The sequence below is a fragment of the Mesoplodon mirus genome, assembly GCF_964341445.2.
Source record: "Mesoplodon mirus genome assembly, chromosome: 3".
Classification (NCBI taxonomy): Eukaryota; Metazoa; Chordata; class Mammalia; order Artiodactyla; family Ziphiidae; genus Mesoplodon; species Mesoplodon mirus.
Genome location: NC_138978.1, coordinates 171,126,782 through 171,337,847, shown reverse-complemented (window position 1 = coordinate 171,337,847; position 211,066 = coordinate 171,126,782). Strand labels below are relative to the sequence as shown.

Genomic DNA, 211,066 nt, shown 5'->3' with positions numbered 1-211,066 from the left:
GTGGGACCTTCCCAGACTGGGGCACGAACCCGTGTCCCCTGCATCGGCAGGCGGACTCTCAACCACTGCGCCACCAGGGAAGCCTGTAGAGTTTTAAAAATACTTTTTAAAAAACTTTTTAAAGTTTTAAAATACTTTTAAAAGAAGTATTAGATTTAAGAAGGGAAATAGATCATAAGAGATTAATCTCATTAGCATGAGATTCATACTTTGACACACTTAACACAAAATTCTGTCTTTAGGAGTATATGGCATAGAAAAGTCAAACCCAACCTGAAAATTTTAAGTGCAGATAAAAAGTGAAGGTTGTCAGGGTCATCCTTCCATTTCTCTTAAAAAATTAAAAGAGAGAGAAGTGGATAGGGAAATGTAATCCACTTTAAGTCACATGCCAAAAAATGACCAGCTTTACAATGACAGATTCTTCTACTCTAGGCAGGCTTCTCAGATACTGAGAACAGTATCTGACCCTTGGGAGGTATGCAAATGATTGCCCATTAATCTGAAGTGAATCATTCAGCATTCATTCAACAAGTAGATATTTCGATATCGTTTATTGATGGATAGTGAATTACAGTTCTAATAAGATTTTCAAATGAAAATTCTGGACATAAGTCATGAATAGAAGCTCTCTTTAAGGAAAGGAATGATGAAAAAAGAGAGAAATAAGAAGTCCCATTAGATGTCCTTAAACATATGGATATGTGTTCCAGCCATTGCATTTAAGGAGAAAAGAAAAGAAGAAGAGAAAATTCTGCTTTAGAATTCTGGACTTTTCAGGAGCCACTCAGGAGCTTCATCTTATCCAGACTTGGTGCAAATCAGCACCAGTTCAACATCAAATCAATGGACTGAATTGTTCCTCTTTGGTGTGGACAGCTCTCAAGGGCTTGGGAGAGTCTGAGCATGAGGGTATGTGATATGCCAAGGGGCAGTTAGCTGAGCTGAATCCTTTGTAAATACATATTTTGCTATGCAAAATTTCTGTTTAAGACACAGGGCTATTTGAAATAAAGAAGAAGCTTAGCTGGGCCTCCACCTCAAACTCAAAACAAAACCTCTTTTAAGCTCTAAAAATATTTGGCTAAACATGCTTTTAATGACTCCAGTTTTTGAGATTTGGGTCTGCCCCAAATCAATGACAGTGATTAAGTACCCACTGGGTACAATGTACTAGTGAGTTCAGGGGTCTATGGGGACTTACAAAGAAAGCAATGAATTCGTCCCTGTCCCCTGAGAGCTTATGGCTCAATAGAAAAAGGACTACCAAATAATTGCTTACAAGAAATGCTAGACTAGAGCAGGCTTTCAGCCAAATTGCTAAAAAAAAAAAAAAAAGAAAAAAAGAAAAAAAAAATCCCAAACTGTGTAATCAGTGTGCTTGTTGGCAGAATTTTTCCATTCAAAGATCCCTCTCTGCCTGCTTTGTGTCTTACACCAAGTCTCATGTGGCACACGCAGGAGCCCTGTACTCCAGGAGGCCGCCCACAGGACACACCCGTGCCCTCACAGAGCAGGGCCAGAAGCTGATGTGTTCCTTACTTGATATTTATGTTATCTTCCAGGCTGATAGAAGTTATTATTGCATTACCATTGTAAGGATTTTCTGGCTGAAGAAAGTCAAATAAAGTTGCTATTAATTTCTGAGCCTAGAAACCAGTGCAGCATTGCTGATGATTGCTCTTTCTAATTATTTGCAGATGACCACAGTCATGTCCATGTGCAGATGAAATGGCAGATTTCCAGCACTAGTTTTTTTTTCTTTATTTATTTTTAACACCCAATTTGTTTACTGGTTACTTTAGTCAAGCTAACTTGGACTAAGGAGAATGAAGATGGCAGTGACTGCAAGAAGGAAACTTGTGACTTACATAACAAGTATCAGAACCATAAACTTGACTGGGACATACTAACAATGTGAACCACCTTCTTACTTTCAAGTGGGGCCGTCCTTAGACAATTGAAACTTTTCATATATATATATATGTATATATATATGAAGTATATATATACATATATATGTAATATAGGTATATATATTTTTAAAAACCAATTAAATTTTTATGGGCTTATATATATATTTATATGTATATTATATATATATGTATATTATATATATATATATATATATATATATAATATACATATATATATATATCTCCCCATGAAGCATACCTCCCCGCTATGGTTTTCATGCCCTTGTGTAGGCCATACCCGCATTGTCTCTGGGCTCATTGAGATATAATCAAGCTTGATGCCGAGGCTTAGTAAGCACTTTCACATTGGGGCTTGTCATCTTGTAATATTTGCTGTTGGAGCCCTGAGCCACAATGTAAAGTGGTCTACTCTGCCAGAGAGACCCCCATAGAGAGAAAGGTAGCTAGTGAGCCCTAGATGTAACAGTCATCCCTCTGAGGAGCCCCACATGTGACTGGAGAGACAATCTTAAAAAGTTCAGCCCTTGTCCAGCCAAGCTGGTCAACCCACAGGATCATAAGAACAATAAAATACTGTTATTGTAAGCTACTAAGTTTGGGTAAGTGGTGTGTTACACAGTAATAGGTAACTGAAAAAACCATGTATGTATAGCATATTTATGAGTAAAACAAAGTAAATAAACTTTAATGTACATTTTAATATAATTAACAAATAATTGTAAAGCAAACACCTATGTAACCACTACCCAGGTCAAGAAATAGAACATTACTAGCACTCAAATACATTCTTTTTCTTTTTTTTCAAACACATTCTGTATGCTCTTTCCTCTCATAACACCCCCGCCCATAGGTAACCATTCTAATGACTTTTGTGACTTTAATTGCTTAACATTTCCTTACAGTTCTACCACTAATGTATACATTCTTAAATATTATGGTTCATTTTACCTGTTTTGAATTTTCTATGAATGGAGTCACTCTGTATGTAATATTTTATGACTTGCTTCATTTGCTGAATTTATATTTGCAATACTCACCCATACTGACACACATAGCTGTAGTTAGCTCATTTCCACTGTTGCATAGCAGTCCATCCTGTGAAAATAACAGTGTTGTTTTTTTTATTCATCCTACTCTAAATGGACATTTGGGTTGTTTTGATGAGCATTCTGGACATGCTACTATGAACATCTTCATCTCGCATCCTGACACATGAGTTTCTCTTTGGCAACAGTTCTCAAAGGGTGATCCAGAGACTGCCGGGGTTCCCAGGACAGTCTCAGGGGGTCCATGAGGGCAAAACAATTTTCGTGATAATACTGAGATATTATTTTTCTTTTCCACTCTCAGTCTCTCATGAATGTAGAGTGGAAATTTCCAGAGGCTACATGACATGTGATACCGCACCAAGTCAAAAGCAGAAGCAAATATGAGAATCCAGCTGTCGTCTAGTCACCCAGACATTAAAGAGATTTGCTAAATGTAAAACCATGCCATTCTTCTCCCTAATTTTTTGGGGGGGTTGGAAATTATAGTTATCTTGATTAAAATATGTTAATGTTTATTTTAATATTATTTTAACAACATTGTTTTCTAATGAATTAATACATATTTTAATTTTTTTCTTAGTTTTGATTTCAAATACAGTAAATACCTACAGATTTGACTCACATAAACAAAGTTCTTAATAATTTTTAAGAGTATAAAGGTGTCCTGAGAGCAAAAGATTTGAGAATCACTACTCTGGGTCATGAGGTATATACATCTTAAAATTTCATACATAGTGCCAATCTGTTTTCTAAAGATATTATATGTTTTTTCTCTCCCATCAGCAGCATATGAGTTTCCACTGCTTCATATACTCATCAACACTTGGTTTTGTCAGATTTCTGTTTTCAAATCTGGTGGAGTATAAATGTTTCTCCTTGTAGTTTGGTTTTGCATTTCGCTGATTACTAATAAGATTATATCTCTTTTCAAAGGTGTATTGGCCATTTAGACTTCTTTTATGAACTACGTATTTAAGCTTTTTGTCCATTTTTTCTATTCCATTTCCTTTTTCTTATTGATATGTAAAAATCTCATACATTCTGAATACACTCTCTTTGCCAATTATACATGTTGAAAGTATGTGTTAAAAGCACACTACATGTTGTCTTAGTCTCTCTATGATTTTCTTTTTTTAAAATAAATTTATTTATTTATTTATTTGGCTGCATTGGGTCTTCATTGCTGCACGGGGGCTTTCTCTACTTGCAGCGAACGGGGGCTAGTCTTTGTTGCAGTGCATGGGTTTTTCACTGCAGTGGTTTCTCTTGTGGAGCACAGGCTCTAGGCGTGCAGGCTCAGTAGTTGCGGCTCACGAGCTCTAGAGCACAGGCTCAGTTGTTGTGGTGCATGGGCTTAGCTGCTCCCCGGCATGTGGGATCTTCCCAGACCAGGGCACGAACCCGTGTCCCCTGCTTTGGCAGGCAGATTCTTTTTTTTTTTTTTTTTTTCTTTTTTTTTGCGGTATGCGGGCCTCTCACTGTTGTGGCCTCTCCCGCCGCGGAGCACAGGCTCCGGACGCGCAGGCCCAGCGGCCATGGCTCACGGGCCCAGCCGCTCCGCGGCATATGGGATCCCCCCAGACCGGGGCACGAACCCGTATCCCCTGCATCGGCAGGCGGACTCTCAACCACCGCGCCACCAGGGAGGCCCATGGCAGGCAGATTCTTAACCACTGCGCCACGAGGGAAGTTCTCTCTATGATTTTCTGATGAACAAAAGTATTTAATTTAACACAGTCAAACTTATCAATCTTTTAGTCTGTGGTTATTCAAAGAAATCCTTTCCTGTCCTGAGGTTATTTTTGTTTACTTGAAGTTATTCTTGTTTATGTTCATAAAATCTTCATAGTTTTTACTTTCAGATTTCAGCTTTAACCCTACCTGGAATTTATTTTTATGTATGGCCTAATATAAGACCCCACTTTCATTTATTTCCCACCTGGATATCTAATTGTCCTTGTATCATTTCTTGAAAATTTCTTTTCCCCAGTAATCTCTCATGCCACCTTTGTTGCCTTTCAGGTGCCAGTCTTCTAGTGGGCCTGTTTCTGGGTCTCTTTAATCTATTTCACTGGTTTATTTGTTTGTCCCCGTGCAAAACCACATTGTCTTAATTACTGTCTTTATAATAATTCTGGATATATGGTAAAGCAAGTTCCTCCCACATCCTTGTTCTTCAAAAGTGTCTTGTCTCCTTGGCCCCCTCTTGTATTTTAATCTTCCTCTAACTAGCAATCATGTGAGGTGTGGGGAGTGGTGCATTAGACACAACAGTAGGTAACCATCTGTAGGTAGCAGATGAGTGCAGAAGTGAGCAATTAGGACCCACAAAGATTTTGTTGATTTTTAGTCTAATAAATAAAGAAATATGTCAATGGCTTCTCTTAAGAGTAAATTTCACCTATTAATAATAAAAATGAATTGGGTTGAGAAATTCCTTTTCTGTTAGTCTTACTTGATTTATTGGGCTGGATCTGATAAGCTAATGAAATTCAAGCAAAGGAGGAGACAAGCATGGCTTTCATTTTTCTAAATCTGTGGTTAGAGCCTTTATTTATACACAACCTACAGAGCTGGAACACAGTAAGTACCTAATAAATAGAGATTGCATGAATGAACGACCTCATCATTATTATGAGTCAGAACTCTGCAACTTAAAAAGAATCTTTAAATATGCTTCTAAAAAATTTAATCATTAAGATGAAATATTCAGTCCTCTCTGTTTTAAAACAAATGGCTTCCCTCACTTTAATTTTTCACCCACACCAAGTTGCTATCTTCTTTTACAAATATTGAATTAAGAATCTACTTTCTCGCTAACTCTTCGTTCTCAATCCTGTGAAATTTGGCTTTCACCCCTCTATTTCTTCAGCCACTGCTGTCTCAAAGGTTAATGTTCTCCAAGTTGTCAGATTCAAAGCTTTTTCTCTGATGATAAATAGGGTCCTTTATCAAGGATGATAACTCCTTATAACTCTATTGTCAACTCCTTTTATGAATATTTTATCCTTGCTGAGAAAGGATTGCTAATAATCACTGGGCATAGCTCAAATGCCGGCATCTATATGAGACCTTCCCTGATCACCCTCTCTGGGAATGATCTCACCTTCCTTAAGATGCCTGTCTATTTGCCTGAACTATAATTTCCCAAACTGTGATACATATTACACCAGTGTCCAGATACACTCTATTAGTCAGCTGTGAAAATCTCCAGCACCAAGTAAGTCCAGAAAGCTCTATACTAAAACCCCTCATGCACAGTGATAATACATATTAGCATGTTAAATCTTCAGATAAGTCCTATAATAAAGAAAGCTTAGTTCAGCAATCTTGGGTGTTTTTGGCATGAAATCCTTTTTACTTGTAACACCTGCTAACATCTCAAGTGGACATGAACCATGTGTGTCAAACATGATTTAAAAAATGATACTCAGCTATTCATTTGACTCTTCTGGGGCATCAAATTTTAAGTACTTGCATACACACTTTTCTCCCTCTCTAGAATAGAAGTGATCTCAAAGCTGGAACCTTGTCCTATAAACTTTGGTGTCCCCATGAAACCATCTTCTTTTCCAAGAGTTTCTAAAACAAATATTCAGACACAGACAAAGTTATCAGCCTATAGTCCTGGACACTATGGAGAGATTACAATTCTGAATCTGGGGGATTTCATTTATAATCCAGTAAGAGTTATTAGCTTAAGGTCGTAGCGAAAAGTTTAGCTATCCTACATGAGTTGAAACTGAGAATAACCATAAGAGCCCAAACATGGTATTAAGCTATGTTGAGATAGTTTAAGAAAAGAAAACATGGCATAGTCAAGTCACATTCCTGGGTGTATAGCATGTGGCTATACAGTAATCTGTCCAGATGAGTGTGTTGTAGAAAATGGCCTGTTGATCGTGTGCATGAGAGGCCCTTGGGAGAGCTTGTTAAAACACAGATGCCTGAGCCCTACTACAGATCCACTGGATTATTTGGGACTTGGACCCCGGGGTATCTGCGAATTTATTTTAATAAGATTCTTAAATTATGTGATGCACATTGAAGTTTGAGAACAACTGCTTTATATGTATAAGGTTTGGCATGTTCAAAGGAAATACTTCTCACTTTACATTTTAAGAAAGCAGTTGCCTTTGGAAACAACATATTTATTCCAGTGACGTTGCTGTTTCTCAGTCCAAACATTTTTTGTGACTACGCCTTTTGTGTTGCCATAACGGCCTCTAAAACATTCTTTGGTATCTTCTCAGTGCTGCAAATCTGTACTTTTAAAGAATGGATTTGAATGTTAACAACAGTCATGATCATTTTGAAGCACGTGAATGAGGTAAATGACCAAGCCATGTAATATGGTTGGGGACCTAATTAGGGTGTGATTATGAGCAAATTAAAACCAAAGTTTTCTTGGGTGTCTCTCATAAAATACGAAGATGAGTAAGTTTAACAAAACCTATGCATATTTTCACAATCACTATATTTATTTTTAATGAAAATTGTTAAAATATTACATTTGGCTTGTAGAAACAAATATTCAAAATGTTCTGTTTCTAAACATTCTTGAAAATACATTTATGAATTTTTGTTATACCAGAAACACATACATGCAGACATTAATTCAACATGATGCCTCAAATTTAAACCATGTTGATGACTTTTTAGCACAGATATTTTCAGATCAAGTTTTCAAAGTATGAAATCAAGAGAGTTACAATACAGGCTGGAAGGGACCCATAAGGACAGCATTCCCCAATTTTGAATTATACTTTCACTCATCTTGATGATGTAAATTCATTGTTTTATTATTTTAAATTAATTTTTATTGGAGTATAGTTGATTTACAATGCTGTGCTAGTTTCAGGTGTACAGCAAACTGAATCAGTTAAACATGTACATCTATCCACTCTTTTTTAGATTCTATTCCCATATAGGCCATTACAGAACATTGAGAAGAGTTCCCTGTGCTATACAGTAGGTTCTTCTTAGTTATCTATTTTATAGGTTGGTGTGTAGATGTCCATCCCAATCTTCCAATTTATCTCTCCCCCACCCCCATCTTTCCCCCTTGGTAACCATAAGTTTGTTTTCTACATCTGTGACTCTATTTCTGTCTTGTTAATAGGTTCATTTGTATGTCAAATTTTTTTGTCCTGATTTCTGTTTTGACTGCAGGTTCTGCCCTAGGTTCTTGGTTTCTGAATCCTGCTGCCTCCAATGAGCTCAGTTATTTGAGCAGCTCACCACAGATTCACATTTTCCTGGCACCGAGGAGAGAATAGCAATGGCCAGTCATCAACAAATCAGTAGAGATGGCCCCTGACTTATGATGGTTCAACGTGTGATTTTTCTACTTTATGATAGTGCAAAAGGGATACACATTCAGTAGAAACCTTACTTCAAATTGTGACTTTTTATATTTTCCCAGGTTAGTGATATGTGATGTGACCCTCTCTCATGGTGCTGGGCAGCAGCAGCCACAGCTCCTAGTCAACCACACAGTCATGAGGGTAAACAACTGATGCTCTTACAACCATTCTGTGCCAGACAATTATTCTGTTTTTCACTTTCAGTACAGTATTCACTAAATTACATGAGATATTCAACACTTTATTATAAAATAGACTTTGTGTTAGATGATTTTGCTCAGCTATAGGCTAATGTAAGTGTTCTGAGCACATTTAAGGTAGGCTAGGCTAACCTGTGATGTTCGGTAAGTTAGGTGTATTAAATGCATTTTCAACTTACAATATTTTCACCTAACAATGGGTTTATTGGGACTAACCCCATCATAAGTCAAGGAAGATCTATATATGATTTGTTAGGTTTATGGATTAAATACCATTGTAATTTTCTAGGCCTTTTGTGGTCTAAACAAGTTTATAAAAACACTCTCAACACTATGGAAACAATAAAAAATTCTCAAAGCAGTGTTTCCTTAGCTAAATTTCCTTTTAAGAATATCTTACTGAGAGTAACTTTGAATTTAAAACTTAAGCCTTAGTTTTGTCATCTGTAAAATATACGTAATAGTGAGATGACTTCAAGTTCTTGAAAGAATTACATGAAATAATTCAAGTAAAAAAATAATTCAGGGCTTCCCTGGTGGCGTAGTGGTTGAGAGTCTGCCTGCCGATGCAGGGGACACGGGTTCGGGCCCCAGTCCAGGAAGATCCCACATGTCGCAGAGTGGCTGGGCCCGTGAGCCATGGCCGCTGAGCCTGAGCGTCTGGAGCCTGTGCTTCGCAACGGGAGAGGCCACAACAGTGAGAGGCCCGCGTACCACAAAAATAAAAAATAAAAAAAAATAATTCAAGTGTGTCACACTGTGCTGTTAGCTATTGTTACTATTATCATGTAAATGTTAGCTATTATTACTATTATGTAAAGCAACCAGCACGGTACTTGACATATGTGGTTGAATAAAACAAAGGTAGCTATTAATATTGTTATTATTATTTTTTAATTACTGATGAAATAGGCAGGAATATACTTTAATCAAAAATTTAATTGACTCAGTGATTATACACCCCAGAGTAGACACACTGTCAAATTCTTAGTTTTGGGGCACTGCCTAAAGTATTTTTTATTCTAAATAAATATTATTAAAAGCATGGATTCCGTTGTTGAGTCTGACTTTCTGATTGGAATTAGAGCATATGTAAAAAATGTCACTAAATGCTGAGATTTCCTAAGACTTTAGTCTAGTACTTTCCCACTAGGGAAAAGACAATCAAGAAATTAAACTGAGGCCTTATGCATTTAAATAAATGTTTACAAAGGCTAAAGAATGATCAGTTTATTCACAACTAGTAAAAATAACCTAGGGTGAAGAAAGATGACACAGGCATCGTATATTCCAAGCCAGACCCACTTTTTAAATTCTAACTTGATGGTCAAAAATAGTTTAGCAAACTCACTTCTACGTTTTCCCTTTTTCTCAAAATACTGTGCCCTTCTGTACTTCTTGGCTCTTACCAGAGCAGAGGGAACAAAACTGCCAAAATATCATAAGATGGGTCGCTCTCAAGGGTACTTCTTGTCAAGCAAGAAGTGCCAGAAATCTTGTCGAATGGCCAATACAAATTTTCTTTTGCAGACTCTAGAGGTTTGCATCTGCATACACATCTGCATTTTCTGAGTGCTGGGCCAAACTGAAACGTTCAGTTTATCCATTGCTAATAAACATGTCAGCAGTTTCTTTGCACTCACATCTGTTGTGAAAAATGTTATCTTTCCTGAAGTGTATTTATTTTGTCTTTAATACCAGCTTTCATGGATTACAAAATAGAGATATGCTTTCACTTAACCAATTCAATAGCATATGTTGGAAGGTGCCCCACAAGAGTGATGAGATAAATTAAATATGTGTATTATATCTTGGGTCCTGAAAAGGAAATCAAATGTAAAGAATAACAGCGACTCTCAGGAAGGCCATGCCAGTGGAAACAATTTGCCTCTTAAGTTCATCTCAAAATCTATCAAGACACTCTATGCATCACAGGAATTCAACAAAAAGTTTAAAAAAAAAATCTATTATCAGTTTTTTCATTATAAAGCCTGTCTTCAGTCAAGCTGATGACTTTCTTTCCCAAGGAAACAACTCCCAAGCACTTGCCTCTCATTCTATATTCACCAGAATACCTGCCCTGCCAACTTTACTAAGATTAGGGTTGTTAGAAGATCAATTGGGGTTTGGTTTATTAAGATGCTTTAAAAAGAAAATTTTTAACTATCATATAGATGGTAAATAATTGCCAACATTTTCTCCCCTTTCTGTTCTTTCATTTTATTCCACAGTCTTTTTATTTCCATTTTCCAAGGGTACATTCTATCTCCAGCAACTCTCCTTGCCTTTCGCCACCAATATCCCAGAAAGGTTATGTTTCTCACACAGGTAAAGAATAGCATATTTGGAAATTTACCAGTATATAGTTTAAAGAAGCAAGTAGGAAAAGCCTGATAACAGGTGTGTGGTAAATGTGATTAGGGTTATCAGAGATGTAACTGTGTCCACTTCAGACTCTTCTTCTGAGGTTATGGATATTCCTAGTACCACACACCACTCTCTGAAATCCAAAGCACTTCTGGTAAAGTCAAGAAGGGAATGGGGTGGAATTCCCCCACCCCACTACTCTGTCCCTTCAGCCCTGTAACATAAACCAGCAAATGGTGTACTCATATGTGAAGTTCTTTGCTAAAGAATTAAGTCAATATCAGAAAGAAATGTACCATTTAATGGACAGTGATTAGTTAATAATAGAAAAAAACAAAAAATTTAAATAGGATCAAAAAAAGTCAAAAATTTCTTTTAAAAAATGCTTGATTTCGTTAGTAACTAGGGAAATGCATATTTCATAACACCATAAATGAGACATAATTTTTCACACACACACACACACACACACACACACAAATTAACAAAACAAACAAAAAAGGCCCTGTTTCTATAGTGTAGTGGTTATTACGTTCGCCTCACACAAAAAACTTGGCCAATCCAAATGTTGTTGAGAATGTAGAGTAAATAGAAATATAAGTTGGTACAACCATTTTAGGAAATAACTCAGTATTATCTAGTTATGTTGAAAGTACTTGTAGCCTATGACCTAGGAATTTTCCTCTTAATTTTACAACCTACTAAAACTATTTAATAAATAAACCAGGATATATACATATATATATATATCCATAACAGCTATTTTTATAATAGCAAATAACTGAAAATAACCCATATATCTGTCAAGTAAAAGTAGAAGGAATTAGTAAATTGTGGTATAGTTACATAATAGAATTTCTTGCATTAATGAAAATTAATTAAGCACCGTGTATTGATAAGCATTAATTTAAAAAATAGTAAGAAAGAAAAGCACGTCACAGAGGCTATATACATCTGATGCTATATTTGTAACCCTCAACAAAAGCAAAACTAAGCATCTCTTATGTATGCATAAATGGTAAAACCATTAAAAAATGGAATAACAAAAACATTTTGAAGGGATAGGAACGCATGTGCAATCAGGAGGAGCCTAAAAGTGCTTCAACAATATTAACAATATTCTATTCCTTGAGCTTGATAGTGTACACATACATTAATATTATCATTATTTTTTAAAACTGCACACAATGAGTATATTCAAGAGTTGTAGAAATGAACTAAGTTGACTGACATATATAATTTCATATCCATATATTTCAAATGTAATAAATATAGAAAGTAAGGAAAGCAAAAACGGGTCAAGAATTTAGGATGTATTAATAGAAAGAAGACGTGACGCTCAGGGGAACTTAGCAGAGTACTGTGTGCAAGGACTAGATAAACAAACATGTCAATAAAGACCAAGGGCAGTAAAGAGGTGACAATGAAAGTGTCAGATTATTTAGGCTTCTTGAAGAGCAATTTTGATCTGGAGTCAAAAAGTGTTGAATATGGAGCCAAGACAGAAATATCTAAAGAGAGCTAAAGAGCATAAGTGGATTTAGACCAAAATGGGGAGGAAGGCAGTGAGTAAGGGTGAGGTAAGCAAAGCCTTAATTCTAGGAGAAATGGGCACCATTAAAGGGAATTTTGGAACTTTTCCAGTGTTAAAGCTGCATCAAAACTCTGTTGCTCTTTAAGAATGTACCATTAACATTTCTGTTCACATGGGATCAAATTTTCCATTTATATGAACCTGGAGTGTATAAAACATGTTCTCATGATGGCCTTTTATAGAGATGAAGTAAATGGACTAAGGGGTGATATGTGAGCTTCTTCCTCCAGAAGTAGTAAGGCAACGCTTTGTAAGGTTTCAAAGGACAGCAGAGGGGCACATGTTAGGTCACCAAAGACGAAAAAATGACTATATCACAATCAGAATATCTACATTTATTGTAAATCAACTATACTCCAATAAAATTAAAATTTAAAAAATATACAGAACAAAAAACATTATAATAGTAACATCAAAGATCACCGATCACAGATCACCATGACAAATATAATAATAATGAAAAAGTTTGAAAGATTGCAAGCATTACCAAAATGTGAAAATGGACACAGAGACACAAAGTGAGCAATTGCTGTTGGAAAAATGGCACCAATAGACTTGCTCAGTATGGGGTTGCCACAAACCTTCCATTTGTAAAAAATGCAGTATCTGTGAAGCACAATAAATCAAGGTATGCTTATCCTCTCTTTTTTTTTTTTTTTTTTTTTTTTTTGCAGCACGCGGGCCTCTCACTCTTGTGGCCTCTCCCATTGCGGAGCACAGACTCCGGACGCGCAGGCTCAGCGGCCATGGCTCACGGGCCCAGCCGCTCCGCAGCATGTGGGATCCTCCCGGACCGGGGCACGAACCCGTGTCCCCTGCATCGGCAGGTGGGCTCTCAACCACTGCGCCACCAGGGAAGCCCTGCCTATCCTCTCTTAACAACAACAACAACAAAAGGATATCTACGTTTAGTGTTTATTTTCAAACAGACCTAGGAGATTGGGAAGTCACACCTTTTTTTTCTGTGCTCCAATTCTTTCATCCGTAAGATAGAAAGGTGGGCCTCTGCTTTCTTCAACATTTTCTAGACCTAACATGTGACAATGCTAGGATTCATAAATTTAATGATTCAATTCTAATTGAGGCTTCTATGTTCAAACAATTTTCTAAAAGCTAAAAGAGAAAAATGTCCACAGAGACTTTTATTTCCCCCGGTTTTTCTTCTCCCATTTTGGCTTAGCAAGCCCTGCTTTCTCTAGGAAAGCCATGTACTGGTGGCTCACCAGGCAATCACCTTTTCTTGCTTTGAAGTCCTACCCACCGCTACACCATCATTGGACACTGGACACTATTCTTGAAATATTTTTGTGGAACTGGCACACTAAGTAGCTCAGCCTGGAGTGCCCCTTCAAAGTGCCCCTAGAAAGTGCCTTGCAAAGTTAAAGGCAATAGAGTCTCTTTGGTTTCAGTAAAGAATGCTTGAAGGTGAGGATATCACATTTTTTCCCTTCTTTCAACTCATGGAATTTGTTTTTATGGCCTTCAAAAATGAAACAATTTTTATCTTAAAAGAAAAATTTCTCCTGCTCTTAATATGCCAGCATTTGAAAATCAATATATAGTGGCAAATAACGTGGGAAATAGACATGCAGAACACTTAATAATGATTGAATACATAAAGCATTTTTCTTCTGTTGTTATGTGACAGCCTGATGAGTTTCAACTTCCTGCTCGCTGCACAGGCTCTAAACTTCCAATTCTGGGATTTTTCCTTTTCTGTTTCTTCCCTGCCTCCCCATCTTCTTCTTGCCTCCTCCTTCTCTTTGGGAATAGACAAGTGGTTTTGATTACATACTAGCTGCAAACTTTATATCTCCCACTTCAATAGTTACACATCATAAACAGAAGAGCGAACTTCAGACTCCATTAAGACAAAGGTTGGTCTGGATTGTTGGGAGGCCTTTCATGTTAGCACAGTTTAAAAAAAAAAAAAAGAAGTTTCTATAGGAAAAAGGAATGTACTGGGCCTGGCTAGAGATAATGCTCTGACTACCAACCACTCAGTCTAAAGAGTGATAAGATCTCATTCCAGTCAAGGCAAGAGTGAAGCCTGGAGCCCAGGACTGATACAGCCCCAGCAGGACTTGCTCAACCCAGTGAGAGTTTTAATATGTGAGGACCAATAAATATCTAAATGTTAAGCAAGGATAGCCAGAGCCTGTATGAAAACACTGTGCAATGTGCTTGAATCTACTGATTCTGATTCTCCCTTCTCTACTCTGACGTTTTCTCTTGAATTTTCTTTTATAAATGAGGTTCTATTATTGTCATAGTGCTCAGGTAACCAAATTGGAAACAGAAGGAGCAAGACAGTGCTTTTTATTCTTTATACCTTAATTCTGAGTACATTTAATTCATTATAATATAATAATTTTTATTGAGCCCCTACTAGTAACAGGTACTGTTTTAGGTGCCGGAGATACATCTTTAAGAAGGTAGATAGGATCTCTGTGCTTTTGGAGTCACTATTCTAAATAGGTGGGGCAAATACATAAAATAACAAGATGTTTTCAGATAGTGGTGAAGGTTATGCAGAAATAAATAGGGTAATAGCAGGGTGGTGGAGAAACAGATCTCAGATAGGATGTTCAGGGCCAGAATCTCTGCCTTTGATCTGAGAGCTCAATGAGAAGTTTATGGTGGACAGGTGAAAGTTATTCTCAGCATGAGGAAGAGGAAGTCCAAAATCTCTAAGAGAAGTTGATGCCACTGACCTGTTCTAGGAACAGAATGAAGGCCGTAGGGCTAGAGCAGGAAGGGGAGGGGCAAGAGATGATATCCGAAAAGTAGACATTGTTGTGAACTGAACTGTGTCCTCTAAGAAGATTTTGAAGTCCTAACTTCCAGTACCTGTTTGAGGATCTTATTTGGAAATAGGGTTTTTGCATGTTAACATGAAGTCACTAGGATGGGCTCTCAGCCAATATGACTGTGTCCTTTGTAAGACAGGAAAATAGGAAATTTGTATATGGAAATAGACATGCACAAGGAGACTACCATGTGATGAATGCAGGGGTTGGGATAATGCATCTACAAGGCAAGGAGCACCAAAGATTGCCAGCAACCCACCAGAAGTTAGGAGAAATGCATAGGACAGATTGTCCCTAGCACCTGTCAGAAGGAACTAACACTGCTGACATCTTAATTTCAGATTTCTAGTCTCCAGAACTGTGAGGCAATGAGTTTCTGCTGTTTAAGTCACCCAGTTTGTGGCACTTTGCTATATCTGCCCTAGGAAACTAACATAGGCAGGGACAAATGCCCTGGACATTTATGTTTTAGTCTAAGTGCAATGAGAAGATACTGAAAAGCTTTAAGTATGATCTGATGGATACCTTTGGAAAGATTATATCAATGTTGCCATCTGGTCCCGGCAGTATAACCATGGAGAGCTTGATGATTTCCCTAAAAGAAGCTCAATAGAACTTTATAGAGTCATTAGAGAGCAACCATCATATCTAGGATAGTTGTCGCAATTCTTAAGCATTAACATTTACCCTTCTCAATCTTTAAAAGCAACTCTTTGGATAGAAGTTTTTTTTTTTTTTTTTTTTACATCTTTATTGGAGTATAATTGCTTAACAATGGTGTGCTAGTTTCTGCTTTATAACAAAATGAATCAGTTATACATACACATATGTTCCCATATCCCCTCCCTCTTGTGTCTCCCTCCCAACCTTCCTATCCCACCGCTCCAGGCGGTCACAAAGCACCGAGCTGATCTCCCTGTGCTATGCGGCTGCTTCCCACTAGCCATCTACCTTACGTTTGGTAGTGTATATATGTCCATGCCTCTCTTTCGCTTTGTCACAGCTTACCCTTCCCCCTCCCCATATCCTCAAGTCCATTCTCTAGTAGGTCTGTGTCTTTATTCCTGTCTTACCCCTAGGTTCTTCATGACGTTTTTTTTCTTAAATTCCATATATATGTGTCAGCATAAGGTATTTGTCTTTCTCTTTCTGACTTACTTCACTCTGTATGACAGACTCTAGGTCCATCCACCTCATTACAAATAGCTCAATTTCATTTCTTTTTATGGCTGAGTAATATTCCATTGTATATATGTGCCACATCTTCTTTATCCATTCATCCGATGATGGACACTTAGGTTGTTTCCATCTCCGGGCTATTGTAAATAGGGCTGCTATGAACATTTTGGTACATGTCTCTTTTTGAATTATGGTTTTCTCGGGGTATATGCCCAGTAGTGGGATTGCTGGGTCATATGGTAGTTCTATTTGTAGTTTTTTAAGGAACCTCCATACCGTTCTCCATAGCGGCTGTACCAATTCACATTCCCACCAGCAGTGCAAGAGTGTTCCCTTTTTTCCACGCCCTCTCCAGCATTTATTGTTTCTAGATTTTTTGATGATGGCCATTCTGACTGGTGTGAGATGATATCTCATTGTAGTTTTGATTTGCATTTCTCTAATGAGTAAAAATGTTGAGGATCCTTTCATGTGTTTGTTGGCAGTCTGTATATCTTCTGTGGAGAAATGTCTATTTAGGTCTTCTGCCCATTTTTTGATTGGGTTGTTTGTTTTTTTGTTATTGAGCTGCATGTGCTGCTTATAAATTTTGGAGATAAATCCTTTGTCAGTTGCTTCATTTGCAAATATTTTCTCCCATTCTAACAGTTGTCTTTTGGTCTTGTTTATGGTTTCCTTTGCTGTGCAAAAGCTTTGAAGTTTCATTAGGTCCATGTGTTTATTTTTGTCTTTATTTCCATTTCTCTAGGAGGTGGGTCAAAAAGGAGCTTGCTGTGATTTATGTCATAGAGTGTTCTGCCTATGTTTTCAACTAAGAGTTTGATAGTGTCTGGCCTTACATTTAGGTCTTTAATCCATTTTGAGCTTTTTTTGTGTATGGTGTTAGGGAGTGATCTAATCTCATACTTTTACATGTCCCTGTCCAGTTTTCCCAGCACCACTTATTGAAGAGTCTGTCCTTTCTCCACTGTACATTCCTGCCTCCTTTATCAAAGATAAGGTGACCATATGTGCGTGGGTTTATCTCTGGGCTTTCTATCCTGTTCCACTGATCTATCTTTCTGTTTTTGTGCCAGTACCATACTGTCTTGATTACTGTAGCTTTGTAGTCTAGTCTGAAGGCAGGGAGCCTGATTCCTCCAGCTCCATTTTTCGTTCTCAAGATAGCTTTGGCTATTCGGGGTCTTTTGTGTTTCCATACAAATTGTGACATTTTTTGTTCTAGTTCTGTGAAAAATGCCAGTGGTAGTTTGATAGGGATTGCATTGAATCTGTAGATTGCTTTGGGTAGTAGAGTAATTTTCACAATGTTGATTCTTCTAATCCAAGAACATGGTATATCTCTCCATCTGTTTGTATCATCTTTAATTTCTTTCATCAGTGTCTTATGGTTTTCTGCATACAGGTCTTTTGTTTTCTTAGGTAGGTTTATTCCCAGGTATTTATTCTTTTTTTTGCAATGGTAAATGGCAGTGTTTCCTTAATTTCTCTTTCAGATTTTCATCATTAGTGTCTAGGAATGCAAGAGATTTCTGTGCATTAATTTTGTATCCTGCAACTTTACCAAATTCATTGATTAGCTCTAGTAGTTTTCTGGTAGCATCTTTAGGATTCTCTATGTATAGTATCATGTCATCTGCAAACAGTGACAGCTTTACTTCTTCTTTTCTGATTTGGATTCCTTTTATTTCCTTTTCTTCTCTGATTGCTGTGGCTAAAACTTCCAAAGCTATGTTGAATAAGAGTGGTGAGAGTGGGCAACCTTGTCTTGTCCCTGATCTTAGTGGAAATGCTTTCAGTTTTTCACCATTGAGGACGATGTTGGCTGTGGGTTTGTCATATATGGCCTTTAGTATGTTGAGGAAAGTTCCCTCTATGCCTACTTTCTGCAGGGTTTTTTTTTTTTATCATAAATGGGTGTTGAATTTTGTCGAAAGCTTTCTCTGCATCTATTGAGATGATCATATGGTTTTTCTCCTTCAATTTGTTAATATGGTGTATCACGTTGATTGATTTGCATATATTGAAGAATCCTTGCATTCCTGGAATAAACCCCACTTGATCATGGTGTATGATCCTTTTAATGTGCTGTTGGATTCTGTTTGCTAGTATTTTGTTGAGGATTCTTGCATCTATGTTCATCAGTGATATTGGCCTGTAGTTTTCTTTCTTTGTGACATCCTTGTCTGGTTTTGGTATCAAGGTGATGGTGGCCTCGTAGAATGAGTTTGGGAGTGTTCCTCCCTCTGCTATATTTTGGAAGAGTTTGAGAAGGATGGGTGTTAGCTCTTCTCTAAATGCTTGATAGAATTCGCCTGTGAAGCCATCTGGTCCTGGGCTTTTGTTTGTTGGAAGATTTTTTTATCACAGTTTCAATTTCAGTGCTTGTGATTGGTCTGTTCATATTTTCTATTTCTTCCTGATTCAGTCTTGGCAGGTTGTGCATTTCTAAGAATTTGTCCATTTCTTCCAGGTTGTCCATTTTATTGGCATAGAGCTGCTTGTAGTAATCTCTCATGATCTTTTGTATTTCTGCAGTGTCAGTTGTTACTTCTCCTTTTTCATTTCTAATTCTATTGATTTGAGTCTTCTTCCTTTTCTTCTTGATGAGTCTGGCTAATGGTTTATCAATTTTGTTTATCTTCTGAAAGAACCACCTTTAAGTTTTATTGATCTTTGCTATCATTTCCTTCATTTCTTTTTCATTTATTTCTGATCTGATCTTTATGATTTCTTTCCTTCTGCTAACTTTGGGGTGTTTTTATTCTTCTTTCTCTAATTGCTTTAGGTGCAAGGTTAGGTTGTTTATTCGAGATGTTTCCTGTTTCTTAAGGTGGGATTGTATTGCTATAAACTTCCCTCTTAGAACTGCTTTTGCTGCATCCCATAGGTTTTGGGTCATTGTGTCTCCATTGTCATTTGTTTCTAGGTATTTTTTAATTTCCTCTTTGATTTCTCAGTGATCACTTCGTTATTAAGTAGTGTATTGTTTAGCCTCCATGTGTTTGTATTTTTTTCAGATCTTTTCCTGTAATTGATATCTAGTCTCATAGCTTTGTGGTCAGAAAAGATACTTGATACAATTTCAATTTTCTTAAATTTACCAAGGCTTGATTTGTGAGCCAAGATATGATCTATCCTGGAGAATGTTCCATGAGCACTTGAGAAAAATGTGTATTCTGTAGTTTTTGGATGGAATGTCCTATAAATATCAATTAAGTCCATCTTGTTTAATGTATCATTTAAAGCTTGTGTTTCCTTATTTATTTTCATTTTGGATGATCTGTCCATTGGTGAAAGTGGGGTGTTAAAGTACCCTACTATGAATGTGTTACTGTTGATTTCCCCTTTTATGGCTGTTAGTATTTGTCTTATGTATTGAGGTGCTCCTATGTTGGGTGCATAAATATTTACAATTGTTATATCTTCTCCCTGGATCAATCCCTTGATCATTATGTAGTGTCCTTCTTTGTCTCTTCTAGTAGTCTTTATTTTAAAGTCTATTTTGTCTGATATGAGAATTGCTACTCCATCTTTCTTTTGGTTTCCATTTGCATGGAATATCTTTTTCCATCCTCTTACTTTCAGTCTGTATGTGTCTCTAGGTCTGAAGTGGGTCTCTTGTGGACAGCATATATATGGGTCTTGTTTTAGTATCCATTCAGCCAATCTGTGTCTTTTGGTGGGAGCATTTAGTCCATTTACATTAAGGTAATTATTGAAATGTATGTTCCTATTCCCATTTTCTTAATTGTTTTGGGTTCGTTATTGTAGGTCTTTTCCTTCTGTTGTGTTTCTTGCCTAGAGAAGTTCCTTTAGCATTTGTTGTAAAGCTGGTTTGGTGGTGCTGAACTCTCTCAGCTTTTGCTTGTCTGTAAACGTTTTAATGTCTCCATCAAACCTGAATGAGATCCTTGCTGGGTAGAGTAATCTTGGTTGCAGGTTTTTCTCCTTCATCACTTTAATTATGTCCGGCCACTCCCTTGTGGCCTGTATAGTTTCTGCTGAGAGATCAGCTATTATCCTGATGGGGATTCCCTTGTGTGTTATTTGTTGTTTTTCCCTTGCTGCTTTTAATATGTTTTCTTTGTGTTTAATTTTTGACAGTTTGATTAATATGTGTCTTGGTGTATTTCTCCTTGGATTTATCCTGTATGGGACTCTCTGTGCCTACTGGACTTGATTAACTATTTCCTTTCCCATATTAAGGAAGTTTTCAACTATAATCTCTTCAAATATTTTCTCAGTCCCTTTCTTTTTCTCTTCTTCTTCTGGAACCCCTATAATTCGAATGTTGGTGTGTTTAATGTTGTCCCAGAGGTCTCTGAGACTGTCCTCAGTTCTTTTCATTCTTTTTTCTTTATTCTGCTCTGCATAGTTATTTCCACTATTTTATCTTCCACGTCACTTATCCGTTCTTCTGCCTCAGTTATTCTGCTATTGATCCCATCTAGAGTATTTTTCATTTCATTTCTTGTGTTTTTAATGGATGCTTGATTCATCTTTAGTTCTTCTAGGTCCTTGTTAACTGTTTCTTGCATTTTGTCTATTCGATTTCCAAGATTTTGGATCATCTTTATTATCATTATTCTGAATTCTTTTTCAGGTAGACTGCCTATTTCCTCTTCATTTGTTAGGTCTGGTGGGTTTTTATCTTGCTCCTTCTCCTGCTGTGTGTTTTTCTGTCTTCTCATTTTGCTTATCTTACTGTGTTTGGGGTCTCCTTTTTGCAGGCTGCAGGTTCGTAGTTCCCGTTGTTTTTGGTGTCTGTCCCCAGTGGCTAAGGTTGGTTCAGTGGGTTGTGTAGGCTTCCTGGTGGAGGGGACTAGTGCCTGTGTTCTGGTGGATGAGGCTGGATCTTGTCTTTCTGGTGGGCAGGTCCATGTCTGGTGGTGTGTTTTGGGGTGTCTGTGGACTTTTTATGATTTTAGGCAGTCTCTCTGCTAATGGGTGGCGTTGTGTTCCTGTCTTGCTAGTTGTTTGGCATAGGGTGTCCAGCACTGTAGCTTGCTGGTCGTTGAGTGAAGCTGGGTGCTGGTGTTGAGATGGAGATCTCTGGAAGATTTTCGCCGTTTGATATTATGTGGAGCTGGGAGGTCTCTTGTGGACCAGTGTCCTGAAGTTGGCTCTCCCACCTCAGAGGCACAGCACTGACTCCTGGCTCCTCAATTTGGGATGATTCGTTGTCTATTCATGTATTCCACAGATGCAGGGTACATTAAGTTGATTGTGGAGCTTTAATCCGCTGCTTCTGAGGCTGCTGGGAGAGATTTCCCTTTCTCTTCTTTGTTCTCACAGCTCCCGGGTCTCAGCTTTGGATTTGGCCCCACCTCTCCATGTAGGTCGCCAGAGGTTGTCTGTTCTTCGCTCAGACAGGACAGGGTTAAAGGAGCAGCCGCTTCGGGGACTCTGGCTCAGTGAGGCCGGGAGGGTGGGAGGGGCACGGAGGCGGGGCGAGCCTGCGGCGTCAGAGGCCAGCGCGACGTTGCAGCAGCCCGAGGCGCTCCGTGCGCTTTCCCGGGGAAGCCGTCCCTGGGTGCCGGGACCCTGGCAGTGACGGGCTGCACAGGCTCCCCGGAAGCGGGGTGTGGACAGTGACTTGCGCTCGCATACAGGCCTCGCGGCGGCGGCAGCAGCCCCAGCGTCCCACCCCCGTCTCTGGGGTCCGCACTTTCAGCCGCGACTCGCGCCCGTCTCTGGAGATCCTTTAAGCAGCGCTCTTAATCCCCTCTCCTCGCGCACCAGGAAACAAAGAGGTAAGAAAAAGTCTCTTGTCTCTTCGGCAGGTCCAGACTTTTTCCCTGACTCCCTCCCGGCTAGTCGTGGTGCACTAACACCTTCAGGCTGTGTTCACGCCGCCATTCCTCTCCCTGCGCTCCGACCGAAGCCCGAGCCTCAGCTCCCAGCCCCGCACGTCCCGGCGGGTGAGCAGACAAGCCTCTCGGGCTGGTGAGTGCCGGTTGGCACCGATCCTCTGTGCGGGAATCTCTCCGCTTTGCCCTACTCAGATACGTGGGGAGTTTCTTGCCTTTTGGGAGGTCTGAGGTCTTCTGTCAGCGTTCAGTAGGTGTTCTGTAGGAGTTGTTCCATGTGAAGCTGTATTTCTGCTGTCTCTGTGGGGAGGAAGGTGATCTCTGCGTCTTACTCTTCCGCCATCTTTGGATAGAAGTTTTAAAAACAAACATAACCTATAAAATTTTGAATATTTAATTCAATTATGTGGTATTTAACCCTTTTTATGATTCAGAAATATCCATTTCGGTTTACAAACCATTTATTGTTTGGAATGTGAGGTGATGTGCAAGGCATTAAGGTATAAAAATGAACAAGATTGTACTCTTGAGTTTATAGACTGATGGAGAAGACAGATACCTAAAGAGGTATTGAATAATATCAATTGTTGAGAGTAAATAATAAGGAAAGGTGTTTATAGGGTTCTACAGGAGCACAATGAAGTATTCAGTGATGTTTTCTTGGAGATGATGTTGAAGCCAAGTATTGAAAGTAAATAACAATTGGCCACATGAAATAAGGAGGGGGATGTGCCCCAGGAAAAGAGAAGGGTCCAGCAAATCCATATGGTTTCCAGCTAACTTTCAGCAGACTAGCGATCCTAGAAATAAGATTGGTGACAAAAATGTGAGGGTGAGAGAGGCTCCTGGTTATGGAGGCCCTTGTATGGGCAGCCAAGGTCCTTCTGCTCTGTAGGCAATGGGGATCCCCTGGGGAGATGTAAATAAGAGATCAGATGCTCATTTGAGCAGATGTATCAGTCAGAGTATGTGGGTTGTAAGCAACTGAAATTGACCCCAACTAAAAAGAAACTTTTTTTGGCAAAACTTTAGAGGCTGGAGGAAAAGCTGAAGAAATAGTTCTTGGGAAAAATAACCCCAGAGCCGCAGGACAGAGGTGGCAGAATGGTAGTGAGCATCCTCCTCAGGGGTGAACCATTTACAACTGTGTACTTTGGGGAAAAAATTATTTTATCAAATAAAACCTTTCCATATGTACAAAATGCCACAGTATTGCAGAAATGATATAAGAAGAAAGAAATCATCCCCAAACTGATTTCCACTCCAAAGAGCTTCTTTCAACCATTTTAGCTGTTCTTTCTTTCTAAAATTTATGTCTTTATTTCTAAGTTTAAAAATGTCTATACTGCTAACCAAAAATAAACATAAAAAGATTATACTGTCTGCCATGTGGAGAATGAGTTGAGGGCAGTGGTGGAAATGGAAACAAGGATATGTGTTGGGAAGCTATTATCTTAGTACAGAAATGATTTGTCTTGTTTCTATAGATCTGAATAACTTAAATGTATGCATTAATTGCCAAAAATGTACATTATTTATTCGTAATATAAACATAGCATGGCTATGATAGGACAAAATATTTACTTATCATAAATCAGGGAAATTAGGGCTGTATCCAAACATTTTTGTAATGCAAGCAAAGTATGAATATATATTTTAGGATTAAAAGAAATCTCTTTTGCAGAAAAAGATGTTTGGAATGTATGGGTTTGCTTAAGTTTCTATTTTGTTTACTAGCAGAAATATAGGCTCAGTCAAAGCTTTCATTTATTGACTGAGTAAACTTCATAAGAAAAATGAAAACAAGCTTTTAAATCATATACTTAAACATGTTTATAAACACATCTAGATATGTACATAGGACATACAAATATATGTGGATATACATGTGCATATATGTATCCATCTACAGTGTATACGTATATTATTATTATTATTTTTTTTTTTTTTTTTTTTTTTTGCTGTACGCGGGCCTCTCACTGTTGCGGCCCCTCCCGCTGCGGAGCACAGGCTCCGGACGCACAGGCTCAGCGGCCATGGCTCACGGGCCCAGCCGCTCCGCGGCATACGGGATCCTCCCAGACCGGGGCACGAACCCGTATCCCCTGCATCGGCAGGCGGACTCCCAACCACTGCGCCACCAGGGAGGCCCCGTATATTATTTTTACACTCTACACTTTTGTCTGGATACATTCCTGACTTTTGGAACTGCAAACAATGTTAATCATTTAGGTCTTGTAAGTCAGCACCAATTTTGATGACCATTGAAATAGATAAACCATCTGCTACAAAAGGAGGTTCTTAGTAATGAAAACTTAGGGGGAAAAGTGCTCTTAAGTTAGCTATTTCCTTTATCTGTTCTGATTGACTTTTTCTTCTGAACGTTTGACTACTTTATTTATACTTTATAAACTTTTTAAATAAAATCCAGAATATGGAAAATTCACAGGACGAAACACCGAGTTTCTTCAAGAAATAAATAGCAGGTGAAGTGGCCAAGTTGGCAGAATAGGAAGATCCTGAGATCACCTCCTCCCATGGACACAACAAAACTACAACTGTTTACAAAGACACTAGTGATGAGAAAAACTTGAAAACTAGCAGAAAAGATATTCTACAAATAAAATATAAAGAAGGACCACAAGGAGAAGGGTGGGAAGGGCAAAGTCATGTATATATTTTTGCATAACTATACATAATACAGTATACAGACCATAAAAGATGTTCAACACTTTTTAAAAATAAGTAAATGAGTGAGAATCCGTAGAGAAAATGTGAGCATTTTTAATAAGCAGCAAAGCCACGTGCAAAAGAAGTAAGTAGTATATAAAGTGGGGCAAGCAGCAAGTAGTACAACAAGCTCTGCTTTGGGGAAGGATTGGAATTGATTTTGTGAGACATTTAGGAAGAGTTCAAAGAAAGAGGTTGTGTGGGGAAAAGCTAGTATAATACGTAGAGATATATATGGAGCCAGTATACTCCTGAGTACCCCTGCCGTTTCTCCAAATACCAGATAGGCTGAATAATGACTCCTCAAGATGTCATGTCCTAATCCTTGGGATATGTAAATGTTACTTTATGTTGCAAAAGGAACTGTGCAGGTGTGGTTAAATTAAGTATCTCAGGATGGAGAGATTATCCTAGATTATCCAAGTGTGCCTGATGTAATTAAGGGTCCTTACAAGAGAGAAGCACGAGATCAGGGAGATAGAAGGCAATGTAATGATGGAAGATAAACAGGTAGAGAGAAAGATTTGAAGATACTATGCTGCTGGCTCTGAAGACATGAAAAGGCAGCTATGAGTTCAGGATATAGATGGCCTCTGGAAGGTGGAGAAGGCAAAGAGACAGATTCTTCCATAGAGCCTCCAGAAAGAACCACTCTTGCTGGCGCTTTGACTTTAGTCTAATAAAGTTGATTACAAACTTCTGACCTTCAGAAATGTAAGATAATAAATTTGTTTTTGTGATCATTTGTTACAGTGGCAACAAGGACCTAACAGCCATGTTTGTAATCAGTATTATTTTAAAAAAGGATTTATAAAAATTAAATTTAAAATAAAGATAAATATATATGACATTCTTGCCAAAGTACTATAAATACCAGTTGGTTTTAGAAATGCAGTAATTTGGCCCAGGATAATTTTAAAGGAAAAGCACTTTGGATAGTGAATGACAATTATTCTTCATAGTTGAGGGTATAGGAATCATGATTAGGTAATTGGTAAAACTGGCTAGACCACCCACAAATGGAAGATCTCCTGCCTTTTTTCCACTACCTCCTCATGGGGAATTTTCCATAATTCACTTTGGGACAACGACCATTTTTCTTTACCCCTCATGAATTTTCTTATTCCCTGATAGGCTGAAATAAAACCGTTTAGAAGGCAAGAACACTAATGATCATTTTGGTACACAAGTTATATTTTTGTAAGTAGATAGAACTTTTTTGACTTTAGCATCCTAATCAGGTTCTAGTCCTCTCTAATTCAGTTCCCCATGGCTGGCCTGTGTCACTTTTATCCTGTCCCTCCATGCTGGGTACCAGGCAAATCCTTCGGTTGGTAGCAGAGGCCAGGAGGAAGACATTGTGAACCAACCCAAGCTGAGGGAAGTGATCAAACTAAAGAGCAGGTGTTCTAAGCCTAAAGTGTCAAGGTCCTCTCTATGGGGCTGTAAAGAAAGCTACAGCCCCAAGTGAAAGAATGGGGTTAAAATTTGCTGCTGTTCAAAATAACCAAGCTAGTCTCTAGAGCTTTGCTAATGACTTTTGTCATGTGGTGAGACAGAGAACTTCAAAGATTTTATATATATATATGGCAAGACTTTCATATCTACATGAAAAGCATTTGACCATAGCAAACATTGGAAAACTTTTCCTGCAGGAATAGCTTACCTAAAGACCAAATAGAATAGTAAGATCCCTTAGTAATTGCTTTTCAAATAGAAATCCAGCTCCTAAAATATGCCTAGTGGGGAATAATTAGTCCTAGATCAAATACTCTGGTCCCATCTAACAAATCTTAAAGGAGGTACCCCAAAAGATCAAACTGTTTCTAAGTAACCACATCTCAGAAGAAAGCACAAGAAGATTTATAGGAATACAAAAATATCCAGGACCCCAAAGTATAAAATTTAAAATGTCTGGCCCCCAGTCAAAAATTACCAGGCATGCAAAGAAGCAGGAAAATACAATCCATAATGAGGTGAGAAGGCAATCTATTGAAATTGACACAGAACTGACACAGATGTTTGAATTAGCAGACAAGGATATAAAAATGGTTATTTTAACTGTATTCCATATGTTCCAAAGTTATGTAGAAGCATAAAAGAAATTTTAAAAAAACAAATCAAACTTCTAGTGATGAAAACAAAAAGTCCGAGATGAAAAATACATTGGGTGGATTAACAGCAGATAGGATCATACAGAAGGAAAAATAAGTGAACTTGAAAATAAAGCAATGGTGGGAGGGAGATGCAAGAGGGAGGAGATATGGGGACATATGTATACATATAGCTGATTCACTTTGTTATACAGCAGAAACTAACACAACATTGTAAAGAAATTATACTCCAATAAAGATGTTAAAAAAAAGAAAGAAAGAAAATAAAGCAATAGAAGCTGTCCAAGATAATGCACAGAGAGAAAAAAAGAATTAATACGTAAAATGGCATCAGTGAGCTATGGGACAACTTTAATCAGCCTAACATAGGTGTATCTGAAAGAGATGTGGGGAGAGGCAGAAAAAGTACCTGAAGGAATAATGGCCACTTTAAAAAAACTTTGATGAAAACTATAAACTGAAAGATCCAAAAAGCTTAATTAATTCCAAGCACAAGAAATATGAAGAAAACTATCCACCAAGTCCAATCATAACCTTTATGGGAAAAATTTAACTACAAATGCAATGTCTTTATTAGATTTAGGGCTATTCACATTATCTATTTCTTTTTGAGTGAGCTTGGGCAGTTTGTGTCTTTCAAGGAATTGGTCCATTTCATCTAAGTTGTTAATTTGGTGAACTCCACCAAATATTAAAGGAAGAAATAATACCAATTTTACACAAACACTTTCAAAAAACTGAAGAGAAGAGAATACTTTCCAAATTATCATTTTGTTCCAGTACTACTCAAATACCAAACTGGAAAAAGACATAAGAGCAAAGACAGTGATAGACAAATATCATTTATGAACAAAGATACAAAAATTCTAAACAATATTTTATGCAAGCAAATGAAACTATACAAAAAATGATAACGTATTATTGACAAATGGAGTTTCTTCCATGAGTGCAAGGTTGGTTTAACATACAAAATAAATTAATGTAATTCACCATATTAAACTATAAAGAGAAAAACTATATGATAATCCCAATAAATGTATAAAAAGCACTTGACAAAATCAACATCCATTCCTGGTCAAAACTCTCAGTAAGCTAGTAATAGAAGGAAAAATTTTCAAATTGATGAAGGTCATCTCTGAAAGAACTAACATCATCTTTAATGGTAAAAGACTAAATGTTTTCCCCCTAAGTACAAGACTAAGGCAAAAATGCCTACTCTACCACTCCTATTAATCATTAAATTGGAAGATCTAGCCAGTAAAATATGGTAAGAAAAATAAATGAAAGGCATCCAGATTGGAAAGGAAGAAATGAAATTGTATTCACAGACATGTTCTCTATGTAGACAATCCAATGGAATCTATGAAAAACTACTAGAACCAATCAGTGAGTTAGCAAGATTACAGGATATAAGATCAATAAACAAAAATCAGTTTTATTTCTATGTACTAGAAATAAAAACTTTTAATATGTAATTCATAGTAGCATAAGAAAATATGAACTTCTTAGGGGCAAAACTGACAAAAGACTTACAAAATCTGTAAGCTAAAAACTGCAAAACATTGCTGAGAGAAATGAAGGAAGACTCAAATAAACGAAGAGGTATATTGTGTTTGGGGATAGAGATATTCAATATAGTTAAGATGTCAGTTTGCCCCAAATTGGTCTATAGATTCAACAGATTCAGAAGACTTCTTTTTTAAAGAAATTGTCAAGTTAGTTGTAAAATTCACATGAAATTCAAAGAACATAAAATAACCAACACATATTTAGAGGAGAAGAATAAAATCTTTAAAGCAAAGACTTATCATACTAAGTAAGTCAGACAGAGAAAGACAAATGTATGGTATCACTTACATGTGAAATAAAAAAAAAATGGTACAAATGAACTTATTTACAAAACAAATAGACTTACAGACATAGGAAACAAATTTATGGTTATCAAAGAGGATAGTGGGGTGGGGGAGAGATAAATTAGGAGTTTGGGATTAATATATACACGCTACTATATACAAAATAGTTAAACAACAAGGACCTACTCTATAGCACAGGGACTATACTCCATGTCTTGTAATAACTTATAATGGAAAAGAATCTGAAAAAGAATATATGTATATGTATGTATAATGGATTCACTTTACTGTACACTTGAAACTAACACACAATTGTAAATTAACTATACTTCAATTAAAGAAATCTTTTTAAAGTTATTTCTCCTAGTCATCTACAGGTCCTTCTCTGGTTCACTGGTTTAGTGGGGAAAAAAAAAAAAAAAAAAAAGGCACCTTTGTAAATTACATATTCAGACAGACAGACACACACACACACACACACACACACACACACAATTTTTTGGAAGGCCTTTGCAATATTCTTTTTAGTCCTGTCCCTTCATTCCCAGGCCTGTTTTAATTCATTTTAGACTCTGTAGTTTCAAGGTTGTTCTAGCTTCAAACCCTCTCCTGTGAGGTGAGGTGAGGAACCCAAGGATGTAGAGTTAGCAAATGTCAATAATGTACTTCAAAGGGATTGGGATATATAAATTGAACGTTGTTATTCTTCCTGTAATAGAAGAATTGGTTGAAATGTTGAATTTCCTTTAATGAAAGGTTTTGATACCTTTCATTGGTAAAATGGGTTACTGCCAAAGAAATCTAAATAACTAGTGATTTGGTGTATGGTAAGAATTTCTGTAATAACACCTGAACAGCAGGAGGTGCAGGTATTTTTCAAAGTAAAAGAGGACTGGAAGCAAAGGGGTCATGCACCTTGCAGTAAGGTGAGACATCAGTTATGCCCCATGGGCTGTTCAAAGGGGCAGAACAGATGTAAAGAAGGGGAAGCTGGAATAGAGCCATATAACACATGCCTTTATTTCATCCATGGAGCAGACAGAGCCCAGAGCAGATGGTCCCCGACTTTGATGAATGATCAGAAAGGAAGCCCATGGATGCCATAGAGAGTAGGAGAGTACAAAATGCTTTTAGGGACCATGTGTCAAGGAGAGCTCCAGATGGTGTGATTGGCTCCCTTTTCTCACCCTCAGAATCAAAATCCATCAAGAAGTTGACATTGGAAAGGATGGTCAGTAAAGAGACAAACAGGATCAAATCGTTAATGGTATGGGAGTAAATGTCCTCTTCCTCATCAAGCTTCCATTCCAGGCACACAGATCTACATGCTTTCTTTTCAGAGTCTTTGCCCCCACCATTTCTTCTTTCTGAAAATCCCTTTGCATTATCACACTGATTTCATGTCTACTGGAGAAAGTATAAAAGTAAATCCAAGGCAGTCTCATTTTTCTTTGTTCTCACTCCCTGAAGGAATTTTTTTTGCCACCATCACATTAAAAGATGGCAAAAATTCTAGAGAAAGTACAAATTGCTTCAAAATATTAAGATAGTTCAACTATTTGTAAAATTTATTTTCACAAAGATAAAAACCATTCTAAACTGATTGAAGACCATTGTTGAGAATATTAAAACACTTATGAGGCATCCTTGTAATTTGTATCTGAAAAATAAGCATTTGACCATGCTAGTTTCTAAGCATATGCAAATGTCACTGAAGAGACAATTAAGAAATTCTATTTGCATTCCATTGGAGGCTTATACTCTGCTTTGGAGAAGTACCCTAGCTCTAGTGTATACGCCCTCCATTGTCTGTTACTCTGTTTCTTGGCTTCTCAGATAGAAACTCTAGCTCAAGTTAAATCATTTCATCTTTAACTATGCGATAAGCCTGGGACCAACCAGGGCCACCACTTCTACAAGTGTGCCAGACCCTGGGGTCCTCCCACTGACCTTTTCTCCCACTGCAACTTCTTCCTCTGGAGTAGGCCCAGCTGATCCAACCAAGGCTGAGGATGTCTGGCATAGCCAACCCTGTCCATGATCTGAAGCCACCACCCTCCTCCTCCCCCAAGTCCTCCTTTTTCTCCTCCACATCCCCTTCTCCCTCCATCTTCTCAAGAACACTTCCATTTCTTCCTTCTTTTCCTCTTCAAGGCCTCTCTTCCTCTCTCTTCTTCCTGCCTAGCTCCTCCTCATTGGTGAGGTTCTTGTGCCTAAATACTGTGACCCAGTCCCCACTCCACTTCCCACCTTCCTGTCAGAAGTGCATAGGAACCAGTTGCCCCAGGAAGTTGTGATTTTAAACCCCTTCCTTCCTTGCTAGGAAATGTATCTGTGCCTACATAGAGTCCATGCCCTTTTTTAAAGTGCAAAACAAAACAAACCCCCAAAAAACCCCAAAACCAAAACCAGAAAACCCACTCAGCTGAGACATCTTGCTAGCTTTTATATACATTCAAAGCAAAAAAGTAGAAAAATGGTCTCTTATGGACTCACTCATATCTGAATGTGTCTCCTAGGAACAGATTATTTTAGCCTTCAGCCTTCTCCCCTTTGGGGTCTCCTTCCACAGGCTTATTTCCCTGACCCTCTACATTCTTACAGTAACCCAGAGTTTCCCAAAGTTTCTAATCAGAGTTTTCAACTTCATTAGTTTGTAAGAAAGTATCATGTCTACCCACCACCTGCGTCTTTTCCCTTTGGATCTGTGCATGATGAGGCAGATTCAGTGTTAAATAACTACCCCATTTATCAAACAATGACCCATCCTTGGGGCTCTCTGGTGCTCTAAATCACAGTCCTCAATGGGCCACATGTAAATGGCCACATTTTTCTTCATTAGTTAAGATTAATGAAAGGAATGTCTCATTTAAGAAACGTATTCATGCCTAACAGCTTCAGAAATCAGAGGTCATGATTGAATACTAATTTTAGAAAGATTAAAAAGGGTTATAATCTTTAGGTTTTGATTTTTTTTGAATCCCAAAATTCCGTGGAGTATACTCCAAATTATTAAAAATCCCTTTTAAGGAAGCAAAACTCAAATGAGCTATTTCTGTACTCTTTTCTCATTTCTTCACTGAAAAAAAAATATTTTTCCCATAATGTGAATAAAACTCCCTCTGGAGTATTTTTCCCCTCCCTTTGTTGATGTATACATGAATCATCATTGTACTATTTAATGAATATTCTCAAAGTAAACGTTCTCATGTAATAGGGAGCCAGATCAAGAAAAAGAAGTCATCACAACCCCTAGAAGCCCCTTGTGCTTCTTTCCAGTTACTATACACACACCCCAGGTAACAAAGATCTGACTTCTAACATCATATGTATTTTTGGACTGTTTTTGAAATTTACATCCCTGTCCAATATATACTCTTTTGTGTCTTGCTTCTTTCACTCAGCATAATGTTAGTGAGATTCACCCATGTTGATGCATGTAGCTCAGTTTGATTATTGCCATTGCTATTTAGTACTTCAGTATATACATAGAACACAATTTATTCATCCATTCTTTTATTGATGGACATTTGGCTTATTTTCAGTTTTCACTTGAATAATGTTACTATAAACATTTTCATACATGTCTTTTGATCATCAAATATATGTACTTTCTATATACCTAAGGGTAGAATTGTTAGGTCATCGGATATACATATGTTCATCTTTAATATATAGTATCAAACTGTTTGCTAACTTTGTTATACCAATTTACACTCCCACCAGCACTGTATGAGAGTTCCATTTGCTTAACATCTTTGCCAATCTATTCTGGTAGCTGTGTAGTAGGCTCATACTGAGGCTTTAATTTAGATTTCCCTGAAGAACTATTGAATTTGAGCACATTTTGATGCACTTACTGGCTACTTGAATCTCGTCTTTTTCAAAGTGCTTCTTCAAGCCTTTTGGCCTTTTAAAACTAAGTTGTCTTTTTCTTATTGATTTGTAGGTATTGTTCATATATCCTGGGTATGAATCCTTTGACGGATACGTGTATTGCAAATACAATTTCCCACTCTATGGCTTGTCTTTTTACTCTCTTTTTGATAACTCTTAGTGGGAAGAATTCTTAATTTTAACCATCATCATTGGTTCTTAATGCTGTTATAAGCTCTAGTTTCGACTTACAATGGTTAAAATAATAATGAAAGATGTGTGGTATATGTTGAAAACTGCATCTGAGTCTAAATCCAAAGGCTTCTTGAGGTACACAAAATGACAAAAATCTTCATGCTACAAGTCTCTCCCAGACCTGAAAGCAGCTCAGGCTCTCACAAAGTACAAAGCAAGTTCAGAGTCAGAGATTTACATCTCAAAGCTCTAGAGTCACTTAATGTAACCTCAGGTCCAACGAATGCATATCTCCTCTAAGAATTCACAAAACATATAGAAATTCTCCAACTTTGCCAGAGTCAAGTTTCTTGGACAGAAAAAAGAGAGGGGAATAGGATGATACCCAACCATGTTTTGCTTAGAGGCAAAATCATCAAACAAAAGTTCTAAATAAAAGAGAACCTCTATCTTCTCTCAAGATCAGTGATGTTCCCAGAATACCCTCCCCCATTCTACAATCCTGAGTTTTAGTTATTTTTTTCCTTGAATTCTTTGAGTCAATCTTTCATTCCATAATAGTCCCCATTTTAAAATCTAAGTTGAATAGTTTTCCTTCATCTAAACACATGTAGCTAACATAAATTTAGACAAAAACAAAACCATGAGTGTTCCTGAACATCCTATAATGCCCCCTGGAAAACTGTGGGAAATTTTGCCACTCAGGTATCTGGAAGGTTGGTTTATGGCAATGAATCACAGTGCCTCTCTCAATAAAGTTAAGTTCCTTTTCATATCCTGGAAAACTATAAAGGAAGGTGGAAGTTAGTGAACAAGACTGTTACAAATTTCCTAAGAAGCGGTGACTAAGAGATTTGTGTGGAGGATATTCATTAGGAAACACTCTTGGAATTAACACTTGTGGCAAAAGAACAGAAGAACTTGTGACAGGGAGCATAACAGAAGATAGAGATGTTAGGCTGCATTGCTGTCACAACAAAGGACTCATCTGAACTCAGTAGCAACTCTGAAACTGGAATGTTCTTTCAAAGTTGTCCAACTTGGGGTCGGGGCAGGGCCTTTATAATCTCCAGTCATTGGACAAAGGCAGCCCTGGAAAGAGAGTGTGATCATTGGTGAGGGGATTCCAAGGGAGAGCAGACATATAAAGGCTTTCAGCTAGCAGCACTCTCGTCAGCTATGGAAATGAGTCTTCCCCACCTAAAAGGGGAGATGAAGAGGTGAAGGCTGGAGCACACAGCACAGCATCCACTACAAAACCTTTCCATACACATGCAAAAATTTTCCAACATAATTCTTAAGTCAATATCCCAAATTATGAGGTTATATTTTCCCATGATACAATGGGAAAAACAAATTGTCAAGGGGACAACTAAGAACCTCACAGAAACAAATGTCTTATTGTAACCCAATGATCCTAGGTAGAAATAAAGTAACCAACATTTAAAAACTCAAATTTTCAAGAACCTGTGTCTTTCACCTCCAGGGTACCTTAAGCCCCACAATTTCTCCAAGTTATCTCTGCAAGCCTCCAAGGGAGGCTTTTACAAGTGGAAGGAACAAGTGGGCTCTTACATCTCTCTGACAGCCTCCGTATCAAGGGATTCCGCAGTTGCCTGTCTTGCCAGTGCCCTGCCCTACTAGGCAAAGCAATCTAAGCTGATGGACATTTTGAGCCTCAGAGTACTAGACCTACAGTGTAAGGCAAGAGACAGAAAGAGTTCTTCTTTCCTATTCTGGGTTGCATTTTGTTACTGGCCCCAATAGTAGTTGTGCTTGTGCCCAGAGTTCCTTCAAATCTTTCTGGAAAAGAGACCCTGAAGCTTTGGTCTGTAATATCTCTCTACAAAAAGGTTAAAAATCAGTTCATGAGGCCAGATGAAAAGGCAGACATAATGCCATTCTCTTGGCCATTCTTGTCCATCCTTACTTTTACTCTTTCACATAACTCCTTTCTCTGCCTCCTAAGCAAAAGCCTTTTACTCATGTTATTTCATACAAGCAGATACATGCAGAAATCACATATCTATCACCTCCACAAACTACGTTCATTATGACAGCCCTAATAAACTAATATATACATTTTAGGTCAAAGCATTAAATTTCATTCATTTTACAATCTTTTGATAGAAGGCCAAGACCTTTATTTTGAATGCACTGACTGAAATTTCAAATTTTCTCTCTTGTATTGATATTAACCACACTCACAAATCACACAAAGTCTTGTCTATGATTTTCACTTCTGGTTTCTTTAAGTAGAGAAAGAAGTCAAAGACATGTAAAGCAACTTACACGATATATATCTTTGGACCTTTTTACTTTCAATCTTTTATGTACTTAAAGTGTGTCTCTTATAAGTAGCATACAGTTGTATGTGTGTGTTTTTAATACAAGTCTGATGATTTTAGTCTTCAAGATGGAGTATTTAGTCCATTTATATTTAAGGTAATTACTAATACACTTGAATTTAAATCTATCATTTTACTATTTGTTTTCTTTTGTTGTTGTTGGTTGTAAATGTTTCCACTATTTTTAGTGGTTACTCTAGATATTATGACATGCACCCTTGACTTATAAAAGGCTTATGTAAATTGATACTTCCAACATTTTCTATACATGCAATTACCTTAGGACATTAACTCCTTTACTCCTATCCATACTTTTGTGCTTCTCAAGTCATGTGTTTTGATTTATATGTATCTCTTAACCCCACAAGATATCATCACCATCATCACCATTGTTATTATTATTTATTTATTTATTTAAATATCTACCCTTTTCATTTCTCTGTATTTCACTTTAACTTCTCTTTAGCTCTTCCTGTATTCCCATGCTTCCATCTAGGATCATTTTTCTTCTGCATGAAGAACTCCCATTACAATTACCTTTAGTGATGTTCTTCTGATGAAGAATCTTAGTATTTGATTGCTTGGAAATTTCTTTATTTTACCTTAATTTTGAAAGATAATTTTACCAGGTACAGAATTTGGGGTAAGAAATTCTTTTCTTTCAGCTATTTGAATATGATTTCCATTATTTACTGGCTTCCATTATTTTGATTGAAAAGTCAGTTATTATTCTCATTGTTTCTTCTTTGAAATCAAAATATTTTTTATCTAGCTGCTTTTAAGATTTTTCTCTTCTTTGGTTTTCAGTAGATTTATTATGGTTTTCCTTGGTGTCATTTTCTTCATATTTTCTTATTGGGCATTCATAGCATTCCTCAAATCTATGCCTTGATGTTCTCCAGCAGTTTTGGAAAACTGTCAGCCATTATGTCTTCAAATATCGCTTCTACCCCATTCTCTATCTCTTTCTTCTTCTAGGATTGCAATTAAACATTTATCATTCTTTCCATTTCTATATGTCTCTTATCCTCTGAACTTTTTTTTGTCTTTCTATATTTTATTCTGGATTTTTTTAACTGATTACCTTAGAATTCACTAATTCTGTCTTGGCTATATCTAATCTGCTCTTAAAACCATCTATTGTTTTAAAAATTCAGTTATTGTACATTTTAATTTTAGAATTCCAATTCAATTATTTGTATAGATTCTGGTTCTCTGCTGAAACTTTTCACCTTGTCTTATATTTTCTTGAAAATATTAGTCATATTTATTTAAAAGCTCATGTCTCATAACTCTAATAAATGTTTTTCCTTATAGGTCTTTTTAATTTTTCTTTTCCCTGAGTGTTTTTTTTTCTCTCCTTTTGATTATTTGATCTCACTTACTGGAATGTCTGATATTTTATTCAATGCCAGCATTGAGTATGGAATATTTTAAAGATCGTTGGAGATTTTGATGATGTTATCTCCCTGCACAGAGCACTTACTTTGCTTTTGGTGGACCATTGGCTTGCATGGGTCACTTTATTTTAATCTGGGATTAAACTGATTTTAGAGCTTTTTCCAGTCTCTGTTAGGGATAATTCTGTTCATTCTTACTCTCAGTTTGTAGTCCTTGAGGGGTCCCACATGAAAGCCTGATTATTTACCAGATACAACACCTTCACAGACTGCAATATCTAATTCTTGTCCCTTTGATCCCATAAAACTGCTAGAAGTTTCCCTCAGTATATTAATTTCTTGGCTGCTTTTAAACTGGGAAATCCTTGATGGGAAAAGCAGCACCAAATGTTAGGCTCATCTCTTTGTTTTTTCTATTATTTTGAAGATATTGAACCCTCTATTTCTAGCTGTCTTATAGTTTTCCAGTGTCATCAAAAATTTTTTTTGAATTTATCCAGCTTTTCAAGTTGTTATTGTTGGAGTGTTGGTCAGATACAAGCTATTCTGTCATCACTAGAAGTGAAAGTTAATCACTGCTCTAGAAATTATCATCTTAAAGTTTATCATATCTAAATTGAAGTGAGCACTTTTTAATATAGTGTTTAGCTCATTAACACTAAAGGATGACAATATTCAAATTAATACTTAGGACTAATATTTAAGAACAATTTTTTAAAAGTCACACTAAATATATGAGATTTCCTTTTCAGACTGCTAAAGGGCTTTTTCGTTTAAATTTAAACTCTTTACATTGTTCACTGTTTTAAATAATGCAGTGATAAACATCATTGGATATATGCTTTTGTGTCATAATTTCCTGATTATTTCCTGAGTAGGCTTCTAAAGGCATAATTTCTTGATCAAAGTTATAAACATTTTTAAAGTTCTCCTACATTTTTGCCCTATTTTCTACAGAAAGGTTTGGCTATTTTAATTCTAATACTTAAGCTTAATTTTATGTGCATATCTATAACTTTGTACTTTTGTTAATTCAAGAAGAAATGAGAAAATATTTTGATCCTGGAAAATATTTTTCCCTACCCATCTAGCCATAAAATTTTATAAAGGGAATTTTTATTTTATTCTTCACACACAGCAAAAGATCTCCTTGAACTTGATTCAAAATATATTAAATTTTATCCATAAAGATCTTTTATTCCTAGCAACATATTTGAGTTCATATCAAAGAGGGTGTTCCCATTAAATTCATGTTGTAACATTAAATGCTTCAATAGTTACTGAAGTAGAGGTCTGGTAAGTGAAGTCTAACAAGGAGAAAGGTACTAAAGTTTTGCACATGGTTTAAGATTTCCAACATATCTGGGTGGCATGACAGAGCTTACACATCTTCTGTTGCCATCCATTGGGAAAGCACCATTTGTGTATGTTTAATAAGAGTTAGTATATGGCTTGGTTCGGTTCACCAGACATTGAAGAAAATAGGGTTCTGAACTTTGGAATGACAGGACCAAACATTGTGTGACTACCTCTTTAAAAAGTTACAAGAATATGGGGTGGCCTAGGGCACCTCAGTGAGGGAGGCTGACTTCAAATTACCAGACAGGTCTATTATGAAGTGTTGAAAGGAGAAAGAAAAACAAATAATAAAGTTACAAAATAAAGTTTATTTTATCAAAATTAAGACTGTTTCCTTCTCTCCACTTCAGAGCAACCTTGAGATGGAACAGTCTGAGGATTACATTGCTATATCCCTTAGCAGTTAGTTCCACAGCAGGAGATGCCTGCTACAGACAAAATTATAGGGTTAGGAATGTTCACAATTCAGCAACCTGATTGGCTGACTATTCCTCAGGGCTTTTGAATCAAATATTTATACATCTAAATGGGAGGAAAGAAAAGAAAATTGTTCATAAAGAGAGTCCCAGAGCATGTATTATTAAAATAACAGATGGAAATATTATATTTTTGAAACATTCTTTCTATAAAGATGTCTTTTGAAGTGTGTTTTGGTAGGATAAACTGAGCCAAAAGTAGAGGAGAGAGAGAGAGAAAAAAAGTTTTATTTTCAAATGTTTAGTGTCAGCAGTGTACAAAGTTAGCACTTTCCAAAAAAGGCATGTCTCAAAATGCACTGCAGCACAATGTGTTTGCAAAGTCTCTACTTTACATAATAGTCTCAGGCGAGGAATAATTCAGAAAACACTTGATTGTTGTTGCTCAGTTTGTGTGTATCGTCTCCTAAATCTTGACCTCTGAAATCTTTACAGAGGGTGTAGGGCCTCTCCCCACCGAACTTTTCAAGTCTCCTAAACTTATTGAAACCTAAGCTAAGAATCAGAGCATCGTCTCATAAAAGCTATTGGCCACCTCATTCTTGCTGAGATTTTGGAAACAAGCAGATTAAGAGTGTGGATTTTAAGCCACATGGCCAATATAGCTGGGCCATCTAGTCAGGGTTTAAAGAATAAAAATAGAGGCATGAAATACAAGGCAAAAAGCAAGAAATCCAGGCAGAAGGCCAAATGAAAAGTTCATCACACTTGCTTTATTTTCCTCTACATGGGAGCTTGTACCCTTGACAAAATCAATAGTTCAGAATTATCCTGTTCTTTCCAGGAAAAATACCCTGTCACTAGGTCATCAATTTGAAGTGCTCCATGTCCAATTTCTCCATCACTTAGCTCTCAGGACATGGTTCAGTTATCCTGCTAGTCTCAGCTATTAACTGGATCTGCTATATGATGATGTGATTTATTGCATGGCAACTGGCAGTTACTCTGGCCAAGGAAAGAGAAAATTCACAGGGCCACAATTATTTTGACCTTGTATCCAGACATGATCTATGTGACAGGGATCTGAATGTAATTTCTGTTTGAATCTATTTTTATAAGGAACAAAGAAAGACTAGCCTGGGAGAAGGGATAATGGTTATGATGTGATAAATAAAGGAAGTTCATTTCCATATTGATATTTGCTGATCAGGTGATCTAGGTATTGCTAAGAGTTTGAGGATTTGGTTTTTGTATACATGCCCTGAGCATCAAACAATGGCCAATTAGCAAAGCGTAAGAATCCAGTAATCTATGGCTTCTGAAAAAATCAAAGTGAGCAATCAGATGACAAACTCTGCCAAAAGGAAGGAGCGAGAAAGAGAAAAAAAGAGAGAGCAACTCACTCCCACCCACCAGTGGGGCCACCTCAGAGCAAAGCAAGAAAATGCTTTAGTAATGGCTCTGTAGGTGACAGCATCTGCTCAGGGAGTTGACTTAGAGAGCCTCAGAAGCTCAGGGTTCCAGCCAGCAGCAGAAAGGACTCTTGGCAGAGCTACTTCCTGTACCTCTTTTGATCACAGGGCTCAGGCTTGGAAAGGTTTTCACCAGTCTGTGGTTTCCTGGTTGTGCGTCAGTACATTCTGGCTGAAACACTTCACTTCCTTCAGGCCAGCCCCTCCACCAATGGCTCCCAGCTCCATGGTTCACTTTCTCCAGCTTTGAACTAGACTCCAAGGACACTGCTGGCTGCGGCAAGAGCCCTGAATGAGAGGCTTACAGCTGGGATGATAGCTTTCTCCTACTTGTGACAGGGATCCTAAGTGGAAAAAAATAGGTTTAATGGGGTCACACCAAAAATCCACTGAAGTATTGAAGCATGGAGTATTATGTAGTTCTCACACAATCTCTTTTCAGAGACATTCTGCAAAATAGAAGCACCTGGGCAAGTAGTTAAAATACAGAGATTCCCAATCCAATCTCAGACCTTCCCAATCCAATCTCTAAGTGGAGACTGGGAATCTGTATTCTTAAGAATCTCTTTCACCATGCTGATGTATAGTCACTGTCTAGTATAATATACTCAATTTTATAAATTAGGATACTCAGACCCAGAAAGGTTGAGTAACTTTGCTAAGGTAAAACAGGTTCTAACGATGCTCCTAACCATGGAGTGTCCTTGTGTGATTTGACTCTCCAAAAAGAACTCATTCTGCTTACATAGGGCCCCTTTTTAATCCCACTATCCTCAGCTCAGGTCATATTAGAAAAATGTGTAAGTTCAGAACAGCTATCAGAAAAGGTAATACTTTTGTTCATCTGTTTTGGGTGAGGAGATTTATATAAAGGAACCTGAGACACTGGACGTTCACAATAGCTCACACACAAAAAATGAATTCCTCAGACTGATAATTACATACAGTCATTCAAAAATGTCAGGGTTGGCCATAGAACAAGGTTTCTGCCTAGTGATTTGGGGGATTGGTAGAGATCAGGAAGGACTGAACAGAAGACCAAAGAATTTCCCAAAGAAAATGGATGATTTTCCTCTTGAAAATGAATGGTATTAGAAACATTACAATTTACAATGGATCAGAACCATTGTAAGCTGAAAATTGTACCAAAAATAATATATGCTTTTATCATTCACACAGTTACAGACCAGAGTTTAGATTGTGCCAGGAGTCACAGACTATCTCAGAGAAATCATAATCCCATGTGATTAAGTACTTAATAGTAAAAGCATGGAAGAAATTTTTTAAAGAGTACAGGAATAAAAATTGTGGTTGGTTATACAATTTTTGGAGTGAGATATATATGAGTCAAAATCCCAGATCTACCACTGACTAGCTGTGTGGCCTTGAGTAAGTTATTTAACTTCCTTCAGTCTAATTTCCTCATCTATAAAATGAAGCCTGACAGGGCTCTTAAAAATATTAAAGAATGGTGGAGTGTGGGGAGGGGGAGTAATTGGTGAAGGGGTCGGGGGCTGAGGTTACTGAAGAAAACAAAAGGCAAAAGGAAAAATGCAGGTGAACCAAGATTATCCAAGGAGAAATACATCTAGACTAATAAGGCCCAAAGAGTAACAACCTAAAAATATTTGTATGATAATTAATCTAAAAATTTAAGCTGAGTTTTTTCATCAAATCTCCAGAGTCCTGTGCCCATAGACAAACTATACCCAGCCTAAGGAGTATGTAAAGATTGTTGAACATGACTATAATATATGCATTGTATCTGCTCCATGAAATTAAGAATTTTACCTGTTTTGTTCACTCTTGTGCCCAGTGTTTTGTTGTGGAATGAATGAGTGGGTTGGTGGAATCTAATAAGGTCCAAAAGCCTCGATACATCAACAAGGGAGGAGATCAATGAGTATGTAATGAGTGTACTTCTGGATGATGGTCTATCCTGTACACATCTGTGCCATTTCTGTTAGCCATAACAACCAAGGGATGAAGAAAGTTGCTCTATTATGTTGCCAAAACACCTTGAATGCTACATTGATATCAATGAAATTGAAGAACAATTGCCTAGAGAGAGGTTCTGATATTAGTAACAAACTGCCCAATAAATAGAAGGTATTACTGTTACTATCTCAAATTAGATGACATGTCACAAAAGTCAAAAGTTTGCTCTAGATTCCACATATGCAGAGCAGGAATAGAGACGTAGATGTAGAGAATGGACATGTGGACACAGCAGAGGAAGGGGAGGGTGGGACTAACTGGGAGATTAGGATTGACATATATACACTACCATGCGTAAAATAGCTAGTGAGAACATGCTATAAAGCACAGGAAGCTTAGCTCGGTGCTCTATGACAACCTAGACGGGTGGGATGGGGGGCAGGAGGGAGGTCCAAGAGGGAGAGGATATAGGTATACATAAAGCTGATTCACTTCACTGTATAGCAGAAACTAACAAAACATTGTAAAGCAATTACACTAACAATAATAATAATAATAATAAGTTTGCTCTAAATGTCTCCAAAATATTGCTTCAATTTAATGAAGACTTGGTGGATAGGTGTTGGAAATAGATGGCAATTTAACAAATCCTTTTTTTATAGAATTGAAGTTCAAAGCCATTAACTTTTAGAAGGAAAAGAAGGAAAGAGGGAGAGAGGGAGGGAAGAAGGAGGAAGGAGGTGGAAAAAGAGGAAAATGAAAGAAGGAAGGGGGCTTCCCTGGTGGCACAGTGGTTGAGAGTCCGCCTGCCGATGCAGGGGACACAGGTTCGTGCCCCAGTCCGGGAAGATCCCACATGCTGCGGAGCGGCTGGGCCCGTGAGCCATGGCCGCTGAGCCTGCGCGTTCAGAGCCTCTGCTCTGCAACGGGAGAGGCCACAACGGTGAGAGGCCCGCATACCGCAAAAAAAAAGAAAAAAGAAAAAAAAAAAAGAAAGAAAGAAGGAAGGAAGGAAGGAAGGAAAGAAAACCAACAAAGACAGCATAGGACCATATACTTAAACCAAATTATAAGTAAGCAGAAAACTGTAGTTATTTTCTAATTTATTTTCTGTTAAAATATTCTTAGCATAACAATACTTGTTATGCTAAGAATATGAGTCAAATTGTCACAAAGAACAAGAGTTCCCACTTCACAGCTGTCTGCTGCGAGCCCAGTGCCTTGGTCAGTGAAAGTGATATGGTATGCTGGTTATGAACTCAAGCTTGATGTCAGAGAGGTGAGAGTTTTTCATCTCACTAATTCTGTGAATTCAAACAAGCCACTTATCTGGACTAAGCCTCAGTTATTTTTGTTTTTCTTCAAAAAAGAGATAGTAATACATACTTCTCAGGAGTTTTGTAAGGTTTGATCCAGAATCTATTACACTCTTAAGGCTCAACAAAGGCTATCTATCATTTTCATCATCATCATTGTTAATATTATTGAGATTTAAAAATACCTCAGATTTATCATTTAAAAATGTGTTATGTCATTTGGTCTTGAAAATGGAGCTGGGAAATATACTCATTGCCGGGCCTCATGGGAGAAGGATCTGAAAGCTCTAATCCCCTGCAGCAGTTGGGATGGCTATATTTAGCTTTTATATATAGCCTTAAGCTCACAAACTGCATGCAACTTTTACTATTCTTTGCAATCGACCTTCTGGTTACACAGAATAGATTTTACCTTTTGCTGATGGAGCAATGAAAGCAAAGAAAAATAAATACTTGGCCTGGGATCATAAGATGAGCCATAATTATCATAATTCCCCAAATCCCAGTCCCAGATTCAGCCAAACAAACTAGAGTTTCCATGAGGTTTAACAGTGGCGTCAACCCTAGAGATATTTGGGACAGTTTTAAAACAATCCAAGTATACTTTGTATTTCCGATTTGAATAAAAAAGTGAACTAAAACAGAGGAATCAAGAATACAAGACAGTGTAAAGGAAGCAAAAAAATCTTTTCAGTTCTGCTGTAAAAACAAAGTACATTTGATTCATGAGCTATAGGAAGATTATTCTGCCAACAGAGAACCAAGAGTGAGGTCAGTTTCAGAGAAAAATTATTAACATAGTCTATGTTGTTACTAAGGTCGTTGCACGGAGACCTAAAAATTTTTTTAATAAAATAAGAAATATTGAGTCAAATTCTGAGAGGCCAGAGAATGGAACAGAAAGAACATAGAAGTAGGAATAAGGTGACCTGACTCTTTCTATCAGTAATTGAACTGCTTTATGGAAATCACATAGTTGTTCAAATAGAGATATCTAATCTAGCCCTACAGAATTGTTTTAAGGACACAATAAAAGTGCATTTTTTTTTTTTTTTTTTTTTTTTTTTTGCTGTACGTGGGCCTCTCACTGTTGTGGCCTCTCCCGTTGCGGAGCACAGGCTCCGGACGCACAGGCTTAGCGGCCATGGCTCACGGGCCCAGCCGCTCCGCGGCATATGGGATCCTCCCAGACCGGGGCACGAACCCGTATCCCCTGCATCGGCAGGTGGACTCTCAACCACTGCGCCACCAGGGAGGCCCTAAAAGTGCATTTTTAAAAATGTTTCCAAAACTTTATCCAGGGAACTCCCTGGTGATCCAGTGGTTAGGACTCCACGCTTCCACTGCAGGGAAGATCCCTGATTGGGGAGATCTTGCATGCCATGGGGCATGGCCAAAAAAAAATTAAATTAATTTAAAAAATTAAAAAATAAAAACCTTATCCACTCAAAGCAAACAAACAAAAACCAACAACAACAGCAAAAAAAAAAACCCTGGGAAAAATGTAGCCCTAAATCCCACTCTCCTTTACCCACAAATAAATGTTCATTAACCACTAGGTATTAGATATTACAAAGGGTTCAAAAATTTATAAAACATGAATTCTATACTTGAAAGTTTCAGTTAAAGGGTAAAACATAAAAGGATGTAATTATATAAAGATAAATCAAGACATATTTTGAAAATTACTGAAAGAAGACTGTTGTAGAAATGCGTTCATGATGATGAGAGACTGCTAAAATCTGGAATGTCAAGGAAAACAAAAGGAAGTTGAATTTGAGATACAACATGAAGGATTTAAATTGTTAAAATGAAAGTGTGGAGGGGTTTATGTTATACTGAAGAATTAGAAATTTATTTTATGAACACTAAAATAAAATCCAAAAGTTTTTGTGTAGAAATGAATCTTTTGGAAGACTCATTTAGCCAAAGTGGTTTGGATGAAGATTATAAGTAAGAAGACTCTTTAGAAGGTATTTGTGAAAATTCAACTATAATAACAAGAACCTGAAATACAGTGATGGTTGTGGGAATTAAAATGAAACGAAGTGTGTGAGAGCTCGTCTGAGAGATTTCTTAAAAAAAAAAAAAACCCTACAAAGTCTGACAATAGATTAGGTGGATAAAGTAAAGATCAGGATAAAAATTAGGCAAGTGTGAGTGTGGTTTTAAGCCTAAGTCTAGAAAAATATGGTACCATTTATAGACCTAGGATATCAAAAGGAGAATGTTTTGGTAACTTCTGAGAATAAAATTTTCAGTACAGTGCTTATGGAGTGGTAATAGCTGTAAAAATTCATCTGGCAGGTATGCTCAGAGATGTCACAAGAAATCAGGGGTAGGCTAGAGGAAAATCAGAGACTGGGAACCAAAGAATTTAGGGCCATATTTGGCAAATCCCAATTATCTGTAAATATGTTATCTACCTTGTAGACAAAGCATCATCCGTTATGACATAAGCAGTATATCGACTTCACACAGCCTCAGGAAAATCCATAGCAAAATCTGCTTAAATGTTACCAAAACCCAGGTGCCCTCATGTCTTTCAGAGTGTATATGGAATATGTCAACAGAATAACTTTTGTTATAGTACATTCTAAGAATGACGATTTTATTATCCTAATAATTGGTGACAAATACCTTAATAACTGTGGTAGGCAGAATGATGGTCCCCCACAGCTGTCTACATTCTAATCCTTGCAACCTATGAATATGTCACCTTACATTGCAAAAGGGACTTTGTAGAGGTGAAAAAGTTAAGAATCTTGAGGTTGGGAGATTATCCTGGATTATCCAGGTGGTTCCAATGTAATCAGAAGAAATTATTTCAGTGATAAAGTAGGGCAGGAGAATCAGAGTCAGAAAGAGATTGATTTGAAGATGTTATGCTTCTAACTTTGAGATGGAGAAAGTGGCCATGAGCCAAGGAATGCAGGCAACATCTAAAAGCTGGAAAGGGCAAAGAAGCAGATTCTCCCCTAGAGCCTCTAAAAGGAATGCAGCCCTGTCAGCACCTTGATATTGCCCAGTGAAACTCTTACTGAACTTCTGACCTACAGAACTGCAAGGTAAAATTTTTGTGTTTTTAAAGCCACTATGTTTGTGGTAACTTGTTACAGAAACAATAGAAAACTCATGCGATAATATTACATATATTTTCTGAGTAATACTTGCTCGTTGTAGAAAATTTAGAAACTATAAACAGATATTTTTAACAATATAAAGATCAAAATTACTTTTCTGACCATGATAGAATAACTGGTACCTGACTTGCCTTCCTGTCATAAAAAAATCTAGAAAACTGGACAAAATATAAGAAATATATTAAAAAAACCTGTTTTCAGACACAGAACTTTACTCTCTATAGGAAGTAAAGAAAATGAAGTGAGCTCTATAATCCCCCAGCTTTGTCCCTGAAAACACATTTGAGACCACATTTGTATTCCAATCATCCAAAATGGAGGGACTTTTTGAACATGCATAGCATAGAGTAGAGACTCAAGAAGTTTACACCTTAGTTGTAGGACAAAATTAGCTCTAGAGGAGAGACAACTCACACTTCCACTAAGAAAGCTTTTTTTTTTTTTTTTTTTTTTTGTGGTACGCGGGCCTCTCACTGTTGTGGCCTCTCCCGTTGTGGAGCACAGGCTCCGGACGCGCAGGCTCAGCGGCCATGGCTCACGGGCCCAGCCGCTCCGCGGCATGTGGGATCTTCCCGGACCGGGGCACGGACCCGCGTCCCCTGCATCGGCAGGCGGACTCTCAACCACTGCGCCACCAGGGAAGCCCAAGAAAGCTTTTTTTAAACAAAGCCTGAAAGAACTAAGTGGAATCTCAATTAATCTAACCAGCACTGCAAACAAAATTCAACACTCTTTAAAGAAAGAAAACATTCAGGAAGCCTTGTTGAATTTGCTATTTCAGCTTCCCCTTATGGGTCTCACAGATTCTAATAATATTAGGTTAATAGGAGAAAGGGGAAAGGAAGAGGACAGAATCAAAAGGCTAGTCTTAGGGTGGAAATTTTTAAAACCTTATTAAGGAGTAAGATGAATAAAGCAAATACTGATAGGGACAAACCAAAGAAGAAACAGGAGAGTCACAGGATTCATCCAGCAGGGTGGAAATCGTTAGACAGCTATTAAACTGTGGGATGAACAAAACAGATATTGATGGGGTTAAAACAAAGGTTTTAGTACAGCACTACCAAAGGTTGAGTGGACCAAAGGAACTCCCTGCTGGTCCCTAAAAAAAAAAAAAGAAAAAAAAGAAAGAAAGCAAAATACCCAAACTCATCAGTGTAATAGTCACAATCAAAAAGGACTAGATAAACAAAAATCTTGGAAATTCGACCCATAACCAAAAGAAAAATGAATCAATAGAAACAGATGCAGAAATGATAGAGATGGTAGAATTAGCAGATAAAGAATATTAAAACAGCTATTACAAATATGATCATGAATTTAAAGTAAAAGAGGAACATAAGAACGAGAAGTGGAAACAGTAAAGAAGAATCAAATTGAACTTCTAGAGATCTTAATGTGTATAGCGTTAATAACAGGGCTTCACATTATTTACAATAGCCAGGACATGGAAGCAATGTAAGTGTCCATCAACAGATGAATGGATAAAGATGTTGCACATATATACAATGGAATATTACTCAGCCATAAAAAGAAATGAAACTGAGTTATTTGTAGTGAGGTGGATGGACCTAGAGTCTGTCATACAGAGTGAAGTAAGTCAGAAAGAGTAAAACAAACACCATATGCTAACACGTATTTATGGAATCTAAAAAACAAACAAAAAATGGCTCTGAAGAACCTAAGTGGAGGACAGGAATAAAGATGCAGATGTAGAGAATGGACTTGAGGACACTGGGAGGGGGAAGGGTAAGCTGGGACAAAATGAGAGAGTGGCATGGACACATATACACTACTAAGTATAAAATAGATAGCTAGTGGGAAGTAACCATATAGCACAGGGAGATCAGCTCAGTTCTTTGTGACCACCTAGATGGGTGGGATAGGGAGGGTGGGAGGGAGATGCAAGGGGGAGGGGATATGGGATATATGTATATGTATAGCTGATTCACTTTGTTATACAGCAGAAACTAACACAACATTGTAAAACAATTATACTCCAATAAAGATGTTAAAAAAAAACAGGGCTTCAAAAATACATAAAACGGAAACATAAGAATGAAATGAGAAATAGAAAAGTCCATGATTATAGTTGGGTGCAAAAACACTTCTGTCCTAGTAATAAAACAAGTTCATAGAAAATCAGTCAGGAAAGTTTGAACAACACTAGCAAACAACTTGAAACCTATTTGACATACACAAACAATGACAGGATAGACATTCCTTTCAAGTACAAATGGAACATTTACCTAGAGAAACCATATGCTGAACTATAAAATACATTCAGATAGGCTAAAAAGAATTGAAGTCATACAGAATATCCCCTCTAACTTCAACAAAATTAAATAAGAAATTAATAACACAAGATATATAAAAAAATTCCCATGTATTTGGAAATTTAACAACATACCTCTCAAGCAGTGAATTAAAGAAGAAAATTGCAAGGCAAATAAGATAATATTCAACTGTATGAAAGTAGAAACAGCATATCATTTAGCTGGGATGCAGCTAAAGCAGTGCCTGGAGTTAAATTTATAGCTTTAGTGCTTATATTAGAAAGAAAGAAAAAAAAGAATGTCTGCCATCAGTGATCTAAGCTTTCATTTTAAGGAGCTAGAATGTGCTGTATAAAAAGTAAATAAAATAAAATTCAAAAATTAAAAAGGAGCTAGAAAAAGATGACTATTAAACATAAAAGAAGTGTAAAGAAGAAAATTATAAAGATGAGCAAAAATCAGTGAAATAGAGAAGAGAAAATCAATAGAGAAAAATTAAAAATCTAAGAGCTACTTCTTTAAAAGTATCCATAAAATTTATAAACATCTAGCTAGGTTGATTAAAAAGACAAAGATTTTCACTAACCATAATGAAAAAAATATTAAATTAACTTAATTAAAAACTTTAAAAAAAACCAAACTCTGGTCTTCAAATGACATCCTTAGGAAATTAAAATGCAAGCCATAGACTGGAGGGGAAATGTCTATAAGACATTATGATAATACAATATCAGATAATATGTAATACATGTATACATATATACATGTATATATGCCTTATACAGTATTAAAAAACCCTCAAGTTTTCAAAAATGGTTAAAAAATTTGAATAGAACTTTTGCAAAAGAAAAAATATATATGACCAACGAGTAGCAGAAAATATGTTACACATAATCAGTAATCAGGGAACACAAATCAAACCCACAATGAAGCATTATTATACATGCATTTAGAATGGTAAAAAAAACTGTCAATATTCACTGGTTTTATGGATGAAAAGCAACAGAAAGTCTCATACATTGATGGTAGAAGTGTAAAATAGTACACCTCTTTAGAATGCAGTTTGACAATTTGTATTAAAGTACACTTACTGTTTGACCAGTGATTTCATTTCTAGGTATTTACAATAAAAGCTGAAAACATATGTCCACAAAATGTCTTATATACAGATGTTCATAACAGCTTTATTTTTAATGACCCCAAACTGGAAACAGCCTAAGGGTCTATAAACAGGTTAATGGAGAAACAAATTATGAATACTACTCAGCCAAAATAATTTTAAAAATAAAAGAGGAATGAACTACTGCCGCATTCAACAACATGAAGTTTCAATAACATTGCACGGACAGAAGAAAGCGAGAAACAAGAGTATGTGCACTTATATGTATTTTCCATTATACTGTTGTATATTCCATTATGTGAAATCTAGAGTAGGCAAAACTAATATCTCAATTTTGTTAGAGTTAGTTCTAATTTTTCCAAACTTTTTGTTTATAGTTGAGGTAATATTCTGTGCACTATTTGATACCATTTTCTCTACCTCTATCACTTATAGTCAATTTACCATATCATCAATAATTATTTGTAGACATTAAACAGCTTAATGATCCCTACTTTATTATTTTAATAAAAATTATAGTTTAGACTGTCAAGTTTTCAGTTTTATAAATAATAGTCCAGTGATCATCTCTGCACATAAAGCTTCGTCCACATTTGTATCATTTCTTTAGGAAAGATTTCTAGAAAAGAAATATTGGGTTAGGTTAAAGGATAAAGGAAGACAATATTTTTATGTGGCTCTTATTTTTCTGGATTTGCTTTATAAGAATTCTACTTAAAAGCTTAGACACATTGACAACCTGGCCTGTGATTCTTATTTCAGGTTAGTGATTTGTTTGGAAGACACATTTTGATTAATTAGCCTCTTAGGAATTAGGGCAAAGACCATAAGGAACTGTTAACAAAACATAGTGGCAAAATGCCCATGGAAGTTTGGTTCTGTTGCTGGTAGATCCTTTGCTTTGTTGAGTCCTATAAGGAGTCATCTATGAACTTTGGTGGTAGAAGCTGGAGTAGAGGTGAACTGTTCCACTGACTCCTCATGGTTCGTTCTCCTTATTCCTCAGGTCTCTCTCGATGTCTTCTTCTCGGAGAGGTCTTCCCTAGCTTCCCCTTGTAATTCAATGACTCCCGTGCTTGCGTGCACACACATGTGCACAAACACTCCAGTCACTCCTTCTTTCCCCTTAGTCTGATACATATTTTTTCTTCATGGCACTTGTTCTCATCTGACATCTGCCACATGCACCATTCCCGTCCCCTGGAAGAAAGTAAGCTCCATGAGAGTTGGGATTTTTTGTTGTTGTTCATTGTCATATCCCTATTACCTGGGATGTATTTGTCTCACAGTAGGTGAGTGACTGCTTCTCAATAAGCCTTTAATTATTTGTTGAATGAAAGCTTGAATGAATAGGGATGAGGAGCTTTAAATTGCTGGCAGAAAATCCTGGAGTAAAGAAAAATTAATGCAAGGCTGGGTATTGCCGGAAGAGGAAACTACACCAAAACAAAGCAAACAACTCCTGGGGAATAATTAAAATGTCTACTGTGATTGTTTAAATAGCTGATAGTTGTATTTAAATTGTTTGCTATAAGTTTATGAGGAAAGCTCAACACCTACCTCCCATTCTGCTACAAAATCTTTAGTTAAATCTATAATATGAGTGATTTTGGTGGGAAATGTGGAATGGGTTGAGTTCTACTGTAAATTTGACAAGAGAAGTTCAGAGTCAAACAGTAAAGCACTTGTAAACAAATGTAAGAAAAGGTGCTTCCAGATTCTTCCTTTCTTGGCCATAGATAATGTTGTCAAGAATGAATCACCAGGCTTCCCTGGTGGCTCAGTGGTTAAGAATCCGCCTGCCAATGCAGGGGACATGGGTTCCAGCCCTGATCCGGGAAGATCCCACATGCTGTGGAGAAACTAAGCCCTTGTGCCACAACTACTGAAACCTGCACGCCTAAAGCCCACGCTCCGCAACAAGAGAAGCCACTGCAATGAGAAGGCTGCACACCCACCACACAAAGAGTAGCCCCCGCTCACTGCAACTAGAGAAAAGCCTGCGCGCAGCAACAAAGACCCAACGCAGCCAAAAAAAAAAAAAAAAAAAAAAAAAAAGAATGAATCACCACTCATGATTAGCAGTACACTAGTACACTATTTTTAACTTACACACATCATATCTCTTCAGGGTCACATAAGTGATTTATGAAGAAAATGAATTTTATCATGGAAGACATTAGAACAGAATAAACAAAGACATTGGAGGTAAATGATGACTTAAGGTCTTAAAATTCATAAACCATTTAGATAGTAAGTCCACAAACTCTCGAAAGGTGTACTGGAAATGGTAGACCAAACTCATGATTAATGAAGACTATTCAACATGATCATATGTTCTATTTCAAAGTTTTATATTAAAATCAATTTAGTTCCTCCTTTATTTTGACTAGGTAAGATGAGAACACCATAAAAAGTATCTCCACAGGAAGGCATTTTCTCACCAGCGTAATAACACATTTTACAGATTCTTAGATTATGGTAGTAGTAAAAAATCCAGACGATTGCTTATTAGTTCAAGGTTTCTGTCTACTGAAATCAGTAGTTACCATATTTTCTAGATTCTAAGATGCCATTGACTGTCATATGCACCATTAATTTAATAACAAATGTGGGCACAAAAATAAACAAACTTACTAAATGTTCACACTAAATATGAGATGCATTCCAACCATGGAAAAAGTAAATTATGGGCAAGTGCATTTTATCATTGGGAAAATACTATACTTTGAAAATAGATGATATGAATTCAGCAAGTTCATTGTTTACTGGTTTTGAGACCTGTATCAAAACACTGGATCCTTTTGGTTCTCAGTCATCTGACACTACAAGGAGACCATTCTCTTCCTCCCTGTAAGGTGGAGGAAGAGAAGGACTGAGGAAGGGAAAAGCAGATCAGATGATCTTTGAGGAATCATTCTAGCTCTAAGGCTCTAAGGCTGTGGTTCCATGTTTTTTGATAATACAATTATTGAAAGGGAGAAGATCCTGATTTAGTTAATTCATGCAAACACTTGTGTTGATTTTCATTCTCAGCTAAATCTTTATCTAAGTGCTTAGAGAATATCTACCTTTGTAACCTCTGATTTTGAGAAGGCCCTTGAAGTTGACGATTTTAGGAGTTGGTGAGTCATTCTTTCTTCATAAAATCTTCGACGACAAGCTCCAATAGCTAAAGTAGACACGGCTTCCAATGAGCAGGACGGCAGCTCCACTTCTAATAAGTTAATCCAATGGGTTTTGTCATGAGCAAAACAAGAAATCATGTTTTTAATCATACTAAAAGGTCTCTGCATCTTGTTAACATCTGGAGTTCAATCACTTCTGTGCTAAAAACCGGGGAATGCTTCAGCAGGGCATAAATCTTGCCCCTCATAGTACATGCGATCCAGATGCTGGAGGAGAATTAACGTTCGTTTGTAACACATCTGGTGTCGGCAGCTTTGAGTAAACTCTAATAGAAAGAGTGCAGAACTAACATGGCATTACACCTTTCCTCGGGCCAGGGGTTCTAGACTGAAGGTAAAAGCCTGCAGGTGTCCCTTGGGGCTTAGCAATAAACTGCACTAATCAGCTCTGGCATTGTGTTAAGTGCAGGGTGTTTTGAATTTTCCACAGAAATTTCACAGCCAAGTAATTTTACATTCTAACTGTCTGCTTTTGACAACTCTTTAGATTTGCCGCCATCTTGAAACTCCAAATAAAGTAAAAGTCCAGAGTCATTGTCAGGGTTGGGCTACCCCAAAAGATGGAAAGGGCAGATCATGACCAGATTGATAGTGAGGGAAAAACAAGACTGAACTAACTGTAGGTATGAGAAGTAGCTTGGAATCTGCAGTGAAAGGCAGTCTGGTGGAGTTGAGAGAGCAATGAATTTGAACTGGGACATCTGAGCTTAAGTCCCACCTCTGGTGTGTGTGCAGAAGTCCAGAATTACCTAGGTCACAGTTTTCTCAGAAGGACATTTAAGAACCAAATAGGATGATGGCTTTTTGTAACAAAAGAATTAAATCCAAATTTCTTAGAAGAGCATCTTAATTCACTTCATAATATAGCTTTCCTTTCCAAATGCCTTTGTCCTCAACATATTCCTGGGTTTTAAACTACCATAAATATCTTGCTTTTTAAAGACCTGTTGTTTAGGGCTTCCTTGGTGGTGCAGTGGTTAAGAATCCGCCTGCCAATGCAGGGGACATGGGTTTGAGCCCTGGCCTGGGAAGATCCCACAGGCCACAGAGCAACTAACCCCATGCGCCACAACTACTGAGCCTGCGCTCTAGAGCCCACGAGCCACAACCACTGAAGCCTGCGCACCTAGAGCTGGTACTCTGCAACAAGAAAAGCCATGGTAATAAGAAACCCGCGCAGCGCAGTAAGAGTAGCCCCCGCTCGCTGCAACTAGAGAAAGTCTGCGCGCAGCAACAAAGACCCAACGCAGCCAAAAATAAATACATTTATTTAAAAAAAATAATAAAGTTACATCAATTAATATTCAAAAAAAAAGTGTACTTTTGAGCTTTCCATGCTATTCTTATTGGTTTTAATGCTTTGCTTCGGTTCATTTGCTGACCTGTTATTTCCCACTTAGCTCTAAGTCTCCATAATGCACTTGTACAAGTCTCTATTCATGAAGCACTTTTCATGAAGCATTATATATTTCCCATTGTTTTTTGTGCCTATCTTCTTGGCTAGACTTTGATCCTATTTCATGAGAATCTTTTAGAGAAGAGGTGGTATCTATTGGAAGCATTTAATAAAGTCTGAGGGATACATTTCATGTTGTTGCAGATGGCCTCCAAGTAAATCATACTTCTAGAAGAAAATTATTTGGTATAGTCAAGTGATAGAACATGCAAATGCTGCTGGGTAATTGGAGGGTTTATATTAGGGTTTTAAAGAACATCTAGTTAACTATGTGTTTTTATGATGGCATTGTGTTCTGTTGGGGGTCAGGCTTTGAGGTCAGGGGAGTAAGATGTTCACACCACAAGAGCATCTAAAGAGAGATCAGATTCACATCTTCCCATTCATGCTCTGCTGGGCCCTTGTGCTCATTGAGGGAAATCGTGGGTGAAATCATCCACCCTATTCAAAGTGTTCTTCTTTATTTTAATTTTGTGCAGCATGTATGGTTGAATTATATGAGTTAAATGTGCATATGATGTGACTCCATTAATCTCTTATGTTTTGAATTTGGTATTTGTAACTATAACTAGAATGCCAGAAGAAGCTTCTTTCCAATTTAGACTTGAAAACCACCACACCACAAAATGAATCATATAGAATAAAAGAGATAAGACATGAACACTGATAAATGTTTATCATCTCATTAGAAGAAAAAAATGTGAACTAAAAAAGTAAGATTGACAATGGTATTGATGTCTTAAAGGGACAGATCTCTAGCAGTGATAAAATCCTAACTTGAATTTGCTTGGATAGCACTTATGTTTTCCCCAGTACTTGTTTCATTCATTTCATGTATTTGCCATTTCTGTCCATCTGTGAAGTAAAGCACTAGGGAAGCAAGAAAACTAAAGAATGGCTATAACAATCTAAAAGTAGCCAGGCAGGATTCATCAGTTGTTCAGTAGAAAAGTTTTGTAAGTTAACTTACAAAGGTTTATTGAGGAAAGCAACTTTGATTGAATAAGACATATTCAATTCAGGTTTGATGGATAAATAACTAATAGAAGATAAGGCCACTGATGTGCTGAAAGAAAACATACACACACACACACAAATGTTGACAGAATTCACAACCAAGAGACATTTACTATAAGAAATACTAAAGAATGTATTTTAAGCTACAAGAAAATAATAACAGGTAGAAGTACAAAAGCAATGGACAGTTCTGAAAAGGGTAAATATGTTGATAAATATAAAAGAATATTGACTGTTTAAAATAACAATAGTGTAATGTCTGTGGGGCTTACAACATGTAGAAGCATATGACAAAAGCAAAAATGGCAAGAGTGAGGTAGAGAATACCGGAGTTATATTGTTCTAAATTTCTTGAATTGTTGAAAAAGCAGTAAATGTATTAATTTAAGATAGACTATAAGTTAGAATGTCTCTTGTAACTTTTAGGGTAACCACTGAAACAAGGACGTTAAAAAGTATAACGGCTTCCCTGGTGGCGCAGTGGTTGAGAGTCCACCTGCCGATGCAGGGGACACGGGTGCGTGACCCGGTCCGGGAAGATCCCACATGCCGCGGAGCAGCTAGGCCCTTGAGCCATGGCCTCTGAGCCTGCGCATCCGGAGCCTGTGCTCCGCAACCGGAGAGGCCACAACAGGGAGAGGCCCACACACCGCAAAAAAAAAAAAAAAAAAAAAAAAGTATAACAAAAGACTAACAGAGGAGATAAAGTAGAATATTAAAAAAATTTGACTATTACAAAGGCAGGAAAGGAATTTTAAAAAACAGAAAGAAAAAGGAAAAATAGAAAACAAATAGCAAGTATGGTAGACTTAAACCCAGCTATATCAGTAATTGCATTATATATAAATGAATGAAAGACTTTGGTTAACAAGATTTTTAGACTGGATTTTTAAAAGAATACAATTATGGCTGCTTATAAGAAATACACCAGAAATATAAAAATACACAATGTTTAAAAGTAAAAGAAGAAAAAAAGATACACCAAGCAAGCATTAATCAAAGGAGAGTTGGTATGACTATATTGATATCAAAGTAGACTTTAAGGTGAGAAGAATTAAGAGAGATAAAAGCAATATTTCAAAATACGGCAACGGGAGAGGCCACAACAGTGAGAGGCCCACGTACCTCAAAAAAACCCCAAAAAAACAAAAGGGGAGAGAGAGGAGGAGCAGAGCGAGAAGGTTGGGAGGGGAGGGAAAAAAGGTAGGAGGAGAGGGGAGGGGGACGAGAGAGAGAACAAGTGACCAATATCAAGATAAAATGGGAGAAATCATTACAAGCATTTAAAGGATGAAAAATATTAGAAACAACTTTACACCAATAATTTAACAACTTAGGTTAAATGGGCAAGTGCCTTTAACACCACTGCTTAGTAACGCTTATGATAAGGTGGAAGAGTACCTTCCTGGTCATGCTCAGCTTGGTCCATCACAACAGAGCTGCAAGAGCTGAATGCCCATGGGGACCACAGGATCTGCTGCAGACCCTCCAGCGCGCACAGACTGCTCTGAGGTAGGGTGACAGTACCTGTTTGCCTGAGACAGAGGGATTTCCCAAGATACAAGACGTTCAGTGCTAAAACAAGGAGAGTCCCAAACAAACCAAGAGGATTTCATTATCCAGTGCCCTCCAAAAATCCTCCACGGTGGAGGGGACCAGTACCAAGCAGTTCATGTCTCTCCTGGCATCCTCAAGGGCTGAGGGGATCAGTATCTCAGTATCTCAGAACACACCCATATCTTGAGGCTCAGCTTTTGGGGAAGCTCATATGTGATGACATCTTTAAAAGATGTCTCACCCAACTCACCTAGGAAAATGGCTTAATCTTTGTTCCTTATTGGTCAGTAATAATAATATCCTCAGTACTTATTCAAAATATCATCAACATCTTACCCTTCATCCGTGCACAAATGTATTTTCTAAATGGAACTTTGTGTTCATATTCTGTTACCTAAAGCTACCCTGGCTTACATCCTCTACCTTTCCTAAGTCCTCCTCCAGCCCAGACACTATCTTCCTTAAGTGTAAGCACAAACAGCCGTAATCCTATGTAGCATCTGACCATTCCTTCATTTAGTCAGCTAAGGGAAGACAATGTGAAAGCCCCATATTCCCACTTTGCTGCAGGTTTTTTAAATGAAGGAAAAAAGCAACAACCCCACAACTGACTATTTGCATTTCAGTTTCCCCTATTTTTTTAAAAATTGAAGTACAGTTGATTTACAATATTGTGTTAGTTTCGGGTGTATAGCAAAATGATTAAGTTATACATATGTATATTTTCTCAGATTCTTTTCCCTTATAGGTTATTACAAAATGTTGAACATAGTTCCCTGTGCTGTACAGTAGGTCCTTGTTGTTTATCTATTTTATATATATAGTAGTGTGTACTGGTTAATCCCAAACTCCTAATTTATCGTTCCCCCCATTTCCCCTTTGGTAACCATACATTGGTTTTCTATTTCTGTTAGTCTTTTTTGTTTTGTATATAATTTCATTTGTATCTCTTTTGTTTAGATTCCACATATAAGTGATATCATACGATATTTGTCTTTCTCTGTCTGGCTTACTTCCCTTAGTAAGTGAATCTCTAGGTCCATCCATGTTGCTGCAAATGCCTAGTTCTATACAGTATAGGCACTCAAAATTGGAATTGACTTGAAGTTATTTAAATAAGTCAGGACTTCCTAACTGCTTGGGGTTCCAGAGATTTAAGTTGTCATCAGCCAGAGGAAGAAGCTAGGTGTCACCGAAAACTATTTCCTTAAGCTATAGGACAATTTAATTTTGGAAATTACCAAAAAAGCAAAACATAAATTAAGCAGAACACACTGTCTTAACCTTGAAAGGAAAAACCTCCATCGCATTGCACCTCTTATTCTGGGTGAACATTTTCCAGTAAAAACAAAGCAGTAAGAGGCACCAGGAAAGAGGAGTGGCTGCCTGGGAAAGGTGCAGGAGGGGAGGCTTGCATATGAACAGGGGCTCTTATAAAATAACAAGTATTCTCTTTAATCCAAAAAAGGGAAGAAAATGGGTAAGTGGCTTAAGTTTACAAAAAATAAAGAACTAAATGTATATAGGATGCCCTACTATCTTGAGAAAATTGGCTTGTATATCAACATTTTGAAGGTTTTTTTTTTTTTTAAGAAGATGTTGGGGGTAGGAGTTTATTAATTTATTTCTTTATTTTGGCTGTGTTGAGTCCTCATCCCTGCGCGAGGGCCCTCTCCAGCTGTGGCAAGCGGGGGCCACTCTTCATCATGGTGCGCGGGCCTCTCACTATCGTGGCCTCTCTTGCTGCGGAGCACGGGCTCCAGACGCGCAGGCTCAGTAGTTGTGGCTCATGGGCCTAGCCGCTCCGCAGCATGTGGGATCCTCCCAGACCAGGGCTTGAACCCGTGTCCCCCCCACCGGCAGGCAGACTCTCAACCACTGTGGCACCAGGGAAGCCCCTGAAGGTTTTTTTTAATAAAAGATCAAAAAGACATAAAATTCTTCTCCAAGTATACATTTCTGGTTAAAAAGTAAAAAGGTGTTTAGGGAGCCTTTGGATAAACTTGGAGATAATAGATTGGATGGCTTATTAAAAGAAGTCTGGAGGGCTTCCCTGGTGGCACAGTGTTTAAGAATCCGCCTGCCAATGCAGGGGACACGGGTTTGAGCCCTGGTCCGGGAAGGTCCCACATGCCGAGGAGCAACTAAGCCCATGTGCCACAACTACTGAGCCTGCACTCTAGAGCCTGTGCTCCGCAACAAAGAGTAGCCTCTGCTCGCCACAACTAGAGAAAGCCGGCGTGCAGCAACAAAGACCCAATGCAGCCAGAATACATAAAAATAAAATAAATAAGTTTATTAAAAAAAAAGTCTGGAAAATATGGAATAGGTGCCACCTTAAGTTTTCTTTGGTCTGAGACAAGTACAGTTAAAGTTGTGTTCTCTGTTAATCAGTTAATTTTTTCCTGGTGTATCTTTATCACTTTTAGTTTCAGACTTATGTCATTTGGTTTTATTTTGTAAATAGTATATTATTAAAAGATTTGTCAGATGAATTCATTTTTTGTAGTTATATATTATAGATATGGTGAACTTTTTACGCCATTGTTTTATCTATTTATCATGAGGTTTTTTCCTCCTCTCCTAACTTCCATGAGCTACATCATATTTATGTTTCCTTTACTTTTACTATATATTTTATTATTTTAGCCATTACCCTTTAAATTTTATCCAAAATACTTATATTTTGCTTTTAAAAAAGGGATGAAGAATTAGTATTTGTATTTGTTCCCCTGAAGACAATGAGATTAGTATTCTTTAATTTCTTCCAAAATCCTCTTACCAGAGTAAGAAGTTAGGGACTTCCCTGGTGGTCCAGTGGTTAAGACTCTGCGCTTCCAATGCAGGGGGCTCAGGTTTGATCCCTGGTTGGGGAACTAAGATGCTACATGCCATGCAGTGCAGCCAAAAAACAAAAACAAAACAAAAAAAACAGAGTAAGAAGTTAGTGTTATCTATATTTAGATCTACTTTAAAAAGCCAATAATTATTATAACAGAAAATGTTCATTTAGAATGATCAATATGTTTTACTGATTTATATGCTTAAAGTTGCTCCTTGCATTCCATTCTACTTCTGCTTCTCTACCCAGACATCCAGTTCTCTACAAAAGCAATCACTCTGAACAGTTCTTCTTTGTCCTTATAGAAATAATCTATGTATCTACAGACAGGTATATATATATAGATAGATATATGTACATGTGCGAGTCTCTGTGTGTGTATGTGTATGTGTACACATACATAATATTTTCGTATATTTTTAACACTAAATTACTGGGTTGGCCAAAAGGTTCCTTCAGTTTTTAAATAAAAATAAAATACACATTTTTCATTTTCACGAAGAACTTTATTGAACAACGTATTCACTGTTTTGTTCCACTACCTTCTGCCATTTTCCAGGCAACTTCATAATTCAGTCTTCCCCAAACTCTTTATCTTTTCGAGCAAAGAACTGTTCCAGGTGCCTTTTACAGTCTTCCAAGGAATTTACATTTTTTTCATTAAGAGAATTTTGTAAAGACCTAAATAAATGGAAATCCGAAGGTGCAACGTGTGGTGAATACAGCAGATGAATCAGAACTTCCCAGACAAGCTGTAACAGTTTTTGCCTGGTCATCAAAGAAACATGTAGTCTTGTGTTATCCCGATGGAAAATTATGTGTTTTCTGTTGACTAATTCCGGACACTTTTTGTCAAGTGCTGCTTTCAGTTGGTCTAATTGAGAGCAGTACTTGTTGGAATTAATCATTTGTTTTCCAGAAGGAGCTCACAATAGAGGACTCACTCCCAATCCCACCATATACACAACATCACCTTCTTTGGATGAAGACCGGCCTTTGGTGTGGTTGGTGGTGGTTCATTTCACTTGCCCTACGATTTCTTCCTTTCCACATTATTGTGCAGTATCCACTTTTCATCCCCCGTCACAATTTGTTTTAAAAACGGAACATTTTCATTACGTTTAAATAGAGAATCTCCTGCAGAAATATGGTCAAGAAGGGTTTTTTCGCTTAACTTATGTGAAACCCAAACATCAAAGCAATTAAAGTAACCAAGCTGGTGCAAATGATTTTCAACACTTGATTTGGATATTTTGAGTATGTTGGCCATCTCCCGTGTGGTATAACGTTGATTGTTCTCAAGTAAAGTCTCAGTTTGATCGCCATCAACTTCAACTGGTCTACCTGACCATGGAGCATTGCCCAGTGAGAAATCTCCAGCATGAAACTTCACAAACCACTTTTGACACGTTCCATCAGTCACAGCACCTTCTCCGTACACTGCACAATCCTTTTTTTGCATTTCAGTTGCATTTTTACCTTTCTTAAAATAATAAAGCATAATATGCCGAAAATTTTGTGCTTTTTCTTCCATCTTCAATATTACAAATGGCTACACAAAAGTTCACCAATTTTGATAAGTTTTTTTTTAAATGCACGCTGATATGAGAGCTGTTGCAATACAATCTAACAAAATTGTTTCGAATGAAGTTAAAGACAACTAAGTGCTACTAGAGCCATCTTACAGAAAAAACTGAACAAACCTTTTGGCCAACCCAATATAATGTGCTGTCCTTGCTTTTTAAACTTAAAAACGTATTTCAGAGATAATGCTTTATCTATACCTTATTCTTTTTAAGGAATTCATATTATTCCATAATGAAATCATGCATAACTTATTTAATCAAACCCATATCATTAAACATTTAGGCTGTTTCAAAACTCTTGCTATTATAAACAATACTGAAACAAAAATCCTTATAAAGACACACATTTCAGTGTGCTCATAGGGTAAATTTCTACAAGTAAACATGTGAAAACAAAGGCTATATGAATTTATAATTTTGATACCTATCACCATGTTGGCCTCCAGAGAGGTTTACCAATGTACACACTTACTAATTATGTATAAGAGTGCCTGTTTCACTCATCCTCACCAACACACTATGACGTTAAACTTTATGATTTTTGCCAATCTGGTAGGTGAAAAGGTATAGCTTAATATAGTGATTTGTAGCTTTCTCTTGCATGGGTCAGGTTAAGCATTTTTTAAACAGTTTAAAAGAGATCTGAGGGTTTTTTCATTTCAACTCTTCCAAGGCATCTACTTTAGGCATAATTTTTATATAAAACATAGAGTTGAATTTTTTATTATGATCAAAAGTGATTTTTTTTAATAGGTGAGTTACCCACTTACATTTATGGAGGCCAGTCTTGTTGGGTCTTAATTCTGTCATTTTTGTCATGCTTTCTGTTTTTATTGCCTCTATTAAAAAACGTTACACTACATGATCTATTTTCTTCCCTTTGTTCTCTATTTACATGTTCTTGATTTTTAAAACTCTTAATAAGAAGGGAATGATAATCATACTTTATAATGCAAAGAAGTGTACATCTCAATCATCATCTGACTTAATGGGCTACTTCTGCCAAATCTTCAAAACATTGATCATTCCAATGATATTAAAATTGTTCCAGAGAAAAAATTTCTACTAAAGTCAAGGATAAAACATAAATGTTTATTACCATTACCTTCATTTAACATTATCCTGGAGGTATTAGCCAACACAATTTAAAAAGAAAAATAAACTAGGGTCTAAAAAAAAGGAGACAAAATTACCATCATGCAGATGATATGATTGTATATCTGGAGAAAACAAAGAAATCAATTTTAAGAAGTATTACATCAATAAGAGAACTTTATAAGGTGGTTTGGTAAAAGATTAATGAATAATCACAGTCCTTATACTATAAACAATACCCAGTTGGATGATCTACAGGAGAAAAAGATTTACAAAAGCAATAACAACAACAAAATCTAGGAATACACTTAATGAGAAATCAGATCTATATGAAGAAAAATTTAAACTACTCTTGAGAATCACAAAATATACACACACATACATAGACATATACACACCTGCACACATACACACTTGAACATAAGGAAAAGTGTAGAGTGTGCTTGGAAAGGAATATCAAAAAATACTTTAGAAGTCAATGTCACCTAAATTAATTTATAAAGTTGATGTATTTGTTTTAGAGGGTAGGTGTGGGACACCTCATTGACTCTAAAATTCTTCCAGAAAAATAAGCAAGTAAAAATAGTCATACATTTTCTGAAAAACTAAAGCAAGAGAAAGAAACCATTTTTACCAGGTTTTGATACATATTATAAAACTAATATAAATTTAAAATTTGCTACTTGCACATAAATAGACAGAAAAGCCTATGAAACAGACAAGAAAATCCAGAAATTGATCCAAATGCATATAGTTATATAGTAAAATACAGGAAACATTTCAAAATGGCATTGAAAATATGAATTATATAATAGTCTGTGATGGGAAAGCTGGGTAGCCACCTTAAAAAAATAAACTTGGATTCATATCTCTCCCCACAATAAATTTGAAATTGATCAAAGATTTAAGTATAAGAAATGAAACAATAAAATAGATGAAACCATGAAAAAAAATTCTCTCAAGTGAGAAAAGTTTTTCTAAGTATAAACAAAATCCAAAAGCCATAAAAACCTGATAAACTTCACTATCTAAAAAAATTTTTAAACAGTTTGTGTGGTAAGAATCACAATAATCAAAATCAACAAAAAATTGAGAGAAAATGTCTGCATAAGAAACAAAAAGCTAATTTCTCTAATATATAAAGAATTTCCACTAATCAATAGGGAAAGTCCCAATAATCCAGCAGCCTAATGATTAGAGACTATGAACAGATAGATCACAGAAAGGAGATACAGACAAATCTTAAATTCATAAAAAGACGTTCAAGAAATGCTTCTTCAAGTACATTAAAATAGCATTTTTTTAATCTAGAAGATTTTGGCCAAATTCAGAAACTATGATTAACTCTGTATCAACTAGAGTCCAGGGAAACAGTCTCATACATAGACTATGTATGTTGAAATCAATAAAACATGTTTGCAGGGCATTTGACCAGACTTATGGAAATTACAAATACAGCAGATCCACATTTAGGACTCTATCCTACAGATTTACTTACACATGTGGTAAAGTGATGTGTATACAAGATTATTCACTGCAACCTTGTTTATAAAAGTAAAATATGGTAACCACCTAAATATGCACCACTAGAGTACTGTTTATATAAATTGCAGTATATACACATAATGGTATATTATAAATAGTAAATAAAGAAAAAGAAGGAGCTTTATGTACACATAGGATGATCTCCAAAGTATGTTTTTAAAAGAAAAAAACAGAATATTGTGTGCAATATACAAACAATTGAGTAAAAATTAATTTATAGGTCAAGAGATAGAAACATAAAATATATATCTTAACCCTGGCCAATAGAGTCTACATTTCAATAGCATCAGGAGACTTATTCTCCACATACACCTTTTAATTATAGCCATCATACATTTGATTACATTCTTCCCTGGGTAGCATGTCCTACATCCTTCTTTTGCTTGTCAAAATTCAATCCATCTTTAGATCCTCCTGTAAATTAGTCTTTATCTCCTTTTCTTTCAACATTACCATCTGAAACTGGATTTTTTTTCTAATAAAAGTTAGTAAAATCTATTGTCTACATAATGCTGAAAGAAGGGAAGTAAGGGGAAAGAAACAGCTATTAAATATGTGTCTGCCAGACACTTTAATGCCCCATGTCACTTAATTGTATAACAACCATATAACTTAGGTATTATTCCAGTTACAAATGTTGAAACTAGATTGAGATTAGAGAATGTTCCCAGTGTCACACATCTAATAATTGGACATGCAGAGGTTTGGACTCAAGTACCCAGGATCCCCCAAATTTCCTTTTTCCACCATACAGACTTATACCCATGGAATTTCTGCCACTTTTCTTTAGAACCCAAACAAATGTGAGATCATCTAGTTCAATACTCTTGATTTACAAATGAGGACAAAAAACGCTGGAGAGGTTAAGTGCTTGTAAACTAGTTTGTTGGTGTTGAGGTTGGATAGAAGGTCTATAAAAACACATGTATGTAATTAGGGCAAGGGATGCAAGGTCAACCTGGTACTTTACACTTTTATAGTAGAATTTAGAATTAGCAGGATAATTGATAGTCTTTAAAATTAAAATGTTGTCACATACCACAGTCTGGGGAGGTTCAGGAATGAAAAGCATAAACATCTGAGAATGAATAACCTTCTGTGAAAATTAATGTCCAGCCATGACATTTATAAGAATGCTTTAGTGTAATTAATTCTTTGCCAAGCATCTTTCTGGGCTAAAGACAAAATGAGTTCTTGACATTCTGATACAAAGTCCATGCGCCCGACGATAAAATCCTGAGGTCTCCAGTGCTTACATGCCTCCTCCCTCCAATATCTGGCTCCCATCCACAGCCTCTACCACTCTGGCTCAGGAAGTAGGCAATTTCCTGCCCTGACTGAGCCGGATATTAAGACCTCTTTGTTCCTTATCTCTGAGAAATAACACCTCTCTGTAATACTTCAAATGGCTGACTGACTAGTGGTCATACCTACCTAAGGCCTCTCTGCTGTTCTTTAACATCAGTGTTAACTGAGGCAGAGCGATTTGCCCACATTCTAATTGTAAAATGTTGTTGGGTGATATGGAGCATGTTGGATTATTATAGTTTGTGGATTGTCTATTAGGACAAAGAAGATTTTTTAAAGAACTATAAAGATAGAGGATCTTTCCTTCTGTGCCCCCCTGCCCCCCAGCTCATCTACAAGCAAACAAACCCACCATTTTATGTCAATTTGCATTTATGGAAGCATCCTCTCTCCTATGAGACATCTTAAATGGATTCATTCATATTGGTGCAGACAAAACTAAAACTTTTAGGCTGCATAACATGGGCAATTTGACTCTTCTCCTTGGAGGCAATACATACAGAGATAAAAACTGCTGACAAATTCTTGGTACATCCCAATGTATAAAGACACGTGACATATTGATCCGCATGCATAGGCTGTGTTCTCTACTTGACTGATGGTTAGTAATAACCATCTGCACATCCACAGTTTGTCCAGTTTCCAGGCTTCTTCCATTTGGTGGAATGTTCTTAATACAATATTCCTATTCAACACTTCAAAGCCCTTTCAGAACATTTTACTTTTCATGTAATGCATGCCCTACATTCCAGCCTCTACTGTTTGGAGCTCTGATACCAGGTATAGCTAAAAACAGTTCATCATGGTAACCAAGCACAGAAAATAAAATTTAGAAGTAAAAATATAGGGAGCGCATTCCGCCCTCCTCCTTCACTAGCAGGGTTAAAGGAATGAAAATATTTTAGAGCTAAGAATTTTAAAGATTATTTAGTCTCACCAGCTTATTTTATAATACTGGAAACTGGGCAGGATTATTAAAAGTATTTTAAGTAGTGGGATGGAAAAGCTTCTAGGTAAAGAAAACTCCAACTCCATGGACACAGGAATGCTGACTGGGCTACCAGGAGAAGAACCTGACTAAATGGGCCAATCAGGAAGAAAGAGAAAACAAGATTTAATAAGTAGGGTTGAAAAAATTTACAAACCACCTTGAAATTTCCATCTGCAATTTGCGGATCAATTTTCTACTTTCCTGGAAATTTAAACATTAAATCATGTAGTTTACATTTGGAAAGAAACTCAGCATCTCAGCTTTTATTTCTTGCCTTCATTACAGTTACTTTATTTAGTTGTAATTTTTTATTTATTTAATTTAAAAATCTTTGCCATCCGCTAGATTGTAATCTTCATAGTATCCGGCCCAGCTGGCAGGCATATAGTAAGTACTGAAAAACTATCTCTTGAATGAAGGAGGTCATCTGAATTAACCTTCTACATAGAGATGACATCTTTTTTTTATAGTTTCCTGAATAGTTGACTCCCTAACCATGGTCTCCATAAATATCCTCAATGATAAAGCCTGGCCATCACCAAGGTATCCCATGTCTTTGTCAAGCTGCCATTATTGAGAAGGAGCCCACTTCCTCTGGAAGAAGAAGGATGGACTTTAGGTTACTAGGATATTCTAGGTCAAAGGACATGAGAATATTGAATGATCCTTACGTTTCTGGTAGGCACTAGGCTTTAGGTAAGATACAAAGAAATGAAATATATAAGGGCCTTTTTGCACTTCTCAAAAAGCCTTATGGAATTAGACATCACCATACTTATTTTTCACATAAAATAACTCAGGCTAAGCTTTGAGTACTTTATTCAAGACTAGATGTAGTAGTGAAATTGATTTGAAACCAAGTCTGGCTTGGAAGTTCAGATTCTTCCTCACTTGCTACCCTGTTTGTATTAAAAAGTATAAAACAAAATTGCTACCCTAAAATAAGTCACAATATAGCTGGAGAGACAGATTTGTAAACACCCACTATCATGTTTATTGCAAGTATGTAAAATGCATTAAGCGCAGAGAAAGCTATTAGTTTGGCCTGGAGTTTGGAAATGTCAAGGAATGCTTCACCAAAGCAATGGTTTCTGACCTGGTTCATGAAGATGACTATCAAGTGGAATCAACCTGACTCATCAGAAAGAGTGTCCCAGAAGAAGGAGTCCAAGAACTCAGTGCAGCCAGAAGACTTTCTCACTGGGGCATATAATACATTCCAGCCAGGCTGGGAACACAGCCAAGTCAATATGTGATATTTTCAGTGGGATTCTTATAAGATCTTGTTTGCTTGATACATAAGTACCCCCTAAATCTCTCTACCTATGTGTGTACATGTGTACACACACACACATATACACGCCACCTGCCACCACCATCACCATCACATACACCCCATTGTCATGCTTGGACAGATTGTCTCAGTCCCCTTTCTACTACACTCACTGCCTCTGAGCATTAATAAACAAGGCACTCAGTTTATGTGATAATAAGAGTACAACCAAAGGAATTTTAAATGCCAGACATGGTTAATTTAACTGACTTGAATGTTACAAACAATTGTCTAACACCAAAATTTAGCATAGAGAATAAATACAGACTAGGCAGCAGTAGAGAAATTCCCTGAACTTCTCAATTTCATAATAGAAATTGGTGAATGCCCTCTGCAATTTCTTTTAATGTGGATGGAATCAGTCTACCATGGAAACAGATACCTTCCTCTGTGTTTATTGAGCATTAAAAAAAAAAGAAAAAAAGACTGTCTGGCTTAAGGCAGCCACAAAGACCACCTCACTCTCTTGCTTAGAGGAGACTCAACAGGGAATTTAAAATTAAAACTCCAGCTTGTTCATCACACAGAAAACTATCCAATACTAATCGGCTAACTGCAAATCAAATTTGCTGGTATTACGGTATTCAAATAGACCAACAGGGGTTATTTGAGACATTCAGTAAGTGGTTGATTTGTGATTATTGCTTAGCTGTTAATAGGTATTGTGAGAATAATGATCTTTCAAACAAAGCATTGTTATTCCTGAACAATGCCCCTGGTCTCTCAATAAACTTTGAGTCTTTGGCAGCAAATTTTAAGTTTCTTCTACCCAATACATATCCATACAGCATCCAATGAAGGAAGAAGTAATTGTGTATCCAAGATGGACTGAATGTAACACCGATTTCATAGCTCATCAATGATGCTGAGGCTGAGGGTGGCATGTGTCAGGGATTTTGGCACAGTTCTACTAACAGGTTAAGAAAAATATTGAAAAGTGATGGTGGAAAGTGATATGAACAGTGTGTGGAAAGAAGTCTAATTTGAGAGTGGACCTGATTTCCTTAGTCTTGAACTTGATATGCCTCAAATTCCCAACACTGCATGGTTTGTACAACTGGACAGTCTTAATGAGGTCATGGAAGATGATGTGGAAGTGACATTAACTCCTTAAAATGAGTCCTTAGAGAGCAAGTGCTGCTGCTGCTGCTGAGAATTCAGAGTTTTACAGTGCAAAGAGCTTTAATATGTTCAAAGGAGCCAAACAGACTTCTGAAAAAGAGGTCCTAGAAATGGGAACCACAGCAGTGAGCTGTTAAAAAAGATGCCAGAAGCACTGACCTATAATGAAGTGAATAGGAAGAAAGGAGAAAAGACACATCTTTAGAAAACTCAGCTCTATCTGGATTCACAGAAAGAAGCAAAGGAATATCAACCTAGGAAGAGAAAGTTGAGGAAACTATGCCTCTAAACAGCATAGTCTTTCTTCCACATTGTCACATTACCTTTTGCAGGGAAAATAATCTTGGAACTTTAGAACTAGAAGGACCATTAGGGACCAACTACTTCAACTCCATTATTATACAGCTGGGAAAACTGAGGGCCCAGAGGTAGTGACTGAACCAGGGCTGCACAGCTAGTAACTGGCCAACCAGGACTAGAGCTTATCTTTCAGACTTCTGATGCTCTCAGATTTTGGGATCAGAAGACTCTGGATCTAGTACTTGTTCTCCTACCAACTAGCTATTGTATATTGAAAAGATTCTGCAAGCTCTCTATGCCCAGCTTATTTAGCTACCCTGTTTCATACAATTATTAGAATAAAATGAAGATTTGGCTTGTAACATTCATTGTAAAAGGCAAATAGTACTATTCAAAAATAATTCAAAAAGAGACATGTACCACAATGTTCATTGCAGCACTATTTACAATAGTCAGTACATGGAACCAAACCTAAATGTCCATTGAGAGATGAATGGATAAAGATGTGGCACATATACACAATGGAATATTACTCAGCCATAAAAAAGAAATGAAATTGAGTTATTTGTAGTGAGGTGGATGGATCTAGAGTCTGTCACACAGAGTGAAGTAAGTCAGAAAGAGCAAAACAAATACCATATGCTAACACATATATATGGAATCTTATTAAAAAATGGTACTGATGAACCTAGTTGCAGGAATAAAGATGTAGACATAGAGAATGGACTTGAGGACACTGGGTGGGAGGGGGAAGCTGGGGCAAAGTGAGTAGCATCGACATATATACACTACTGAATGTAAAATAGTTAGCTAGTGGGAAGCAGCAGCATAGCACAGGGAGATCAGCTTGGTGCTTTGCGATGACCTAGAGGGGTGGGATAGGGAGGATGGGAGGGAGGCTCAAGAGGGAGGGGATATGGGGACATATGCATGCATATGGCTGATTCACTCTGGTGTACAACAGAAACTAACACAGTATTGTGAATCAATTATACTCCAATAAAGATCTATTTAAAAAAAAAAAGGATTCCTACTAGATGGTATCTCTTTGGAAGTAAGGGATGAGAATTAGCTTTGTATCTTTCTCAGGGTCTAGCACAGACATTACATGAATAACAATGAAATGAACTTCCATTTTAATAAACTCAAAATAACCTGAGATTGTGTATAACAGGGAAGCCATCTAGTAGGGCTACTTCCAAGAAAGCTATATTATGTTTTCGAAATAATAAATATACTCCTTGGGAAAAAGCAACACCCCTCTGCAAAATACTCTGAGATCTAGTAAGAGTTTAAGGATACAGAACTCGTTGACCAAAAAAAAAAAAAAAATTGATTATACTTCCAAACTTCGGAATTCAACAAATAATTTCTAATTGCTATGCAACTTATTTTCCTTATTACTCTATTTCATTAGGGAAAACCCCACTGAAAATAATCTTTCCTATTTTAGCAAACTAAATAAATTTAATTTAAAAATATGTACAGGACCACTCAGATAGTTGGTTAATGAATTCAAGGCAATTGGCATTTACTAAAAATATTATCAGCATTTATGAACCAACTCATTCATGAAATATTTCAGTCAAGTTATAATTCATTTTAAGCTTAGCATTTGAACTTTCTAAAAATAGAATTACTCCACTGATACAACCTGACACTATTTCACTTGTTACCCGTTTTGAAGCAGAAGGACATATACCAGATATTTGAATTCATAAAAATTTATTGTTTAAATTTATTTGTTTAAATTTTTATTATCATTAAAAATTTATTGTTTCTATTCATCCCTGTATTTTCTTAAATAACTTTACTATTAACTAAGATGTGAAATGCCTTATGCCAACATTTATTCTTTTGCATCTTCTCCAGAGGACATTCATAGAGCACATAAAAATGACACCCTCTCTCTCATTTCAGAAGTGGCTGAATTTCAGTGGGTTTATTCTGTGAAATTAAACTAACTTTTTGTCAGCACTGTCGGGAAAAAATGGTTCAAATTGCCACACTTGATTTTACATCTCAGCTCTAGAGAATAGCAACATTAGTTATCGTCATCATCAGAAAGTTCTAGGACCAAATTCTACCAGGTGAAACAGTATTGTTGCTAAGGAAATAAGATACCTAAGAGAAATGAAGTTGATCCTCAAATCTGGTTTCCCTCACCGAAGAAATTCCAGATGGTGTATTTTAACATATAGAGCTTTCATTGCCATAAAGACCCTCTTGGGTTCTTAAATTTTTGTCAGCTAACACTTTCAATTTGCAGACATGGAAAAGTGCTCCCAGAGACATGGTCATCCTCCTCATATCTTGTGACAGAGGTGCCGTGGAAAATTCCCACACATTTTGGTTTGTCAAAATGTACTCTTGGGTGGACTTTGCTAACTCACAACAGACAGCAATATTTTAATGTCCATTCAAAACTTCCTGAATTTTTAAGTTTAGGAAAAACTTATTCCTATTTCACTTACAGGAGAAGTTCAACAAGGAAAAAACATGACTCTATAGGATAAAAGAAGACATCCATATAGTTTGGCCTAAGCAAACTAAAACAACCAGGACTTACTTAGAAATAATCTCTGGATCAGGGTGATGAGGAAATCAGAAGAAAGGGAGCATCAACATGTGACCTCCATATACCAAGGTTGTATGAGGTGGTATTGTCCAAGTGGGTGGACTTTCTTTATCAAAAATCCAGACAAGATTTATCAAGTAAACTGATTGGCTCCAGAAGGAGTTTAGTGAGGGTCCCACAAAATGCTGTAAGAAGGGTCAAGTATTACTTCTAAAAGCTATATGGGGTCACATTGCAGACCATAGGCTTTAGAGTCAGACAGATCTGGGTTTGAATTCTAGTTCCACCACTTACTAGCTGACTGACCTTGCAACACCTGCTTAATCTCTTTGAACCTCAGTCTCTTCATTTGGAAAGTGGACATAATGCTGACTGTCTCCATGGGTTGCTATGGGGTCAGGTGGGCACCTGATTGTGAATGCTTAACACAGTGCCTGGCACACAGCAAGAGATTTAAAAAAATTGCTACTCCAGGGGAAGAGATGTAACCAAAAGGTTATGTGGACTAAACAGGATTAGTGTCCTACCATTTCAAGTGAGAGGGCATGGCAAATCAGAAACCTCATTTAAATCTTCTGATTTTCTAAGTGAAATGCTTGTTTATTAGTAACCATATAAAACAAATGCACAACTAGAATGAAAAGTAGATTCCACTAATAATTAGAGATAATTTGAAGAACTATAAGGGTAAAGGATATCTAGATGTAGTATCATCAGGCAGTAGAAAAGTGTACCAACTAAAGAAGACAAAAAAGTCGAAAGCACTGTGGTCTTCAGGGTATTACTTGCTTATGATCACTAATAGTTTCAAGATACCCCTTAAGAATTCCTTCACTTGGCTGGATAAATGGAAAATTATACAGTAGTGTTTTCATTGTCCACTAAAGTCAGTTGTTGCCCATCGTGTCCCCAAACCATTTGTTCCATAGTTTAAAAACTAGATTTAATTTTGAGGTTTACATAAGCCAAATACATATTTTTTATACCCAAAGAGGCTAAAAACATATCCTGTGCTCCAAAAATTTAGTTTGTTTTTAACATTTGAGAAAAACAGTGTTATTTCCATTTGTCAGAGCAAGTTGCTCTTGTCTTCCATATCTAGAGGGGATAATAGAATCAAAGAGTGGAAGATACATAGTTTGAATAAAACATGTTCAGTATTATAATTTTTAATATGTAAATCAATAAGATTTTTCAAAAGCTACAGAAAAAGAAACAAAAGCTTGATATAAACTTCTTGGCTGGTGAAACCAGAAAACAAAAACTCAGAAACCAGAAAACAAATGAAGCAATCATCCCTCCTCCACGCCTCACTCATCTTGGTCTTTCCCCTTTTTCAGGCGGGCCATAATATAATTTCCAGAGAAACATGAAATTTTTCTTTATCAAAGAGGGGCAGAGGTTATAAAAAGGTTGAGAAACACCTTTAGAAACCCATCAGCTGGAGAACTATTTAAACATCACTAGGGACAACATATTCCCCCCATGAGGCATGCTACAGGAAGGAGAGGAATTGAAGCCTTTAATTTCTTCTGTGGTAAAAGGAGCCCCCCAAAATCAGATTATAAACATTGGAATACTAGCTCGAGTGGTTCCACCAAAGATTTTATTGCAGTGACTGTGTCAGACCTTTGCTCTTATCAGTTCTCTTAGGAATAGTCAAATGAACAAGATCCCTGAATAAGGATCTTTACACACTGCTAGTCCTACACTCACTTAAAAAGAAAAATGAAAAAATAAATATTACTCTCATAAATGCTAGTTTTATATGCATTTAATACAGGTTACTCTTTTAAAAATGACCTTTCACTTAAATGAGACTTGCACTGATACACACAAATTTTCTATAAGAGCCAAGTATTTTTTGCTTATACTAAGAGTCTGCTTGCCTTCTGCTATGAAGTATATGACTTCAGTAACTTCCATTGGATTTTTATTTCTTTGCATCATTGAGATTTCTGCTCAGTGTGTTTTCAACCCCATTTTTTTCAATGTGGTTTCTCATTAAGATTAGATTTTTGAGTTGAAATAATATTTCACACACAAAAAATTGCTCTCTTTGGGCAATAATGACCAACTCAAGATGATTTGCACAGTGCTAACTAAAGAACCATAGATATGGCAAGTTCTGATATCTCATCTGCTGCTGAATTTCTGAATGTTTCAGGAAAGTTTATGTTACTAATGACAGTTCATGGTTTTAAGTACATATTTATATGGCAAAATTATCAGCTGACACTTAAGCTTACATTGATAGAATCACTGCAATATTTACATTATAAAGGGAATAAACATGCTAGAGACAATTGAGTTGCATCAATGCTGGGCTGTGTGTGATGGTTAAGGGGGTTGTGACACTTTGAGTCTTGCTAGGGCTTGGTTGATACTGCAGTTAGAATAAGGATGGGCTCAAGGCCAAACGGATGTTAAGAGCTGAGTAGAGGCTACTTCTAGAGTTGTATAAAAGAAATGCCTACGCAGCTCAGTAAACAAGTTACATCTCCTTGCGTGAAGGATACTTAGAAACAGTTTACTACCATTGATAAAGCCTCACTGTATATGTGGCAAGGCTGGGACTGGCTGAAATGGCAGAGCAGGGCCACTATGCAAAGTGCTGGACAAGACAGTTGAGCTCATCCAGAAACAGACTCAAATAAGGTAATAAAATCAGTCATGGAAAACAGACAGCTTTGAGATCATATGTAGCAGCTGAGTCAATCTTCCCCTCATGCCCAGATGGGCAACTCCAAATTCTTTCGCTGTATGCAGATGGTTTATCTTAGTGGACATCTTGGGACTAGTTAACAATGGCATGAGGTGGATTTAACTCCTGAGATGCTTCATTGGCAGTGGGTCCCTGATATCAAACTCAGAAGACTTCTTTGAAAACTATTTAATTGTGGGTAATTTGAATCATCCATTGCATTTGTAAGACTGACCACTGGATATTTTTGTGATTTCACTGTCTTGCAAGCCAAGACACGGTCACATAAATCAATTTTCTAGTTGATGAAAAAATGAAATAGACATCGAATATAAGATGCCATTGGTGATTGGATACATATTAAGGAAAAAATTATGACATGGACCTATACCATTAGGACTACTCTTAAATGAAGGATCAGTTTCAAAGGATTCACTGTATATAGCTTGGTGAAGAAAATAAAATAAGAGTAGACTCTCTTAAGGCTTTAGTTCAGACTTAATTATTTGCTCAGGACAGTGAATTCAAAGAATTACTCTTGGACTTAATGATGACTTCTAGATTTTCTTTGGAAGCTAATGAATCATTTCTGGCATTTCAGCCTCCACATAATATAAAAGGGACCCAACAATTTGGAGATGAGAGACACAAACTTTCTACATATTGGTTAGCTCTCAGTCAACACGAGCTGGATAAATTTGAGAGTATGTTCACGATTTTGATGTCAACTTTTAGATCACTAACATGACTAAGACTAATATCCCATTTTCTCAATCCTTATAATGTCCTAAGTTTAAGAATATAAGTTCCACTTAATATTTGAATATCTAATACACCCAAAACACTGATACTCAGATAAATATGAAATATTTTTTGTCCAAGAGGCAGTAATTGCATAAAAATGTAAGTTAACCTCAAAAGGAAATGGAGTTAGTTACCTAGAGTACAGTTTCTTACTAACAGATACATAGTTGTGAAAGGATGGAGGCAAAATTTGGTGTTAATATACATTTTTTTTTTCTGTAAAAGGGAACCATAGCTTTCATCAGACTAAAAATTGGTCAAGATTATTGTTTTGTAGTTTGAGTTGTAGATTCTGTTTCCACATAGCACCAGATGCCTATTATTTCTGAGATAAGGGTGCTGATAATTTATTATCAAGAGAGAATACTTGATAGGATCTGAAGTAACCTCTACTGATTTTAATTTTAAAAACTGTTTTTCTTGGTGTAACTGGCCATAAATCTTCCATTCAGATGGACCTGGTTTATTGCTTTGGAAAGGGAGGGGAAGGAAGATTTTCTAAGGTGAAAGTCTTAGAAACGATTAAAAGTAAAAAAAAAAAAAAAAAAAAAAGTTAAGATATTTAAAAAAACAATTAGAAATGTGAAAACATGAGCAGCAACATATAATTCTTAACAAGCAATTGAAGTAAACTCAAATTTTAAACAAACTTAGGAATAACAGTAGTTTTAAAATTACTTTTTGCCAAAGCCAAACTTTTGAAACTACTTGGCCTATTTTTAGGCTAAAGATAGATATAGCTAGATGGATAATGGAGACAGATGTAAATAGATCAACCGTGGATACAAGATCACCTAAAATTCAAAGCCATGGAGTAGCCTTATTTTTTTTTTTTAATTGATTTATTTATTTATGGCTGTGTTGGGTCTTCGTTTCTGTGCGAGGGCTTTTTCTAGTTGTGGCAAGCGGGGGCCACTCTTTATCACGGTTCGCGGGCCTCTCACTATCGCGGCCTCTGTTGTTGCGGAGCACGGGCTCCAGACGCGCAGGCTCAGTAGCTGTGGCTCACGGGCCTAGTTGCTCAGCGGCATGTGGGATCCTCCCAGACCAGGGCTCGAACCCGTGTCTCCTGCATTAGCAGGCAGATTCTCAACCACTGCACCACCAGGGAAGCCCCGAGTAGCCTTATTTTATTAGCATTTTTTGAACAACAGAGCAGGCAATCTTATATAAGTTTTAAAATACTGTGAACAATATGAAGTAGTAAGAGCCAATATAGAATAAAACTCATCAGAATAATAAACGGAATTAAATGAAGTAAAGTTTGCCCTATTTTCAAGCAAACCAGAATACGCTATTTGATATATCATCATTTGGGGCTCTCAGCTTTAGAATGAAGGGACTATCTTGTTGAATAGCATAACCTGAGAGCCTGTTACACAATAGACACTTGATAAATATTTGTTAAATGAATGGAGTTTGATATTGCAGAAACTCCCCTACCATCACAAAACCTGTAGCACTTTCAAATGCTAATGTCTGGACACTGAGATGAATCCACTGGGAAGAGAGCTCTTAGTAATATTAAAAACATGGGACTAGTTCTTCAGAGCTGAGTCAGAAGGTGCCAGTGACCTGGGGAGCAAAGGGAAGAGGGGAGGGAGGACTTTGAAAATGAAGTATATACATCACATTTATTGGAATACCTAGACCAGCTTATATCTATAACCAGTATCTGATTGGTAAAGGGGGTAGTAGTTTATTCATTCTTATAAAGAACTATAGTGGTTCCTATCATATATCAGCAAGTCAAGCTTTTTGTGATTTAATAAATGCCTAAACATGGATTTTTCTTACATATATGTGCATGCTGGGTAAGGTGCAGCATGCATAAACCAGAATTCAATACAAAATTCTACTCATAAATGACAGATTTTCAACAGTCTGACCTTAACCTTTAGTTAATAAAAGCATTTTTGTGTTTGAAATATACCCATTCACGATATGCAACTCACTTTATCTTGTTTCCATATGGATGGGGCTGGCAATGGGGGAAACAATGACAAATCTGTCTTGACTGAAAGTGTTCTACCAATCCTCCCTCCTCTCCAATCCATCTCCGGTTCCCTGCCTGCCTCCCCCATTCCCCGGCACCCCGCCCCAAACAAGTGGCTTCAAGAGAGGAGTAGCATTAGATTGCTACCAGTGGTAACTGCTGTTGGCTGCATCTTTGAACTTAGGCACATGTCTGTCTAGCAGTGGAAACAAAGGTCTCTGCAGCCCCACTAGCTGGTGCTGTGCTGCTTCTGTCTTCAGCATTCATTAATGAGGCAACGTGAAGGCAAAACCTTCCATTCCTGTCCTCAATCCCTTCCCCCAGCGAAGCATGGGATAGGCATTAAGTAAGACCTCCTTCTCCGAGACCATTTCCCCCACTTGAGCTTTCTCTCACAAGCCCCCTTTGTTCCCTGCCCTCCGCCCCCATCTATATGCTGCAGCAGCAGTTGCCCAGATGTTCTCTATCAAAGCCGAAGCCATGGCAGCAAACTTTGGCACACATGAAAGTGCACTGAGTACTCACTCTCCAGAAATACCTTTTCCACCCCTCTGATTTCTGCAAATATTTTTAAATGTTAATGGGTTCCACTCACCCACAACCTAGGGGGAGGTTACAGAACAGGGCTCTGTGTGTCCAGCAAATTAGCAGCCCAAGGATACTGCTTGGCGCCTGGGTTCTGTCCCACCCTCAGGCATTGGCTGTGGTTCTCCAACCTTGAATTGTTGAGGCCAGTTTGCCAGCGCATAGCTTTCTAGTGACAGAGGTTAGATGGATGGTTGACAGGAAAGTTGCTTCAAGCTACAAAAAAAGAAAGGCCCCTATCTTGCTCTGAAGTTTCTGAGAGCAAGAGAGATCCTTTGAGCATCATGGAAATAAGATTTTGAAGTGTTTATTTTGCCTCTTACTCATCCTCTCTCTTTTTCTTTTTTTTTGGTTAAAATTTTTTTCCAATTCAATACACAGGCACAGAACAATGTGATGTGTGCTCTGGGACTTTGGGTATCATGTCCATTTTGAAGTACTTTAAATATACAATAGAAAATGGCATATTAACAGCAGCCTTTGTGCAAATTTTAAAAAATAAAAATTTGGATCTTTCATATGGAGGCAGGAAAGTGATATGTATTTGGAGGAAGAAGAATGGATGGCACAAGAAAGGCTTATTCATCTTCCTTGCATTGAGACAGTATGACAGCTGTTTTAAGGCTCAGTTTGAGGCCTCTAAAATGCCCAGTTTCAAAAGATAATTGAAAGCTACCTTTGAAGATTCTTTGTTTCTAATCCTGTCCTCACAATCTCACAAGTCACTCTGGAAACAAATTGCTTCAATGTCATCACCTCTAGGCCCTTGTTCTCCATGGCTAAGGCTCCCTTGATACTCATTGAAGTCACAGTGCTTGAGCCAGCTAGTCCATATGCTTTGTTCCTGCCCACGCTTGGGAGTGGAGAACATGGCCCTCAGGTCTTAGGGCCTCCTAGATTTGAACTTCAGATAATCACACCATGATTCAAAGACTTCAGAATGTGCCAGTCAGACCATCAGTATTCCTGCTTCCAGGCAAAATTTTATTCTACCACTTTTTAGAGAGGAGTACTTGGAAAATTAGGAGATTTGACTGCAGAGCAAATAGAAGAGTACATAACCTGGATAACTCTTGAGAATCTTGAGAAGTAAAACCAACTACCCACACACTCAGCCTGGGCACTGAGGAAGGAAATAATAACTTACTGCCTAGATTCATGTGATTTTGCTATTCCACTGTCTTCATTAGCATTTTAAATATTTATTTATTTAACTCTTCCAGGACTGTCCTACTGTTTGATTGTTCAATACAGGAATTTCCCCAAAGACCCATCAACTCTTCAACAGAAAACATCAACAGACAAATGCTCAAATTCTTTGGAATCCCTTGGTTCAAAACCTTCCCCTTGCACTTTCTACCAATCCTGGACTTCTTACCCAATCCTAATCTAGTCCCCACATTAAGAGAGCAGATTTAAACCAGACTTCCAATCCTCAATAAATTCTGATCTTACCATTCCCCCTTTCCCCTCCCATATACTGCCAAAGCTTTGTGAGGTGGTACTTATTACCTTACCTTAGCAATAAATTCAGCTCTATCTTACCCACAGATTGTGTTGGTGATATTTAGGGAGCCAACTGTTGATACGCTTTTGTTTAACTATAACCTGAGATGGAACTAAAAGTTTTAGATTGAATTTCACGCGAAAAACTGGGGGAAGTAGGACAGTTTTTTTTTTAATTCTCTATCTTCTTTCCCTCAAAATTCTTCTTCTCTATTATTTGAAAAGTTCTGAGATAATTAAAAAACTGAAATTAAGAAGAATTTCCATTATGAGTTAGTTCTAAAATGAAATTTAAATAATGTTAAGAAGCAAAGCTTTATTTAATAAATTAAAAATATAAGCAGAGACCATGTCTTTAATCTCCAATTTTTACTGATCACAAATTAATTTGGTGCAAGCCAAAATATCTGTAATATTTATGTCAATGTCAAATCACTGGGACTTTTTAGATGTGGGAAAACTCAGCATACAGAATTCTATTGTTGGCAGTCCCTGTAAGTGTGACTCATCCTGGGTGCATATTGATAAGGTTCCAACATAGGAACTACCTTGATATCAGGCAAGAGTGTAACCAGACAAATAAAGCACACATGGAACTTCACTAAATTTATTTTTAAACAGCAACCAAACAAATCACAATAATAGATGTCTGATATGAGACAGGTGTCTCACCAAAGAATATGATGATAGTTACACAGACCACTAAAAACTCTGGAGAGGTGTGCTGAGTCAAAGGAAAGAACTGTAAGATAAACACTGCTCTATTTACAAATGCCTTAGTTTAAAAAAGAAGCAGAAGCAGAAACAGAAGAAGAGAAGAAGAAATCCAATGAAGATTTTATATACAACAGTGTTTCTCAGGCTAAGTCAGTAGATACTAGGAGCCTGCAAAAATTTTGGCTTTTCTTTAAAAGGGTTCTTCAAGTTTGAGGACCACTGTTAAAACACTCTAAATCCTTACTTAAACCAATATAAAGAAGATAAGACTTCTGGTTTAAGAAGGCAAGCTAAACATAATTATTCATCTGTTTCACCTCCTAAAAATCAGAGAAAGCATAAATAAATAAATTTTTAAAAAGGTGTTAACAAAAAAAAATTACATCAACCAAAACAGAATGCCATGGAAAAAGAAGAGAAGTTTCCAGAAATTATCATGATTAATGAAATATATGCTGAATTGTGGAATGAATGAGACTCAAGATTAAATCAGTGAGCCAGAAGGGTAAACCGAAAGATTCTATCAGAATTCAGTTGAAAAAGACAAAGAGATTAAAAGGATGAGAGAAAAGATGAGATATGTGGAATATATCTAAAAGTTCTGCCATGCATTTAGTAGGAGTTCAAGAAAGAGAAATTGGGCCTCCCTGGTGGCGCAGTGGTTGAGAGTCCGCCTGCCGATGCAGGGGATACGGGTTCGTGCCCCGGTCTGGGAGGATCCCATATGCCGCGGAGCGGCTGGGCCCGTGAGCCATGGCCGCTGGGCCTGCGCATCCGGAGCCTGTGCTCCGCAACGGGAGAGACCACAACAGTGAGAGGCCCGCATACCGCAAAAAGAAAAAAAAAAAAAAAAAAAGAAAGAGAAATTTAAAAAGTAGAAGGAACAAAATCAAATAAATAATAAAAACACTAAAGAACACCAACAACAAAATTTCCCCTAGATAAAGAAAGTCCTTTCATAGTGAAAGAACCCACTGACAGCAGGGAAAGAATAACATCTAGACACATTTTATTAAACTATATGTACTCCAACAATAAGTAATAAACTATGAAAGAGACAAAGAGTATAACTAAATAGAAATGAAAATTAAAACAGCATCGGACCTCTCATCTGCAACAAATACCTAGAAGATAACAGTACAATACTTTAATAAGGGACAATTAGAATTTACATACAAAGTAAACTATCATTTGAAAGCCAGGGCTAATAATAATATGAAAAGTCTAAGAGTTGAACACCAATAATCTTTCTGAAAAAATACAAAATAATGTACTATAACTAAAAACAGAATTTAAGAAAGAGGCTAATATAAGAAAAAACGTGAGCAAATGAAAGATGAAGCCTGCAGTTAAGTTCAAGTAGAAATTGACAATTGACTCTAAAGTTAATTCAATTGCCAAGAAGTGATTCATCAGCGATCACAAACACAATGATAGAAGAGGATGAAAATACACCCAGATCAATCCAAAAGGATTCCAAAAAATCTTCAAATGTAAATTGATGATGCAGTGCATTGTTAAAGAGAAAGTATGGTAAAGGATTTGTCTGCTCTGGGAGATAGAGGAGATTCAGATTCTGATTAATTCTTGATGTTGATAGAAAAGTCAGTATCAGTATGTAATTATAAATGCGTAAGTAAAAGTATTTATTTTTAAATTAGCATAACATGGACACTGCATATAATTTCTCCCTTCTGCTTTGGCCCTAAGATGGTTCAGAGCCAAAATCGTTATGTAGCTCTAGAAAGTATATGAAACCTTGAAACATGGTTTTGGTAAACTACCCTCATTCCTGGCTCCATTTTATTTTTTCTGCTCTTACTTTCCCTTAATTTGGATTTCCTCATTTCTTTTAAAGTAAAATACATTGGCAAATGTGTGTACATACGTACCTATTCAATATATATGTGTGTGTATACATAAGCATCACCTCAAATTCTTTCGGGCCTAGGCAGGGCTATAAAGAGTACAAATTTATCATTTCTTGATATATGATTTACATTAACTAAAGGCAAGGGTACACCTTAGCCACATTACTATTTAGTCTCCATTTTATTAATGTAATCCAAAGATTATCTGGCCTAGAAATGTCTTAACCTTAAAATGGTTTCCAAACTGTCTACCCTTCTGAATATCAATGAGAGCTTCACTATATCTCTTATCCACATATTGAATCTTATGTAAATTCAATGACCAGAAAGAAACATTTTTTAATATTCAAAGTGATTGGCTAACTGCCATAATCTTAAAAAAAAACTATACAAAAACAATACTCTTTTGCTTTTGAAGCAAAAGAGTGCATTAAGAGCATGAACTCTTGAGTCAGACTTCCTGGATTAATCCCAATTACTAGGTGTGGCAACTTGGAAAAGTTACTTAAACTCTTTGTTCCTCAGTTTCCTTACCTGCAAAATGGGAGGGATAATAAGAAGGTTGTTGTGAAGATTTAAAAAGATAAACATGAGAACCTCTTAGAACAGAGAATGCCAAAATAAATGTTAGCTACAATTATTTTAATAAAATATTTTCCTGAAAGACATCTTTCCCAGAAACATTTTAGCATTCTATCATACAAATGATTGTTTCAAGGGATCCAGATCAAAGCTCATTCAGATTCTTTGTGAAAAACAAGTAATATAAATAAAACATGACCACTTTGACTTTTTCTATTTCCATTCATTTTGCCAAGCCACTTATTCAATAGCTACTTAAAGTTTATAACTAGGCATTTGCTCAAAATTCTCCATTTGATAAGGTGACTAAATTCTGTCAAAACTTTCCCAGGTGGTATATCCCCAAAGAAATGGTACTAGTCCATCTTACCCAGTTAAATCAAATTTTCCCTTTAAACTTAGACCTTTAAAACTGATGGCTTCCAAAATGTACGTTTAGTAAGTATAAAAGAATTCCTCTTCAGTGGTCTGCTGGAGCAGGCTGGCATCAACTGATAAGAGGTGACTGTGTGCATCTCTTCTTAACTCCACATTTCATATTTACACTATGGGAATCAAGAAATCAAGGTGGTTGCTGGCTTTTTTCTTTTCTTTCTGGAGAGCCTTTCATTAAACATTACCAGCAAATCATAGCCTCTAGCTCAAAAGAACCAGTCTTTGTGAAATCCCAGATTTAGAGTGTCTACATTATCTTTTACAGTGCAGTGTATTTTAAAAGCAGGTATCAGAAAACATCCTGATTTGAACATACGAAAGAAATACAGTGTAAAAAAAAAAAAAGTATGGGCCTCCCTGGTGGCGCAGTGGTTGAGAGTCCGCCTGCCGATGCAGGGGATACGGGTTCGTGCCCCGGTCTGGGAGGATCCCATATGCCGCGGAGCGGCTGGGCCCGTGAGCCATGGCCGCTGGGCCTGCGCATCCGGAGCCTGTGCTCCGCAACGGGAGAGGCCACAACAGTGAGAGGCCCGCATACCGCAAAAAAGAAAAAAAAAAAAAAAAAGTGTGTTTTTATCTATAATATTCCTACTTGTGAATCTAGCTTTCTATTCTGGTTTAAAATTTTGAGCATAAATCTTTTTAGATGAAATAACGGTAATGTGGTTTGATGATTCCACATACTCAATTAACTTGGAAATATTGATACATGATAGTAAGTCCTCTTAGAAATTCAGCCTGTTTTATTCAAAGAAGTTTAAATGCAGAATATTTTATTTTGCTCTGGAAATTTTATAAAGATGCTTTGCCAAAAGCACTAAATATTTGATTCTAGTTGTTAAGATTTGCAGGAACTGCTTTAAATTTATTATAAAAAGTAACAGCAACAGCAACACATTTTCCCCTTTCATTAAGGTAGTGAAAAACAGAACTTTAAGAGCTTTTCCATAAAAATGCTCTAAAATATTCCATTAAAATTAAAAGGCAATTGCCATTTCACACGTGGTCAGATTTAACTATTCAAAGTTATTTTAGGTATATCAGGCTCCAAAGACCAAACTACCTGAGAGTCCAGCTGTGTTCAAAGATCTCTAGAACTTAGCCTCCAGAGATGGATAGGGCTGACCAGAGAAGGGAAGAATAATTTGGGGTGCAATATTAGTATGCTATTCCCTCCAGTTCCTCACTTAATTATAGGTTTCTTAATGAAACAGTCATCCTGCAATGATCAGGGAGAAATCCACAGTAGAGACTTCCCTGGCAGTGCAGTGGTTAAGAATCCACCTGCCAATGCAGGAGACACGGGTTTGAGCCCTGGTCCAGGAAGATCCCATACGCCTCAGAGCAGCTAAGTCCGTGTGCCACAACTACTGAGCCTGTGCTCTAGAGCCCGTGAGCCAAAACTGCTGAGCCCGCGTGCTGCAATTACTGAAGCCCGTGCGCCTAGAGGCCATGCTCCACAAGCCCCCGCTTGCCGCAGCTAGAGAAAGCTCGCGCACAGCAACGAAGACCCAACGCAACCAAAAAATTAATAAATTAATAAATAAATAAATTTATTTAAAAAAAAAAAGAAATCTACAGTAGAGCAAGGAGCTTGGAACAAAAGCCCAATTCCAATATTGACAGCATGTGACCTCACATCAGCAATGGTGAATTGAGAGTCTTAATGGCAAGCAATCTTCCAAGGTTGTGGGAAATAATAACATTTCAGTTGAAATCTTATGCTCTCATGATTATAAAAAGTATTTTTTTAAATGCTACAATAATATGCATATTTGTCTTTAAATATTATACTCCTTCTGGTATGGTTCTCCTTGCCTAGTTTTGTTTTATAGCAATACTTCTGCATTTTAAATATGGTTCAAACATTAGCTGCCACAAAGATATGTAGTTTCATGCATGAATCACTCATTAATGTAGTTCTTAGGGTGGCCCATTATTCGTATGTTTAATTAGCCCTAGAATCAGATTGTTAAATACTTGTTTAAATGTCCCAAATATCAGGAAGTAAGTACCCTATATTTTTCAGGAATTTATTATTGACTTTTGTACTTAAACCTTAACAATCCTTGTTAGGGTCTCTCCCAGAACCCCAACAAACTTTGAAATAACTTACTTTTACTTTAGTGCCAGATGCTGATGTCTTTGGAATTTCATTTTTGGTAGAAAAGAGTTATCAAAAAAAAAAAAGTGAACTAATGACATAAGATTAAAAAACATGGACACAAAAGATATAGTAACTAAATTAAAAGGCCAAAAGACTTGCCAATAAGTCTTTATCTCTGAACCAGTGTTAGAAATAGGATATGGGGATAGGAGTGTTTTTGTTTGGTTGGCTTGTTTGTTTAGACTTAAGTGAAAAGTACAGGGCTTGAAGACATGCATATTTGGGGTATCATTCTGACTCTCCCATTTACTGTTTTGCCTGACCCTCAGGAAATCACTCAACTTCAAGTGATTTCTACATTTCATTAGATTTCCTTTCAGATCCATCAAAAAATGAGAAAAAAATAGTGAACATTATTTTAATGATCTTATTTATACAAATACGGTATACATTCTGAAAAGCTATAAAACAATGATAACTTTCAGGTTAGGCCACTGCCCTTCCTCAAAATATTCTGTTTAAGAACTTCTCAGCCTCTGCTTTAGAAAGATTTCTTATGGTAAAGTCTGGCTATAATGTTATTTCAGGTGAAGGACTCCTTCGACTTCACACACACATTACTTGCTGGCAGGCCACTGGCTTTTCTTCCCCCTGAATCGAGGAAAGGGCAATTTCTTGTCTACTCCCCTATGCATTTACTGTGAGCTCAACTCCATTTGGTGGAAAGCTGCCATACACTTATAAGAGCCTAAGGGATACTGGCTGGTTGTTATCTTTCTCTTGCTCACTCCCACCACACCAAGTGCCCTGGCAAGGTTGCTGCACCTGGACTCTGCATTCCCTACAGAGCACCTTGTTACCAAAATTGTGGAAAACTTGTACTAAGTTCAGAGAAGAGCTACTAAAATGATTAAGTGACTGAGGGGACCAATTTATAAGGAACTCAGAAATGTTTGGTTAAGTGGTAATTACCCTAAAAAAGGTGTGGTGGCTCTGGCATTAAGTTTGAATTCCAAACCATTCTTGGCAAAAAGACTTCCTTTCAGGCCTCTACATTCAGAAATGCTCCAAAGAGGGGGCAGAATCTCCCTCTTGTTTGGGCCCCCGAACCACTGCACAGGTTGCTTGGGTGATATTCCCACTTAAGTGTAATGACTTCTACAAACAAGCACGGAAGGAAAACTATCAAAGCAGAGAGCTCACTTAAGAAGGCTGAAGGATGCTTAAAGGCAAGTCTTCTTGGGAATCATGAAGAACAAGCCTGGGCTGTGACGGGCCAGTCCCTCCACCCCTGTTAAGCACCTATTCACACCCCATTGCCAATCTCTGCTCGATGGGTGGTACCATTTAATAAGAGCTGCTGACTGAGTCCAAGTGTGCAAGTCTGCCTAAAATACACTGCTGGGAATGTGGAGTCCTTCAAGAATGACAGTTCCCACTTGGCCAAAGAGGAAAATCTAAGAACACCTGTAACAGTTAAGGAGGCTGAAAGAGATAATTCCTCATAGCAGTATTTCCCAAAATGTCTTCCAGGTGATGTTACTATGTGTTACACATACTAAAAAAGAAAAGAGCTAAAAACTGGAACAAATGAAGCTTCACCTTGTGTGTATGTACATGATGTGTTTGTTAACAGTAACACCTCTCAGAGCCATTAATATGCTAAAGTCCGTTGTGTCTCACTAAAAGGGGTGGTGTGTACACTCTTTCCCAAATTCAAATTGAGCATGGAATGCTTTATTCCTTAAGTACAGGTTCTTTAAATTCACAGCCACTTCCATAATGCCATTTATTGGGTTAGCCAAAAAGTTCATTCAGGTTTTTGGTAGCATCGTTCAGAAAAACCAGAACAAACTTTTTGGCCAGCCCAATACAATGCTGCACTCAGTAAATAAACAATGAAATGTATGAATCAGCCTAAGCTAGAAAACAAATCTTAAATCCCAATCCACTCCTCTTTCCACCACATTGATATTCTAGTTACACTTCACTTACATGACTCTTTTTATCCTGTATAAATTAAATGAAATTTGTTTACTAGAAGCAGATTGACTACCTGAGGCTACTACAGCTCAAGCTTGAGGGCCTTCCACTTGCTTGAGGCTTCCAAGTCTCTGAAAGTAAGTGTGCACTTATAATATTGTAATCTTTATTTCTTAAGGAGGCCCCACAAAACTGTATAATCTTCATGTCCTACAAAACCTGCTGTTACCATATAAGATGAAAATGACTCAATAGTTTGTCACCAAATTTGTAAGTTATGATTGAGATAGCTGAACTTAAATTACTCATGATATGACAGACTAAAATTCACTTTAGATTACTCTCAGGTCACCTTTGAGAGAGAGGTATTCATCCTTCTGTGCAGGTAAAATGTAGATCCAAGTAAGAACTAAAAGTGGATTCATTCCCTCTATATGCTCCATAAGAACATTAGCTTCAACCATCTCACTTTTTAGAATTCCTCTTAGGACATTCATCACCTCTATTATTCTGTTTTTGCTTTTGTTTTTTAAAACACCTTACCCAATAGTATTACTTCTACTCTCCCTACTTCTCAGTATTTTAAGACCATGAATAGCCACTTTGAAATCATCACATTGTAAATATTACCACAGTTGAAATTCCTTCTGAAGACCATCTGAAGTTTCTGTATCATTTTTTTTCCTTGAGTAGGGACTGACATCTTTAAACTTGAACCCACAGTACTGCAGTTTGGCATTCCACTTCAATTCTTTAAAAGCTTCATTTATACTTGTCTTTTGGAATTTCCTGTAGGCTGCCTCAGATAAAATTTTCCAGTCTAATCTTCCTCTTGTCTGCTCTCTAGTTTGACATTATGCCTTCAAAATCAGATCTTATTATTTAATACAAAACACTTTATTACAGAATAGTAAATCAATAACATTAAAAGACTGACCTTGGTGATTCATTTATACTATGACTGATAAGCCAATGTTTAAGCTTTGACTATTGATAGTCAAAGCTTTGTAAATTTCTTCTAGACTATTCATAATTTAACAAGATATTCTAACAACCACACACGCAGAAATCACTATCCAACCACTTGTGTCTTAGACTAAATCAATGCTTTACTCTCTCATTTTTAAAGTAAACTTATAGCTAAAATTACAAAACTAGGACTGTGTATAAAGGCCAAACATTTTACCTTCCTCTGTTTGCTTCCTATTATCTTCCTGAGTTGGTGACTATGAAAATATGCTAAGCCCAAAATAACAGTTGTGCACTGCCAGGTCATCCTCAGTCCCACTTCCAGCCAAATGGGACTTCACAGACCTTTACAAGTCATAGTGTTTGTAAATATCCAAGGAAATTACTTCATTCAGTCAATTATTTCTGGAGAAAGCTGGCAGAATAACACAGTAATTAAACTGAAGACTAAACAGGAGACCTATTTTGCCCAGAAGTTCTAATTAATGCTTTTAATGTATTTTCATTTCTTAAATATGCTTGAAATAGCAGTGTAATAAAAAGGCATTGCCTCTTCATTGAGAAATATATTTAAAATATTCCAGTGAAGACAGTATATGGAAAAGGAAAGAGAAACTCAGTATGATTTCTTATTTTAAGTGTGAGGAATTCTGAAATCAAAAAACAACTGGATTCAAATGCAAATAGAATAGACATCCCAAAGCCAGGACATCATGTGGTCAAGACTCAGTTGTCTCTGTGCTAGATATTCACTTCATAGTGAATATGCTGTCTGCAGCATATTGCCCTCCGGTCTCCCTTTGGCTCCTCCAATTGGCCACCAGCATATTCTGATTCACCCATCCATCCATTCATTCATTGAGTCACCATCTCAAGTGACTTGTAATGTGACTTGTAATGTAGCCATAAACAGAAATACTTTCCCACATACCTCTCCTAGCTGCCTAATGGTTACACACTTGGAGACAGACAACAGTTCAAACACAAAGAAATAAATTAGAATTCAAAAGCTAATGGAAAGAGCTTTGAATGCTTCCCAAAGGAAAATGCAAACTGTTAAATTACTTGTAGTACTTCATTTTTACAAGCCTCTTGCTTACAAATAACCACCATCTTTCCTAGTACCTGATGCCATGAATACAAAGGTTAAAAAAAGGGAAACTTTTAGGCAATCTGTAACAGTCTAAAGAATGAAGTAAGAGAAGTTGGCAAAAATCAAGACCAGCTAAGGGAAACCAAGTCAGAAAATTCCAAGGTTGAGTGAAATTGGGAGAGTTAATGACTAAAAAGTGCTTCTGCTACACTTCACAAATATTTCTCATTTCTCTTTGTCAGGACACATGGTATTTCACTTACTAAAGATTCTTCTGGATGAATAAGCATACTGTTTTGAAAATGCAAATAACATGGAATTAAGAACTCAGTTACATAAGAATTTAATGAGATGTATGCCACAGTTCTTTATAAACTGAGGAATACTACAAAATCAGAATGGCAGGTAGGTAAGAGAATAGATTCTGGAGTCATACTGTCTGAGTTTGAGTCTTAGCTCTATTACTAACAAGCTATGCAAGTTTGGGCAATTCACAGCCTCTTGGTGCCTCAGTTTCCTCATCTACACAACGGGAATATGAGTTGAAAGTATTCCACAGTGTTGAAAGGCTTAATTAATATATGTAAAGCACTTAAAACAGTGCTGGGACTTGCACTGTTGACCAAAATGGAGTAAGAGGGATTGAATTTATGTTTCCTCCTAAAACAACCACAAACAAACAAGCAAATAGAATATATGAAACAATGATTTTCAAGACATAGGCAAAGGAGAATAGTTATCCCTGAGACATGGGAAACAAATGAAACAAGCCCTATGATTCCCCAATTTAATGCCTTGAGAGAGCTCCTAGGCCACCAAACGGGGTGGGGGAGAGGGGAGAATCCAGGCAAAGCCTGCTGGACTCCCTAGGTTGAGGAGATGAAGTTCAGAGTACCAGGAAAACAAGGGGGTCAGGATTTCCAAGACAGAGTACCAGAAAGGAAAGAGCTGCACAGGAAAGGAATGATGGAGATCAGCAGAGGGTCCCCTCAAATATGCAGCAGAATAGTGATCAGCACATGCATGTGAGGAAACTGTGTGAGGCCAGGGAAAGAACTATCCAAAAGCACCAGAGAATACAATACACAGCACCCACATAGGACCAGGAATAGGCGCTATTGCCACCAGTCAGACTGGAAAACCTCGTAATTTACAAAGCGTTTGGTAGAGTATTCAACAGATTCTTGCCGGAGTAGTAGGAAATAATTAGTTTTGAGTAAACATTTCTCTGGTCACATCTAACAAATTTTAAAAGTTAAAATTCTCAAAAAGATAAAACTATCTCCAAGTAACTTAACTGCATCTCAGAACAAAGCTCAAAAATATTTATAGGAAAACAAAAATAGCTAACACCCAACATGATAAAATTCACATCTTGAATCAAATCAAAGGTTACCAGGCATGCAAAGAAGCCAGAAAATATGAATCATATTGAAGAAAATAATTAATCAATTAGAACTGACCCAGAACTAACACAGATGTTAAAATCATCAGACAATGACATTATTTATCACTACTGTATTCCATATGTTCAGAAAGTTAAGGAGAGATACCAAAGATATAAAAAGATCCAAACAGAACATCTATAGAAAGAAACTACAATGTCTGTGTTGAAAAAATACACTTGATGGGATTAGTAGAAGGTTAGACATTGGATAAAATATTTGTGAATTTGAAGACACAACAATAGAAACTATACAAAATGAAGCAAAAAGAGGGAAAGAAAACCATGTTAAAAAATAAAAAGAGCATCAGTGAACTGCAGGAAAACTTCAAGTGGCTAACAAATGTGTAATGGAAACCCCAAAAGAAGACAGCAGGGAGGACAGAAAATATATTTGAAGAAATAATAGTAGTCTATTCCTTTTTATTACTGAATAGTATTCTATCACATGAGTAAAACACAATTTGTTTATCCAGTTATTAAGCAATAGACATTGGGACTGTTCCCAGTATTTTGCCTGATATGAATAAAACTTTTTTGTATATTCAAGTACAAAAAAACAAAAACAAAAACCAAAGGCAAAATAAAGACTTTTTTACATATATAAAAGCTGAAAGAATTCATCAACAGTAGACTTTAACAGTACTAGAAGAAATGTTAAGCCTTTTAGGAGGAAAATTATACCTGATGAAAATACGGATCTGCACACAGGAATGAAGAGCACAGAAATCTGTATCTATATGAGTAAATATATAAGACTTTTTTATTTAAATCTTTTAAAGAAATAATTGTTTAAATGAAGATAATAACAATATATTGTGAGATTTATAACATGTATAAGTTAAACGCATGAAAATAATAACAAAGGGCAGAAGAGAAGCAGAATATATATTTGTAAGTTTCTTATATGTGAAGTGTTATAATATTATGTGAATGTCAACTGTGATAAGTTAAAGCTGTATTTAAAGCTGTATACTATCATTCTAAAGCAACCACTGAAATAATAAAACAGAGTTATAGCTAATAAGTTACCAAAGGAAATAGAATCATTTAAAAACTTTAATGAAAAAGAAGATGGGGAAGGGGAACAAACAACAAAGAGAAATCAAAGACTGGAATATTTTGGTTTAAGGTTTAAGGCTTAGCTTAGAGGTTTAAGACCTAAACATAATAATCACATTAAATATAAATGGTATAAACACACTAATTAAAAGGCAGAAGTTGCTATATTGGCTAGAAAAGCAAGACCAATGCTGCCTAAAAGAAAGGTACAAGTATGTTAAAAGAAAAAAAAAAGATATACCATCCTAACATTATTCAAAAGAAAACTAGAGTGGCATATTAATATCAGACTAAATAGATTTAAGACAAATATTATCAGGCAAAAGGAGGACATATTTTATAAGTGGGTCTAATAATCAAGAAGACATACAATCCTAAGTGTTCATGCACCTAATAATAGGGCTTCAAGACATTAACACAATACTGAGAGAACAGCAAGAAGAAATGACAAATCCACAGTTATAGTAGGAGATTTCATTTCTCATCTCTCAATAAACAGAATAAGTAGACAGAAAGCCAGTAATAATATGGGAGACTTAAAAACCACAATCAAACAAAATTGACCTGATTGGCACTAATAGAACACTCTATCCAACAGCAACAGAATTCATGTTCCTTTCATTTGCACACAGAATATTTTCCAAGAGAGACTACATTGTGGGGCATAAAACATATCTCAATAAATATAAAAGGACTCAAATTATATATACTACTTACCTGATCACAATGAAATTAAACTAGGAATCAGTAGTAAGAGAGGACTCTAGAAATCTCCAAATATTGATATTTAAAACTAAACAACAGAATTTTAATCAATGACTCAAAGATAAAATCAAAAGAGAAACTAGAATTGAATGAAAAAAACACAGCACATCAAAATTCATGGGATTCTGCCAAAGCAGTACTTAGGAGAAAATTTATTGCACTAAACACCTATTTCGAAAAGAGAAAAGTTTTAAATCAACAACCTCAATTTCTATCTTAAGAAACTAGAAAAAGAAGAGCAAATGAAACATGAAGTAAGCAGAAGAAATAAAATTGTAAAGATTAGAGCAGAACTCAACAAAGTGGAAAACTAATAAACAATAGAGAAATTTAGTAATACCAAAAGCTGATTGTCTGAGAAAACAGAATTGCTAAACCTCTAAGGAGAGTGATCAGATAAAAAGAGATAAGATACAAATTACCAATATCAGGAATTAGAGAAGTGATAACACTGCAAAATCTACAGATATTAAAAGGATAATAAGTGTTGGGGTCCCCATACCACCCTAAGTTTTGATGATTAGCACTAGAAAGACTCAAAGAACTCAGAAAAACTGTTATACTTACAATTGCAGTTTATTACAGTGAACAGATATATATTAAAATCAGAAAAGGCAAAACACACAGAGAGGAGCCCAGAAGAAATCAGATATAAACTTCTAGTTGTCCTCTCCCAATGTAGTTGTATGGACAGGTCTTAATTCTCCCATCAATGATGTGTGACAACACATATGAAGTATTGCCACCAGGGAAGCTCATGTAAACCTTGTTGTCTAGGGTTCTTATTGGGAGTCAAGTCATGCAGGCATGGAACACCAACATCACTGATTTTAGCTATCCAGTCTCCAGCCCCTCCAGAGATCAAACTGATAAAGTATGGCCCAGAAATCCAGGTAAACAAAAATAGGCATTCACCATAAATCACATTGTTAGCATAAACTATCTGACAAGCACAAAGACCCTAGGCATATAAAGACAATCTTATCATGAAGGATGCTTAGAGGTTTTCTCCCAGGATCCAGTCAAGGGCCAGTTATTTCTTTGGAATGTGCAGAGTTTGAACATCACAAACCCTCTGAGCTAACCCTTTCCTGAACAATAAGAACATTATGAACAATTTTATGCCAATAAATTCAACAACTTAGATGAAACAAAGAAATATCTTGAAGGAAAAACTACCAAAATCACTCAAGAATAAATAATCTAAGTAGGCCTTTATCTATCAAAGAAATTCAATTTGTAGTTAAAAAGTTTCCCACAAAGAAAAATTCAGATGGCTTCACTGGTAAATTCTACCAAGTATATAAGGAAGAATTAATACCAATGCTACACAAGTCTTTCAGAAAATCAAAGAGAAGAAAACATTTCTCATTTGGTGAAACCAGTATTACCCTGACCCCCAAACAAGGGAAACATTACACAAAATTAAACTTTAGACCAATATCTCTCATGAACATATGCAAAAATTTTAACAACATTTTAGCCAATCAAATCCAATATACAAAAAGCATAATGTACTATACTACATCTAAGTAAAGTTTATCCCAGGATGCAAGATTGGTGTAACATTGGCCAGCTGATCAATGCAATTCACCATATTAAGAATCTAATAAAGAAAAATCATATTATCATGTCAATAGACCCAGAAAACACATGAAAGAAAATCCATTATCCATTTCTGATAAAAAAAACTCTTAGAAAACTAGGAATAGAAAGGACATCAACCTAATAAAGGACATCTACCAAAAAAAACCCTAAAGCTAGCACCACACTTAATGGTGAAAGACTTTATGCTTTTCCCCTAAGATCAGAAACAAGAAAGGATACCCAATCTCATTTTTCTATTCAACATTATACTGGTGGGTCTAGCCAGTGCAATAAGGCAAGAAAAGAAAAAAAGGTATGCAGATTAGAAGAAAGAAAGAAGTAAAACTGTCGTTTGCAGACAACACGATCATCCAGGTAGAAAATCCAATGAAATCTACTTTAAAAAATGCTGCTACAACTATTAAGTGTGTTGGGCTTCCCTGATGGCACAGTGGTTAAGAATCTGCCTGCCAATGCAGGGGACACAGGTTTCAACCCTGGTCCGGGAAGATTCCACATGCTGCAGAGCAACTAGCCCATGCACAACTACTGAAGCCCGTGCACATAGAGCCCGTGCTCTGTAACAAGAGAACCCATGACAATGAGAAGCCCGCGCACCACAATGAAGAGTAGCCCCCACTCACCGCAACTAGAGAAAGCCCACGTGCAGAAACGAAGACACAACACAGCCAAAAATAAAAACAAATAAATACAAAATTTAAAAAAAACAAAACTATTAAGTGTGTTTATCATGGTTGATCAACAAAAATTGATTTTATTTCTATATAGTAGACACAACATATTAAAAATTGAATAAAATTGCTATTTACAATAGCATCATGTTATTAATTACTTATGGATAAATCTGATAGATGTGCAAGACATATATTGAAAATTATGGGATACTGATGAAATGCTATTTTAAAGGCTTTATAAAAAATAAAATAGCATCTTGATTCTTTTCAGCCTATTTTTAAAATAAATTTATTTATATTTTATTTGTTTATTTTTGGCTGTGTTGGGTCTTGGTTGCTGCATGCAGACTTTCTCTAGTTGTTGTGAGTGGAGGCTACTCTTCATTGTGGTGCACAGGCTTCTCACTGTGGTGGTGGAGCATGGGCTCTAGGTGCATTGGTTTCAGCAGTTGTGGCTCACGGGCTCTAGAACGCAGACTCAGTAGTTGTGGCGCACGGGCTTAGTTGCTCCACAGCATGTGGGATCTTCCCAGATCAGGCATCAAACTCACGTCCCCTGCATTGGCAGGCACATTCTTAACCACTGTGCCACCAAGGAAGTCCCTGTTCCGCCTATTTTTAATGTTTTTTATTTACTAAACCATGAGGCCATGGCTGCAACTAGCAATAAGTAACAAATGGGGTTCATAGAAACTCATACTGGAAAGGAATCTCAGAATATATAAGATGTGGAAATGTTTCAATACTTAAGTTTGAAAGGTTTCTTCTTTCAATATTTATGTGAGCGCTCAGTAGGTGTCAAACACTGTTATACACTGAGTAAATAAAAGATGCATCAGCTGATCTTGTGGAGATATTAACTAGTAAAGGGAAACAGAAAATAAACAAATGCAAATAATTTAGGAGTTGTAATTAGTGCTAAATGAAAGTAATAAAGAACACAGAAATGTAGGTAAAAAACTGGGGTGCTATTTGGATAGAATAGGGTAGTCATTGAAGTCTAAGTGGACATTCAGGTCAAAACCTGAAGCAGAAAGAGCCAGCCAGATAAGGTAAAGATCATTACAGCCAAATGGAACAGGAGTTGGGAACACCTTGGGTAGGGCAGTAGGGGATGCCAGGAGAGACTGGCATGTTCTAAAACTCCAAAGAAAGCCAACCTGGCTGGAGTGTAGGGAATGTGGAATAAAGGGAAAGACAGCACAATGGTCATGTAAGAGGTAGGCAGGGATCAGATCATGCAGGCTCATGTAGGAACTGGGATTTTATTCAAAGGGCAACGGGAAGCTGTTCTACAGTTTTAAGCAGGCTATAGACATTAGATTTTTCTTTTCTAAAAAATTACTCTAGCTTCTCTGTTGGAGAATCAACTGGAGGCAATATAATAGTCTTAAGTTGTCACAGATGGTCCCCTTTTGCTACAAACACAAAAATGCTGTATACTACACAACGTGTTTTTATTTAAAAGAAAAAATACATCACAGAACTTAAAAGAAAGCAAAAAGAGATGTAGAAAGCAAATCCAAGGGGTACTCTACCTGAATGTGTGCTGGGGATTTGATTCCTAAACACATATGAAGACAAGATCACCGAAATAAAGTTCAGAGTGTGGAAAGGATGGTCCACATGGTAACAGAGGACTAGAAAAAACTCAGCCTACTGCTTTGTCAAAGCACTAAGGAAAACTGTTATCTCTGAGTTATATATATATATATATATATATATTTAAGGGCATCTACAGATACTTGAGGCCTGTATCATACTTGGGGGTTAGATCTAAATTTATATTACAAGTTTAAAAATTTACCTTAAATCTGGTTTAAAGCAAATGAAAGTTCTAGGGACCAGCAAAACCAATCTGTAGTCTCTCAATCCAAGATATAAAGGGCTCTCACAGAACTTTTTTGAAGATAAACTCCCAATAAAATATACATTATTTGAAGAAACCGGTCACCATGAGGAAGAGCTAACAGAAACAAAAAACAGTAGATTTAGAAGCTTGCAAATTGGAAATTATAACTTTATACAGACGTTATCTTTTACCATAATCTTGCTCATGCTTTGGTTCTCATTCAGGGTTAATGCAAAACTTTTAAAAATACCTTAATTTCCATCTCTATTATGATTACTGATACTTCTTGAAATCTACCCAAAGTGAGCTAAAGAATGTTTATGTATAAATTTTAACATGGGCCATACAAGGTGGTTCATTTTTATTAGATGGAACTAGATAGCTGATGCCTGTAAATGGCAAACTGAATTAACTACCAGAATGTACCGATCCCCATCTACTATTTTGAAGCTAGATTATCTGTATACTTGAACGTATTTAGTCTAGCTTCAAAAACTGGATGAATCTGGCTCCTCCAATCCTTTTGGATAGCATTTTTTTTAAATGTTAGGAAAAATGAGTCCACAGTTAAAATGAAGAGTTTGTGCACACCTAAATTTATGAAATCGCTTTTAAGTTTAAAAGAGTAAAGTTTACAAAGAGAATTCCAAACACCCTTCACCTTCTAATCACCTATTTAAGCTTGAAATATTCATTCCAACTCTTTTCTTGGTGTAGTAGTCTTTATTTCAATTTGTTTAAAAATACTGACACACTAAAACCAGAAACCACACATGTGATTTTTAAATTTAAGCCAAAACTGGTTTTAAAAATGAAAAACAGTGAAAAGAGAAACACGAAAAATGAAGTGGTCTCATTTAAATCATCCTGATCTATATGTACTTTGACAACGTTTGCATCTTTTAATCTCCAAAATCTTGCTTAAAGTGAGAAAATGGAAGCCCAGAGTAGTAACGTGTTCAAGGTAGTACCAGAACATTGAAATCAGGACTCCAGGAGGGAGAAGCCTAGGAAGTGTTTTCCCATCCCCAGCGCCGACGTTTTTACATTGTCTTCTCTGAACATAAAAACAGAGGACAGATCATTTTTAAGAGGGATTTAGACATCCCTTAGGAGAAAGGTTACAGATTAGCGAGAATCTTTCACAAAATCGAAGAACCAACTCCCAGTGAACAGAAATGAGTCGCTGCAGCCTGGGGGAGACCTGGCTACGCTGTTCAACGTGTCTGTTCCTTTTCCACTATTATACCCCAGCCCTCTGAAATGATTCTTTGTAATTAAAAGCCTAAATCTGAACATTCTTGAGTCAACTTGCGGGATGATTTCAGCGCAGTTTTGGAATAAGCCACTACAAGCCACGCACCGAAACCCTCCACCACCAACACGTAGAGTGCTCCGCCCCAATAAATTCGAGGGCGCCAAGAGGCAGCACTGTCCTCCCTTTCCGCCACCGACTCGTAGTCACTTCCTCACTGCCTGTTTATCTCCACCTTTATTTCCATCGCTATTTCCCCCTTTACCTCTTGAAGCAATAACCCAACAAGTATAGGAGACAGGGAGAAAGAGCAGCCAGGTCAGGGGAAATGAATGTCTGCGAGGCCACGATTTCTTCACGCAGTTTGTCCGGCACTGACGGAGAGAGCCTCGAAGAGAGCCGGGTCCGGCGGCAGGGGAGAGGGGGCCTTGCGTCCAGAGCTCGATGCGCTGATTGGTTGGTCAGCCGCGGCCGGGGAAGAACCCGGATGTACCTGGGTAGTTGTGTTGGCAATTGGGGTTCTGAGGTTTGGGCGTTCTAGGCGTGCAGGCAAATCGAGGCGGATGGCGCGGGGTTGGGCCGGATTCTCTGAGGAGGAGCTGAGGCGACTAAAGCAGACTAAAGGTAAAGGGACGGGTCTGCACAGATTTAATTCTTGGGTCTGTTAAGGGGAAGGGGCGGGGCTGCAGTTTTTGAGGGGAAGGGGGCGGGGAAAAGGGTTATCTGTGTTAGGGGAAGGAGCTATAAGTGGGAGGAGAGGCTTGAGAGGGCGCCAGAAGTGGATGTACTTGGAGCCACGGCTAGGGGAGGGGGGCAGGCACAGAGGACTGGGGTCTACTTTTAGAAAAGAGACTTCAGGTATTTATTTCAGGGATCTGACTTTTTCCGGTGAAAGGAAGGGGACTTGGGAGAGGAAGTGACCTATTAGGGGGATTGCTGCATAGACCAGTGGTTGGAGGGTTGGGGTCTGAGTAAAGGAAGGAGAAGGGGCGCACACCATATTAGATTTGTGATGAATTTATAGAAGCAGGCAATGATTGGGAAAAAGGATCACAGGGGTCTGAATAAATGCAAAAAGTTGGTGCTTTTCATAAGACATCTGGAGTCTTGCTTTCACCAGCCAGGTGATTTTTGCAGTTCTTTCCAATTCTTGAGAGTCAGCAAACCAAAAGGGTCTTTGAGAAGATAGATGTGAAATATCTAGCTACCTATCTACGCCTCTGTCCATCCATCCATCCATATCTACTGACTTTAGTGTAAGCTAAAATTTTGTGCTTCCTTCTCCAGCTTTATAACGTAATCATTGAATGGACTTGTACAATTTTGTTTCAATGAAGAAATTAAGCTTGCTGATACTTTGTGAGAAACTCTTGGTAATATAAAGTGTGCTTTGATTGTGGTTGAAATTTCGTAAAGTTCTGTACGGTGATACTGGCAGCGCACACCACTTCTGTGAGCTTACACCATTCTTGGTGCCATAACATACATTCTGGGAGAAAATTAAATAAGCTCTGCCATGCCTTTAATTAGAGTATGTGAGAAAACTGGATGTTTTCTCAGGTAAGCTTGTGCATTTTTAGCATGGTTCTGAAAATAATCTAGGTCTGACAAGTGGAAAAGGAAGTAAATTTGTAATGTAAGGCCAGTGTAGATTATGTAGATCGAGGAAATTTTGACTGGTCCAGAGACCTTTAAAAACATATCATAAAAGTTACACTACAGTTTGTAATTAACTGACATTCCCATGTTCAGATGTATGGAGTACTTGTACCCGTGCTTCTGGTCTGACCAGAAGTTACAGGTATCAGCATCTGCATTAGGGATGCTGATATGAACAAGGCCTCATCCCTGCCTTCAAAGAGCTTATAGTCTAATGAGGAGACAAACTATAATATAATGTGATAGTAGATGTTGTACAAGAGCTTGCTACAGAATTAGCAGGAACTTTACTGTGCTGGTGGTTGGATGGAGCTTGGCAAAATTTCACAGAGATTATGTGCTAGCAGAGGTGAGTTTGCCAGGGGAAAGAAGACTTACTGTAGAAGTCTGAGTTAAACATTGGGTTCATTATGTGGAACTACGTTTCTAAATATCTTCGTAATTTGGCATAGAGAGGGGGTGGAAGGACCTTAACTTAAAGACCTATCATTTCAGTGAGAGGTTAGAGCATAGACGTCAACTCACTAGTCTTTGATCACCTTAAGAAAACATCTCAGCATCTTTGTATACTCATAGCCAAACACTGATTGGTATATAGAAGATCTCCCAGCTCTGTTTCTAAATCTTTTTGTCTTGGAGCTCTTATTTATAAGACTAGAACAGCTGAATCTTTAATTTTTAAGGCTCCTTCCAGCTGTTCTCCAGCCTTAAAAATATATTTAAATAATCTATGAAGATGGAGTTGGTTGCCAGCAAAAATAAAGACAAGACTACTCTAGAGAAGCCCATATGGGCATTTGGGAAAGTCAAAAAGTTCTTAATAATCTTGTTTATATTGTTTATAATATTAAAAAGCTGGAAACAACCCAAGTGTTCATTAACAAGGGAATGGATAAATAAATTGTGGTATAATCATCCACTGGGCTACTATATGAATAGTATAGTAATATATAGGAATATAGTATATATAGTATAGGAATATATGATCTATAGTCACATGTATTAACATGTATAAATTTCATAAACTTAATATATGAAAAGAACAAATTGCAGAAGAATATATACAATCTGATACCATTTATAGAAATTCAGAATCATACAAAGCAGGTATATTCTTTTAGGAATATAGGAGATATATAAAGAAATTCAAAGGAATGAAACACAAAATTCAGGGTGGTGGGAAGGCAAGGGACTATGAACAAGAAGGGGCAAATACACTTTCAGAAGTACTGATAATTATGAAATCAGGTTAAGCCAATGTAAGCTGCAGTAACACATATCCCTAAAGTATCAGTTGTTTGAATAATAAAGATCTCTTTTTCACTCTAGTTTCATGTCTTCCATGGGTTGACATGGTCACTACACACCATGATTTGGTATTGTCATAGGAGTTCACCATGGCAGGAGAAGATTGAGAATTGAGCATTGGGAATTAAATGCTTCCACCACTAAATGACAGGTGTCACTCCTACTTATGTTTCATTTAGCAAAAGTAAGTCATATGACTTGGAGGACAGGAAGTAAAATTATCTTGTGTGTTCCAAAAGAGGGGTAATGTGTCAGTCCTTGAACATCAGTTACGTCTACTGTAGTCATGTTTTATAAAACTGTGTTATGAGTTTTTATAATTCGTACAAGTTGGATGTGTATATGTAACAGAGACATACATATTATTTAATGTATAGTTTATTTTGTAATGAAAAAAATTGTAAACAAACAGTGCTGTCAATTTCTAATTAAAGAAAATACTCATGAGTTCTTTTTTTTTAATTTTATTTATTTTTGGCTGCATCAGGTCTTCGTTGCTGCGTGCGGGCTTCCTCTAGTTGTAGCAAGCGGGGCCTACTCTTCATCACAGTGCATGGGCTTCTCATTGTGGTGGCTTCTCTTGTTGCGGAGCACAGGCTCTAGGCGCACAGGATTCAGTAGTTGCAGAATGTGGGCCCAGTAGTTGTGGCATGCGGCTCTCTAGTTGTGGAGAGCAGGCTCAGTAGTTGTGGCGCACTAGCTTAGTTGTTCCATGGCATGTGGGATCTTCCTGGACCAGGGACCGAACCTATGTCCCCTGCATTGGCAGGCAGATTCTTAACCACTGTGTCCCAAGGGAAGTTCTGAGTTCTTTTTTCTAGATACTAGTTCTTTGCCAGTTATATTATGAATATCTTCTCACAGTATGTAATTTATCTTTTAACTTTTAATGAAGAAAGTATTTAATTTTAATATGGACAAATTTGTTAGTTCTTCTTTTATAGTCAACATTTTCTGTGTTTTAAGAAATTAGCACCCTACTGTAAGTTCTAAAAGATATTAATCCCTATTTTCAATTAAGAGTTTTTAAAAATCGTTTTTATTATAAGCTGTAGCAGATTCAAAACATTGCGTAAAGAAATGTGTTTCTGATGTGTTTTAAAGTGTTGATTTGACATTTAAGTCCTTAATCCATTTGGTGAGTGTTTTGTTTGTTTTTATATGATATGAGGGATAGATCTGATTTCATCTTTTCCATATAGATAACCATTTTTCCCCCGGGTCCATTTATTGAAGAGATCCCACCTTTTGTTGTTGATTTGCTATGCTACCTCTGTTGTACAGCAGTGCTTCAAACATGTATGAGCTTGTTTCTCTGTTCTTTATTCTAATCCATTGGTCGTCTTATCTATTCCTGCACTGATACCACAGTGTTTTAAAGTTTTGCAATATTCCTGATAGCCAGTAGTCTAGTCCCCTTGTTCTTTTTCTTTGTAAGTTTCCTTGCTATTCTTGAACTTTTACCCCTTCATATAAAAATTTTGTGATTTTACCAAATTTCATGGAAAACCCAGTTGAAATTTTTGTTGGAATTGCATTGAGTCTTTAGATCAATTTGGGGAGATTTCACATTTTCACATTGTGAACACTACCACTAACACAGTATGTGTCTTCATTTATTTAGGTCTTCTTTAATATCTTCTAATAAAATTTTAGAATTTTTCCTGTAGAGGTTTTGAACACCCGCTTGCTAGATTTGTTCCTAGATACTTGATAATTTCTAGTATTGAAATATCTTCTCTTTAATTATATTTTCCAATTGCTGCTGACATATGAAGAATACAAACAAGCCAAAAGAAAAATCAACAAAAGATATGAATATATATTTCTTAGTAAGGGAAATATGAAGAGATGCTTATCACCATCAACAATCAGAATTGCAAATCAGGACCACAGTGAGATACTACTTCATACACATTTGATTGACAAAAACCAGTCTGATACTATTATATATTGAAGAGAAAGTGCATCCACAGGATCTTATACATTGCCAGAGGGAATGCACTTTGGAAAGCAATTTGACATTTCTCCTAAAGTTATACTTTATGACACAACAGTTCTTAGATGGTATCTAAGGTAAATTCTTGTACCTATACAGGAGGAGACATTAAAATTAAATTAGGATTAAAATTGAATGGCTAAAGCCACATGAACAATATGGATGAATATTGGCAATATCATATTAAGTTAAAGAAGATTACATCCACCATGACACCCTTTATATAAAGTTAAAACAAAATACAATTTTAAAGAAATATTTGTAGATGCAGTATGACATAAAAAGCAAAGGAAGGGAATGATCAACACATGATTCAAATGATGGTTGTCTTGGTAGGAGAAAGTAGAGCATAAAGGATATAGAACAAAGTTCACAAACTCAGCCTCTTGGATTGATTTAACGCAGAAATGTGTTTGTCTTTTTATTTTTCCTTTTTTGGATTATCTAACCTTTAAATTTCTTTTTAAATTAATAGTGGTGAAAATACTTCTAGTTCACTTCTCTTCCCAGTATATTCCTATTACCGTTGTTTTTGGATCAGACCAAGTGCTAGTTCAGCATTGAATTGTGAGCAGAAGTGTTATGTCACTACTGGATCAGAGCAATTAATTGCTGAACCAGGACCTTCCTGAGCTCTCTTCTCACCTGCCATGGGGGCTAGCAACACTAAATGGCTGTGCAGTCAGCCTGGAGCCCTAAGAGACTGATCAGCAGAAAGCTGCTGCTGGCCTTCAGTTGGCACATGGCATTAATGAGAAATAAACCTTTGTTGTTTAAAACCACAAAGATTCCAGGGTTCTTTGCCTCTACAGCATAACCTAGACTTTCTTGATTCATGCAATTCCCTATATTTTCCATAAAAATCTGAATTTTTCTGGTGAAAAATCAAAATGTCTGATAACACTGACCTAAATTTTTTAGTGACAGCTGCCATTTTTAATGGCTAGAGGTGGCTATGGATTGCCCCCTTTAAACTGTACTTCTGCTCCCAGTTTACCACAGTCTTCTGGATACTTGCAGCCCCCAATGTAAGTATGTAAAACAGTATGTTCCTTTTTTTTCCAGTTCTTCCTAAAAACCTAATTTTTTTTAAGAGCAGTTTTAGGTTCATGGCAAAATTATGAGGAAGATACAGAGGTTTCCCATTTACTCCCTGCCCCCACATGTACATAGCCACCCCCATTATCAACATCTTCCACCAGAGTGGCACATTCGTTATAACCTACATTGACCCATCATTATCACCCAAGTCTACAGTTTACGTTAGGGTTCACTCTTGGTGGTGTACATGCTATGGGTTTGGCCAAATGCATAATGTCATGTATCTGTCATAGTATACAGAGTATTTTCACTGCCCTAAACATCCTCTTTTCTCTTCCTATTCATCCCTTCTCTCCTCAGTCCTTAGCAGTCACTGATCTTTTTACTGTTTCCGTAGTTTTGCCTTTTCCAGAACGTCATATAGTTGGAATCATACAGTATATAGCCTTTTCAGATTGTTTTCTCTCACTTAGTAGTATGCAGTTAAGGTTCCTCCATGCTCTGTGTGGCTTGACAGCTTATTTCTTTTATTTTTAGCATTGAATAATATTCCAGTGTCTGTGTGTACCACAGTTTATCCATTCACGTACTGAAGGACATCTTGGTTGCTTCCAGGTTTTGGCAATTATGAGTAAAGTTTCTATAAACATCCATGTTCAGGTTTTCGTGTGGACATGAGTTTTTATTGCCTTTAAAATATCAGTGAGGGCTTCCCTGGTGGCGCAGTGGTTGAGAGTCCGCCTGCCGATGCAGGGGACACGGGTTCGTGCCCCAGTCCAGGATCCCACATGCCGCGGAGCGGCTGGGCCCGTGAGCCATGGCCGCTGAGCCTGTGCATCCGGAGCCTGTGCTCCGCAATGGGAGAGGCCACAACAGTGAGAGGCCCGCGTACCGCAAAAAAAAAAAAAAAATAGCAGTGAGCACGATTGCTATATCGTATGGTAAGAGTATGTTTAGTTTTGTGAGAAACCACCAAACTGTCTTCCAAAGTGACTACCATTTTGCATTGTCACCAACAACGGAAGAGTTCTGGTTGCTCCGCAACCTCACCAGCATTTGGTGTTGTCAGTGTTACAGATTTTTGGCCATTCTAATAGTTGTGTAGTGGTATCTTGTTTTAATTTGCATTTCCCTGATGGCATGTGATTTGGTATCTTTTCATATGCATATTTGCTGTATGTGTATCTTCTTTGGTGACAAGGTGTCTGTTAAAGGTCTTTGGCCCATTTTTTAATCAGGTTGTTTTCTTACTATTAAGTTTTTAGAGTTTTTTGTATATTTTAGATAACAGTCCTTTTTTATCAGATGTGTCTGTTGCAAATGTTTTCTCCCAGTTTGTGACTTGTCTTCTCATTCCTTTGACATTGTCTTCCACAGAGCAGAAGTTGTTAATTTTAATGAAATTCAGTTTATCAGTTATCTCTTTTATGAATAGTGCCTTTTGGTGTTATATCTAAAAAGTCATTGCTGTGCCTGAGATCATCTAGATTTTCTTCTGTGTTGTCTTCTAGGAATTTTATAGTTTGTAGTTTTACATTAGGTCTATAATCCATTTTGAGTGAAAGGCATAAGGTCTGTGTCTAGATTTATTTTTTATTTTTTATTTTTATTTTTTGTGGTACGCGGGCCTCTCACTGTTGTGGCCTCTCCCGTTGCGGAGCACAGGTTCCGGACGCGCAGGCTCAGCGGCCATGGCTCACGGGCCCAGCCGCTCCGCGGCACGTGGGGTCTTCTCAGACCGGGGAGCGAACCCGTGTCCCCTGCATCGGCAGGCGGACTCTCAACGACTGCGCCACCAGGGAAGCCCGATTTATTATTTTTTTTGCTTGAGGATGTCCAGTTGTTCCAGCACCAGTTGTTGAAAAGAATATTTTTATTCCATTGTATTGCCTTTGCACCCTTGCCAAAGATCAGTTGACTGTATTAATATGGGCCTATTTCTGGGCTCTTTGTTCTATTCCATTGATCTCTATTCTTCTGCTGATACCCACTGTAGTTTATAGTAAGTATTAAAGTCAAGTAGTGCCAGTCCAGCTTTGTTCTTCAATATTATGTTGGTTATTTTGGGTCTTTTGCCTCTCTATATAAACTTGAGAATCATTTTGTCAATATCCATAAAATACCTTGCTGGGATTTTGATTGGTATTGCGGTGAATCTATAGATCAAATTAGGATGAACTGACGTGGACATCTTGACAATGCTGAGTCTTCTTACCAATGAATATGGGATATCTCTCCATTTATTTAGTTCCCTGATTTCATTCGAGTTTTGTAGTTTTCCTCACAGATCTTGTACATATTTTGTTAGATTTATACCTAAGTAATTCTTTTTTATGAGTGCTAATGTAAATGTTACTGTTTTTTATATCAAATTCCACTTGTTCATTGCTGCTAGGAAAGTAATTGATTTTTGTATATTAATCTTGTATTCTGTAACCTTGCTATAATGACTCATTAGTTCCAAGAGGTTTTTTGTCATATGTTTAATCCTTAAGTGACCTGATTTGTTGTTTGGGAGTTTAAAAGTTAGCATTTTTAATCTCATAGATAGGTTCTGTGAAAATGCTAAATAAAATGGAAGCTGCATTACTGACTTTCAGAGGGATATTAATAATTCAGCTAACAAGTGTAACTGAAAGGTAAGCAGGCTCCATGACATTTTCTGATGGTGTGAATAAAGATGAGTAGCCAAGAATAAGTTTCTGTTGCAAGATGTAGTACTCTACTTTGTGTTTCTGTCTAAAGTCAACAATAACATTTTACTTTTGATTGTATGTCTTTGAAAATATTTTCTTTAATTCTTACACCAACTCCATGAGATAAGTAGAGCAAGTAAATTTTCAACCAGTTTGACAGATGAAGAAACTGAGGTATAGAATAATTAATTGACTTGCCTAAGGTTACTGAGGTGTGGAGAAAAGCAACACCAGAACTTTGACTCCAAAGCTTTTAACTCTCCTTTGGGAAATTTAAATATTAAGCTTATGTTGTTTCAAAGGTCAATATGCAGGATTTAAAAAACCCATTTAGTTCATTCATTAGAACTTATCATAGTTTCATTTCTCAGGCATTTTGTAAAGAATATCTCTTACAGATCTTATTTAGTATAGTATGAATGTGAGTCAAGATTCTCCAGTTGTCTGACCTACAAGGTTAACACTGGTATGGACAATCCAAAAAGTACAATAGAAGTGTTATCATTTAGTTCGTAATGCTTTTAAACAAAATTTCTCCTGATTGTTTTATCTTCCTCTATTGCTTTGCTCAGGCTGCTATTAAAATTAACTTGCATACATTGATTAAAGGCTAACTACACTTTGGGGAACACAGCCCTGGACTGTTTGGAAGATGAAAGAAAACAATGTAGGGTTAACTAGCATTCCTGAAATTGAGAGACTTCATTCAGCTATACTTTGTGTATCATGTCTACCTATGTATCAAATTACCCTAAGATCTGTTAAAATTTAAGAAAGATGAAGCCTATTTGAAAACAACCACCACTGTATTTCAAAAGAACAGACAGAACCATAAATCAAATTTAAGACATATCAGAGAATTCATTTGTCTACCTACTTTGGTCATATTAGATTCTTTTGGCAGTTAGCAAACCAAGTTGAAACCTTGCTTTGTATTCTAAGGCCTAACTCACAAACAAATGGACCTCCTCAAAGATAATTGAGAACTAAGGTAGTTTTTATTAAATATTAACGGTATGATCAGAGAACTGTCAAAACTCTGCAAGAAGATGGCTGTGTTTCTCTGGGATTTTAAGAAAGAGAAGGGGAGAAAAACTCTGCAAAATTATCAGAGTTTAATGTTAATGCTTTATTTTCTTAGAGAAATTATAATTATTTGCTGCTCACACAAAGGAATTTTTCTCCATTCTCTTTTTTATATAGATCCATTTGAACCACAGCGGCGTCTTCTCCCTGTGAAGAAAAGTCGACAGCAACTTCAGCGAGAAAAAGCCCTTCAAGAGCAAAGCCAAAAACTTGGACTTCAAGATGGATCAACCTCATTACCTCCAGAGCAGCTGCTTTCTGCACCAAAACAAAGATTTAATACTCAAAGACCATGTTCTTCTCCCCCCACTCCCCCCACTCTCACCTCTCCTATTGGTGATGGAAAATCACAGGGTATTGAAAGTCAACCAAGGGAACTAGGACTTAAGAATTCCCATGAAGGTCACAAAAATGCTGAGGTTCTACCTCCAAAACCAGATTGCAAATTGGAAAAAAAGAAAGTGGAATTGTTAGTAAGTCTGTACATCCATGAGACTTTTTTCCATTTTACCATATTTTTCCCATTGGCCTTTGAAGAAATACAGTTTTAACATTTTGTTTGTTTTATATTCTAACGTAGAAATGTAATGAATAAACTATTGAAAAATAGCTACCACCTAAATATAAGTAGCAGTGTTACGCACTTCTTCTGTTCTATGTTATTTAGTCTTTACAGCAGTCTTACAATGCATGTTCATTATTTTCACTTTACAGATGAGATATCTTGGACTCAAAAGATACTGTATTCCCAAAGTGAATACACCACTAATAAGTAGCAGAGTTGGGGTTCACATACAAGACCCTCTGGATCCAGAGTCTATGCCCTTTACACTCACCAGAACCGGTTCTTATATGTATGATACTCCTCCCCAAATTGAACCCATTCTTTCAACTTTCAGATTGCGTCTCCATTGACCCAGAAAAGGGTACTTCTGAAGAGACCTGAAGGGATGGTCAAAGGAAAGAGTATTGGAAATTGAGAGGACTAATTAAATAATTCAGCTGCATCATTAGATTTCTTTATTTAATGTGTTTGTATTAGAAACCACCTGCAGAATTTGGTTTAGCCACATTTTTGTGGAAATTACCATTCTATGACTTGTGAATTCTTATAATCAGAATTTTTTTATTATATAGTTTATGTTTGAATATCCACTCTTTATTTCCTCCTGATTTATCACTCACAGGGAAGAAAGAATGGTATTTGTTTCTGTTTTCCACTTTTTCAAAGTGTCTTACGTTTTTTCTAATCTCACCTATTTTTCCAATCTCTGCTAATCCAGATTCTGTACTGAGTTTTAAGTGTTTCCTGCCCACCAGGGATTTACAGCCAAGAAATCATTTTGACAAGAGATAGAAAGCCACATGAAGTATGAGACCCAAATTAAACAAGTGCATACGTTTAATGTCTTAAGTGTAGTTTACCAGCAAAGTCCTGAGACAAGTTGTTGCAGGGGTGTGTAAATTGAGCTGGAGAATTTAGACTGAATGTCATTAGGAAAATTATTCTTTTTTTTGGTACTTGAGAAAATATTCATAGAAGATATGTAATCTCAGGAACTGTTGTTAAAACGGAGATATTCTGAGGCTCTAAGAGGGGGAAAGGAAAACTATATACTAGAGAAGGTCAGAGATGATATTTCACTTTTCTGAAAGAGGCACAAGATAAGCCAGAAAATAGTAGAGAATTAAGGAAGTGAAGAAGGACTTGGAAGCAGAAGATGCCTGCCTAGTGAGTTCCTTGATGCTGTAATACACCAGCAAGACCCCTGAAGGAGAGATGCCCTGATAAAAATAATGGTTAGAGAAAATCCAGGTGTCACTGTTGCACACCATTTGGGTGCTGGGTGAGCTGGAACTAAGGTATCTGGGGAGGAAGTACCTGCAGATAGTAAAAATGAGAAAGGACCAATGCCAGCACTAAGGTGGAGGCTGTAGGAATGGAGAGAAAAGGATAATTTTGCAAGTGGTTACTAGGTCTGGGAATAGAGATTTTTGATATAATGGCTGTGAGAAATGACACTAATAGGAACAAATAGCTTTGTCATTACCTTGTTTAATTTGAGTTGACATTAAGTTCATGAATTTACAGGAAATTTTAATATATTTCTTTTAGAATTGGAAAGATTGGAAGACAATTCATGTTTGCATATCTTTGGAGTTTTTCTTTAGCCCAACATTCAAGTCTTAGTTCATAGTGTTTCACTCTGTTTAAAGTGTTTAAGAGCTAGAAAGAAGTGAGCAAATTGTAAGAGAATGTATGAAATAAACATTGGTTATTGTGCTAAGGGTTATTACATGGGGAAGATGTGTATTATAGAAAACTATAAAAGATATGAAATCAGTTACAGAACAACTTATTTTGCTTTCTATTTTGCATATAACGCATGATTAACTTAAACAAATTTCTTTGTACTCCTAAAAAATGCCATAGTACTCTGGCTTCCAGTTTGGGTTCCTAGATTATATATGTATAATGGATTTCAAAGGACCAATTTATATAAGCCTTCTTTACTTCAAATCATAGTCTTTGTTCCTATTAGAACAAAATAATGAGCTACAGACGGGTTCCTTTTAAGAGGACTTTTGAAAGACGGGTTCCTTTTAAGAGGACTTTTGATTAAATTTTATACTTAGGAACTGAGACTGGTAAGATGTGGAACGGGGTTTCAGAAACTCATTTTTATACTTTTGCTCCCTAGGCAAGAAAAATCTCGTTGGGAAGTCCTCCAACAAGAACAGCGGCTAATGGAAGAGAAAAATAAACGTAAGAAAGCTCTTTTGGCTAAAGCTATTGCAGAAAGGTGAGGCACCTGAACCAGGAGAGCTTGTTTGTAATCTGTAATTAGTTTTGTCATGTTTTATATTTATTTTCCTATGTCTGTTCTAATAAATGGCGTTTCCTCTACAACCATTACTTTTAAGACCTACTAAACAAATTATGCTTTACAAATGATACTGGAATTACAGTCTTAATTTATTAAGGAGGGCTTTTTAAGCATAGATTATAATGTATTTATGAATACAGGGGCAATTAAAACTTAAGGATCATCATCAGTGTTTTTAGTTTTGACCATCTACACGTTCATAAGGGAGCAGTAAATAGCTATCAACATAAGTAAATCAGCAACAAATGCAGGTTTTAATTTTCACATAGGCCTTTATCATCTGACATGTAGAGGAATAAGATTATTCCACATAAGTGACTTATACACCCACAAATCCTAATTGTATTTCCTGTGGCCATTTTTCTTAAATGATGTATCCTGCCCCCACTGATAAAAGATACATGATATAATTTAACTTTTTATCCTTGACTGTGGGTCACCATTATGAGCATTGTCCCATACTGTATACAATTCAGTTTTTCTCTCACCTTCCAGAGTGAGCTTGTCAGCGATCTCTTTTCCTTTACTGCACTGTACAAGCCTTGAGCAACAACATTCCTATTTGAGCCACTTTTCCCATCCCTCACCCACTCTTCCCTTTTTGTAGTTTCTAGTGTGCTGTGGCCTTAGGAAACCAAGCTCAGTCAATAAAGCAATGATTGAGAATAGTGAGAACTAAATGCAAACAAGTATTCAGAGGCATTTTCTTTTTAGATCTCCAGAAAAGTCTGGCACAACTATTACTCATTAAAGCTGGTGTATGTGTCAGGGGGAGAGGAAGGAATAGGGATGGAGAGAAAGGTACGTGGGTATAAGAGTAATTCAGGATTTTATCTGCCAAAGGGATGTATGTATTTGAAAATAATGATTTTTTTTTCTTACTGGTACACCTTGATCTTTCATGAAGCATAGGAAATACTCAACTTACTGAACCTATGTTTCAAGAAGAAAAACAATGTGATTATTGAAAAATGATTATTGAAAAGCACTTTAGTAGTCTTCAGTTTGGAAGAGGTTGGGGAGGCTGTTTACTCGGGATTTTACAAAAAGATTTACAGGCTCAGCACTTACTCTTCTCTATGTGCTTTTGATTTAAGACAGAAAGTATTACTGTAGACAGAAGTGTAAGGAAATATAACCTGATTAGATTATTACTAAATGGATAGTGAATCACTTGAAGTAAAAAGATCACGTGGTTAACTTTTGTAGGCAGAAAATAAGGGTAAATGCATAATGGAGTAGAAATCAGGAGAATGTATTGCAGTATAGTGGTTTTATTGGTAGTTTTATTCTCCTGTGAGAATGTGTATGAAATTTTGAAATGAGTGGAATTGTGATTAAAGGTTGGCTTTTGTATTTGTTTATTCTGTTTCTTAAGTAGATGATGTACTTGGGGTTGGAGAGAAGGCTGAGGTTGCTTCCAAACAAAAGAACAAAAACAGTGTTTGGTTTTGAGCCCCAGAAAGAAGAATTTTGAGGACCTATAGTTTTCCTAAAGAAGAGGAATCAAAGAAGTTTGGGGAAATGAATCTTAAGAAATTAAAACCGATTGACATATACTCGCTACTATATATAAAATAGATAACTAATAAGAACCTACGGTATAGCACAGGGAAGTCTACTCAATACTCTGTAATGGCCTATATGGGAAAAGAATCTAAAAAAGAGTGAATAGGGCCTCCCTGGTGGCGCAGTGGTTGAGAGTCCGCCTGCCGATGCAGGGGATACGGGTTCGTGCCCCGGTCTGGGAGGATCCCATATGCCGCGGAGCGGCTGGGCCCGTGAGCCATGGCCGCTGGGCCTGCGCGTCCGGAGCCTGTGCTCCGCAACGGGGGAGGCCACAACAGTGAGAGGCCCGCATACCGCAAAAAAAAAAAAAAAAAAGTGAATATATGTATATGTATAACTGATTCACTACTGATTCACTTTGCTGTACATCTGAAAGTAACACAACATTGTAAATCAACTGTACCCCAATAAAAATTATTAAAAAAATAAAACCAAGTAGATGTTCTCAGACTTACAAAGGAATGGTGTTTAATGTAGGCATCTGTTCTTGGCGTCCACTAAGTATCAGACAAATGAAAGTAGGCTTAGCAAGAAGAGTTTAAGGCTGGAATTTGGAAAGCTCTGTTCAGTATTCCAGCATATCCAGTTCTCTATACAGATACGTCCTTTTAGTGCTTATTCTCATCCTTATGGAATGAATATAGGCCTATGAGTGAACTCTCTATTGGTTTTTTTTTATTACTTTTTTTCTTGTGTATAAAAAAGTATATACTAATATATAATTTGGACTAGTAAGGAGGAAAAGTGCAAATGCAGTTTTAGAGATATACCAAAATGTTACTAGCATTTGTTTTATCTCAATTTTTCTGTTTTTTTTTAATTCTTAAAAATTACATATTATATTGGGTATACAGTAGCTTGCTTTTTTCACTTATATTGTGTATGGATACATGATTTTAAAATGTTTTTAATTTTCCACTCATATTCTTCACTTTATAGATCTAAAAGAACTCAGGCAGAAACCATGAAACTAAAGAGAATCCAGAAGGAGTTACAGGCTTTAGATGACATGGTGTCAGCTGACATTGGAATCCTCAGGAACCGGATTGATCAGGCCAGCCTTGACTATTCATATGCTTGGTAAGTTGGGGGAATGGAACTCTCAACAAGGAGTTTAATTTAGTTAACGTTTATTGCTGGCTAGGCCAGGGCATTTATATATATCATCATTAAGCCTCATAATGACCCTATTAGGCACTGTATTTATTCCAGTTTTATACTAAATCAAGTATCTCCTTTTTGAAGTCTTCCTTAACTCTGCCCTACCCATTAACCTTGTTTATATCCCTGTTAGAGCATTTCTTGCATTATTTATTTACATTTTAGTCTTTCCTGCTAAACCATCAGCTGTTTAATATTTGAGACTCTTTAAATGTCTAAATGACTTGCCCCAGAACTCTATGTATTATTCTAACACCAAGTCTATGCTCTTTCTTTTAAAAATTTTGATTCTGTGAGATGGTATAGCGACTAGCCTATTTCTCATTTCAGTTTTCATCAAAGGAAGGAGATTTAGTTTATTTTTTAAAACCTTTGAGTATTTGAAAGAAAATACCACTCTGTCTTGAAAGCTTGAAGTTTTTTCTTTTTTTTCAATTATACTCTATATAAAATGGTTTGCTATCATGTGTTTCCTTGGTTTCAATGATTGACATTTTTTTAAAGAGAAAAAATCATCATTGCATATTCTCAAAACAAACTAACACATGTAAAAAATTACATGAGCTTTGCAAACAGTCAAAAGCAAAAAATTAAGCCCAATTTCAGGGTTATCAGTCCTTTCAACGTTGCTTTAATCATCCTGGTTTGTCCTTTTTCACAAAGGACTGCTGTGTTAATGACTCGGTTTTGCATCTTTCTCTGTAACACTAGAAATCAATCAGAGTGCCGCATTAGTCCAGGGTAAACCACAGCATCAGAATGTTTATATAACAATTTAATAAAGCGGAAATGCTTGATTGTGGTTTTTAATTCACTGTTTATTGTTTAAGAAAGAGGTTTGTGGTGTCCTTGTGATTTTTGTAATTGTTGTTTGACCATATGCTCTTAGACCTAATGGGTTGCTTTTATTAATTAACTGTAAATTAATGCCATCAGTAGCTGATAACTGGTGGTTCCATTTCTATTAATAAGGTCATTAAGAAGGTAACCAAGATTTTATTAAGATTAAACTAAGCCTAGATTTTTAGCACATTTTATTCTCTGTAACTTAATTTTGCCAGAGGAACATTTTTATGCCTTTGTAGCTCCTTAAATGAATTCCGATTATTCTGGATATCTCCACAGAAAAATCATTTGATCGTGTTTTTTTGTTTGTTTGTTTTTTGTGGTACGCCGGCCTCTCACTGTTGTGGCCTCTCGCGTTGAGGAGCACAGGCTCCGGACGCGCAGGCTAAGCGGCCATGGCCCACGGCCCAGCCGCTCCGCGGCATGCAGGATCCTCCCGCACCAGGGCACAAACCTGTGTCCCCTGCATCGGCAGGCGGACTCTCAACCACTGCGCCACCAGGGAAGCCCTGATCGTGTTTTAATTTTGTCCTAGGGGAGGCTGAAGAAGATGCCTTTGTACATTGAAAATTATATAAGAAATGTCATAGTTTTAGCCTTCAGAGAACCACAAAGAAGGTGGGATTCTGGTTAAAAGAGAAGACATCCCATAGTATATGAATATTTTTAATGACATTTTAGTACATTTTTATATAGTAAAGAGATTTTATATGGTAAATTTTTACATCTCTTAAGCTAAAGATGACAGTTTATCATGATACTAGTATTGACATAGATATATGTGAATATCCTTATCGTATGTGTGAGGTTATTTTTAAAAACATAAGCTCTTGAGTTAAGTCAAAGAGAAGCCGCTGACAATTTAGATTAGAACCAGGGTTGTATCTTGTTCATGCGTAAGATTAAGACAATATTTTCTAAATTTACATCTGTGGTTATTACAAAATTATAGATTGGTGATATAGTGTTAAGGTCTAGATTTCTACTAGAAGGTAATCCCCAGGGCAGTCAGTTTCTGTGGTTCTGTGGGAGATTTCCTTGATTTTTTTTTTTTTAATAAAAACATTGTAGTTCTGTAGTGGCTGGCATGGTGCTGTGTCCACAAAATGTTCTTGTATACGACTAGGCCAGAATTCGTCCTAAAATTGGTTTCTGTAGAGCAGTATCAGGGTATCCACCTGTGAGGAGATGGCACTTGGAGTGTCCCAGCGGAGAGAGTTGTCACTGCTGCTGTTCACAGCTGTGATTACAGTGCTGCCATGTGCTGCACAGGCAGCTTGTAAAACTAGAGTAGCTGCCTGTAGAACATTTCTTTAACCCTCAGTATACCAGGAAAAACAATGATCACCATTTGCCATCGATGTTTAATAGATGGTCCCATACGCACATGCACACATACACGTGTAAACATATATACATAAATGTTTTAAGTCATTTTATGAATAATTTAAAGAAGTAAGAATAAAGGATTGTGGAAAACACCTTTGTTAAAAAATTTTGTATCAAGTAATGTTTGACTGCAAACATTACAAAAAGCTAAAAGAATATCATTATATCCTTGCAGCCACACAGGATGGTCCAGGTACTTGTAAATTATTGTATGATAAAATTCTTCCTCTTGAAATTATTAACTCTGGGAGAATAACGTATTTCCTTTTTATCCTCAGAAATATATTTTTCACTCATTGATTCTTGAGTTTGAGAAAATTCATCTAGGATGTGTTTTTCTGAAGACTCATACTCTGAGATTTCACTTACATGGTCAGTTTTACCATCTAGAATCTAGCCTGTCTCTGCATTTATATTGATTTGCTAGGGCTGCCATAACAAATTACCAAAAACTGGGTAGCTCAAAACAACAAAAATTTATTCTCTTATTCTCTCTTTGGAAACCAGAAGTCTGAAATCAAGGTGTCAGTGGGGTTGTTATTCCTTCAGAGACTCTAGGGAAGGATACATTCCTTGCCTCTTCCAGCTTCTTCTGGTGGATGAAGACATTCCTTGGCTTGTGGCCACACTACTCAGTGTGGGTCTCCATAGTCTCATTGATTCCTCCTGTTTTCTCAAAAGTTCCTCTGCCTTTTTCTTAAAAGGATACATGTGATTGCCCAGCTGGATAGTCCAGAATAGACTCCTCTCAAAATCTTTAACTTAGTCACATCTTTTGCCATTTAAGGAAATGTTCACAGGTTCTTGGGATTAAGAAATGAGTATCTTTGGGGGGGGATGTCATTTTTTAGCCTCCACAACATGCATCTTTTGATTTGTCTAATAACTGCAAAATGTCTTCATCTGTCAATTTTCTTTGTCATTCTGGGTAGAAAATGAAAAGTAATACTTCTCATCAGAACAGTGAAAGCTAAGAGCAGATTACAAGTGTGGTATATCCAGTCTTCTTTTATACCTTATTTAAAGGTGATGTAATACTTTGGCAAAACAGTGAGGAAACTAAGCGATGATGATTTATTTCATTATAGTATCATCCTTTTAGGTCATTCCATCATTCTCTGTTTTCTTATTATTTTAATTTTTTTTAGCATAAATGTGAATAATTGATGAGTAATGAGTAAATAATTCCTAGGGTGATGAAATGGCAAAATGTTTCAAGATATAGGAAAAAATATATTTCAACAATCCCATAATGTATCTTAGGTTTATAAAAGTGGATCCATATAGTAATTGCAAAATATAATTAAAGTCTGTTTTTCAAAATATAAGTAAATTTTCTCTTTGTTCTCTGGAATACTTCTAAGAAAGGATAAAAATTATGATATGTTGATCCTTACAAATAGAACTGCTCAGGAAAGAAACTGAAGAACTAAGTATTTCAGTGGAACCTAATGACATGTCAAGGGTTAATGGTGTTTCTAAAAATTTCGGGGAACCAAAACCAAGAGACAGTTTCTAGAATCCTTTAAATAAGATTCATTAAATCATTCAACATTCCTTTAAAATAATAAAACAATTCTATAATTACATTTCCAGTTCAGTTTGTCTTACTGTGTTGTGTATAATGCTCTTATTATTCTGTTCCAAAGTATGTCTTCATACTCTGATTTGGTATTATCCCCCTGACCCCCAGACTCATAGAGCAGTTTGTGAAACTAATCAATATTTTGAACATAAATCACTCTGTAAAAAAAAAAAAAAAAAAAAAAAAAAATATATATATATATATATATATATATATGCTTGTTTCTGGCCAGAAGGACTTTAAATAAATAAACAAAATGCAGAATCTTCAGTGATTTATCCAGGGTGAAAGATCATTGGAAACCTAGGGACCTATTTGCAAATTTTAATTTCAGTTCAGCATTCATGAGCCCAGTCAGTAAATCTTTACTAACTGACTTTGGCTGAGGGAGACCACAGACTTGCAGAAAAGGGAGGTTTGAGCTGGGGGGAGAGACAAGATATGTATACCAATAGAGAATGTTGTCAGAGCTCTTAAGCTTGATGAAAGAACATTCATAAACAGGATATGTTATAAAGTATGGAAATAAGGGATCCAGATACCCAACACAGCTCCTTTACAACAATTCTTTTAACATAGGGGTAATTGAAGAACATCTAGTTCTCATTCTTATATTTACTAGATGACAGTAAAAAAAATGAAATATGAGAAATGAACATAATATAAATAAGTTTTCAAATATAAACACCAAGTCCTTAAATTATACATAATTTTAATTTTAGATACATGTTTAGTGGTATACTAACAGTGCTTTTTTATTCTGGCACTCTGAAGAAGAAGTTCTGTTTCTTGAATGCCTACCAGGCACTGGGCTAGACACTTGCCCTGTTTATTCTATTTAATGCTTAATTAACACTCCTATGAGGTGTTATTATCATCATCATTCTACAGATAAACCAAGACTTAGTTCAAGAAACCATCCCTGGTCACCATACTGGAATTTTCAGTCACTGCATGCCTTTTCTCCAGCCTCTTCCACAGGAACCTGGCTGTGTTTTGTATTCATGATGCTGAGCCTGGGACACACCTGATAAGAACAAGGATGGGAACTCCAGAACATTTAATCCATAGACTAAACTGGGGTGCATGGCATGGCCTGGCACTAAGAGTTCTGTTTAAACTGATACGAATCAAGCCAAGCCAACCCAGGCCCTCCCTCTGGAATTTTGGGATTGGAGCACTGAGGGATTGAGTGGAGTGAATTTGATGTCAAGGCACAGCTGGTGGCCATATTGGGCTGTAAATGAGAGAAACTGTAGTTTCTCAGCATTAGCATGAGCAATAGCCTTTGATTCTGATGACATGCCTGTGAGATTGCCTCTTGTATCCTACAATAAAACCCATTTTTTACCTGAGTGAGTATGACTGAATATCTGCTCATTACATCCAGAAAAAGCCTTCAACAAAGGAGGTACACACATAGTAAATGGCAAAGGCAGGTTTTGAACCCTGGCTTCTCTAAAAGCAAGGCCTTTTATTTTTTCACTATATTTCCCTCCAAGACAGAGAATCTTGCATAAGGAGATATACCTGTTTCTTTTTTGCTATAACTCTAGTATTAGAAATTATTTATTATGTTGAGTAAGGTAAGGCAGTCATAACAGGTAAGGCATCATGGCCTTCACAACTGTTAGTGGTAACTAAATAGAATAATTAGTTGGTAGGTACCATCCTGTTTTCTGGGCAAAAAGAAAAGCAACGCATTATATGGAAAAGGCAAAAAAGAAGAAAAAAAGAAAAAGGAAGATTGCAAAGTGACTTCCCCAAGTAGAATTACCCTACTTCAAAAAAGTCTGGCACTACCTACCTATGGAGTTTCTATATATGTAAAAGTAATAAACTTATCTTAATAAAAGTCTAACAGTAGTCTGTTACAGAGTGGAGAGGGTGAAAACAACTTAACCTGGGGCTTCTCAACTGGGGGCAGTTTTGCCCCTTAGGAGACATTTGGTAATGTCTGGAGACATTTTTGGTTCTCACAACCAGTGGGTGCTACTGACAACTAAGGAGAGAAAGCCAGTGATGCTCTACACATCCTGCAATGTACAGGACAGCTCCCCACAACAAAAATTACATGGCCCAAGTTGTCAGTAATGCTGAGGTTGAGAAACCCTGCTTAAACCTATCCTGAAGTTTCCTTTTCTACTTGGTGTTTACTTCTTACTCTCACCCAGTATCATTGGGCTGGCTGTGCTCTGTCATTTCTGAACCACTGTCCATGTCCTTCTCCACCTAACTTTTTCTTCCTTTTCTACTCCATTAATCAAAAGATATAGATTTTCTACTTTCTCCATCTCTTATTATTTTATCTCTCATAAATTTAACCAGTTGTGTGCTGGAGCTGGCTTGCCCTGGTTCATGAGAGAGATTTTGTGTATCTCTTCCCAATTCTGTATTCAGTGATGTCACATTGATAGCTTGAAATTGGCCATAGTAATAGTATGTTTACTACAGAAATTGATAAACGCTACAAATTAGGGCTCTCCCCCACTGGATCTAGCACACCACTGAATTAACCTCTCAGCCTGCTTTCATTCAAGCACAGCCTTGGAAAGAGGAAATGGGTGCCGAAGAACGTTGTTAGGTTAGGAGAGTCCAAATGTGCATGTTGTGGAAGTTTCAGCAGCAGTAGCCTACTTTGTCTAACGTGTAGATAAGTGTTCGTAAAGTATTTAATAGCCATATTTTCACTATATATATGTATTTCCCGATTTTGGAGTTTAATTATTATTTCTACGCCCTCCTTTGACTGTCTTCTTCAATGGAAAACTAATGGACCAGTCTTTGTACCTGTCCCTGCAGGAAGCGGTTTGACAGGGCTGAAGCAGAGTATGTTACAGCAAAGCTAGATCTACAGCGCAAGACTGAGCTTAAAGAGCAGCTCACTGAACACCTTTGTACGATCATACAGCAAAACGAGCTCCGCAAGGCCAAGAAGTTGGAGGAGTTGATGCAACAACTAGATGTGCACGCTGATGAGGAGACTTTGGAGCTCGAGGTGGAGGTGGAGGGACTGCTGTGTGAACAAGAAGCAGAAGTAGGGAAACAAGTGGTTCATTTAGAGAGGCCATTTCAGCCTTCTGGGGAGAGTATGACCTTAGGGTTTGCTGAAGAGAACAAAAAGCATCAAGACCAGGCTGCTTCCCCAAAGGTAGATGAACAGTGTGAAAGCTCCAGTAGCATTGCCCTTCTTGATCCAGACCAGCCAAATCAAGAAGTTGAAACTACTGTAAAAGACATTTCAGCTGCTCTGACCACATGAGGTGCCAGTGTTTGTTCTTTACAACTAACATTCAGTAAACTAAACTTTCTGTTGTAGATCATGCCATGACCTCTGATAAATGCCTCTTCAAAGCAGTGTTAATTTTTAAATCCATTAGTTTTAGTATAACGTTTGAACATTCTAGAAAATCTGTGATGATAAATTTTTATATGGGGGCATAGTTCACCTTGATTTTGATCCAGTTCCTTCATTGTACGCTTCCTACTGGGTGAAAACAAGTGATTTAAAAGGATGGAAGAAAAACTACACGGTTAATAGTGTTTTTAGACCAGAGAATACTGAAAAGTATAGTGAAAAATGAACTCAGTACCTAATTGAACTCATTTAACTTCTCCTGGGAGAAATGTTGAGAATGAGAGTACTATTTTATGTAATCAGTAAAGAGACATAAAAGCTAACTAACATGTGAAAAAGAAAGAATGAGGAACAACCAACAAAAGTAGTAGGTTGAATTATCTTTTTGGATCTCACTAGAGTTGTAAAACACAACTTGGAAGTTGTAGTTTATGAAAAGAACCAGAAAACTTAAACCAGCATCACTTTTGTTTTCAATTTGCCTTTTAAATGGCTTTAGTTTACAACCTGAGTTTTGGTTAGTTGATACACACAAGCGCATGCACACACACACGCAGAGAGATAGATATACACATACCATGGTATATAAATAATTTCACTATTAATATATTTTCTTCTTTAATTGGCACATTGATTAAATTTACCCTTCTGCAGGCTGAAAATAATATAGAAAATCTTACTGCTACTTCGGATTATCTAAAAAAGTTGATATATTTTCTTAAAGTTACCCTAAGATGTGTTTTATATGTTGGATATAAATTATCATGTCATAAAACATTTAAATTGTTAAAATGATGGTTTTCTTATTACTTCAATAGTTTGTTAATTACTGTCACTAATAGTTGACCACTACATTGTGCTATATGTGAATGTGTAAATAAATATTGTAGTTTTGTCACAGAATCTATGAATATCACATTAAATTATGATCTGTTTATCAGAAATTCCAAAAGTACAAATACTACATTTTAAGTCTTAAAGAACTATTATAAAAGAAGATAAGGGCAAATGTAACATTGTATCCATAATAACTTCTGAAAAGTTGGGGACATACTATTTTTAAATGAGTTTGTTTGAGGGTATTACCTTCTAGTAATGCAGATGAACTTTGTATTTTTATATTATGTAATCTGAGTTGAATTTATAGCTTTCCATTACTGACTTCTCTAAGCAGAGGCTTTTATATAGATAGTTGTTTTTTTATTTATGAATTACATACGTAAAAACGGAAAGCTTCATTGTCCAATACACTCTTATTTTTCTAAGGAATAAACGATTCTAATGCATTTATAATGTCGCCTTTCAAAGTTTTAAGCAGTTTAGTGTGTATTCTTAAGCACTATGTGGCAGTAATGTATCCTGTATCTCCATGCGGTAGATACACTTACCTCCTTTATATGAGCCTCTTTTAGGGAAAATCCATCAATTCAGCTTCTATAATATCGGCTAAATGCAGGTAGGTACAATCTAATTCTCAGTCTATACTTTAAGTACTTATAAGATACAAGGAGAAATGAGAACCATGAAATAAATGAATTGGATGGGACCTCAGAGATGATTCGATTTGATCATCTTATTTTACAGTTGAGGAATTTGAGAGCCAGAGATTTCACTTATGGCATGTTGGCCAACTGGCTCATGTTAAAGTGCTAGTAAAGTTGCAGTTCTAAACTCAATATATCTCGTACATATATTAGGCCATGAAGTACACTGCATTTTTCCACTTGAAAATTTTGCCTTATAACTCATTCAGGGTTTGTGTTTGTACATGTGAAATGATTTCAAATGTCTGTAAAAGGTCCACTGAAACCATTATTTTGAAAAACTTACCTTACTTGGCTTTCCCAGGGTGGTATCCAAGTGCTCAGGTGATGATATAAGTGACAAAGTTATATTACATCCGTTTTGTACAAGGCAGCTGTCTCCCATGTGTGAGAGGAACAGAGCAAATGAGTGAGAATGGGGGCTCATTGGTATGAGGACCATATGCACTGGTTTTTCCAGGATAGCCCTGATGTCTTTTAAGATCATAAAATACACTTGAAAGACTTTTGATATATGGATTCAGAAATCCACAATAATTATTTTTTTAATGTTTTATTTTATTTCTTTTTGGCTTCTTTGGGTCTTCGTTGCTGCACACGGGCTTTCTTCTAGTTGCGGCGAGCAGGGGCTGCTCTTCGTTGCGGTGGGCATGCTTCTCATTGCGGTGGCTTCTCTTGTTGCAGAGCACGGGTTCTAGGCGCGCGGGCTTCAGTAGTTGCAGCATGTGGGATCTAGAGCGCAGGCTCAGTAGTTGTGGCACACGGGCTTAGTTGCTCCGCGGCATGTGGTATCTTCCCGGACCAGAGCTCCAACCCGCGTTCCCTGCATTGGCAGGCGGATTCTTAACCACCAGGGAAGCCCCAATAATTGTTATTTTATGAACAATTCATGAAATGTTATGAACGAAATTACTGGTTCAAAATTACTGCCATGAGTTTACTGGGATGCTTCGTAGAACTGTTCCCCTCTGGTGTTTAACTCCTCTTCTCTTCCTCCCTCTTCTCAGATAGTTAGAGGGTAATGTTATCAAGGCTCTTAATGACGTGATATGTAATTTAGGAGTTAACTGCTTTGTTATCTCACTTGTTCTATTTAAAAGATAGGGTTTACCAAATTGTAGTAATTTTCACTCATTATCTTAAAAAGGCATACTTTGAAGGGTAAACATGAATTCCAGAATTTGAGTTATAACTTGAGACCCTACTACTTTCTTTAAATTAGAGCCATTTTTATAGGTTTCAGAGAAGCAAAATTTCCTATAGCATGGTTCTCAATACATTTAAAATAAAAAGTTTTTCTCAAGTTTTTCACCTCTGCATAATTCTACAGAATTATAGCAATTGCAGGTGGTAAATCTTTGTACTCACTGAGAGCACAGCTGGTTTCCAAGTCAGCTGATAGAAATCTCTGATTGGAATTCCTAGAACATATTTCATTGCTAGATTGGCATTTGAATTATAGAGTAAAAAGTCAGCTATAAACCTCTCTCATTCTTTGTTTGGATTTGGCAACATAGTATTCTCAAGGAGCCTTAAGTATTCAGCAGCTTCCTCTTCTGAGGCATTGGCACAAAATGAACTCAAGTTATTCTGACCCAGGCCATTCCCAGTGACCTTTATAAATGATGTTTTGGGTTTTGTATTTCTAAGAGCTAAGTCAGCATTTTAAAAGTCCTTGATAGATATAACTCAGTCTGCCAGACAAGACCTGGGGCCACTCTGTACCAGGGTAATTATACCCCTTCTCAACATAGATCTATCCCAGGCCAGACTTGAACTGCTCTCTGGAGGGATGAAGCAGGACACGATTCTCCAGTCTGCCTTTACCTTAATGTCAGGCTACTTTGGCAAGCTCCTAATCCCAAACAGTTGTCTTGAAAATACAACATCATCTCTTCACACAGTTGATCAAAAAAACAGCTGTGTGTAACTACATATATGCAGAGCTATATAAGAGGTATACAGTCTGCCTTTTGTCCTTAAGAAGCTTGTAGTTTGCTTGAAGGACTAAGATTTACATGCATAAAACAAATGCTGATAAAAGAACATAATGTATTATTAATGGGAAGCAAAATAAGTGGCCGGTGATGCATTCTCCAGAAGTCCCAAATTTTTAGAACAGTTCTAATTTTAGAGAGTCTATACAGTTGTTCTGCGATCTCTGAATGTATTTAGGACCTGCCATATTTCAGTTTGCCTTTAGCACTGAGGAGCAACACATACACAACTAAAAAAACAACAACAAAACTCTGCTAGACAACATGTCCAGATTTTGAGCTAAAAAACTGTAGTCACCAGAACAAGAGTGAAAGGAAGTTTTTGCATGACATGATTTAAAACCGGGGGCCCACTGGGATTTATCAGTTAAAAAAAAAATCAAGCTTGGTAAAATGAACTTTAAGCACATACCTTTCTGACAAAGGGTTGATAGTGTCTTATGTGGAGAAGAGCATAAATATAATATCTCATTACAGTAATTCAAGGTGTTGCTGAATAATTATTGCCCAAGCCAGAACAAGATGGAAATGGAACACACTGGTGTGAACTCAAGGATGATAGTGCGGATGCATGTTCAAAGATCACACATAAGAGAGGTCTTTTCAAGCCAAATGACTCTAGGCATCTAAAATAGAGCCATAATTAAGCAATAAGACATGGCAGAGAGCACATTTCTCAGTGATTATAGCATGCCTCAAGGGATAAGTCACTAGGCCAAAGGTTCATATGAGGAGTGAAATAATAACCTTGCAATGTATAGTATCGTGCTCTTAGAGGGAAAAGAAGAAGCAAATGAATAATGGGAGTTAGAAGAGTCATTTCACGAACTCTTATTTCAGTTGTAGGGTTACACTGCCATATGTACATTACATGTAACCATTAGTTGTACCCTGCATCCTGAAGCTCTGTATTTACACCAGAGCGTTCACCTAGTTTAAAACCCAGAATTGTCCATTTCAGATTTTCTTAGCCAAGCAAAAACCAAGTAATTAAGACACAAACAGACTGGAAAGTTCATAGCCGTATATACGGAACTGCAGTCTGGTAGAACTATACAGTTGCTCAGACCTGGCTTTTATAACTGAAAAATAACTGAAGCAACCACACTGAGTTATTTTTATTATCTTGGCTCATTTATCTCATATGCATTTCCCTCAGAAACTACGAGTAGACATGGCCCCAGTGTCACATAGGTCCAGAAACGTTTCCAGCTTTCTAGTCAGCTTTCCTTTCCCTACTGCTATGTTGCTGGTGGAAGACAGGGAAAAATCTAGAGCTAGTGACTAACTGAACCCCACAGTATGGTGGAGCTGAGCCTTTCACTAGGATGAGAAGTGCGATACCCAGTAGCCGTAAAGTGGGGTAAACAATTTCCAGACTCTGACGGATGCCCTGAAAAGCCCAGCAGACAGAGGTAGATATCTTACAGCCAGATGTCTCTCCATGTTTCTATGATTCTTTATCACTTTGGAAGATAGTTAAAAATCTGAACCAAAGTCAGAGGACAAGATTTTTTGTGGACTTTAATGTCTCCCTATACCAGTGAATTTTGTCTCAGGCTGTACTCTGGACAAAATGCTATGCAAACAATTTATCTTAGATAGTCTAGGCCCTCTTGTGACCAGTGCTCTCACTCTCAAAATCTGTTCTTGAGAAAAGATCTGAATACAGTTGCTAGAGACTGAATGCTTGTGTCCCTCCAAAATTCATATGTTGAGCCATAACCCCCAATGTGATGGCATCAGGAGGCAAGCCCTTTTGGAAGTGATTAGGTGATGAGGGTAGAGCCCTCACGAATGGTATTTGTGCCCTTATAAGAGACTCCAGACAACTTCCTGACCCCTTCCACCATGTGTGGGCATGGCAAGAAGACAGTCATCTCTGAAACAGGAAGCAGGTCCTCACTAGACCCAGAATCGGCCAACACCTTGATCTTGGACTTCCCAGCCTCCAGAACTTGAGAAATAAATTTCTCAAGTGACTCGTTTATGAGTCACTCAGTCTATGCTATTCTGTTAATTTTTCAGACATTTGGTCCTGTCCAAAACTTCTGTGAGCATATTTGGTCCATGCCAAATGGTTTTGGATGGGACCAAATATCAAGGACCTTTTGGCATGGACCAAATGTCTTATGGACCAAGTGTCTCTTATGGACATTTTGGACAGGACCAAGTGTCCTTCAAGTTTCTATTATAGCAGCCCAGACAGACCAAGACAACGGTTACTTACATCTTGGGGAAACTTTAAGTCAGTAGGTTACTTTTCCCAAGGGTGTCTGAATTTTAATGTAATGGAATATTTTAAAGTAATGTATTTTAATTTGTGTAGTGGAAATCTTAACCCCCAGCTAAAGGAATTTCAAGCATCAGAGAGCAGGTGTGAGAATAGTGCTACTGCCTGGAGAGGACTTGAGGAAATCCTGAAATCATACCCTACTGCATGAGCTGAGAAATGAGTCCCTGAAGCCTTTATTGCTCATGCTGGAATAATCCTCATTTGAGGAAAATTACTCCAACCTGAAAAGAAACCAAGTCTGCCATTCAGGCCACATATACCAGTTATTTGTAGCTTCATAGTAAGCCATCCCAAAACTTAGTGTCCTAAAACAGCAACCACTTTTATTTGCTTATGATTCTGTGGGTCAATACTTTGGTCTAGGCTGTGCAGAGAAGTTCACTGTGATTGCTGGGGAACGCTCATGTGGTTGCAGTAATTTGGTAACTTCCCAGAGCTAGATGATCTAAGAAAGCCCCACTCACATTCTGGCAATTGGCGATGCTTGTCACCTGGGCTTTCTTCTCCATTTAGTCTCTTATCCTCAAGAGGGTAGCATGAATTTCTATTTATGGACGTCCGGGGGTTCTAAGATGGCAAGGGTGTAAGCTGCAAAGCTTCCTGAGACCCAGGCTTAGCAGTCACATACCTTACTTCTGCTGCATTCCACTGCAAAGCAAGCCACAAAGTTAGCCCAGATTCGAGTGGTGGCAAAATGTACTCTACATCTTGATGGGAGGAACAGAAAGGCACTCTGAAAAGGGTCAGTCATACAGAAAAGGGAGGAACTGTTGTAGGCATCTTTGCAAACAATTTAGCCACAGTCTGCACCCTCCCCCTCGCTACTATAAGTCACAGCCATTTCACATGCAAAATGTACTCACCGCCTCCCCTAAAAGTCCCTTCCTAGTCTGGTTTCAGGCATGGAGTCCAGATATGGATGAGTATTGCAAGGCTGATATATTGAACAATATCCTGCAAACTAAGAAAGTTTGAGACCAAGAACTGAAGTAGGTGACTCCATAAAGTGCAATTATGAAGTTTATTATGGTAACTTACATACAGGCAGGATCAAGCTGATGATGATCCAGAGACATTCACAGCTTCCCTCTGTACCATCAAAAAGGGCACAGGGGAATTTAAGGGGGTCAAAGCTAAAAACAGAATCTGACTACTAGGGAGAAGTATGTCTGCATTGACAGGAACCAGGAGGTTTTCCTTGCCTCCACCCCTGGGGGGTCTCATGATCACTAATCATCTGCATCAGCAAAAGGCATTCTTCCAGTTTTCATATTAAATGAAGGCAAGAGTAAAAGTTGATAGGGAACTTATCTGGCTTGGGTGCATTCCTTGTGAGGAGGCTAAAGCTCAGTGATGCAGAAAGGGGAGAGGGTAGGACTGTGGGCCTAAGATGGAGCTGACAAAATGGAGTCAATGTGGTTCAGCCACACAGTGGGGCTCCTCAGGTGTAACTCCTCCAGTGTGGCTCCTCTTAATCTAAAGACCTATGAACTAAAATGAAAAGTTACCTGTCCTGACCACATATCAACATACAGTGGTGAGACAGAACAGGATAGCTTCAGTAGACATTCCCTTTTAAAAAGAAGAGGAACATGAGGCAAACAGAAGGCATTCTGAAATCTAGCCTGAGGTATGTTGTCAGGTCTCCCTCTTCTGGGGCCAGGGAATGTAATGAGAGCCTAGTTCTGCTCTCTGGGAGTGGCTTCCTAGTTCACAATTCTAGCCTGCACACTCGGAGATCTCTTCCCTTTTCCAGAAGAAATGACCCATGTTTGCAAATGAGTAGCTTTCTCAGCCTGCTTCCTGTCCATAGAAACTTGAGGGTCCAGAGGTTTCATTTTGGAAAGTTTTAGTCTCTTTTAGTTCGAACTGCTGGTGCTTTTGTCAATTCAATTCTCTTGTATATGTCAGGGAACTGTGACCCAATGTCTCTACTGTGGATTGAATTATGTCCTCCCAAAATATGTATGTTGAAACTCTAACCTCCAGTGTAACTGTATTTGGAGATAGGGCTTATAAGGAGGTAGCTAAGGTTAAATGAGGTCGTAAGGGTGGGCCCCTGATCTGATAGGATTAGTGTCCTCATAAGAGACAACAGAAAGCCCTCATATTCTCTTTCTCTCCCTCTCTCTCTTCTTTCTCTCTTTCTCTCTCTCTCTCCCTCTCCCTCATATGAGGACACAGCAAGAAGATGGCCATCTGCAAGCCAGGAAGAGAATGCTCATGAGAAATCAAATCAGCTGGAACCTTGATCTTGGTATTGCAGCCTCCAGAACTATGAGAAATAAATTTCTAATGTTTGAGCCATCTAACCTATCATATTTTGTTATGGCAACCCAAGCTGACTAATACACATATATGTAGCAAGAACTGGGATGCTGTCATAACAAATTCCATCCCAACAGCTCCAAAACCCTTAACTTACTCCAGCATCTGAAGTCTAAAGTCCAGTCTCATCTAAATATCATCTAAATCAGGTATGGCTTACATAAAACTATACACTTAAAAAGGGTGAATTTCACTCAATATAAACATGCCTCAACAAATAAGACTTTGAGAAAAAAATAGTGACTTAAAACAACTATTTTATTTTCTCACCATTCTGTGGGTCAGCAACTCGGACTAGGATCAGAAGGGCAGTTCTTATGTTCTATACACAGCATCAGAAGCAAATAAAACGATTTTTGTTTTAAAGGGATTAAGTTTTAGGGATGGTTTTTTTACACAGCAATAAATAATTGATATGGTGCAGTAGATTGAATCAGGAGCTCTTGCTTTTATATGAGGCAATGAAATACAAGTTGGCCATGAGGGAGGTCAGCCTCCCTTAAGGTGATTAGCAGAAACTCTGTCCCATCTAAGGAGGTGTGTGCCATATCTAAATGATGCCTAAACGACCTGATCAGAGTCTTCATTTGAGGAAGTATTCAGTGCAGAGAGCAAAGAATTGTGGGTTAAATTCAGATCGCTACCCAAAGGGAAGCTGAGCTACTTTCCCAGAATTGCCCTTGCTTGTCTTAGGGTCTGGTTCTTGGTTGTTACCTGTCCAGGCTGGCATCCTCTTAAGTCGTATATGGTACCACTTGTCCCTCATATTCAATTCATGTGGATTACATCTTCAACATCTCTTGGACCAGACTGTGGGATTCTTCCACATCTGGCTTCCTCTTGGCCATTTCTATACCTCTCAGGACCAAAGAAAATTTTAGACTCACAACTCCTTTGCCACTCTAGGACCATGGAAAATTCTCTGAGGCAACCCATACCCTTTTGCTCTAGGTGTGCCAGGCAGTGTCTCTGGCACAATGCTGGGTAGAGGGGATCTTTGGGAAGTTTGCCATCTTTTGGCTTCCAACCTGGAAATAAGGCACAAGTCTCCTTGTTCTCAGAACCTGAAAAACCACGCTTAAGCCAGGGTTCAGCCTGGGGTAGGGGTGGGGGGGCAAGAATAGAGTGCAAGAGTCCCTTTCAGGGAGTCACCAGCATCTAGCCCTCTTGCTTTGCTTTAGAATGGCCTCTTGTCTCCCAGCCAGGGGAATTTTTATTTTACGTGGGCAGGAAAATATTGGCTCAAGTTGATCAAATATTCTTCCAAATCTTTTTTGTCTGAAGCCTGAAGCTCAGCTTTTTAAACTCTGAAAGCCAAGAATTTGTCTCTTTTGTTCTCTGGTTCTGCTGTGACAACCCTCCCTTGAGGCAAGGAATGACTCATGGTCTGGCTGCCCGGTGGGGGAGGGTCAAGGGTAACAGGAAATCACGGGGAAAAACACATTTGTTAATATATAAAAATATTATCCTGCTACACTAGGATTCCTATTCTCTTTCTCATTCTTTGTTCAATGACAAACCCGTCTTTCTCCTTTCTTACAGTCTTCTGCATTAGAAAGGGGTCTTTGGGATGTAAGTAATAGAAGTCAACCCATTTTTGCCCACCCGCTCCCTGAATGAAATGCAGGTGCTGAGAGAAGGAGCGGGAAGGATTGGAGACAGAAAAGTAAACATGCTTCACGAAGCCACCAAGGACCTAAATTTCTATCAGAACCAAGCTCTCTCTGTTTTCATGTTGGCTCTGTTTACACCATGGCGCTCTCTGGCCTCTCTGTATATAGGGCCTGCATTTGACCTCCTGCTACTGTGCTGAGACTGAAATCTTGTTCTAATATATGAATTATAATGGAACGGATCGATCAGTGTGGTCAATGATCAAGCAACAATAGCTGAGAGAGCACTTGTAGGGAAGGGCAGAATCCCATTTTACAAAGACTGCCAAGAGCCCATGCCCAACAGAAGAAAGGAAAATTCTTGGGAAAAAAAGAGGTTGGACAGATAGCGCTTTAGATGTCTAGTTTACTGTTCTCTGGGTGGAAGTGACTTCACCTTTCCAAAACTATCTTGGCAGCTTATCTCTACCTACCTACCAGACTACTCATTTCATAGCTATTTAGGGATATGTCTCTCTTCTAATGGGACAAGCAACCATGGGCAAGAACTTAGTTTCTCCTCCCCACAAGGGCAAACACAGTGCCCTGCAGAATACAGGATTCAAAAGCATCCACTGAAGAATCAATGGGGACTTCCCTGGTGGTGCAGTGGTTAAGAATCTGCCTGCCAGTGCAGGGGACACGGGTTCGAGCCCTGTTGCAGGAAGATCCCACATGCCATGGAGCAGCAAAGCCTGTGCACCACAACTACTGAAGCCCACACACATGGAACCCGTGCTCCGCTATAAGAGAAGCCACTGTGATGAGAAGCCCACGTACGACAATGAAGAGTAGCCCCCGCTCGCTGCAACTAGAGAAAGCCCGCATGCAGCAACGAAGACCCAACACAGCCAAAAATAAATAAATAAATAAATTTTTAAAAAAAAGAATGAATGGGAACAAAAAAAAGAGTTAATTGAACCAATAAGCCCTCCCCTCAAAATCAATGGATACTATAAGGGGAGAAATATAAGGCATTTACATGACAGATATAATTTTGAAAAAGTATCCAGATACCTTCTATTATATGCTACAATTTTCTTTAGGCAGGGAAAGAGTTAAGCAGTCTTACACCGTGTTCATGGACTTTTGACATGATATAAAACACTACAATTTTGGCTTTTCCATTTTAGCTGACATAGTTTAAGTTGATGAATATTTTGATTTGTGCCAGTCTCAGGCAGTTTTAAATGCTATCCCTGCAGGAGTCAAGAAGTCCAGTCATAATCATAACAATATGCTTGTCAGTCAAAAGCACCGGAAGATTGTTTAGGTGCAAAGAAAGCATTTTCCCCTGAAAGGAAACAGGGCAATTGAAATCACCCACTTTTCAAGGCATTGAAGTCAAAACTGTTACCAGCTTCATGGTGTGAAAATCCAGGTCTCAGCACCCCCTTGGTCAGACTCCAGTATGTCCTGGGGCTATCCAGCCGAAAAACAAGTTATAGTCTAAAGTTCAGAAGAAATTAGACTAAAGGGAAAGCACAGCGATCAAGGTTGATTTCCCCATCATTATTTGCAGGTCACTATTTCAACAGGGAATGTATAATGAATTCCCTTCCATTTCTGCAGTCAGTGCACCTTGGGATAGATTTGCAGAGCCAACTAAATCAGAGAATTCATGCAATTACATGAGATCTGGGCAGAAGAATGTGATTTTTTTCTTCCTGAACCGACCAAGCAAATAATACTTGATAAAATTGACCTAAAGGTTATACCATAGGAACTGTTTGCATTAGAGCAGGCAAAATTAAAACATCCACATAGTATTGGGTTCATTAGAAAAACGGGAAAAGCCAGAAACCAGTGTGGGAGAAAGAAAGGAAGAAATGAACAGCCTGAAGAAATGGATTTCAGAATTGGAGGCAGCCCAGAATTATTCAGATCTTTGGCTATGTTGATGTCAGGACCTTCTTTTTTCAAAGTTAGTGTGACCTTAGCCATTCCAGCTGCTCAACAAATTTGCTCAGCAACTCTGCCCCACCAGAGGAAAATTAAAAACAAATCTGATATGCCCCTTCTTATTTTATTGCATCAATAGCAGCTTTTACATGGAAATGAACTAGTTAAATAAAAAGTTACTATAATAGAAAGAACACCTTTCACCCCCAAAGAATTCCATATACCCCATGCTGATATCAAAAGAATCTCCTCATGGGAAAGAGCAATGTGGAAAGCAGAGGGGAACGAAAATCTGGTGTTCAGAGTCCGCTGGGAGCTTCAGACAAATATGAAACAATGACTTCATGTACTAGATAAATTTCTCACATTCTTCAACCAGTTTTATTGGCTAAATACTCATGTATCCAGTTATATGAACACCAAGCCCGCCCAAAGAAGAATCTGGGTATTAAAAAATATATCCAGGGTAGAAATCTAATCATGGGCTAACCCTTTGTCCAGCAATTAACCAATGTTCCTATTAGCTGGTCATTGTTGAAGTCATCTAAAAACATGTCCATGATTATCCTCTATCTCACTGACAAGGAAATCATAACTTTGAAAAGATAAAAAATCTTTTAGGAATAATAGAGCTGGAGGACGTATACTGTGGCTCTGTCTCTTTAGCTCTGTCTCCAAATTGTTTCCTATGAGGATCTTTCTTTTCATTTAGGCCATTTCTACTTGTCCTTAACCAGGCCACTCACACATGTGCCTCGGCACCTTCAATGTGCTCTGTTTCCCCTCTTTTCTCTTGTCTAAGTCTATCTTTCTATCCTTCAGACTAGATGCCTCCATGAAACTCTCATGGGCTGCTCCAGGCTTTCCCAGGTCTCTCTCATCTGGATTCCTCTGGTACTTAGGCCAGTCTGCGTTGCCCTGTGATATCTCATATGATTTCATTAGCCTCTGATGGCCATGAGAGATGATAGAAAGTGTATAGGGTTTGGAATCAAATAGACTTAGTTGGAGATCTGGGACCTTTCCCTAATAAACTGGTAATTTAACCTCTCTGCAGTTTCATTTTCTCATGTGTAACCTGGAAATAATAATATCTAGCTTACAGAGTTCTTAGGAACATCAAATAAAGTCATATATACAGAGTACCTGGTCCCTTACACTACAACGTAAGTCAGAGCTTTGTCTCTTGTTCTCTGCTTTATCTTTGGCACCTAGAAGAGTTCCTAGCACAGAGCATGTTCTCAATTAATGTGTATTAAATGAATTAATGAATAATCAGTGTGCAGTAAGTGTTGGCTCTCATTTTTGGGTTTTTTTTTTCCCACTAGCCTGTCTTTTTTTAAATTTTTTTTTTGCCATGCACGGGCCTCTCACTGTTGTGGCCTCTCCCGTTGTGGAGCACAGGCTCTGGACGCGCAGGCTCAGCGGCCATGGCTCACGGGCCTAGCCGCTCCGCAGCATGTGGGATCTTCCCGGACCGGGGCACGAACCTGTGTCCCCTGCATTGTCAGGCGGACTCTCAACCACTGCGCCACCAGGGAAGCCCCATAGCCTGTAATTTTTGGAGGACAGGGCTTGTGCATATATCTCTTGGTATACTCGCTCTGATGAGTGTTTCAAGGAGCTTTGATGAGTGTTTTCTTCTGAGTCCTTGGTCTCCCTGTTTGATGACTAGATGACTCTCAATGGCACATAAAGATCTATTCATCATGGCAGGTAACCCATTTGTCTATGGACTTCAATGCTACTCCCCACTGCTGGAAGCAGCAACACAGTAAAAATAATAACCATCTTGGAAAAAACAAGAAAGCTATAAGAAGGCGTTGGACAAATATGTATCATTTACTAACCTTTTCCACCTGTACAGCCCTCTGAAAAATATACCATAAACCTCAAAAATAAAAGTTAAACAATCAGTAATAAAGGTATTGAAGGAAGAAAGAAGGAAGGGAAGGAGAGGAGAGAGGAAGGGAAAGAGGAAGGAAGATAGAGAAAGAGAGGAAAAAAAGAAAAAAAGAAAGGAAAATATGCCGTGAACATATCGCTATTGCCTCAAGGCTGCGTGTCTTATGTTTGTTCCCAGGACTCTCGTGACCATTCTGGCTCAGGCTGGGAACAGCCTCAGAGGAGTTCTGAAGTCCCAAAAGGACAGTGGTATTTAGAGTCCAGAAATCTCATAGCACGATCTTTTCTTCAGAGACCATGCCAAGGCACCATACGTACATCACAAGCACACGCTGTCTGTGGCTCTCAGAATAATAAACTAGATCTGAGAGCCTAGAAGATCCCTTCTTGATTTTAACCCAAGGACTTCAGAATTTTTTAAATCAACTTGGGCTGCGATGTCATACACTGGAGAGACAGTTGAGAGCAATTAAGACAGGATTTCCCTTGGCATAACGGAAACCACATGCACTATTATGGATTTCTAATGCACCATTGAGGTGGGTACCTGATGCTTTGAAGAAAAGGAAGCCATTTCCAACCACATTTCTCCCGATTTATGCCCAAGCCCCAGAAGGTCCAGACAGGTTGGGAAAGATCTGGTAACTAGAGAAGGGACAGGGGGTGAGAAAGTATACTTTGTAAAAGACTGCAAACTTGACTCTCACCTTAAATCCTTGCCTTGGGCAATGTGTGCATTTCAGAGTTTAAATCATGTTAGTAGTTTAAGTCAGATTGAGGGTGAAAAACTTCATAGCTCTATGAATTAGGACTGGCTTGTTTTGGTAAATACATTTTCAAGTTGGACAAACATAAATCAGTCCTAACAAGGCACCCGTGATTACAAGCAGGTCTAACGCCCTTCCCCATTTTCCACCCATTCTTAATTATCTTATATTCACATTTTTTTCCAACCAGAAAAGTGGGGAAAAAATGAGGATTTTAAAAAAAACATGCTGCACTCAGCCCTAAAAGAGAATAGAAGAGTCCAGGATGACTCAAGGACACAGGTGACGGCACGTGTCTTAGCAAGGAGGTCAGGACCAGGCAGAATCTGATGGTGGATACAGGAGAGCTTTTCGTCAGACAGCAGGGAATGGAAGTCCTAGATTTCAGCCTAATGTCCAAGAGCTGGCAACAGCTATCACCTGGCAGCTGGCATTCCACAGTGCTGTCCCGGGAGGCCTCCACAACTGCGCCCATGTGCCTCATCTTTCTCCTTCTCTTACTCTTTGACCTATGATCTTCTGGTGCAGGAAATTGTAGCTGCCCATCTTATCAGTTGACTCTTGTTTATCCGTGGAAAATCTTCATATTTTTTTTACATATTTATTGGAGTATAATTGCTTAACAGTGGTGTGTTAGTTTCTGCTTTATAACAAAATGAATCAGTTATACATATACATATGTCCCCATATCCCCTCCCTCTTGCGTCTCCCTCCCACCCTCCCTATCCCACCCCTCCAGGCAGTCACAAAGCACCGAGCTGATCTCCCTGTGCTATGCGGCTGCTTCCCACTAGCTATCTACCTTACGTTTGGTAGTGTATATATGTCCATGCCACTCTCTCACTTTGTCCCAGCTTACCCTTCCCCCTCCCCATATCCTCAAGTCCATTCTCTGGTAGGTCTGTGTCTTTATTCCTGTCTTAACCCTATGTTCTTCATGACATTTTTTTCTTAAATTCCATATATATGTGTCAGCATACAGTATTTTTCTTTCTCTTTCTGACTTCACTCTGTATGACAAACTCTAGGTCCATCCACCTCATTACAAATAGCTCAATTTCATTTCTTTTTATGGCTGAGTAATATTCCATTGTATATATGTGCCACACCTTCTTTATCAGTTCATCCAATGATGGACACTTAGGTTGTTTCCATCTCCGGGCTATTGTAAATAGGGCTGCTATGAACATTTTGGTACATGACTATTTTTGAATTATGGTTTTCTCAGGGTATATGCCCAGTAGTGGGATTGCTGGGTCATATGGTAGTTCTATTTGTAGTTTTTTAAGGAACCTCCATACCGTTCTCCATAGTGGCTGTACCAATTCACATTCCCACCAGCAGTGCAAGAGTGTTCCCTTTTTTCCACACCCTCTCCAGCATTTATGGTTTCTAGATTTTTTGATGATGGCCATTCTGACTGGTGTGAGATGATATCTCATTGTAGTTTTGATTTGCATTTCTCTAATGAGCAAAGATGTTGAGCATCCTTTCATGTGTTTGTTGGCAGTCTGTATATCTTCTGTGGAGAAATGTCTATTTAGGTCTTCTGCCCATTTTTGGATTGGGTTGTTTGTTTTTTTGTTATTGAGCTGCATGAGCTGCTTATAAATTTTGGAGATTAATGCTTTGTCAGTTGCTTCATTTGCAAATATTTTCTCCCATTCTAAGGGTTGTCTTTTGGTCTTGTTTATGGTTTCCTTTGCTGTGCAAGAGCTTTTAAGTTTCATTAGGTTCCATGTGTTTATTTTTGTCTTTATTTCGATTTCTCTAGGAGGTGGGTCAAAAAGGATCTTGCTGTGATTTATGTCATAGAGTGTTCTGCCTATGTTTTCCTCTAAGGGTTTGATAGTTTTTGGCCTTACATTTAGGTCTTTAATCCATTTTGAGTTTATTTTTGTGTATGGTGTTAGGGAGTGATCTAATCTCATACTTTTACATGTCCCTGTCCAGTTTTCCCAGCACCACTTATTGAAGAGACTGTCCTTTCTCCACTGTACATTCCTGCCTCCTTTATCAAACATAAGTTGGCCATATGTGCGTGGGTTTCTCTCTGGGCTTTCTATCCTGTTCCATTGATCTTTCTGTTTTTGTGCCAGTACCATACTGTCTTGATTACTGTAGCTTTGTAGTCTAGTCTGAAGTCAGGGAGCCTGATTCCTCCAGCTCCGTTTTTCGTTCTCAAGATTGCTTTGGCTATTCAAGGTCTTTTGTGTTTCCATACAAATTGTGACATTTTTTATTCTAGTTCTGTGAAAAATGCCAGTGGTAGTTTGATAGGGATTGCATTGAATCTGTAGATTGCTTTGGGGAGTAGAGTCATTTTCACAATGTTGATTCTTCCAATCCAAGAACATGGTACATCTCTCCATCTATTTGTATCATCTTTAATTTCTTTCATCAGTGTCTTATAATTTTCTGCAAACGGGTCTATTGTCTCCTTAGGTAGGTTTATTCCTAGATATTTTATTCTTTTTGTTGCAATGGTAAATGGGAGTGTTTTCTTGATTTCACTTTCAGATTTTTCATCATTAGTATATAGGAATGCCAGAGATTTCTGTGCATTAATTTTGTATCCTGCTACTTCACCAAATTCATTGATTAGCTCTAATAGTTTTCTGGTAGCATCTTTAGGATTCTCTCTGTATAGTATCATGTCATCTGCAAACAGTGACAGCTTTACTTCTTCTTTTCCGATTTGGATTCCTTTTATTTCCTTTTCTTCTCTGATTGCTGTGGCTAAAACTTCCCAAACTATGTTGAATAAGAGTGGTGAGAGTGGGCAACCTTGTCTTGTTCCTGATCTTAGTGGAAATGGTTTCAGTTTTTCACCATTGAGGACGATGTTGGCTGTGGGTTTGTCATATATGGCCTTTATTATGTTGAGGAAAGTTCCCTCTATGCCTACTTTCTGCAGGGTTTTTTATCATAAATGGGTGTTGAATTTTGTCAAAAGCTTTCTCTGCATCTATTGAGTTGATCATATGGTTTTTCTCCTTCAATTTGTTAATATGGTGTATCACGTTGATTGATTTGCATATATTGAAGAATCCTTGCATTCCTGGAATAAACCCCACTTGATCATGGTGTATGATCCTTTTAATGTGCTCTTGGATTCTGTTTGATAGTATTTTGTTGAGGATTTTTGCATCTATGTTCATCGGTGATATTGGCCTGTAGTTTTCTTTCTTTGTGACATCCTTGTCTGGTTTTGGTATCAGGGTGATGGTGGCCTCGTAGAATGAGTTTGGGAGTGTTCCTCCCTCTGCTATATTTTGGAAGAGTTTGAGAAGGATGGGTGTTAGCTCTTCTCTAAATGCTTGATAGAATTCGCCTGTGAAGCCATCTGGTCCTGGGCTTTTGTTTGTTGGAAGATTTTTAATCACAGTTTCAATTTCAGTGCTTGTGATTGGTCTGTTCATATTTTCTATTTCTTCCTGATTCAGTCTTGGCAGGTTGTGCATTTCTAAGAATTTGTCCATTTCTTCCAGGTTGTCCATTTTATTGGCATAGAGCTGCTCGTAGTAATCTCTCCTGATCTCTTGTATTTCTGCAGTGTCAGTTCTTACTTCTCCTTTTTCATTTCTAATTCTATTGATTTGAGTCTTCTCCCTTTTTTCCTTGATGAATCTGGCTAATGGTTTATCAGTTTCGTTTATCTTCTCGAAGAACCAGCTTTTAGTTTTATTGATCTTTGCTATCGTTTCCTTCATTTCTATTTCATTTATTTCTGATCTGATTTTTATGATTTCTTTCCTTCTGCTAACTTTGGGGTATTTTTGTTCTTCTTTCTCTAATTGCTTTAGGTGCAAGGTTAGGTTGTTTATTCGAGATGTTTCCTGTTTCTTAAGGTGGGATTGTATTGCTATAAACTTCCCTCTTAGAACTGCTTTTGCTGCATCCCATAGGTTTTGGGTCGTCGTGTCTCCATTGTCATTTGTTTCTAGGTATTTTTTAATTTCCTCTTTGATTTCTTCAGTGATCACTTCGTTATTAAGTAGTGTATTGTTTAGCCTCCATGTGTTTGTATTTTTTACAGATATTTTCCTGTAATTGATTTGTAGTCTCATAGCATTGTTGTCAGAAAAGATACTTGACACAATTTCAATTTTCTTAAATTTACCAAGGCTTGATTTGTGACCCAAGATATGATCTATCCTGGAGAATGTTCCATGAGCACTTGAGAAAAATGTGTATTCTGTTGTTTTTGGATGGAATGTCCTATAAATGTCAATTAAGTCCATCTTGTTTAATGTATCATTTAAAGCTTGTGTTTCCTTATTTATTTTCATTTTGGATGATCTGTCCATTGGTGAAAGTGGGGTGTTAAAGTACCCTACTATGAATGTGTTACTGTCGATTTCCCCTTTTATGGCTGTTAGTATTTGCCTTATGTATTGAGGTGCTCCTATGTTGGGTGCATAAATATTTACAATTGTTATATCTTCTTCTTGGATCGATCCCTTGATCATTATGTAGTGTCCTTCTTTGTCTCTTCTAGTAGTCTTTATTTTAAAGTCTATTTTGTCTGATATGAGAATTGCTACTCCATCTTTCTTTTGGTTTCCATTTGCATGGAATATCTTTTTCCATCCCCTTACTTTCAGTCTGTATGTGTCTCTAGGTCTGAAGTGGGTCTCTTGTAGACAGCATATATATGGATCTTGTTTTAGTATCCATTCAGCCAATCTGTGTCTTTTGGTCGGAGCATTTCATCCATTTACATTTAAGGTAATTATCGATATGTATGTTCCTCTTCCCATTTTCTTAATTGTTTTGGGTTCGTTATTGTAGGTCTTTTCCTTCTGTTGTGTTTCTTGCCTAGAGAAGTTCCTTTAGCATTTGTTGTAAAGCTGGTTTGGTGGTGCTGAACTCTCTCAGCTTTTGCTTGTCTGTAAACGTTTGAATTTCTCCATCAAATCTGAATGAGATCCTTGCTGGGTAATCTTTGTTGCAGGGTTTTTCTCCTTCATCACTTTAAATATGTCCTGCCAGTCCCTTCTGGCTTGGAGAGTTTCTGCTGAAAGATCAGCTGTTAACCTGATGGGGATTCCCTTGTGTGTTATTTGTTGTTTTTCCCTTGCTGCTTTTAATGTTTTCTTTGTATTTAATTTTTGACAGTTTGATTAATATGTGTCTTGGTGTATTTCTCCTTGGATTTATCCTGTATGGGACTCTCTGTGCCTCCTGGACTTGACTGACTATTTCCTTTCCCATATTAGGGAAGTTTTCAACTATAATCTCTTCAGATATTTTCTCAGTCCCTATCTTTTTCTCTTCTTCCTCTGGAACCCCTATAATTCGAATGTTGGTGCATTTAATATTGTCCCATAGGTCTCTGAGAGTGTCCTCTGTTCTTTTCATTCTTTTTTCTTTCTTCTGCTCTGCAGTAGTTATTTCCACTATTTTATCTTCCACATCACTTATCCGTTCTTCTGCCTCAGTTATTCTGCTACTGATCCCATCTAGTGTATTTTTCATTTCATTTATTGTGTTTTTAATTGATGCTTGATTCATCTTTAGTTCTTCTAGGTCCTTGTTAACTGTTTCTTGCATTTTGTCTATTCGATTTCTAAGATTTTTGATCATGTTTACTATCATTATTCTGAATTCTTTTTCAGGTAGACTGCCTATTACCTCTTCATTTGTTAGGTCTGGTGGGTTTTTATCTTGCTCCTTCACCTGCTGTGTGTTTTTCTGTCTTCTCATTTTGCTTATCTTACTGTGTTTGGGGTCTCCTTTTTGCAGGCTGCAGGTTCGTAGTTCCCGTTGTTTTTGGTGTCTGTCCCCAGTGGCTAAGGTTGGTTCAGTGGGTTGTGTAGGCTTCCTGGTGGAGGGGACTAGTGCCTGTGTTCTGGTGGATGAGGCTGGATCTTGTCTTTCTGGTGGGCAGGTCCATGTCTGGTGGTGTGTTTTGGGGTGTCTGTGGACTTTTTATGATTTTAGGCAGTCTCTCTGCTAATGGGTGGCGTTGTGTTCCTGTCTTGCTAGTTGTTTGGCATAGGGTGTCCAGCACTGTAGCTTGCTGGTCGTTGAGTGAAGCTGGGTGCTGGTGTTGAGATGGAGATCTCTGGAAGATTTTCGCCGTTTGATATTATGTGGAGCTGGGAGGTCTCTTGTGGACCAGTGTCCTGAAGTTGGCTCTCCCACCTCAGAGGCACAGCACTGACTCCTGGCTCCTCAATTTGGGATGATTCGTTGTCTATTCATGTATTCCACAGATGCAGGGTACATTAAGTTGATTGTGGAGCTTTAATCCGCTGCTTCTGAGGCTGCTGGGAGAGATTTCCCTTTCTCTTCTTTGTTCTCACAGCTCCCGGGTCTCAGCTTTGGATTTGGCCCCACCTCTCCATGTAGGTCGCCGGAGGGCGTCTGTTCTTCGCTCAGACAGGACAGGGTTAAAGGAGCAGCCGCTTCGGGGACTCTGGCTCAGTGAGGCCGGGAGGGAGGGAGGGGCACGGAGGCGGGGCGAGCCTGCGGCATCAGAGGCCGGCGTGACGTTGCAGCAGCCCGAGGCGCTCTGTGCGCTTTCCCGGGGAAGCCGTCCCTGGATTCCGTGGCCCTGGCAGTGACGGGCTGCACAGGCTCCCCGGAAGCGGGGCGTGGACAGTGACCTGCGCTCGCACACAGGCCTCTTGGCGGCGGCAGCAGCAGCCCCAGCGTCCCAGGCCCTTCTCTGGGGTCCGCGCTTTCAGCCGCGGCTCTCTGCAGCTCCTTTAAGCAGCGCTCTTAATCCCCTCTCCTCGCGCACCAGGAAACAAAGAGGGAAGAAAAAGTCTCTTGCCTCTTCGGCAGCTCCAGACTTTTTCCCGGACTCCCTGCTGGCTAGCTGTGGCGCATTAGCCCCCTTCAGGCTGAGTTCTCGCCGCCAGCCCCAGTCCTCTCCCTGCGCTCCGACCGAAGCCCGAGCCTCAGCTCCCAGCGCCGCCCGCCCTGGCGGGCGAGCAGAGAAGCCTCGGGCTGGTGAGTGCCGGTCGGCACCGATCCTCTGTGCGGGAATCTCTCCGCTTTGCCCTACCCAGGTACGTGGGGGAGTTTCTTGCCTTTTGGGAGGTCTGAGGTCTTCTGCCAGCGTTCAGTAGGTGTTTTGTAGGAGTTGTTCCACGTGTAGCTGTATTTCTGGTGTATCTGTGGGGAGGAAGGTGATCTCCGCGTCTTACTCTTCTGCCATCTTCCCCGGAAGTTCTAGAAGAATCTTCATATTTGTTTTTTATTAAACCTTGGGGTTTGACCTTACTATATTTTCTCATGATTGTTTTATTCTTTTTTTTTTTTTTGCGGTATGCGTGCCTCTCACTGTTGTGGCCTCTCCCGTTGCGGAGCACAGGCTACGGATGCGCAGGCTCAGCGGCCATGGCTCACGGGCCCAGCTGCTCCGCGGCATGTGGGATCCTCCCAGACCGGGGCATGAACCCGTGTCCTCTGCGTCGGCAGGTGGACTCTCAGCCACTGCCCTACCAGGGAACCCCCTGTTTTATTCTTTATTGCTGTCTCATCAATAATGGTCTCACCTTTGAATGACTGCTTTATTTCTATTAGCAAATGACTTTCTTCTTCAAGTTTCATCAGAAATAGAACAATAACACTGAAAGAAAAGACACCAGGGTCATTTTGTCCTTTTTCATACCATGGTAAACTGGTCAAGTAGGTTTGAGAGTTTTTGTTCACCAAATCCAGTGGTCTCAGGAAAAAGCTTTATGTGTGTCTATTTCCAGTCTTTTATCTATTTTTAAAATTTGATTTGAATTATCTCCCATTATTATGTTATCTACCGTTTGTAAACATTTTTATGAGTAAAACCTTTTTACTTTTATGGTTTGTGACTCATCACAGGTAATTCACTTTTGCAGTTGATTGATGCTATTTTAATATTCTATATCAACTACTGCTTAAGTTAGTTACTGAGTTCTGAGATCTGATGGAAAACAATGATTCTGTTTGTGAGCATCGTGTGACCAAGGTACTGTTAATTGGTTGAAATTTCTTGGGTTCTCCTGGGTCACATTGCCAGGAAGAAGCAGATTACAGCCTCATCTTCAGGAAAATTAATTTAGCCTGCATTATATATTTTATATAGTGCAACAAAGTTTCCATTTATTTACTAAATAAATGACAAAGTCTAATTTGTCAAATTCTTGAGACAAAATCCTCCACAAATATCTGTTCATTTAAAATGATCACATTTCAAAATCAAGCTTACATGAACAAGGTACCCAAGTGCTGTGTCTTACAACCTGGCAGTTATTTATTGTTATGTCCGCTCTAACAGGTATGATTAGCCACATATAAAAATGAAAAGAGGTTCAGCAAAATGAAGTAACCCATCCAAGACCATATAACTCTAGTATAAAGGACTCAGGATTTCAACTCATGTCTGTCTGATTCTAATGCCTTGCTATCTCCTAAATAGATTGTTACATGAATAATAATAGCACTTTATAGCCATAGAGAATGTCAGAGCTCTCAAGCACTGATTTCCTTGGATATTCCTGACAATCAGTTAAGATTGACAAAGCAATTATATGATTTCTATTTTATAGCTGAGGAAATGAAGGATCAAGAGGTAATGCAATTTATCAAAGACCCCAGGCTCCTGATTCCTACTTTGGTGCTTTTTTTAGTACATCCTGTCTCCTGAGGCTTCCTTCTGGGCATCACCTTTTGCCTCGTTCCCTACATCTCTCTGTGGTGATTGTTAGCCCACAGTGGATGATGAAGATGGGGATAATCATGCTGATGAGGAGGAGGAATAATGCCGTTACACACACAGAAGCTGTGTATATTTATTCTATGAAAAGGTTTATAATTGCTCCCACCTTATGATTATACATATGGCCTCCTTTCTGCCTGATTTACAGATGTACTCTTCAGGGTAAAGTAACAAAAATGAATAAATACTAGGTCTCAAAATTATGTGCTTCATATAGTTTAGTGTGTAGCCTTAGAGTAAACCCTGTTTAGATTTCTCAGAAGAGGAGATGGTTTCAAGAGATTTAATCCATTAGAGTGATCTCCTTTGATAAATTTCATTCTTTGAATGTATAATTCTTGAATATCTACCATATGTCAAGTGCTATGATGCTGGATATGCATCAATGAAAATCAACAAAATTTGATCTCCGGATTGAATAAAAGAAAGTATATTGATAGGTGGGGAGGGGAGGGGTGAGAGAAGGGGCAATAAATGAACAGCAATGCACAATATCCATTTTTTACTTTTGTGTATCCATAATAATGTGTATACAAATATGTGTCACAGTTGAATATCAACTAGAAGAAAGCAGTAGTAATAGATCTACTGACAATAACATACATGTTGAACCTTAAATCTTGTGTCATGTGGGAATTCTGAAATTTTATTTTTATTATTCATTATTTTTATCTTAAAATTAAAATAGTCACCATTCCTCTAACTACTCAAAGGAAGGATTGGGGGATAAAACTCATAAGATCCCAAAATAGAAATTGGATGAGTATAGCTGGTACGGACTTTTGAGCTTTTTAAACTGTGTTATGGGGAATGTGTTTATGACTATAATTATACTAGTCTCTTTGGGGTACAGACACATATGCTAATCAACTGGGCAGACCCTTCAGTTTTTCCTGGACTTAGAAACTGTGACACAGGTAAAGTTTTAAGGGAAAATGTCATTGGTTCTGTCCTCAGTCTTACTTAGCTGTTGTATTGTTTGCTCTTTCCTGTAGTCATTTTTTCTCAAGCTTAATAATTACTAATAATTTCTCAAGCATAATTTGAGAGTATCTGGAAGCTGCCTTTCATTATAAGTAGAGGGCTTATAATAAGGAGCTCTAACCTTAGAACATATTATCTTTTCAAGTGTCAAGTTCTCTACCTCATTTTACCCAAAGCTATCATCTGAGAAGCATTTAGCTTTGAGTATACAATTTAAAAGACTTAGTCAAGAAAGCTTGATGTCATAGTGTTGCATGGTCATTTCTAAGGGAAATGGAATATCTCATGGATTGATTACTGGCTTAGGATGCAGGAAAACAAATAATAATGTAGAGCCAGTCATGGTACATCCCTTTAGTAAATGGACCTCACAAGTGTCACACTATGCCCTACAGAAACATGGCAAGGGTACACAGCAAATAGTAATCACACTGTGGCTAGCTCATGTATAATGCAGTTAGTCATTCTAACTCAGCAACTGCATTATAAAAGTTTGCTTTGGTCCAACTTGTATTACAGAACTTTTAACCTTTCCCTCAATACTCCCCTTTCCCAAAATTCCAAATAGTTCTAAAACTCTCAAATTCTTCTGAACAAGGTCTCTCAAACCACCATGTACCACCCACCATACTCTCTGCTCCTCTGTCTATTTCTCTTTAGTGATTTCCCCACAAAGCTTGTCATCACAACTACTGAGGCTGGGCTACTTCCTGCCACTGAGGGACCCAGTGGCCCTAAGGGCCACCCTGTGCCCACATTGTCCTGCATTGAGGAAGTGGAGAGACCTCTCCTCCGCTTGCCCTCATAGATGGGTATTTGTGCAACCCTCTGCTACCAAGATCTTAAAGGAGGCTGTCTAGCATTCCAAACTCCTCAGAGGAATTTCTTACTTTTACACACTTTTTCTAAGATTCAGACAGTAGTCCATGAGGGTTGCTGAAAAGAATAGTTTCTCAGAGGACTTCATGCTGCCCTCTGGTCTTTAATCAGGCCCCCTGGAAAACATATCCTGAGGCAAAGTTTCCCTGGTGATGCTTTGCTTGGGAAGTCAGAAAGAGTGAGGAAGAAGGAAGGGCGGAAGGGAAGGAACAGGAAGCAATAATGCACTGGCCAGTGTTTTGCCACAATGGTGAAGATCTATAGCTGGTCGCAGCACTGGTATATCCAGCAGCCACTTCTACAGATAGACTATAATGCTTCAGAGCAGTCCATGGGTATGAGGAAGAAGAAGAAGCTTATCTGGCCAGCTCCCACCTCTTTCCCTTTCTCACTGGTTGAAGTTTGCCCTATGGGGTGGGGCTCCCCACCTTTCTGGATTACATCATCTCAGCGGCTGCTAGGATGTCAAATGCCATCGTAGGTATAGTATGTGTAGTAGGCCTGTGGTGTACTGTTTTATCCAAGTCCGAAAACGGTGGGAGGAGATAGAAACATGTGGATAAGTGACTGGCAGCTGAGGGGGAGGACTTGGCATTTGCAAACTGTAGACTGCTCATGGCAGCAGGGGAGTCACCAGGCCTGGCTGAGTTGGTAGGCTGGGCAAAGCAAGGCAAGTAAGGGGGTGAGGGTGCAGAAAGTGAGAGGCTCCAAGGTAATCTTGAGAGATGCTTAGAATGTGCCACATCACCTCCAAGTCCCTCCCTTCACACCTCCATCCCACTCTTGACTGACAGTCTTGGGAGCATTCAACCCCCCACCCCGCAGGGCTACCTACTTCAGCAGAAGACTTGGTTTTCTTTGAGGTTAGTGCTATACAAACACTGTCCATTAAAATTTGACAAGGTGTCAGGTATGAATCAATTATGAGGCCCCTTATCATCTCTTTTTAACAGAACTGAAGAGTTAATACGAATAGAGTTTTAATTGAATACTATTTCGCAGGGACTTGTTCCAAACTTTCTTTAAAGATGAAGAAAAAAAAATACCTGACATCTTATATAATCATCAACATGGCACAATGAAAACTGCTAATATAAATAACCTAGAAAACCTAATCTCCATCCCTAAGACACCTCAGCCTCCTTTGAAGAGAAGCAAAAAGGATGTCCAAATGTAAATAAACTAAAACAAAAACCAGTACACCCTGAGGGATGGGATTGTTTAGCTCACACAATGGATTGAAAAGTGGTTTTTGTTTGTTTGTGTCTTTTTAGTTTGTTTTATTGTTGTGGTTTTAACTTCTCCATGGTTAGGACTCAAGTAATTTTCTTCTTTTCTAAGTTGCTGGCAGGCTGGTCAAGATTCGGTTTCATTCTAATGTTTAGAGAAAATGATCTTCCTGTTCCATATTCAAAGATAAAAATATCTCCCAGCTAAAGAGATTGTCAATGCCAGGGCCAGGTCCCTTTTCAGGAATTTCCTTCCTGGACTTGGCCCTTCAACCTCTGAAATAACAATTGTTTTTTAGCTTTTCTGAAATGAAAATATTGACCAACAGGGTTTGATTGTACAACATCGCATCTCCTTCTCTGGTCTGCTGGGGTAGCTCATTCGACGGGCTGGTGGTGAGCAGGGGAAAAGCCAGGAGGAAACCTCTGTGGGCAAAGAAGGAAGGAAGGAGAGAGTGAGCAAGAAAGAGGAACAAGCCCTGACTATTTGACATGCACACAGGAATTTCGAAACAGGCTGCAGGGCTGAGTATCCAAACAGAGGAAACGTGTATCAGATGAAACACCCATGCTTTGATCTTTCTTAGAATGCAGTTCTTTTTGGCAAAAACCCTTTCTCCTCCATACTCATTACAGAAAGGAACTTGTCGTTGCCAATCAGTAAGGATAAAACAATAACAATAGTGTTAACACCTTCCCAATGGGAAAACAGCGTTGGGAACTGTGCATGCTATCTGCTCTTGGCTTGGTTTCATATTTTAAAGGGGATTTGGCAAAATAATTAGATGCTTCTGTCTACCTCTGTTCTATCCTATCCAAACCCTATGCAGCTTAATATGATGTCGGAGGAATTTGGCAGGATGCTTAGTGATAGCCTCTCAAATGAATGTATAACTAGGGCAGAAATAGCCTTTCTGAAGGATACTTCCTATCTCAATCCCTAATGTATTAACAGTTAATGCTGAGTAATGCTAATACCAGGGATGGTGTTGAAATGGAATGACGTGGTGGTGGTGGGTTAAGGGCGTTATGTCATTTGATTGTTTTCCTCTGACAAGAGTGACATCCTCCAGGGGCAGAAAGCACAACCCTGATCCAAAATGTCAACACTCCTCGTGGAACAAGGCAGTTTACAACACGACAACATTTTCATCTGTGGACTAACCTCAAGGACAATCTGCTATTTGTTAGATCTCCCTTATTTTTCGAAACTATCCTTAGACATGAAAAAAGGATTCTCATTTGATAAGAGAGGAAGGTGAAACTCACTTTTAAAGAGAGCCCATTACATGTCAGGCATTCTGCTAGATGCTTGAAATTTTTATTTCTTTTTGTCTTCATTATAACTTTATCTGGTTCTGTTATTATCCACAATTTGGGAATGAGCAAAGCAAGAGTTAAGAAGCACAAAAATTAAGCGTCTTGTCTAAGGTCATACATCTAGTAGGAAGAGAAGCTACAAAAAGAACAATGAGAACAGATCCTATATTCGTCTTTGTAACGGTCACAGTGGTGCACTGTCCAGATGACCCCTTCAAGACCAAGGCACCCCTTCCCCCAGCTGTGGAAAGTGTTGGTTGCTAATGGCTCACTGGAGATTCTTTCTTCAGGAATTGCCCTAGGCTAAAGAGAGGGGTCTTGCCAAAGTTTGCGCCCCCTTCCTGGGGGACAGCCTGGAACCAAAGTCTGAGAGTTATGGGGGTACAAAGAACTGGCCCCCATGCCTCAATTGGGAAGAACTGGGGCCAGAACTCCAAATAGGACCAGCTGAGGCCTTTGTTGTGTCTGTATCACACCCAACGGCTCTCCCTACCCAGTCCTGCTTCCTTGACCACTTACAGCCCTTGACCTCAAACATACTCTCCAATAAACTTTGGCACACACATCTCCATCCCAGACTCTATTTTCTGAGAAGTCTGATCTTTGACAGCCTTCTGGAATGTATATTAAAAATGAAAAAACAAAAACATAAATAATTTAAATGATAAGACATAGAAAAAACAAAAAGATAAACAAACAAATAATACCCTGCCTCATCATTTCAGTATAGTGGCCCTAGTAGTCTACACAGGAATATCTAGAAGTGACACTCTTAGTCCAGGAAGAATGTTGTAAATCATAGGATTTTACTCTTTTTAGAACCACAATGAATGTTAAGGAGACTTTCTCTCCCATCCCACTTCTATCCACCTTCATATTACAATTTAAAAAAATAAATGAGGCTTTGAAAAAATAACTGACTTGGTTATGGTCACCCAGCTATTTGGTAGATGAGGGCCTAGTGCTGAATCTAAGATGTCACTATGAAACACAGAGCCAAGGTCATATTAAACTTTTAATTTGATTAAATTAAAATGCTTTATGGTACATATTATGTGCAAGAAAGTAATTAACTCAGAAATATCAGGTTCTTTCATGCCAATTTTAGAGTTAGTGATACATAACTATTGCTTTTACAAATATAATAAAGGAACTTAATATCACGGAAGCAAACATTATCCTCTGCTTATCCTCTGGTCAAGTACTGGATCTTACTTGATTCTACCTATTTTAACCAAGTAGTGTCTTTTACACATAATTCACGCAGCTTTAAGTGATGCATTTTCTCTCCCTGCCACCCTGTGATAATTTTAATTTAAATTTCACGATGTTATGTGATAAATTTATTTTCCTTAAAAGGAACAACTTCAAGTGTGCCTTCCAGAGCTCTGGGAGTTCTTTTTCCTTTCAATTAGATTAGTTCATAAATGGGGATCTTGGAAACTGAAAGAAGATTCAGTTGCAGGAGGGAAAACTTTGTGCATGATTCTGATCCCCCCAATATGTATGCGTGCGTGGGCACAAACACACACCATCCTCCATCAAGAGGTTAAAGGACCATGGCCTTTTGTTTCATGGGATGGATTAACGTTGCTGGGTTGCTTGCAGGGAGAAAGGACTTTCCAATCTGTTATATGCTGGATGTGTTGAGAGTGCATGTTTATGTAACACCATATTTTTTAATACAACTGACGGTCTGTCTTGAGATTTAAGTGTGTCTTGACAGTTTTTATGCACCTGTTAATTCAAAGCTCTTAACATATGCCAGTTAAAAAGAGTCAGGCACTAAAACATCTAGCTTTAGAGGCTAAATATGGCTCAGCTGCAATCCCAGGCAGGCAGGCTGACAGGAACAATTCCTTCCTCCAAGATGGAAATCAGCTGTAGCCTCCTCTTGTGACTTGCACAAACCATTTCTAGGTGGGGAGGGTGGAAATACCATTTGATTTCCCAGGGAACAGTTATCAGAGCCAACTCAGGTCTTCCGCCATGGTTGGTTACTCTGGATAATATTCTGTTGTGTTCAAGTGGAGGACTCAGGATTTGGAAAGACCTTTATGTTCATCGTGGTGTCTATTTAGGAGAGCTCTCCATCCATTCTCTGCTCCACACCTTCCCTTCATACCCACCTACCCACACCCAGCAAAACTGAGGACAGATGCCCGAATTTTTCCAATGCTAACTCCATGGTTTTTAAGAACTAAGGCCATGCATTTCTCTACAACACAAAGAGCAATATTTCTGGTGTAAATAAAGAAATAATTCTCATCAAACTTAAACAAGGATGATTAAGGGATATTCACTTTAGCACTAGACACATGCCAAAAGATAAATGATCTCTCTGTGCATACAAAGTACCTTGTACTCAGAGCTTTAAAACAGCATAGAGTGGAAGATAAATAAGCATTTGCCTTTATTGTTCTCTGAGACTATTTGGGGCAAGGAATGAATTTGATACATTTCAAACATCTGGTACATTTCCTCTTGAGGGTACAGAAGAATTGCTGTCCAATGGAAATGTAATGCAAGCTACAAATGTAAGTCTATGCATATGTGATTTGAAATTTTCCAGTAGCCACATTTTCAAAAGTAAAGAGAAACAGGTAAAAATAATTTTAATAATGTACCTATTTAAGCAATATCCAAAATACTATCATATCAATGTGTAAGCAATTAATGAGAAATTTTATGTGAAATTTGATGTGTGTTTTGCACTCACAGCACATCTCTGTTTGGACTAGCCACATTAGCCACATTTCAAGTTTTTAATACCCACATGTAGCAAGTGCAGTTCTAAAATGTTGGTCATGAAAATGTTCCAACAAATGGAAAATAACATTTAATGACCCTGGGAATATTACTAGAAACTGAATAATGGCCAGGGGACCTGTAGAGAATTCACCAGCTTCTTCTCTTTTTTACCCTGTATTACAACACATTTCTTTTCATACAGTTGTTTGAATGTCCTTCTCAGCTTCACAGTGATGATCATCAGATTCCAAGTAAATAACCATAGAAAAACAGAACTATTAAAAAGTGGAATGAGTTACCTAGATGGAAAACTAGATTTCATGTCATCAGGGTATTTGAGCAGAATCTAAATGATTGTCTGCAGTGGTGCTATGGTGAAATTCTGTACCATGTGGCTGAATAGCATAAGGTAGTATACACAGCGGCTAAGAGATTGGGATTTAGAGCCAAGTAGAACTGGGTTACAATCTCACCTCCACTATTTGTGTGGTAGCAAATAATGAGATTTAATTGTCCCATTTGTAAAACAGGAATAACCACTTCATAAAATTATTATGTGAAATAAACGAAAGAATATATCTATAGCTCTCACAATGTTCAAAAAGATATTATGATTGTGATTATTACAGCATAAGAAAACTGCCTATGGATGTTTGGTACTAAAGACAGATGACACATAATATTAAGCATTTAAGACATTGTGTATCGTGTCTCCTTTAACTTCTACTACTAATCTATCATGGTTATAGCAAGGTCATCAACTGTTAAAGAGGATGACAACTAGACTTCAGAGTGATTTGTACCAAAAATGGTTCACTTCAAAAATTGTGGTTTTGTTATATTTTTAGGAGAAAAGAAAGAACTAACTTTCATTGAGCGTTGATGGTTTTGTTTTTGTTTTTTTCCCTGTTTCCCGTTTGTTTTTTAACCGTACCAAGCACTTTCTGTATCTTAGCTTAAAAATCCCTTGAGGTGGTGTTCTTTTTAAAGGGTGAGTGTACTGAGGATCTGGGAAGTCAAGGGTGCAAGGTTAACATGTAGTGCGTTAATATGTGCATCCAGACCCGTCTGACTTTAAAGCTCGTGCTATTTCCACTACATGGGAATGGCCAGATTTGACTTTCACTTATCTGCAACTGTCAATCAACAGTAGAAACAGATAGAAACAGTACTTCAATCAGTACTAAAATATCAATATTCTGGCTCCTAAATTGACAGTGGTTAAAATACATGTCCCCCAACTACCATCATTTACCCGGAAAGGGGGTTAGTGCCGCACCTATGGCTCATCACTGTTATCCACATCACAGTCTGCTTAGGCACTGCTTCTTACTGCACCACTGAAACATTCACCCCTTTGAGGAGCTCACTTCTGATGGAAAAAATACTGGAAATTGGGACACATAAGTTGAAACATATTTCAAGAGACTTCTCTTAGAGCATGCTACACCAGTGTTCTCAGGGCAACACTGGTGGCCACCCTAGAGGTGGGAGCCATGCACACACTTCTCCAGAATGACTTTCCAGGTGTGTCTATCCTGATAAAACTAGTTTAAGGTTGATGTCGGGGGGAAAGGGGCGGGGTGGAATGGAGTGGCAAGAAAATAGATGTTTAAACACCACCCTCAGACAATCATTTATGGTTAATCACTATCAGTGCCTTTAGAACATGTCTGCCATAGAAGAAAACAAAAGAACAGAAGTCCCTGGCAGCTGTTCTAAGGTTCTTTGCTTCATCAAGTTCAGTCTTTGTAGCTTTGCAGAGAGAGGTCCAAATAAGAATGTCCATAGTATGGCTGAGATTTTCAGAGGAGTCAAAATTCCTCAGTTTTGATCCTGGGACAGAGATGAACAATCCATTTCAAACTGCATTTGTATTTCTTATCTATAATGTATTCAATTTAGTTTAAACAAACTTCCATGTTTCCCTTAGGTGTTCTTACTCCAGAGGAACTGTTTCCACAAATTATATATAATTACCCCTTCTGGTCAAAGGTGAGAAGGAAATTAGCATCACAATGGCAAGTTTTCTCTCTGGGTGTTGCCAGCTCACACAGTTCCATGGGTCATTTGAGTGTGTTAAGCCTCCGTTTACAAGCAGGAAAGCTCAGCAGAGCCCATGAGGACAGCATTAAAAATTCCTGATCATAGACAAGCATTTCAGACATTCATTACCACACAAGCCATCAGTGGATTAGATCGAATAAGCCAAAGACTTGCAGACCTCAGCCCTGGGGCTGGTTAGACTATTCAAGTAATGCAAAGTCAAATGGGCCCGAGTTACACCCTGCCTTCTTTTGAAACAAGCCAATGAGCCTCTGTCTCCTCATAAGGGGTGTTAGGATACTAGTTGAAAGACAGTAGGCCCAGACATTTGGGTTTTAGCACTCTATTTGGTTATAGAAAGTAGGAAGTCATCTAGTGAGTCAGCACACACACACACACACACCACACACACACACACACACCATTTTTAAAAAATATGTTAAGTTAGAGGAGGTAGCCTTTTGGGGGGAAGATAAGGGTGTTCTATCCACTATTCTAGAAGAATGAAAATAACTCATCTTTTTCAGTAAAAAGAAATTGCAAAATATTCTTCCAGAAATACAAATGAAAAACTATACACACACATGAATTTCTGAGATAGATGCCAAGTACTGCTCTGAAACCATGTGAATTTTTCTCTCGTGCATTTGTCAGCCTGACTCCAAACCATTTTATTCTTTCCTCATTTCTCCCCTCTGCTCTGTCTGTTTTTAGTTAGTTGCTTCTTGGCATAGCTTCCGTTGGAGCAGAGAGTGCCTGTACTTTCTTCTTTTCTTCCTCTCTTCTTTTTCTTTTGTTTCTTTTTAAAACTTCTTTTTTTGTGTTCTTTCTCCTGGGCTCTGCAGTGACTCTGCAATAATTACTAAGACCAGAGCAAACAGGAGTTATGTGTCTCTGGAGCCCACTCTGTCCCCCTCCATCAGGCCTTCATACTACACATAAAGAACAGTTCAGTGAGGGGCACAGAGACATGTTCACGAATGCAAATGACATGCATGCACGCTGCCCATGACTCACTTCTCTGCAAGAACCTGCAGCTCCCCCAGCCACCTTCTCTTGTGAGTGGACTTGCCCAATGGCACCATTTTGTGTCAAGGACTTCCTGCAGAGGAATCCTCCAAGCTGCTTTTGCTTTTAAGAACTAGGTTTTTGAGACCCAGAGTGTAGAGGTTGCGATATTCATGTATTTACAGAACTCCATTACATTTTATTGGACCTCATTTTTAACTGGTTTTGTCACAACATGTTTCAAGTTGTGGAAAAATGAAAAATAGAATCACACTAGCCATGCAGCCATATAGAGACCTGAAAAGAAAATGGCTGTTTTAAATCTAAATTTAAGCAAACAAGTTTTGTTTGAATATGGAGTAAGTTTTAAAAAGCATCATGAATACACAGAATATAAAATGAAACACACTGTAAGGGCACATCTTCTCATTCTTTTTGTCTGGGGAGCTGGAGTGGATTTAGCTGGTGTTACTGTTTCTAGCAATGTGTGATCAGCCTTTGGAAAGGACACAATACCAGAACACACTCATAAGTGTACGTTGGTTCAGGAATGTTAAAAAAAGGGGGGGGGACTTCCCTGGTGGTGCAGTGGTTAAGAATCCACCTGCCAATGCAAAGGACACGGGCTCGATCCCTGGTCTGGGAAGATCCCACATGCCACAGAGCAACTAAGCCCGTGTGCCACAACTACTGAGCCTGTACTCTAGAGCCCGCGAGCCACAACTAGGAAGCCCACAAGCCACAACTGCAGAAGCCTGCATGCCTAGAGCCCGTGCTCCGCAACAAGAGAAGCCACCGCAATGAGAAGCCTGCTCACTGCAACAAAGAGTAGCCCCCGCTTACCACAACTAGAGAAAGCCTGGGCGCAGCAACAAAGACCCAATGCAGCCAAAAATAAAAAATTAATTAATTAGAAAAAAAAAGAAAGACAAGTCAATGCCTTTAACAAATTGAGAGTTACTTAAACTTGAATCAGCACTGTAGTCTAATGAGACAATAGAAATTGGCCTATATGTTCCTGTCTTACCCTTCCCAAGTTCACGGACATTCAGCTTCTTTGAAAGAATTAACTCTGAAGCATGAAGCCCACTCTGTCTTCAGGTAAAACTTGAAATAAGAAGATTCTTTCCCTCTCTAGGAGCAGTTTTTTCAAAGAGACATAGAAACACAGAGGCATTTGTTGATGATGTGCATAGGACTTATGAACAAAATTTAAATCTCCATCATGTATAGAATTTAAAAAAATAATCACGTTAATTTCAGGAAACAAAAATAAAGGAATCAACACACACAGGTGCAAAGACTGATGTAGGAGAAAATCATCTGAGGTATAAAATGAGAGACGTGAATTGGAATGACTTGGCTACTTGCAAGAAAAAGTGTTCAAAACTTACCCTCTTCAAGTATGCAGCCTGGAGAATGTCATTTCAATCACTTCTGCAGTTGCTCTACTGAGTACTTTTGAAATATCCTCTATCTACAGATGACAAGCACCCTCATCAGGGAGGGAACGAGCCTGTGACCATGTCTACATGATGCCAAACACTTGGGTAAAAACTGAAAGCATTACACCAGTGCCTTGATGCTTTTCAGACACTCAGCTCTTTGGCATTGTAAAGGGAAACAATTCAGATTTTTCAGTTTTCATTCTGATATTTGTCATTGTGTAGCTGTAGTCAATGGCTAGATAAGTGTATGTTTACCAGAAAAAAAAGTTTGAAAGTTATGTATATGATAGGTAATTCAAGAGAAGTAAATTATAGGGAAGATACATAAAGTAAACAGCTAAATCATCGTGCCATGGTCACCTATGTGTCTTTAGTATAGACAAACACATAACACGCACAGGTGCAAACACACTCAAAGACCAATTTTTAAAAATCCAGTTAAGTGAGATTTTCCCTCTACCTTTAGTTATTTGTTGTGATGTTATCTCAATCTTATTCATCCATACGCCAGACAACTCCTATGAGAATAAAACTTTGCAGAAGTACATGACTTCTCTTTGTAAATCTGCAAACCATTTTTCTTTCTATCACTTGAAATATTGTCACTGTGGTTTCAGTTATGGGCAGAGTATATTTTAAAGGCACTGCTCAAATCCAGAATGCTCTGAGCTTCTCTGTTATTTTAGTGATCATATGGTTGCTGAAATACAAGAAAATTTATGTGCAAAAAAAAAAAAAAAATCCCAGCTTCAGTTTCTAAAATATACTTACTGTTTTTTCAACAGGAATAAAAATTGTATCCAAAGAACACATGATTAATATTCTTACGTTAAAGGATTCAAAATAAAGATGAGGATAAATATTTTGTGTTTTGGTAGCATAATATATTTGCCAACAGACTTACCTTAATGTCTCTTAATTGGGAGATGGAGAAATAAGGGAATGCATTTAAAGTGAAGAACCACTTTACAGTTGACTTATTTAAAATGGATATTTAATGATTTCTAAAACATTTTCTAAAATAAATGGAAAAGAAAATGTTTAAGCTATTTGATAAAAGCTGCTTTCAAAAGGCACATAGCATACTACTAACGTTTTCCCTGAGCCTGCCGTTCTCCAGAAATTCTGCTAACTATAAGGCACGTTCATAAACCCCACACCAGTAGAGACATACTTGTCACACCCGATCTTGCTATCTTCTTAGTTATTCATTTTACAGGAAAAATTCCTCATCTTATTTTCTAAATTTTTAAATGCAACTTCCTCTAGGTAATATGTACATGAAATGGCATTCATTTCCAACATATTAAATGTCATAACTGAGGTCATTTTAGGATTAGAAAGAATCAGTGTTTTCAAGACAATGCCCTTGAATTATCTATACAAAGACACACATGTACTTAAATAAGGTTGGAATTGTATAGGATTATTTATAAAGTTATAAATTACATTGTTCTAGAAAACACTTGAAATGGGCACTGAGAAGCCATATAATTAAATAAAAATTGAAAACCTTTGAACATGTCCAGATTGGTGTAAATGGCTTCACAGACATAGATTTCATGTTTTCATTTTAATAGCAATAAAATATTTTGTTTATGTACGTTCACTTTAAAACTCAACTTGAAAAGCATGGCATATATAGCATTTATGCACATGTTTACCATATATTTAAAGACAGATTTTAATGAGCCATGACTGGAAATCCATAAAAGTTTGCATGTCAACACTGGCTCCATTTTAGAAAATATTTTCCTTTCTCTATTACATTTCTAAAAGTATGAAATGTTTGGTGAATGTGGAGGATAAGAGGGAAGAAATGCTTTAAATAAATACATAGATTCTGAAGGTGTACTTTCTTTCTTTCTTTTTTCTTTCTTTTCTTCTACCTATTGAGAACAAGAATAAATAGATTAGTAGTTTAGTGCAGAGGAGAAATTGTACAGAAACTGAGATGGAGGATGTAACATCACTGCAGTGATAATGTATAAATACTATTAGCTCCGTGTTCCTCTATCGCTTATGAACATTTAGAAAGTATTCAGCATGTTTGCTGGGTCAGATAAACTGTTGAAAGTCATTATTTGTCTATTTTTCAAAACTTCAAAATTTAGTGCTTTGTAATTTTGAACAAGGAAATTTAAACTGGTTGCAAGTCAAATGTTATAGAAAACAAACACAAAAACAAAAATCAGAAAGAAAGGAAGAAAGGAGATATAAAATGAGAATAATAGTATGGAAACAGAGGGAGAAATAATTTGGGGGGAGGGCAAAAAGGACAAAATTAAGATCAGAATTGAAGGGGTCTGATAAAAGAATCCAACATAAACTTAAAAATATAGAAGCAGAGTAAACATCACAAAACGCCCTTAACAAACCCCAGTTCTGCAGGCTTTTCTGCTGCCACACAAAAGTGTATTTTTCAAGAAAATTGGTTACAGCAGTTACCCGTGCCTTCGAATAGCAACAAGTAGAAATAAGGCAGGACGTCTAGAGGGGCTCTCCTTAGAGCCGCATTCCCTACCTTTTCAATCCCTGCCCGTTCTCCTGCGCCAAACCATATGGAATCCATCTCACTCAAGGACATAGACGAGGAAAGGGGCTTCGGGAAACCAGGGCTGCTGCAGGCGTTTTAACGGCATGCCACAGGAAAGTTTTATTTCCAATTGATTGGTTACAAATCAGATAAATATCGCTTCTAATGAAAGCAGCTTCAACCGCTGGAAATGTTATCTATAGGAGTCTGGGGTTTATCAAAAGTCAAACGTAGCTTTAATCACATCAACATGCTAATTACAGGCAAACAATAAAAGCTTTAAGAAATGATTGTGCGGGTTTTATTACTATTGACAGTCGCTGAGGTATATTTATTTCGGGAGGTAATTGTCAGAAGACTTTCTCCAGAAAGACTTGTTTGTATAATTAAGTGCGTGTTATGCAAGCTTATCTACTGATCTACTTCTGCTAGTTATGTAGCTCCCCCAATGCCTCAGAACACAGAAGCAATTAAAAAAGAAAGGCCCGGGGAGATGGTTTTTCAGTAGTTCATTTGTGAAGGAGGAAAAAATAAAGACCTAATGTACTCTGGAAAAACAGAATGTACTAGAGTGAGAAATGTGATCAGTCACTAAAACATAAAGGAATAAAACAATAAAGGTAAGTTGAAAACTCTTTACAATCAGTGATGTAAAAGTAGGAAATAATAAGAATGGGCATTTTCATTTGGAGGAGAAGTTGGGGGAGCAGGAATTTTCTTTTTTGTATACAAAATATAATTCAATAAAATGGGGTATTCCAACCTAAAAATATATGTGATGAGAATGAGACAAAATGGAAAATAGCAATAAGTGGCTTCAGGACCACTGGTTTTATTATTTTATTGGGGGTTTATTACCTAATTCCCAAAAGTGCCTAATTTACAAGTAAGAGCCTAAACTTTTGGTAACATCATTTCAAATCTGCACAGACACACGTGCTTTTTCATCCAAATAAACAACAAAAGTAGATTTACAGTTGCCGCCCTGAGCTATTTTTTTTTTTTAAGGCTAGACCACCTGAAACATATTTTTTAAAAAATATTTCCATCTTATTTCTAATGACAAACTGCATTGTGACTGGACTAAAAGAGGAAAAACTAAACCTTTCAAACTATGAACTATTTTTGTGCCATAAAGAATCATTCAACTCTAAAAGGGAAAAACCCTAATTTAAAAGATATCATTATTATATAAAAAGGTGTTGGACTGGATTTAATTCTTTCCATTCCAACATATTGGCCTCAGTTCAGTTTCCACCTCATTCAAAGCAATTAAAAATGTGGCAAATCCTTGATCAATTTTTTACCCTTAAATCAGGTCAGTTCTGAAGTTGTCACATTTTAATGGGTTCAGAGTCAGTTTATGCAAGAGACAATCAAATGTTTGCTTTTAAAAGCCCTATAAAAAGTAAGAGCTTTTAACCGTTTGAATGCATTAATAAAATGGTAATGGCATCATGGCCAAGACCACATTTGGAGGTTCCCCAAAACTCCAAATGACTGTTGTGAAAACAGAATTTTAATCAAATGATCTGTTATTTTAATGGCCACTTACAAAACAGGAGATTTATTGAGAAGCATAAAGTTTGTTTGCATGAGTGAAAGCAAAGCTTTTAAGCATTACCTTCTTCTGGGTTTTTTTTTCCCCAGTTCCTTACAACATAATACTACCAAATATTTGTGAATTGTGACTCAAGTCTGCAGTCTTATTTCTAGCAGAAAATAAAAGGGAGGCTGGAGAGCAAAAAAAAGTGGTGCCAATTTGTCTGCCCAGGGTCTGATTATTGGATGCAGAAAATTTTTTTTTTCCTTTCAGGGGAGAAGGATTTGGTGGGAATGTTTCTCCCTTCAGGGTGAGATATCTGATATCCATCCCGAGACCAATCATAAGGCCAAACTTTCATGCAAACTGCACAGGGGAAAAAAATTAGGTCTTTGGGTAAAATTCTCATCTAAATTTGCAGCAGATCCCTAGTTTCCGCTGGGCAATTATGTCTCTTCTTACCATTTCTGATTGCAAAACACATTGATTTTTTTTTAAAAGTTATTTCTGATAACTTGAGAACCTTCGATCCCTAGCCCCCTCCCCCAACTCTTCGTCCTCTCTTTTGAGTCTCTGTTCCTCATTTCTGTCTCCCCCGTCTAGAAGTGCTATCCAGTGACCCCTGGTGCTGATTAAAGTTTCTCGGGTGACCCCTGAATGCATTTTATTACACTGGCTGGTCATAAAACCTGCTTAAACTGCTGGCTTATCCAAACTCCTACCTCTTCTGTGGAAAGCCCTACAGTCAGTCCAGCCTCAGGCAGGGAAAATACAAACAAGCAAACCAAGGAGGGCAGAGAAGGCTTGAACACAGACTTTGTCAATACCAAGGAGCCATCCGGCATAGGGGAGGGGAAAACTTAGAATGAAGGCAGTCACTCACAAGGGTTCTGGAGGAAATCAGCTTAATACTAGTGTAGGTGGGACATGGAGAAGTAGAAACATGAGAAAAGAGGGAAAAAATTAAAACCGTTTGGTGTTTTCTTTTTCCTTAAAATGATGTCACAACACTGCAATAGCTTACAAGGTGAAAGGTAAGCATCACTAACACAGGTCAGCATAAAACATCTCTGAAAACAACATACTCCTAAAACGGATCCCAGGAAAACATTTACTCAGCTTCTGGAAGCAACACTAAGAGGTTAGAAGCCTTTGTATGTTTATGTATTTACTACATCTAGGTAAAAATATGTATTGTTTTATTTACATGGCTCAGGAGAAACAAACTTACAGTGTGGTTTAGTTTAACTGTTTATTTTCCGGGGCTGCTGAAGGGAGGCAAAATCTATAAGATTCACAATCCTGCCTGGATGGAATTTCTGTGCAAGGGATAAGGCATGCAATGCTTGTAGGGGAGGTCAGAGAAATCAGCGTTCAAAAGGAGAATGGTGTTATTGCGCATCAAAACCTATCAAGTGGGGGATTCCCTGGTGGCGCAGTGGTTGAGAGTCTGCCTGCCTAAGCAGGGGACGCGGGTTCGTGTCCCGGTCCGGGAGGATCCCACATGCCGCGGAGCGGCTGGGTCCGTGAGCCGTGGCCGCTGGGCCTGCACGTCTGGCGCCTGTGCTCCGCGGCGGGAGAGGCCACAGCAGTGAGAGGTCCGCGTACCGCAAAAAACAAAATGAAACAAAAAACCTATCAAGCTTTGGGTTTTCCCCTAGGACTAAAACTGAACATATGCGTGTGTATCAAATTCAATTTAAAAAGTGTTTTGAATTTCATTCTCATTCGCGAAATCTGAAAATAAATCGGTAGGGTCGGTTCTCAGCCTTAAGCCAGAGTAGGAGGCTACAGTCTGGAAGTTTGCCGAGAGAAGTCCGTCTGTTCAGTTCTGCAGGTAAGGTGCTACCTGCAGATGAAGATCTGACACACAGAGTTAGCTCCTGGCAGCTGTCCCACCAACCACGGTAGAGATCCAGAGGCAGGAGAAGAACACACTTTTCCTACTGGTCAGGTTCCCATTTCAGTGACACTGAACCTGGATGAGATCCAGACTCTGCTCGGAGCCCTTGACATTCCTAATGTCCAAGTGACAGGCTCCCCAATTGCTGGGCAGTTTTTCAATACTTTGGTCATTTTCACACTAGCTAGAAATCTTTAAGAAGGTAAAATCAAGGGCCCAAAGTGAATCATTAATGACTATTTAATTGGCATCTTGTGATTAAAAAGTGATTTGTGATGGTTACTCTTGACATCATTTTCTTTGTTCATGTGATTTTTTAAACTCTTAGAAAATGTATGTCATTATTTTCCCTTTTGTTCAAAGAAATACAAAATAACCACGAATTCAACTCCTCGGTAGACCAGAAGTGGTTCCTTTCACCTGTTTAAAATTTTCATGTAGTCACTAAGCAAAAGTCAATCATTTCCCCAAAGATACTATTACTGGAAGCTGGTGACTTTGTTAATACCTAGAATGAACTGGTGAAATATGCTTTATTTATCTAATTTAATTGATCTAATGTAATTCATTCAGAGATTCTTCATAGTGATGATAAATCTGATAACCAATGACATTCATCAACCATTTTTATTTTTTATATGCAGCCCACGTTACACCAGGAGAGGAGTTTGATACTGTTCCTGCTGTTGCTTGCCTGTCTACTAGGCCTGGCAATTTACAGATGTAAACACTTTACTTCTTACTACAACCATATGGAGTAAATATAATTATTCCCAGTTTGTAGATGAGGAAACTAGGGCTTAGAGAAATTAGGTAATTGACCAGCTTCACATAACTAGTGAGTGTTACAGTCAGGAATGTGATTCTGGGCAATCTGACTCTCTGCACTGACTTGGGCCCCAATTCACTCCTTAACCAACATCTCTTCATCAACTTTGCTGAGTCCCAAACAGAGTAAATAGAAAGGAAAGATAGGGGAAACAAACAAATGTACACTTGGTTGCTTATTTTATTTTTCTCAATATGTTAGGTCCAGAATATATATTAATCCACAACTCAAGGTTATTTTCTTCATGAAAACTTCCTGAGTAAACTAACTTACTCTCCACTTGATAAATCTATTTCTCACCTCTCCTTTCCTCAGCGGAATCTAAATTTCTTTTAAATTCTATATATTTTAGTTGGTTACATATAGTGTGTCTTCTCGGGCTTCCCTGGTGGTGCAGTGGTTGAGAGTCTGCCTGCCGATGCAGGGGACACGGGTTCGTGCCCCGGTCTGGGAAGATCCCACATGCCGTGGAGCGGCTGGGCCTGTGAGCCATGGCCACTGAGCCTGTACGTCCGGAGCCTGTGCTCCGCAATGGGAGAGGCCACAACAGTGAGAGGCCCGCGTACCACTAAAAAAAAAAAAAAAAAAAGCTTGTTCCATGCTTTCAGATAGAGGATGTAAGAAAGGAAAGTGGAAAGTGGGTGCCAGATGTGCCAAAATGCTAAACGGTTTGGAGTTCAAGTTGAAGCTGGGAAACAGAGAGGGTAGATAGGTCAAAGTGGTAGTCAGCCTTCATGTATTTGATTTAAAAAGATGGTGAGTAAAGTGGTGGGGTGACAGAGTCTAGGAAGTTAAGATATAAAATGACCTAGTAAACATTTCTTGGAATCTAGCCTAGAACAAAAAATTATGAGGGAAAAGTTATGTGCAGGAAGATATTCACAATAGCAAAAGTTTGAAAACATTAGAGCTATCCAAAATTGGGAAAATAAATAATTAAATGCTGACATACACACTGTGAAATACTATTACAACTACTAAAAGTGGTAATATAAAGTGAATAAGTTACAAGTGTCATTACATTGTTATTACTCTAGGTGAAATGTATGTACAGATGAATAAAGATTGGAAAAGAATGCATAGAAACTTTCAAAGTTACTTTAACAAGAGTATTGGTTTAGGAATTTTTTTCTCTCAGTTGTCCAAAGTTTCTGTAGCATTGTTATACAATACATTATATACAATATAATAAACAATAATATATTTACTGTAGTGCAGAGTGACAAGCAATTATATGTGTAGAAATATGTGGGATATTTCTCTATAATATTTCTATAGCCCCATTATTTTCAAAGGACATTTGATTTATGTAAATGTATGTATATTTATAGAAATTAATAAATTGATTATACATTTTAAAGTGATATTCTTAATATTTTCCTCTTTTTCTTGACATCTCCCTCCACTTTCTGCTGTCCCCTTCTCACCCCCACCCCAATAATCTAAAAAGTATTCACTATTGAAATCCCAGTGACAACACAATAAAAATTTGTCACTTATTTCAAATCTGCTGAAGGTAAGGTGGTCCTCTTCCAATTTGTAACTATATCATCTGGAACACATGACCTTCAAGATCACTATACAAGAAAAGAGTTTTTAACTATTTTGGCTTTCAGGTGACACACAAGTTCTACTGACAGACCATTAGATGAATTAGTCACAAAGCCCCAGTTAAACTGTAAAACAGGCTGCAAAATCAAGGCAGCTCATGGAGTATGTAGTGAGCACTGTCATTGTGACAAATACCCATTTTCTCCTTCCTTTCCACAGTCAATGTCTTCTCAAAAGAGACAACAAAAGTCCTATTCAGGTGCTGCCTCCATCTCAGAGTCCAGAATGTAGATTAGTATCTCCATCAAGACTGGAGAACTTTGAACTAAATACCCAAGTCATCTTCATACCCCAACCCTGCTGCTCAAGATGTTAATAAATAATGGAACAGTAAACACCCCCCATTTTGAAAGGGAAGAATGGAAGATACACAACAGTCACTGGCCCTCAGAAGTTCTGAAGTCCTCTGGACAGGAAATATGAAGGCCTCCTAGCTGGCATGGGGATGTGTGTGTAGGACAGCTCCCAGTTCTGCTCTCTGAATCTCCTCTGTCCACTGTTCTCAATAACCTTTGTTTTCCCATCTGAAAGTTCTTTTTTGAACATCCTCCTTGTCTACACCTGAAAAAGTCATTTAGGGAATATACTGTCCTTGGAACTATATACCTTTTTCAGTCTACTTTCTGCTTGCAGAAGTTTGAGGCCCTAATTGCCTGGTTTTTTAACAGATTTATTGTGATATAATTGATATATAAGTTGCCCATATTTAAAATATAATTTGATAGGTTTTGGCATATGTTTACAAGGAGAAATCATCATATTCAGACAATAAACATATCCATCACATATAAAAATTTCCTCAAGCCCCTTAGAATTCTTCTCCACCTCCCCTTTCTGCCCCCCTCATCCTTAGGCAATAACTGATCTGCTTTCTAGATCATTTCATTTTCTAAAATTTTATATACATGGACTTTATATATAGTACATACTTTTTTTTGGTCTGTTTTCTTTTACTCATCATGATTATTTCGATATTCATGCATGCTGTACGGCAGGCATGAACATCTCATTCCTTTTTATTACTGAGTAGTATTTCATCATATTCCCCTGTTAATAGATATTTGGGTTGTTTCTAGTTTTCAAATATTACCAATACAGCTGCTATGACACTCAAGAACAAGTCTTTGTATGGGAATATAAATTTATTTGTCTTGCTTAAAAACCTAAGCATAGAATAACTAGGTCATATGGTTGCTGTATTTTTAAGTTTCAAAATCCCACCAAGCTGTTATCCAAAGTAAGCACCATTTTACACTTCCACCAGCAGTATATGAGAGTTTCAATTTCTCCACTTCCACAACACTTAGTATGGTCAGTCTTTCTAATTTCAAACTTTCTGATAGGTGTGTAACATGATCTTCTTGTGGTTTGGACTTATATTTCAAAAATGGCCAATGACTTTGAACTTCTTTTTATGTATTTATTTGCCATCAGCATCTCTCCTTTGGAGAATTGTCATTTATACACTTTTTTGATTGGGCTGTTTCTTTTCTTATTCAATTTGGAGAGTTCCTTCTATATTCTGGATATAAATCATTTATCAGATATGTGATTTTTAATCATTTTCACTCAGCCAGAGGCTTGTCTTTTCAATGTAGTATCTTTCAAAGAGCAGAAATTCTTAATTTTGATGAACTCCAATTTTTCAATTTTTTCTTTTGTGGATCATGCTTTTGTTTTGTTTCTTTAATTAATTAATTTATTTTTTTTAATTTTGGCTGCACTGTGCAGCATGCAGGATCTTAGTTTCCTGACCAGGGATGGATCCCGTGCCCCCTGCATTGGGAGCATGGAGTCTTAACCACTGGACCGCCAGGGAAGCTCCTGGATCATGCTTTTGATGTTATATCTAATAAATCTTTTCCTAACTGAAGGTCATAAAGATTCCATGCATTGCTTTTATCGAGTGTTTTATAGTTTTAGGTATTACACTTAGGTTTATGATCAAATTGAGTGATTTTAATATGCATATGGATGGAAGTTATCCCTCCACCATACACATACATATGGATTTTCAATTGTTCTAGCACCTTTTAACATTATGAATTGTCTTTCTTTATCTCTAATAATATTTCTTGCCTTAAAGTATCATTTGCCTTATATTAAAATAATCACTCCTGCTCTCATAATTTTTATCAAATTTGTAATTGTTTTTTTTTTTTTTTTTCTTTTTGCGGTATGCGGGCCTCTCACTGCTGTGGCCTCTCCCGTTGCGGAGCACAGGCTCCGGATGCGCAGGCCCAGCGGCCATGGCTCACGGGCCCAGCCGCTCCGCGGCATATGGGATCCTCCCAGACCGGGGCACGAACCCGTATCCCCTGCATCGGCAGGCGGACTCTCAACCACTGCGCCACCAGGGAGGCCCTGTAATTGTTTTGACCATTATTTTTAGTATTATTTCTTTTAAGAAATTTCTGTCCCTCCCCTCCTCTCTTTGGGGACTAGAATCATGTGTATATTAGGTTGCTTAAAATTATACCACAACTAACTGAAGCTCTGTTCATCCTTTTTTCAATAGCTATTTTTCCTCTCTGTGATTCATTTTGAATTGTTTCTATTGCTATGTCTTCTAATTCGCTAATCCTTTCCTCTGCAATATCTAATCTACCATTAATCCTGTCCAGTGTATTTTTCATCTTTGACATCGTAATTTTCATTTTAAGAAGTTCAGTTTGGTTCTCTTTTATATCTTCCATGTTTCTGATTTACATATTCAAGCTTTTCTCTAGCTTCTTGAACATATAGAATGTACTTATAATTGCTTTTTAAATTAATTAATTTTTTATTGAAGTATAGTTGATTTACAGTGTTTTTTAAATTAAATTTTATCGAAGTATCATTGATTTACAATGTTGTGTTAGTTTCTGCTGTAGAGAAAAGTGACTCATTTATATACATACATATTTTCAGATTCTTTTCCTATAATTGTTTCAATATCCTTGCCTATTCTGTCATCTGTATCATTTATGATTTGAGTTTGATTAATTGATCGTTTTTCCATATTATCAGCCATTATTTGTTGCATGCTTGATAATTTTTGATTGCATGCCAGACATTGTGAATTTCACTTTGTTGATGGCTAGGGAGTTTTACATTTGTTTGTTTTCCTATAAATATATTTGAACTTTATTCTGAGACATTGTTAAATTACTTGGGAGCAGTTTAATCCTTTGGATCTTTCTTAAAACTTTGTTAGACATAGTGGTGTTGAGTCAGGGACTAATTTTTCCTTATCTTGAGACAAAATCCTTCTGAGTACTCTAATCAAAGCTCTATACATTATGAGTTTTCTTCACTCTTGCTCACAGGGTTTTCCCTCTAATCCTTTCAGGTGCCTTTTTGCTCAGTCTTGAGAATTTCATTACATGCATGTGTTGATCATTAGTTAGCTGAATACTTGAGAAGAACCCTCTACAGATGTCCAGAATTTTCTCTTTTTGCAGCTCTCTTCTCTCTAGTACCCTACCTGCAAAATCTAGCCATGATTTTACTACCCAGGCTCCCATCTCTGTCTTCTCAACTCAGGGAGACTGCCGTGCTCCACCTGTACTCTTTCATCTGTGCCCTGATTGGAAACTTTTTCTGGGCTTTAAACTGTAACAATTGTAGGGTTCACCTACTCTGTCTCCCATTTCTCAAAGATCATTTTTCTTCATTGCCTTATGCCTAATGTCTTGAAAATCAATATTTTATATATTTTCTTGGTTTCTTAGTTGTCTTATGTGGGAGAGTAATTTTTTTTGGATGGTAAGTAGAAGTCTCCATATCTTGATCAAAATCTCACAGTTGGTCTAAGCTACTGGTTTCTTTGGCAATGTAGTTCTTTAAAATCTTGGTTGGCTTAACACTTAAAAAATGTAGTAGGCTTTTCATCCACTTGCTCAGTTTCATGTGCCAGTAACCACACTGTAAATCTTATTGAGGCATAGTTTTCAGATCTGCTTTATGTCTTTGCTTTCTTATCTCTACACTTGTCTTTCTCAACTTAATAATAGCCACCTAAAGGCTTTCAGGCTTAAAAGTGAGAAATCTGAATGTGATCACTAATGCTAACAAGGACCTTAATTTTTTTTTGTTACTATCTTACAATTTTTGAGGTTGATAAGCAATCAGTTTTTCCAACCTTGCATGATCCCAAATTTCTCATCTCTGTAATCCTTCTAACTTCGGCTTGAAAATTGGCAATTTTTTTTCTGAGTTCATCACTTTCTTATAAGATTCTGACAAAAGCAATTAGCAGTAGCCAATATTCACTACTAATTGTTGTCTTTTCTAATCTCTTCTGCTATGCATGAGGTCTGGCCTAATGCCCAAGTTACCACGAGTGATAATTTTACCTTTTCTTTTTCTTGGGCGTGGGGGTGAGACACTGGATAACATCAATTTTTATCTTTCTTTCCTCTGATGTCAATTTTATCACTGCTGGCTTCACACTAATATGAAGCATATATTTTAGATTTTTAATTTCAGCAACATCTCATCTCAAAATATTAATCACAGGATTAAGATAATTAATGTAGCTACCATAAGAGAAAAATGCCAAAATCTCTAAGGCTTAACAAAATAAGTTTAATTTTCCTCATGCAAAGTTTAATGTAGATTGGCAGTCTTCCTCAGACTTGTAGCTATGCCATCTGGAACATGTAGCCTCCAAGTTTTCCAAGGCAAGGGAAGAGAGAAATGCAGGAAACACATCATTTCTGAACTGCTTCATTTTTCCTCTTGGTCCATTGGTCAAGATTGTCATGTGGCCCCAACCTAACTCCAAAGATAGTTAGGAAATGTTAGGAAACATAAGGAAGTAATTGGGAGAAACAAGGGGGACATAATGATTAAATAACTCTTCCACAGCATGCTAATAACTTTGTATTGTACCATTCACATTTTCTTTATGGTCACATCCTTCCATATATAAATGTATTATATATAGAAGGATGTGCAATGATAGGATTATGTGTATATAATATATGATATAGTTATATACATATAATCTTATCATTGTATGTGTATACATAGATATAAAACCTTATCGTTGTTTTCTAAAAATAGAATCATTTATGCTATTTTATCTTTCTTTTTGTTTAGAAATATCTACTGGAAATCTTTCCAAATTAATTTCTAGACCTGTAGTTCATTCATTTTAATGACTCCATAATATTCCCTGGTGTGGTTGTACCATAATTTACTATTTATATACTGAGGTACATTTACTTTATTAGCTCATTTTTTGTCAGTATCAATTGTGCTTTAATATATCTAATCAAATAAAATTTATTTCTGGAAATTAATGGCTTTTCCCCTCTATGGGATAGATATTAAAGAGTGGGATTTAATGGGTTGAAGTGTACATGTTTTGTTAATTTTAATATTTTTCCAGATTGGTGGTCATAAAGGCTGAAAATATTCACATTTTCATGTACAATATATAAGAGAACCCATGTCTCCATGAATATGACAATAGATGTTTCAATACATTTTAGTTTTGTTAATTTAATGGGGAGTAAAGAGAATTAGGGAAATGCAAATTAAAGTAAGAATATCTTCATGTAGTAGTTGGCTATTTGGTTGCCTCTTCATATTCTTTGCTATTGAGATTCACATCCCATTTTTGTCAAGTAGTAAGAACTTTTCATTGTCATAGTAAATATCTGGTGATCTTCTGAATTGCAAATATTTTTCCCAAATCAATTATATAAATGTTTATAAAATTTTATAAATTTTATAAACGTTTTGGGTATATTTCTGCATAATATAAAATATTTAATATTAAAACATATGATATACGTTATTTTGTCATTCAAATGTTTAAAGTTTAAATTAAAATTTTAATTTTAAATTAAAAATAAAAGTTTAATTTTCGTATTATCAAGAAGTCTTTTATACTGCTCAGTCTCTTCTGCTCCTTGATTGTACTTGTTGTGTACTAGATTTTCTTGCCATATTTTATTATTTTTTTACTTATTTAAGGTTTTAATCCATATGGAATTAATTTTTTCATAAAATAGATTTCAGTTTTATTTTTTTCAGATGGGTAGCTTTCTGTGCCAGCACTATTTATTAAATAATTCAGTATTTTTCTTCTTTTCATATATCAAATCATGTATTTTCTGGGATTCTTTATTTTATTCTATTGATCTATTTGTTTCTTCCTATGCCTATAACCATACTAATGTAATTTCAACTGTTATACTAATATATTCTGATAGTAAGGCAAGCCCCTATTCACTATTCACCTTTATCAAACTTTGCTTGGCTATTCTCAAAAATGTTTGCTTCCTTATAAACTTTAAAGTCTTTTTATCCATTTTCCCCAAGCCTCTGCAAGGATTAAAACCAAGATTATTTTAAATTTAAACAATAATTTTTGGAAAATTGACACTTTTATTATATCAGATCTTTCCATCAAGGAATGTGGAAAACTTTTTAAAAATGGTTAGATAAAAGTTAGTTATGAATCCATCTGTTCCTGGTACTGTTTTTAATGATAAGTCTTTAATTTAATCTTTTGACAATCTCTTCTGTGGTAATTGATCCATTGCAGTTTTCCTGGGTCTTCTTTGATAATTTTGTTAGGAAATTCTTCTTTTCCTGACTTCAAATTTGTTGTTAAAAGTTTTATGTAATTTTTTTATAAGTTTTTCACCTTTTATGAACCTGTGATGTCTCTTTTTAAATTCCTGCAGTTTTGTGAGAAATTTTAATCACATTACTATTTTTTTTCTTTTTAAAAATCCTAACGGGTTTATGTCTTTTCTCATCAGTCCTTTTAATTGAAGATTAGACCTTTATTTGAACTTGAGGGAAATCTAATATTTGTTTCATTGCTTCACCTCCTTTTGCGATTTCTTCTTCTAGAGCTTCCTTCATTCATATATGGGGCTCCTGCTCTATCCTCCAAGTTTCTGTGTGTGTGTTTTCCATATTTGTGAAATATTATGTTGTGCTTTGAGATATCTTTTTTTTTTTTTTTTTGCGGTACGTGGGCCTCTCACTGTTGTGGCCTCTCCCGTTGTGGAGCACAGGCTCTGGACGTGCAGGCTCAGCAGCCATGGCTCACGGGCCCAGCCGCTCCACGGCACGTGGGATCTTCCCGGACTGGGGCACGAACCCATGTCCCCTGCATCGGCAGGCGGACTCTCAACCACTGCGCCACCAGGGAAGCCCGAGATATTACTTTTATTTGACATCTCAGGCCACTAATTTGAGTCTAGGTGATAGCCAACAATTCCATCAACTCATTTACTGAATTGATTAGCTCAGAAATTATGATTTCAGATACAGGAAGTATTTCGGAACTGCATTTGAATCTTTATGAATTGTCATCCGTCTCCTTCAGCAGCTGTGTGGGTGTTTTGTGCATTATGATCTATCTTCTTTTTGTAGATTGTTGGGCTGTCCTCAACTGATCACTTTTCATTATGAGCTCATTGTCTAGTTATTGGATTATCTCAAGTTGTCTATAGGCTCTTGCATTGTGGAAGGTGAAGCAGACTTTACAAACAAGAGGCTGACTCTTATTGAAGGACTGGATGAAAACCTTCCTGCTTCCAGCTATCCTCTCTCTCTTCTAATCCCAGGTATAACGAGAGTTCAACCTTTGCTTTACTTCTCCTTAGCTCTTGAAGCCCAGAAGACCAGGCACATTCACTGATACTAATGCCAAACTTCTTCCAAGGATCCATACTGTCTTAGAAACAGGTGCTTTCCAGGTTTCTCAGTCTTCATCTTGGAGATCTCCAGGCTTTCCAAGACCATATAGAAAAAGCCCTATACAACATTTCTCCTCTGGGTGTCCCATTGAGTTTGGGTTTCACTGGAACATGAGTATATACCCATCAGCTTCAGTGGTCGGGAGGCTCAGAAAGCAGACCAGACAAAGTTGAAATAACAGGGAAAAAAGATACATTCAGCGGAAATTCCCTGGTGGTCCAGTGGTTAAGACTCCATGTTTCTGGGCTTCCCTGGTGGCGCAGTGGCTGAGAATCTGCCTGCTAATGCAGGGGACACGGGTTCGAGCCCTGGTCTGGGAGGATCCCACGTGCCACGTAGCAACTAGGCCCGTGAGCCACAGCTACTGGTCATGCGCTCCTGGAGCCTGTGCTCCGCAAAAAGAGAGGCCATGATAGTGAGAGGCCCGCACACCGCGATGAAGAGTGGCCCCCACTTGCCACAACTAGAGAAAGCCCTTGCACAGAAACGAAGACCCAACACAGCCATAAATAAATTAATTAATTTAAAAAAAAGACTCCGTGCTTCCACTGCAGGGGGACACAGGTTCAATCTCTGGTCTGAGAACTAAGATCCTGCATGCCACAAGATCCCTCATGCTGCATGGCATGGCCAGAAAAAAAAAAAAAAAACATTCAGGTTACCACCTTCCTAGAAACTTCCCACTATTTTCTATAGAAATTATGGAAATTGAGAGGACACAGTGACAGAGTGATGAGGACTGTGAAAAACTGGGCACTCCACTCAATTATTGCCAATTAGGAAAGAAAACCCTGTGTTGCCATATCTCCCCATTTTTTTCAAAAGCAGTCATAAATCCAGAATTTTATGTAATATCTTCCCATTTCAAAATATCAATGAATTGTTAAAATTTATTTTGTAAATACTTCGTGAGCCAAAACAAGTATGTCTGTAAGTTGAATTTAGCCTATAGGCTCCGAGGTTAGGATCTCTGGAGTAGATGGTACTCTGGACAATAGATAGGTATCTCTGACTTTGAAGTTCTGCATCATGGAGGGAAACTGTCATGCCTTCTCTTGAGGCAAGCTCCTTGAGGCAGATCCACATTCTCTACTTAGTTTTGCATTCCCCAAGGTTCCAAGTACAGCATAAGGTATGCACAGGACATTTCATACATGTTTATGGAATGAAGAAAGACAACTCTTGATGCCATCGTCAGAGACTAATGGATCATTGCTCTGGCTTTTGTAAAACTAAACAGTACTGCAGTTATGGAAGCTGCTAATGTGACAACTGAAAATGTAAGAGGGATGAGGCATGGGGTCATGAAAAACAAATTCCCTGAAATTCCTTTTCAGGTAAGTTGGATGTACAATGACAAGTTTTATACAAGACCAGAATATTTTCAACTGTCTAACTTTTCTGTGTCAAAGAGTTAGCTGGACAATGCTTAATGAATGAGGAAGACATAAAGTTTTGTCCCAACCATGTGGATGTGAAGATTTCATACAATCACCTTAATGCAAAGCTTTGTCTAGTAAGGCAGTCTGAGGATGAACTCAGAACAACGGATTTTCATAATTTTTCTATTTGCCATGCTTCTCTATGAGACCTTTGTAAGGAAAGGAAAACAAGAAAATCATTGTTCTATATTATACAAGCATGGAGTCTGAATACTATAATGCTGAAGAAATGGTTGTCTGAGATGAGAACTCAAACATGATTTTAAAATTGGAGGGAGAAAGGCCCAAAATCCAAGTTTTGAATTGCAAATCTCCTTATCTTTGATTGGGCTCTGATGGTCCACTCACCATAGTGCTGCTTCTATTAACCTGAGACCTATTCCCAATTACAACCTGCTTTTGGTGTTCCTGGATGACATCAAGATGTGTGGGATTAATAGACAGTAACAGGCACACTGCAGAACAATTGTAACAAAACACCGCGTTCCCTCAAGAGCATGGAGGGTGATTTCCTGGGTCAAAATATTAATGTCTAGACTTTCAAGGCTGTTGTTATTATTCTGGAAAAAAAAAGCATCATTCTACTGAGTCAACAGACCATCCTGGATTTATCATTGAACTCATCTCATTTTACTCTCTAATTTAAAATTTCTTTGTTTCTCTCTGACAGTTTGAAAACATACTACTGTTAACCTCAAAGAGTATTGGGTCCACTTATACATGATAGAAATATAATGTGTATAATAATATTACACATGTATTTATAATCTGTCTACTTTCAAAGAAAGGATTTGAGGTGGGCTATTCTGAGTAAATGAAAGAGATTCAATCAGCCCTTTCTGTCTGGGAATTTGAGAATCTAAGTGTACCCCCAAAATGCCAAATATGGCAATTTTCTCCAGGACTGTCACATTGCCCTACTTCCAAAGATATGACACCCAAAGAGTTCACAGCTGCGCTGTCATCTCAAGTTTAAATTTGACACTGGTGATATCAAAACCGTGGAAAATAATTTTTTTAAAATATCACAGCTGAGTTTATGGATTACTTAAGTTGTCATTAAGAAATAAGCTCCACGGAGTTTGACAGAGACTACTGACATTAAAGGATGCTCAGTGAAGGAAATTTATTAAAGAATCAGCTGTGTGAAATGCTGTGCTAGGCCTTCCACATACATTATCTCATTTAATAACCCCATTAACTAAGTATTATTATTTTTCTTATTCTGTATATCAGCAACAAATTTCAAGGAGGTTAAATACCTTCCCCAACAGCTGTAAGTGACAGAATGAGGAAGCTTACTCATGTCTACCTGATTCCAAAGCTTCATGTGCTCTTTCCATTACAACTGGAATGTTTGGAATTCAGATTAAATTCCATTTTTGGCCTGGATTAAAGATCTGCTCTGTGGCATGTCTCAGGAGCCAAATAAAATAGAGGCTAATGAAAACAGCTGATTCACCTCCTAACAAAGCATAACACACCACAGAAGCAAGGGACAGGGTCTTACTCTTGGAACAAAATCATGGCAAGACTGAAAGCCTTCTCAGCCATTCCCTCTCAGAGAAGCCACGATAGCTAAAAGTCTACTATGAATGTTTCTTCCTTATGCCCTTTTTTTTTTTTTTAAAAAAGAAACGATTTCTCTGGAATACAGGAAAGGTTTATACATGAAATGAATTCACATCCAGGTATGTTGTGACTAATCGGATATGCCTTCTTAGGAGAGAAAAGGCAGTCAACACATTTTTGGTGTGTGGAAGGCAGCAGGGCTGAAAAAAAGAATGGAAATCTAGAAATGAGAGAATGCTCCCTATTTTTTCTCTTCCTTAGGTCAAATGCTAGACATAGTACTTGGGAAAAAAGGAGAAAATAAGATTCTGGTGTATCTTTCTTGCATAATCTAGAAGCTTGCAATGGGCCTGAAATTTGTAGCCATGTTCTTAATGTGGAGGAAGTCTGCCTGAAGATATTCATAAATTTTTATTCTATTCTACTGACCACTGATGATTTGTATCATTTTACAGGTCAAGAATTGGCATCAAGGTCTTTTCTGAACTATTTGCTTTTATAATTTTCATAATCCTATACAGGAAAGGTACACTTTGAAAAAGTTAGGAAGAGATTTCTTTACCTTATCTTTGTGAATTTGACCTTTGATTATCATTAAGTTTGAACCACAAATTATGGATTTGACTAAGACCGGTCCTAGTTAGCAAATTGCACAAAACCATAGAGAAAAAAAAAAAAAACTTAGTGATTTATTCTCTCATTAACTTTCCTGCTTGACTGAATATTAGAAAGTATAATGTAACTAAATATAGAATGTACCTCAGAACATAAGGGTTGAAAGACAAGAGCCAAACTCCAAGCACCGCCTATAGTTGGCAACACACAAAGTTCCATTTTTAAACAATTTTTTTCAAAGCTTCTAAAAAATTATTCTTTTCTTCAGAAAACACTGCCTAGCCCTGTCACATTGAGACAAGCCTGTGGAGTTGGCAGCCATCTTGTGCAGTGAAAGACAAAGTATCTGGCTCTGAGCCAAGGAAAGCCAAAGTGATCAATATTACATTCTGAAAGCACCAATGGACCCTTTGTCCCAGGACTCACTCTTCTGGGAGATGTGCCAGAAGATTCACGTGTGCACATATGTGCACACATGCAGTAACATGATGATTCAGGAAATCCAGTCATATGGGAAGATCAAAAGCACAGCAGGATATTCCTGTGACTCTGGCATTGGTCAGCAATACTTCAATGTCCACATCCAAATATGAAGGCAGCTTAAAGAGTCTACAGATGGAAGATTAACAGAAACTTGAAAAAATGTACTAAAGGCAGCTTATTTTTTTCCCGTTGTCCTTCCACCTACCATGAGCAGCCCTGGTACGTTGTCAATCACTCCCTCACACCACTTTGAAGTATGACTCTGTCCCTGAATCCTACAGAGTGGATGCCAGCTTGGCCTCACCTCACCTCTTTAAGCCTCTGCCCTTCAGCACACTCACAAGTGTTTGGAACATATACTGGGGATGGAAGGGAATATGATCCCAGCCCCAAGTCCAGACGGCTACTAGAACACGTCATGTGTCTGGCACTGAAAACGATCACATTGCCAATTTAAAACTAGAGAAATGATCTCAGTTTTGAGGGGAAAGAAAAAAGAAAGTCCATGTGGCTGATGAGAGAACAATGAAAAGATACCTCACACACACAAAGATCATTTATCTAAAAATCAAGGCCATATTTGGGATCAGAAAAAAATAGACTTAGTGGATCACATTAATAGAAGGGCCTAATGAGGCACTCTTGCTACTGTTGTCCTTACAAATAAATTTTAAGAACACATTGAGCCAGGGAGGAAATTGGTATTCAATTTAGAACTTTTTCATACGTTTAATATCTGCCTCTCTCATCATGTTTGCAATTTTTACAGTCTTTGTTATGAATAGCTTCTCATCACATTTCTATGAAGGAGATCATCATAATTACAACCTTATGTTACGGCAGAGCAGAAAGAAGTGACTTGGCAAAGGTCATGTGGCAACGCAGTGTCCTAGACAGGAAGGGAACTGATATATCTGGAAACCATTGTGAGTTGTGCATTCCAGTGTGCCTGGCAGAAAACAAGGCTCAGGTTGCCCCAGCCAAAGCCCTGAGCTTATTCAGAGACATGCGTGCTTGATGTGGATGTGATGTCTCTAAGAAGAAGAAATCAAGCTTTACTAGTAATAAATTGAGCAAAATCATGTTGGAAGCAATTTCCAAAATTACTGTTACTGCTAGGAGCATTGGGAGTAAGGTAGGGAAAGAATGAACTGCCTTTTAATACTGGAGCATTTGATTTGGCATTTAAATTGCTACAAAATCTGCTCTTAGCTAACCACCTATCATTTGCAAAAGCATATTAATTCATTAAGGATGGTATCTCTTTCATGAGATGCTCCAGGAGGCTACGTCCTTGTGTTCTTGGATAGTCTTGTATAGCCCACGTGGCGATGGGACAAACCAGCACTTCTATCCTAGGATGCTGCTTTGCAGTCAAAACTAGGTGTTTAAATAATTTTAGAAATAAAATATCATAAAGTTCATAATTTCTGAACAATGAATGAGCCTTCTTTCAGAACTTATCCAAACTGTTAACTGTTCTTTTTCCACCAGAGTTAAAATAAAACTCCATCTCCCATTACAACATAGAAGAGAGTAAGACTGAAAACTCAAATGAGAGAAATTACAGAGTGTTGTAATCAGTATTTTTCAGAAACTGCCTGTTACCAGGTAAGTAAATATCCTTCTGTAGTTGTTTTTAAAACACTGCACTTACTATGTGCACTTTGAAATAAAGTGGAGAAATTGAGAATTTTCTGTAATTAATATTGAAATTCTGATGTATAGAAGTAAACATTTAAATCATAAGGTAAAGGACTAAAACTTCATTGGATACAGAAGAAGTCTACTAAATGAGAGTATGACCCAAACTGGACAAGGACAGCCACATATCCCACAGCCATATCTGAACAAGTGGCTTTCCCCAATTATTCCACAGAGAAATTAAATGTTAATATGCCATATAGTTTATGTTTCAAATGTTTTAAAGTGATTATTAAATATTTCATACAGCACATACGAAATGGTATATTATCACCAGCTACATTTTTCAAACCTTACTCTCTTGTCACATTTGCTCCAGATCTATTTTTTTTACAAGGAGACATAGCAGGTACATTTGAAGTTCACAACAGAACGCCACCCTCCACCCTCACCCCTGCATTTAATTTCCTCTCCTCTGTCTGCACCAGTAATTGGAAACTGGTGTGTATTTGTGTTTGTTGTTTTCATACTGCATTATATGTGGTTATATCAAAACCCATTATGCAGCATAATTTTGCACATTTAAAATTTTTACCCAAATGGTATAATGTTGTTCACATTCTTTTCTACTGTTTTCACCTTCCACATTGTTTTCAACATTTATTCAAGTTGATGTATATATATATATATGTGTGTGTGTGTGTGTGTGTGTGTGTGTATAGTTTAATCATTATAATCACTAAAATTGGTCTACTTGTGTGTGTAAGTTGGGGGAGAATACTATTTAATAACAGTTCACTTCATTGATTTTCATTTTTATTGTACATTTTTTTTTTTTTTTTTTTTTTTGCGGTACGCAGGCCTCTCACTGTTGTGGCCTCTCCCGTTGCGGAGCACAGGCTCCGGACGCGCAGGCTCAGCGGCCATGGCTTATGGGCCCAGCCACTTAATATGTTATAGATACTAATTCTTTGACAATTATATGCCTTGCAAATAATTTATATTATGCCTCTTTCTACAACTATTTATGTATTGCTGTATTTAATGTCATGCCCCATCTCTATTCTTTGACAGCTCCATTCACCATACACAGTTAATGACCCAAAAGAAATTTTACAGTAACTTCACTTTCCTTTCCTATCAACCCCATTCTTGTTCAATTCCAGATACAACTGGCTTCTGACGCTTGACTCCATTTCCTTTCATTGGCCCCAAATCTGATCTTTTGTATGACATTTAAACTTAGAGGTTTTGATATTCTGTGCTCCCTTAAACTCTTGCCAAGCACTCAGCCTTGGTCATCTCAGCTCTTTTCCTCCTGATGCAGATTTTTTGGATTTGTATAACTCAGGTACCATGTTCTCATGACAGTAGATCCTTTGGTCTAGCATTAAATTTCCTAACAAATGCTAAATTTTTATCAACCTGATTTGTTTTCTTCAGGCATATATCAGTGTCCTAAATCATCTTGTCCATGTCCAGAATCAAAGCAATATCACTGCTTCTTTATTATCTGTTTCATGCACTCTACCCTCCTACCACTATGTAAGCTCCATGAGATCAAGGATTTCGTCTTTTCACCATAGTGTTCTCAATACTTTTAGAATGAATGAATGAATCCAGGTGTTCTTTGCACAACCGCTGAACTTTGGAAAGCTAATTCTAGCACAAGTCTTTCTAATTAAAGTTCTATACCATTCTCACACCATAATATACAACTGAAGAGATGAATAAATGAATAGAAGAATGAATGAAGTAATTTCAAAACTGCTTTCCTCCCAATATTCCCTATTTTCAGAATGGAGTCGTCATCTCCTTTTATTTTTCTAGTCCAAGAACCTCAGAGTCATCCTAAATCTTTCTCTTCTCCTTGCTCTAGCATACCCAATTTTGTCAGTTCTACTTTCTGAATATTTGCCCTTCCTCCCCATCTCCATGACCATTGCCCTAGTTTATCTCCATCCTCTTCATCTTCTACATGTCTATCAGAGGGATAATTCTAAACACAAGTGCTATTATGTTATACTCCTGCCCAGCTCTGCCACTGAGCTGCACGACCTAGGGCAAGTAACTTAACCATGCTGTACCTTACAGAGGATTGTTGTGGGGCTTAAATGAATTAATATAATGAATAATAATAACATTTAGAATGGAGCCTGGGATATGGTGACAGTCAATGTATGTTACTTAGTATTTTTTTATTAGAACTCAGTATTCTTCAATGAACTTGCATTGCTTATAGGAAAACAAAAATATGTCACAGCACAAAACAACATTTTTGCCAGGCATGTAAGACCTTTACTATTTGACCCTGCCCACTGCTCTATACTCACTTCCCACTCTTCTCACTCTAAATTCTAGTAATATCAAATCACTTTGCATTCTCTATACATTACATGCTTCTTTATAACATTGCACACACTGGCGTCATCCTTTTCAAACTTCTCTTACCATTTAAGTCTCAGCTTTAATGCTGTGTCCTCTGATGAACCTTGCCAGACATATCTTGATAAAGTCAGGTGCTTTCCTGGAAGTACCACTTAACTTTGTGTATATGCCACTTGCAGCTATTATCTTACTGTATTATTAAATTTTAAGTAGTATTTCTCAATCTTCAGTAAACTGTATACTTCTTTGGGGCAGAAATATTTCATTTTATCTTTTTTTCCTTTTTCCTAGTACCAGGGTCTGGCATTTAGTACATATCCAACAATTATTTATTGAACAGATATATGAATTACCTGGAATGGCCTATATTATTGATAGGGGAATAACATTTTGAATAAAGGAAAACCCCACCATTATTATTCATGACTCTCTACTGAGAAAAACTCCAATTCTGCATATTTAGTGATTTAAGTATGTAAGCTCATCCTTTGAAGAATCTCATAGCTTGTGATCTATTTTAACTTCATATATTTCTTCTCTAACACTCTTCCTTTCTTTATGTAGATACAAGTTTCTGACCTGCATCGTTTTCCTCCTTTCTGAAGAATTTCTTTAATATTTCTTGCAGTGCAGGTGTCCTGACAACAATTTCCCTCAATTTTTGTTTGTCTGAGAAAATCTTTATTTGTCTTTCATTTTTGAAGGATAATTTCACTGAATAAAGAATTCTATTTTGGTGGATTTTTCTTTCAACACATTAAGTATTTCACTCTACTCTTTTGCTTACATGGCTTCTGAAAATAAGTCTGATGCAATTTCTATCCTTGCTGTTCTGTAGGTAAGGTGTTTAAACTGGTTTCTTTCAAGATTTTTCTCTTTGTCTTTGATTGTCTGCCATTTCAATATTATGTACCTATGTGTAGATTTTTTATTTTATCCTACTTGGTATTTTGTGAGCTTTCTGGATCTGTGTTTGGTGTCTATCACTAATTTTAGACAATTCCCAGTCATTATTGCTTCAAATATTTCATCTGTTCCTTTCTCTTTATTTTCTTTCTGATAGTCTCATTGTCTGCATATTACACCTTTTGTAACTGTCCCAAAGTTCTTGAGTATTCTGTTTGGTATCATTCCATTCTTTTCATTCCTTTTTCTCTTTGCATTTCAGTTTAGAAGTTTCCATTAATGTTTCTTCAAGCTCTCTGATTCTTTCTTCAGTTGTGTCCAGTCTATTGAGGAGCCCATCAGAGGCATCTTTCATTCCTGCTACAGTGTTTTTGATTTCTGGTATGCCCTTTTGATTCTTCCCTAGAATTTCCACCTCCCTGATTACATCACCCATCTGTTCTTGCAGTCACCCACCTTTTTCTTTAGGGCTCTTAGCACATTAATCATAGTTGTTTTAAAGTATCAGCCTAATAATTCCAACATTCGTGTCATACATGACTCTGGTTCTGATGATTGCTCTGTCTCTTCAAACTGTACTTTTTGTCTTTTAGTATGCCTTATAACTTTTTATTGAAAGCTAGAAATGGTGTACTGGGTAAAAGAAACTGAGGAAAGTAGGCCTTTTTTGTGAGGTTTTATGTTTATCATACTAGGAGTTAGGCTGTGTTTACTGTTTGCTGTAGCTGTAGATGTCAGAGGCTAAAATTTCCTATGGTCGACTTACAGTTGTCTTCCCTGTTGTCTTTGAGTTTCCTTAGAGATATCAATTTTTTTTAATGTCTACTGCTTCTCAGTAGAACTATAGGGAATACACTGATACTTCCAAGAAGAAATGGTTGAGTGGTGCTCAGGAAGATAGAAGCACAGGTAATCTCACTAAGAAAGGGTTCCATGCTCCAAATATGTATGGCATTAATCTACTGGTATTGAAAGGGTCATGCGGGCAGCAGACATTTAAATGGCTATCAGTGTGGCAGAAAGACTGAAGACCACATGCCCCCTACCCAATATCTTCACCCTATGTAAAACCTACAAACTGTGACATAACCCAGGATGGAGAAGTCCAGGAAAGCCTAATGCTTATGTTTTCTGCCTTATGGGTTGAAGGCTTAAAATATTAATTATATTAATTTATGATTGGGAAAACCCATTTATGATTAAAAACTCTCCAGAAAGTGGATAGAGAGGGAACGTACCTCAACATAAGAGTCATATATGACAAACCCACAGCTAACGTTATAGTCAATGGTGAAAAGCTGAAAGCATATCCTCTAAGATCAGGAACAAGACAAGGATGTCCACTCTTTACATTATTATTCAACAGAGTTTTGGAAGTCCTAGCCATGGCAATCAGAGGAGAAAAAGAAATAAAAGGAATCCAAATTGGAAAAGAAGAAGTAAAACTGTCACTGTTTGCAGATGAAATAATACTATACATAGAAAATCCTAAAGATGGTACCAGAAAACAACTAGACTTCATCAGTGAGTTCGGTAAAGTTACAGGATACAAAATTAATACACAGAAATATGTTGCATTTCTATACACTAACCATGAAAGATCAGAGAGAGAAATTAAGGAAACAATCCCATTTACCATTGCATCAGAAAGAATGAAATACCTAGGAATAAACCTGGGAGGCAAAAGACCTGTACTCCAAAAACTATAAGATGCTGATGAAAGAAATAGAAGATGACACAAACAGAAGGAAGGATATACCATGTTCATGGACTGGAAGAATCAATATTGTCAAAATGACTTTACTACCCAAGGTAATCTACAGATTCAATGCAATCCCTATCAAATTACCAATGGCATTTTTTGCAGATGTAGAACAAAAAGAAATCTTAAAATTTGTATGGAATTACAAAAGACCCTGAATAGCCAAAGCAATCTTGAGGGAAAAGAAAAAAGAAAAAAAGGAGCTGGGGGAGTAAGGCTCCCTGACTTCAGATTATACTATAAAGCTATAGTAATCAAAGCAGTATGGTACTGACACAAAGACAGACTTATAGATCAATGAAACAGGATAGAAAGCCCAGAAATAAACCCATACACATATGGCCAATTAATCTATGACAAAGGAGGCAAGAATATACAGTGGAGAAAAGACAGTCTCTTCAAAATAAATGGTGCTGGGAAAAATGGACAGCCACATGTAAGAGAATGAAATTAGAACATTCTCTAACACCATACACAAAAATAAACTCAAAATGGATTAAAGACCTCAATGTAAGCCCAGATACTATAAAATTGTTAGAGAAAAACATAGGCAGAACACTCTTTGACATAAATTGCAGCAATACTTTTTTGGATCCACCTCCTAGAGTAATGAAAACAAAAATAAACAAATGGGACCTAATTAAACTTAAAAACTTTTGCACAGCAAAGGAAACTATAAACAACAAAAAGACAACCCACAGAATGGGGGAAAATATTTGTGAACAATGTGACCAACAAGGGATTAATCTCCAAAATATACAAACAGCTCATGCAGCTCAATATCAAAAAACAAACAACCCAATCAAACAATGGGCAGAAGATCTAAATAGACATTTCTCCAAAGAAGACATACAGATGGCCAAGAGGCACATGAAAAGATGCTCAACATCACTAATTATTAGAGAAATGCAAATCAAAACTACAATGAGGTATCACCTCACACCAGTCAGAATGGCTATCATCAAAAAGCCTACAAACAATAAATGCTGGAGAAGGTGTGGAGAAAAGAGAACCCTCCTACATTGTTGGTAGGAATGTAATTGGCATAGCTACTATGGATAAAAGTATGGAGTTTCCTTAAAAAAACTAAAAATAGAGCTACCATATAATCCAGCAATCCCGCTCCTGGGCACATATGTGGAGAAAGCCATAACTCAAAAAGATACATGCACCCCAATGTTCATTGCAGTGCTATTTGCAATATCCAAGACATGGAAGCAACTTAAATGTTCATTGACAAAGGAATGGATAAAGAAGATGTGGTACATATATACAATGGAATATTACTCAGCCATTAAAAAGAATAGAATAATGCCAGTTGCAGCAAAATGGATGGACCTAGAGATTATCATACTAAGTGATGTAAATCAGACAAAGACAAATATCATATGATATCACTTACATGTGGAGTCTAAAAAATGATACAAATGAACTTATTTACAAAAAGAAATAGACTCACAGACTTAGAAAAGAAACTTATGGTTACCAAAGCAGAAAGATGGGGGGGTGATAAATTAGGAGGTTGGAATTAACATATACATACTACTGTATATAAAATAGATAATCAATAAGGATCTACTGTATAGCACAGGGAACTCTACTCAATACTCTATAATAATCTATATGGGAAAAGAATCTTAAAAAGAATAGATATGTATATGTAAAACTGAATCACTTTGCTGTACACCTGAAACTAACACAACATTGTAAATCAACTATACTCCAATATGAAATAAAAATTAAATTTAAAAACTTTTTTTAAAATTTACAATGGGGAAAACATTTCTTTCCAACCTGAATTTGTAGACATATTCACATTTTTATTAGATCCCTGTGCTCTTCTTTAAAACAGAGGGTACATACCTACATTCAAATGATTTCAGAAAGTTTCTCCAATTCTCTTTTAATAGGATTCATCTTCCAGAAAATTAATAAATATGGAACACAGAAGACTTAGGCAAACTAGACTTTATTGCTATAAAGACCACTTTGGATTAAACCCAATCTAAATGACTCAGTATGAAACTACAGGAACTCAAAAGGAACAAGATAAAACAACAAAATTACAACAAATAAGAAACTCAGGAGGGTCAAAAATGCTAATATTTAGCAGTTTTATGAGCTCCTAATTATTAATTGCATCACAACTTAGCCTTGTGACACCTCATTACTACTGTAGTCCTCTTACTGTCCAATGTTCCTGCCCCTTCAAATTCTCTTGTCCCAAACATTACAGCTGCTATGGGCATCACATAAAAATTTGCTGCAATCATTGGCACTTCAACTTAGTAATTATTCTAAGTTTTTTCTATCATCCTGGACTCTTTGAACTCCCTCATAAATTGGTTCTCTTAAATCTCCAGTCTCCCTTGTCTTTGGATCTTGGATTGCTCATCTGTTGATAACCCAACCTCAGACCATCCTGATTGTTATGGGTTAATTTTATTTCTCTGCTTCCCCTCCCCACCAAAGATATGTTGGAGTCCTATCCCCCAGTACCTCAGACTATGACCTTATTTGGAGATAGAGTCTTAACAGAGGTAATCAAGTAAAAATGACTGGTGTTCAATATGACTTGTATCCCTATAAAAAAAGGGAGATCTGGATGCAGAGACAGAAACATACAGAAAGATGATGTGAAGAGACACAGGGAGAAGATGGCCATCTCTAAGCCAAAGAGAAAGCCCTGGAACAGATCCTTCCTCACAGCCCTTAAAAGGAATCAATCATGATGACACCTTGAGTTCAGACTTCTAGCCTCTAGAACTGTGAGAGGACAAATTTCTGTTGTTTAAGCCACCCAATTTGTGGTACTTTATTATGGCAGCCCTAGCAAACTAATACACTGATCCTCATCTGTCATCACCTTGGAATGCTGCTTCCGATCATTATTCTTTGGCTCCCGGCACAGAAACCAAATGCAGGATGTCCCACCGCATAAAACACAGCAGCAAAACAATATTCCTTAGGCTCCCTATCAGGAGAAGTAAACATAGCCACACCTTGGGCTTCAAGAACATTTTTCTTTATGCTATATATGAGTAATAATTATCAGTCTCTTTCAAAACACATAATTCACTGTTGTATTTACTAGCCAATGTTGTTAAAGATATTGTTCACCACATCACCCATATCCTTACATGGAATCCTGTGTGAGAAACTTGTTCTGAAATTCAGTGTTTCACAATTTGGCAATATCTATGAAAGTTAGAAATGGAATGATAATCTATGACTAAGAAATTCCACATGGCCCTTAAGGTGGATACAAGCTTGGATTGTCTAAAGATCAGGAAAAAGGCCAGTCTTAGTCTTTAGGTGCTTCAAGATGTGGATCTTTCTGAGACAGTTTGTTCTTCAACTTAGTGAACAATCAAGAGTAGAATAGAGTGAGAAATATCCCTAAAACATCAAATATTTTCTGTTTGACCCTCTTGGATCCTTGGACTTTGGGGCATTTAGAATGAGGGTTTCAGTTCATCATAGATCTCGCCCATACCATGTAGCTGTGACTGTTCACTTTGTGGATCCTCAGACACAGATCTTCAGAGTAAGAATAATGATATTGATACGAATCAGGTTACAGGGCCACAATACCCATCAGGTGTGTCTTTTAAAGTAGCTCTATAGGGCTTCCCTGGTGGCGCAGTGGTTGAGAGTCCGCCTGCCGATGCAGGGGACACGGGTTCGTGCCCCGGTCCGGGAAGATCCCACATGCCGCGGAGCGGCTGGGCCCGTGAGCCATGGCTGCTGAGCCTGCGCGTCCGGAGCCTGTGCTCCGCAACGGGAGAGGCCACAACAGTGAGAGGCCCGCGTACCACAAAAAAAAAAAATAAATAAAAAAAAAATAAAGTAGCTCTATAGCGTAGCTAAGACAGCACTCAAACTGTACATAAAACAGTAATGATAAACTGCTTATAAATTATTAATACGAAAGCTTAGAAGCCTTATATGCTCAGAAGAAACAAACACTTTGCACCTGCTCCTGTAATCCTTACATAAGGGAAGGAAGAGCTGTAATTTAGACTGTTTTGTGGTTTCTTTGTCTTCTATCTGCCCCAAAGAAAACAAATACACACACAGCTGTTATAGCACTTGCTTTCTGCTCCAGAAGAGCATAAGTATGGAGTAGAAATCTTGACTGCTTGCAGACATTGCCTAATAACTAAAAAGTGACAAACACAGCAGGTCTCTCCTGGTTCCAGTAAGGAGGCAGTAATTCATTATAAAAGCAACTCTGCAGCTGCAGTGATGGCTGTTTTATGCTCATTTGTGCACCAGAGTCTGTCCATGCATAACTGTGTAAGTTTAAAGTTGAGGAAGTAACATCACTACTGTGGGCCTGGAGGTAGAAAGCACTATGATGATCCCAAATCAAAAGAGGAAAGTGACCAGTCCTACTGAGATAAAACCAGTTTCCCAAGCTTGGTCCCATCAAGGCCAAGAGTGACTCCAATTGAGAGGTAGTGATCCGAGATTAAGTCAGTGCAGTGTTTAAAAATACATATTTTATTTTTTACATTTCACAAACCAAAAATTTGTGAATTCCAGACCATGCCCAATTTAAACCTTTTCAAAGGGCCATGAAGTTGCAATACAGTAAGGTGCTTGGCTGAGGTTGGTGATGTCAGTGAATTTAACCCTTATTTTTGACTATTATTTCCTGTAGTAGTTATCGGTGGTATTGGTCAAAGATGTTATTTTTTAAAATCCCGTTGATTATAGACAGATGGAATGTCCTTCAAAGTTCCCTTTGGAAAGCTCTTACTTTTTCTTCCTACTATAAAGTAAATAATCTTGTGATAATTTTTAAGAAGAATCATTTGGCATAATATAAAGATATCAATCACAAGTGCTATGAAGCATTTCACAAAAGCTCACTCAGGACTTCCGGGTAAGATGGCGGAAGAGTAAGATGCGGAGATCACCGTCCTCCCCACGGATACACCAGAAATACAGCTACACGTGGAACAACTCCTACAGAACACCTACTGAACGCTGGCAGAAGACCCCAGACCTCCCAAAAGGCAAGAAACTCCCCACATACCTGGGTAGGGCAAAGCGGAGAGATCCGCACACAGAGGATCGGTGCCGAGCGGCACTCACCAGCCCGAGAGGCTTGTCTGCTCGCCCCGGCGGCGCTGGAAGCTGAGGCTCGGGCTTCGGTCAGAGCGCAGGGAGAGGACTGGGGCTGGCGGCGAGAACTCAGCCGGAAGGGGGCTAATGAGCCACAGCTAGCCGGCAGGGAGTCCGGGAAAACTCTGGAGCTGCCGAAGAGGCAAGAGACTTTTTCTTCCCTCTTGGTTTCCTGGTGCGCGAGGAGAGGGGATTAAGAGCGCTGCTTAAAGGGGCTCCACAGACGGGCGCGAGTCACGACTGAAAGCACGGAGCCCAGTGACGGGCGTGGGACGCTGGGGCTGCTGCTGCCGCCGCCAAGAAGCCTGTGTGCGAGCGCAGGTCACTGTCCACACCGCCCTTTCGGGAGCCTGTGCAGCCCGCCACTGCCGGGGTCCCGGGATCCAGGGGCGGCTTCCCTGGGAGAACGCACGGTGCGCCTCGGGCTGGTGCAACGTCACGCCGACCTCTGCCGCTGCAGGCTCGCCCCGCACTCCGTGCCCCTCCCTCCCGCCCGGCCTGAGTGAGCCAGAGTCCCCGAAGAGGCTGCTCCTTTAACCCTGTCCTGTCTGAGCAAAGAACAGACGCCCTCCGGCGAACTACACGCAGAGGCGGGGCCAAATCCAAAGCTGAGACCCAGGAGCTGTGAGAACAAAGAAGAGAAAGGGAAACCTCTCCCAGCAGCCTCAGAAGCAGCGGATTAAAGCTCCACAATCAACTTGATGTACCCTGCATCTGTGGAATACATGAATGGACAACAAATCATCCCAAATTGAGGAGCCAGGAGTCAGTGCTGTGCCTCTGAGGTGGGAGAGCCAACTTCAGGACACTGGTCCACGAGAGACCTCCCAGCTCCACATAATATCAAACGGCGAAAGTCTTCCAGAGATCTCCATCTCAACACCAGCACCCAGCTTCACTCAACGACCAGCAAGCTACAGTGCTGGACACCCTATGCCAAACAACTAGCAAGACAGGAACACAACGCCACCCATTAGCAGAGAGCCTGCCTAAAATCATAAAAAGTCCGCAGACACCCCAAAACACACCACTAGACGTGGACCTGCCCACCAGAAAGACAAGATCCAGCCTCACCCACCAGAACACAGGCACTAGTCCCCTCCACCAGGAAGCCTACACAACCCACTAAACCAACCTTAGCCACTGGGGACAGACACCAAAAACAACGGGAACTACGAACCTGCAGCCTGCAAAAAGGAGACCCCAAACACAGTAAGATAAGCAAAATGAGAAGACAGAAAAACACACAGCAGGAGAAGGAGCAAGATAAAAACCCACCAGACCTAACAAATGAAGAGGTAATAGGCAGTCTACCTGAAAAAGAATTCAGAATAATGATGGTAAAGATGATCCAAGATTCTATTTCCCAGATCCAAAATCTTGGAAATAGAATAGACAAAATGCAAGAAACAGTTAACAAGGACCTAGAAGAACTAAAGATGAATCAAGCATCGATTAAAAACACAATAAATGAAATAACAAATACTCTAGATGGGATCAATAGCAGAATAACTGAGGCAGAAGAACGGATAAGTGAGGTGGAAGATAAAATAGTGGAAATAACTGCTGCAGAGCAAAATAAAGAAAAAAGAATGAAAAGAACAGAGGACAGTCTCAGAGACCTCTGGGACAACATTAAATGCACCAACATTCGAATTATAGGGGTTCCAGAAGAAGAAGAGAAAAAGAAAGGGACTGAGAAAATATTTGAAGAGATTATAGTTGAAAACTTCCCTAATGTGGGAAAGGAAATAGTTAATCAAGTCCAGGAGGCACAGAGAGTCCCATAGAGAATAAATCCAAGGAGAAATACGCCAAGACACATATTAATCAAACTGTCAAAAATTAAACACAAAGAAATCATATTAAAAGCAGCAAGGCAAAAACAACAAATAACACACAAGGGAATCCCCATCAGGATAACAGCTGATCTCTCAGCAGAAACTCTACAAGCCAGAAGGGAGTGGCAGGACATAATTAAAGTGATGAAGGAGAAAAACCTGCAACCAAGATTACTCTACCCAGCAAGGATCTCATTCAGATTTGATGGAGAAATTAAAACGTTTACAGACAAGCAAAAGCTGAGAGAGTTCAGCACCACCAAACCAGCTTTACAACAAATGCTAAAGGAACTTCTCTAGGTAAGAAACACAACAGAAGGAAAAGACCTACAATAACGAACCCAAAACAATTCAGAAAATGGGAATAGGAACATACATATCGATAATTACCTTAAATGTAAATGGACTAAATGCTCCCACCAAAAGACACAGATTGGCTGAATGGATACAAAAACAAGACCCATATATATGCTGTCTACAAGAGACTCACTTCAGACCTAGAGACACATACAGACTGAAAGTAAGGGGATGGAAAAAGATATTCCATGCAAATGGAAACCAAAAGAAAGCTGGAGTAGCAATTCTCATATCAGACAAAATAGACTTTAAAATAAAGACTACTAGAAGAGACAAAGAAGGACACTACATAATGATCAAGGGATCTATCCAAGAAGAAGATATAACAATTTTAAATATTTATGCACCAAACATAGGAGCACCTCAATACACAAGGCAAATACTAACAGCCATAAAAGGAGAAATCGACAGTAACACAATCATAGTAGGGGACTTTAACACCCCACTTTCACCAATGGACAGATCATCCAAAATGAAAATAAATAAGGAAACACAAGCTTTAAATGATACATTAAACAAGATGGACTTAATTGATATTTATAGGACATTCCATCCAAAAACAACAGAATACACATTTTTCTCAAGTGCTCATGGAACATTCTCCAGGATAGATCATATCTTGGCTCACAAATCAAGCCTTGGTAAATTTAAGAAAATTGAAATTGTATCAAATATCTTTTCCGACCACAATGCTATGAGACTAGATATCAATTACAGGAAAAGAGCTGTAAAAAATACAAATACATGGAGGCTAAACAATACACTACTTAATAACAAAGTGTTCACTGAAGAAATCAAAGAGGAAATTAAAAAATACCTAGAAACAAATGACAATGGAGACACGACGACCCAAAACCTATGGGATGCAGCAAAAGCAGTTCTAAGAGGGAAGTTTATAGCAATACAATCCCACCTTAAGAAACAGGAAACATCTCGAATAAACAACCTAACCTTGCACCTAAAGCAATTAGAGAAAGAAGAACAAAAACATCCCAAAGTTAGCAGAAGGAAAGAAATCATAAAAATCAGATCAGAAATAAATGAAAAAGAAATGAAGGAAACGATAGCAAAGATCAATAAAACTAAAAGCTGGTTCTTTGAGAAGATAAACAAAATTGATAAACCATTAGCCAGACTCATCAAGAAAAAAAGGGAGAAGACTCAAATCAATAGAATTAGAAATGAAAAAGGAGAAGTAACAACTGACACTGCAGAAATACAAAAGATCATGAGAGAGAAATAACAACTGACACTGCAGAAATACAAAAGATCATGAGAGATTACTACAAGCAACTCTATGCCAATAAAATGGACAACCTGGAAGAAATGGACAAATTCTTAGAAATGCACAACCTGCCAAGACTGAATCAGGAAGAAATAGAAAATATGAACAGACCAATCACAAGCACTGAAATTGAAACTGTGATAAAAAATCTTCCAACAAACAAAAGCCCAGGACCAGATGGCTTCACAGGTGAATTCTATCAAGCATTTAGAGAAGAGCTAACACCCATCCTTCTCAAACTCTTCCAAAATATAGCAGAGGTAGGAACACTCCCAAACTCATTCTACGAGGCCACCATCACCTTGATACCAAAACCAGACAAGGATGTCACAAAGAAAGAAAACTACAGGCCAATATCACTGATGAACATAGATGCAAAAATCCTCAACAAAATACTAGCAAACAGAATCCAACAGCACATTAAAAGGATCATACACCATGATCAAGTGGGGTTTATTCCAGGAATGCAAGGATTCTTCAATATATGCAAATCAATCAACGTGATACACCATATTAACAAATTGAAGGAGAAAAACCATATGATCATCTCAATAGATGCAGAGAAAGCTTTCGACAAAATTCAACACCCATTTATGATAAAACCCCTGCAGAAAGTAGGCATAGAGGGAACTTTCCTCAACATAATAAAGGCCATATATGACAAACCCACAGCCAGCATCGTCCTCAATGGTGAAAAACTGAAACCATTTCCACTAAGATCAGGAACAAGACAAGGTTGCCCACTCTCACCACTCTTATTCAACATAGTTTTGGAAGTTTTAGCCACAGCAATCAGAGAAGAAAAGGAAATAAAAGGAATCCAAATCGGAAAAGAAGTAAAGCTGTCACTGTTTGCAGATGACATGATACTATACATAGAGAATCCTAAAGATGCTACCAGAAAACTACTAGAGCTAATCAATGAATTTGGTAAAGTTGCAGGATACAAAATTAATGCACAGAAATCTCTGGCATTCCTATATACTAACGATGAAAAATCTGAAAGTGAAATCAAGAAAACACTCCCATTTACCATTGCAACAAAAAGAATAAAATATCTAGGAATAAACCTACCTAAGGAGACAAAAGAACTGTATGCAGAAAATTATAAGACACTGATGAGAGAAATTAAAGATGATACAAATAGATGGAGAGATGTACCATGTTCTTGGATTGGAAGAATCAACATTGTGAAAATGACTCTACTACCCAAAGCAATCTACAGATTCAATGCAATCCCTATCAAACTACCACTGGCATTTTTCACAGAACTAGAGCAAAAAATTTCACAATTTGTATGGAAACACAAAAGACCCCGAATAGCCAAAGCAATCTTGAGAACAAAAAATGGAGCTGGAGGAATCAGGCTCCCTGACTTCAGACTATACTACAAAGCTACAGTAATCAAGACAGTATGGTACTGGCACAAAAACAGAAAGATAGATCAATGGAACAGGATAGAAAGCCCAGAGATAAACCCACGGACATATGGTCACCTTATCTTTGATAAAGGAGGCAGGAATGTACAGTGGAGAAAGGACAGTCTCTTCAATAAGTGGTGCTGGGAAAACTGGATAGGGACATGTAAAAGTATGAGATTAGATCACTCCCTAACACCATACACAAAAATAAGCTCAAAATGGATTAAAGACCTAAATGTAAGGCCAGACACTATCAAACTCTTAGAGGAAAACATAGGCAGAACACTCTATGACATAAATCACAGCAAGATCCTTTTTGACCCACCTCCTAGAGAAATGGAAATAAAGACAAAAATAAACACATGGGACCTAATGAAACTTAAAAGCTCTTGCACAGCAAAGGAAACCATAAACAAGACCAAAAGACAACCCTCAGAATGGGAGAAAATATTTGTAAATGAAGCAACTGACAAAGGATTAATCTCCAAAATTTATAAGCAGCTCAGGCAGCTCAATAACAAAAAAACAAACAACCCAATCCAAAAATGGGCAGAAGACCTAAATAGACATTTCTCCACAGAAGATATACAGACTGCCAACAAACACATGAAAGGATGCTCAACATCTTTGCTCATTAGAGAAATGCAAATCAAAACTACAATGAGATATCATCTCACACCAGTCAGAATGGCCATCATCAAAAAATCTAGAAACAATAAATGCTGGAGAGGGTGTGGAAAAAAAGGAACACTCTTGCACTGCTGGTGGGAATGTGAATTGGTACAGCCACTATGGAGAACGGTATGGAGGTTCCTTAAAAAACTACAAATAGAACTACCATATGACCCAGCAATCCCACTACTGGGCATATACCCTGAGAAAACCATAATTCAAAAAGAGACATGTACCAAAATGTTCATAGCAGCCCTATTTACAATAGCCCGGAGATGGAAACAACCTAAGTGTCCATCATCAGATGAATGGGTAAAGAAGATGTGGCACATATATACAATGGAATATTACTCAGCCATAAAAAGAAATGAAATTGAGCTATTTGTAATGAGGTGGATGGACCTAGAGTCTGTCATACAGAGTGAAGTAAGTCAGAAAGAGAAAGACAAATACTGTATGCTGACACATATATATGGAATTTAAGAAAAAAAAATGTCATGAAGAACATAGTGGTAAGACAGGAATAAAGACACAGACCTACTAGAGAATGGACTTGAGGATATGGGGAGGGGGAAGGGTAAGCTGTGACAAAGTGAAAGAGTGGCATGGACATATATACACTACCAAACGTAAGGTAGATAGCTAGTGGGAAGCAGCCGCATAGCACAGGGAGATCAGCTCGGTGCTTTGTGACCGCCTGGAGGGGTGGGATAGGGAGGGTGGGAGGGAGACGCAAAAGGGAGGGGATATGGGAACATACGTATATGTATAACTGATTAAATTTGTTAGAAAGCAAAAAAAAAAAAAAAAAAAGGCTCACTCATTCATTCCTTCATCCAACCAGCTCTGATTAATTGCTGAGGTGACTTTGAAACTGACAGCTAAAGGAAGAGCAAAAGCTAATCTTAAGCAAAGTAGGTGTGATGACCATTATAGACAAGGAAATGTCATAGGTGAAGAGAGGGGTAGGAGGTAAAGTTAATCCAGTTAATGAAAGGAAGTGTGCTAAACCCTGGGAGAATAGAGATAAGGACAAATCCCAGTGGGAGCTTACATTCCAGTAGAGGGAAGTAGATATGTGAACTAATAAAAGTAATAGAATGTGATCAATTTTATGATAAGGTGAACGATGGTTCAGCAGGGTCCAAAGATAAGAGTGGTCAACTCTACCAGGCTTTCTATAATGCTTGAGCTGAGTCATGAAATATGGCGATATACTCCCCAGACTTTTCAGAGAATGACAAATGCTCTAGACAGAGGAAACTGAAAATGTGAAGGCAGAAGTTGAAATAGCTTGATACATTCAGGTTGCTGAAGCTCGCTCCATTTGGAATGAAGGTTCATTCATATACTCATTCGTTAATGTTCCTTAGAATAGTGAACGAGATGTGTTCAGTCTATGCCTGCATGAAGACTACTTTATATTGATGGAGGCAGATATTTCAAGTACGATGTAAATAAATATATAATTACAAATTTTAAGTGTTTATAAAGAAAAAAAGTGAGAGCTAAGATAGATATAGAGAAAGGGACATGAGGAGGAATAGAAATATTCTTTAAAGCCTAGGAAGTGCTCTTGTGAGAGGTGACTTTTAAAGTGACATCGAAGAATGAACTAAAGCTAATCGTAAGCAAAGTAAGTGTGATGACCATTAGAGACAAGTAAATGGCATAGGTCCTGATATGTGAAGAGAAGGGTGGGAGGTAAGGTTAATCTAGTTAATGGAAGGAAGTGCATGCCATCACTATATTAAGATGTTTAATCTTGCTCTTGTAGGCAATACAGAACCACTGGATAATGTTGAAAGAGACAAATACAATCATATTTGCATTTTGAGAAATCTACTTTCTTGGCAGTTTAGACAGGTATTGTCCATAAAGTAGCCAGTTAGGAAATTGCTACAGGGGTCCAATCAATGGAAGAAGGATTGCTGGAAGTGAAGTTAAGGAAGGAAAATAGAAGGTGCTTATAAAACAAGCCCACATTTACTCAAATAGTAGTGAAATTCAGGAAATTTAAGGCAAAGGGAAGATCAAAAAACCAGAGGAAAACTCAATGGATGTTACTTTTCATGAGACTTCTTTAGGGCCTCCTATCTGGCTCCAAGTATTCTTTTTCCCTGGTACCGAGTTTGCCTACTCAGCCTGCCTTGTTTACCAGAAGTCTATATAATTTTCTAAATATTTTGTAGTTTTAATTTTGCCTAGGTTATATATTTTTACAAATTAAAATTTTTAATTTTCTATTAGTTGTAGTTTATTTTCATACTTTTCAAAAGGTAATTTCTAACTTTATTATCTTATTGTCATAAAAGACCTGTTTTATTTCTGCTTTTCTGTGGCATTCTTTTTGTCATAAACTACAGTAATAATCGGCACTTGATTGTGATAACCACAATCAGTTCAACTCTTCTTTGTTTAATCAATCACAGAAGCCAATCTCTGACTATCTAAGATTTATGTCTTCTGTTAACAGAATCCTGTACACTCATTAACAAGTTAGTTCACTCCTGCCTGAGATACAGAGGCAATTAAATTCAAAAGATATAATATCAGGCAACATTGTGTCTGCTTTCAGTGTCTGTAAGTTTCAGCAAGTATATTTTGGGTACTCAAAGTTTTATCACTAGCATCAAAGAGAATTAAGAATTGTAACCTGACTCTATTCATTCAACAATGTTCTACCATTAAACTTTATTAGTCAAACTTCTTTCAGCATACTATAGTTGAGTTTCTTCCCACTTGGGAAAAGGGAAAACAGTGTCAGCTGGGCATAGGGTGAAATGTACAGGAGATCAATGACTGAATGGATCACCAAGCACTACCTGAAATATGCTTCTCTAGGCCTGTGTATGTGTGCATGTATTTGTGTGCACTTCCAAATATATTCCAAAGTATTCAATGTTAGTAATACTATTTAATTTGTATTGATTTTAAGGATGATAAAGCAACATTGTCCTACAGCCTCTAAAGGTTCTTCTTTAATAAATAAATTGTATTATAGTTCCCCATCTGGTTTTCCTTCAGTCTGAATGGCTTATTGGAATAGACTGTACATTTTAGACATATCCTTGGAAAACCTATGTTCTATAAGTGAAAATCCTGAGAAGTAATAATAACAAGAAACTTGATTGTATCTCTTGCTTCAGTTTTCCAAAAGAAAGCCAATTATATCAATTTAATTATCTTTCTCGTTCTTTTACCCTAACATGTCTACAGTTGTGTGTTCCTTCTTGGTGTTTCCATTGTAGCTTATGCATCTAAAATAGGGATAATGTATTTTAAAATATTATGTAATAGTATATAATATGTTATAAAACTACAAATATATAATCTATTTTAAATGTCATAAGAAAATAAATACACACAATATATAATAAACATTAAAATATAAACCTTTTCCCCCCTATTTCCATTAACTTTCTATTTGGAAATATCCATCTGCTGGAAATGGCAAATAGAAATGGAAAATAAAAGAGTAGTGGATATTCAACTACTGACTACCAAAATGGGACTTTTGAGTCATTTTTTTATGACAGTATTCTTAGAAGCCAAGCATTGTGGAAAGAGAAAATAAATCTCTAATTTTTTTCTACTCTTTTTAAAACATCAAGAAGCAGGACAGGCTGACCTGAACATCAAATTCCCATGGGTAGAGAGAATTCAGAAGACATACATCCTTTCCATATAGGAAAGTGAGCAAATTCTACTTCTTCTAGCCTAAAAGGTTGTGGGAAGAAAAGTTTAAAAGACATGGGAGGAGGTTCAGTTCCTCAGTCATTCTCCCCCACAAAGTATCCCCCCTCCATTTCCCACCAACTCCAAGAGACTTTCCCCCTCTTCCTATTTGCAACTCTTGAAAGAGATAATCTCACAGGGTGCTGTCTTTTGCCAAAATAAAAACAAAAATAAAGAACAAACAAACCACACACACAAAAACAAAAAACAATGGAAAGGCTTCGTTTGCTTATGACTTGAGCTAGCCCTCCAAATACTCCATCATCTCCTTTAGTGTATGAAAAAGATCCAGAAATTTGCATGCAAGGGGAGGGGAGGTAAGGAAAGCAGTTGAGCCATTGGGCTTATATGGTATTGCTGTGAGAAGTGATGAGAGGACTTAACCAAAAGGATCCTAATCCTAGGAAGCTGAACAGTGAGCTAAAACTGAGAGGGTTGTGCAATGCTAGAGTCAAACTGGAGCTTAATGAGCCAGGGTGGACCACTGGGGCCTAACCAGCTATGAGAAACAAAAGCACACCTTCATCTATAATACCTGTGAAAGGGAGGCCAGGAATAAATTCCAACCAGAAGCTTTGTCATACAGGACCTAGAAATCAACACAGGGCCATAGATCTTATTTGTGGATCTTAGACTCTCTCTTTCCAGCCTCTTTGAGACTTGAAACCCCTTCCTAACATTCTTAGATGCTAACCTAGAAGAAAGCCAGGGGAATGGAAAACAAGCTGAAAGATTGAGCATTAACATCCTCAAGGATAACGAATTATCTTTGAGAAACTATTGAATCCCCAAGAGTCTGAGATACCGTTACTTATTGAATTTAAGTTTTTCTTTTGGTCCTACTGGATGAAGGACTAGGGGAATAGATCGATTTTAGAAATTAAAGAAATTACTTTTTTCAGTTTGAAAAATACAGTGTTCAATCATCAACTCTGCCACACAAAACATTTTCTTAATATCTGTTTATCTCTCCTCTTAGATAGTGAGTGTATTGTGGGAAGACCTGTTTTGTTGTTTGGTCTTTTTAAATCTTCAGGGTTAGTAGGCACTCAGCACATGTTAAGTGAGTGAATTAGTGACTGAATGAGTATCTAGTGCAGAAAGGCCTGGGGGATTGTTTTACAAGTACCCATTTTCCTGGTTAGGATTTGAGGTAAACAGACATGAACAGTGCAATGAAGACAGACATCTTTTTGAGAAGTGAAGTTCCGGATGAAGAGATGAATCTTCAAATATAGAAAATCAAGCCTTACAAGGGTTACTGTGTTGAATTCTATTTGACCTTTAATCCCAAATGCCATTAAAAGCAACATAAGCAAAAAAAGAATGTTGGAATCTTCACTTCATGTGCTGTCTGACTCACTATTTATACTTTCTATTTGATCTTCAATAAAGCTCCCTTTATCTCATACATGAGTAATAGGTTCAAGGTTTTTATTAGTCTTCTTGCTGCAGCAGGGTGCAGTAGCTGAAATTCTTCTTCAACCTGTACAAGTACAAGATTCATTTTTCAATTGAAGCTGTTATCTCCAGAAAGAACATATTTCGCCAACACAATCCAAGGGCAGAGTCATAATAACAAGTATTCTCTATGGTCTAAGAATAAGAATCTGGTTCCTGGCAGCTGAAGAGCATGCTGATGACAATATGCATCCTGATGTGACATGGCAAAGGAATCTTTCATTGCAAACAAAAACATGGCACCTTTCAAAAATGGGTGGGTGTGAATGTAGAGAAAAAAATCTAAGTACGACTATCCTTTGATTTATAGGATATCTAAGCATACACTTCATAATTCTTTCTTTTCCATTGTTCTACCAAGAAAAATAGTAAGCTTGAATGCTACAATACAACTTCTCTCTTAACTCCATCCCCAGAAAAAAAAAAAGCAAAGACAGGGCCCCAAACATTCAGTGGTATCTTATTTGGGAATATGGACACTTTGGTGAGACAGGCAAAGGGACAGGTAAAGACATTCTCTTCTTCCTCATGATATTTCTAGTTTTTCAGTTGCCACTGTAGTGTAGGGTGACTCAAGAGGGTAAATTGAAGGCTAAAGGTAGGGAAACAGAGGGAGTCTTGGAACTAAATTTATACTAAATCTTACATTTACAGTTTCAGACCATTGAACTGGCATTGCTTTGTGTCACTGATGCACACCAGCACAACACACCATTTAGCAAGGTAGTTAAGAGCACATGCCTGACTGTCAGAGAGAACCAGATACTAATCATGTCTGGGTGACTCTCCTGGGAAAATTACTTAATTTTGGTTTCCTTATCTGTAAAAGGAGATAGTAAAACCTACCTTCCAGGGTTATTGTAAAGATTAAATGAGATAATGGGTACAAAACACTTTGCACAGTGTTTGGCACATAGTAAATTCTCATGAAATAGTAGCAATTATTACTATTATTACAGTTCTGAGGTTATGAAGTTGAGATCATCATGAACACCTGTAGAGCTAGGAGAGAATTGTCATGTCCTTATATACTTCAGACATCTGTTTTCAGTGCTATATACCTGGTATATCATTTAATTGAACACCTAAAAGCATAGTTAAGATTCTGCTAAATATCACAAGGCAATTTGTGAAAATATTTGATGCTTCTTAGGCCAAGTGATATTTTAAGCATTTTTTTCTCATGCTGCTACTTATTCTTACAGAAATTCTCTGTGGAAGACAAATGGTAAATGAGTGGCAAGAAATGGGCCTCCAATTCCCTGCTTGAATTATGGTTTCTGTAAGAAACATAATATGATATGTCTTCAGCTTGTGCCATGGAAATGGAGGGAACCAACTTTTTAAAAAATGTATGGAACAAACGAAATGTGCTCTTTGTGTCTGGCATTTTTCCATCAACATTATATCTATGAGACCCATCCATATTGTTGCATAAAGTATTTAATTCTATAAATATAACAATTTATTTATCCATGATAGTGTTGTTGAGTATTTGGGTTATTTGCTCTTTGAATCTGTCATAAATAGTACTGTTATACTTTTTAAAAATATTTCTTTGGGTACATGTTCATATGTTGAACCATCCTTGCATTCCAGGAATAAATCCCACTTGGTCCTCATGTACAATCCTTTTGATATGCTGCTGAATTTGATTTGCTAGTATTTTATTGAGAATTGTTTATTCATGTTCATAAGATATATTTGTCTGTAGTTTTCTCTTCTCGTAGTATCTTTGTCTGGCTTTTGGTATGTTGTGTTTTCACTTTCATTCATCTCTATTTTCTAATTTCCCTTGTGGTTTTGTCTTTGATCCACTGTTTGTGATTCAAAGAGCGTGTTGTTTAATTTCCACAAATTTGTGAATTTTCAAGTCTTACTTCTGCTGTTGATTTCATCCTGTAGTAGTGAGAGAATATAATTTAAATAATATTTTCTTTTTAAATTGATTGAAACTAACCTGAAAAATGCCCTAGGTGCACTTGAGGAGAATGCATATGCTGATATAGTTAAGTAGAGTGTTCTGTATGTCTGTCAGATCTTGTTGGTTTATTGTGGTAAGTCCTCTATTTCCTTTCTTATCTTCTCTCTGGTTGTTGTATCTATTATTGAGAGTGGAGCATTGAAGTCTCCTCCTATTATTGTAGACCTGTCTGTTTCTCCCTTCAATTCCATCAGTTTTTGCTTCATATATTTTGCACGTCTGTAATTAGGTATGCAAATGTTTATAATATTTACATATTCTTGGTGTACTGAAACTTTCATTAATATATAGTGTTCTTCTTTGTCTCTTTTAACTTATTTTGATTTAAAGTCTATTTTTTCTGATATTAGTACAGCTACCCTTGCTGTCTTTTTGTTACTATTTGCATGGAATGTCTTTTTCCTTCCTTGCACTTTCAACCTATTTGTGTCTTTGGACAGTGAGTCTCTTACAGATGGCATATAGTTGGATCATGTGGTTTTATCCTTTCTGTCAATCTCTGTCTTTTTATTAGAGTGTTTAGTATGTTTACATTTAAAGTAGTTGCTGATAAGGAGGGGCTTACTTCTGTCACTTTGCTATTTGTTTTCTGTATTCCTTACAGCTTTTTTGTTCCTCATTTCCTGCATTACTGTTTTCTTTTGTGTTTAGTTGATATTTTGTAGTGAAACATTTAAATTTCTTTCTCATTTCCTTTTGTATATATTCTATAGTTATTTTCTCTGTGGTGACTATGGGGATTATATTTAACATCCTAAAGTTACAACACCTTAATTTGAATTTATACCAGCTTAAATTTGATAACATACAAAAACTCTGCTGTTTACAGCTCTGTCACAACCTGTTCCAGTTGCTGATGTCACGAAACTACATCTTTCATATTGTGTGCTCCAAAACCTAAACTAATAATTCTTTCAAATGCATTCATCTCTTAAATTATGGATAAGGCAACATGTAGATTTACAAACCAAAGTTACAATAATACTAACTATTAGACAATAATTTAAAATATATTAGTCTCTTAAATCATGTGGAATAGAGAGTGGAGTTACAAACCATTGTTATAATACTACCTTTTAAAATCACCATGTATTTAACTTTATCAAGATCTTTTTTTCTTCACATGGCTTCAATTTATTGTCTAATTTCCTTTCATTTCACTTTTCCTTTGAGCATTTCTCACAGGGAAGTTCCAGTGGTAAAGACATTTCTCAATTTTTATTTATCTGGGAATGTCTTAATGTATCCCTCACTATGAAGGACAGTTTTGCTGGATATAGGATTCTTGGTTGATAGTTCATTTTTCCTTTGAGTACTTTGAATATATTGTCTTCTGGCCCCCAAAGTTTCTTATGAGAAAATCTTCTGATCATCTTATTGAGTATCCCTTGTATGTGATGAATCTCTTCTTGTTGTTTTCAATATTCTCTGTTTATCTTTGGCTTTCAAAAGTTTGATTATAATGTGCCTCAGTGTGGATCTCTTTAAGTTCATCTTACTTGGAGTTTGTTGAATTTCTTGGATGTTTATATTGATGTCTTTCATCAGATTTGGGAAGCTCTTTGCCATTATTTCTTCAAATATCCTCTCTGCCTATTTTCTTTCTCTTCTCTTTCTGGAACTCTAACACTGAATAAATGGTCTGCTTGGTAGTATCACTTAGGCTCTGTTCAGTTTTCTTCATTCTTTTTTCTTTCTATTCCTCACATTTGGGTATTTCCATTGTCCTATCTTCAAGTCTGCTGATTCTTTCTTCTGCCTGCTCAAATATGCCATTGAATCCTTCTAGTAAATTTTTCATTTCAGTTATTATACTTTTCAGCTCCAGGATTTTTTTTTTGGTTTCTTTTTATGTTTTCTATCTCTTTATTGGTATTTTCATTTTGTTTATACATCATTTTCTTGAGCATATTTAAGACAGCTATTTTAATTTCTTTACCCAGGTAATCTTCCATCAGGTATTTTAAAGGAACACTTTCTAATTATTTATCTTTTACTTTGAATAGGCCATACTTTCTTGTTTCTTTGTTTGCCTTATGACTTTTTGTTGAAAACTTGATGTTTGAATCTAATAAGGTGAAAACTCTGGAAATCAGATTCTCCCTTTTCCCTAGGGTTTGCTGGTTTTCATTATTGTATATATGTATGTGTTTCTTTGTTTGTTTGGTTGGTTATTTATTTATTTATTTATTTATTTATTTATTTGGGGCAATCTCTGTTCCAAGGATCAGCCTGAGGTGTAAATTTAAAATCTCCTCAGGTCTTTTCTGAGCCTTCACCTTTCCCATGCATGGTCACTTTCTAATTTTCCCTGTATGTGCACTTGCTTTTGAATGTCTTAGGCTTTAGTGTCTGTCTCCCAAAAGGGAAAAAAGAAAATATGAAGTGGGGAGAAAGGGCACTGGCCATTTAATTCCCTTAGAATCACTTTAGCTTGAGGGGAGGAGCTTGAACAATGGGGGAAATGTTACAACAATTACCATCCTCCTTTTTGCACTTCTGAGATCAGAATCAGTGATCAGCAATTAGAGCACTGATTCCTGATATTTGGAGAGTAGGGTCCTTTTTGCCTACCCTGGCTTCCACAAGTTGTGTGTAGCTGCTCCAGCAATGTGTGCACAGCTGCCTGGCACAGGGCTGAGGCTAAGGTATGAGTAGTAGTTGCTACTGTGCTAAGAGCTAAAATTGACTGAAATTAACCTCAATTTACTGTCCAAACCATCCCCTGAAACTTTGCAAGCCTTCAATATACTCCAGAGTTTTAAATTAATTATATTAGACAGATTCTGCCGGCAAAATTGTTGTCAAGGTGGAGAGACAGTTTCTTGGTGCTTTCTACTCCTCCATTTCCCCAGAATTCTCTCTACTTCTCATTATTTTTCTCCTCCATACTTCAGTCTGGATATTTTCTTCTGATTTATTTCTCAGCTATTTCTCTCTTAAGCTGTGGCAAATATCCAGTTAAACTCATCTACTGAATTTTTGAGTTCACCTGTTGCATTTTTTAGTTCTATAAATTCCACTTGATTCTTATAGTTTCAGTAGTGGAATATTATATTGATTATTGTTATTTTTAAGTCCATGTCTGCTACATCCAATACCTGGGACACCTATTCTGTTGCGCATTGTTTCTCTTGGTCTTGTTTCTTAATATGTCTGTTTTTTTTCTTTTTAACTCAAATGCTGGACATTTTATACAAAAATTATAGTGACTCTGGGTGTTATATTCCTCCAGAGAGGATTCAACCTATTTTAGAAGGCAAGAGAGAGGCAAATCCGCTCGATTTAATCTAGGACTGAAATCAGTCTTTGGTAAGGTTCAGTCTTCATCTAAGTTTCTTGCATTCTTAGGGATGTAGCTTTCTATGTTTCCTAACAGAGGGCCTGAAGTGTTCTTGTGGATTCTCCTCCTTGATATGTCATAAACTTCAATTTTGGTCTTCCTGGCCCTTTTGGGTTGCCAAAATTGCTGATCTGCTTTTTACTCACATTATGTTATACTGAGCCTTTTGCCTTGTGCAGCTTAATTAGCAAACGCCTTGAGGGAAAAATGGTATTACTGCTCTTATTTGTCTCAGCCTCACTTTTCTATGAAATCTCAGCCACCCCAAACTCTAATTTGTCTTTCTCCATGGCCATACAAATGCATAAAGCTCTGCTGGATTATCTGTTTCTTAGCAGATACTTCTTTTTTCTTTTCTTTTTTGAGTTTCTTGTTCCAGTCCAAAATGTGGCAGAAAGTGGCAGACCACCCAACAATTAAGGAGGAATAGAGAAAGTTTGATTTACTTCCGAAAGCATTCTTCTCTGGAACACGATTTTCAAGTCCTGATTGTCTTGGAAGCTCTTTGATATTTGGGGTGAGGAGGATATAAATATTTCAGATTTTCCAGTTGCTCTTAGAGGGAGCATTGTTGTTCTGCTACAAGCTACTATATGATAAACAAAAGTGGAAAATTTGAACTTTTATTGAGTATTTACTATTTGCCAAGCACGCTGTTAGATCCTTACTATGTTATGCAACATTTTTTTTTCAGCAGTACCTTAGATGCTGAGACTCAGATATTGAGAGTCAAAGGGACTGCATAACTTGCTCAAAGTTTTTAAGAGGCAGAATCAAGAAATATACTTCCAAGGTTTTTAAAGCTTCTACTCTTTCCATCATACTAAACTCAACATGGAATATAATAGACTATCTGGTAATGGCTATAGGTTAATGGTAGACTCCTGCTTTATGCCATTTGGTCCAAAATAACATAAAATTGGATATCTGAAATCCTGTATCATAATTTTCATAAGGAAAGCAAGACACCCAACAGTAATGAAAATTAGAGAGATCACTAAATCTTACCCTTCAAAGTTTGAAGGAAATAATTCAGACTTCTGACTTAAAGGAGCAGAAGATGCTCAAAAGAAAAATTACAAAAAGAGGAAAAGATAAAAGGTGAGTGGCAAAAGGAAGTTTGGTTTTTTTTTAAATCATGTATTTTGGTGAGAAGTGGTTCTGGTGTTTTATTTTATTTTATTTTATTTTATTTTTTTGCGGTACGTGGGCCTCTCACCGCTGTGGTCTCTCCTGCTGCAGAGCAGAGGCTCCGGACGTGCAGGCCCAGCAGCCATGGCTCACGGGCCCAGCCACTCCGCGGCATGTGGGATCTTCCCGGACCGGGGCATGAACCCGTGTCCCCTGCATCAGCAGGCAGACTCTCAAGCACTGCGCCACCAGGGAAGCCCGGTTCTGGTGTTTTAAATGCAGAGCTGGACACCAGGTTTATGAAAAGCAAAGCTGTATTTGTATAAAAGAGGTAAATAGTGACTTAACAAAGTGTTGAAGTATTAGGTTCATGATCTGCAAAGTGTTGAAACACTACATTATTTTAGACTTAAAAAAATCAGTTTTCTAACTTCCATTATGTAAATACTTCCTTCTTATCTGTAGTGATGAAAAGCAAGAAAAGAATGGCAGGAAAATGTGACAACTGGAGGTAATAATCACTGCAACTGGTATTATACATACACATTAACTCACAGCATCCTTTGGAGGCAGGCAAGAAAAAAATGTCACTGAAATTTGTTACCACTATTTACTGTGGAGCAAAACTTGAAGTAAGGCAGATCTGTATGTGTTTAACATGATAGATAAAAAATTTTTATCTAACCAACCAATAATATACCTAACCAAACAAGTGTAAATAGACAATAGAAGGTGCAACCAGCTTGGTTGTTGACCTATGAGCTAGTACTATAGGAAAAGTGGAGAACTGGACAAGAAGTGAGAGACCTGTTTAGAAAATTAGAGATTTATGGAAGGACTCAGGAGAGGAAAGCAGGTGGAGAATGGGTTGTGCTTGGCTCCAGATTTATGAGAGCAGCAAGTCCAAAAAGGTAATCCTAAGTGTCATGCCCACTGGGTAAGCACTAAAGTCAGCTGAAGAGCCTCCTAAGTTTTAAATTGGCCAAATTTACCCAGGCCCAAGGCGTTTTGTATCTATCCTGTAAGATTCCACCCCACTTTTGCTTGGCTTAGAAACAGAGCTGTAGGGCCCCAACGTTTAGGAACTTGCAGAGGCAATAAGCCAGCCTGGGACCTCAGCTCTGGTGTCTTACATAGGGCCAAGAATCCAATGAGCATGCAGGTTCTCTAATTATCAGAGTGTGGTTAAAAAAAAAAAAAATCCACCAGGCTTGAGCATTTCCAGCACAGTATTGAAGGGTCAGCAATGGTTTCCCTGGCAGCGCTGTGTGCTGTTGTTTGCCTAGAACCATTCCCAGTTTTATGCTTCTCAGTCACATGCATTTGCCCAAGATTTTTCTAAAATAGGAAAACAGCAAGAATTTAGCATCCTATATTTCCATGGAACTCAAAGGAACCTGTAACGAGGACCATCTGAACAAGGGAATTAAGAGAGCAGAAGAAGGGAATTTACATTTGTTAAATGATGATTATGATAAGGCAATTTTTATGTTTTTGGTTTTTTCTTTCTTAATCCTCCCAACAGCCATTTGTTGTTCATCTGAATCTGCCTGGTGAGTAAGGCTTGAGTTCCTCAGGTCAGAGAAGGTATGGCGTCTGCACATTCATATTTCCTCTGAGGGCATTTGGCAAGTCATCCTGACTACTAATTGTTATTATGTTAATATAATGTGAACACACTGTAATTTATAGCTACACACTCCCACGTAGTGTTGCCTATTCATTTGTTCCAGTGTTACTTAATCTTCAGTTGCAATTCGACAAGCACTTATTGACTTAGTGACAGGATTGATGCTAGTTAGATAACACAGGCAGAATTTAGTGGTTACCTGAATAAGCTGGAGGTCATGTCAAAGAGGGAGGAATTTGGGGTAACTCCTAGGTTTCCTACTGGGGAAAAAGGCAGAGCATGAGATGATTAGGTTGAGTTCAGTTTTGGACATGCTGAGTTTAAGGTTCCTTAATGAAGTGCATGTCCATCAAGAAAATAGCTATTTTTTTTCAGGGTTTACTATACCATAAGCACTGTGTTAATGGCTTGCATGCATTCTCATTTAGTTCTCATGAATATATGTGGTAGGAGCATGGTTTATCTCATTGGAAAGATGAGTAAACTGAGGCATAGGGAGTTAAGTAACTTGCCCAGTTTGCCCAAGGTGACAGTGAGTAGGTGGTAAAGCTTAAGATTTAGATATTAGACTCATTGATGAACAAGTGGTAGTTGACCCATGAAAGTATATGAGATCTTTTAGTAATGACCTGTTTACTGGAAAGGACAGTGAGGATGAGGGACAGAACTCTGGATAATATCAATATTTAAGGAGTAAGCTGACAAAAAGGAGCCTACGAAGGCCAAGAAGTGGTCATTGAAATAGAGAACCAGGAGAAGAAATTTCAAAAAGAGAGTCCTCAATACTGTCATTAGAGCGAAGGCCTTTTGCAAAGGAAAGTCTGAGAGTACTCATTGCATTTGCCAATGTGCAGGTCCCCAGTGTCTTCAGTGGTACGTGCAAAGTCAGTGTCCAGTAGTCTGAGGAGGAGATAGCTCCAGTGAAACTGCACTAGGTCCTACATGAATATGTTAGCCCTCCCAAACTGCAACAAAATGAACCTATTACCAGCTTGCTACCTGGAAATGTGTTTTTAGTCCTACTTCCTTTGATTACTGCAAAATCCCAAACTAATCCAATAGGGCTATTGGATGGAGGTGGGCATGGGTAGTGAGCATTCACCCATGCATAGGAGAAATGTTCCTGAGATGCCACTTATGTTAAGAAGAACCAGAATGGGGAGGGCCAAGGAGAGTTTTTTTCAAGTCTGGCATAAAATCTCCTCGGAAACACTAAAATATGAGACCCCTGAAGACTCTATCTTGCATTTTACTCTTTTCCCCTTTTTTATTGCTAATGAATATATACTAGAATGTCAACCATGAGCAGGAAAGCATTTCCACCCCTATAGCATGTTATTTGCATGAGGGTGGTATTGTTTTGTTTACATGTCATGGAACCTATGACCTGTCGCACGTGATTATCATGTCAGCTTATTAACATGTCAGAGAGTACAACTCCTGGCTTCCACCTCAGAGGGGAAACTGCTTAGGGTGGGTGGGGGGCATTCTGCTAGCCAGATGAGGCAGAGTTCTGCTAGCTTCCAGTGCCAGGGACATCCTGGACAATAATCAATACCAAACCTAACTACGAATAGGACCACACAAGGGCACATAACTGGGAACCAAACCTCCTTCCTACTTTGGTCTGATCTCTTGGCAAGTTTCCTTACTAGTCCGAGCTTTGCTCCCACTTACTTGGGGAGGAATCTAGAAACAGGAGTTATTTTTTAAAAGGATAGGGCAGAAGGAAGGGTTGGAAAACCACTCTCAGATCCTGGAGGGATCATGAAGAAGAGGGTCCTGGTTAATTACATGATCCAGGGCTTCACATTTTAAAAATTATTGATTGATGGATGGAAGTCAAAGCAAAAGCCAGGGAAAGATCTACACATATTTAGAGATTTTGAGTTAGAAATGCTCCCCTTCTAACTTTTCCCAAAAGGAAGTCACATGGTGAAAACAAAGTAGTGATTAGGTAACTAAACAGGCCACAGCATTCTCTGAGGACTTCTAAGTTCCCAGGCCAGGCCTGCCACTTGCCTGGGAGATGAGCATGTGCTCCCAGCCACAGCTTCTCCTCCCCTGACATCTTTCTGCCAGATGGTCATTCTCTAATTCTAGAGGTGCTTGGCCCTCCTGGTTCCTGCAACCTGAGCCGAGAGAACTTTGATCCACCAATTTCCCCCTCCCTCCACCCCTCTGGCGAGCAGGGCCTGGCGCCTGGACGCAGGGAGAGGCCAGGCGTGGAGACCCTTGGCACTCTGAGAAGGAGCTCTGTGGCCCGCCTCTGTGTGCCCGAGGTACAGCGTCTGCGCTGGCTCCGAGGGTTCCGTGCCAGCCTTCTCCCGCCTGGCCAGCTGGCAGCACAAACCGACGCCTTTCACCGTTTACCGGGTGAATGCGCTCCTTGCTCATGAATCTCCCTGTAGGGTTATCCGGCTGGTTTTTAATTACAGTCCAGAATCTCAACAAATTACAAATGTTTTGTGTAAACATAATAAGGGTGTGGATCCAATCCACTAGCAATTGTTAATAGAAAAAAATAAAAAGTAAAAAACCCCACAAAGACCTAAATAAGAAAAAAAATATCAATTCTGCAGGGTCTATGCCTCGAGGATTTGCTTTCTTGGGGACCCTCCCAGAGCGTCCTCCCAACTCACCCCGCCGCCCCAGCTCCCTGCGGTGAGAACTCAGGGACTTGGTCCCTGCAGTTGAGGCGTACGGATACCCTGGGAAGGAATGGCCTTCCGGAGCGGTGAAGAGTCCCGGGAGCCTTTCCCGCAGGATTCCAAAATAAGCATGCCGGGACTGCCAGAGGGTCCCTGCCGCCTGTCTCCAGACCCTGTCTCAAGCTGGCATCTCCCTTCCCTTGGACGCCCCGGGAGTCTGCCCCCTAGTTCCAACTTCTTCTGGGCTTGGAGGACACTCTGTCAGCCCTTCTCCCACCACGTAGTCCTCAAATGCCACCCCAATTCCTGGAGGGGGACTCCCGGGCCTCAGGACACTAGCGCAGCGCCGAGGGCTACGCTGTGGCAGCTGGGCCATCCCCGCACAGTCTGCTGGTATTTGAGCTCTCACTCCGGAAGACATTTTGGGAAAATATTGTGCATAGAAATTTATAGATGTATAGATGTGTACATATACACACATATATATGCATGTATATGTAATTTGGTCGACAAATGCTAAGCAAATGTGCCCGGTGTTTTTGTTGAAACCGTTAGCATCTTAGTTGGTATTGGTGTAATTGGTTGATATTATTATGAGTATGACAAGTGGCTCATGTAAAGGGAGCGCCCGATCCCCTTGGAAAACACAGTGGAGCACAAGTGGAGACGTCTGATTGTTTCCAACTGCCCGTATCTCCCCTGTCGCTACCTCTCGGTCACCAACCAGGCTGACGGCACACTCTGGACAAGGCAACTTCCTCCGAAGGGCGATCTCCCCTCATATGACTGAGATCAATGGGTCTTCAGGGGAAGCGGCAAGTACTGGGGGTGTCAGAAGCCCCTAGTCCCTCATCCAGACCTTTGTCACAAAAGGCAGTTCGGTTGGTATCCAGGACGAAAAGAAACATTACAACACAACTGTGTAACGAGGGTGGAGAAGGAGGGAAAGGCTAGGGCCTGCTCCAGTTCTGGGAAGATTCGAAGAGGCTGACTCGGCTGCGGGGACAAACCCAGCCGTGCCTCGCGGGGCGTGGAGAGAAGGGAGAAACGGCCGGCCCCTGAGCCCTTTCGCCTAAGCTCATGCAGCGGGACGCCGGGTGAAAACCTCTCTATGCGATTAAGTCACGTCCATTCCAGCCGGTGGCACTGACACATGTGCGCTCGGCTTAGGCGCGCGCAACCAAAGGTTTTGGAAATCTCCGCGCAAGGCACCCGCCTCCAACGCTCCCACTCCGGCGGGCCCACCTGGGAGCTCGGCCGTCTCCCACCGGCATCCCGCTAGCCCTGCCGCGCGGCTCGCCCCAGCCCAGACGCGGACAGATGTTTACTGCTTCGAGCCCCGACCACTGGGGAGACGGAGCGACGGGCTCTGCGCACCACGCGGCGCTGGCTGGGCTCTGGGGCTCCCGGTCCGGGTGCGAGCGGGCGGCGGGGGAGGGCGAAGGGATGGAAGAGGAGGGAGGGAGTGGGTGGGCTAATGATGAAAAAGTCTCCTCCATCCCGGCTCCTTAATTAAATGCATGGAAAGAACCGAGGCGAGCACATCTGGTTTCAATCTGCAGCCCTTTGATGGCATCAAATGTTCTTTTCCTAGATCAGGGCTGGAAGTTCTGGGCTAACTGTGGCCGTTTGGAGCCCAGAAACCATTTACACACACTCGGACCCTTCTTTCTCCCCAGTCGAGCCTCTGGGCTATAGGAGAAAAGGGGAAAAAAAGAAATAATAATAATTTTAAAAAAGTTTAGTAATCAAGGGAGTGAGGGAATATGTGTGTATGTGTGTGTGTGTGTGTTTAACGAACATAAAACGCCACAAATAAACCCTTAATATTTTACTTACTAGTCATAGAGTAACTCATTTCTAATGAGACTATTAAAGCTGTACCAAATTCCAACAGGTCATGAAAAAATCGCTCAGCACCTCTCTGTCCTCTGTCAAGTTAGGGCTCAGCGTTAGAACGACAAAGCATTATCCGTAGACTTAGATGGGGGTTCGTCCACCCCTCTCCGTCCTTCCTCCCTCCTCCACCCCCAGGGCAGCCGGACTGTACCCTGAACCTCCGCTGGAGCCTCCGCCCGCAGCTGGCTCTAGGAGTGCCCCTGCTTCCTCCGCATCTGGGCAGCGCGACCCTCTCGGCTTAGCGTCGTAGCCTGGGGAAGCGACCTTGGCCGCACCAAAGAGGTTACGAAATTGGCCAGCGTGGGGGGAAGGGGAGCAATTATGACAAACTCCTAGAGTCCTTTCTTCCAGCTAAATAAATATGTAAATTTCCTACTGCCTGGCCCCGGGATTCCTAGCGGCGCGGAAAGACTCGAATCGATTC

General features: G+C 37.8%; 1 protein-coding gene and 2 long non-coding RNA genes across 9 annotated transcripts in view; 2 read left to right on the top strand and 1 right to left on the bottom strand.

Moving 5' to 3' along the window:
- The window catches only part of LOC309801473, a 9,409-nt gene extending 7,607 nt beyond the window's left edge, over window positions 1–1,802 (top strand). Inside the window, exon 3 of the long non-coding RNA XR_014293598.1 lies at window positions 1,701–1,802. This is a non-coding gene — a long non-coding RNA (uncharacterized lncRNA). The remainder of the gene's footprint in view (window positions 1–1,700) is intronic.
- A 36,676-nt stretch (window positions 1,803–38,478) lies between these two features.
- On the bottom strand, window positions 38,479–98,373 carry LOC309800527. Of its 6 annotated transcripts, XR_014293477.1 has the most exons (6): window positions 98,067–98,149; window positions 96,502–96,660; window positions 62,623–62,686; window positions 59,872–59,973; window positions 52,943–53,088; window positions 49,588–51,071 (listed from the first exon to the last, which is right to left on the bottom strand). It is a non-coding gene; the product is annotated as an uncharacterized lncRNA (long non-coding RNA). The 6 variants fall into 6 exon arrangements; XR_014293473.1 differs by lacking the exons at window positions 49,588–51,071; window positions 96,502–96,660 and adding an exon at window positions 38,479–40,422 and having other exon boundaries at window positions 98,067–98,152; XR_014293472.1 differs by lacking the exons at window positions 96,502–96,660; window positions 98,067–98,149 and adding an exon at window positions 98,295–98,373.
- Window positions 97,317–175,381, top strand: GORAB (golgin, RAB6 interacting). 2 transcript variants are annotated; one of them, XM_082614687.1, is made up of 5 exons: window positions 97,317–98,425; window positions 107,708–108,059; window positions 110,293–110,394; window positions 112,987–113,127; window positions 119,831–121,837. In XM_082614687.1, the coding sequence occupies exons 1-5, from the start codon at window positions 98,134–98,136 to the stop codon at window positions 120,288–120,290; spliced, it is 1,347 nt and encodes a 448-aa protein (XP_082470813.1). In that variant the 5' UTR covers window positions 97,317–98,133; the 3' UTR covers window positions 120,291–121,837. The 2 variants fall into 2 exon arrangements, with proteins under 2 accessions (XP_082470813.1, XP_082470814.1); XM_082614688.1 differs by lacking the exon at window positions 119,831–121,837 and adding an exon at window positions 175,182–175,381 and having other exon boundaries at window positions 97,319–98,425.
- The last annotated feature ends 35,685 nt before the right edge of the window (window positions 175,382–211,066 follow it).

Bases quoted from the DNA above. Each gene is read 5' to 3' on its own strand.
- GORAB (XM_082614687.1), top strand. From the start codon at position 98,134: ATGTCTGCGAGGCCACGATTTCTTCACGCAGTTTGTCCGGCACTGACG. The intron at 98,426-107,707 runs GTAAAGGGACGG...TTTTTTATATAG, and splicing joins GCGACTAAAGCAGACTAAAG to ATCCATTTGAACCACAGCGG. The intron at 108,060-110,292 runs GTTAGTAAGTCT...TTTGCTCCCTAG, and splicing joins GAAAAAAAGAAAGTGGAATT to GCAAGAAAAATCTCGTTGGG.